Source organism: Ostrinia furnacalis, unplaced genomic scaffold (assembly GCF_004193835.3).
Source record: "Ostrinia furnacalis isolate ACB-3 unplaced genomic scaffold, ASM419383v2 OfSCF4694, whole genome shotgun sequence".
In the NCBI taxonomy this organism is placed as follows: Eukaryota; Metazoa; Arthropoda; class Insecta; order Lepidoptera; family Crambidae; genus Ostrinia; species Ostrinia furnacalis.
In genome coordinates this window covers 1,111,274-1,392,880 of record NW_021134933.1, presented here as the reverse complement: position 1 = coordinate 1,392,880, position 281,607 = coordinate 1,111,274, and the positions used below count along the sequence as shown (strand labels likewise).

The following is a 281,607-nucleotide window of genomic DNA, read 5'->3' as shown; positions in this document are numbered from 1 at the left end:
CCACTAAGGTCTAGCCCTTAGGTAAGTCAGTGAGTACCTGAGGTATGGGAGCGACACATGACGTGACAGAGCATATAAATCTAAAGGAGACCATAAGTCTCACTGACGTTTAATAAATAAAAAAAGACTTTCCCGTGCTCCTATAGCTTCGAGCTTGTAGCTTTGAAAACATTTACCCTACTTCTTTGGTACTCGCAATAAAATTTTGTTTTGTTGTCCTTATGGTTAATCAAATTTTTTTGACAATAATACATAGAACTTAGAACTAAGGAGTCCTGAAACCGAATTGAAAACATGTACTGCGCCAGAATGAAGGCTATTATTTTTATTTTTATGTTGAATTAAAATAATCCATCTAACAAATCTATCAGTATCTGCTTTAATTACTGTCTAATATCTAAACAAATCGACAGCGACACTCACTGTCATAACAATCCATTAACAAGTCCAGCGCCCTAAACAATGACATCACATCCTATGTAAGGCTCTAGTTGTCAGAATCTGCGCTTACGCAGCCCGGAGGCACAACAGATATATGGGGGCGGAACACTTGGGGACAAGATAAGGGAGTGGTCAGTGTCAGACGAAGGCACGGTGCAGTGATGAATACTGACTGTGGTGGAAAAACGCTACGTGTTACAAACCCGATGGTTTGTAAAAGTAGAGGTATGTGTTATGTAATAATGAGAAAGGTAGAATATGATAATAATATCAAACATGGTAGCTATCCCACTCAAAAAGCGACTGCCTTTAGAACTTTAAACTTGAAGGCGGTTGGTCTTCCACTGAATAAGAACCACAAGCAAAACATAGGTCTAATTAATTCATGGTAGCTAGAGGTTGCTATCTATTATGACATTAAAGAATACAAAACTTGTTACCACTGCCCTAATAATGCGAAAACTATTTTTTAACGTCAACATTAGTAATGGTAGCGTCAAATGGACACAGTGCGTATACATCCACTGCGATTATGTTTGACTTAGAACAGACGTTTGGCCGCAAATATTGAATATTGATGCACATCAGATCCCATAAACCATCCTCGTTAGCCATGCCTCTATCCCGGTTAAGTGAAGATATACTTCGCTATAGTTCTGATTAATTTTGACTGGAACAATGTATCATGGAAAGAACCACTTTGTGACGTAAAATGAAACAGTATTTTAATTAAAAACCAAAAAGTTTTTATTAGTTTTAAACGCCAAAAAGTTATTATTGTTTTAGTGTGTTGCTAGTATTTACGAAAATGTATTTTGATGTGCTAAAAATACACTGAACTGTCCCAATGATCTTTATAATATTGCTCGCTTTGATATCTGTGACTCTACATTCAGTTTTACATAAATTTACGCATAATAGTACAGCAATTTTGTCCACCTTATTTGTTTGTAAGATCTCTATTAAAGTAACTCGTACTCGTAGTTGATGCTAAAGATGTGCTATTATACCCTGGTCGTAAATTCCTACTTATGTCAACACTTTGGCAACACTACCTGATTTTTTTCCGATCTGGGAACAGCCCTAGAACTAACAATAGTTTATTCAACGTCACAGTATATTCTAGAATACATTAGGGCCGCCCAAGATACATTAATTACCTTGTGTTAGCATACCGGCGACTAAACTAGTTTTCCAGACTTAGACCGTGCGAGCGTCTGGTGGCGCCTGCCTGTTACTAGTTTGTAATGTGTGCTAGAGACAAATACATATGTAATTCTAATTAATAGGCGGATTCATTAATATATTAGCATGTATATAGAGCTTATAAGGAAATAGAGTTAGTATAATGAGACGTGGAAGGCTTTTATTTAACTGTGGCGAATCGATAATTATATACTTCATCTTATTTGTGGCGAGTTTACTTTGAATGTATGGAACTTACAAAAACGTGGCGAATCGACGAGAGGGTGAATCGACAATAACCCTTATCAAGCTGAACTCGGAGGAGTTTATGTATTAGTTATATGTAATAATATTGTAGGAGCTATTTTCCAAATATAATGTATAGTAGATGTGCTGCCGACTCTATGCGACAGCTTAAAAATACTGTTTCTATTTTGCATTCAACTTTCAAGTCGCTTTTCTACCACCACAAAATGACGTTCCTCGATAAACGATTTAAAAGATTTTTGTTTCAACACTTATTTTATTTACTATAAATATCCGCGAGGTTACATCCTATTTCCGGATCGATATTTTCCAATTAATCAGTCTCATGCCATCACTATTAGTGAGAAAGATAGATAAGCTCAGAGGATTTAAAGAGTGACTTCACAGATGCCTACTTATTGGTATAATTTATTAGTTTACCCTCTCTCATTCAGAACCTTGTATATTTACATCAAACAACAAGTAATTATATCGCAATCAACCCAAATTAAGACTAATGGAGCCAACAACTAACAAACCTGTTATTTTGATAAAATATTTAGCTCATCTCGTTCTAATGACCGCTATAAAAATATTAATTAAGAGATTACGTGAAATGGAAATGCGACACGTCGATTTATAGTTTTTTATTATAATAATTTGGCCATTAACAAATACGTATATTTATAAATAACTTTGCGTAAATACTTAAAGCAATTTAGGTCATTAATAAATTATTAGCTAATGACTAGATTTTTTTTCTAAATAGATAAGATAAGAAGATGTATATGAAGTCTGTGCCACTACGTGAAATTAGTCTGAGACGCGTCTTGCTATCAAAAACAGTTGTAAATAATTCAAAATCTAAAACACTCTACTATTCAAGCAACAGCTGGATGGATTCTTTTAAAATTCTGGCATCTTTATTAGATAAAAGAAAAAGAAAGAGATAAAACAGAAAAGTAGAAATTGTCGCTATCAGAAAAATGCAGTAAATGGATTGCTTGGAAAATTTACTACCTTGATTTAAATCATATGAAACACATTTACATTATAGGTATACTTATTACTGACACTTAACATAAAAACCTTTAGGAAATTATGCAATTTTTCTAAATAATTAATGAAAAGAAAAAAAGTTTTACTTCCTCTCTAACTGGATGACACTTTATGCCCATGTCTTTCGAAACCAAATACCCATTTAAATGCAATCAACTCAACTGATCTAAACTTCACACTTTCTCAAGATTTATTTCATTACACACACCGGTAACAGCAGCGCTTCTTTAATTACTTTTTTAATCTGAAATAATTCAATCTGCTTCGTATAAACTGGATGACAAATTTTTACGAGCAGCCGTTAACAACTCATTAAGTAAATGAGCAATTAATCACGGTGGCGACATCTTGTGGCCGTCAATGTAATCCAAAACCGATATAAGTCGGCTAAAGGTGCTCCTTCACCAGTAGGCCTAGGATGTACGCCACGATAAATTTGTATAGGGGCATATTATCGATATAGCATAGGCCAGGGATGGCGAACCTTTATGTATCAACGTGCCACTTTTCCGAAAAAAATGTTTGACGTATTCTTAGATGTGCCATCAAATAACATTTATACAGTGGCACTAACTGATGAGGGCAAATACGATAGCCCTTATTCAAAACACATTATATTTCTATGGGGCCCCCATATTGCTGCCTTGGCGGGAAGACTTAGTTCAGCTGCCTTTGCGGTGAGAAAGATCAGAAACTTGACTGATGTTGAAACAGCAAGGCTTGTATATTTTAGTTATTTTCATAGTATTATGTCTTATGGTCTTTTACTGTGGGGCTCAGCAGCAGACATAGAATCAATTTTCATTTTACAGAAAAGAGCTGTTCGGGCAATATACGGTCTTAAACCACGTGACTCGCTTAGAGAAGTTTTTAAAGAAATCAATATATTGACTGTGGCTTCGCAATACATATTTGATAACATTATGTATGTCCGTAAACATATACATTTATTTACTAAGAAAAGTGACGTCCACTCATTTAACACGAGACATAAGAATAAACTTGCTGTTCCATCATTTAGGTTGCATAAGATAGGTAATTCATTCTTGGGGAAATGTATTACCATATTTAACAAAATACCACACAACCTTGTCGAATTGCCAATAAACAAATTTAAGACGTTCATAAGTGCCACTTGTGGTCTAAACTGAATAAATATTTTTTGATTTTTTGATTTTTTTTTTGATGCGTGGTCAGTTCAGTCTGCACATATTTGATGTACTTAAATTTGACTATTCTTACCGTTAGATAATTCCTGGCAATAAGTGGTGACTGAGTTTGTTCCGGCGTTTCTTCTCAGCACTTGCCATATGTTTGTCTCGAAGCGCTGGTAGGGCCCAAAAGATAAGGAAACATGTAAAGTGCCCCATAAGGGCTACCTTTTTCTTTTTTCATTATTTTCTATTGACGTTCATAAGTGCCACTTGTGGTCTAAACTGAATAAATATTTTTTTGATTTTGATTTTGATTTTGATTTTTACTATTTTATTTTATAGTGAATTTTGTGATTGGTGGCGTGCCCTGAATATTGTGGCGCGTGCCATCGATGGCACGCGTGCCATTGGTTCGCCATCCTTGGCATAGGCTAATCACCGACAATGGTTCTTACTTTTGTCGGCTAAAATCATCGATATGAATTTATCATGGCGCATCCTAACCTGGCGAGTATTTGAGGGCAAATTAGTGTTTTATTTTATTGTAAATCTAGCTCTTCCTATCTTGCTTTGTTACATGCGAACGCTTTTGGTGTGGAATCACCTTTAAAGCGATTTGTTTTGTAGAGATTGACTGATTTTCTATCTAATTTACTAGGACGAAATCTGCAAGGTATTATAATATTGTGTGTGTAATAAATTATTTATTATAGCTAGCTTGATACCTAAAAGGTCGCAACACTATGACTGATGTCAGAACTTGAGATATAAATGACGAGATTGTAACATAATTTCAGAACTCTTAGTTGCAAATAGAATGAGGTAATTGTAACTAGTTTACTGCCAAGTAATATTTAAAGTAAAGCCACTGTTATAGCACTATAGCTAAACTTTTTCTTTTCTCTTCTTTTCATCGAGGTATGATATTTATCTTTANTAATTGCTTTTTTCAAAGTGTGCGTAACGTCACGCGGCCATTGATTGGCCATAAGGCACGCCTTCTGGCCAATCAGAGCACTTTTAAGCCGGTTGCACATGTTGTCGTAGACTCTCAGTCGCTTTGTTTTTACACAGTTGAATGTGTGTGTGGGAGCTGTGGTGGGGGAAATGTGGGGACACTGGTTCTCGTTGTAGTTACGCGCGACTTCATATCTATTCTCTTTCTATGATCTGAGGAAAGAACACTTTCACAGAAAGTAAGCACACTATACCATAAGATTATTTGTCTCATCATATGTTTTATACCTNTAGACCCGAAATATGAATGAACGGGGGCGGAGCAAAATCGAGCGTGTGTGTGCAAACAATTTAGGCCCTTAAGGTGTCAAGGCGTTCGAGTCCCTGATAGTACGTAGCGCGCTCGTGAATAAATGAACAAGTCGGGCCTTTCCCGGAAGAGTTGCAACAGATGGCAGGGATGCACCGTAGGTGTCTGATGTCGATTGCAAGCGCCATCTGTCACTTACAAATCGAACTTAGATCTCGATAAGAAGAGCTTCAATGGTTTCTAGAGGCGCCTAGGCGTTTTAAAGGGAAAAATGTTTGTATCGGTGCACCTTAGATGTAGCTTTTATTACTAAATATTGAATATTACACAAGTATGTAACAAGAACTGAAAAAATGATTGTCCACGCAAATAGAGCTCCTACGCCTAAACTATTGATTTCACAAAAAGGTTATGTAGACATAAAAAATAGGAAATTTCCTCTAGTTTTAGTTTCTCTAAGCATGTTTTGTCATAAAATTAAAACTACTACTAGGCAGTATTTTTCTAATATGGCGGCGCGAGCGGAAACCATACGAGGTCGCAAAGTAAAGAGCACATCGAAATTTACCTATACATATATAATACCAGGTAAAACTACCAAATGACTGGACTGACATTAGTGTTTTCGACATTATTTCACTGTGCAATCCAAGATTATATCAAAGCACTACTAAGACGAATGATGTGTTCAGCTACAATCGGAGTGCAAATTAATCAATTTACCTTTGTTCAACGTAATCTATGTTTAAGCCATGATTCGTAGTGTGTTGCTGTATCCCAACTAATATTATAAATGCGAAAGTAACTCTGTCTGTCTGTCTGTCTGTCTGTCTGTCTGTTACGCTTTCCCGCTTAAACCTCGCAACAGACTTTGATGAAATTTGGCATAGAGATAGTTTGAGTCCCGGGAAAGAACATAGGATAGTTTTTATCCCGGTTTTTGAAACAGGGACGCGCGCGATAAAGTTTTTCTGTGACAGACAAAATTCCACGCGGGCGAAGCCGCGGGCGGAAAGCTAGTTATCTATACTTCTATACTAATATTATAAATGCGAAAGTAACTCTGTCTGTCTTGGTTTCACGCCTAAACCACTGAACCGCTTTTGATGAAATTTGGCATATAGATAGTTTGAGTCCCAGGAAAGGACATAGATAGTTTTTATCCCGCTTTTTGAAACAGGGACGCGCGATAAAGTTTTTCTGTGACAGAAAAAATTCCACGCGGGCGAAGCCGCGGGCGGAAAGCTAGTAATTAATAAAATAAATTAAATAGATAAACCATTACCATTACTAGGAATAAACACAGTTTGGTGTCAACGCTAGTTACAAGCCAGCCTCACTTGTTTGCAAACAAAGGTCTACTACGCCGTAGTCGCTCGTAGTAATTACGCGCTACGGGACTACGGCGCTCGCTAGCCGTAGCTGTCAGTTACACTTGCAGTGTCAATGTCTTTCGGGGACTAGGGGTCGAATTTATTTTCCTTATTCCTAAAAAATAAAAGCAGCTTTATTTTCTGACTGGGTATAGTCTTTTCAATAAGCGTCCATAATAATACATTATTCGTTTAATATGATGTACTAACATACTTCTAAGATTTTTCTTCATTCTTTCTAACCATACTAACATTGTCTCTAATATCAAATTGTTACTAACCAAAATATGGACTACGTTGTCTGATAATAAATGTTTTTTTCATAACCACGAAATCAAAATTAAGGACAAAGAGACCAAGTATAATAATAAAAAACGTTGCGATTGTCTTTGTGTCTTAAAAATACTTTTCATAAATCATATTTAACACTATCACAGATGCCTTATACGTGTTACACTTTGTGCCTTTTTGTCTAAGAGTACATGGGCTCCGCGACTACGAGCTACGGCTTTCGCCTCGTAGCGACCGTAGCAACCGATGCGAAATGCAATTCCATTTCTTGGGAATCAATAAATCAATAAAGATTAATTTATGATGATGCCTTTGGAGCGTATGTACCATCGGCAACAGTGTTACCTGCCCATTGCCAGTCATGTCATCTCGTTCTATCGCAAATAATCATCATTTGATTAGAGTGAGAGCAAAAACGGAAATAGATAATTAACAGTGTGGCCGTGTGTACTCTTGAGGATTATTTCTTGGTATCGTATATGGATTTATTGAAATTTTCTTGTGTGAAGAAGGACTAAAAGATTCGGTATGTTAATTTAAATTGAAAACTTTTTCAAGTACAAAATACTATATCTATATTTATAAAAGCGAAAGGTCACTGACTGACTGACTCATCACGAAATCTCAGAAACTACAAGTGCTAGGAGTCTCAAATTTTTCATGGGGGTTCCATTTAGAACGTAGGTTGCTCACTAAGACGGTTTTTGCAAAATTCAACCCCTAAGGGGGTAAAACGGGATCTACGCGTACGAAGTCGGAGGCGGCCGCTAGTACTAAATAAATATAACCACACAATTTTGGAGTCACGGATGGATCATCATCATCATCATTTAAGGAACAGGACGTCCACTGCTGAACATAGGCCTCCCCCAATGACTTCCACATCGCACGGATGGATGGATGTTTGTTACTAATTTTGTAAGGACGGGCGTTTACCTTCATCTTTAACCTTTAATGGGAAATAACTTCTTATCTCTTATCAACCGCTATCTCCTAAAGCGCGAGCAGTGAGTGCGGCATGATGTTATGTACAGATAGCCAGCTGTTCGCATAGAGTTTTAGGAAATTCTAGTATTTTAGGCTGGGTTGCACCACCTAATTTTGACTGTAACTGTAACGTTAACCGGTATTTTTTGTATGGAGTTTGACAGATTTCTGACGTTTGTCAAAGTAAGATAGTGCATGCAACCCAGCCTAAGTCTTCATTTCGAGACTAGAGTGTATTTTCAAGACAAGGACCCATACCATAATCACATAAGTCCGAGTCCTTTGAGTTTTTAGAGTCTTCTGAGTCCTTTGAGTTCTTTTTATTTACTTTAAACTACGAGTACTGCTATGGATTTAAAGGAACCAGTCATGAGTTCTTTTAAAAAGACTTAGTTTTTGAGTTCTTTTTGGCAGGACTAAGGTCTTTTTACAAATGACTCAGAATTTTGAAAGACTTGAGCTCTAACTTTTATTTATTAGAGTCTAGTCTTCAAAAATAGCTTTCGTTTTATTAAATAAGACTCCAAGACTCTTGATTTCTTACATGCATGTGTGCGTGTCTGTCATGTAGTCATGTATCCCAGCGCGAAGGGACGAAATTATAATAAAGAAATCGCACGTTCATAATCAAACTGTCACTATACAAAAAAGTCGATTTTTCAGGAAAAGCATTTGAAATGCTCAAATTTTAAAACCTTTGCAAAATGAGCAAAATGCTATTAAATGTTTTGTTTTTTGTTAAAGACCAGTAGTGGCTTATTTGGCTTTTACGGAAATATAATTATCTTTCAAATTATCATAATGGTTTATTTAATATTTAATTTTTTCTCTAAAAATAGTGTCACTTTTCCACTAAAATTGAGACAGTGACAGTTTTCAATTAAAAACGTGTTAATGTTGTATTATTAATTCCGGTAGAAATGTCTCTATTTTCATATAAATTTGACGATGAAAAATTAAAAAATGATTATTATTAAATAAAACTAACATAGAAAAATCATTAATTTTAATTAACTTAAAACGTAATAATTTGGATTAAGTGGTACCAATGATAACAGTAATAAATGTAAATTCTCGATCAGAAATAAATACGTTACACACATGAAATTACTATAAAATTACAACACATAAATCAACTTCTTAGAAAATAAGGTACTCTCTTGTTCAGGCAGCCTTTAAACAACCAGAACTTGATGACCTCGATGAACTTGACGAACTAGATAGTGATTTTTCATGGGAAAAAGGCTCAGAGAAGTAGGTTTAAATTCTGGATCATTATCCAGCGGCCATTACCTCTGCGAGCTATGTGCCCCGCCCACTGCCACTTGATTTTAGCGATTCTGCGGGCTATGTCGGTCACTTTGGTTCTCCTGTGGCTCTCCTCATTTCTGATTCAATCACGTAGGGAAACTAACTGAGCATCGCACGCTCCATCACCTTTTGGGTGACCTCTCAGATTCATAAAATATCACTGGCAACACACACTGATCAAAATTTTGTCTTGAGGCACTGCGGTATTTCGGACGTGAGAATATCACGAAGCTTCCCGAACGTTGCCCAGCCGAGTTGGATTGACGATTGACCTCTTTCTCGAAGTTGGACCTACGTAACTGGACTGTTTGTCCCAGGTCAACAAACTTTCGAGTGTAGAGTCTCCAGATAAGTGGATACTACATGGACATTTGACATGTTTTTTGTCTTGTCCATATTCATTTTCATACTCATTCATCAGGCCCACTTGTTGAGAGGCTCTACTTAGGCCATCGAGCATTATGCCTAGATCTTCCACAGTCTAAGCCATGATTACGACATCGTCCGCAAATCGAAGGTGGATTATGTACTCGTTGATATTTATGCTGAATCCGCTCCAGTTCAGAAGCTTGAAAACATCTTCCAGGGCGGTGTTGAACAGTATCGGAGATATGACATCTCCCTGTCTCACCCCTTGCTGCAACTGGATGAGTTTCGAGTCCTGATCCTGGAGACGAACCGACATTGTGGCGTTTTCGTACAAGCCTGTCAACACTTCGATGTATCTATAGTCAATTTGGCACCGTTGGAGAGACTGTAGCACTGCTCAGATCTCGATCGAATCCAAGGCTTTTTCATAGTCCACAAACGCTAGACAAAGTAGTAATTACCTTGATAATTTCTTTGATTTTACTAGTGTTTGGATTGCCTGGTGGCATTTTTGTTAGATAAAATTATAACTACTTAATCATTTAAAAATCTTTCTTGTTGTTTTAATATTTCACTATTTGGATAAACACAATATTCTACGAAGTGATGAACAATCTTTTTAAAAATGTAAGAGAAATATTATCACTTTTAGTTTTAAGGCGTTTTTCGTATTACTTTATTGTGACTTATCTTATGGTTTTGGAGTAAAAGCGTCTTTATGCTAAAAATGACGTTTTTCAACACAGAGTTTAAATAACTATCACGGCGTGCCCGTCCAGATCCCGTCACTACTAAAAACGTGTCACTGTTACTCACAACAAATGCCGGTTTTCCCATTAAACTCCATAACGACACTAGTGATATCTGCCGAACTATTTGAGCTTTAAGCGTGGGATTTTTACAGCATGCACTTTTCGCGGAGAGCTGATAGATGGCGATGTTAACTCAATTTCTCCCAATTTCGTATAGTGACGGTTTGATTATGAACGTGCGAAATATCAAATTATATCTGGGAAGTGGTGGCAGAGACAAGTACGAAGCAAAATGTATAGTCTTATGCGCTGGTGTAGCCATGTATAATTTGATTTTAAACTATTTACACCGAGTAACTAAATAGAATAAAACATCCACTCGAATTGAGAACCTCCTCCTTTTTTGAAGTCGGTTAAAAAATAGAATAATAGCAGATGTAGCGCGGGCAGGCCTCCCACTAGGTGTACTGACGATCTGGTGAAGGTCGCGGGAAGAGCCTGGATGCGTGCAGCGCAGGACCGGGCGTTATGTAAATCCTTGGGGGAGGCATTTGCCCAGCAGTGGACGTCATTTGGCCGAAACGAACGAACGAAATAGCAATAAAACGAATCGAATCATTTAAGAGTAGGCGCACACCGTTGATTTTTAATTGGCCGATAGTTATTGTGCCCGATTTTAAATTGTATGAAGAATCGGCCAAATCGAATCGGCGTAGTGTGCGCACTCCCATACATGCCCATACTGATCAACTGCCCGACTAAAAATCAACGGTGTGCGCCTACTCTAAGGACTTAAAAACTGAAATTGTACTGTTTAGTAAAATACTGTTTCCACTACAGTAAAATCAATATTAGTCAGAATGACAAGGCAATCATTAGCTAAAACGTTGCTATAGCTGTTTAAATTAATAATGAGTAAGACTTGGAAGTCGACTCGTATCGATCTAACTTATGTTCGAGTGCATCGGCCAGACTAAGCCAAGGAGTTTTCAAACTTGCTTACTTTATATTTGATGCTGAATCGAAACATGACTAAATTGAACATATTTTATTACTTAACCCTCCTATTTTTGATGTCCAGGTCCAGACACCATTCACGAAATGTATAGTCTTGGCTGAACTAAAGTTTACTTATTAGTAATTTCGTTCGTTCTGTTACATCCTTCTGATGTACATAAAACCCCTGATGCCCAGAAAATCCTGCGGCATCAGCATTTTTGCCCTTCTTCGTTACCACTCGTGCGTGACGGCTGCCTCTTTCAAATCCAATCATTGTATTTATTTTAGCAAGAATAATTATTCTTTTTTAAAAAGACTTTATCAAAACCCGGCCTAACAGTTCGTTCGTTTCAGCCGAAAGACGTCCACTGCTGGACAAAGGCCTCCCCCAATTAGTAAATTAGTAATTTACTAAACAATAAAAACGCAGTTTTTAAGCTACGTATTAGTTAAAGATGGCTCATTTTCATTTATTTACAAGTACCTACTATTAATATTTTGTTTAGTTAGTAGTTTTGAAACACAAACTTACAAATGATCTCTATTGAAATCATTGCTAAAGTTTTGTACTTAGGCTAGGTTGCACCATCTTACTTTAACTTTGACAAACGTCAAAAGTCTGTCAAACTCCATAGAAAAAATACCGGTTATCGTTAAAGTTACTGTTAATGTTAGCTGGTGCAACCCAGTCTTAGTATTTCCATTGTATTTATAAAAAGCGAAAAAATTTTAACGTTAACATTCCAGGCTTCGTTTACACATTTGTTTTTAAAATAATACAAAATTGTGATCAAATTAATTTTCAGCCTTGCGATACTCCTTAACAATTCCTTAGCGCCCTTTTAAAAGTAACTTTAAACCTTTGCGACGTATTGTAGCCGGTCACTACAAAACATGCCTTATTAAAAGTGCAATAAGCGTTTTATTCTTTGACGTATTAATTTGTAATGCGTCGTGTGTTGAAGAAAAGTGTGCCTTGTTCAACGGTGTTAAGGTTGTTTTGAGTGCGCATGCGCGCGTGATGGATCGATGCGGCGGCGCCGCTGACGTGACCCAGTTGTGCGGAGTCAAGGTTCAACGTACGCGGAACCACGGTGCGTCGCTTCGTTTCAGCCGAAAGTTGCGGATCTGCGATTGTTGGGCAACTTGGGCAGGATTTCGAAGTTTGGACGCGTTTTTCTTTGGGCGGAATAATTATGCGCTATTTTTGTATTGCGTTTTCCGGTACGCGGCCTCCTTTCCAGAACCTTGCTGCCACATCGACCGTCAGTACTGTATACTATGTGCCCTGCCCATCTACGTCGGGACGTCCACCCACAAGGTGGACCGACGACATCATAAAGGTAGCAGGGAAGCGCTGGACGCAGGCCGCTACCAATCGATCAACATGGAAAGCATTGGGGGAGGCCTATGTTCAGCAGTATACGTCCTATGGCTGAGATGATGATGATGATGATTTTTGTATTTCCTGACATGAACATAGCTTGAAATAGGCATGTAGGACATAACCATGTTGTGTGGTACTTAGGCCATTTACGTTAGTTACTTATAAGAAAAGCCGGTTATTTATTTAGGTAGTGGTTAGTTCCTAACTTACAAAGTAAAAAAAAACTTTCAAAAGAAATAGCTTCACAATTAAATTACTACTGATTAATTTCAAACCACTAATAATATTCACACTAGTATGGACGCTTGAATTTTTAGTAATAATGTAAAATAAACTAAAAAATTTAGTAAATGATAATATTATGTAAAATAATTTTCCTTCCAAATATAAATAAACACTTATGTATGCACTCAAAGGTACTAAATCGTGCTCTTTTTAAAATAATTTATTATACTTAGATTAATAAGATAGTTACATAAGGTTGTTGTGACTGAGTCATGCGACAAATAATATAAAAAAAAACTATTTATAGGAACTAAGATCGAAGGCGGACATGGAAATAAAAGCCTAAGCCAAGTCACTGGCTCGTAACAACGTTATCGATACCTCGTATCGCGGAAGTCGCAGGGTTACCAAACTCAAATTAATACAACCTGAAATGCCTGAAATTATTCTAAATCACGTAGGCGAGAGCAACGCGTAAACCAATAGCGCCGTGCTCTCTCTCAAATTCAAAATGCCCAAATAAAAAAAAAACCTGAAATGGCTAGCTATGATGTTTTCATCGAATGTTATAAACACGAAAGTAAATCTTTCTGCCTTTATGCGGTTAAAACATTAAGCTAATGTTGAAAATTTTTAGTACAGACCTCAGAGGACATTTGCTACGTTTTTCAGCGATAACAAAACTTGAATGGACTTTAATTATGTGGACTCATTCAGTTTCGACACGGGCGTTATGAAAAGTCATTATTAAGCTAACATGTTTTAGGAAAATGCAATAATTTTTCGTGTGAAATATATTGTAAGCTAATCCCTTTAAAAGTATTGAATTTTAAATCTACGTTTTCTTTACAAAAAATTCTATAAAAAATTAAAAAAAAAACTCAAAAAATTTTTGACCTCTTTTTTGTCGATAAAAACAGGTCTAGTTTTATCTATTTTCATATGTACACTTTAACGTGACTCACACTGTATTTTATGCTTAATCGAAACATGACTGCATACATTTATAACTAAAACTCTCTATTTTTGATATCCAGGTCCAGACACCATAAACCATTCAAGAAATGTATAATTTTTGGCTGAATTAAATTTTACTTATTAATAATTTACTAAACTATAAAAACGCAGTTTTTAAGCTATCTATTAGTTAAAGCTGGCTCATTTTCATTTATTTACTATTTAGTTTAGTTTTGAAACACAAACTTACAAATGATGTCTAGATCTCTATTGAAATCATTGCTAAACTCTTGTAATTAGGCTTGATTGCACCATCTTACTTTAGCTTTGACAAACGTCAAAAGTCTGTCAAACTCCATAGAAAAAACATCGGTTATCGTTAAAGTTACTGTTAAAGTTAGCAGGTGCAACTCAGCCTTAGTATTTCCATTGTATTTGTAAAAAGCGAAAAAAATTTAACGTTAACTTAACATTTCAGGCTTCGTTTACACATTTGTTTTTCCTTATAAGAATACGAAATTGTGATCAAATTAATTTTCAGCCTTGCGTTACTCCTTAACAATTCCTTAGCGCCCTTTTAAAGTAACTTTAAGCCTTTGTGACGTACCGTAGCCGGTCACTACAAAACATGCCTTATTAAAAGTGCAATAAGCGTTTTATTCTTTGACGTATTAATTTGTAATGTGTCGTGTGTTGAAGAAAAGTGTGCCTTGTTCAACGGTGTTAAGGTTGTTTTGAGTGCGCATGCGCGCGTGATGGATCGATGCGGCGGCGCCGCTGACGTGACCCAGTTGTGCGGAGTCAAGGTTCAACGTACGCGGGACCACGGTGCGTCGCTTCGTTTCAGCCGAAAGTTGCGGATCTGCGATTGTTGGGCAACTTGGGCAGGATTTCGAAGTTTGGACGCGTTTTTCTTTGGGGCGGAATAATTATGCGCTATTTTTGTATTGCGTTTTCCGGTACGCGGCCTCCTTTCCAGAACCTTGCTGCCCCATCGGCCGTCAGTTTTGCGTACTATGTGCCCTGCCCATCCACGTCGGGACGGTGGACCGACGACATCATGAAGGTAGCAGGGAAGCGCTGGACGCAGGCCGCTACCAATCGATTAACATGGAAAGCATTGGGGATTTGGGGGAGGCCTATGTTCAGCAGTGGACGTCCTGTGGCTGGGATGATGATGAGGATTTTTGTATTTCCTTGATATAAACATAGCTTGAGATGGGCATGTAGGACATAACCAATTTATGTGGTACTTAGGCCATTTACGTTAGTTACTTTTATAAGAAAAGCCGGTTATTTCTTTAGGTAGTGGTTAGTTTCTAACTTACATAGTAAAAAAAAACTTTTTAAAGAAAAAGCTACATACTTAAATTACTACTGATTAATAAATCAAACCACTAATTCACACTAGTTTTGCACGCTTGAATTTTTAGTTAAAATGTAAAATTAACTACAAAATTTAGTGAACGATGTTTAAATATTTTTCTTTCCAAGCATGAATAAATAAACACTTATGCATGCACACTAGGTACTTACACAATCGTGATCTTTTTAAAATAATTTATTATACTTCGATTAATAAGATAGTTACATAAGGTTGTTGTGACTGAGTCATGCGACAAATAATATTTAAAAAAAAACAATTTATAGGAACTAAGATCGAAGGCGGACATGGAAATAAAAGCCTAAGCCAAGTCACTGGCTCGTAACAACGTTATCGATGCCTCGTATCGCAGAAGTCGCAGGGTTGCCAATTATTCTCAATCACGTAGGCGAGAGCAACGCGTAAACCAATAGCGCCGCGCTCTCTCTGAAATTCAAAATGCCCAAATAAAAAAAAACCTGAAATGGCTAGCTATGATGTGTTCATGGAATGTTATAAACACGAAAGTAAATCTTTCTGCCTTTATGCGGTTAAAACATTAAAATAATGTTAAAAAAATATAGTACAGATCTTAGAGGACATTTGCTACTTTTTTCAGCGATAACTAAACTTGAATGGGGTAAAATAGGAAATGAGCTTTAATTGAGTGGATTCATTTTCGACACGGGCAACATGAAAAGTCATTATTAAGCTAACATGTTTTAGGAAGATGCAATAATTTTTCTTGTGAAAAAAATTATAAGCTAATCCCTTTAAAAGTATGTATTGAATTTAAATTATAACACACGCTCCATAATGTATATTATAACGATGAAGAAAATAAAAAAAATCCCTGAAATGTAGATAAAATCTCTAAACTAACAACCCTGACGCGTCACTTCCGGGTCGCGAGTTCGTTTTCAGTCCATTGACGCGCGCCGAAGTAGGCTGACCCCGCCGGCCGGGAAGCAAACCGGCGATGGACACCGATTGGCTCTAGCGGTCGCGTTAACGTCATTGCGGATCCATTATTTTTTTCCAAGGGTTGTTTATGTTTAATGACGAGATGGAACTTAATAAGCGCAATACGATACCGATTTTGTTGTTTTAAACTCTAATGCAGTAAACTGAATTAATTAGTGTTTATTTTTGTTCAGTGCTGTCTTCAGGCTGTCTTTGATATAGGAAATTCCATAGGTTTTAAAAGTCGATCATTATATGCTAGTCACAAAATTAAATGCATCTAACAAATCGCCAGACGTAGGTACATAATCTGTAAGTCATTTTGGATTTTTAAATTTTGTCACGATTTGGAAAAAGGCATTATTAACACCACTAAACGCTATTTTGATAAAACTTTACTTCCTATCTTATATTCGTAGCACTGTAGCACATAAGCATAATGTAACCAATTTATCGAAATCTATGCAAAGTCGCGGGAAAAAGCTAGTGTTTGTAACTAAATAGCTAATAACTACGAGGCCATTAAGACAACGATTCGTCAGCAGATGTGAAGGCCCTCTTCCCAGACTACTTGAGGGTGTGGTTCATCTTACAGCGATTGGTAAAAATGCTACTGGTAGATTTTTTGGTGTAAGTTTTCAGACTCTGTTATTTTAGAATAGTGAGGTCTTCTTTATAGGATAGGGTGTTTATCATAATGTTATTCTTATTTACCTAATGCTATTAATTACCGTTTTATTTATTACGTAAGAAAAACGTAAAGTTTTGAAATATGATATTTATAAAAATATGCAATCAGTCAAACCGTGTTTAATTAGAAGTGGTAAATAACTGGTACAACAACATGAACAAAATAACGCACTGGTTGCAGCAATCATGTTTTGTTCAATTTTTACATAAATTACTAGGTAAAAGGTGCTTTTTTGCAACCAAAGTGTGTATAGTTTGATATGCTAATCTGAAACCATTATTTTTCTACGCGGTCTAAACCTGAATCTTTCATAGTCGCTGAAACTGACGACCCACCCTATCCTGGCAAGGTCTGCCGGTCGGTCGGCGCCACTCCAGCCGACATCGTGGCCTTGACCAGCTGAGGTCCTCAGGCTTAACGACCTATGATAATGAGGCTAGGGATAGCTTATTAAAGATCTAATCAAAAATCTGGTTTCCTTATATTGCAATTTAGGACTGAATGTGTGAAATGCTGATGATGTGTGAAAGTACTCATAACAGAGATTTTTTCTGCATGTCAAATGTTTCAGAGTAATATTAAGTTTAAAGGATTAAGAATTTTACTCGGACCTGACAAAAAGATGTTTATTAAAGGGGTAGAATTAATTTTCTTTATTTTGGGACCCCTGTCGTGTGGAAGCCGTGTGGTGACGGCAGAGTAGAATACATTTGTTACCAACCCCTACTCTTCCCGCGGGTGTCGTAAGAGGCGACTTAAGGACTACACATCAAACAGAGAATGGGCAGCAGCGCTCTCTGAAAAACATCAATCTTTCAAACTGCGATCTCCAACCCGCCTGCCAAGCGTGGAGATTATGGCAAAACCCTCCACTATAGTGGAGGAGGCTCATAGTCCAGCAGTGGACTGTAGAGGGCTGTTGATGATGATTTTGGGATCCCTATGATGCCTATAAAAATTTAAGTACTTCCCTACGTTTTTAAAACAATGAAAAGAAACCTAAATTATAACATTCCCCGAAAGTAAGACACATAATTTTATTATTAGACTTGAGTCAGACAACTTTTTCAAGTGAAAACAATGTTTGTTCGGGGACAGTCCATCCTAAAAAAAATGTTTGTTCGATACTTATTTGGCATTATAAATGCAAAAAACCCCAACAAATGGAAAGACACGGGTTCATTTTGAGAGACTGGAAGATACGCAGCTCTGAGTCACCCGCCATTCATAAGCTGCGCACGCGCCTGCCCCGCTACACTCCCACAAATTACGTACACCTCCACATTTATGATATTATTCTGTTATCGCGTTTTGTTTCTCAAGCGGTTTATAGCCGCGATCGCGCCAAACAAAAAGCATAACAATTTTGTAGGTAGTATCACTAGACTATACTAATCATATTTGATCACCGTAATTTAGATATTTTCCATTACAGATACGGATGAACCCATATTTTTATTTTGCCTACACCTTCCCTAACTCGTAAGATTACAAAAGTACAAAAAAAAACTAAATTCCATTGAAAAGGTTTTCATGTAAATAATTCTAGGAATACCTACGTTTTTTGACGTTGGCTGATCAGTGTGGTATAAAAGACATCGCAGCATAGCAGTTCAACAACATCGAATTGATAAAGAATGTTTAGTTTCTCATCAATATAATTAGCCAACAGATGTTAAAACCAGATTACATGCCAATGAACTGTGTAAACTGTTTTCAGGGTATCTTTACGTCACTTTATACCTAGATAGTTAAAATGTTGTAGTGATTAGTCACATGACCGTATTGTCAATCAAAACCATGGCATCCTACTTGTAAGTGCTAACATTCAGAAAGAATTCCTTATTGAGTAGAAAGACACTGATAAAAAGGCATTTGCATTTGACAAGATCACGGTAGAAAAGTATGAAATGGAACCAAAATCAGTATGACTCAAATAGTACGAGACAGCTGTTTGAGACTTCCACTCACCCGCCTCCTGCCATGCTTGTACCTCTTCTGCCGCCTGAACCGATCCATGACAGCCTTTGTCATAACTCACACATGGCACTGGTATCGCACTATAGTCACTTAGCACTATCCCACAACACTAAATGTGCATTCGTGTGTATTTGGTTATAAAACGCGGACGGTATGAACGTGTACAAGATGCGCGGGCGATCGCTGCGCGCTAAAAATACGGGGCGAACACCGCGGGACGCTGCGCCTGCGCTGGCGAGACGCGCGCGTTGGTCCACATCCGTCGACGTGAGTCTACACGGAATAACACTTGAAAAATTGAGAGTCATTTTAATAAAATCAGCAATAAATTGGCACTGCACACGCTCACTTGGCTATGAGACGAACTGCAGCAATAGTGAAACGACTAAAGATGGCGCGATGGCGCGTAGTTTTATTAATCCACCCTCCATTTGAAAATATTTTCATCGGTGTGAATAAAGTCGAAAATATCCGTATTTCTGAAAGTGACAGGAGATACTAAAAAGTAGGTATTTAAAGTAATGAAATCACTATGAATTTTTTAGTTGAATGTCTCATATTCGTAATGAAAGTTCGATGTATAGTATACATCGCGATAATCTCACCGCGGCCGATTGTTTTGTCTCCGCCACAGCTCATTATCTTATCCCCGACACTGGCCTTTATGAAGAGCACATAAGGTCCATTTCCCCTTAGCAGCGGCGGAGAGGTGAATTGTTTCCGTCTCACGACATTGATGTGTCAGGCGGCTGGCGAGGATGCTGCTCCTCGTGGTGTCAGGTGGGTCACTAACAAGTTTAATGGGCTACTAATGGGGACATTTATAGTTTGTTACTAGGCGGCTACGAGACTGCACGTGACTATCAATCTTAGTGTGTTCGATCACAGGTTTTCCCATAACTTTAAGCTACACGTTTGATTGAGAGATTGCACACAAGCACATTACTAATACTCGTATATATTTAAATAATCTTTAAGTAGTAGTCAGATCGAGGAGTCCGTCCGGTCGAATTAAACAGTGCCCGTAGTAAACAAATTATGCATAACTATAGGAATTTATGACACAGAGAAAGAACAATGAGTAATAAGTTGCACACTTTAGGTACAATACAAAGTTAAGTATTGATGAAAACTAGGACTTTAAAAATCTGCCTTCCTAAACATAACGAATGTCTGACATTGGTATTATGAGTGTGCTTAACCGAACAAGCTTTAGTTACATTGTATTCTCTTGAACGGTTTAAAAACTTTTGAGGCTCCGAATAACAGTGCCTGGCCGATATGACGTATCCAAAGGAGTCCTATTTGCTTTAAACGTCTGTCAATTGACAGCACAATGATTTGTGAGTACTTACATAGCCATCTGCTGACTGCTGACTCTTTATCCAATTTGAAATGGGGTCGATTGACTCCGGAAGGCAACGACACATTTCGTTTATCCTTGATACCTATATTATCTACTATGGGAAAAATACAGAATAGATAAAATGTGCCGTCTAACAAAGAAACTTAACCCTGTGGTACCTATCTACTCGTATTAATTAAGAAGTTACAACACGTACGATTTTGCAATAAAATTTTGTTTTCCAAGTAGGTACTTGAACTTCTTCGATAGTGGTTCAGGTTCATATTACAATTATTACAAGGCAGTTAGGGAGATGTTTTTATTAACATTAAGACACTGTCCTTCCTACTATACTTTCATCAATAGTAAATTAAAATAATTTAAGAACTGCTTTTGTTGGGCATCAGATGACTTCCTATAGGATAATTAATTTTAAGAGGAACTTGTTTTGTTGCAATTCATCTGTTTCTTGGTTACAGGAATAAAGCGCCATCTGTTGAAACTCGGAATGAGTTCTAGGAAAAGTTTCCTCACATTTCCACTGAAACTGAAAAGCGTTGCTCTGGCTACGACGTTAGTCAGCCACCTAGCGAAGAAAAGAGGCAACCGAGTAACAGTCCAAAAGCACCGCGCAGTGCACGGAGTTTCCGCGAGAGGGCGTCTAGATGATTAGTTCTCAATGTTTTGTATAGATGTCACTAGGTAGGAACATAAAATTACAACATGATGCGGGATTAATAAAAGAAATAAAAATACATACAACATATTTTAGGGTCATGAAACATTACAGTTCATACTTCATTTAAGTGTAGTTTTTAACATTGCACTATTTAAAAAAATGTTTTAAGTACTTATTCAATTAAAAAATTGTTTTGATTTTTTTAGAAAGAGTGATTGTGATTGAGATAGTGAGGCAATTTAAAATTTTATTATTATTTTTATAGACCCCCATATTTAATGAGAGTTGATAGTAGGTACTAACTCATGTCATCCCAACTATCCCAACTTAATATTATAAATGCGAAAGTAACTCTGTCTGTCTGTCTGTTACGCTTTCCCGCTTAAACCTCGCAACCGATTTTGATGAAATTTGGCATAGAGATAGTTGGAGTCCCGGGAAAGAACATAGGATAGTTTTTATCCCGGTTTTTGAAACAGGGACGCGCGCGATAAAGTTTTTCTGTGACAGACAAAATTCCACGCGGGCGAAGCCGCGGGCGGAAAGCTAGTGTGCTATAAATAATCGCACTAATAAATAAATGGGTATAACTATCTTCTTACAATATTTTTTTGGAACATAACAGGCAACTTCAAGTTGGCAAGCTAAAGTGGGAAGAAATATAATATCGATTATTTAATATTGTTTTATTCATGAATTACTATGTTTATTAGATAAGGGTCTAATAAATTGGCATGGTGTTTCACAGGATNTGTTTCACAGGTTGAGTACGAGTAGGTATCACAAAAAAATATACAACTCGAAAGCATTCAATTTAAAGAAAGACGCCGAACATAAGAAATCTATACTAATATTATAAAGCTGAAGAGTTTGTTTGTTTGTTTGTTTACTTGAACGCGCTAATCTCCGGAACTACTGGTCCGATTTGAAAAATTCTTTCAGTGTTAGATAGCCCATTTATCGAGGAAGTCTATAGGCTGTACGACATCACAATAGGAGCAGAGCAACAATGAAAAATGTTGCGAAAACGGGTTTTCACGCGTACGAAGTCGCGGGCACAGCTAGTATTAAATATTTAGGTTGTTACCTAAATATTAATTTTTCTTTGGACAAAAAGGTAGTTACCTACATAACGGCGCCCCTGTTGATGACTTACCGCCCAAGAAGCGACTCGTTTTATTGGCGTGTTTCCAAAATTCATGATAATGTGTTATGAACTACTCGCGTACAAAACTGTAATCTTTCTTTAGGTTTAACATAAATTATGGCAAGACATTTTAAAAATGTAAATACATAACTATTAAATACAGGGTGTTAGGTAAATGGGTATGAGCCGACACTAGCCCATGTTAACATGGGGCATGGGCATATAAATGGTATGGTGAAGTCAGAAAATTTATATCTTGATTTTAATTATTTTAATTTTCATACAAATCGGATTTTATAAAATTTATTTTGTATGAAAATTAAAAAAATTAAGATGATGATATTAAACTGACTTCACCATACCATTTATATGCCTATGTTAACATGGGCTAGTGTCGGCTCATATACCCATTTACCTAACACCCTGTATATGATGTAGGTACTTACTTAAAGTTGCTTCGTTTTTTTAATTATTTAATAAGACAAAAAATGTTTAGTAAGGCCTAATGCGACCAAATTATTTTTGTTAGCTGAAGTCATTTAACCCTAATACATATATAAAAGTTTGAGAAGTTTTTTTTGCTGCTAACACATCGCGGATCGCTAACAACATACGAGTATTGCTTCTACAATCTGCACATATTATCAGTTTAAAGTAGGTAATTTCTATAGATCAATTCGTCTATTTTTTTCAACCGCCTTTGTTCTTGCATTTTGTGCTCCAATGTTAGAAAAGTTTTACAAAATCCAACATATTGTTAAATTCTGGTGTCCCTACCGCATGATGTGTTACATTTTTGTTTTGCGCGACAAACCGATAACTAACTTCACTACGACTGATGGTCAGTATTGGCCGCCCGCCCATACAATGGCGCTTCGTTCCGACGACGGATTTGTTACATTTTGCCCAATAATATTTGTTTATTATTCCGCCTACGACGCCGTAAAATCGGGAATTATATTTAGCGATAGTTTGTCGCGATCATAAGAGCAAAAATGTGTTAGGTTAGGTTATGTAAAATAGGTAGGTAACTTCTAACTAACACTACATAGTATAAAACAAAGTCACTTTCCGCTGTCTGTCCCTTATGTATGCTTAGATCTTCAAAACTAAGCAATTGGATGAATGGATTTTGATGCAGTTTTTTAATAGATTGCGTGATTCAAGAGGAAGGCTTATAGTACCAAATTAAATGTTACTAAAACTAGAGTAAAATTCATCTTCTTATTTATTTCAACAAAAGAAAGGCACTCTGATAAGACTATTACAGCCTTGATAGGAGGAAATCACATTTTAAACTAAGTGACTCCTCCTATCCCACCATCACAATAGGTAGGATTTGGAGTAGTCATTTATAGGAGAAAGGATAGTTATAAAATTTTATTCACTAAAGCCATCTTTAAAATCAAAACTCTGGTGATCTTTAACAGTTTCAGCAAGTTACAAGAAAAAGAAGCAGACACCTTTCAATGCCTTCATGGCAGATATCAAGTAGGTACCTACTACTACCTATACTTATAAAAAGGGAAGACATTATAAATAAAATTGTAACTGAAGCGTGGAAAACGTCGCATCCATTCACAAGTACAGACAGACGAACATGTCGCGCCTTTTCTGTATATAATTATTGGCTCTGAAATAGACGGAGTCGTTCACCCGCCGTGTTTGGTTAGCTCCGACTGTGGACTCTAGTAAGAGACACTTGCATTTCCATTTTAAAGGGAATTATTTGGAACAAATATAGACTGCTACAACTTGATTAATAATTAAAATTAATTTGAGAATTGTGATGTTGATGCTGATTAATTTTATGCGACAGTAACGCCACCCTTTCTTCTGTGTGTTTGTCAGTTAGTTATAATAGTTAATTACCTACGTGTTCACGCATGAACCTCTACCTAGGAGAAAAGGCTATATATAAAACTTTGCAATTAAAAATCAACATTATTAAATCCATGAAAGTCAAATTTAGGATCTTTCAGAATATCCACAACAGTGTCTACAAAAAGTGCCCTAAAACTTGAAAACATTAGCACCAAAATAGCGAAATTAAAACGAGCAATTCTAAATCAAAACACCGACTTAATAAACAACAATAACATAAAACTATTCCATCCAGAACCCGCCATAACACCTCCCATAAACATTTCAATAAACAAACTCCACTTGAATTAACAAATCAAAGTACTTAATCTGGTTATTAGGAGCGCTGTGCGCACGCGCGCCGCGTCTATTTCAGTCGCAATAACAGTACAACACGGTATTTTTATTGGGCACTCCCGTTTTATTTCAGTTACAATTTGACAAAATAAAAATAAAAAGGGCCACTCCACGCGTAATGTGACACTTCTGTGCGGGAAGCGGATTTTCACACACATCGAGGACTCTACACTGACTGCTCGCAACAACCACCTAGCTGAACCAGCAATGGTCATCGAAGAAGGTTATAATCGTAGGCCCTTTAATGAGAGTGCATTCACCTCGCTCGTTTTGGGATGCGCGTGCGACGGTTTCCGTAAAAGTTTCCTTTCGTTAAGTGTAGTGTATAATTGTGTGCAGTTGTTCACGCGTCTTCGAAATAGAGTTCTGATGGTCATTTATGAGAATGCATTAGTTGGCAATAGTCATAATGGGGGATTTTCCTAGAGTATTGAAACTCTATTTTCGTAAGACTAGACTCAGGTTTTTAATATTTCTTTTTCTATCGGGTGTAAGAGCCGTGTGAGTAAGCTCGATAGAAACTTATTTCAAGTGTATTCCGACGCAAGGAATGATACTGGTTTTGGAAAATGAATCGAGCCTTCTAAGTCCTAATTAAACTGGGAACCAATACGCACTATTACACATTATCTATCCTATGTTACATTATGGTGATGCAAATAAATATCTATCTATCTAATGCGTGCCCCTGGAATTTTTACACAAAACTTCGCATTTCTCCTACAGACAACGGAAGCATGTACTTTTTAATTCTCCTTATGATCGTAGCCCGTCACCCAGGATATTAGGATAGGATCGATTTCAAATAAAAATTATCAATACATTAGTTAAAAGTTTGACTATAGCTACTATAATATAGTTAGAGGTATATTCAACTAGGCCTAAACATGGACATAAGATTAAAATCACACTAATGAACATGGTAAGCTGTAAAAGTAAATTATAACATTACTTCAAAACAACTAACCGTACAGCAAAGTTAATTTCAGGCTTAATGAAGTCGTATCACGACAACACTGGAATGAATTTACAAAGTGTCAGTCTATAAAAAGAAGAAAATCCGAACATTCCGAGCGTTTTCACGAACGACATCAGACACTATTAAATTAAAACTCGTTTCGCTGACACGTCGCCGGAAAAAATGGGGATTTTCACAGAATTAACGTTTATGGACAGCGTTAAACTCCACGGTGGCTCCGACTTAACGGCCGATACAATCGCAACACGACTTCCAAGCTTATAAATTTAACACCTGTCGTACTGTCAAAACTAACCTTTATTATCGGCCATATTTTGCCTGTAAAGGTGGTGTTATCGGTGTGTCACGCATGCATCGCGGAGTTACTTTTGTAAGTTTGTAAAGTGGTGCAAGTAAGCAGTCGATGGTTAGGGTTTGGTGCGTTGCGGCGTGGGGCTTGCGTGAGCCGCACGCACGCACGCAGGGACCCGCGGAACTTATTTCCGTGGAGTAATTGCCAGTCATCGGGCGCGGAACGTGTCGGCGGGGCAGTTACATTGCCGCATTATATCTGCTTTGCTTCGATTAAGCGATTCTTTTACGTATTTAGGTGCTCGTTTCAACTTGTATTTTGTTTTTAAGTTGCGAACATGCTTCGTTTAAGTAATATTGCACGTTAAGGCTTTGATAACGCCGCTAGTTCTGAGCCATGTCAATGCGATAAACTTGAGGATCATGTTTAAATTAATCACGAAACGATTAAGGCTGTATCTAGTCTATCTAGCTAGACTCTAGAGGACACATGGCAGTCCTTTGTCCATCAAGTCAAACTAACAAACCCACATACACGTAAAAATTTAGAAAAAGTACAGTCATAGAAAATAGACTAAGACGCAGTTCTATCTCTACTTATAATCTTGTATGTATAACTAATATGAAAACATATAAAAGAAGTAACAAACATCCTTAACTCAATTTTGATCACAAAAGTCCAAATAAACACCTGAAATAGTGATTGAAATAAAAAAGCAATTCCAACAGCAATAATGACGGAATGCAATGGTGTATATAATTTAGGCGAGTGCCGAGGTGATATTATTATCTATTTTACATACACGCTGCTGTTGTGTGAGGAGGAATGGCACGCACTCCTCGCGAGAGAAGCTTCGAACGGGGCAAGTCGCTTGCTTAAATTAGCAAGGCGGAAACGGTTTCCATGGTTTTACGACACTTAAAACCAATTTGAACAGTTACTAGAAAATGGGAGGATAAACTTCAACAAAGTCTTGCCTTCGGCCTGACCTTACTTTCCATCAGTTGAGAGGCTGGTAGCTTCTCTGATGTTTTTCAATAAATAGAAACAACAGATAGTGCTAAGCATAACAGCTACCAACAGAGGAACTGACTATCTTATCTCCAACCAACGATACGCAATTCCTCTTAAGATTGTGGCAGCTGGTCATACCAGTTATGAGGATAACAGCTACTATGAAATATTCGAAAGTAAGAGTATAATATGCCTGCTACTTGAACGCTACTCAGAAGTCAGAACAGAACGCACCAGCAGCGCCGCCAAGTACAACAATTAGCGGAGCACGCGAGGCGGCGACGTCGCCGCCCTGGTGTCCAAATTACCGCCGTATTTTATTGTTTCTACAACTACCCTGATTGTAGAGCGAACACGGCCAGGGGTGCGAGAACATACGTTTCTTTATGGGTTGAGTATTGACTAGAAGGAAATAGGTTTTGGAGTTGGGGAAAGTTTCTCGAATCGGGGTTAGGCAGACAAGATATTTAAGCTATTCAGGATCAAATGACAAGAATCCTGAAATACTGAATAGTAAGACAATCAAAACTTTATTAACAGCTTTATTAAGCTGTGTTATTTGCGATCCGAATGAAAAATCGGGGGTTCGCATCATGCTACATACCTACGAGTATTATATGACTATTATACGAGTTTTCGAAATACATAGATGTATCTAGAAATCAATCAATATGAAATTCAACATCAGACAACAAACTAACTCACCACAGACTTAGACTCTTAGGCATAAAAATTGAGCTGTAGACAGGTTAAACCTCTTACATCTACCTATTGTTTCATAGCAATGCCTGACTAATCAGACTTTTATACCGTACAGTACTTAACAACAATCAAAATAATTTTACAAACCCACGTAATAGCAGCGCGATCACAGCGCGCAAAAACTGTAGAGCGTACGAGCGAGACAAATCGAAAAATTCATTTTAATACAAAACACGATAAAAATGAACAATCCTAGACAATCGCGGCAAAACGTTCAAAAAGTGGTAAAAACAGTTAGTGTTCATAACAATTTATAATTGCAAATAAAGCAGGCTTGATGGAAAAGGAAAATATGTGAGAACAAAGGGTTATAAACCCTCCAAAATAGGAATTGAAGAATGGGCTGATAGATAAGCACTCCTGTTTATAAAATAACGTTATTGTGGCGATAGTGAAGTACGAGTAAGTAAGTATTCTTCCATGAACTTCTATCAAGATTCATTTGTACAAGAATATAAGTTCCAATTACCATGTTTTCACGAGCAAGCCTGCCGTACCAACATCCATTGTGCTCTCGGGTCAAACAATTGACTGAGGAATATACGAACTTTTTTGTTAAAGGACNACGTATTTAAGTGCTCGTTTCAACTTGTATTTTGTTTTTAAGTTGCGAACATTCTTCGTTTAAGTAATATTGCGCGTTAAGGCATTGATAACGCCGCTAGTTTTGAGCCATGCCAATGCGATGAAGAAGAACAGCAGTCTTGAGGCTCACGTTTAATTTAATAATCATATTAATTAACTCAATTAAAACTATTAAGGCTGTATCTTCTTCTTCCTCGGTCCCTCACTGATGAGGATCGCGACCACAGATAGTGTTCCTCCACAGACTGCGGTCATAAGCTGTGTGGACCGCACGATGCAAACTCCCGCCCTAAGGCTGTATCTAGAGGATACGAAAACACACACATAAAGGACTGCCACCTTTATGTCCATCAAGTCAAACTAACCCACTCTACTCAATGATAAAACCCACAGGAAAAATTTAGAATAAGTACAGTCATAGAAATTAGCCTAGAACACAGTTCTATCTCTACTTACAATCTTGCTGATACTAATATGAAAACCAACGAAAAAAGAGGCAACACACATGCTTTAACCTCAATTTTGAACACAATCGTCCAAATAAACACCTGAAATAGTGATTGAAATAAAAAAGCAATTCCAACAGCAATAATGACGGAATGCAATGGTGGATATAATTTAGGCGAGTGCGGAGGTGATATTATTATCTATTTTACATACGCACTGCTGTTGTGTGAGGAGGAATGGCACGCACTCCTCGCGGAAGAAGCTTCGAACGGGGCAAGTCGCTTGCTTAAACAAGGCAAGGCAGAAACTGTTTCCATGGTTTTACGACACTTAAAACCAATTTGAACAGTTACTAGAAAATGGGAGTATGAACTTCATCAAAGTCTTGCCTTCGGCCTGACCTTACTTTCCATCAGTTGAGAGGCTGGTAGCTTCTCTGATGTTTTTCAAAAAATGGAAACAACAGATAGTGCTAGTGCTAGTGAGGAACTGGCTATCTTACCTCCAACCAACGATACGCAATTAGTCTTAAGATTGTGGTAGCTGGTCATGCCAGTTATGAGGATAACAGCTACTATGAAATATTCGAAAGTAAGAGTAATATGCCTGCTACTTGAACGCACCTCTGAAGTCAGAACAGAACGCACCAGCAGCGCCGCCAAGTACAACAATTAGCGGAGCACGCGAGGCGGCGACGTCGCCGCCCTGGTGTCCAAATTACCGCCGTATTTTATTGTTTCTACAACTACCCTGATTGTGGAGCGAACACGGCCAGGGGTGCGAGAACATACGTTTCTTTATGGGTTGAGTATTGACTCGAAAGAAATAGGTTTTGGAGTTGGGGAAAGTTTTCTCGAAAGAATCGGAGTTAGGCAGACAAGATTTTTAAGCAAATACAGGATCAAATGACAAGGATCCTGAAATACTGAATAGTAATAGAGACATATCAATCAAAATGATTAGTCTACAGCTTATTCCATTTGCTTGTTGTTTGTAATCTTGATGAAATTCGGGAGTGGATTCGCATCCTGTTCCTAACTGAATTTTATGAAAATGCTAGTTCTACATGACTATTGTTTTCATATTTATGAAAACATTAATGTCTCAATATCTTTAATACGAGTTTTAGAAATCGATTTAGCTTGAAATCAATCAATATGAAGTTAGTTTAATGTGAATAAAATTATCAGATAAGTAATTGGGCAGTAGATAGGTTAAATCTCTTACATGTATCGTTTCATAGCAATGCCTGACTAATCAGACTTTTTTATACCGTACAGTACTTAACAACAATCAATATAATTTTACAAACCCACGTAATAGCAGCGCGATCACAGCGCGCAAAAACTGTAGAGCGTACGAGCGAGACAAATCGAAAAATTCATTTTAATACAAAACACGATAAAAATGAACAATCCTAGACAATCGCGGCAAAACGTTCAAAAAGTGGTAAAACAGTTAGTGTTCATAACAATTTATAATTGCAAATAAAGCCATACTGCCTCTCGTGAAATACAATTGAATGAAGCAGGCTTGATGGAAAAGGAAAATGTGAGAACAAAGGGTTATAAACCCTTCAAAATAGAAATTGAAGAATGAGCTGATAGGGTAATTCCAGGATACATGCCCCAGTGGGATAGGTGCCGCGATTTTAAGTACACTATGTTACAAGCAACTTAGCCTAAAGTTATAGTACGTATAATAGAAAGGGACCTCCCCGTACCACTTTTCGCCTTGCAAACCATCAAAGAGTGAATTCGTTTAGCCAGTGAGAGCAAAAATCTTCCGCGGCCAGACCTTAGCGAGTGTCGAAATAATATTGGTAAGTATCTTTCAATGGATAATTTTTTTGTCAGCTGTAAAATGAAGCAGATTCTTATATAATTTGATAGACTATCTTATAAGTTATACGGGATAGCTATGTTTAATTCAATTTTTAGTGTTATTATATGTTTTATTAAAAAAGGCACCTATCCTATACAAAAAGGATAGTTGCCTAATTTATTTTGGGTATAGATGCCCTTAGGGCCATGTCCCATGCACCTAGGGGCATCTATCCTTACCTGCTCTTTTTGTCACAGGTAGCAAGTAAGAAGAAAAAAAGAATGTAGTACGGCTAACCTTAGGAAAGAAATAAATAGGGTGCCCTTCTGATCGAATTACCTTTTTACCCGACTGCGCTAGAAGGAGTAGTATTATTTTTAATAAAAAATATTAAATTTCATTTTGAATTCATTTAATAACAAACAATCTTAAATAATAATACTTGGCTTGTTTGATTTCAAAATGCATTTGATCCTTAGAATTCAAAAACTGTATTAACGAGTCATCTATCCCTGCATCAGGCATCTATCCTTTGAAGCAATCATATAGTGAGTCTTCTATCCCCCACATTAGGCGTCTATCCCACTTTTTAGAGGTCAATTAAAATGGTGTTTACTCAGAATCGGTATAACTTAAACTAAAATAATTATAGTAATATCATAGATGAAAGACCAAAGTTTACAGATACTAAGGTCAAATTGTTGATAAAAACTTACTGACTGAGTTACAGAGCTGTATCAAAAAGTGGGGCATCTATCCTGGACTTACCCTAGATAAGCACTCCTGTTTATAAAATTACATTATTGTGGCGATAGTGAAGTACGAGTAAGTAAGTATTCTTCCATGAACTTCTATCAAGATTCATTTGTACAAGAATATAAGTTCCAATTACCATGTTTTCACGAACAAGCCTGCCGCACCAACATCCATTGTGCTCTCGGGTCAAACAATTGACTGAGGAATATACGAACTTTTTTGTTAAATATTGTAATTTTCTTCAATTAACGGAATTGCGTGTGTGCCATTAATATTGAAAGTGACTATATGGAGAAAAGGACGATTATAATTGCAAGTAAGGTTGTTGCAAATATTATTTTAACAGTGTTTCAAGATAACTGTTAATACTTATTTTGTTTTATTAAAGCGATTCTGTATTCTTATGTTTTCACAGTTTTCAAAATAGAGAAACAAAAATTGGTTGAATATATTTTCACATTTCGTTCGTTTTAGCCAAATGACGTTCACTGCTGGACAAAGGCCTCCACCAAAGTTTTGCACAATGAACGGTCCTGCGCTGCCCGCATTCAGGTTCTTCCCGCAACCTTTACCAGATCGTCGGTCTACAGTAGGAGGCCTGTCCACGCTACGTTTTCCAGCCCGTGGTCGCCACTTGAGAACTTTTCTGCCTTCACCAGATCGTCGGTCCACCTAGTAGGAGTCCTGCCCACGCTACGTTTTCCAGCCCGTGGTCGCCACTTGAGAACTTTTCTGCCTTCACCAGATCGTCGGTCCACCTAGTAGGAGTCCTGCCCACGCTACGTTTTCCAGCCCGTGGTCGCCACNTTATCTAAGGAAAGTTATTGTGTAAAGACTGCTGTGCCTGTACCCAACAGTGTGTGCATAGTACCTAAGTTACGTGGATTAGTTTTTAAGTTTCCTAATGTACAAAATTAAATAAAATTCAGTATCTTCTTCATTTTCTTAACAAAATTTGCACATGATAATAACACTTATTTACAAGTTGTATAAATAATATGATTCATATTGTTTCGAAAATGAATAGTAATGATTTTAGAATATTATATATTTATTAAGACGGGAATACCAGGCCGAATGAAATGATTTTAATATCTTTATGAGACGTGAATGCCAGGAGGCATCACGGTGACGGATGGCCGACTGTAATGATTTTAGAATTAATATTGTATTTTATACGATTATTAGTTGCTTATAGATAGTTATTGTAATAATTTTGGTAGAATTTAAAAACCCATTATTAAAATTAAATACTTTACTTGATTACTTCCTGGACATTGTTGCAGATATTATAATGGTTTCAGAATTTATTCTGTATTATATTCAATTACATATTTCATGTTTATTATTTAATGTAATTATTTTAGAATTTTTATTGTATACAGTTTAGTAATTTAGAAATAAATTGTTATTTAAGTATTGATTTTGACTACTTCCGGGGCATGCTGTCGATAAGTCGTTTCGAGCCGGTTGACTTTGACGAATGGAAGGGGAAGTTGCCTTATCGCGGGCATGCCGCCGGACAGGCAGTTCGATTGGAGCATTCAAAGCAAGAAGTACTAACTTTAAGGTGTTATAATGTTGGAAATGTATAAATTAGTATCTTGAATAAATAAGTAATTGATCTAAAAGTAATTTTTCCTCATACTACATTACAAAAACATTTTTTTACAGCATCTGTGATTACTTGGATACAAATAACACCTACATATTTACCCGAACTATGTTTTAGTATAACGTTTTCAGTGTGTGATTACTCGTTATTCAGTTGAGATGTACAGACAAAACAAATACGTTTTTAGTCCGTTATTATTAGATTATATTACACACATTACGGGCCTATAAATATGCGTGTGCGCACTTCTTGTAATTTGCGTTTGTCATATGTTCCGCGCAGACCGGAGTCCGGACATAGTGACGACACTTTTACGAATGATTCTATCATAAATCTAGTTAGTTTAGTTAATTTTATTCACTAAGGCTGGGTTGTACTATCTTATTTTAACTCTGACAAACGTCAAAAATCTGTCAAACTCCATACAAAAAGCACCGGTTATCGTTATTATTTACGTATTTATTATTATTTAATTTTATAAATAATAAAATTAAATAATAATAAACCTCGTCTGGCCAGCGCAGGAAGCGTAGGCTAAATCCTTCATTGCCTTTGGTAAATTAGAAAGGGTCGCTCCTGCAATGGCCTACGTGACCTGATGATGAAGTTATGACCATTTCGTTATAAACCTTTTTATAATTCATTAGTCATCGTCGTATATGGTTATAACGAACGAACGAATTACTTTGGTATCGTATGCAAATTATATTGTATCTTCTTAAAGATATAAATAGGCGATGGAAAATTGGATTAGTCGCAGTTTTACGTAACTGCTGTGATTGGTCCTTATGTATCACAGCAGCTATTATCAAATTAGTTCGTAGTTTTGCTTGAACAGTATAGTTTTGAGCCGTACATGGGTCGCCATTCCGCCGGTACGTGATCCGTCGCGCCGCAGATAGATTACCGCGACTCGAAATAAAACGCCTTCTTGTTCCGACATGACTAAATAAACCACGTTTTACGAATCGCTGAGACATTCCCAACTTTCTATATGTACTACTAATACCTAACTCTTCTTTTTTTTTTATGCATAACAAGGCAGGCATTTGACCACAATCGCACCTGATGTTAAGTGGGATGCAGTCTAGGATGGTACATATCTGCCCTGTAAGTGCTTACTCACTCTCGCCTTGAAGCCTCGATCTCGCCTTCTGATAACTCTTAGACACCTAACTAATGTAAAAAGGCCACAGAAGTTTATACGTTTAGCTATTCTTATATAGAGATTTGCAGCTCAAATATAATAACCAGCGCAACTCCAGGCATTCTTCAACAACGTAGAGTGACCGATTGGTTTGTGGTTAGATATATGTTACCAATGAACTAGCTCTTAAAAGATTGAACGGTTGATGATGATGATGACTCAAATGTCATAGAAACTAGGAACAATTAACTTAATGGTTAAATAAACGGGATGAGAAGAGAGATAGCAACTGCTTTAGAACATTATTTTTATAATATTCGTTGGAATTTTCAAAAACATTCCTACTAAAGCTCTTCAGTACCTCTAGTACGAAAAACTTTCGAGTTCGTTTCGTTGCGTATTCAAAGTGTCATCGAAAAATTTTGTATGAAAAATTAAACAGCGCCCCCTAGGGCGGCTATAATATAGGGGGCGCTGTTTAATTTTTTCATACAAAATTTTTNACATTTTTGCCCATCATCCTTTGCAATTGTCTTCAATTAACGGAATTGCGTGTGTGCCATTAATATTAAAAATGACTATATGGAGAAAAGGAACGACGATAATTGCAAGTCAGGTTGTGGCAAATATTATTTTTAACAGTGTTTCAAAGATAACTGTTAATATTTTGTTTTATTAACGCGATTCTGTATTCGTATGTTTTTACAGTTTTTAAAATAGAAAAAAAAAGCTCTCTTAAGCTTAGTTACAAAAACTGGTTGAATAGATTTTCAAATAAGCTAATTTTTCAAAGAAGCAATTATTTTCAGTGCTCTCGTTTACAGAATGACATCATTAAATTCCATTAGTAGTACGTATCGCCACATCAAAAGCTTCGTAAAGAACTCTACACGTTCTGCGAATAGCAAATAATACTATTCATAACAATGTTTGTCGTATGAACTTGAAAAAGTGCTCTTGTATTCAGGATTTGAGAAATGTCAGTTACATTACAAAAACACTCGTTTTTTTTTTACGGCATCTTTTATTAGTTGGATACAAATAACACCTACATATTTACCCGAAATATGTTTTAGTATAACGTTTTCAGTGTGTGATTACTCGTTATTCAGTTGAGATGTACAGACAAAACAAATACGTTTTTAGTCCGTTATTATTAGATTATATTACACACATTTCGGGCCTATAAATATGCGTGTGCGCACTTCTTGTAATTTGCGTTTGTCATATGTTCTGCGCAGACCGGAGTCCGGATATAGTGACGACACTTTTACGAATGATTCTATCATAAATCTAGTTAGTTTAGTTAATTCTATCAACTTAGTAATGTACAGTCGAGTTTTAAATAGGTAGATTATTTATGATTCATTTTATCACTGTAGCAATAGACTAAGAAATCTTTCCATTTTAAAAAGTAGTTAGGTCTCAAGTACGAGTACCTAACGTCAATTCCGTTATGTTCGATTTAAGCTGCAATCAGGTTGTCTGGTCAGAGTAGGTAAGCTGGTTGCTGAAATCCTCTATATTCCTCTAGTAAATTAGAAAGGATCGCTCCTGCAGTGAAGCCTAAATCTTTTCCTATTTAATTAGTCATCATCGTAATTTTTATGTTACTGTTTGATTTTTTTCCATATAGTCCAGTAGAATTAGATTTTCGCCCCTTTCGGGGGCCCCCACCACTTAAGCACAACTCCGTCGAAGTCGAAAACCTAGGAGAGTTTTAATGGGCAACCAATGAAGCCATTAAAGGAATAAAATCTTTTGTAGGAATTATTTCCGATTTAATTCATTTTTGTGTTTAATTCTACTGGCCTAATATTCAAAAAACAATATTATAGTAGCATCGTATGCAAACGATCTTAAGATAAGTATCTACAATTGATCGCAGTTTTATCTACATACCTACTTTTCTTTATGAACCAATCATAGCAGCTATATTATCAAATTAGTTCGTAGTTTTGCTTGAACAGTATAGTTTTCAGCCGTACATGGGTCGCCATTCCGCCGGTACGTGATCCGTCGCGCCGCAGATAGATTACCGCGACTCGAAATAAAACGCCTTCTTGTTCCGACATGACTAAATAAGACATTCCCAACTTTCTATATGTACTACTAATAACTCTTCTAATAACTCTTAGACACCTAACTAATGTAAAAGGGCCACAGAAGTTTATACGTTTAGCTATTCTTATGTAGAGATTTGCAGCTCAAATATAATAACCAGCGCAACTCGAGGCATTCTCCAACAACGTTAGAGTGACCGGATTGGTTTGTGGTTAGATATCAGTTACCAATGAAGTAAGTAGCTCTTAAAAGACTGAATGGTTGATGTTGATGATGATAATGACTCAAATATCATAAAAACTAGGAAAAATTAATGGTTATGTAAACGGGATGAGAAGAGAGATAGCAACTTCTTTAGAACTTTATTTTTATAATATTCTTTGGAATTTTCAAAAACATTCCTACTAAAGCTCTTCAGTTAGTCACCGTACCCGCCACACGCGCGACACATACGCACCTAATCGTAAAAATAAACCATACCTACTTATGTTTACTTCCACTTCACTGCAGTCCTCCGAGTCGATCCAACTTCTAGCCGGTGCAATATCACACCTAACATGAGAGATATATGAGGAATAAACTGGGAAATGGGAGGATATATTTTGGTATAATGGTCTAATATTGGTACAGTTTATTCGTTTACGAATGGTTCGAAAGATACAGAAAAACCAAACTTAAAATTAACTGTTAAACCTACCAAATAATAAAAGTTGGTACCCAGGTTTTCATGATGCTAAGGGGTGTAGTATGAATCACAAATTCAATGGTTATTTTTAACGCTAAAAAGTTGATTTTCTAAACTCTGAATGTTTTAAATTGACTGTCAGGCACCAAAAAAGACTACGCAACAAGTACCCGACTTAGCAGTCTTAATCGATGTTTTAAATTGAGTTAATGCTCGGATAAAGCTTCCTTAAATTACATTTCCTCCGTACAAACCTATCATGAAGCCCGTAAATCCTGTATGCAAATCTTGAAGGTATCCAGAGGGTTCCGTGATGTGATCTCTGATCAGCGTCGCTTAGGGATCCTTTGATTCATAGAGCAGTCGACGGGTTAACGAATTTATGGACAAAATTACATTGGAATCAGATTTATTGTAAACTAGCTTTCCGCCCGCGGCTTCGCCGTGGAATTTTGTCTGTCACAGAAAAACCTTAACGCGCGCGTCCCTATTTCAAAAACCGGGATAAAAACTATCCTATGTAAAGGACTCAAACTATCTCTATGCCAAATTTAATCAAAATCGCTGCAGTGGTTTAGGCGTGAAAGCGTAACTGACAGACAGACAGAGTTACTTTCGCATTTATAATATTAGTATAGATGGTATAGATAGATAGATACAGTACACTGTACTGTAGGTATCCTGTATGTGTAAAATATAAGGTATACTGTCCGGTAAAAACTTTGGACCCGGAACGAGACTGAATTTTTGACTGTAGACAAAGTAGGTACTTACTAACATTTAGGCTGGGTTGTACCATCTTAATTTGACTTTAACAAACGTCAAAAATGTGTCAAACTCCATACGAAAAACACCGGTTATCGTCAAAGTTACGGTCAAAGTTAGCTGGTGCAACTCAGCCTTAAAGTTAACTCAAGTTGCGTTCAAAACATATGAAATAAAAATCCATATAAAATGTTACATTGGAAGTTCAATTTCTTAACTATACGATGCACCATGTAATTGTACATTATTATTCGAATGCTATAGACAAAAAACATCATGAATCCCGCTAGCGCATTAACTTGTTTTTTATAAAAATCTTGCGACATGTACTGTTATTAATACGTGTGTGTTAAGCAAGAGTACCTCGTGTCCGGTAATCTTTATAAATTCGGGCGCAATGGGCGGCATATTTCACTGTGAGGCAACGTCGCCAACAGAAATAATTCTAAATGGGAGTGGGCGCGCTGCACTCGCATCTATGAGTTGGGAAGAAATGGACGCGGCTGTTGGCAGTTATTTCTAGAGTCAATAGTGTAGAGACCCCCTAGAGTAGTTTGGAACCCTAATTAGAACATAGGATAGTTTCTATCCCGGTTTTAAATAGGGGACACACGCGCAACTGTCTTTCAGGGACAGAATGAAACTTACGTACGCTAACGAATGTGGAACATCTAAGGAACCGGGATAAGATAATGCTTAGAAAAAATAAGAATTAAGTGGGTTTGTACAGCAACAGCACTCCAGATTAATATTTTTGTTGCATAATTGACTTAACTACAACCACAAAGTGCCACAGGGTTTATCTTAAAAAGCCTACATACTACAACTACAACTGTACTATTACACCTACACTCGCAAAACTTTTTTCTGTCGCTGAAACTTTTGCAGTCATAAGATTTCTAGGCATATAATTTCCTCAATAATCATAGAGGTAACTAAAGCTTGTGCAGTATTGGACATTATTTGGCTGAAACGAACGAACTTTTTTTTATGTAAGACAAGGCAGATATTTGACCGCCAAAATAAATGCCACATCCATAAAAATGTCGCCCTTTCCCTTCCCACTTCAGGGCAATTTTACACCGCTCAGTAAAGTTTATCTGTGCCTTAGATTATTCACGGCCCGCCGAGAGATATATTCACACTTTTTACTTTACAACACCTACTTTTCACTTCAATAACAACTATACTATTACATTAATTTATATTACACCGAAGAATAAAAGACTTTTTGTAATAAACTTTCTAAAGAGCCGCAATGATGTGTAATATCAATGGAAAGTTATATCGCCTTTGATATTGTATCTTGAATTGTTTGTGTGTTGACGGAGTTAGGGAAAATTTATTTCTATAAATTCGGAATATAAACAAGTAGATGAACTCTCGTATTTTGCAATAATTATTCAGATAGAGCTCATGGAGCTTTTAATTTTGTTGTTGTAATAGTGCTACTATTTATTCTCTTCTTATTAAAAAAGTCTACTTAAGCATGGGTTCATCAAATGATACTTCTTACCTCAAGTAGGAGCTTATTTAACTTAGGACTTTCATCGTTTGCCCAACTGGCTAAGGCTTGTCTAGATTCTATTGGGAAATATAGAAGACATCACTTGGGTCCTCGGTGACATTATGGCTGGAAACATGATAATGAATATGGAGTAGCGAGTATAATTCAATAATGCTCTTCGACGTCACAGACTTACAATGCACCCAGAGCTCCAGCAGTCGGTAGAGAAAAAAAAACGCAATCGCCACGTGCCGGCGACGGAAACGTATAATGACCCCCCACCCCTCCCCCACCGGCTACTACAGCTATTTCTAGTAGCGAGAGCAGAGACACTTCACTTGTACTTTACTGGATGTTTTGATGTGACTTTCCATGGCATAGAGTTTAGAATCGTAGGACAGGAACAAGTTAAAATAATAACATTGTTTTAAATTGAGTAGTTCATCAACAATCCATGTAAGTTAAGTTTTTATTAGAGATGGGCCGACTAGTCGCCGACTAGTCGGGAAAGCCGACTATTCGTCATCATTTGTAGTCGGCCGACTAGTGACGACTATTCGGCAAAATCTGCCGATTATAATCGGCGCATTACAAATTAAATATGTGAATGAAATAAAACTCATAATTACCAAGATGATTATGAGGTAGACCAAGGGCGTTTATCTAAACCATTTTTGACTGCAAAAAATCAGTAAAAAGTGGTTTCACCTGATTTAAAATTTTGGCAATCTGTCTAAATTCATAGAAAGTTAAGATTAGCTACTGTACTGTTTTTATTTTTTAAGTTCACATGTATCAACTCATGCTGTTTGTTTCCTTAACCCACTTGTTACTAGCGTTCTTACTCGTTACTCGAGCTCTGTCGATCGCCTTAGTGTGAAGAACTATAGGAATCCGGACAAAGCCATCAACTATCACAGTCTGTGCCAGCAATTGGCGGGCCCTGCCTATCCGACAATGGTGATGGTAGTCCGTGCTATGTAGGCGGGGGTACCCCCACGCCCCCAGCTTCTGACCATCACAGTGGAGGGTGGAGAGGAATAAGTGGGCCTAGGATGCGTGCCGCGATAAGCGCAATTTGCCCATACATTTGGACGTCGATAAGTAAGAATAATATCACGGCACGCATCCTAGCCCAGCATATTGTCACCTCCTCTGACCCCTGCGCCGTCGAAAATTATGACATCTANAGGGAAAATTCGTTTCTATAAATTCGGAATATAAACAAGTACCTACAAGATGAACTCTTTTATAATTTCGTAAAAAAATGCTACAATGTAGTGTTTTGCAATATTTATTCAGATAGAGCTCAAAGAGTTTTTAGTTTTGTTGTAGTAATATCTAGTAATAATAGTGATATAATTTTGAAAACAGTACTCTTCTTTTTAAAATAGAATCTCCTGCTTTTTCGGTCGGTTAAAAAATCTCTACTACTGAAGCATAGGTCCAACGATAAGTACTTTTTTTTACTTCAAGTAAGTTTATTTAACTTGGGACTTTTCGTCGTTTGACCGCTTCTTGGGTCTTCAGTGACATTATGGCAGGAAATACCTTTGATAATAAAAATATACTATTACTTATGAGTATGTTTGTTTCACATGATGCGAGTATAATTCAGTAATACTCTTCGACGTCACAGACTTACAATGCACCCAGAGCTCCACCAGTCGGTAGAGAAAAAAAAACGCAATCGCCACGTGCCGGCGACGGAAACGTATAATGACCCCCCACCCCTCCCCCCGCCGGCTACTACAGCTATTTCTAGTAGCGAGAGCAGAGACACTTCACTTGTACTTTACTGGATGTTTTGATGTGACTTTCCATGGCATAGACTTGGGAATCGTAGGACAGGAACAAGTTAAAATAATAATATTGTCTTAAAACGATTATTTCATCAACAATCGATTGTATTGGCTCTATATGCACTAACTTAGGTCTCCTACAATCTACACAACATAGGAAGAAGAGGATTAAGTAAGTTTTGACGTTATTATTATTTCCATGTAGGCAATCTTTCTTGTTTATATTCTAACTAGCCCTCGTAGAATTCTTCGGTTTTTTATATAACCTATGACACTCAGCAATAATGTGACTTTCTATTGGTGAAAGAATTTTGAAGATCGGTTCAGTAGATCCCAAGATTACCACTTACAATTTAATAAATATACAAAGACACTTTTACCTCTTTATAATATTAGTATAGATTAAGTAGATTAGTTTACTTTTTACGTCTAAACAATAATCGTTTTCAGTAAGAAAATTTTCACATTGACGGGAAAATCGACATGAACATACGAGTTTCAAGAAAGGCACAAGGGCTCTATTATCCAGACAAGCGTCATTTTATACAACCGAGAATCAAACTCAATTTCTTTATTTTTACTGTGTAATAATTTATATTTAAAGTACTTTTAAGCCATAGGTACTCGACAGAAACACAGAAAAAGTCAGGGTAAAAGCTTACTCTCAGAGTAGGCGCACACCGTTGATTTTTCGTCGGCCGATAGTAGTCGGGCAGTTGATCAGTATGGGCATGTATGGGAGTGCGCACACTACGCCGATTCGATTTGACCGATTCTTCATACAATTTGAAATCAGGCACAACTATCGGCCAACTAATGACAACTCTATCCGTCATCATGTCTACCCGCCGGCATGCGCGAGCGCCGCATCCGGCGCGCCGAGAAAACAAACGCGCACGCGCCGCCTGACTCACGCGTCCCAAGTAATTGCTGCTACATCTCTGATTTAATTCAATAACGAATAAAATAAAGCACTCAAATTATTTTTATGTCTATTTTTGTAATTTGAAAAATAACTGAACATTGGGCGAGGTTTGAATCAAACAAACTTTTGTAGTGAGCTATTTACTTGTAAAATTGTCATATTAGCTGGTAACAGTTTTTCTAGCCTAGTTCATAGGTCACATTTCCCTAACTACAGGTTGAGCTTAAAAGCACAATTTTATTTTCTATGTACTTATTGCAGCTTTGCAGCTAAAGCTGTTAGATAGCAAATATTCGAAATATGTTGAAAGANGACATCTACCCTAGGTACTGTTAGGTGATTGTAATGTTGCTTTTGATTTTTTCTCATAATTAAAGAAATCTCATTTCTCATGAATTTATATTGATCTGTTTAGAAATCTAGATATTATTCTTATTTCTTTTAGAAATCTAGATATTATTCTTCAGACAAGTAGGTATTAGAATGATCGGCATTGCCGACTAGTCGGCCGACTATTCGGCAATTTGAAAACCGATTAGTCGGCTAGTCGGTTAGTCGGCAAAGACCATAGTCGGCCCATCACTAGTTTTTATCCGTTGTCTAGTTAGTACCTACAGTACAAGCTTTGCTTAGTTTCGGACTAGAGGCGCAGTGTATACTGTATTAAACATTTTATTTTGACTCTGCACTACAAGCTTAGGGCTCCTATACTTTACACAAAAAGGAAAGAAGAGGAATAAATAAGTGCTTTACGTTATTTTTGTTGTCATGTAGGCAATCTCTCTCTTGTTTATATTCTAATTAAGTAGAGCAGTTTACTTTTTACGTCAAAACTAAAATAGTTTTCAGTAAGAAAATTCTCACATTGATGGGGAAATTGTCATGCACCATAGAGTTTTTAAAGAAAGGTTCAAGGGTTTTACTTATTATCCTGACATAACGCCAATTTTCCTTAATCAAATTCCTTATTCCAATTGAGTAACATACAACGTCCGCGGAAGACCAGCCCTTACGAGCAAGATAAATGCTGAGCTCGAGCCTATTGGCGCAGTGGCTCAGTAAAACATATTATTTTTACAGTACTTTTATGATCCGTTCTCAGCAGAGACGCGGAAAAAGTCAAAAGGCAAAAGCTGACTCCAAAACAAATGCCGACTCTAATCGTTGTCAGGTCTATACGCCGGCATGCGCGAGCGCCGCATCCGGCGCGCCGAGAAAACAAACGCGCACGCGCCGCCTGACTCACGCGTCCCAAGTAATTGCTGCTACATCTCTGATTTAATTCAATAACGAATAAAATAAAGTACTCAAATTATTTTTATGTCTATTTTTGTTATTTGAAAAATAACTGAACATTGGGCGAGTGTTGAATCAAACAAACTTTTGTATTAGTGAGCATAATGTTACTTAAAAATGTCATAAAAAATCTAAGTATACTTACAAAATTTATACTTAAATACTGTAAAATTGACATCTGTTAACAGTTTTTCTAGCCTAGTTCATTTCCCTAACTACAGGTTGAGCTTAAAAGCACAATTTTATTTTCTATGTACTTATTGCAGCTTTGCAGCTAAAGCTGTTAGATAGCAAATATTCGAAATATGTTGAAAGACATCTGAAAATCATGTGGAACATTGGATTTTCCTAAGACCAACCGAATACAACACGGAGAGTATTACAATATTGTAATGGGCATTTCTACGGGGACGACCGATCGACCTACTGGGGCGAAAAAAGTACCTTTAAAATTGAAGTACGGACTTGAAAAAAATCACACGTATTTATAGAACTCTTGACTTGATGGAGAGCATATTTAGAAGACCGCCAGGTTTTACATCTCGCCTTGAAAAAATCCGAAAGTTCAAAAACGGGCGAAATTTGGCCTAAAATGGAGTGTCCGGTTTCCAGAATTTACTCGTTTTTGCTTCATAACTTTTGAAATAATAACTTCCCCATTATGAAACCCACATTCACAGAACAAGGGATAGTTAATAAAGCTATATAAATGAGTTTCTTTATTGCAAGTCCTTGGGTTTTAATACAGTAACACATTTAAATTTTGTCCGACGTGTGTGCCTCAATTCCGTGATTTTTACTTTTGTGCTCCTATATCACTAACAACGCACAATACGAACACCCACGCCTGATTCCCATAAACTAGCAGTTGCAATCGAGTGGTCGAGCAGTATAAAAGAGGGATCAGTCGCTTTGAGGAGCATTTTTCAGAGGTTTGAAATCACTCAGAATTTTTGGTCACTGGTCATTTCTCAAACCGGTGTGCGACATTAATAATGTTCATGAAGTATTTAATGAGATTACTGCTGAATTAATTAAGTATTTAACTGATATCTGCCATTACGTTTGGTAGAAATCGTTGTAATTTATAATATTTTCGAGTAATTTGATGAAATGTGATTTTTCCTCAATTCCGTGGATCTCAATTCCGCGGAATATGGGGCATCGAATTGAGAAAACACGTACACCGAATTGATATTAAATGAAAATAGATACTTTTATTGTGCTATAAATTGTTTGTGTAACTTAAAATAATAATGAAATCAATAGAGCATAATAATAGGGTGAACTACCAATCATTGGACCGTACCAGTCATTGGACAGAAGACAATAAAACTAATTTTTTGAGGTTTCATTAAAAAAAAAACACTGCTATTGCTATCTTATTAAAATAATTCTTCCAGGTTCTTCCCTCGACCTTCACCAGATCGTCGGTCTACCTAGTGGGGGCCTGCTCACTGGTCCGTGGTTTCCACTCGACAACTTTTCAGTCCCAACAGACATTATCTGTACGAGCTATGTGCCCCGCCCACTGCTACTTGATTTATGCAATTTTACGGGCTATGCCGGTCACTTTGGTTCTCTTGCCGATATTCACATTTCTGATTCTTATTAGGCTCATAGTAAGCGACCAAGTTTCACATCCATACACCATCACTGGCAACACACACTGGTAGAAGACTTTTGTCTTAAGACGCTGCGGTATTTCAGACGTAATAGCGAAGCTTCCCGATCGATGCTTAGCTGAGTTGAATTCAGCGATAGACCTCTTTCTCAAAGTTGGACCTAACTATCTGGACTCTTGTCCCAGGTATACACAATTATCAACAATTTCGAGTGTAGTCTCCAACCTTCAGAGGAGTGGGTGCAACACGGACATTTGACATGATTTTTGTCTTATCCATGTACATTTTGAGACCCACTTGTTGAAAGGCTCTACGGAGGCCATGACTCCGATATCATCCCCGATATCGCGACTCCTTGGTCTTCTGTATAATCTGCCGTAGCGTACCTGTGTGTGTACCATAATACTAAAGCCTTTTCGAAAACAAGCTTGTTCGGAAGACTGGAAGTCGTCGAGTCTGCAAGCGAGATGATTCATAAGGACTCTCGAAAACAGCTTGTAAACACGCCTCATAAGTGAGATGAGTCTATAATGCTATCACCACACTTCTGTGCCATGCCGGAGGCGTTTTTTCTTCGAGAATGACGGAATTGAACTGCTTCTGTAGAGCCTTTAGTACCGGCGAAGCTCAGCTATAATGCCGTAACACCTGGTGCCTTGTTGTATTTCAGCTATTTGAGTGCCATTTTAATCGTGTACAAACTGACGTCCGATATAATTTCTTCGGTATAGTGTCAGGTCAATCTAGCTCTTGGGTTTTGCAATATTTGTTTTATGTTTAAAGTTAAGAATAAATAAACAAAGAGACCCTGTGTTATGTATTTATTTGTTTTATTTAAATAAAATTAAAATAATATATAAAAAATAAGAATTTATTATAGTTCCTTATTAAAAAAATCAACATATTGATTAGGATTTTTGTTTTATTCCATTGGTATTTCAGACACATAAACCTAAAATGAACCATCTAACTAATAGACCAGCAATCAGATATCAAAACGTTTTAAGTATTTATTATATTAATTATTGAAATACATTAGGTATTCTAAGTTTGCGGAGCGATTTTTATATTTGGAGATTCATTTCTCAATTCCGTGATTCATTTTCTCAATTCGGTGCTCTCTCAATTCGATGTTTTACATTTCTCATAAACCACTTAACAATATTTAGTGACAATGCTATTTTTATATTCAGAATGGAGTAACATTTATTTTTTTGTATTGAAACTACTTAAAAAACTAAATATAAATTTTAGCACCGAATTGAGATAAAATACACCGTACAGTAGAAATGCCCTAATACTTACTTAAAAAATAAGAACACTGTACAATTCGAAAAAAAATATCGTTTCATTTTCCTTGAACACTCTTTAATGACCCGAATTTTACGCGTATGAATCGGACATTGGATACAGTTAAAAAAGCTAAAAAAATCTTGACCATACTATGTACAAATTGATCGAGAGGTAAAACAGAGCTAGTAAGTTCTATTTAAGTTACCAGCTGGTAAGGTAAAGATACCACAAAGCTACCACACAATCGAGGCCAACACAATACTATACAGAAACAAAATACCCAAATGAACATTACGAAAAAAGAAAACGTTAATCTATGCTTAAGAGAAACTTCAAAGCAGGTTCTAATAAAACTTTCGAGTATAGGTGAATTGTACAATAAATTAGTCATATGATCGGTGACATGGGGGAAAGGTCAGAGAGAGACACTAAATATTGTACGCAACACTCATTGCTGCGTCCACGTGCTAAAGGCATGCGCTCACGGAATATGTCCGCGACTGTTATTTATGACATCTTAATAATGCAAAAAATCAAGTATGACTTCATCGGTACAGCTTTAAATTATACATTATCATAACATTGTGTTAATTATGTATTATTAAAAAAAAGCTTAGTCATTTAGGAAATACATACATTTATGAGAAAAGCGCGCATGTGCTTTAGACTGAAATCTCGGTATTTTAATAGAAAAATGTATTCAAAAATCATTAAAATTGTACTTTAAAGTGGTACAATTTTAAAATCAGAATAAACATGTTAAATTTTCCTTTTTTGACGTACACAATTTGTTGTCTTTCTCTATAAGAGAGTCAAGAATGTTCCATTAATTTTTCTTTTGGTAGAACATAATTTTGGCAGTCGTTTCTTAAAATCATTAATCGTTTCTTAAACTTAGTTATGTTTTGTGGCGTATCAAGAAATACGTAACAATATACGTAACAGCAACGTAAAACAACGTAGCGTACAGAACAACATAACGTTTGTTTGAGTCATCAGCGGCCGCCTTAACAATTATCTTACTCATTACCGAAACCAGTCCCGTGAGTAACCGGCATCCGGGCACAATTGTCGAATAAACATTGCGCTAAGTGAAACCTATCGGTTCTCATAAACGGTGAGTAATTCCAATTGAGATACCTCGATGACGCTGATCTTGCGCAATGAACGCATGATTCTGAGCACGTAGGTCACTGATTTGTCTTAGTTAGTGGCATATTATAATTTTTGTACTTCTATTGATAATATATTTATCAGAAATGTTTATTTATCTAATTAACAGTTTGTACACAGATTTAAGATTAAGATAGAGTCAAGAAATATTGTACCGGTGAGCTTAGAAAAGAGATAAACTCTATTAAGATATTTCTTCCAGCCGAACATGATGACTCTCTATATTCTTAAATGGGATACTTAAGAATATAGCTGTGACATAGAATCCTTTAGCAGACTGCCATACAGACCGCAACTAAACGTGATTAAATTAAATTAAAATGTTATATAAACGTGATTGAGCTCAGACCTTTTTCCGCCGAAGTTCAACAAACTACGAGCACGTTATTATAATTGTTAGGCACTATAAAATCTACATAAATAAACGCAGTTGCATATTAATTTCATATAGATCAGAGATAATGGAATAATAAGTTACCTACCTACTATTTTCAGTCTGTCTGACTAAATCCAGAAAGTTTTGTCAAAGCTCAGTAAGCTAAACGCGGGCTTTATTTCGTTATGGTAATTTGAGTCATACACATTAGCTATTTTAATTTGTGACTGTCTGTGTATCACCGCTGCTAACCGGTGACATGTGTGTAAAGTACAGGAAATTATTATATGATGACGAGAACTTATTTTGGATGTTATACGGTATAGGATGAGAAGTATGATGTGACTGTACAGTCGAGAACGTATCAGATTTATACATATAATTTTATTGTAATTTTTTTTATCCACAACGAGGAAGGTCTTGGCCTGTATCTCACCTGATGGTAAGTGATGATCAGGCCGAAGGTGGAAGCGAGCTTCACCCGGAATCCTCAACCACGGAGGAACTGGCTATCTTACCTCTAACTGCCGGAACACAACAATGTTGTTAACATTGTTGTTATGGCGACAGACTTAGGTAAGATGGTGGTAGATAGCCAGGCGGACTTAGAACAAGCCCTACCACCAACCAAATCGAACAGAAAAATCTGCTCCCACTGGGAATCGAACCCGGGACCTCTGCGTCTGAAGCAGGTGGTCTTACAACTAGACCACAGAGGCAGAGGCGGTAAATAGCATCTCTACAAGATTTTTAGTTATATAAATAGTTAAAAAACATTGTATTGTATTACTAAAAGCATTATTTGTGTTTGACTTCTACAAATACTTAAGTTAATGATTCATATTTATTTGTAAGATCGATACTTAGTCTTAACTGATTGAGGAAATCTTAATATGTAATATACCTACTCGTATTTTACCTCGATTAAATTTTGACCACTGGTCATTCCAAAATTGATATCTTCAAGGAAATATTAGTGCCTACAATTGAGCATCTTTAGAATAAAAAATTTAAAGTAACCTGTTGCGCACAAGTCGTGCTTTGTTCTCAATGCGAAAAATTATAACACACTACCAGTTTTACACATATAAACTTATGACTAACAATGTCACCTGCAATAATACTGTTTTTTATTCTGATTACAATCTAAGGTTATCAATATTCTGTAACTACTCTGAATATTGTATCAAACTCATAGTCAAATCCCACATTTAATGAAACCAATCGTAAACTTGAATCTATTCTTGAGGGAAGACTCATGAAGCTCGAGTATCGCATTGCCCGAATTTGCCTCCACCATTCGGAACTTACACATTTTCACTTTTCATAATTTTTGTATTATCTAGTACGCATTTAAGCTAGTTTTTCCAATACCTACCGGAAACGATATAGACGCACAAATCGATAACCTGATCGGAGCGTGTCTCTCGATGACGCAATGAGCGTATCATCGCGAAATCAGGTGGTCAATGGACTGGCGATTCTCACGGAAACATAGACTAATGCAGGGCAGTGCAGTAGGATCCGTGAATTTATTTCAAGTTTTAGTAAAATTGAAATAAAGTGCCCTAGTGGGCACGAGTAAAACAGGACTATTCCCACCTCTCGTTCCCACCGCTGCAACTCCTGTGTAGCCAGGAACTACAGCTTGACCGCTAAAACCCAACCAGTAAAGGTCAAGTTTGTGCCGAGGGAAAGTTAAACTGTCATTGTACTCGTAACGAATTCTACTAAAGCGACGAGTAGCCTATTTACTCGTACCGAAGTAGCAGTGAACGGCGCAAATAGGTACAAGAAGTAACGGTCGTTGGGGCAGAAGTGTTCTCGAGTCTCGACTACCGACCGTAAGACGTAGTGTGGGCTACTTCTCACTAGGAGGACCGACGATCTGGTCAAGGTCGCGGTTAGCACCTGAATGCGGACAGCGCAGGACCGGTCGTTGGAAATCCTTGGGGGAGGCCTGTGTCCAGCAGCGGACGTCAGTGACAAATGACGATGTAGAGTAAATATGACCGACATACATGCCTCGCCACTAGTACTAGACTACTATTAATCCTAAATTGATTCATGTAGACTCGATATATTGTAACCTGATACTTTACTTTAAAATATCTCCAGTCAGTGTAAAAGTAGTAATTTGGACTGAGCCTACTCCATTCAGTTCCAACTGTATCCGATCGTTACAGTTTCGTCAAAAGTTAGAATGTTCAAAGAAGAAGATTTGTGTAAATGAACCATTAATAGCACTAAATGACGCCCGAATTAATACAAACTTCTTTTTAAATGACATCGATCCGAGGTGGTTGAGAAATCACTCTGAACTAGTTCCTGGTTTGATTTAAATTCAGAAAAAAAGAGAAGCATGTCAACCTCCGATGATGACTCAAATAGTCATACAGTAGAAAATTCACTGACTAAGTAAGATGTAACTATATCCTTTGTGCACTGGATGGGAACCTTAACTTCGAAGGATTATTTGACATGTAAATTACAATAAACAATTTGACATCTAATTTAATTTATTGAAGTAAGATTATTATAATTAATATTATTGAATAACTAATTAAATTATTGACATAGCTATATAATAATTATAATTGTAATTGTAATTTATAATAATGATTTTTTATGCACAAATTCACATGCCAGCTACGCTGGTGAGATAAGCTGCACCTCTTTTTAATTTAAGACCACATATTTTATTGTACCACATTATCTCGGTGAATAAATAATCTTTGAATCTTTGAATCTTTGAATCTTTGAATCTTTGAATCTTTGAATCTTTGAACTCCTCCTCTGTTCTTCTTGCGGGTCCACTGACAGTTTAAATTTCCCCTGGGACAAACTTGACCTTTACTGGTTGGGTTTTTATTGGCGGTCTGAAGCTGTAGATCCTGGTTATACAGGAGTTGCAGCGGTAGGAACGAGAGGTGGGAATAATCCCGTTTGTCTAAGTACAAAGATTAAAATGCAAAGCTTATTTTTGGTTTACGTAATAAAAATTCTCATCAATCCATCACCTTTTGTGAAGATAACAAAATTAATTAATCGCCATAAGTAACCCAGGTGATTTACTCATCTCATTACAATTATTTTCACTAATCAGACCCGGACCAATATATCACGGCGGAAAAAATGTCGTCCATTAAAAGTCGCCCACGTACATTTTTGGTGACCATAAACATCTCCAGTTTTTCCAGTTCAATTAGAATATCAACCGGCTCGGACGATATAGTAACAGTAATACCTACTACTTATTCTATCCACTAATAAATAAAATGCAAAAGATTTACCGCCGTGTGTTTATTCACTAGCCTTGGTGTGTTTTGCGAGTTGGCACTTATTCGTACAATAAGTCTAAGTATACCTTTTTTAAATGTTTTTGGGATAAAGTCATTGTTAATAATCTTTGTCGAGTGGGGTTGATATCCTTTAGGATGAAATCAATTGGCATAGAAGATGCGTGTTTACTCGAGTGTATAAACTTTAGTCGTGCAGTTGAATGATTTCGTGGATTTCTTATCGGACAAGCTATTGGGTAAAACGCCGTTTTTCTCAATAAGTACCTACAGGGACAATTTTCTTTTTTTCCAGTTTCCAAATTACGTGCCTAACTTACGTTTGGCTCCGTAAATTTCTAATTATCTTAGTTTTTTCTCTCGTATTTCTGTTACATAGCTGATTAAAATAACAAATAGAGGCTAGACACAAAATTATTTACATCAGGCAATAATTTCTATTATAAAAAACTAGATTTAAAATAACCATAAATATCATCGTGCTAATTAACTGCAAAAAATGCGATAAAACTTTTGTAATTTTCGCGAATAAGCTTAACTACTTAGAATTGAATAATTAAATATTCCTAATTAATTTAAGAGGAGATTATTAACGAATTTGATTACCTATTCAAGCCGTCTGTTTCTATGTAAATTATGAAGAGTTAAAAAAATAGGCATTACCTACTCGTTATGTACGAGTCCGTTTGTCTCTATTTTTAGAGAGAAAATACATTGGTATACAAACTTTTGCCAAAATTTCGTTCACTCTATTAATTATCTAGAGTGAATGGCAATACACTATTCTATTTCTATAATATAATCATATCAGGCGGAGTTAAAACAATGTAGAGCTAAAAACGATGGCAGAGTTTAGCTTAACGTGCTTTGTTTTTACTATACATGTAACTTGGACTCCTTAAACTTTTCAAAGTATTTATTGTACTTTCATCAAAATATGTATGCATATTCGTCGTATGTGGTTATTTCTGTATATGTGTAAAGTAAATATATTTAAAATGTCAATTAATGTCTTTGTATTTAATTAAGATACCTATTCCATTTCTCTTACTAAAGTTAATTTTTGATCACGCTGCGAAATATCTTTTACTGCTTATGAATTTATTTAACCAATTAATTTACACATTAATAATGTAATAAAATTTAATGAGCATCAAGATACGAGCAGAGCACAAGAATCGGATATTGATAAAGCCATTAATATTAGCGCACAACATTAAGTAGTAACGATAAATACTGGCGATGGCGATGATAAGCCTACATCGCATGCAAAAACCACACCAAACCAACAGTAACAAAAATACCAAGGTTACCTCATGGATTACCAAAACTACCTCTTAAATTACCAAAAATACCTCATAAGTTACCAAAGCTACCTCGTAAATTACCAAAAATACCTCATGAAAACAAAAACCAATCTAGCGCAGGATATTGATTGTTTTCGAACATCAAGCAATGAGCATGGATGATGTAATACCAATGTCTTTCGACTTACCTTGGACGAGATAAGCGTCAAAGTGGGCGAGGATTCCTGTGGAACAAACAATAAATATCCTGCTTTAATTGTTTCTTTTGAAAGTCACGATGAAATGGATCTGAGGCGATCGATAATCTTAAAAATCACGGGCATTTTTATTGACAAGCAAATCTTTGCTGAACGATAAGGAAAGACAACTCTAATACAGTAAGGAGATTAATAATTCAATAAACACTATCTAGTTAGTGATTTCTGTACNATATAAAATAACAATACATAACAAATGCAAAAATATAAACAAAGTTAAATATTTGCGCCAATAAAATGGCATTTATCATATTTCTGATTTAACCAGTTGCAATTCAATAAAGCCCTAATTAAGGATAATTAAAGTACAGATCCCACATCAAAAATCCCTTATCCTTGGTAGAACGAATTAGAATAATCAATATAAATATGCAGTATCCAGAGTCGAAGCAAATAAATAAACAACGCGTTCCAAGAACGTTCGCGATCATTAAAGATGACCACGCCGACGTACCTACATAATTGCATGCATTACGTGAAAACTGGATAACCCGCACTCAATCGCATAGTTGATCATGATTCACAGAGCTTCTAAGAAGAAAGTCCAGGAGGAAAAATTGTGCAACGAGTCACCGAGTCAGCGGTTCCACAGAAATACGCCTATCTCCTTTTTGTGCCAAAAATTCGTGAGAAAAATCCGCTCAACGCAATAAGTGAAACGATCAAAACAATATGGCGTGCGCAATTATCTACCAAACGACTGTTAAACACTTGTTTTATTATTACACAGCAATAACTATTAAACGTATCGGAATAATTACTTCAAAAACAAAGCGTAGCAAAAAACTCGTTGCCGCAAAAAGCAGACATAAGCGAATCGCATGCGCAAGACGTCCGCAAAAAAACATACTTCTCCCTTCTTAAATTATCCTGTCACGCTCACCTATAAAACGCAATTGGATTTTAAAAATTCAAACTTGAAATTGGGACTTGTTAGAGTAACTTACTGGACTCTGCCAGTCGAGAGTGAGCTTTATGGTTGGTAGGATAAAGTTGAAAGTGAATGGAGGGTGAGATTACAGGTTATATTTGGGTGTCAGGTTGCGCGGACAATAGGCGCACGCGCAGGTACTGGAAGGTGACCTTCGTGAAGGGCACGCGGCTGCCCTTGCGCACCCCACACATTCGCATGCATTGTCCGACACGCCATTACCGAAATGACCATTATGGACTGGTAGAGATGCCCTTGTTTCTAACATCGATGAAAGGTGTTTTAGTGAAATATTTGAGAAATGTCGTTACTGTTTTAATAGGATAAAATTAATTGATATACTGATCAAGGAAAACAATAAAATTTTGAAAATTGTCACTTGTTTTTTTGTTTGGGAAAAATACGTCTTGATATTCACAAAAAATAGCTGAACTTTTTTCATGAAGTACCTATAGCTGCGACCCGCTATCAGTGTTATTAAATACATCACACTCGGTTCAGTTTACGCTGGAGTCTATAGAAGTCTATAGATGAGTCTTAAGATATCAGAAGTTATAATGCTCTACATCCTATAGCCGAAGCTTGAAACAAGGCATTCGTTAGTAGCTCCTTTCAAGCTTTCAACAGCAAACTTTTAGTCTATTTACTTGCATTATAAGGATCTTGATGTAAAACACGAATGACATCATCTGCGCGTGCACATTAAACTAAAGATCAGAATTCTTCTGATAATATCTTCTTAAAAAAGAAATAAGAACAATCCCTCTACAATTACTGAATAGCTCTAGGTCTAAAATGACTTTCAAGGTGGCGAATCATCGATACGACAGCAGTCAGCACCCATCCCTAGGCTGCCAAAATCGCGGCAAGCTGACAGCCGCTCGCAGCGACAGGTGGCGCGGCACTGACATCGATATGCCGATAGCGACGTTCTGCATTAAGTACGAATCGATGGCTATGTGAAGTACATCCAAAGTAAGGGCTAGTAGCCACAGTACAAGTAATTTAAACAATTATCAACTTTGAAACCAAAACAAAAAATAAAAAGTAAAAAAAGTGCAACATCAATTTAAAAACTAGTCAAGAAACATAAAATGTTAATAAGACCAAAATTAATTTAACACAAAAACAATTATAAACAATAGAATTAAAACAGCAGACTGTTCTATTGAGGATACATTTAACATTTTGAATATTTTCGAGCGCCACAGTAACCTTTAAGCTCACCATTGTTTAGAATTGAATTTTACCGAGAAGAACCGAAAGAAACAAGGGCACGAACTAACTAAATAAGAAAAAGAGATAAGTTAACGGATTCGCGAAAAGGTCCAGGTATCACACCACTACTCCCTCGGGCATCGAGCATATGGCTTGCCTGACCTCTGCTCAACATACCGACGACTTTGTAACAACCAGCCTCGCTAATAATGTTAGATTACATACTATTATATTATTTTAGGAGCACATAAAAAGAGTAGAAAATGTTGAAATTCCAGTAGCGAATGTAAGAGCGAGTAAAATACGGTAAATTTATTTATGAAGAATTAAATTATGATTATTTGAAAGTTTTCAGAATAAATTGTTTTCTTTTAACGAAAGTAACATTATTAACACTAAACAATATTAAAATAACTATAACAATTTGTCAAAAAACGAACTAAGTAATTAGCGATGACTTGGCAAACTCTACTAAAATATTTGGTTAACTACCTACCTATGTGTGAACACGGCTTTATGAAAAACAAATGACACTGGTTGTGTTGGGACAAAAGCGTCATTATCAATTTATCCGATTCGATAAGAATAAAATGAGTAATCGATTCATTGATAGTCAAATGTTAATCCTAAAATAATGATTCATTCACTTTTTTACATCATCAAGCACGTTAAAGGTTCAAATATTTGAGGAAAATTTCAGAGATTAATAAAAATTATTCGGTAAGTAAAAATTACGAACAGGAAAACTTGAATTACCTACTTCAGCATATTTTTAAAAATCTGGTGCTAATAAATATGAGGTTAATAATACGAACAGAGTAATAAGTTTAGGAAGACGAATAAGGTCAGACTTTTATTCCTTTGCCCTTGGAATAAAAGGAAAACAGTAAAAACTCATAAAACTAATTTATTTTTGCAAATAGGCTTTTAAAAAGCACTTTTACATGTCCCAGTAGAGACAACGGTGTTACTTAGAGGGATTTTTTTTTAATATTCAGAGAAATAATTTGAGAAATATACAAGACAAACTGTAGTCAGTAACTGTTTATATTTTCAAGAAGTAAAGAATACATTTAATGAAAAAGCTAAGTTATTTCTTTGCTCTTTCCGTTGGAGCCGTGGGAGAATTTTTCAAAAGTTTTGTCGCAGCTGCATCGAAGTGTCGAGGCGGCGGAGTGAGGTATACTGACTGTAGACTCACTAGGGATGTTATGTTAGGATTGATCAAAATAGATTATTTCATAAATGGCCAACATTGATTTCGGCTGTAGTGTAGATTAGAGTGACTTTCGTCCAGTGTCGGTGTCAAATCATAAGGATAGCTCTTAGGTTATAACTCTTTAACTGTGCGACACTCTTAAGACAAGACTTGCAGATATGGAATCTTTATTTTTTGACTAGAACCAGAGCAAACATAGTTTCCGTAAAATGAGCGAGCAGCCTAATGCCTAAATATAAACATATTTACTTATTACCTCTGTAAGAGTTTTTTTTAAGATTATCTGCAATTTGTACTTATTGTCCGATTTACTTATAGTCCCGTTAGCCCCTCGTGTTAAGCTAAAAAAGCTTGTGTTATGAGTGGGCTCACCACAATAGTCGAGAGGCCGGTGGGATTCGAACCCGTGTTCCTCGGATCTCGAGTCAGCCACTCCGACCCCTTCACCGTTCGGCTATCGTGGCTATATTAATGAGGGCTATCGTTTTTATACTTAACAGTTGGCACCCCTGGCGATTGACAGGACCTTACTCTACAGTGGCGCCATCTTGATGAGTGCAAATGCGATAGTCCTCCTACCACTTTCGCGCTCACCAGTTGGTGCCACTGTCTTCGCTACTAGCAAGTGACAGGACCTTACTCTACAGTGGCGGTAACTGGTAAGCGCTAAAACGATAGCCCTCATTAGTTACCAACACGTACGATGTATTCCTATAACTAGCTTATTGGCTTCTCTTATGCCGTGAGCACTGATCAGTGCGAGACATAATGAGTTTGGCATTGTTGTCTGGAATCTGGAATCTCGGCATACGGTCGGCTAATTGCTTAGGCTGAGTTGCACTAACTTCAACCCTGAGTATAACGATAACCGGTGCTTTTTGTATGGCATTTGACAGAGGTTTTGTATGGAGTTTGACAGATTTTTGATTTGTCAAAGTTAAAGTAAGACAGTGCAACCCCACCTTAGTGATTGAAATGGTTAGACAGAGCACGGATAGTGAAATATTACTTAAACAAAACAGTGAAACTTCCCCGAGTGGCACCCCTGGCGACCCAGTTTCGTCGCACCCCTTCCGCCTTCAATCAGGCCCGGAGTGACGCGGCCGCAGAAACACACTATTTCGCGATTTCCTTGTCAGTTTGTGCGCCTTTTGTATGAATAATACAACACTCTCCTATAGTTACTGTACTAAATAGTGATGGTTAAGCTACTTTTGTGTTCTGTTCGAAGAACGAACCAGAATCAGGGTCAATAACATGCTAAGGAGGTAGCCTGCAATTTATAATGGCTTCCCGTGATGTCATTTTCCATCAATCTCTTTATATTCTATTTATTTAAGTTCGATAGCCTACGGAAGCATAATGCATGATGAATTTATGGTAAGTTCAAGCGACTCATGTAAACACAGCTGTATTAAAATAGATACTTATGTATTCTATTTTTCAGTTTGTTTTCGATACATTTTCAGATGAATAAATCATTTTCACATAACAACAACTGACGGCACGTTTAAGTACACGCGCAATCGGCGCTAAGGAAGTCGGAAAATGGTTATTTGCGCGCGCGCAGTATGCTTATTATCTACCTACTTACCAAAATAATAAGTTAGTGTAGATGTTACGGTTAATGTGATAAATTGAAAATTATTAATAATAAACGGTTATTATGAATAATTACCGACAGTCGCGGTAAAAGTGATAAATTAATCACATTTAACAGTGATTATTTAATAATTAAACCTTAGTACTAACAAATTTCATAAAAGAAAACAACATTTTGTGTACGTGCTCGTGTACAGTCAAAATTTTGAACGTTTTGATANGTCAGTCAGTGACAAAATTAAGTAACTTTGACCCGTTATAATTCTTAAACTACTGGTTCAAATTGAATGAAATTTTAAATATACCGTGTCTTTACAATGCCTGCATAGCCAATGAAAATTCAGCCTTCTAGTTTTATCCACAACGAAGTTACAGGCGGTTGAAAATGGCCTGAATTGCTTCGAGAAAAGGATGGTACGGCCGTGCCGCTTTTTTGCTCGACTTGGTGGGGGCACTGCCGTGCCCCCAGATCTTAAACTACCACTAAATATATGCGAATTAAATAGTCTATTGCAACATTAATTAAGTTATAATGATAAATTCCTTATGAGTCTCTCTAGATACAAAATCCCACACTGCATTGACTCTTTTGGCATAAGTAATTATATTTGAATGGATTATTTCATACAGCCAAGTGCCTAAGTGACACGTTGATTTATGTGTGTTATTCTAATCGCAAATGCTAGTTCAATATCAAGTTCGGGTCTTGAGGTCACGCGTAATTGTGGGTTGCGCGAACAGTATTTATGCTGCGCTTGCGCACGATTTGCAGCGAGTTTTTGTTCGAATCGAATATAATGTGGGTCATTAATCCAAGCGATTACTGTGCTTCATACTTCCTTGGCGTCTTCGCCGCAAAAAGCACGGAATACCTGGCAGCTTGTTTGAATTTAATACTTTAATGTCAGTGCACACTTGATTTTAATTGATGGTTGTAAAACCTGGTGTTTTGTTTGCGGAAATCCTATTCATACTGAATATGCATTTCAGATTTAGCGTCTTTTGACGACATAGGAAAACATTTTTCGGCTATTGACTCAAAAGTTTCTTTATTTTTGCTTTAAATTGAGCTTTTTAGCTGGAGAGTGCTTATTTTCGAGTTAAGTACGAAGCTTTTAAGTTCATACCAAGCCTTTAAATTAAGCCGGGAGTTAGACGTCTTGTAGGTATAAAAACTGTATAGATAAACATGATTTTTTGTGACGTTTGTTGTTGTCTATCCTCTATTTGCTCTACCTGGACGAAAGGTACAACTCAAAAACAATTCCGTTTATGAAACCGGGTTACCACCTATTAATCTTCGACGTAATAAAAACGGCGAAGACAAAAGGCCGCGTGTTCCGACTAAACACTTATACCCGAAGTGAACTACAACTGAGTTATTTCACCCCCCCTCCCCCACCCCGTCAATCGTAAACTTTACCTATTAAATGTTTACAGCCTTCCGAAAGTTGGCGCGGAGTGCGCCAAAGATCTGATAACGGCAGATACGTTAGTTTACTGGTGTAACTTGGAAATAAGCTACGTGTAAAATAAATATAATTTGCGGGAAGGGGGAATATTTGTCTCCCAAAATTCTAGCATCCACTGTCCTTCTATATACTTTACGACATTAACCAAAATATTAACGGAGTGGAATTGCATAAAACTTGATTTGGAACTTTAAAACTCTACTCAATATTGGTTTTTCGTTATTCTGGAATATGGAGAGAGAAAGAGAGAGAGAGAGAAAAGAAGAGAAAAAGAGAGAGAGAGAAAGTTGTTTCCTCATGATACCACGTCATAGTATCGCAACAAGTTAAAAAGAGAAAGAGATAGCAGGAGTAGGTAAAATCTTCATGCTAAATCAAATACTCGAGTGGCGACCACTGGCTGGAAGTCGTAGCGTGGGCAGGCCTCCTACTAGGTGGACCGACGATCTGGTAAAGGTCGCGGGAGGAGCCTGGATGCGGGCAGCGCAGGACCGTTCATTGTGGAAAACCTTGGGGGAGGCCTTTGTCCAGCAGTGGACGTCATTTGGCTGAAACGAACGAACGAAACCAAATATGCATTAGCTCATAATGTATACTTCGAATCCTAACAAATTCACAAATGATCTCGAATACTTTTTAGCGTAAAAATATGAATTCCAATAAGAACACTTCCAAATGAAAGCAGTGCGTAACTTCACGTTAGATAGGCACCATTAAAGACAGGAATAGTTTAGTGACGGCTCTGTTGTTCTTTGCTCTATGGTTGCCAAAAGTTCATTTGTAAAAAGCGATAACCGCCGCAACCGCGCCGACTAACGGCCGCTACATGCTATATGTATCGAGGCTCAGGGCTGCCACAAACACCTGAATATATCTGTAGAAAGATCTGATTTTGTAAGTGTTGAAGAAGAAGTACTTGGTTATCTTAAGAGTTTTCATCATCATCATCATTTCAGCCATACGACGTCCACTGCTGAACATAGGCCTCCACCAATGCTTTCCATGTTGATCGATTGGTAGTGGCCTGCGTCCAGCGCTTCCCTGCTACCTTTATGATGTCATTGGTCCACCTTGTGGGTGGACGTCACACGCTGCGTTTTAAGAGATTAGCAAATAAATAGTTCGAATCGCATCCAAATTAACTAGAAGATTTTAACTTCTTAAGACAGTTTAACTTCCCTCCAGGACAGACTTGACCTTCACTAGTTGGGGTTGTATTGGCGGTCAAGCTGTTAGATCCTGGCTACACAGGAGTGACAGAGTTGGGATTGAGAGGTGGGAATAGTCCTGGTAGAAGAAAAGGAAATAGGACGTTTTAGAAACTGAAAATTTATTTTGTCTATTCCAAAACTCCAAAGCGGAAATATCAATGCAAGTTCAGATAAGTTGAGATGCTCTACGATGACCTGTCATGTGAGCTACCTACCAGAAATATTTTTAAACAAGATTGACAAACTGAAAAATATTGGATTGTCAATAATATGAGCTACGTGTCCCCAAAGTCCAACTGATCTGTGCCTTAAACAGATTGAGGTTCAAATTTAGCGGTGAGCCTCTTCGCCGTTATCGAGCGGAGCCTTCCCCATTCTATTCCGAGTTAGCCCTGGCTGCTATATCGGGCCCAAGGCCGGCCGGTCCCAAAGTGACCCATTGCGCTACATACGCCGCACGCTCCTGTAGCGGCACTACCTCCTGCTTCTTGCCTTATTCCTTTTGCGTCGGCGCTCTTTTTTGGATGCCGTATTCTTAGAACTTTGCAGTTTTATGTGTCGAGCGAGACACTTTCTAATTGGACTTAACTTACTGGTTTGATGAAATTGGGATGGGAAACAAGAAATTTAGAGACATCTTCTCTACATTCCTAATTTAAATACTCTAAAAGAGCACGAATTGCTAATTAGAACAAAGGCGGACGAAGTAAAACTAATAACGAATGCCACATCTAGACAAACGCGCTTTTAAATCGATTTCCTTAATTGTTTCATGTTGCACCAATGTAGAGGTGTTAGCCACACACAAAAATATGCAGAAATATTTTGTTTTATTTCGAGCTTCCTTAATAAGATTGCAATCAGATGAAATTCCAACACACCGAGGTCATACATTTGAACATCAAAGATCAATACCGTCAAATCTCTTTTAGCGCAAGAAATGTGACTTATTTCTTGCGCTAAAAGAGATTTGATGCCGTCATGGCACAATCCCATATAATCCCCATTAGTGCACATCGCAAAAGACCCTTGCATGCATCTCGCTCGCACACCGACAAAAAACGAGTACCTAACTTTAAGACGCGCAATCCGGTGCATTCCATGCACCAACATACACAATATTCATATCCAAATCCACACACAAAAACCACCCTTCGAATTATAAAAATAAGAATCAGAATTCCATTCCGATGAACCGTAATGTTTCTTATTTTTTCTAACACCAAGTGCGAAGGGTCCCGGCAATTCGGCCAGTTTTAATATAAATAACAATAACAAGTCGGCTCGGTCGATCTTTAAGAGCCTTTTAAAAACATTGAACGCTTTTGACAGATGATGCAGTGCGGTTGTCTTTGCTGCTCCGAATTTGAAATTAGATTTTTTAAATTATTTTTGTGGCCAGAATTAAAATTAGTTTTTAACAAGCAGGTTTATGGCATATGATATTTCACTGGCCATTATATAACTGTTAAAATATTTTTTTAATTAATCGAGATGATTTTCAAGCGAGGAACGATGCGTTCAAACTCATTGTTTTAATTAAAGTGGCCAGCATTGGTAAAAAACCAATTGACGTCATAGGAAGAAAATGAGGTTGTGTTTCTAAGTAGATTCATTCATCTTTGCCGCTCTGTGCTGCCAATACTCAAGGAAAAGAACCATTAGAGGATATTTCTCCTGAGTCAGATTGTGGGAACAAAAACAATTACTTTAATTAACTACGTAAGGCCTTTGTGCAATCGTAACTTCGCAGCTGAAATTATATGAAGTCAGAAATTAGTTGTTTTTCTGGAGAAGTTACTTTGGTTGAGTATTAAGAAACAACCTACCCACATTATAGGTGTACTTACTTCATACATTATCGACACAATAGAACTTTCTTTAATCACAGTCGAATTTAATAATGGTTAGTTTTTATTTATGTTCAATCGTATCACAATAACACATTATGTATAGGTACGTTTCTAAAATTAGAAACATTATGGAAGTGGCCCACCTTTGATTTGCGACCAGATTAGAATCAACGACTGTAACGTCACACCCGTATCCACTTATTTAATAAGGTTAGTTAAAATATGTATTAAACACATTATTATGTTGATTATTGGCGTAAATTATTAGCATGCTAGCCATTAACATTTCCAGCGTGTGACGGCAATTCAAATAATGCGTGGGCGACTCATCTTATACCTATTTACTTTTGGTAAGTTTTATTAAAGGCTTATTTATTGATTTGACTGCTTTAATCGTTCAGGTGCAGCCGGAGATACATAAAGCTAAACGATAATGGTATGTTATACAGTTGTAATATCGGCTATTTTACACCAAAAATGTGTAAATTGATGTGCTATTGATGTACAAGAGATGCTAGTCTATATATATAAAAATGAAACCCGTTTTCCGTTGTCACGACATAACATGAAAACGGCTTGACCGATTTGGCTGATTTTTTTTTGTAGTTTTCTAATACTCTGCACAAGGTTTTTACGGAAAAAAATATAAAGAAAATCTCTACGCTAAGGCGGTACGAAGTTCGCCGGGTCAGCTAGTCTATAATAAAATAAAAACAATATCACAAATGGACGTGCTTTTTTCCAGTAAGTGCATAATAATGTAATGTGATCCAATTAACTTTGTATTTCTAATCATCATCATCATAATTTCAGCCACAGAACGTCCATTGCTCAATATAGGCCCCCCTCGATGATTTCCATATGGACCGGTTAGTATTGTTTGTTAATTAAATAGGTAGATAGTTCAAGTAATCGCAAGAAGATAGAATCAAAAAGAGAAGTAAGTTTATTAATTAATCAGTTCTAAATTCAAAAAAGTTGTTGAAAAAGCTAGTTATCTTGTTCATGCTCTTAACGTAAAACCATTACCACGTTTATCACAGTAGATTAAATCTCAATAGTATTCAAGTTTAATTTAACTATTACATTAACACCGAGTACTTGGTGTTATTTTACAACATCACCGACGAAACAGTTTTAGAAAAACATTTCCCCGAAGTCATTGGGACAGTACAGTTCGCTACAAAAATTAGTTATTTACCTTTCTATTATGGAATATTATTCATTAACGCTGTATAAAATATTGTTAAAATTGCAAAGATTGTTTCCTGCTACTTGCCTCGAAAATGTAAAAAGTTTATTTGACTGCTAGAATGTTAACTGAACAATGTTTTGTCAGGGAAATCAACATATGACAAAAGAGATAATTCACTTATTAACTGTAGTGCTGTAGCACTGAAGCATTTTTATGATTGAGAGCATGACTCTAACTGGATTTTTAGTTTAGTTCAGCGTCTTTTTGAAGGTTTAATTACAGCCAACTGTACGTCTCGCTAACGGTTCGTCCACAACAATATAGTAAATTCGCGCCCGCGCATCTTCCGGATAATTTATCTCCCAGATAGAGGATTTACATAAAAACGCGATAATCCACGACAATTGCGGTGTGCCCATACAAGGCGAGGTTAAGAGACGAACAACTATTCTCTAACTATAGTGATTGATGGTTATGGTTATCTTAAAACTTTCGGTGACATTTGGAAAGTGTAGGCTATAAAAAGTACAGGTTTAAAATATGGAAAAGTAGGATTACTTTTACAGATTGTCTATTCATATACACTTATTTCATATTACAACTTTGAATCGATTTTTGAAGTTCTAAAATCCACGACTTGGTCGCCTAGACCACTTAGAGGCAATTTCCCGAAAAGAAGCTACATAAGAAGTGGGTTGAAACTTGCTAGTTTTAAAGGCAAAGGTCACATAATACGTCAGCCAATTTTAAGTCACAGATAGTGATTATTCTCACATCAGACGCTTGAGGACAATTTGGCTAAAAAGATGCTAATAAGGTCTAATAAAAAAACACAAGATTGAACAAAACATGTATGAAACTAGATACTTAACATATTCATCTAAACAAAAATTATGCTCAACCGTCGAAACTTATAAAAACCAAGTAAATCGTGGTATTACCGAGACTTAACGACTCAAAAGAATGTGGAATACATGTAGTCACGAAAATCTCGCACGAGCATCGCCATGGCCGCCAATTAGAATTTTATTGTGAATCCTAATTAGTCGGTCCAAGTCGGTCGCTTAGACCAATAAACCCGCGTACACCGGTTCTTACTGGACTGATATATCATAAAAATAATGGTGGACATATTCTAGCACTGTAATTCTAGGCGCAGACCACCGATTTTTACTTGTGCCCGATTTTAAATTGTATGAAGAATCGGCCAAATCAAATCGGTGTAATGTGTGCACTTTTATACATGCTCATACTGATCAACTGCCCGACTAAACTATCGGCCGACGAAAAATCGATGGTCTGCGCCTAGGCTAAGCTGCATCAAACAGAGGAAGAATCCGTCTGTCTACAAAATGACAGTTTCTAGGTATATACGAAAAGAACAGACAAAAGAACGACGTATTTCATACAGTATTTACTTGAGTTGGAGCTCTATTTTATTACCTTTCTGAAAATGGCAATAGAATAGAGCAACGCTCATGCGTTTCTTATTAGAATTTTATATGACTTTTATAAGAATTAAACTAGAAAGATAATTTTCAGTGAGTTGGAAAAAAATGTGTAAGAAGCCAATTGGGCAGTGGAGAGTGGATGGATAATATAATCTCTAGTGATGGTGTATTCGAGTGTATTAGTAATAAATATTGGATTCTGTATTGTATAATCGTATTTAATTTAAATATATTAAATCAAACACACCTGTCAAGATAATTTGCATTATCGTGATGGATGTCCATGTATTAGCACTTCTCCACCTGCAACCCTGACAAGCTGGATGTGCGCCGGCGCAGCCCGCGGCGTTTCTAATGAAGAAACATCGTGAGAATTTACTACGCATTAGATTTATTGGCCAAACATCTCCTCTTTATTGCTAATAAATACTGAAATTGTGCTCATAATACTTAATTATTACATGATATGTAAATTGGCGTTAGAACTGTATTGCATCACGGCTTTATAACAGCTATCGTGTAATCACTAATGAGTTCACCCCGAGCGTCAATCACTTAACGCACTCACTTATAAAACTGTGACGCATATTTTATTTAGTGATAAAATAAATTAAACGTATCCCGTCTTTTGCTTCAGACGGTAATTAAAGTGTAAATACACCGTTTATAAATCTTTGTGAAATCAACTAAAATATTTGCATAATTAATTAAGATTAACGTAAGTAAAACTAATTGCATTTAAATCAATAACTCAAAAAATGTCAAAGGTAGAACAAATCACAACCGTAAAATCGGTCTCACCTGCGAACATGAACTCGAAAGCTACGTTTTGATACATTTAATTCGGTCACAAACCGCTCCTTCCGGTCTGATTAAGTTTTGCCTAAATTAAATGTATCTTCATTTAGTGGCGATTAGCATACCCGCCGTACAATATCGAATCAGTGCACGTGTGACGCAAATGCCTCTACTAAGAGAGCTTTTCTCACTTGCAATAAGAATAAAAGTCAAGGAGTTTGAGATCTAGAAACAAAATGCTCTAAAATATGTAACCAAAGTCGATAAAACCTGGTAATCTAAAATAAACCTACCCAATTTGAAAGAAGATGATTCTACTCCTCAAACACAAGAGTACTAATAAGGATCGGGGCAGGGCAGGGCAGCGACGAGATGGTCGGACGCGGTAAGGAAGACGGTGGGCGGGAGTTTGCATCGTGCGGTCCACACAGCTTATGACCGCAGTCTGTGGAGGAACACTATCTGTGGTCGCGATCCTCATCAGTGAGAGATGGAGGAAGAAGAAGAATATGGAATTGTCAAAAACTACGACATTAAACATTACGTTATGGTTTTGGCATTGAAGAATAGGATCAATGATACTTTTCTTTTTGTCTTAAGAGGCGACATAAATTAGATGTGAACCTTGAGCTTCCAAGCAGCAAGACATTAGAGAGCATAATGCTCCTCCAGTAGAGATCAAACGACCTGATGATGTTGATGATAAAAAGGGAATCAACAACACGATATCTACTAAATATAAGAAAATCACATAACCTCAATGTCTCAATAGGGTACCTAACCTATTGAAATACCAAATTGTTTTAAGTGACCAAATCCAATTCCAGTTACCTTAGTAATACCGGTCTCTACATTAGACCAGTTCAGATGTACGTCTCATCCTAGATTCGTGCTCGATCAGAGCAGTATTGGTTTCATCACATCTCCATTCTTAGATTATTACATTGCTCATTATCATAATGTGGCAATTGGAAAAAACTAATTTAATGAATTTACTTCGAACCTCAGACGACGCCGCTCATTCCGTATTCCTGCCGTATCTCTTATGTTACAAAACGGTAGTTGGTAAAAGGTTTTTTATTTAGAAAACTATTATTTCAAGATTTGAGTACGTGTGTCTGTAGTTTACATTTAAATAACATTATTTTTTAACATTGTAAAACGTAATAGGAATATTTGGAAGCAAACTGCTCTGATAAGATTATTCTAATCAAAACGCTACTAGAAATAAGGGAAAAAAAAATTGATAGTATGTTTCATATCGCATTTTTGAAGAAATTTTATTCTATAGAGTCGTACCTTTACCTACCACGTACTCTAGTTTTTCGTGATAGTTTAAACGATTCCCTTGTAACCGTATCATTAACACTGAAAATTATACATGAAACTCCCCGAATGGCATTAAGGCTGAGTTGCACCACCTAACTTTCACCGTAACGATAACCGGCGTTTTTTGTATGGAGTTTGACAGATTATTGACGTTTGAAAGTTAAAGTAACATGATACAAGTTACAACCCAGCCTTAGTCTATTTTATTTTATTAAATGACTAACATTAGAAGATCAAGGAAAAAGCTCACAACTATGTGAGCTTTTTACCACCTCATACTTATACTTATTATTATTACATGACGCCTGCGTGTGCGGCGTAAAAATGACAAAACTATAAGATAAGCGGCAATTAAAACTGTCTCCGCCATTTAAATTTCAACTAGGTCGCTGCGCCGCGGCCATGTTTTTCCGGCGCGCTGCGGCGCGGCGCATAGACAATGCGCCATTATCCCGCGACACTGCGCTCATTACCGTTTTTGCGCGCGCGTCTGGCGGGATTAGGGCTGCCAATGCACACGTATTAAAGAAAGAAAGAAACATTTATTAACATCACTTAGTTAAGGACAGAGAATGTATACGGAAAAAAGACAGAAATAGCACATGAATATTACAAGGAAATAATAATTGAACTGAGCAGAACTATCCTGTCGCAACAGCGATGCCCATCGTAATGGGACTCCACTCAGCATATGCCGTGGCCCACGGTGGGGAAGGCCACGACCCTGGTTTTCAGTATGTTTTATTATTATTGTATTACAACATATTTTATTAGATACATATCTCAATTTTTTTTAACTTGTAAGGTGTCTAATATGCCTCGATCGGACTGACATTGGCATGGCATTTGTATGCCATTTGAAGCACAGAATAAATCTAATAGATAAGTAGGTACTTATATGAGGCAATTAATCTTGGTACGTCCAAGCCAAACTTGAAAGTACCAAACATCATTTATTTTTCAATACTTATGTGCCGGACACTTGAGTCTTACAAAATCTTGCTTTAAGTTACCCTCAACATTTCAGAGATAACTTACAACAGTGGAATAGTCAGGTAAAATCATTTTAGGTAGTAATTTCAAAACCTTCCAGCCGTGGCTTACTCTACTAATGTACGTACCCATACCAAATTACAGGTTTTCAGAATATGGGTTCCTTGTTGACTCGTTATCCTACGGCACCCTAAGAACTGACGTCACCGTCAGCAGTCGGCAACCCTAGCGCCCATTGTCCGCGCGCGTCTACCTGTGCCTATCGCTCATCGCCGCCCTTCAGGTAACGTGTTATGCTTTTTTGCCGGCTTTGCTCGCTCGATCTAATTCGATTTCGGGATATTTGCCCTTACCTCTGGGCTGCCACATTGTTTTGCGGTGACTTGGCTCAGTTTGTTATCGTGGTTTTGAATCTTATTATATCGCTATAGGATAGCAATCATGTAGATTTACGTAGTATTTGAATTCCAATATGGAGTTAAAATGGAATATTAATAACGGGACGGGATAAAAGTGTATCGTTGCATCGAACTTTATATTCATCAAAAGTAAACACAGTACCTAACTAACTTATTTTTAGGACAGCTAACAAGACATACAACCAAAAATGGATCCATTGTATTCTTAGATGTTTATAGTATTGCCTCAATTAAAACCTGCCACGAAATGTAATAAATCGATTTCGTGGATGCGAGGTATAGACTAAGATTAAAAATCTTTGATCAGTCTAAGATTCAGGCCAGCAATCTAATATCTTGACTGACCATAAGTATGATGAAGAACAAAACGCACCGCGTCGCGTGAAACAAATTAAAAACAATATATTCGGGTCTCGACGTAAGTATTTATCGATAAATCTCCCCGATTTAATTACAAAAAATATCACTTAACGTAACTCTGGCAGGTACCGGCAAAGATACCCCGACACCTCCGCTAAAAAAACCGTGTAAGGAACTAAACTCCACCCACGCACACTGACGCATGCCACTAATACGCGTAATAAAATAAATTCCATATATAAATTCGGCCGGGTCGTTTTTTTGTCAATTAAAATTACTCGAGGTCCCGCGCAGGTAATGCTGACCGTACTTGATACAAAGGGTCTGTGTTACTATTACTAGTGACTTTTGATTTATTTCACTTTGATGCTTCTCATGCTTCCATAGTTTCTAGCAGTTCTTCTATAGCAGTTCTGTTTTATATCGAAGTTGTCAATAATTTGGTTTTATTTAAATCAAAACAAACGAACAAAGCTCTCAGTGCTACGTCATTTCTCTATCTCTAATGACATCAAAGTTCAAGGTGGGTACAGTTTGCAAATGTTGGTGTGAAGTATTTTTAGTACTTAATTGTTTTAGAGGAATTAAATAACGTTATTATTTTAGCCTTCTTTGCCAGTACTAGGGGAGGTCAAACTTTTTGCAGTTTATTTTTGTTATTTAGATAAGAATAAAAAAATACAATTTCACCCATTTACAAGAGCTTAAACTGCAGAAATGTCATCACAATAAACACAGTAACACATAAAAGCATTAATTTAAAAATATTCATCGTTTATGAATATGCAGAGCCTTATTTATTTAAGCACCGTCCAAAAATTAAGCGATAAAAACAAATTTCAAAATAAAGCTCTCGTCTGAACGCCGCTAAAACACATTCAATCATGTCCGTACGAGCGAATTGTTCACAGGTAGAAACTTTATGAGCACTGAACATACGAAGCCAATTAACAGAGGTACCTGCGCGCGCGCATGTGTGCGCGAGCGCCGCTCTGCGACGCGCGTGTGCGTGCAATCGGGGGTGTAACACTTGCGCGTTAGGGTTACACAGATAAATCGCCTCGGTTTAATGGAATTCCGAATTTATGTTCGGCCACCATTTTTTATATTGTTCGCATTAAGTGCTTTGGGTCACACGGTGAATAATAATTTTCGTTTTACTCGGTTTTAAATGTTTTGAGGTTTATTCACAATTTAGGTATTTCATATGCAGCATGGAGAATATTAGGTACCCACGTATAAAATATTTTCCTCCTTATCTTTGTGAAGGATGTACGTATTAAAATCAGAACTCAATATCCCTATACAATCGCTCATAAACACATAACTATAGCATAACATTTAAAAGGACATTTACAGAGCAAATTGACCGGACGAAAGTGCTCTCACTTCCATACAATAGACTGAGACAAAAAATGGGTCCATAGGGAAAGGCAAAAAGTGCAATAAAATTGGCGCAAAAACTGAGCTACCGACACCGCATGTCGGTATTGCTCTGACATGTGCTTTGTTTCTGGCGACGTACAGCCGTGGCTTCACTGAACGCGGTTTGTCAATCGCCTATAACGGTCATCATTTCAGCATATAACTATACCAAGCCTCCCTTAGACAAGTGGTACTTTTTGATCGGTCCGAAAAACGAATCCCTTCACGGAGCGAAAGAGGACTTTTCGAAATAATGATTGTCACGTTTTGCCACTAGTCTAGGGAATTTCGTCTCGTTGGTGGCGTCACACCTAATAATCTGATGACTATTCGGATCTTCCTTGCGTTTTTCCGGTGAAAAAAAAACACTTAAATTCCATGTTTTATACAAAATGTACAACGCATTACAGTATAAATCACGTCATGCTCTACAATCAGACTTCATAGTGTTACATAAAGCCGTGGCTTAAGTAACAGACTTTGCTTGGTATAACTCGGGAGGAAGAGAAACTATTCAATGTCGTATATTACGTTTATTCCTGGCAACTGTAGTTTGTAGGTAGCTTAAGCAAAACAAAAGATAATTGCACTCTTTCAGTCAAGCCACTACAAAATATCTTTACAATATAAAACAAAAACTCCATTACCCTCAACAGACAGTCGCAGAAAGAAAATTGCGCCACCCGCGGCGCGCACGCACCGACTGTCCGCCGATCACGCCCTCTAGCCGAACTTTACGCAAAACTTAGCACAAATAATAGGGCGCCAATACTGATTTACAGCCGCCTTTATTCTTAGAAATCAGTCCAGGTAAAAAACCTACTTGTTTTAATATAATCGCGTGCACCCTTTTGCCATTGCCGCTCTGACTCATTTATAGTGTAATCGACATGATTCAGTGACTAGACGCGAAAAAAATTAAAAACACAAGTGTCGAAGGCCGCATGCGCTTGCGGCAATTAAAAATAATTAGGGGCAAAGATGGCGTCTTCTCGGAAGGATCGGTACATTTACATATGCCGGCTGGTCTAAACCAAATCACAGCTCGGGAAATACAAACAGTTTAGCTACAGTATACGAGTAACATTGCATGTTATGTTACAACTTTATCTCACCTACTATCTGGTAGATTTTCGGGTAGAGCAAAGTACATATTAGTAAATAAAGAACAAGAAAACTGTGCTAACCACTAATTACTTCAAAACTAATTACTTAAGACAGGTACGGCAAGAGAAAAAAAATATAACAGTGTAACAAAGAGACTAAGTAGAGATTAAATTCCATCTGTCTGTCTGTCATTCCATTACTGTAAAAACATTAAAAACATGTGATATTTTACTAAGAATTCTAGAGCCGACACATGCTTTAATCTTTTTCTTTAACTTAGCATATTATGATGATTACGAAAATCTATCGGACTTCATAACATGCATAAAACTTTTGTACAGAGTGTGTTTACTGTTCTCTTTTCCCGCGACAAAGTATAAACGAAATCGGACGATTAGAGGCAATAGTGATTGAAAAGGGTAAAAAGGCCGGCTCTCGATTCGGGACTTTTTGTCCGTCCAGTGCGTTGATTGCGGGCGTCATGCGACCGTCTAATAAGCCGATTTATTTTAAATTAACGCTCATTGCTGCGTGGTATGGCTGACCTGTTTATGGTTATGTATGTTCGACGGAATTTCGAGCTATTGGTTGATTAGTTATTACTGACTTACTAACTAATCAAGTAGCTTATTAACATCGAACTTATGCTTATTTATATTTATGATTCAGTACATTATTTTAAAACCAACTGTTATAAAATCACTACGATACCTGTCAATCTATCGGGCACGAATCATCATCATCATCATTTCAGCCATGGGACGTCCATCGGTGAACGAACATAGGCCTCCCCAAAGATCAGGCAAGAATAATCTCGAATTAAACGAAATTGTTATCCTTCGTAAAGTGACCGATTGAAGATGTAGTAGAACATAGTTGAGGTGTTGACCAGTTCAGCTGAACGTATAATCCTCTAGTTGGATTAATTACAAATATAATAATGACAAATGCTGTCTAGATGGTTTGAAGATCATAATTTCAGGAGGATTGAGACCTGGACCTGAGAGATCATGGTGCAGACCGTAGACCATAGAGTTATCATAAACTCATAATCAATTACTACATAAACACAGTACAAACAAAAGAGGATACTGGTGTAACCTCAGAATAGCACGAATTAAATAATGAGGCATGCTTGCAATAAGAATAATTCGCGAACTGCAATGTCCGTCCCTTCCGACAACAAGAGCAAAGCAGTCAGGAGCTGAGTCAGTCGGCCACTGGGCCGCTGCATTCTTATCACTGCAGACTGGATGCACTTGAAGCTTGCTGTCCAGTAACAAGCTGAATATCGCACAAGTAATATCGTATCGTATTGCGCATCAATCGCGCCTTATTTTAATACTGCAGACCATTAATTTTTAACATTGGTCCAGGTATAATAGAGTTTTGTATTGAGCTGGAGATAAGTTAAAAATATCATATTATTGGCCGCATTCAGGAGTAGAGACCATGGTCGAAACGTAAGTTGAAATTGGGCTCAGTGGCGGGCTTTGGAGGAAAAAAATGCCCAAAAGACTGAAGTAGGTAAAGCTTGAACAATGAGAAGGACATAGCAAGACGCTGCATTGAAATGGCCAAGTGTAGCCTTTTCGGAATAATGATCACCATGATCACCTTCCCCAGCAACAATGAAAACCACGGCTCATAGGTTAAATATACTTAGAGACTACAAAATTGGTTGAATGGTATGGTTTTTTAATGCAGAGTCGTATTGCAACGTTTATTTTGTGTAGCTGACAGTGTACGACGGACTTTACCATTACGCGTTTCTCACGGGAGCTTCATTCATGCCGAGCTTTTATTTCTTCAATTTTCCTCCTCCGAACGTAAGCCTCACAACAGAGTAAAAATAAATCTACATAACCTTCGTTTAGAGTCGAAAATCTGATAAAAAGATATTCATGATCGATCCCATAAATTACGATTCTAAGTAAATGACTCAGTAGACTGAACTTTTGTATGAGGAAGTTAAACTTTCACTGATGAATCGAATTTAAGTTGAAATAAAGGCAATGCTATAAGAAAAAGTAAGTCATTCTAATCCTCATTAGACTTCCGATATTATCACTTCCGGATAAAAATAAAAATTTACGGTATACTTATTTACGACTCGTATTTTTGTGTAAACCCTTAATTTATTTAACGTACACCTTATTAGTAGGTAGATGGTAATTTATTAGTCTACACACTTTTAATTTATTTTTCATTAAATTTTTCTAACTAATTTTTCTGCTCAACCGGAAGGTAAACTGGATGAGAATGCCTTATGGTATTAAGGCATTAAAGTAGGTACATATAAATTAATAAATTAAGCCTTAATAGCCGTACCCCTCTAATAAAAAGTAAAAAAGCCTACAATACAGCAACTACTGTATAGTAGTCTGTGTATATAGACCACCTCAAACCACCTTTTCAGGGGCGGCCGTTCGCGATCGACTAACTCCGGATTAGTACAATAAAACAAACTCAAAGGCAGTGCAAGGCGGAGACACGATCAAAGGCTGCATAACATTAAAGCGATGCAAGCAAGCACTGGGATATGCAATGCACGCCACTGGAAACCAATGCAGGAAGTGGAAAGTGCGCTAATTTGCACCCGATGTGCGATTATGCACGAGGATTAACACTGGAAACGTTTATTGGTTAATTAAATCAACTATTAGTTACTTCTTTCACATGATTCGCAAAATGGACGAACAAAACGGTAACGGAGTTAAACTTAATGCGAGAGCTCAGTAAAATCAGTTTTTCTGTTTTTTGTTTTCTATGATCCAAAGATAAGCTATTTTTACAACGACAATAACACTGGTAGTTTATGCAAATATTAGAAAATTGTAACTCATTTTAGTTTGGGTGTTCTGTAATTCAGTGACCACTGTTAACATATTGTTACTCTGGGAAGGTATCCCAGATACCCTAAGATAGGATAACCTAAGATAACTCTATCTTAGGTTTACCAATAAGAAAGATACCAATTGTTATTTTATCATTATTTGGTATAATGTGATATCTTACGGACACCTATTGCATCTTACCTATTGAATTGCGATATTTTTTACCAAACGAATTGTATAGTAAAGTAACATTTCCACGTGACTGTCCACCAAAAGCCAAGCAGCTTAGAACACATTACGGCCCATAACTTCACAGTCGGTTAAACTACTGAACTACAAACGCGATTATGAGTTTGTCTGAAAAAAACACAATACGTAATTCAATTGCGTTCAGAAACGCATTTAGATATTTTAAAAGCAATGTTCAATGAATTCATGTACGAGAAATAATGGGTTTGCTTAATAAATAGGGTTGTCAAAAATGTACAATTGTACATGCATTGATCAGTTTTCAGTACTATCCTTTTAACAGCGCATTTAACTCATTAATGGACAGTCTTACGATCATTAACTCCCAAGTATAGCGTACATGTACTACCAAGATTTGGCGAATCCTTATCAATTGTTTTTAATTAATAACTTTAATTATGGACACTGCGTTTAACTTCTATTTTCTGACAGCCCTGGGTGCCTTTGTTATTTTGCACTAGCTTTCCGCCCGCGGCTTCGCCCGCGTGGAATTTTTCGGTTTTTTATATAACCTATGACACCCAGCAATAATGTGGCTTTCTATTGGTGCAAGAATTTTTAGTTCAGTAGATCTTGTCATGAAATTAGTCAGTGTAACTTTTATTGTATTGATTACTCACTATACCTCACTAATTGGCATAGGTATTGACTGGTCACTTTGGGTTTTTTGTCTGTACATTATGAGCGTCCTTTTAGAACTCTACGACCATTATAAATCAGTAAACACGCCACCTAAGGATCGTACTTCCTGTTCATATGAATAATCACATTCCCAAACAAGAATATAGGTACTTATATGAAGACTAGCTTTCCGCCCGCGGCTTCGCCCTCGTGAAATTTTATCGCGCACGTCCCTGTTTCAAAAACCGGGACAAAAACTATCCTCTGTCCTTTCCCGGGACTCAAACTATCTCTATGCCAAATTTTATCAAAATCGGTTCAGTGGTTTAAGCGTGAAAGCAAAACAGATAGACAGACAGAGTCACTTTAGCATTTATAATATTAGTATAGATTTGTGCTAGTAATTTAAAAAGATATATTTTTTAATTCTGCTTTGGTTTACAACCCTACGCAATTCCAAGGGTTCCAATCCAAGCTTTACTTTTGCAACCACAGATGCCATTGGGCTCTGTATTCGTATTGTTACTTTTTTACTTCAAGAAAGGAACCGATGTCGCAATTTTTTATGGGGTTAAGGTTAAGCATGTATGACCGTATTGTAGAGCTTAACTAACTTACAATAGATCTCAATTTGGATTCTAGTTTAGTTAAAGTTACTAGCTACCTCAAAGTTATATTGATGTAATTAACATACTAGGACATCAATGAAAAATTATTTTTAAAATTCATTCTAAAAGATGAAACATCTACATTTATAAGCAAGGCATTTTACCGCCCTATGTCTGTTGAGTTTAGTCAATAAAAAAGTACAAACAACGNACTAAACTAATCGCAATATTTTCTCAATTAACTATTTAGACGACAAAATTGCCTAACTACACTAGTTTACAAGGTTTTTTACCCAGAGATGAAACTGATATGTATCGGTAGAGTTATTAACCCTTACTTAAAAACTGAACTTAGAAAAAATTTAGGACGTCAAATTTTGTAAATATTGATTATATAAATTTTTATCATTTTTATAAAATGTATCTCTAAAAACAATCAAAAATGAGTCGTGTTACTCCTTCTTTTATACTGATTAGTATCAGTTTCCCTTATTATAGACCAGCAGCAATCCGCTAACACATTTTTATCCCAAATTCCTTGATATCTTTCCTCAAAAACCTTCAAATCCTGGTGAAAACTTTCGCCATGCTCAACACTCACGCTTCCCAGGTGCTCAAGAAAAAAATCCAGGTGATAATGTAAAAAATGAATTTTTAACGACTTATTCACACCAATTCTTTGGTAATTCCTCAATAATTTGGAAATAATTTCTGCATAATTCTCAGATAAAATAGTTTCCCAGGAAACTTTTCACTACTCCTTTAAATTAATACCAAGCATTTTTCCCTTACTGGAATTGCTGGGTAATGACGGATAAAGAACTCCTTCAGATTGTAGCACAGGTTTTATGACTGATGCAACATCAGGATATTGTATGTTCTTGGTTTTTGTTGTTAAAACCTGTAGTTTTAGTGAGGCAGAAGTAACAGTCATTAGTTTGATTTGTTGGTTCTCTCCATGACATTGGGGTGCCGAATCGTATATGTTTTCTTTTTCCTACAGCCTAGTACAATAATATACTTCTCAAATTTTCGCACACTACACCAGGAACACATTTTTTATCAGGTTTGTTACCGAGATTTGAAAGTAATGGAAATAGGCCCGTTTTACGGCCTTAGTGATTGGTCTTTTCTTTTTAAAAAATATAATTTGACCACAAACTCAGCAAAAGTTATTTAGGCTTAATTTACACTGCCTTGGTGATATTTTAAAACAAGTGAAAATGTTAAAATAATACTTAAACGCAATTAAAATAAAGTAGAAACTCCGACACGGCTAACAAGACAGCTTACTTAGGTTAATGTGGATATCTCAAAAACTTGACGTGATAAAAATATGAGACATATATTTTTGTAATAAGGGGACTGGTAGAAAACACATCCAATATGAATTATCTTTGGGTAAAAAAAAAACTTTTTTTTTGTAAACTAGTGCTATTTATGCCTATAACATATTTGTAGTATTACTGGTTAATGATTGTAACGAGTTGAAAAAGTACTGTTTTTGCGCCAAACGGCGTAAACGCTCTTAAATTACAGTTAATTTTATGTTAGGGAAACGAAAGTCCCAAACTCAATGACAATTTTATTTTTAATCAATGGCACAAAATATACAAAGACGATTTTTATTGAAGCATTCGCGTTGAAATCTGCACTAATCTTATAGAATTGCTGCGAGTTCGAATGTAAATTGGAATTCTGGGTGCTTCAAACTTCGTACTTACGTCTCCGAAAGTTGTTTGAAGAAGGCTATTTTGATTCTATCATGAGGAATCGATTAGGCACAACGGTAAATATTTCTGCGGCGTCAGAAGTCGGTTGCCCATTGCTCCAGTTGGCTTCACGGCTATAACTCTCTCAACTATAGAGCCCTGTACTAAAATTTAAATGCCTGTTCAAATAGTTTCTAGGCGAGGATTAGTTACAAGAATGCATTTTGCGTAACACGGACGACACACATTATGTGACAAAAATACTTTCCCTCTTTTTTAAATAAGTCTAAAATATTTATGTAAAAACAGATATTAGAAATGAAAACAAGCCGGAAACAGAAAGTTATATTTTAAAGTAAAATTAAAAAGATTAAGAAGAAAATAAAAACAAAACGTAAACAGAAAATGACAAAAATACCTTCTACGGACCCTTGAGCCAGACAATAAATGCCAAACGCTATAAATTAGCTTTTACTGCAAATGCAATTCTACCTTTAAGGAGTTCCCTTCTATAGCCTGGGAACATTAAACTCATGATGGCAAAAATCACGAATGTGTAATAGGATTTTTTATTTAGAAATCATATCCAAATGTTTTATAACGGGAAAATAAGCTTAGAGCAAAAAAATCTGAAAACAAAAAGTATTTGGCATTTGATTTGTAAAACTGATAGAAATGAAACTGGACGCACGTCATATTTAATCGAACTATGCAGAATTAAAACAGGAAATAAATGTAATAACGTCATTCGTTCCAAAAAATATGCCGTTAAATACAATATTCATTCCAATTATGGGCAGAATATTAAAGACTATAAATAAAGTCATTTAAGGACGAAGTCTGGACGGCTAACCGAAATTGGACGTCTGGAGGGCACATTGCCCATACAATTTACAAAGAAACGACTGATTCTGACAAGGATATATTGTGACTTTGTGAAGCTAAGCGTTTTACTGATACAGAAAAGCATAGCGATTACTGGCAGACAGGCGTTGAAAAGGATATTAACTCGAACAAAGCACTCGTTACTCCTGCAAATGGATCGTCATTTTTCCGAAGGAAATGTCAGCTGAGCGGTTTAAAGGCCAAAGAGCTGCATATTCCTGTATTAAAATTTGGACGCTTTGTTTAGGGCGTCATTGTTGCTGGAACATTTTGTATATCCGAATTTAATAAAGAAATTCTCTTAATTATACTTTTTCGTGTTAGGCTAGATAGACTAAATTATAACCTACATTACGTGATCTTTCAGCCGAATTCATTATGGTTATTATTTTAGCCTTGACTTAAATTATAGAGCGCACCTTTTATGACATCATGTAACCACACGAAGAGAAATTATCTTATGTCATAAAAATTCTCATCAGTGGAAAAATAATCCTGCCTAGTTTTGCTTTTAACATTTTTAACCTTGCCTATTAGCTAATTCCAGATTTTCAGTCATCAACAAATCAGACTACTTTTTTGTGCTAAAATGATACCTATTTTACAACTAATAAGATGCCACGATGTTTTTGATAATGTCGTCGCCTATACATTGTTTTGTTAGTAAAATCGAATATGCGAGAAGTTCAGAGTTCAGAACCGAAACTTTTCTGCGCAATATTCGACTTTAAAGTGCGGTCTTGCTTTTGGTAAGCCAAAACAGTGGTGCTTAATGGATCGGCAAATAAAAGGAGTGACGACGCGCCCTTCATGGACCTTGAACGGCTGAGTTTAGAGGACAAAATGCTACTTCATAGACGATTTATGAAACATTTTTGTAGTAGGTATCTACTTACATCTACACAGAATAAATACTTTCTAAATCGAGAATCACGTGGATACTCAACTTGCTAAGGACAAACCAATTTACTACTAGTTAAACATTTTATCACGATAATGGAACGTTAATGGATAGATAGAATAAACTGACGTATCTTGATTACCCGACACAATAAAAGATAAGTCTTATTATTTCAAGAATAATTGTGTAACGCATTTAGAATTTTATGAAATCTGTATTGATTTAAAACATAAAGAATGCTGATTTCATCTTGGTGATTTATTTTGTCTATGTTTTAACTGCTTAGATTAACAATCCATCAATGGCAGGAGATTCAAACGTAGGTAGTAATTCAGAGGTTCCAGGCATGGCTGAAATATTGAGTCTTGTGTTTTCAGCAATAACAATACAGGCACTTGCCTCGTAAGAAGAGAATGACTACCGAATCTAGTGATTGCAAAACATCGAAAGGTTACGAGACGTCTGTCATCACAGAATAAACGAATCTGAAACAGGCCCGTTGTTTGGCAAAACGTCAACAGCAACACCACCGGTGCGTAATGCGTATACGCGTCGAATATCCGTTTACTACCAACGAGTGAAGTCAGACGATTATAAATAGAAAACTGAATCGGAACAAGAATTGGAGTTTGTGTTCTCATGGCACGATCGCAATACGATCTATATTAAACATGGTAACGAATCGGCAAGCCGATTGTGAAACCGAAATAATGAGCTAGATTTATTACGTGAAAACATAACTTGTTTTGCAATTCCAGAAATAATGACTGACGAACGTCTTGAGGAGTTACGATCGGAGCTTTAAATGCTATTATTAGGGAATGTTGTAACCTCAGCTAATGGTGACGGCGAATTACATTAAGAAGTTTAGGTCATAAGTAACAAATGAAATGTATAATCTACCAGCAAGAAAATTACTACTTAAAATTGATTTCGACAAAGGGAATTACTTAAATGATGTTATTTCTGTTCATGTAATACTTCTTTTAAAATGACGGATTGACCATACTGTTTGTCCTTATGACGTCATTCAAGCCGCAACAGAAAAACCGGTCCGAATCATGCATTACCGCTAAAGGAGTCATCCAGTAGAACTTGAATCACTCAGGCAAGCTTAAAATACTATTCTTACAATACGTTGCTTTTGTAAAAGAAATATAAAATAACTATAAAACAACAATGGATGTCACTACAACCTTTGACACACATCCATAGAAAGTATCACCACAAATAGCCGAGAAAATATTTTGCATTTACAACTTTAGAGAGAAGAGCTTTCTTTGTACAATAGCGATTGAAATTCCAAAGGCGTGGAGTATAGTTTACATTATGTGTCATATTGAATTGAAGAGCAAACTACCGAAGCGCGTGTCGGCTTTGCATAACAATGGATAACAAAGACCAGCGTCCCGATTTGCAAATGCAGTAAGACGAAGAAGCTAAGCTCTCGTTTACGAGAAAAACAAGACAGATTCTTTGAACATTTACACCGGTAAGCAATATTCAATTAAGCATGCAACATTGGATTTACTGGCCACCAGTGGAACTGTATTAAATCATTAGACGGCATAAAAGCCCGCTGTTTGTTGCTAATGAGATGTTTCGTTACATATAACGTGATGACTATTAGATTTTCATTAGTCACAGGAAAGGAATGAGACATTAATATGGATGACTTCGTGAAGATATCATCACACATTATGGTTAGACGATGGTACTTCGAATAAGTGGACTCTGTTTTAGCGTCGAACCGAACTGTGAATTGCGTTTGCATCGCTTAATTTATTGTTATTCGCATATTCAATATTTTGCTTTCAATGGGATTTTACATTGCAAATTAAATTGCAAAACGAGGCCTCGTCTTGCAAAGCGTGCGGACGTGACAATTACCAAGACTGCCAAAGAGATTGGAGCTGAAATATTTGGGACACACTATAAATGGGTGTCTGATTACCATATGTAGACGTTTATCTCTAAGACCTCTTGAATTCCATGGAATATTTCGCAAAAGACGAAGACGCCAAAGCTAAATGTTTAGCGCCATAATTATAGGAATTAACGAGTTCGCATCAGTCGGACATTATCGAAATTTTACGGTTTAAAACGCTGACTGAGGTACGAATTTAAAACGTTGGAATTCTAAGAGGTGTAAGAACACAGCAATTAGTCGGTGTGTGGAAGAGAAAATCGAAATGCGCACAACCGTTAGTGTCCGGCTGCCACGGGCCATAGTTGGTGACACTCGTATACGTCGACGGTCGACGTCGGGCGCGATTCGCAGGATAACTACACGAACTTGGAAGGTGAAGGAATTTAGAATGAACCAGTCGAGGTCCATTGCGCGTAATCTATATCAATGAATTTATTCATTGGCAACTGCTCAACACGAGTAATGCGGGTCCTATCACTAACAAGGACATTGAGACGGGGTTATTATTACGAGCTGGCAGACAGAGTTATCTCCCCACGTTTAGCGATAGCTCACGCACCCCCTCGACCCGCTACAATGGATTCTTGATAGCAAGCGTTTGTTGAGTTGAGATTATAGTATGTACTACGGAACGAAGTCATCCTTATACAGCCAACAGTCCCAAGAAGGACGTATCTTTAGAAGGATTAATGGGTTTTCCTAAACTGATGCAGCACAATGGCTTAGTAATTCCCTTATTTGCCAGCACACAGTACTGTTTTGGGTAATTTCCCTTTTCAGAGTATTCTTCGAAGCATTAAATTACCTGGAATGATTGCTAATGAACTAATAATGCCTATTGCTGACAAACATTCATCTACGTTCTCAGAATTATTCAGCCCTTAGAAACGTTTACTGGGTACGCTAAGAATATCGTCAGGTTAACGCCCTTTAGAGTGCGATTGGTCAAGTACCTCATCAGAATAGAGGAACAATGAGCGGATGATAACCTTATCTACACTCGATGCAGGAGAGGGGGAGGCGCCGGAAACTCACGACCCAACATGGCGGCTTCTCGGAACATGCGCAAACGCATCTCTTCAGCGAAGAAAATTGAGAGATACCCTTTGTACAACTTTGCACTTGTCATTGACTTATTTATTCCGCTTATCTTTTCTTATCTTATAGAAAGTAGTAGTCATTGACGTATTATCTACTGTTGTAACAGTACGTAATCTAAGGAATTGTGACAAATAATTCCTTAATCATGCAAGATATTCTGTAACATTTTTTGACCTGGCAACAATCAAGCCGTAACATTTTACTACTGACAAGTTGGGCAACTAGTAATGATAATATGTTTCCCTCATTTACAAAATATGAATACCTTAATGGTTGCAATAAAATCAACATCTTTATTCGTTATCCAAAGCAAAGCACAGAACAATTAGTGCATAAAGTTATACTGTGATCATTCTATTTCCTGCAAGTAGTTCTTCAGATTGTTTATTAGTTGTGCGATTGTTTGACATCTTGACATTCTTCTCTTGGGTCTGGCGTCTCCAAAATAATTCAAAACCATCGCTATCTTCCTAGAACCATTCACAAGCATGTAACGAACGGTATTGAGCGTTGACGGGACGGCTAGTTATTGATGTAAAATTACGTCTGGGAGCTTGTCGTTTCCTTTGATGAACATTAATTATTCTTTATCTATGTCCAACATGTTGTTGCTCCATCGCAGGGTTCATAGGTCGGGTCAATACGGTCGGAGACGTAAATAACATGCATTTCCTCTAAAAAAGTAGCAGACGAAACATTCCTGGAAATTTTCGATTAAGTTTTATTTTTCTCGTAAGCATGCATGTCTTAGATGACGTAAAAGAATCCCGACTATTCTGGAGATCATTAACAGAAATAGTTCGGTGGACTGGAATTCCAATTAATGGAACTGTCACTTCCACACAAAGGATTCTGACTTCACAAGTTATAAGCTGTTTGCAAACATTACAGCATTATCGGATATTATGTAGAACCGAGACGTAACGCATTTAAATTATTCAAACCAGTTTTGGAATAAAGTGGGCGAATATTGGGCGCCATTTTGAAAGTTATTTATCGAGACGAATTCGCGTAGGTGTGTTACAAATTCTTATCTAGTAGCAGGTATAATGGACTGGTGGAATTCACGATTTGTTATGAGGAAAATGACTTGTTTTCGTTAATTTATAAAATTAAAATAGCTATGACATTATGCATTGAATTCCATAAATTGTGGTCATAGGTTTTTATGAGAGATTGTGCGAATTATTACTATTGTATGAAGTCATTTCCATTTCAAACGAAAACAAACTTGGTTGTCATATTTGGACGTTTTTCGAGGATTTATACCCAAATAATTGGTAGGTAGTTCACCTGTGCTCCAGAGGTGGGCAAAAAACCTGTCCCACGCAGCATCGGCCGCGAAGGACGCGTGTTTGCGTACGCGCATCAGTCTCTCTCGCTCTAATTTTAATCTCTCTTTCGCGCGCTCTTTAAAACTGCTTTTATTGCAATCAGGTCCAGTTGGCAGGCTGGATTGGCTTCTGAAGAATGATGAATATGAATATTGATAAAATGCTAATCTCGCTGTTCTTGATATGGTAATGGAATGTTTTTAACTAGATAACTACGATCTACTCTCTAGCTAGAACATAATTATGATGGAAACCTGTTTTATCTATAAATAATTTGAATTGTACACTACAATATTGTTCTAGTTTATAATGGAGATTATGTATGTTATAACCATACCATTGATATCTGGTGGCATATTATAAGTTTACCTAGTTGGCTAGATAAAACTTAATTTTTTGTATCATATTACACCTTGTAGTTATTTTCTTCATTCTTTTTGAGACAATGAATGAAAGTCAAGTATTTTATTAAATAAGTGTCTGTCATTATTTCATTTATTTCCATCTCGAAAGTACAAGACAATAAGTGTTGCATTGGCAAAATGGTTCTTATTGCATGTGGCAGAAGGGTATCCAGCTCAATGTATTACTCATGATATGCTTGAGAGCAGAATGACCTAAGGGCAGGTTTACATGCAAGGCAAGCATTATTTGGTTATGAAATAAATATTACATTTAAAAGGCTACTTGATTTATGAAATAGGTATCCTAAAATTCTATTATCAATCCACAATATTATGCATGAATAAGATAAGGTAAAAATAATACTGAATCCCTAGTTGACAATGTTTAATTTGCTACCGTTTATAAATTTTCACATCATAAAATTGTGGAAAAACTGGAAAACTATTTGAAGAGAACTAAGAACTTATCAATGTTATCTCTTTGACATTCTTTAGTTATTTAATCAAAATATTTGCTACAGACACTGGGTCGCTCAGTACATAACCAATGTTTCTATTTGCTATCTATGAATCAGTTCACTCATTTTTATCAGTTACATAGAACTTTATCAAAATACTTAACTAGATGACTGAACTTCAGTTAGAAACACCAACTATTTGCAGTGTTAGTCATTTCAAAGCGTGGATAAGGAATGGTACAAGCTGCAGTTTTACACCAGGCAATAAAAAGTATCTTTACCGAAGCTCTCAGTCAGTTTCAGCATAACCCCGCCGATGTGCATATCTCCTTTCACGACCATGGTGCGCTTTTCGTTTAGATCAGTGACGTAGATCGTGAGGTTCCACGACCCGTCGCCGACAATTTCGCCGTCCGCCAACATTTTGCACAAGTTCAATTACACTTTACACAGTAAATGTCACTTCCGAAGGAGCATCGCGATCAAAACAGGATCCAACTGACGTCCGATCTGCACGCGCAGGTTGACTCGACTGAAGTTGGACGGATGTATCGCAAAGTCCACGAATACGAGTCACGACGGTGAGGCAATCCGGGGCTTGAGCAAGCCAGCACCGATACCGATGTGAAGTCGCCTCGAGTCGACCTTTTGTAAATGAGTTACACACAAGAACCATACATTTTAATGTAACATATAGATTACTATTTAACCTAGATTACATTTGGAACACGGACAAAGAACCAAACACATCATGGGATTCTTTTTTTACACATTTATTCCCAAAAGTAAAAAAAAACCCTAAGAAAAAACAAAAAACCAAAAAAACCCCTTTGTTGAGATTGTTGACAGCTACTGTCAGCTGTCATTTTGATAACTTTTTTATGACATTAAACTTTGATGATCAAAGGCAACTCTCATTATTTATAAATCCTTAAATTGTAAAATGAAATTTTACTCTCTTTACGAAACTAACAGATGATTCAGTTTTAGGGTTTCTGCTCGAGCTTTCTCGAACTCGAGAAAACTCGAGAAATTTGGCTTCATTCGAGACGAGAAAAAAATTACCGGAGCTCGAGAATTCTCGAGTTTCGATTTTGAAGCTTTAATATTCTTCAAAAGCCTATTTTCTTAGACAAAATTAAGTTTTTAATTATTTAATAGGTCAACGTTGCTTTAAGACTGGCCTAGTCTTTCCTTTTTTAACTGATTTGATTTTCAAGTAATGATCTCAATCGAAACTAACTTATAATAATGTTCATCAACGAGTATTAAATATTTATTATATGTTTAACTCTGACTGATTTAAAGATCTGAAAAACTTGTTAACTACACAGTTACCTTACCTAACAGACGTTAGGTTAGGTACTCGTGCCTCCTCGTAAAGTTTATTCAAGTCGTTATCTGTAAGAAATTTAAAAATTTATTAAAAAGTTTTTTTTTTTTTCAAATTTAATGACCTGACATAAGTACCTGTGATTTCGCAATAAACACAATTTGAATTTGAATTTTGTTCATAAAACTATTTATCGTAATTTTGCTATTTGGACTTGTGTTCTTTAGAAAACAAGTGATTTAATTGTAGCTCCAGACTTTTATTGTTATTTATCCTTAAAGTACTAGAGACTTTATGACTTTTGTTATGATTATTAGTAAATATTAATTATGAAAGAAGATTTTATTTTTTGTTGCTTTCCTTACCAAAATAAGTGGTACTAAATTCTAATATTGATTGTTGTGCATAAAAGTAGGTATATTAGATTAAAAAAACCTGTGTTTTTATTAAATTTCATCCGATTTCAGCAGTTTTCATTAAAAGACTCGAGACCCGAGAAAACTCGAGACTTTGGCCTCGAGAATTCTCGAAACTCGAGAAAAAAAATAAGTCGAGAAATCAGAAACCCTATTCAGTTTTCAGCGGGAAACATTTATGCGTATAGATGACCCACGCTGAACTGTCCCACCAAACTCAATGACAGGGGGGCGCTACCATCGTTCAACTATATGGTTTCCAACATGGCAAAAATCTGAACCAGCGATCCGGTATTGACGGTGGCGCCCCACTGTCAATGTCATCGACAGGACAGTCCAGTATTTTGGAACTATATTATTCCCGAAACGTGGTGTCAGGAGGAATAATGGCACTTTGTCTAGACCCATGTCATGATTGTCAGTTTGACAGATAAAAGCGGTGTGAGTTTGTGTTGTTGGTTGAGCTTGTGCAGATTAATTGTATTTAGCTATACATCGATAATATCTAAACGATAAAACGTGCATAAAATTCATGGGATTAGTAACTTTATTATCTTATCAATACATACTCGCATTTAACTTGAACTTATGAGTAAACATAAATCAAACTCAATGAAAATGGTGGCTACAAAGAGTAAAAACAATGGTATGTTTATGTTTTAATGTGTATTTATTTAGCTGTTTTGATCATCGAACGTTAGCGTTTACTCTTTATCTTAACATAGATATAGTCATTACCTACATTTGCATGCGTATTATTACAATCGTAATTGATAATGTTTGTAAAACGTAAAACATCTGATTTCAGTGATATCATGTTCAACCCCTGAACATCAAGTGAATTCGCCGTCCAGAGATAGTGATTCAATGTGTGACTCGGATGCTGGAAGTCCTGTACCCTTTCTGTGCACCCAAGATGGTGCTGAAGGTGAAACAGATGTTATTTGGAACTTTTACACTCCTAAATCAGGACACGCAGCTAGCTCACGCTGTAAAAACTCAACGCCTCTTAGTAGGAAAGCGAAAAAGTCTTTTAGGCCAAAAGTAATTGAGAAACCACCACCAAAACGCAGGCCCATCAAGGCCTTGCACAAACAGACTGAACTATTCCAGGAGCTTTTGGAATTAAACCAAAAATTACCAGAGTTGATGAAGAAAAAAGCACAACCTATCAAAGAAACTCGCCAGTCTGGAAGCGAGGATGATATTTTCAATGATTCACCAGAGCACTCCCCAAAAACAGGATTAAGAAACACAAGATGCCTGAGAAAAAATTTACTAAGCTCAAAATTTTCTAAGCCCGAAATTGACAATGCATTAGAATCAGATGATTCAATGAATGAATGCCTCTTGAAAGCTAGTCAAATAGTAGAAGAAAATTTACTTGAATGTAGGCCATCTTCACCAAAAAGAAGTTGTTATGAATCACACTATAAAAGTAATAAAAAGGATATGAAACTAAATACAGATTTTAAGATAGATCAAGATTCCATGGATGCCATTTTGAATAGTATTAAGTTGGAATCACCGGCTGTGAGCAAAGTGAAAAAATTTGAATCACCTAAACTAGGAAATGATTCTTTTGATAGTTTTGTTGGTAACTTGAATGACAGTGCATTAGAACAACTGACACAAATGCCGATTAAAGGGAATGTTTCTGCAAGCAAAGCCAAACAAAAATCATCAGATTGGACACTAAAGGAATTCATTGTGCATGAAGGGAGTCCTTCGTCTAAATCAGTATTTGGCCGTTACAGTTCAATGCCTGAGTCACCATCTGTTATTGAAAGTAATAAACCTTCCACAAGTGGTATGGCTTTTGGTAGATACAATTCTATGCCTTTCAGAAATGACGACAATTTAACAGGTTGGTTGTCATTAAGTCTTACCTTGTACATTCTATTTTATTTTTTTTAACGATTATTACTTTTAATTGATGCCTGTTTCCTTATTTCAGCTCCTGGGGATTCTCCAATAAGATGTACGCCTGACGAAATTAAAAGGAAACACCAAATGGCTAGAGAAAAATTGCTGGCTAAAAGACAACTTCCATTTACTTCTTCACAACAATCCACACAGTCTACACAGTTTATGTCAGAACCGTTGCAGCGAATACCGAAAAATACCAAATTCCAACCTAGAATACCTAGTACAGCAGTCTCCAAAAGCCAAAATAGTCTAGTTACAAATGCTCATAATTCTAAGCCAGCAACAAATAATGACACAAACAAAAATAATAATTTAGATATTAAATCTCTCATTGAGAAGAAAAGACAGGAAGCTCTAATGAAGCTGCGGCGCCGTCAACCTAAATAGAGTATAATGATTGTTTATTTTTGTAAATACATATTAATTTTAAGAATATTTGTTGAGAATTATGATCAATGTAATTCGAAGTGCCTTTAAATCTTATGAATGAAACTGCCTGACTATTTTAAGTTTTATAAATCTTTATTTTATCAAAATGCATGATAGGTAAGTTAATTTTGTGCAACCTAATAAATGCTATACTTTAATACATACTATTGTTGATTGCAAATACTGCTATTACATTCATTTTCAAGTTCATTTTGGATTAAATTTGCCATTATTAGAACCACAGAGATTAGAACAAAGCCACAAACTGTCAGTAACATAACGCCTTTGAAGGCATTTGCGGACAAATGAAGAAGTAAAATGTCAAATTCAATTAGGGATGTTCAGTAAAAAAGCACGATAAATATTTTTATCAAATTAGTGTAAATTGTTGTACTGAAAAGAGGATGGGATCGGATCGGAATGACAAAAAAGCATTATCAATCAGAATTTTTTTTTCAATTTTGACCACTAGGAACACTTATGAACGTCAAAATACAGTAAAAAAAATGGGCAATGGGCACTTTACTATTATAGAATGACCCACGCTGAACTGTCCCAACAAACTCAATGACAGGGGGGCGCTACCATCGTTCAGCTATATGGTTTCCAACATGGCAAAAATCGGAACCAGCGATCCGGTATTGACGGTGGCGCCCCACTGTCAATGTCATGCATAGGACAGTTCAGTATTTTGGAACTATATCTCCTCATCTTTTGGGCCTTACCAGCGTTTCGAAACAAACATTATGGCAAGTACTGAGAAGAAACGCCGGAACAAATTTAAAATATCTGGGAAAGCTGATTGATCGACGACCAGTGGGTCGCTTTCATTTTGGTGTATATGTTACGGTCAATGTGATAAATGTGAAAATTATGAATAATCGCCGGTTATTATGAATAATTACCATAATAATAATTACGTACACGGATCTTTGAGAGATTCACAAAGTATTTTTGGAGAGATTCACAAAGTATTTTTGGAGAGATTGAAGCAGGCGACTGGCGTTAAACCACAGAAGACGGAGAAAAATGGCGACTTCTCTTATAGTAGGCTAAAAAAACACAGCCACCGGAGTAAGTAAGCACTAAGTTTTACTCGGTATTTTTAGCTGGGCAACATCTGTAATATTGTTTATCAATTTGTAGGCTCAAGTAGAAAAACATTATTAGTTTTAGATTTCACGGCTTATTCCACTATTCCCCGTTAACGCCAATTGGAGCTTATAATGTTAAAAATAAAATCCTAATATAACGGGGAATAGTCAACAAAAAGTTCACTAATTTAATTAAAAGACATTCCCCGTCAACACGGGGATTGTCAATGGGGAATAGTGGAAAAGCCGATTTTACAAAATACATTTTAAAATTAAGTGTAACTTTCAATAGCAATATTTGTTGTTACTTAATCAAATTAAATAGATTTTGATAGGGTTTTTGTTTATATCGATACTTTAATTTTGAGGATTATCGAACATCACTAGCCGTCAAACTGTCAAGTCAAAGTCAATGTCAATTTTCTGTCAAATTTTTGGATCGCTCGGTCGGATCTCAGCTCTGTTTTGCAAAAGTAAAACTTTTAGGACTTGTTGTAATTGTAATAAATTGATATTATTTTACGTGAAATCGGAAGATATTTTTTAAAGTTACTGCCAATCAACTTTTCGTTTTTCATGAGTGAGTGAAGAAAAAATCAAGCGTCAAGTAGAAAGTTTTTGGTTTACCAGAACGTAACCCGTTGATCTCATACGATGGCTCTGAATTACATTCGTCAAATGACGAGAACAGCTCTAACTATCAAGTCGGTAAGGATAAACGTACCGCAGAGGTCAATCTCTCAGTCACAACCTGCGTTTCTTGGTATGATACCCATCGTCGTTGAGCAAACAGGCAGAGGTGAACGGGCTTATGATATCTACTCGAGACTGCTTCGTGAACGAATTATTTGCCTCATGGGGCCTATCAACGATGACATTAGCTCGCTAGTGGTAGCTCAACTGTTGTTTCTTCAGTCAGAATCTAGTAAGAAGCCAGTACATTTGTACATCAATTCTCCTGGTGGCAACGTGACTGCGGGGCTCGGTATATACGACACAATGCAGTACATTACACCTCCTGTAGCGACATGGTGTGTTGGTCAAGCCTGCAGTATGGCTTCTCTGTTACTGGCAGCTGGAGCTCCTGGTATGCGTCACGCTCTTCCTAACTCTCGGATCATGATTCACCAACCCTCTGGTGGAGTCAGAGGACAAGCAACAGACATCCAGATCCAAGCGGAAGAGATATTGAAACTCAAGGCTCAGATAAACGGTCTGTACGTACGGCACACTGGATTACCCATTGAAAAAGTTCAGTCTTCCATGGAAAGAGATTACTTTATGTCTCCGACTGAAGCAAAAACTTTTGGACTTATTGATAATGTGCTGGAGCATCCTCCGTCACATGCTATGGAAAAGGAATGTCAAGCTGTATCTGGGACGGGAACCAGTGGCAGTAGTAGTAATATATCTTAGATACTGTTAGAAAGATTTACAAATTCTATTGATATTTTTTTATAAATAAAGATATAGCTATGTTTTAGAAAGTCATTTATTATCAGAAGATCAGTTGAGCTGTTTCAATAATTTTATTATTAGTCTGTGCTAAGGGGCTCTGAGCTTGATTCAAAGACAGGTCATTTTATTATTATTTAGCATTAGTTTAGTGACCAAAAAAACTAATGAGTTAAAAATAATCATATTTTTATTATTTTCCCTAGTAAAACAATACACAATATCAATTATTATTTGTAATATGTACCTGTGCCTATCATATTATTCATGAAATTAAATTAGTTAGGCTTTTTAATTAATATTTAAAATCCAACAGAGGCAGATTGTGGTGCAAAAAATCATTTTTTTCTGCACGGGAGCAAGTCGGTTTCGTTTTTCCTCGTAAATTAAACCTGTCTCGGAAAATAGTCTTTCTGAATAAACAGAGCTTGCTGGTGTGATTAAGTATCATTTAGCAAGCTTACTTAATATAGGAAATCTATTTTTATTGGTACTCAAAGTCCACCATTCATATGGGTTTATTTTTCTGTCAGCCTTTGCTAATGCGATGTAGTGGGCGATTTCTTCAGCAGTGGCATTCTTGGGGTGCTCTTCAGTAGGTTGCTCTATAGATGATTCTTCAAAACATGCCCAAAATTTACTACATTATGTAGGTATGTATAACATGAAACAGATTTCTTTAACTTTATTGTTTTCTTTCTCACAACCTTAGAAGAAATTAGAAATAATTTTAATGTTTTTATGTCGAATAGTAATGTCGAGTTATTCGACTATTCGCCAAAGTGAATGGCGATTAATCGGTATTCGACTATTCGCTATAACCACTATTCGCGGCAACTCTACCAGAAGTTCCATATGTTTACATTGTAATATTACGAAATAATATGAAAACGATGCATTTAATTTATCGTTTTGGGGCATGCTCTGTTAAATATGTATGTAAGTAAGTCTTGTACTTAGAGATAGTCAACGTCAGGGAAGGATATGGGAAATGGGATGTCATTTGTCGCAAAAACACTCGACTTTTTTAATGGAGAGAGAAATCATCTAAATAAATAAATTTTATTTGAAATGAGATACATTTATCTACTTTGAGACATTTTGTGAGAGATTTTGAATAGAATCGCGAGATGCACATTAGGTAGGTAGGTATATAGAAAAACATTCGTTCGAAAAGCCTAATTTCTTTTAATTTTATTTGCTGTGTTCCGGCAGTAGAGACGTTTAGTATTCTCATTGATCCACGAGTAGAAATACGATACATTGGTATAAAACGTTAGGCTTGGGTACTCGTTTGTTCCATATGATACCACGCCTATTTGATAGAATGTTTTGTAGATGAACGCACTGCCCGAGTCGAGCCTGTAATGCAAAAGTTATGCTAAATAATAATATTCACCCCGTTCGTACCAAATCGTCGATGTTACGTCACTGGCACCATGTGCGCTTGACCGGGTTGTAGGTAGGTAGATATGCTTTTGTTACGAGTAGGTTCACCACAATAGTCCACAATAGTCGAGTGGCGGCGGGGTCCTAACCCGCGTTCCTCGGATCACGAGTCGGTGAGTCCGACACATTCACCGTTTGTCTTTCGTCGCGGCTTCAAAAACTTTACCTAGGTAGGCTTAGGTACAGTTAGCGTCAAATAGTTTATGACACCCAACCAAAGTAGTCAATAAGTTCGCAACACGTCTTTGTTACAATTGGAATACTTAAGAGCGTTGTAGCAAAAAGTTGGCGTTCGAATTTTAGGTTTTTATTGCTTGACGTCGCGTAGTGAGTGCGCAAACTGCATTTATCTGTACAATTTCAACGCTGCGTCGACTAAACGATCTTAATCCGTAGTTGTATCGTACCTAAGACAGTACATCATACATATTAATAAAGAAATAATGTATAATTTACCTATTTGATTTTTTCTCAGATCAGACTTTTAGCAAAATCAAGTTACGTAATTAATGTATTTTTTACACTAGTAAATCCCGCGACAAGTTTTTAATCTTTAAATTGAGTAAAGTAATAAGTTGATGGGTTTGAAAGAATTTATGTTTTATTTTATTATTTTTACAGCATCAAAAGCTTGTTTATGAAAAATATTTACTATTTAAATTTTACTTTTGACTTTTTAGTTTTTATGATGCGGGATGGAAAAATTAAAATTTATTCTGATTTTGTGACGTTTCCGCACATAAATATGGAAAGGTTAAATAAATAGAATGAAATGTATGAAAACGAGCGTGCCATTTTTTAAAATGCGTTCTGTAATACAAACCCATCAAAAACAATACTTGTCAAAAAACCAAGTCTCACTACTCAGTTGTTCTACGGTAACTTCGCGTCCACGTATATCGAGTACGAACGTTTTGTTTGTCCTGCTTATTACCTTATATGGCCCTTCGTAGGGCTGTTGCAGAGGAGCTTTAACAGCGTCATTCCTTACAAATACATGACTGGACGACAGCAAATCTTTGAAACAGAAAGTACTCTTAATGCCATGGCGCGTGCCGTCGATTGGCGATCCATGTAATACCAAGTCCAGTCCAGGAAATCATTAACGTTTTACATAAATTTGACTTGGCCATCGCATGAAAACACGTGTAAATTAAATTATTTAGTGCGAAATGAAACGAAATTTTGCATGCCTGTAGACATGCAAAATTTNCACGAAAACACGTGTAGGTAAATTAAATTATTTAGTGCGAAATGAAACGAAATTTTGCATGCCTGTGTAGACATGCAAAATTTCAGCTCAATGGGAAAACGGGAAGTAAGTAAATTTTAAGATTTTACAACTCCAGATGTCAAAGAAAATAAAAGCTTGTAGATAGCTTTACAAAGAAAATAAAGATTTATGAAGAAAATAAAAAGTACTGTCTACGATACATTTGTTAGGCCGTGTTGCACCGTCTTACTTTAACATTGACATCAAAATTTTGGGTCAAAGTTAGGTGGTGCATCTCAGTCTTAGTGTATTTTAATTAAATTTAATACAAATAAGGATGACGAAAATAATCGATAAGTGATCTCACTCGAATATTTCTTATAGTAGGTATACAAGATGTCGAACAAATGGTTACTTACTGAAAAAGTGCTTCATGAGACCTAGCAAACGGCATCAATAATATGTTTAAGAACGAACTGAATCTATTCAAAAAACCTATATTTCCAGCTTTCATACATTTAATACAGTTACAAACAAACACGAAATCAATGGTTTCTGAGAATTCTGAGTGCCTTAATGCCGTCCCCTTTATCTGTTTATTTAGTATTTATTAATTAGTATCTCTTGATGATATTGTAGCAAGTTAAACCTAAAATCATGTTTTCCGTAAATAATTTAAATAAGAATGCAATTTACGAGTTTGTTGTTTGATTATTATATATTACTCAATTAAAAATTTAAATTTAAAAAATTAACACTTCTAATATGGTAGGTATGGCTGGCGGCATACATTTAGTATGAAATTCGGAAACATTGAATTTTCGCATAGATCCAGTTTATTCTTTGACCTATTTATTGTTATTGTTTTAAAGAGCTCATGAAGCACTTACAGGAACAGTAAACAGTTTCTCGATATCTTGTATAATTAAAAATCAAGTGAAATCACTTATCGTTTCCACCCTGTACCTATACTTTTAAAAATAAACTCATTTTATACGTTCATTTGTATAAGTATCTACAATACAAATACCTAACCAACTTAGTTGACGTTTTATAAAACTATTTGTCTAAGTGTCATCGAGCGACCGCTGGTGGATTTGCCATTTACCTGACCTACCCCTTTATTACTAAACGTTTAATATCAGATGAATAGTTACGCACCAATTTCTTTCATTCAGTCGTCAGTAATTGAACTTTCGGAAAAACATGACGAAGCGTTGTGTGACCATACAGACGCTATTCAACTTTTATTAGTAAGGAAGAGTATATTTTATGTTGGTAGAAACACAATAGCATAGACTAATGTTTTGACACCCTGTTAAAATTTTTATTAGTCATTTATTTTTTCCTGACCAAACAGATACCATAATAATATCTTTTATCTATTCTACCCATATTCTGTAAGTAAAATAATAAAAAGTTTGAAAAGAAAGAAATTACAAGTCCGATTTACCTAAACAAATAAATTAAAAATACTTGCGGATCAAAAGTACTCAATCATACTACAATTTACGAAAAAATCACGCGTGACGCATATACGTCAGTGGGCAGTCAACTGACATAGACCCGGCGTCTACGAGTGCCAAAGCACGACTGATTTATGCCATTTGATGCACCCGATTTTATAGTATTTTCAAATTAATTTTTCATTTGAAGATTGAAGATAGATATTTTTTCTTTTTCACACAATAATAGTACTATGTTTCTTCTTAAGTATAAAGTAGTTTATGTTGCCAAATGACTTTTAGATTATGAGATGTGACTTGTTTTCTTGTAGTAATTTTCTCGAATTTTGACTATCTTAGACATGATAAAAATGCATTTTAATGAATTAAACATCAAAATTTTCTCAATACACTTTCTTCTTCAGGGTATGCTTATTCTAATGAATACATTCTATCTTCTTACTTAGAAATAAATTTGTTGTAATATTAGTTCAAAGTTGTGCCTTCGCGAGTTACCTGGAAATCGGGCTTTCGAAATTCGCTGTTTTCGTAGGCAAAAATCCAATTTGAACGAGATTTTGTCAATAGACATTCCGTAAAAACGTATGATAATTACGATAATATAAGTCAAAAGAAGCTATAACAATAAATTATATGACTAAAATCATTTCGAAATCTGCCAAATTCTCGATTTCTGCATGAAAAATGTGACAACGCTCTTAAGGTTGTGGCATCAACTTTATTGGCCACTTTGGCTGTCAAGAACTATTTTGACGCTAACTGTAAAACCTGATTGAGCTAACTGCGCGCCTCGCTGAATTGCGATTCTCCCTCGTACTTATCTGCATAGTCACCGCGTCCATACGGCAGGGTACTCACCTGCCATGTAGCACGTAACGTAGCATGTAACGTAACCAACCAAGTGGCTTTACGGCTCGTCCACGGTCATCGCGTATCTGGCTGCGAGCTCCTGAATCCTACTACGAGCCGCCTTTGTGCTCGCAGTGATACCGCCACTCGGCTGGTCGCTGCGATCTACCTGCGAACCACGCGCGAGCAGAGAACAGCGGGCTCGTGCCTATGTACAGTCGCGGAATGAAAAGGTTCGTCAGTTTTCAAATTGATTCCTTCAACGAATCGCGAGCACATAATATATTACCTTTTGAAACTATGTTACAGAATAATCTCGAGTTAGACAAAATAATCTTTAACTTTTAGTCAGTAAAGTTCAAAATTATTCAGATTAAAGTTGTTTGACATTTATCTTGTCAAGAAGATTATTATGATTGACAAACTAAAACCTTCTTGTTGGTTCAACCTGCCATTATTATTTCTATTAGATAAAAAAAAAACATTTTAACATTGCACTGATGGAACAGAAAAATAAGCAAAACCTTCTTCGTTAGCAAACGTCACATTTATTTAAATGTTAGCAGCACTGTTTCTTGCACTGTTATGTTGGCAGGTTTGACTCTTACTACAGTACCTAGTGCAAGCGAAAACCGACACTAAGGTGACGAACCTTTTCATTCCGCGACTGTACCTACTCACTTTATACAGTATCTGATACATTACATGCTACACGGCTAGATGAGTACCCTGCTTACTGGAGCGTCGATGTGACGTCACAGCTGCCAGGTGCGCAGTTAACTCGACCGGGTTGCAGCTTTTCCGTATCAAAAGATATAGATATCAAAAGGTACAGTAATAATGTAGGTAAACTTCGATTGATAGGCCAAAGGGTAGGTAGGTACTTACGGAACGGTCCGGGGTATGTTCTTCGCATTTAGTAAGTCACCAGCACAAAACATTCCAGGAGGCAAGTACAAGTCGTGAGCATAGTTGCAGGCATGCATAGATCTTATTTTTTGAAAGCATGAATGTAGTTTGTCGTCTTCCTCGTCCTGTTAAATATAAAACCATAGATTTATTAAACATTAAAATGTTCATTTTATGGATAGAACTGGTAAGTCAACTGGTGGAGAATGCCTTTACTTAATGGCATAGGTATTAAGTTAGCCTTATGTTTCAAATGGCAATGCCAGATTTTGTATGGAAAGTGGCGTCTTTTTTTTTTCGCGCGGCCATCGACCAAACTTTGTTTTTTGATTACAAAATAGTGTAATAAACCAAACTTACTATGACATGTATATCTCTAAACTCAGTCTGAACTGAGTTACGAGCATTAGAAGTTTCATGATTTTCATACAAGATTTGCTTTTTGTGCGCAAGTTTTGTAAGAAATTGCAACAAAATATTGCGCTATTTTTTATTGCACTGATTCTGCTCCATACTGATGTCTGGAGCCTTTAATGGATGGTATTGTTTGTTTACACATACAATCTCACTATTTTTTTCAAATTTCTTACAAAACTTTGCGCGCAAAAAGCAAATCTAGTACGAAAATCATCAAACTTCTAATGCTCGTAACTCAGTTCAGACTGAGTTTAGAGGTATACATGTCATAGTAAGTTTGGTTTATTACACTATTTAGTAATCAAAAAACAAAGTTTGGTCGATGGCCGCACGAAAAAAAAAAGACGCCAATTTCCGGCATTGTCTTTTTGGCAATCAAGTTTAAATAAATAAGTAAATAAATTTATAATGCAGGACTTAGAGGTCTGGAGGCCTCGGGCAACAATGGAGTGGAGACTGGAGTCCCCCTGGCTCCAAATTGATTTCCAAATAAAATGGTCAATTTTTTTCAGTCGACTTTTCCTTTCCATTAAATAAACTGCAAATAGGAATTTGAGATTTTGATATTTGATCTACTGATAGCCTGTAGCCCCGGTTGCCCACTTCTAAATCTGGCTCTGAATTATGACGTAGTTTTCTTTATACAGGGTGTAGTTTTTTATAACAATGCCCATCTCAGCGGTGGTAGTAATACACGACACTGATGCCAAAGGCGAGCTATCGGTCATTCATTCCCCTCGCTCTTCCGGGGCGGCGGCTGCATGTGCTCGGTGGTGTAGCGGGGTACGCGGGGGTGGTGCGGGCGGTAACAAGTGCAGTCTCGAAGTTTTAGGGGACGTTTGAACAAGGTTTTTACTAATAAAGTAATAAATAAGTAGTAAAAATTTTGTTTTTTTCTTGTAATTACTCTCATGTGTACCTACCTATTACCACCCCTGAGGCTGAGGTGGGCGTTGTTTTACAAAACCACACATATATTCGCCTGAAAACACATCTGCCAATTAACCATTGGGCTAAACAGAAAAAAAATGTAGTATTATTATCATAATATAACTTACACCAGTGGTACCCCATCCTGCCACGTATCCGCTTAGGGGTTTATTCTCAAATGTATTAGTAATTAAGACTTTCTTCATATTATCGCCTAGAGGTATCTCTTTATCGACAAACGCTATAGCTATGTCGTTTTCACCAACCCATTTGTTGAATCGCTCGTGTAATATTGCATCGATACATGTACTTATGATTTCCATCTAAAACAAATACTTTTTAGAACAACAATTCAGTTACGTAGAAAAGTGTTCTGAGTAATTATAAGGGCCATAGGAGACAATGCTACGTTTAGCATCGGCGATCGGCGATTTTGCGATTGTATGCAGCAGCTAAAAGGTTCTATGCAGTCAGTTTTGCGACTTCTGTTCCAACGCAGTATTACCAGGCCTCCGTCACTCGCCTATGCCGGCCGAGATAATTACCTACAGCGCGCGACAACTTCAAGTTGCAAATCAGTCCGGGCCGCCACGCGCCTGTTTGCTTACGCGTATTTCTATACACGCTCGGTCGATCATCGTCGCAATTAAGGTTTATTATTCCAACAGCACTGTTATTCTTCTTTAATGAAAAATTGTAATATTTAGGAGTAATAATTAACTGTAGTGATTTAAAAAAAAAAAAAAAACTACACTTTTTAAATAATAAATTATTTTGAAATACTTATGACAAAAAACTATAGCAAAAAAATTATTTTAGCTAATAAAAACATTAACTTTACTTCACCGTGTCTATTTTCCGACACTACACCTTTTAAAACTGTTTGTTTAATTTCGAATTATCGCAACACTGAAGTTTATTAATAGGTACTTTAGAGATGGTACGATTATACAAACTCCACTAGATTAAAGTTTTCTAATCGTAAATACAATAAATGCTTCTTAAAATTAAGTTTTTATTTATTTTACTTTGCTCATACAACCCTGACGCTTGAGCGGTGACGTAGATCAATTCTAAACACAAAAAAATGCGCTCTTGTGAGCGTAGTAGTAAGGTGCGATTTCGAATGCACCATGTGCGTTGGATATTTCGCATTATTATTATTACCGTTAAAATGTCGGCATCTGATCCTACACAAAGGAGTGCAATTTCTGTTGCTACTATTATGTATTCTGTGGTATAATCGGAATCGCGCGTTTTAGCGACTGCTCCGGCAACTTTGAGGTACTTATGTCCGTTTTCACCATGAATCCCTAATTTTTAAGTGACCCCTATGAAAACAAAATTCCTATTATGTGTTACCACAGGGGTCACTTGAAAATTAGGGATTGATGGTGAAAATGTGCATTAGTTGCCAAATCGCTGCTATTGGATATCCGAATCAACGATAAGTTTCTACTAAGAGTTCCTTGACAGTTTCACGACTACGGAATACGAACCCCAAACAAGAGTAAATACCTACATATTAATCTCAGAATAGATCGTCAGTTAGACCAATAAAGAAAGAAAAGAAAGAAAGAAAAAATGTTTAAGTATTTAGCACCAAATTAATGCACTTTCAAATACTAGTTATAACGGTTTTCACATTATGTCCCATACTGAAACTGTCAATATGCCAGTTATACCAGGAGTTATTCTCGGATAAAAGTTTGGTCGAATCGGGCCTAAGTAAATAATTAATAAATATTCTTGGAAATTTTACACTGCGACATGTCCTTATCCATACAATGCTTGTATTGTGTCTGTCAAAAAACCTTACATTTTGTAATTTGCTTGATGTCAATAGTTGTATTCTGTTACATTGAATCCGTTTACCCGTGACCTAGGCCAGGCGGCCGTCTTAGACCTGCATATTAGATGTATATCAAGTACTTATTACGACTAAACGCCTTCCTACTTATTTTACTTACTTAGTTAAAGAACTGCTCTCACCTCCGTTATGTCCTCGCTTCCAGCACCGATGATAACTGTATGATTAAATTTTGTATTTTTAAATCTACAGTTGACAAGACATTGTGCTGCTGTTAATATCATCCACTGATTTAATATCGATGCACCACATGCCCATATTTTGTCTGTACTGCATTCAACATACAAATACACTGAATGTGGGAAGTCTGTTATCTTCGCAACATCCCCAATCACCGCTCTTCCCTCCATTTCACATTTTAATAATGTTATTCTTAAAAACAAGAAAAATAAAGGTCCAATTCCGACCATCGCTCGCGAGTGATAAACATAAAAACTTTATAGCTTCAATTTCATTGTTCGTAAATTAATGACGTATAAAAACGGCGTAAAATCATGATTAGGCAGTCGTTGTTTCGCATCATTACTTAGAACAGGCGCTTGATTAAAATGCTGATCACAATGAAAGCCCCAAGAAATTTTTCGTTACGTTGTGAATATTATTGTTTGATAGAAAATTGAAAAAGTAGACCTTGACGCAAAATGAAATTCACAAGAATTGTTACGGTGATTAGGTACACAAATAATAATTTACTAGTAGTGTTAATAACAGCATAGTAAGTAGGTGGTACGTAGTAAGAACTTTACAAATACCATGTTTTTGCCCCGAATGAACTAAATCTTCCGTTCCATATCATATAACATACTTAATTACCTACCTACCTACCTAAATTTCTTTTAGCGAAACGATAAAATAAACATTTATTGGGGGCACAAAAAGTAAGAGGCTATTCCTAATGTAAATCACAGACCCGTGCATTTGAAATGCAAAACATTCGATTGTTGAGATTAGTAGAGACGAGTAGTTAGGTTGGTACTTATTTGGTCATACTAGTCTATCCATTTTTACCTAGTTACTAAGTACCCACATGGCACTCTAAAATAGTCTACACGTGGTATCAATATTATAATACTAAACTCATACTAATAGCCACTACCGAAGAAGTTACGTTTCAGAAATCAAATATCGCCGATCGAGAGAGCGAGTTTCGAGTTAAAGACATTTCCATTTCCTGAAAACGAAGTTGCGGGTTTCAAAGGCTTTCATCGAGCATTTATCAGCCGCGGCATTCCGCGACTAGGGATGTCGGCACAAGGTCACCGAAGACATGACTATCTTGCTTCAAAACAATGATCTGTAACGTTTCATAATCTGACGGGTGCCCGGGTGGTTCTGAAACTGAATGGTTGTCGCGCATGCGCCGGCCCCCGGTCGATAGTGGTGACGTCAGTGGGAGTCAGGCCTCAGTCAGCCGACGTCGGCCACCACGCGAACATGTGGCTGCAATGTTTGGCTGCGGCTTGGCTGGTAGCGGCGGCGTCGTCGCGCGAGGTCTTCACCAACTCCTTCCTGGTGCGGTTCAAGCGGTCGGTGCGCCACGAGGAGGCGCAAGACCTGGCTTCCCGCCACGGGTTCGACAGCCTGGGCCCGGTAAGTAGCCACGTGACTATAGTAAACATATACTCCCGCGATATTTGCGGCTGATATCTGAAATGTCGCGGGCGAATTTAGCCGTGTCGGATTACTGAAATTGAACCGGTTAATGCCGTCATTAGGGAGGCGAATCCGGTTTAGAGGGCGCGATTTAATCGTTTGCGGTTTTTAATAACTCAGATGCTTCATGTTTTCTGTACATATTCAACCATTCCGTAATTGAAGGCCTACTTATATTATGCTTTTATGTAGTAAATAGGTAAATATCGTGCGTCACGAATCACGATGTTTCCGAACTTGATAAACATGAGTGGGAGGAGGAAGGAGGACCTATGAAGAACTTTAAAATAATGTTTGGATCAGGATAGATGATTAGTTTTTGACAACTAAATACTTATATTAATATTTCCTTTTCTCTTTTTTACATAATTATGTAAGGAGTGAAAAAAGGAAATGAAATAAATTATCGGACACGTAACTAAGGTAGATGCCCATTATTGGATCTGATCATTTACGTTCGCGTGATGTTAAATTGATTATTTGATTAATGGTAATGGTTAAGTTGCGATTACAATATCTATCGTAGTAGGTTTGAATCATGCCAGAGACAAATAATAAAATTATTAATAATGACTTTTAGTTTTTCCACATCATCGTTTAGTTGGAGGAGTGGTTATGGCACCCTCCCTCACAAGAAGAGGGTCTTTCCCTTTCGATCAACAATATTAATTTAAAGATATAAAAAATACTCGGCGAAATAAGATCGCAATTGAGAAGTTACTTATTTTATTGTAATTAGGTAATCTCTTTATCGTCAGGCATTAATTTAATTTAATATTTTATAGTCTTTAAAATTCCCTTAAACACCCCGCTAACTGTAAGTTGGTGTTAATTAAATAAGAACTCACTTCTCAATGCCCTGTTAGTTCCCGAGATGTTTTTGTGCTGACCCGATACTTATCTAGTTGGTATTGTTGATCTAAGTCCATCCTAAAAACTAAAACAACCTACGGATATCCAATTCAATCAATCGTATCCCGTTTATTATTAACGACAATTTATTTTATTATTTACATAAAAAAATATGTTGTTCACGCACACAAACGTTTATACCTACTGTGCGGGAATCGAAACCGCGACCTTAGCATTTCGTTAATGACTTGCCGAGGAATCGAATCCAGGATCTCTAGGTCGAGCGAGCAGACTTCGACCACTAGAACACGGACGCGTTACCTATGTGCCTACATAAGTCATTTTCAGCAGTCGTATCACTTTAAACTAATTTGTTATTTCAGGAATCTTATTTTAACTAGGTATCTATTTAGCTAAACTTATCACACTTATAAAAATAGTCTCAGTCCTCAGCTTTATGGGTATATTATACCCATAAAGCTGAGGACACAATAGTTTTCACAGCGTGATATCCCTCATCCGTTATTATAGGAGAGGCCTATTTCCCCGAGGAAAGCCTCAATCTCGCTTATAATGGGTTACAAGCCGAATATATTACGGCATTTTCCATACATGAACAACGTACTACTTAGATGTTGTAGTTACGTAGGTGGACGTCGTTAGCGGAACAAATATTGTTTTACTTGGATAGTAACAGGGAAGATAGTGAAGTTTTTTCATTACTTCGCTGGATAGCTAGGTTAGGTAACATAGTTTCATGTTTATGTAGGTTCTGGGCCTAGGTAGATTACTAATATTATAGGTATAGTTACCTACATAACAGTTTTGCGCTTCTTTGACTTAAGGTACTATGATAGGACCTTAAGTAAGTCAAAGAATCCCTATGTATATGACAGAGGGCGTCCACAACAGTCCACCATCGCGTTCGTTCTTGACCTTTGCTAAGCTTTAAAAGCGCCTTCCAAACATATTTTATTTTATAACATTTTAAGAAAAGTTACAATAATTTTTGGAAAAAAATCAACTGATACTTTTGCGTTGGCTACTTTGTATCCCACCTGGCTCTATGGCGGATTAGTGGCATGATTACTGCTAGGCTTTCTCGATCCGGAGGTTCTATTATCAGGTGGTAAAGTGAAAATATCCCATAGAGACCCTTTGCTAAGGATAATACGGGGACGGGGTTGAATTAACCCGATTGTCGAAATTCGATAAGGAACATGATTCTGTGCTTTGTGGGGCATGTTAAGCCGTGGATTCGATCAAGGTGTGCCACTTGTGGTAGCTCCAAGGTTGTCACAACCCACGTGAAGACGACCACGTTGTTGTTATGCCTACGCATAGTATTCCTAAGGGATTGGTAGTATATCTTTTACAAGAAAAATACGCGTACGGAGCCCGCGGGCTAAGTGTAGGTCCTGAATGTTACAAGAATCGGTACAAAAAATTTGGAAAAAAATGTGATAAAGTTACTGCGGCTCCAATCAGTTGAGTCTAGAAATATAATTAGTTATTTTTTATCAAAGAAATAAACAATTCCATTGTCACTATTTGATAGCAACAAACCTATCCTACGATACAAAGTACCTACCTACTTCAATCAAGGTATTCATAGGTATGCCCACTATATACGTAATTAATTATTTAGATCCCTTTCAATTTCGATATAGCTTGTAGAGTCTGTACTCAGTCCCTTATAACGCAGTCCCGAATAAAGGAGGTCTTTGTTGATTGAAGAACGTAACCGTAAATAGGTACTGAGTCCTTCTTCTAAGAAAATATTTCACTCGCTTATAAATTCGCAAGCAACATCAGTACGTGTACATGTATATAAGGTTTATACATGTATACGTACTACCTTATTTTAGTACTTGTTTGAAAGTACTCGTAGCTGAGCTCTCGTCGACGTAGGTACTTATGTATTTTGGAGACCGAATACGAATTCAGAGGATTTTTCGAGATTTCAGTTGGCAAAATAAATGATTAAGAATACGGAGCGTATACTTTGAGAATAAAAAGGTACTTACACATTGACATAAGATATTTATTTACAATTCTGAAAGAGAAAAAAATTCTAATATCTTGGCATTCTTGGCGTGCGTTTTGGAAATGTTGCTCTGATTTAGTCTGATCTGTTGGAGTTTATTTGTACTTTTTTCTTACTAATATTAATTGTAAATGATCGCTTCGTTTATCTTTAACAAACTTTTGAAAATAATGACTAGATATCGAGTTTAGAGCACTTTATTAAAAAAAAAAACATTTTTTAGGGATAGTACAGTAGTAAAGCTACCTCCCCTATCAGTTTGATTAACCCATTCTGGGACTCCCTGTAAGAACCTCGGAACTATTATTTGACAGTCTTGTACAAACTAATAACTTTACCCGAATCATTCAGCCGTTATCCATGACTGCCGTGTTATTTCGTCACCTTTTTCTGACACCTAACAATAGAACTTTGCCCAACTTGGTAGGTATAAAAGGTGCGTGACAAATCTAATTTTAGAAATAAACCAGAACCAATTTATAAAAGTTTAAATAAAACTCAAATTCGGACGTCGCTGTAGCTGAGTTCCACGTGTATCCTGTTCGTTGACCTGCCCGCATAGCCTCGCTCTGTATTTGTCGAAATCAGTCATCAGACTTTGACCTGTAATTTGGTCATTGTCACGGATTAACCATCAGTGTACCTATCTTAAAGAATATTTTATGCAAACGTACTATCAAATACGGAAATTTTCTACCTACTGGACTAAAAGGTACCTACTATTTGATTCATCTACGCGACTATGTACTTAATAAAAAATGAAGGTACGACTATTTTGCGATCGAGTTCTAGGTACCCCTGAAAAAGGTTTTGAAAAGTCCCTAAAGTTACCACACTAGATCAAAAACAACATGAGACCACATTAAATTATAAAAATAAAGTCACTCGTGCTGTCTTAAGGCTTTTTCAGGGTGAAGGGATGACCCTTATTTGAGTTAAGCACCTACACTCCTACGATTGATTTCGTTTCCCGTAAACCATAAGTAGGTAAACAAGACAGGGCCGGATCTACCTATGGGCTGATTGGGCTGCAGCCCAGGGCCCCGGGGTTACAAGGGGCCCCCAGATCCCGCTAAAAAGTAGGCAATAATTGAAAAAAAAAAAAAAAAGGTCTGTAAAGTCGGTTTACGGACGATATTTTTACGTGACAACGTCATAAGAAAATATTGATTAAAAATTGCATACTACATTTTTGAGATTTTATTTAATTTTTTTTCTTCCAATTACTTCTTGTAAAGAAAATGTAATAACTTTTAAACTAAGAGGTAGGTATCCTGATAAAATAACAGTAATAATGCTAAATAATCGGCGATACTAAAAAAATACATAAAATACTCAGAAAATGGCAACAAATAATAAAAAAATTATACATTTTGAGAAAAATCTGCATTTTAATTCGTGTTTTTATGGTTATTTGATTAATTTCTCCAAATAATGCTAGTCCAGTCAAATTAGACATGAACCCTGCAATAATTCGCATACAGCTGAAAATTGGTACGAATGTTCGGAGCACCATTATGAATTAACTGTGAAAACTCCCCATCGATCCGACATGTGCTAAAAAAAAATTCAAGGTCAAACTTAAAAAATGCGGGTTTTTGAGATTTTCAGCCAAACGGTAAGTTTTATCACAAAAATATGTATGACAAGGTTTAAGACCATACAATTATCTATCAAAATTGTCTATACACTTTCTCCTAAGAGTCAGCGTATCTGAGATTCGATGATCCGAAGAGTCAAAAAAGAGTTTTGCATCGTTACCACATAAACGGTGACTCTTAGGAAAAAGGGGCAAAGACAATTTTAATAGACAATTTTATGATCTACTACTATTTCTTATCATTTCTTATGATAAGTTTACTGTTTGGCGGAAAAATGCAAAAAACTTGGACTTCGTTAATTATTTTTTTTAGGAGAAAGTTTATAGACAATTTTGATAGATAATTGTATGGTCTTAAACCTTGTCATACATATTTTTGTGATAAAACTTACCGTTTGGCTGAAAATCTCAAAAACCCGTATTTTTTAAGTTGGACCTAGAATTTTTTTTTAGCACATGTCGGATCGATGGGGACTTTTCACAGTTAATTCATAATGGTGCTCCGAACATTCGTACCAATTTTCAGCTGTATGCGAATTATTGCAGGGTTCATGTCTAATTTGACTGTACTATGCCCCCATAACAGATTGTTTTTATTACTTTGTGTTATTCTTTATCGTATTACTTTTGTAAACCTAAAAATAGCCTGTCTCTATCCCTATCACAATGTTTGCAATGATCGTTTGAACTAAGCCTCTCCGGGCGTGCCATTCAACGCTTCGTTAACAACGAAACTGAAAGTGGCTCTAGATTTGTAATTTTGATAAAAACAAGTTACATTTCAAATAAAAACAAAAGATTTCGAAGTAAAATAAGCATTTTAGTTAAAATTAAAATTGTCTCTACCTGTAGCGGAGAATACCTAATGTGGTGGCAGGCCTTTGTTCAAACGATCATAGCAAATGTTGTGATAGGGATAGAGACTTCCGATTTTTGGTTCACAGGCTCGAAACTGACGGCAGGTCACCGATAAGCACGCTTTCAATTAGCTCGCACTTATTTTGATGGGAAGGCGAATAATGGAGGCGAGTTTTGTTCTCCGATGAATGCAGATTGTGTTTGCAGTGCAGCAGTCGAAGAGGTCGGGTCTATAGGCGGCCTGAGGAGCGATTTGTGCAGTGCTGGTTCGCTTAAACAGTGGCTTATGGGGGTGGCTTGCTCGACATTCCATCAAGATGTGTACGAGCAAATTGAAAGCGTGCTTATCGGTGACCTGCCGTCAGTTTCGAGCCCTTGGCAGGCCTTTTTGGAGTCAAATTCTATTGCTTATATTTTAGACGAACTGTCCACTCGCTAACAGCTATCCTACGAACATTTATGAGGTCTTGCTGGACGTCGATACCAGTCAAATGACGATTTCATAGAGAGGTTGACATAAAAAAACGGTCATCCTTCTGCGATGTGCACCGGCGCTGTTCAGAACTTAGTCTCGGGATAAAGCCACCAGTCTCCCGAAAGCGTCTTAAAACTTTCGAAACCCTGGACTGGCTTAATGTGGGGCTGACGTGCGACAGCCCGCTGGCTGAGCCCTTCTTGCAATAGTGCAACGATTAGTGCTATTTCTGAAGGTGTAGAATCCCAGGTAAAATGTCAAAAAAAGCGGAGATGTGTATGGATCAACGTGTGAGAGCAAAAATCCGAAAACACGTGCTTTTATAGGGGGTGAATAGGCCGCAACTCGCGACGTATCAAACAGTTGATACATGTCTTTTTCCTTACTTCTTCACATCAGGCGGGATATCTTATTAAATACTGGTGTGATATAAATGAATTTGGTATCAATTTAAAGTTAAAAGTTTAATCTTTACAATGGTGCCACTTTTTTGTTACTAACAAATTCATTAGTATACAAGATTGCGTGGAAACAACTTCATGTAAGTGAATTCATACTTTTGCTCGCGAGTGTAGAAACAGTTTTTTGGCATGGCTATTAGTTGAGTACTAAGATAGGCCCCCAAGTAGTTTCAGCCCAGGGCCCCACAAATTCACGATCCGGCCCTGAAACAAGAAAGGTATAAAATACACAAAAGGAATAAGAAATCGAAATAGACAACAATAAAAGCCTTTGGCAATATATCGATGGGTATTTTCCTTAAATTCTGTTTGTGTTGCGACGCGTTACCCTATTTCGGGATGTCCACATATTACGGATGGCGGACGTAACGGACGTAACGAACATAACGAAGCTCTCGTTACACGATAACGGTAACGAGCGCTGCCGAAAGCGTTAACGATAATCGTTAGATAAAGGTCGATTGTTTCACGTTTGCTTAGTCCCGTTTGATAAAAGTAAACTAGCGCATCAATAATTTTGTAGGTATTGAAGATACACTAATCCGCATTCTCTAGATAGTGAAATGTTATCGGTTTTCAAAGTAAAACCCTGTAACATTGTCTCTGAAACACCACTTAGGTAGGTAAATGGTCTTGCTCCAACAATAACCTAAACTGCCTAAGTAACTTTCGGATTTTAGTTCCAATACGTAATCTTATAAGCCAGACAGCGATTAATTAATACTTTTCAAGTTGTATAATATTTAGACCTTCAAATATACAAAATCCTTCTAAGAACTTTTAGAGATTTGTTCTAACTTCGTATCTCAATTGTTTTAAAGCTACAAAATGACGCAATCTGTTTCTTAAGAGCCAAATAAAGAAGAGCTTACACCAAGCAATTATAAATGTGAGCAACTCCTCTACAGACGCTGTATGTCTCACACAGCTGTTTGTTTCTCACAACACGTGTGAAATGTCACTTTTCTGCGCATTATGTGAGCTAACTTGGGTATAATAACATTTATTAAACAATTTAAGATTTACGTAAGCGTTTTGCCTAACAACTTTACTTATTTATTACAAACCTCTGTAAGTTATTTTTTTAATTATGGAGTAAGTTTTTACTGGATGGTGTCATGACCTATTTTCTTCTTCTCTCTACTAATTGTTTGCCAAGTCATGCTTTAAGATTTAAACTTGGCCTATGACCGCGCCGGCGATGGCGATCTGCACGCGTCGGTGTGGTTGAAGCTTTAGGCCTTCTGGCAAACGTGGCAGCCGACGTCAAGATCACTATTGATTGACAGATTTTTCCAGTCAAAAGTGGTTTTGACCTAGCCTAGTCAATATCACCTAAACTGCCGTATAGTGCGTTAATAGCGCGTTAGTCAATATCACTTTTGAGTGCAATTGACTAACGCGCGATTATGAGTTTTGACTATAACATTGTATAACCACCAACCAAAATCATGTTAAATTAAAAACCTCATAAAACTCATTTTATTTTACAAGTAGGCAGCGCAAGAAACATGGTCACTATTGTAATAAAAATTGTCTTGGAGTATACCCATAAGAAACTAAAGATAAAATATTATCTTCAATGTACTTTCATTGTAACTTCATAAATAGCTAAGTGAGAATCGGGTTACACGATGGCGTGATAGGTTCCTAGAGAACATCACGCAACTGTTTATAGACTCAACGTTTCTATTTGCTTACGTCATAGTTTACCCCGCACGGGAAATAATCTTCTACTTCAACGAGTCTGTTGATTGGAAGGATAAAGTGGGTATTAATAATAATACAACTAGTGAAAACCAAAATTTGTTGTCCATATTTGTTTATTCTGACTCATTATGGTGGATTAATTAAGAATTTTCACTACCTACAAGTCATGAAGAATTAATTTGAAAGTATAATAAAAGTCACAATAATAAAGATCTACTCTTAAGTTACAACTCACTTAGGCTTACATTTATTATGTCAAGTTAGTGTCCTTTACATAAAATATGCCAGTTTGCAGTTTTAGTTATTACTATAATTCAGTCCGAAAAGATCTCATCTTTAACAAAAGGAAAAAATAGCTTAGTACATTACTCGACGTTACTGCACGATCCAAGGCTATTTTGCAAAATATATGAAGGGAAAGGTCCATTCTTTGTTAAAGTCCTTCACAGGGCTCAGCGCTCAAACCGCGGGAGTGGGTGTTTCAGCCCTCTCTAAGCTGTAAGCTTTGGGACGCATAGGTAAGTAACTTTCCCAAGATTACTTGAGTTTTGAATACAACAAAGAAAAGGTTTCTTTTGGCAGATTTTTCTTTAGTCTATTTTGGTAAATAAAACAAAAAAACATAGCATTACACTGACTGAAACTCTATATTAAATTATTACTCTTATACTAAGAAAAGTTAGGTAAATATCGATTTAATTATGGCTACAAAAAGTTGTAGAATTGCTAATTGCTACGAGTGAGCTACGAAATTACTACGAGTTTTCGTAGCACGTGTAGCCAGTTGAAAGTTTATCTTTTCTTTTCCTCGTATTTAGGGGTGTTTTTAGATGTATAAATTACAGTAAAACAGTTAATGAAATTTTATATGAAATAAATAGAAAGACTTTTGGTCAGAATGTACACGTACAGGGTTACAATATTATATTTACATTTTCACGAAAGTACCCAAATCAGTATGATTTATTACCAGATCCATTATGTCTCAACAACACAGGCTTGCCCAAACAGTTATAAACAAACGTGTCAAAAGTTACGCTGTACATCAAACAACAACAAAAATAAGCCCCGATCTGAATAAAATATGACAGCAATTTCCGAATTGGTATGGAAATATCGTCCCTAAGGCAATTTGCCATGATTTGTGAGTATCGCGCCGTTTTGAAGTCGACTTATCGACTCCTGTTTCAGACCTCGATTTGTTTATAAACCCAATAAAAGAATAACGGTCAGATCCTTTTGTAAGGTTTCCAATATACCTTTTCGTTTTACCCGTAATAAAATATACGTTTTCTCATATTGGAGCACATGTCGTATGGAAATTGGAAAAACTCTTAAAATTAACAGCTAACCTTAAAAAAGGATGTTGTATTTGACGTATTTTTGTAATTTGACTGTCGGTTAGACATGGGTAGCATATTGCGTTAACCTAGAAGTTTGGCATGGATCCCTTCTGAATTAACTTAATTAAATAATAGCGCGGCGTGGCACACTTCAATGTTAATTTAATCTATACTAATATTATAAAGCTGAAGAGTTTGATTGCGTGTCAAATTAGGCCCAGAACAGACGGTGAAACGCAACTGCCACAAAACTGCAACTGCTAGTTACTTTTGAGTTGCATCTAAGTTTCTGCCATAGCGTCCGTTGAGAGACCACACATGACGCGACAGTTGCAGGTTCGTTGCAGTTGCGTTTCACCGTCTGTTCTGGGCCTAATTTGACACGCAATCAAACTCTTCAGTTCAATTATCGAAGAAGGCTGTATAAAAGGCTTCAATAGGGGCGAAGCAGTTAAGAAAAGTGTTGCAAAAATGGGAGATATTGTTCAAACTATTTTCACGCGTACGAAGTCGCGGGCACAGCTGCTAGTCTTATAAAATTCCTTACAATATGAGTATATATGTTACGGCTAAAGATAGGTGTGAACATAAACTTAAGATTAGCCGGCTAAACTTAAGTTTATCTTCGACGAGGTGTTAATGTTAGTTTCTTCTATCTTTAGCCGGCTAAACTTAAGTGTAACCGCAGGCCCTTGGCTAAAAATGTAGAAGGAAATGAAAAAGGAAACTATGTAATAATGTTTACTATTTTGACACGAAAACCTTATTAAAAAATAATCACTTTTATTACACATACTTTTATGTACCTATGTAGGTATTCAAAATTACAATTATTACAATAACAAAATATTAACTACTTAAAACAATATCTACCTAACCATTAAAATAAAATAATAAGGAACCATTTGGTCTTTACAGAATCTTCTGTAGGTATTTAAAATTACAAAATGCGCGTTGTCTCCCCACCGCGCCCCTTCAAGCCTTCCGCCGGCATGGCGCGCCCATCGAATACACTTTTAGCCGTTTCGTTTTGGCTAATGTGCACATTAGCCGGCTAAAGATGGAATATCACGACGCAATCTAACATGTTATCGAACTTTAGCCACTTCTCGAAGATAAACTTAAGTTTAGCCGGCTAATCTTAAGTTTATGTTCACACCTATCTTTAGCCGTAACATATACACTAACGAATGAATTTGACTCGGATAGTTGCTACAACATTTAAAGCCAGCTCGTCGTGTGCAGAGTTCTAAATCAATTAGAGTTGGCATTTCGCTTAAAACGCTCAGCGGGGCACTAATGCCACTAACACGCTTAACTAGAAACCACTTCATGCTGCTCTCATGCTGGATTCTAGTGTTTGTGATACTAAGTTTTACAAGTAACTAGTTGAATTCCAATTCTACCAATTTTAAGCGATTCAACATCTATCACCAGTAGAATGATGAATGTGAATCGCCCCGGGTGAATCAACCCATGCTACGCCGCCACTGTCTATCACCATCTCTTTCATTATGACAATCCCACCTAGACCTCAAATAACTTACAGTAGGTATCTGAAAAGGCAGTTGTTACAGTGATAAGTTTTGATGTAAAAACGAATTGAGATATTATGTAATGAGGAAGATTTCAAGTGCCACTCAGATTCTGGTCTATTCAGTGAATTCAGTGATCTACTTATATTTCAAAGTACAGCGAAGCTTTGGTAAATTTTTGACAGACTGGAAGATTGACTGATGACCTGCTGTGTCGAGTATACTAGCTAAATCAATTAGAACTCAGCGAGGCACTAAAACTAGGAACCACTCCACTTAGGCTTATCAACTTGGCTAATATACATAATACATTTAGCGGTATAAAAAGTGGAACACCTCGTTATATTGTATGTACTAATATGCTCACAAAAATTAGTTACACCTATATGAATCACTGTCAAGCTTTACTCATAAAATAAATGTGAAATAAGGTAGTCCGGTACTCCAAATCTAATCAGATGTCTATAGATATTCTTTGCGTTATTCCTATATTTTTATAAAAAAAAAAATGGTTTAGATACATCTTTTGAGACAAAATAGAAATACTTATCCAATAAATTCTGCTTATAGAAAGATTCTTGCAGTTTTGTTTTACGAACAACGTCATATTAACTTGACCCCCGGAACTCATACTTAACTTGAAGCCACTTCCAGAAGTTGTCAAAGTGTCATGTACACGCCCGCCTGTCGTGATTCTTCAGGGTTTGTTTGGGACTAATATCTATGAAGACTTGTTAAAGATAACTGGGCAACTTTTGGTTAACTTTGTGAAGGGTTTAGACGCTCGTAACAAGTCAAATAAGTAAATAGATCGAGCTTAGGAGTCTATTTTAAAGTTCTTCTTATTATATACCTACCTACACAATAAGAAGAATAGTCTAGCGCTTTTAGATAATGTTATTTATGATTTCGATTTTTTTTAATTCGCAAGAATCTTTGTTTGGTTTTTATGTAATTTTGTGGTACTAGCGAAGAGATTTACGATCTTGAATCGCAAAAAAGTTCTGGGGTCACATACTTTCATGGCTTAATAGAACAAACGACACAACGTACTAAAACATGAAATCGTCATCAGTCAGCTTATCCTAATCTAACTGCTAAAATATCTTCATAAAAAAGTTTATTTTTAGTATAAAATATCCCGATTTAGAACGAAAAACGATCGAGGGAATCCCACGAGAAATTGAAATCAAATCTTAATGAACTCCGAAAATAGCATCCTGAAAATCAATATGGCGCATACATTCACCACGAATCTAATATAGAATTAATCATGATAATGCATTCATAATGAGATCACACATCAACCACACATCAACCAAAATTATCGTCGAGGTATTCGTGAATAGGATGCGTTGCTACTTTAATAAGCGCTAGCGATGATGAACCGCAAGGTCACGTGATTAAACGATAAATTATCTCGCTTTCTTGATTAATGGGCTCTCTTTGTTTCGGTTGTCTACTCAGTTAACGTTATGTAATATGAACTTGTTGCTTTATCATGCTTAGGAGGAATAAGGTTTGAATTAATGGATAAACTAATATCTACCATGTACCTAGATATTTCCTGAACTGGAAATAAAATAAATCAATTATATTATTCATTATATTCCATGTTTTTGAATTCGGATATTTGGATACTATTAATTTGATTTCTACTTCATCATTGTATTAATTTGAGTCTACTGTACTCATTTTGAATGAAATTGACTGGCAACTAACAAAAAACTATTCTCACTAAACAAACGCGTGAAAACAAAAGAAAAACAGTAACATTATTGAAACTGGCGCGTCGTTATGCGGCTATAAAAGCTTATTAGACGAGGGAATACGTAGCGATCTCTTTTGTAATCCATCTTCCTTAAACGAGCGCATAATCCACGGAATTGAACAAGTAGAACGATGCATGGCCCACTTTGAACGAACACAAAGCCAGCTTAACAAGAGGATAAAATTGTCATACACAGCGTTAATCTTTTGAAATTGCGTCATCAGCAACTGATAACTGTAGCACAAGCTTTAATCAGCAGAATAAAGAGACTTCAATTTCCTTTTTCAGAAAATCCAATTCCTTCAGTAATTTTTCCAAGTAAACTTTTTATCTCGTCGCCTTGATTGAGTTTGCTCCACGCTATCGAACTGCTCGAGAAATGGTTCAGAATAATTGGTTTTCTGGAATAAAATTTAGTGATGACTGTTCAGAATTATGAACTGCTTCGACGAAAATTTGAGGTATTTGAAAGGATCTCAAGCGAATTATCATTTCTATTGTTTAACATTTCCACTTGAATATAGCCCTAATCCAAAAATTTACGGCAATAAAACTCAACAGAAAAGGTGAAATTAGTTTCTAAAGAAAGCGCATTTCTTCCTGCAGCTTGTGGGAATGCAATTTCCTGTCATAAAAGTCTCTAGAGAACGACGCGCACAAATTAATCAAAAGCCAGAACAAAGTGGAAGAGATACCTTAAACAAACGTATATATAGTAGGTACTAGATATAGTATTTCCCACATATGCCCCTAATGGAGCAATTAGGTCGGTCCATAAGGCAGAGAGCTCGAGATTAGTACAGCTAATTCCACTATGTTGCTGAGCCAAATTAGACGTAATTGTACATGGCCTATTAGCTAGATGTCTTTGAGTAGTGTTAGAATGATTGCTACGAGAAAATAAAAAAAGATCAAGGCATTTATTTCCTTCATAATCTAGATTTTAGGTAGGCAGAAGATAAAAAGATTTTTAGGTACTAATAAATAATGTAAGTATAAAATAGTATGCAAATATTAAGAGCAGGAAGATATTTAAAACCTCAGACTTATCTAACTGAAAAAAATATAAATCTAGCCTAAAGGGAACCTGTTTTCGAAAATACATTCATTATTCAACAGCTCATGAATAAAATATGATATTGAGCAGAAGTGGATTACGAATATTGTTTTAGAAATAGAAAACCCAGACATATTTTTACATTAAATTCTTGCTCAGTAACAAGCCTAGTCTATCAGAAAAATTGCTAAATCAATTTGTTGCCAACGTTAATTATAAGCCATCGACACGGAAAGGCGTTCGCGCCATTCTGACCCCGAACGCCAAAGTTCAAATATGGCGACGGCAATCTTTGTCAAAATGAAGGTCAAAATTGATTGTATTATCGTGACAACCGGCCTTGGTAATTACGCGGCAGGACAAATTGTTCGTAACGAAACGAGAAAATTTTGATTAAAGCGCTTTTGTCCGCGGAATTGTTTAATTACTGTCAAGGAAGACCCAGTAATTCAAAATGGCGGCGAGTTCTCCATTTTACGGGTTTTGCAACCGCCAACTTTTTCGGTTGTCAACAGGAACGACAGTGAATGGAAGCACCTGTATTGCCAGTTACGCCATCTTTGAACCCACCTCACTTGAGCCACATAAAGATTGTATTAATGGTATTACAAAAGTCCTAACTATGCCGAATTCTTGTTTTTCTGTAATAACAAAAGATACAGATATAAAATTCTTCTTTCAATGGAAAAAAAAAGAAAAGAAATTGAGCGGTTGTACTCTACGGAATATTCGTAGTCGTTGTAGCTACGAAACAGCTACGAGTTTTCGTAGCACAATGTATTTTGTTTCTGGCTTGTATTAATTTTTGGTAGAATAGACACAACTGTAAATTATTTGCTTCTTTAATTTTGGTGCTCTCCTGAAAAATTCTTCGTTCATTCGATCGTTGATTTTAAATTTTATGTTAGCAAAATATTGTTTGCATAAAAACGTCATTTCATAAAGGCCTGGCGGCTCATATGTTTAGATTATTTAGCCGTGTGTTATCACAAAGTTGAGTCCGGCCTTTGGGACTGAGTTTTGAATATTTGATTGCTCCTCTTGCTGTAGGTACTCGTATATTTGCTGGATTTAGCTTATACCTACTGTGTAAAAATATGGGCAGCTACGGGCATAAAATTATTTTTATCAAAGCTTGTTTTTGATGTAGCAAGGTGGTGTTGTCAGCTTAATTAAACATGAAAATTTAGCTAAAATCAGGTTTTCTGTGAATGTTTTTAGTAATCTTAGTTTACAAAAAAGTCAAAGAAAAGAAAACTCATTTACGAATACTTAATCAAAAAACGAGAAACTAGAAAAAATAGTTCAAAATTCAAATTAAATAAACCTGTCAGGCAATCCGAATAACTTGAAAATAAAACCGATTGCTCTAGGTATTCCGTTTCATTTTCAATTCTGAACAGGTCCTTTTTAAATGAATTTGATTAATCAATTTGTTCACGGTCCGTTGTGCCGTTCGCTCAATCAATCGTAGTTTCAGCCAAAGTCAGCTTGATTTTTAAGACTCAATGGAATTAGCACCTAATTTTTTTTGATTTGAGACAAAAGAATATACGTATATGTTTATATAAGCATCCAAATTCGTAGCGAATGTATACAGGGTGTTTCTTGTAAGGTGTCAAGCCGAAGGCAGGTGATAGGTGTGGACTAGACCTATCGATTTCACCCCCGTGTATGTTTTACGATTTTTCATAGTTTAGAAGTTATCGTTAATTTTGTGATTTTTTCAAATTGTATGACCTAGTAGGCTTTAAATTTTTTTATCTTTTTTTTGGGTCGACTTTTCTCAGATTTCTTTTTTTTGACAGATTCCCTATTAATTGCAGATTTTTGAAAAAAATAATCAACTTCCTATCTTTGATGCAAGATACAAAATTTTTGCTAGAAACATAAAACATATGCTTTTAGCGGAACATTCTAAAATTTTCAACTTAAAAGTAAAAAAAAAAAAGGAAATTCCATAGGTCCAAAATAATTTAAAAAACTGCGCAGTTTTCTGAACTTTCATAATAACACAAAAAAACATGTACTTAATAGGCCATTATTTTCTGTAATCGCTCCACTAAAGTGGTAAGTCGGAGATTCCGTTACATGTTTTTGACTTTCTTAGGACTAAGTAATGTTTGCAATCCCTTAAGTTTACGTTATTTAGAATACATTCAGAGACAATATCTGAAAAGAACATTTTTTATCCACAACGAGGAGGTAAGGTGTCAAGCCGAAGGCAGGTGATAGGTGAGGACTAGATCTATCGATTTCACCCCCATGTATGTTCTACGATTTTTCGTAGTTTAGAAGTTATCGTTAATTTTGTGATTTTTTCAAATTTTATGACCTAGTGGCTTAATTTTTTTTTAATCTTTTTTTTGGGTTGACTTTTCTCAGATTTCTTTTTTTTGACAGATTCCCTTTTAGTTGCAGATATTTGAAAAAAATAATCACCTTCCTATCTTTGATGCAAGATACAAAATTTTTGCTAGAAACATAAAAAATATGCTTTTAGCAGAACATTCTAAAATTTTCAACTGAGCGATTACAGAAAATAATGGCCTATTAAGTACATGTTTTTTTGTGTTATTATGAAAGTTTAGAAAACTGCGCAGTTTTTAAAATTATTTTGGACCTATGGAAATTCTTTTTTTTTCTCATACATTTCAGTTGAAAATTTTAGAATGTTCTGCTAAAAGCATATTTTTTATGTTTCTAGCAAAAATTTTGTATCTTGCATCAAAGATAGGAAGGTGATTATTTTTTTCAAATATCTGCAACTAATAGGGAATCTGTCAAAAAAAGAAATCTGAGAAAAGTCAACCCAAAAAAGAGATAAAAAAAAAATTAAGCCACTAGGTCATGAAATTTGAAAAAATCACAAAATTAACGATAACTTCTAAACTACGAAAAATCGTAGAACATACATGGGGGTGAAATCGATAGGTCTAGTCCTCACCTATCACCTGCCTTCGGCTTGACACCTTACAAGAAACACCCTGTATATTCGTAAGGAACTAGTAAGGAACAATTATTAACGATGAATTGATTTATCTACTACTCTCAATTATTTTTGAAAACTATACAAAAGAAGTTAGTTAAACTATTCAAAAGAGTTTTTTAATCGTTTCATGAATATCATAAAGGTTAACAGTTCTATTATTTTAATTTTAGCTATTATTGGTGCAATGTCTGAATGGAATGTACCTAGATAGGAATCTACATTCATTATTTGCCGTCGCGTGTAACATGGTGATTGGCAAACCACTCTATATAAGTGCCTCAAAATTATGTGTGTTTTCACTTATAAGATCCAACCCTCAGTAATGAAGAAAGACCTCGACAAAGAAGACTTTTTTAGGATAATAAACTTAATAAAAAGCCCCAGAGCACTGAAGTTTATTCTTGTAGAATGTACATATTTAGGGACGTAAAACCTTACCTTTTCGGCAAATGTTGAACGCAATAAAGGTCTTAGTTTGTAAATAAATGATACGAATCTCTTCGAGCTTAGGACGGGATTTACGTCGGTCGGTTTTAGTGAATGAAATATTAGGGGACGGTAGATAATTTGTCAAATGAATTTTGGAATGAAACTTTTAGGTTATCTGTGCTGAAATTGAATATAATTCAAACAGCCAATTGGTAATTTACCTTTGTTAGATTGCCTATAGGCGCTGACTCTATTGATGCGATATAAAATATGTAATAGATACTGTTTATTACTTACTTCGACACTTCGAGATGTAGCAAAGTGATAAGAAATCTAATGTACGAGTATTATCTAAAGGCACCGAAAAGCAAAGATTTATTTTATCTATTCTGGTCTAGAGATCAGTGTAGTTAATGGTGTACCTACTTAGTTTTTGATATCAATTACTACGTTAACAAATCTTATACCAATATTGAATACTTGTACTCGTATAAACCTGCCAGAATTGTGGGAAATTATAGTTAATGAGATCCCCAATTTTGAGAAGGGTTCTAGCAAGCTGGGGAAAGATAAATTTGAAAGTTTTAATGAACTCTGTAATGGGATGTTTTTGGGTTGTAACTTCTAGTTCAGGAGTAATATTAAAGTTGGTAGTTTCTACATGTAACGGCTGACTGATTGGTTAACTTGTGCTTATTTACAACTATTTCGATCTCGTGAAATCGTTTTCTAGTTATTAAATATTTAGTCAATAATGACTTCTTATTTACATAATATGATATCCTGAAAATCGATTAAGTTACTAATCGAAATAAATAATTAGGTGCTTTATGTTAGGTAAATAAGGTTTTAAGCAATGCTAACAGAAATAAAAATATTTTAGTTTGCTATTCTAGGTTAGTAATTAATATTTTTATAAAAAACCTTACTGATGAAAGACACAAATAATTTAATTTTCATAAAGTTGTAGAAGTTAGTTAGTTGTTAAGTCATAGACTGCTATGTCATTCTATAAGTAGGTATGTTCATTAGAGGGTGAATGTAGCAGACTAATATAAAAAGGTTTTAAGAAACACGAAGAGAGCGAGTCATTGTCATTTATAATCCCAAGTACGGACGCTGTGAAGATGTTTTAAGTAGTTCGAAGCATGATAGTCGAGTAAGTTTCGAAATAACTTAAGGCTTTGCAAGACTTAAGATGTACTAAGCTCGCCAGCTAAATGAGCTTGAAGAAAAGGACGGTTTTAATAACGTAAAGTGTAGGTGGAAGCGTAAATAGCCTCATGAATGATAAAATTTATATTTTAAGTTTCACCTTCGAAAATTACGTCAGACTTGCAAATGAGTAGTTTTTAGATATGCGTGCGTAAAACCAAATGTCTGGAAAATTTTCCAGTTCATTGGACACCACTTCCCACGTAAATAATCCTATTTATATCATTCCCACATACTCATACACATTCAGTAGTGAATGAATAATAATAAGGCAGACAAGGGCCATCGTTAACGTCTATTCATAAGCAGCATCAAAGTAAACAACATTCATAAGGTATCTTATAAATTACCGGTGGAAAAAAGAGCCAAGTTGTGGGTTCGTTTTAACCAAATGACGTCCACTGCGACATTCACCAGATCGTCGGTCCACGTAGTGGGGGGCCTGCCCTAACTACGATTTCCGGCCCATAGTAGCCACTAGAGAACTTTTTTTAAGTTGGTATGTAGTGAAGTTGTTCCACCGTAAGCCATGTTCTCAGGTCATAAATTAAATCTCGTGACTTGTTCGTCAGTTAGGTACTTTTATGATTATGTCGTACTACTCGATGTTTACACAGTACAGAAGTAAGAAACAAGTAAAAGTAATTGTGTTATTTTAAAACATGACTAGATAACTTTCATAAAACAAACACAACAGAGCTTTATCACTGTTTTACTTATTGAATACTTTAACTCACTTTTTGACAGTTGTAAAGGAATGAGACAAAACGGCGTTATAGTTAAATAAACAAAAATTATGCTTCAAAGAATTTAGGTTTTTCATGAGAAACATAACTTGGCCAAAAACTGTCGAGCTTCTGATCGTATAGATCCATAGATGATGGTGAATTATCACCATAGTTACCTACGCATTTACGCACGCGATTCTATTGGACAGCCCACGTCCTGATTTAGTATTTTTGTCTCGTGAATGGGTCAAAAATAACATGCAGGTATTCATGCCCTATTGCTGTTATTCACCATTGTTATAAGTTATAAGAATACTGAAGGTGTCTCTTATCGAAGTTTTTGTTTTAAGATATAGGTGGGACTTATGGAGGCGTCAAACAAAGATTGTCTATGAATAGAAAGTTTCGGGGTTTTGTTATCGTGATAATAAGTTTATTCTTTGGCTATTATTAGAAATGATTGATCAAAGTTTGATCAAGTTTGCTTATGCAGAAGCAAGCAAGAATCGCATGGGTGTCGAGTAGTTACTAGTAGTAATTCATATTATTGATAGTAATTTTTAGAAAGCCTCTAGATTAGCTGAGCTAAGCCTTATTAGGTTGGAGAATGCAATATTTGTAGGCATGTTTCATGTTTAATAATAATTTAACTGTCATAAAGTTGCTCTAGAAAAGCATTTTATAATAACGTGACATCTTTAAAGCTTTAAGCAATGTTTGTTTACAACATATTCAGCATCTACTCGCGGCGTGATATTACGGTAACAGTTTCAGTGTAAAATCAAATTTATGTCGAAGTGGTAAGGGTGCTTTTAAGTCATAAGAGTATCGCATAATATGCTGCTATTCGTATAAAACATTTTGGTAATGCGGTAAAGAGCCAATTTACATTATAATATCTAACGGTTATGATGATGTGCCGACGAAGGCCTTCTTGCAAACATGACATAAATTTCAAAGATCCGCAATACTTTAGACGTTATTAGGTACGAGTTTAAATTACTCGTTTATACGAGTTTAATATTATGATAATAGGATTAGTAAGTTCGAGCTAATTCTTTGGCGAAGGGTTCGTAGCTTCAAAAGATGTCAAATTGTGGTAAGATATTTTTTCTTCCAAATACTTATTTATTTAAGTATTCCTATCAGCTAACTAAAAGGCAATAAGGCCATTCATTATCCTTAACCTTATTTAAGTTACTTGACAAACTCGTTGCTAAGAACAAATTGCTTTTGTAATGAAACACCCTCAGGATGCAAAATATTGCACATCCTAAAGAAAAATTGTAAAATGTTATCATCAGCTCCTAAAAGGATATTTTTTTCTGAAGACTGTTTTTATTATGTGAGATTGTAGTAATTTATATTTGTATTTTCTGAATCGGTGTACAACACCGTTAAAAAAATTACGAAATAAATTACCTACAAAAAATACGGATTCATCCAAATGATTTTGGGCTTTATATCTTTGGTTAAACGAATTTGACATTTTGTGATAGGTGGATATGTACATACACTGGCGACCCTGAATTACGTACTCATCCGAAATTGCTATTTAATATTAAAAGCGTCAACCTTATCTTTGTGTGACCTTTTCACAAAGCCCACCCAACAAAAATAACCCTTGCCGGGAATTTGAGAGCATTTTAAATTTTGCTGACCCTAAAAAAGTTATTTTGTAGGGTACCTATATTGAAATTATACAGCGAGTTAGGCATCAAGTGGTAGTTTTTCTCATTTTCATTATTACAGTTAGATATAGAACGTCCATCGCTGAAAAAGGCATCCAAAAAGTTATCTTCTCATGAATATGAGCAAAGTTTGGAGCAATTGTGAAAATTAGAATTTGCGTTCCGTACTTGAATGTTCCATAAAGAAAATGAATGATAGAATTATTATTTTGTGAATTTCTTCTGTTGTGGTATAAAGTTGTTCATATTCATGAAAAGAAACAGCTAGGAACTATAGGTTTAGCGCTCAGCTCAGTCAGTGCCCGAGGTATGGGAGCGGCAGGGGAGGGTGATTAAGACGTCAAACGTCTGTGAGACTTCAGATTATGCTTCAGATTTGTATGCTCGGGACTATTCCCACCTCTCGTTCCCACCACTGCAACTCCTGTGTAGCCAGGATCTACAGCTTGACCGCCACAAAAACCCAACCAATGATTTTCAAGTTTGTCCTGGGGGAAAGTTAAACTGTCATTGGACCCGCTACGAAATTAATCAGAAGAACATAGGAGGAGGTCGAAATTTCAGATTTGTATGCTCTGTCAATAAGTTAGTGCCTGAGATAGGCACCGACTGAGTTAACTTCTAGCGCTTACTTACCCATAGGTAATTAATCCCGCGTATAACCAAAAACACTGAGTAGGTACATTTTAGTCATTTTAGTGTCAATTTTAGAACAATCTTTTTTAAGAACCTTTTGCTTCTAACGCCCGTTTCCTATATTCAATCCTTGTCCAAATCCGGATTACAACTGTCAAATTGAATTCAGTTTTAGATTATATTTCCAAAATGTTCGATGCATCTACACTTTAATATTGTTTAAATAGTCTTAAAAACAATATAAAAATGTAAAAACATCAAAAACCGCAGATATTTTGGCCAAAAACATATTAAAAGAAGAACGGTCACGCCCCATACAAAAAAAAACCCAGACCCGACAGAAACGAGACATACCTCAGTTTTTTTGTCATGTCTTAATTAGTTAAATTATATATTTTTTATATTCGAAATCTATGTATAACACCAAAATATTACCCTTTGTTTTTGTTTAGGCGTTATACAAAAACTAATACAAAATGCCTATTTATCACCAAAATTGGTAAATGTATGTACCTAAATGTCTATTACAGCTGCTATGGAATGTATCTAGGTGACCTGGAGATACAGCCGGATTATACAGGGTGGTTATACATATGGAACGATAAGTGATATCACTCGATTATTTCTAAACTATACAAAATATCGAAAAACTAGTAACTGATTCTGAAAGTGCTTCACGAGCTCTTTCAAATGGTATCAATAATAGGTTACAGATTATGGAAGCTGGTAACATTGAATTTTTGGATTTTGTAACTTCTCGTTTCCACCCTGTATAATCCAGGCTGTATCTCCAGGTCACCTAGATACATTCTATAGCAGCTGTAATAGACATTTAGGTACATACATTTAACAATTTTGGTGATAAATAGGCATTTTGTATTAGTTTTTGTATAACGCCTAAACAAAAACAAAGGGTAATATTTTGGTGTTATACATAGATTTCGAATATAAAAAATATATAATTTAACTAATTAAGACATGACAAAAAAACTGAGGTATGTCTCGTTTCTGTCGGGCCTGGGTCACAGATGACCGTTCTTCTTTGACAGTTGACAATCCAAATCCGTCCGATTTGGATTAGGATTGAATATATAAATCCAGCATAAGTCAGATCAAACTGTGTAAATGTTTACAAATTGATCCCGAATTTACAATCTGACTACACAATCGAATGATTGGCAGCTCTAAGTACAATGAAACAATCTCGAGCTTGCCAATTCGGATGAATTCCAATCGAAATACCACTGTTTCGATTCGAAGTTTATTTGCTAGCGGCCTTGACAACCAATTTGAAGGCTTCACGAAATGCCGAAATGTTTGAGAGTGCTTGACCTTGTCAATGGGTAACTTTAGCGGTATTACAATAGCTGGCATATTATTGTCTTCGTACTTTAAATTACTAGGAACCTGTGGTAGAGCGCTCTGGCCTGATTGTATAGTTGCATTATAAGTCACGAACTTAGTGCATGTGTATCATTTATTTATTAACTATTCATATAGCGATTCAAAGTGCTAACATAGACAGGTATTTCAATGTGGTTTAGCCATTTAAAGAATTCCTCGTAAGACGTAACTACAAAATGATAATAATAACAATAAATAAATAATCTTTATTCACAAATATCATTTCCTGTGATGTAATAAACCACAGCTTCTGCACTAGGCTCGCAAGCCTGTGTCGCAGTAGTTGTGTTGAGTGATAAATAAAAATATTTGTCATAGTTTTGATTCCTAAAAAACTTAATTTAGGAGTGATATTTGATAAATTAGTGGTGTGCGTAAATCAATGCCTACTTACTTTGCAAAAAAATCAGAGAAGTTGAAGAAAATCAGTGACATGGTATTTATAACATCACCTAAATTATAGGTATTACTGTTTGTATGAAATAAAGGAAGCTCATATCACATCTCTTGCCCTCGTGTTAGGTAGATAACTGTAGGAGTAGGAATAAATAAACTGGGAAAAAGCTCGGGTGGATGAAATCAAAATACCAGGAATAAAAATACCTACCTGAAACTCTGTATTTTCATCAACGCTATGAATCTCGATGCTTACCCGGACGTTTAGTTTAAAAATTCATATTTCGCCGCTCGTTCGTCCGAAAACATGAGTACCGGCGCGGCGTTTTGAACTGGAAAAATACAAATACATTTTCTGCGAACTGGATTGTGTAGGTTTGTATACTAAAAGACAAGTTTATATTTACAAGTCGATTTAAATATGTTTACATTATAAGATTAGCAGTCGCCAAGATTGATAAAATAGACTTGCACGGTAGGTTTTGCCCAACAGTGACAGTAGATATCGCTAGTGGTTTAAATGGGTAATTCCTAGAATTTATAAGCACATGGGTAAAATAACTTATTATATTTAAGTATATTTATTCAAGTAGTCAGTAATATCAGTAATACTTACTAGTAGATCGTACAAAAACACTTCGTTCTTATAAATTCCATAAACAACATTTCCGCGTGTTAAAATAAAAGTCGTCTGTTTCCTTTGGAATTCTATCCGCAACTCAACAAACGGCGCGTAATCTTCTGATGCCGATATAACGATCTCACACAAAGCCGTAGATTTATAAAACAGCGATCTTTTTAATATTTTCCGTCGTCACAATCGTCCTGAATTTTTTTTTCAGGGTTGAAAAGTATTCACAACATTTTAAAAAGTCACTGAGTTATACTTGCGTATTTTTTTCAGTAATTAATTGATAGGATTTATATGGAAGGCCACATCAAACTTCAAATACATTTATGTTGAAAAATAACATATTTTAAAATTACATTTACATGATAAGTGATGATAGAGACTTAAGCTTCATTATGTGTTATTGTTCTTCCAAACTCTACATTTTCAGGGTAGGTACCAATTGACAAAAACTCTATCAATTTGACTTACAAAGTAACATGTGATTGTGACGTGATAAAAATCTACACAACCCTCAGCACGCTAGTAATATTTCTCGCATTTTCCCGGTTTTTATGTCCATAGATATCAAATTCCGGTTTCTTGGAATTCCGTCCGTGGCGTGGCGTGGTGTTAAACTTCGCGTGTTGAAGTTATAATGGCATCTTCTGTGATCGTTGAGGACGCGTTCCGACTTAAACTTCGAGACGAGGGACTTTACTGCATTCTAAACAGCTTATTTTAACGATTAGATTCCTGTTTTGGCCGCTGTAATGCGGTATAATGTGATTTAGGAGTTTGGAGAAGTAAATATAAGATGAAAGTTCGCAGATCAAAGATTCGGATGTAGCTGTTAACGAAAATAGTACCGTAACGCATTTCTAGAGTCGCATTGAATCGCACGTCGTTTTATAATTTACATTAGCGAATCCAGTGTGCCCCAAATAGGTGTACACATCAAAAATAAAAGATCTAACTTTCTTTAAGTGATTCTAAAAAACGGTACTAGATATTACCTTAAACAATTGCAAATGTGTCAGCTACAGATCCATATCAAACATGTTTCATAAATGGTTATCCAATAGCAAATCAATAACAATCGCACGTTTAACCGTACGTGCGTCTCTCGCCGCAGCCGGGGAATTATTTGTTCGCAATAATTGTTGGGTTTGGATCGCTCACACATTTGCGTTTGTGTGGTTTGTGTGGGAATTGTATGTGGAATATGCATTGAGCGAGCGTTGTTTGTGTTGACATTTGAATAAAGCATCCAGTTTCGTAAACCAATAAGTATTATAAGCTCGGTACAGTCCGCGCCAAATAGTTCTTGACACCCAAAGTAGCCAAAAAGTTCGCAGCACATCTTTATTCAATCAGTAATAAAGGTTTTGTTGTCAACTTTTTGGCCACTTTGGTATACTTACCTATTTTAAATTTGTTGATTAAACTTAATAAGTAGATAAGTACCTATGTAATACATAACAGTTTACTTATTTAATACATAGCTAAGTATTACAAGTGCCAAGGGCGCGCATGACACATTACATAAAATGTACAAAAAATATTATGTTCCTTTCATTCTCGTTCAAGTTATACTTATTTGAATTTGAATAAGTTTCAGCTTATTACATATAAATAAGCTGAAACTTACTTTTTACTACAACTTTTTATAAAACAAGTCAATCAACTATAGGATTTACAATGTTAATTAACCTAGAAATAAAGTTTTAAGTTCCTTATTCCAAGACAATTGGACTCAACGAGGAAACTTGCATAAATATTGAATACACGTGCCGTTTTATTTCTATTTTTATGTTAAAATCTTCGTCCAAATTCAAATTTTGTAGTGCTTTACTTTTAAAACAATGGATTTCCATTCAAACTTTAGAGGCTTTCTTTCTTCTTTTTAGGGGATACATTTCGAAAAGTTTTTTCAAACAATAACAAACTTTCACAGCTGTGGAGCTTAAAATGAAACGAAAGTAAGAACCAAAATAAGTTTTATTTAAAATTAGTCTACATTTTGAGCCGATATATTTTCTGTTGCGATAAGAGCAATAAATGGAAAACCTATAAAAGCGTAACAAATAGAGATAAAGCTTTTTATTGGGGAAACGTAAAGCTTAGTTTGAGATAAGCAACGCGTCGTATGACGTATGTTTGACGCAATCTCTCTGCTTAGGTAGGTAACACTAACAGTCGACATAAAAAACATACTAATAAAACTATGACGAAAGAACTTGTAGGTAGTAACTTGAAGAAAATATAAAAATACCTATATCGGCACTTTCACTTTCAACAACATTCTACTATACGTATTCTTAGATGTCTTATGCCCGTTGTCTATAATATGTTATAATAAAAACAATTGGGTAATTGACACCAAAGAACGTATTAGTAAAATATGATCCACGAACGAAATGTATTATTTTGGGATCATTTATAAAACATACTTTTTTAGATATTATGTAAACCCAAATCGTAACGAACCATTCAACGAAATCCTCCATTTGTATTATAATTTACATTTGTGTTTCGGGTAAATAATTTGTGTCGGTGAAATGGTAAGCTTATTTATCCCTCCGTTTCGGTGAAATGAGTAATGTTCCATCAATTTTATGTAGGTAAATCAATCAAACCGCGCATCTATAAATACTTAAACACGTCACGTTTCTACCACGGGGTTAATCAATTTATAATGAACACATTACCACTCCTTTGCGTCGCGCAGTCGGGTAAAAATCCAATTTAGTGGAAGTAATCATCACCACACATCTACAGTAAAGAAATTAAGGTCAAAGTCCTGTGGGAGAATTTAAAGTTTAATGAAAATTGGCACAAATATGCTTTAACTGTAAAATTCAAAGTGGAAATTATTGTATTGTTTGTATTGTGTTAAAAAAAACATGAAAATTCATTTTGTTCTGCAAGTGGAATTTTAGAAAGCACTTGCGCCCGTTAGCACAAACATTACTATGAGGTCTCACAGTGCGCGTGGACGCACAGGGTGACATTCGAACCAATCACAGAGCTCTATTCAACGCTGTGCGTTCGATTCGCTGCTTCACTTAAGCAAGCATTGTTTGCGAATACGGGCGTTAGTTGCTTACTGGATGTTTTGTAAAATTCACGGGTTGCTTACATTTTAATATGCATGCTGTGGTTATCGTTTGTGTGGGAGCAGTTTTAGCTAGATACCTTTGGCTTAAGGGCGTAGCAGGATAGTCTTGGAAAAAGTGCCCCCAAAGCCTGAAGCACGAAACTGTGATCAAACGATATTTTTTATAAAGATAGTATATTGTGCAAAATTTCACCCCCCAACACCCCCCAGGGAGCCACGCCACCCATCTATACCTAAAACTGTTTTATTTTTTTTCTCCAAAACTATGTAACTGACGAATTTAATTTTTTGCACAAGTATAGTTGTGTCTCATAGTAATAATATAAAAAACTATAACTATCCTGCTACGCCCTTTGATTTTTGTGTTTAATACTGTATATCATGTTGATAGCCCAATAAATAAATAAGTATGAAATTAAAAATAAAATATTTCGTGTGGGCTGGCCGATAAGATTAAGCTCCTGGATTTGGTAAAAAATACTTTTTGTGTTTGTGGCTGAGATAATAAAGGTTTTGGTAAAAGCATTATAAGGTTTCTTCCTGGTCTACATTGTGCGGAGGAAGTTCATAAAGTTGGTTGTGTAGGTGGGCAGATAATCTATCATTAAAAGCGAAAGGTCACTGACTGACTCAATCACTCATCACGAAATCTCAGAAACTACAAGTGCTAGGAGTCTCAAATTTTGCTTGGGGGTTCCTTTTAGAACGTAGGTGCTCACTAAGTCGGCATTTTGCAAAACCCCTAAGGGGTTAAATAAAACCGGGTCCACGCGTACGAGGTTGCGGGCGGCCGCTAGTAATAAATACATTATGTATAATGGGGTTCCTGTGCTTTGTAGCAGTTATTAGACATTGTCATACTTGATCGACAAAAATTTTAGTCCAAGTCAAGTGGCAATATTCGGAATTAATATCCCAATATTGATAGTAGCATCCTTTTGTAAATGTCTTAATTATATGGGACACTTCAGTTTGTCCACCGTGGCAAAAATCGGAACCGATCGGAACTAATAAACAAGTATTGATAGCAGGGTTCAAAAGGATAATATTATCGACTAGCGGCCGCCCGCGACTTCGTACGCGTGGATCCCATTTTACCCCCTTCATCTATCTTACGCGGTTTAGATTTTTCATACAAATGTTTTTTCCCGCTAACTCCCGTTCCCGTTGGAATTTTGCAATATCCTGTTGTAACTAAGCTTTGAGTTTACTAAGGTACCTGCATGCCAAATTTTAAGCGTCTAACTTACGCGGTTTAGATATTTTCATACAAATGTTTTTTCCCGCTAACTCCCGTTCCCGTGAGAATTTTGCAATATCCTGTTGTAACTAAGCTTTAAATTTACTAAGGTACCTGCATGCCAAATTTCAAGCGTCTATCTTACGTGGCTTAGATTTTTTCATACAAATGTTTTTTCTCGCTAATTCCCGTTCCCGTAAGAATTTTGCAATATCCTGTTATAACTAAGCTTTAAGTTTACTAAGGTACCTGCTTGCCAAATTTCAAGCGTCTAACTTAAGCGGTTTAGATTTTTCATACAAAAAGATTTTCCCGCTAATGCCCGTTCCCGTGGGAATTTCTAAGTATCCTATAACCTTCCCAGGAGTATGAAGAATATTTGTACCAAGTTTCGTTAAAATCCGTCGAGTAGTTTTTGTTTCTATAAGGAACATACAGACAGACAGACAGACAGACAGACAAAAATTTTACTGATTGCATTTTTGGCATCAGTATCGATCACTAATCACCCCCTGATAGTTATTTTGAAAATATATTTCATGTACAGAATTGACCTCTCTACAGATTTATTATAAATATAGATATAGATGATAATTATCATGATAATTATCGTGATAATATCAGATGGATAATTATCGGTTGATAATAACAAAAAAATGCGTTCGTGAAAATAAATTGTATTCGAAGTTTTCGAACGTGTACTTGCGTCTAGTGGTGGGTGTGAATCAACATAGATAGTTATAAAACCTATGTATTTAGCTCCACAATGATCACTAGTTATCTAGGGCAAAATATTTATCTATTTTCCAAGCTTTATGTGACTAACGATGGATAACTTGACAACAATAAGCAACCAAAAACATAAAGCATAATTTGCAATCAGAATTTCATGAAACAATATGACAAATGTTTTTTAAACATGCAGCGTAATTATCTTGATAATTTCGAATCCAGCCCCCCTAGACAAAACGCACTTTTTGATCGAATCGAAAATCGAATCCGTCAAAACTCCATACAAAAAAGGGGCTTTTCGACCACTTTTCGACTGGTTTGCGATTATAATTTGCACTTTGTCTAGACCCACTGATTGATAGTAGCGTCTTCCTGTCAGTGTCATATCTGGGAGTTCTGTGACACTTCAGTGGTGCTTACCATGAATTTACGTTAGGTTTGCTCGCTAGCGACTACGTAAAAAATGACATTAAAATGTATGAACAGATTGTACAGCGCCCCTGCTGCTACTTTCAAGAACTAAAATCTCATTTTTTTTTGACGCACTCGCTAGCGAGCACACCTAACGTAAACTCATGGTAAGCACATAGTGTTGTAAACAATCTGCGAATCGAATCCACAAACTTAAAACTAGAAGAGTTTGAGTAATTAATTTACCTACCAAAATACAAAGTTACTATTGGCGATATTCTCATCGCGCCCTTGAGCTATTTCGTCTGCCCATTTTGCATAATTCATTACCTAAGGAACAAACTCCATTATCCCATTAATTTTGTTCATTTACTGTACAAACTGGGCGTGACACTGCTTGACGTCAAATTTCATGATTTTAACTCTTAAATAATTTTTTTAACTCTTAAGTGATTATCCACCTAAACTGTTGTTAAGACAATTTTAAGATCTCGGTAGTCTTAAAATAAAATAGAGCCTTCAGTACCTCTAGCACGAGAAACTTTCGACCTTAAGTCGTTTGCGTGTTCGAATCGTCATCGAAATATTTAATATGACAGCTTAAACAGCGCCCCTGTGAACGTGACGTAATGTGAACTTAGTAAGAGAAATAACGAAACTAATTTGACAAGCGAGATCGTCACGTTATTTGAAGGCGGGTATCGATTTTTGTCAAATACACAAATGATTCTAAGATGAAAGTTTTTTCGTGCTAGAGGCGCAGTTTGACTAATATTGATGAAGACCCGTCGTTATTCAAGTTTAAGGGGCTGTGAAGTAATTAAAAGTTGCAAGAAGTTTTTGTGGGTCCGTTTAGCTTAAGTTGGACGTAGCCAATTTGGGTGCTTTGGTAAACCGAATCAAATCTTTGTTAATAGTTGTAATTTACCTAAACTTCTTGTTTAATCTGCGCAAATAGACTAGGGTAATTTTGTAAATAAGTTAAGGTAAATATAAGCTTTTGTTGGGAAATACTAACAAAATAACAAATGAAATTGAAACCACGACAGCCAAACGGTGAAGGGGTTGGACTGGCCGACTCGTGATCCGAGGAACGCGGTTTGAATCCCGCCGCCGCTTGACTATTGTGGTGAGCCCATTCGTAACACACACGAGCATTAAGCTTACCACGAGGGTTTAACGGGATTATTAGTAATTGAAATGAAAAGAGCAAATAAACGAGTTATCTATCTATCTAATTTGTATTTACAAATAGCTAATAGTCTTTTGTAAAAAAAGATACACACTCATAATAAGTAGTAAATATGGTAATATGTTCAAAATCTGCTTTTATCGTTTACACAATACCTACATCTTTTCTCCTTTCTTACCAGATAGTAGAGTTAAACTTTGTAAAGTTTATTATAAGCAATCTAGATAGTTAAAGTTACCCAGCTATCGAGAGAGCAAGTTGCAGCGTTAATTTAACTTTGGCGTCGTGAATCTAAACCAATCTGAGCGCTAATTGCCAATCATTAGTTAAGACTTCGCGAAGACAACAGCCAAGGCCATCAATGAGTTAAGGTCAGATTTTATGTAATTTGTTGACAGGAATAAAAGCTTTATTAAAAAAAATCAAAATCATTTATTCAGTTTAGACCACAAGTGGCACTTATGAACGTCAAAAAAATAAAAAAATAAAAGGTAGCCCTTATGGGGCACTTTACATGTCTCCTTATCTTTTGGGCCCTACCAGCGCTTCGAAACAAACATATGGCAAGTGCTGAGAAGAAACGCCGGAACAAACTCAGTATTGTATGTATATTATTTAACTGGGTATGTGTTTTGATGTTTAGCGGGAAGGTAGAGACAAGATGGATCCTTATTATACTTACTAGTTTTTTTGTTGATAGCGCCATCTCAAGAACTATCAAGAAACGCTATAGGATATGTTCTAAAACGTTAGGATCAATAGGAGCAGAGCATTACTTAAAAATGTTGCGAAAACGGGGAAACTTTTCCATTCCTTTAGCTATATTTAATTAATACGGAGGAATCCACTGAGACTTATGAAAAACTATATGCCTTAAAGCTTCATCATCATCATCATCTCAGCTATAGGACGTCGACTGCTGAACATAGGCCTCCCCCAAGGCTTTCCATGTGGGTTGCCTTAAAGCTCTTAAAGCTTAGTTAAAGCTATTATTATTAGTAAGTTATCTAGGTAATGTTATATAATCTTCGTTATTTATGTGTAAACAATAACCGAACAACAAATCCACGTAGATAACAGTTTTCGAGCAATTTATCACAGCACGTACACCGCACGTGCCTGGGAATACAAACTTTCAGATACGTTTATAATAGCAAAGTAGAGTTCAGTGTACTCAGTTAGTTCAGTAGTAGTAGTAAAATCAGATGTTTAAGAGTATTCTGTTCATATTTTGGTGTTTGTATGATTTATTTATTGATGTATGTAGTTGTAGGTACCTTCTTGTAAAATGCATGGTTCAACTTTTATGCCATTGACAAATCGCAGATTCGCTGACTTTTGTTCGGTTTGAAAATAGTACAGCATGAGGAAGACATCGATACTAATTACAATACTGCCTCTGTAGTGTGTTCACAGGTTTCAACATTCATTGTAGAGTCACTATTTTACGTAAAGGCCTTATCAAAATTTGCTGACTGCTACTTGCAAAAAGAACAATCGTATATAAAAAAGGTATCACCTTCTTTGCGGTCGCGATGGCCACTTCCTTGTACGATTTATTCCTGAAAGAAGCTAACTATTGTAGCTTTCTGTGAAGCCTTCTCTACCAACTTACGTTGTGATCATGGATTTATACATGAATGCACATGATACTTGGTGCAGATGTCTCAGCAAGAACGGAAGCTCATCTCAAATGTGACGTTTGTGTGTTGGGTAGCAAACCTAACTTTTCATTTTAAACTTTAAGGCTCAGTTGCACCATCTTACTTTAAATTCAAAACAAACGTCAAAATTCTGTCAAACTCCATACAAAAACACCGGTTATCGTTAAAGTTACAGTCAAAGTTAGGTGGCGCAACTCAGCCTAATTATACAATTTTGTTGCTATATCAATCTTTACCGTGTGGCTTGGAAGATGTATGGGGCCAGCCAGCTACTAATACAAAATGTAGGTATTAAACTTCTACCTTTTAATCCTAAACTTTTAATCTTCGTTACTAATATGGATATTTTCGAGTAACAACAGTCTTACTTGACCCAGTTCGGTTCTGTTCTATTTATTACTAATATAGTGATGTCACACATTGATGCCACATCGTTTCCGGTATCTAGGAATGGAATAGCAGCGCGGTTGGCACGTCGTGTATTACGTCACATCCTGCCCGCTGTGGTGACGTAGCTACTAAATGGGATAGCTAATTTGGTATACAGTGTAGCTGTGTTGTAGGCGTTTTATGAAGATGTTGACAATTTACGTTACTCATCATGATAGGTTTTTTTACACCCGTTTAATACAAAAGGGCGACTTATGATGGCATTAAAACTTTGTAACACCTAACCCTTATGAAATTCTGTTTTGTGTTTCATTCTAAAAACTTTGTCGATACAGAATCATAAAATATTGTATCGTACAGTAAAAAAGGCACTTATGGCCAAACTTATAGCCAACCTTTTTCTCCAAACGGCTTGACTTGGGCTATAATGGGTGACGCTCGGTCGCTCGACCTTCCGATCCGAACATAAATGGATATTAATCTGTTCTGTTATGGTTATTAAACCTTGCAAAATTGCTAGGGCACGAAAATTATATCACTGTAATTATTTGGTACTAGCTCATTTTATGGACTTTGCTCATGTCGTCGTGAGTTTCAGTATAACAGGAAGTCATTACAGCGTCTTCTTAAAAACTTCTGAAACAATTTTTGAAGGTGCATTTTCACGGGGGATCTTCTTAGTTATAAAATTCCATCTCCTGTTTTTCCTGTTCTAGTTTTATGTGAGTTAAAAGGTTAAAAGCAATTGCTTCGCAAGCTGAGCGACATTGGGTTTGGTCTGTGAAATTATTCGGCACGTGCCCAGACCGCTACACGCCCTCATAAAAATGACGTACGCCTTGCGCCCTTAATGGTACCCTTAATTGTCTCTCTTCAAGTTCAAATCTCTCTCTTTACTCAAATGATTCAAAATAGGCAGATCAGTTTAGGCGTAAAGATGGTAAATTTTGAATATAACTTTGTTCCCTGCTGTATAACTAAATTGTTTTGAACTGGGATACGCCAGATGACGTCACATCCTGTCGTCCTACCCTCAAGCCTCAACTACACGCCGTAATTTGAAATGGGATAGGGTAGGTCCGGTTGCACTTCGTCCTTGGTAATTGATTAATTCGAAACCTCTCGTTTAGTTCTGAGGATGGAGGGACCTTAAATCAATTAACTGATGAGGATGAAGTTTGTTCTTTCCGGCATTTACATTCTGTTATAATTTAATTATACTGATTCAATGAAATTGGAAAAGGTAGTGTAATTAGTTAACAAAATTATGTCCGGACTCCTTTACATTTTTACACTATTAGGCAACAGGAACTGTTTACCAACCAGTATTGCAACCAATATTGCAGTGTCATTGCAGTCTTGCCAAGTAGGTATATTTGAACTGAATTTTGGCAGGCCAGTCGGAGTGTAGATAGAATGCAGTTTTTCAATCAGTACCATGCATATTTTTTTATACACTAGGTATGGTTATTGACATGAATGAAAAGCGGTCCCACAGCCTAACTTAATGAGGGTTTTCGCGATTGAAAAATCCGCCAAATGGCAATACGTAGACGCGAGGTCCAAATGCTGTATGATTGGTTATTTTTGACATGACATTGACAGATATGTCAAAATCCACCAATCATGCAGCATTTGGACTCCCGTCTACGTATTGGAATCTGGCGAATTTTTCAATCGCGAAAACCCTCATTAATACATTGTGTATTATATTCGCTGTGTGCAAAGAGCAGATGCATTTAAAACCAGGTAGGTACTTATAATAATTAATAGTCCTATAATACAGTGTGAGTCACGTTAAAGTGTACATATGAAAATATGTGAAACTAGACCTATTTTTATCGACAAAAAAGAGGTCAAAAAATTTTTGAGATTTTTTTTTATTTTTTAATAGAATTTTTTTTCTTCCAATTACTTCTCGTAAAGAAAACGTAATAANAAAAATCGCATGTCTCTATCCCTATCACAACATTTGCTATGATCGTTTGAACTAAGCCTCTCCGGGCGCGCCATTCAACGCTTCGTTAACAACGAAACTGAAAATGGCTCTAGATTTGTAATTTTGATAAAGACAAGTTAGATTTCAAATAAAAACCAAAGATTTCGAAGTAAAATAAGCATTTTAGTTAAAATTAAAATTGTCTCTACCTGTAGCGGAGAATAATGTTGTGGCAGGCCTTTGTTCAAACGATCATAGCAAATGTTGTGATAGGGATAGAGACATGCGATTTTTGGTTTTACGAAGGTAATACGATAGAGAATAATACAAAGTAATAAAAACCACAGATTATAGGGGCATTTTTTGGAGAAATTTATCAAATAACCAAAAAAACACGAATTTAAAAGCAGATTTTTTTCAAAGAGTATCATTTTTTATTATTTGTTGGCCTTTTTTGTGTATTTTATGTATTTTTTTAGTATCGCCTGTTATTTAGCATTATTACTGTTTTTATTTTATCAGGATATACCGCTTGGTTTAAAAGTTATTACGTTTTCTTTACAATAAGTAATTGGAAGAAAAAAAGTTCTATAAAAAATTAAAAAAAAATCTCAAAAAATTTTTGACCTCTTTTTTGTCGATAAAAATAGGTCTAGTTTCATCTATTTTCATATGTACACTTTAACGTGACTCACACTGTATATGAATTATTAAAATACCTTTTTAAAATACATAGGTATGAGATCCTATAAAATCGAATCACTAACCACTTAATTTAAAGTGATGACAGTGCTGTCAATATAGGAAAATCGAAGTGACTCACCCGAAATAAGATAAATAAGCTAGCAGAAATTGATTGCAAAAAAGAAATCTATTATTAACCGATCTAGACAAGACAAATAAGCTAGTCTGTCTTCGATTACTGTCTGGGTCGTATTACCGAAGCCTTAGGTGAATTCAATTATCTTCGGATGACTTTGTTATACATTATTAGATAAAACGTTATGAAACCGAGGTACTTAAGACAAGCTAAATGTACGCGTGTAACAGTTCATTTATCTTATGAAATAGGGGAAAGATCACAATTTGTTTTCCGGGTTACCTATTGGCTAATTAAAAACATTTTCTTTAAAAATATATCCAACTAGCGGCCCCCCGCGACTTCGTACGCGTGGATCCCGTTTTACCCCCTTCATCTATCTTACGCGGTTTAGATTTTTTCATACAAAAGGATTTTCCCGCTAATTCCCGTTCCCGTGGGAATTCCTAAGTATACTATAATCTGCCCAGAAGTATGAAAAATAATTGTACCAAGTTTTGTTAAAATCCGTCGAGTAGTTTTTGTTTCTATAAGGAACATACAGACAGACAGACAGACAGCCAGACGGACAGACAGACAAAAATTTTACTGATTGCATTTTTGGCATCAGTATCGATCACTAATCACCCCCTGATAGTTATTTTGAAAATATATTTCATGTACAGAATTGACCTCTCTACAGATTTATTATATAAGTATAGATAAAATGTTTCAAAGTTGTACCTACTTAGGTCAGCTACTACGTAGGTTGAAACAATGTCAATTACATGTCCATGAAAGTACTTATCAGTATTTTTTTTGTCAAAAATGTACGAAATACAAAATCTTTCGTAGATAATAAGTACCTAATATTCCTACTCATTGAACATTTCACAAAGGTCAAAGAAAAAAGGCACATAAGAAAATCCCCTCGTCACGATTGAAATGGACTCGGTAAGTTTCCTATAAGTATGGTAAAGTCTTCCAACAATGTCGCAAGGCCTTCCGACCTTGACAGTGGATTGTCTGTAGTTCGCGCTAATAGATACCTTGAACTTAGTCCACGCTTACAATTTTGTAAACAAACTACTTAAATTACCTAGACTAATTCCCGTTTTCACCATCAATCCCTAATTTTATGTGACCCCTTAGAAAACGAAATTCATAATGTTACCATAGGGGTCACTTAAAAATTAGGGATTGATGGTGAAAATGGGCATAAGAAGAGAAAATCAATTTGTTTCAGTATGCTCTACATTTATCTAATTAAAATATTTCAATGCGCGTATTCTTTCGTTTTCTATAGGTGTACTTGTCACGGAACAAGTGACTGTAAATAAAAACAAAGAACACCTCATATTTTATACGTAAAGTGGGGTGTCCCACGTGACTCGTGAAGCGACATATTTGTCAATATGAAATGACGTGTGACGCTGCCCTGTCATGTTTTGTAATGGAAATGAAGGAGTGTTATTGTAAAGTTTTGTAAGTGAATGTATTATTACGTATGTTTGGCCTACATTTAGGGCCGATTTTTCAATCGTAGGATAACTTTTAACTGAAGAATAACTTTGGCACATTGACAGTTTTAGTATGGGAAATATGTCAAAATGACAAGGTTATTCTTCAGTTAAAAGTTATCCGATGGTTGAAAAATCAGCCCTTAATCATTTAATTAAGTGTGACATTTATGAACGCTTTGAACATTAAATTCACGTTTTGAACTTTTGAATATTTCACCTAAGACCCAACTAAATCTTCTTACGTAGTCGTAAGGAGCACTGTAATGCTAAGAGGATATTAGAAGGTACTAAAATTAAATAATCTGTACTTACTTACTACAGCCAAAGATTTATAACCAGACTATGATAGTAAATCAATTATTCAGAAACCTGAAAATAGCTTTCCACAGGCTATGGTCAGAATTCATGAAACCTAGCAACTATAGTTAGTTCGGGAAAAGTAATCATTCAAAAAACTAACGCAACTACATAACTCCACACTGGTGGCCAAAACAGCTTCATACTGAATTATTTACACACAGCCCCAAAAGTCTTATAAATTGCAATTACGACTAAAACAAACATGCAAAGAACACATATTATACTTAAAAGTTTCAAGCACTTAACACGGCTTTCGTAACTAAAGTTTAAGCATACGCTTTTAGTACTTATTTCCCTGGTTTAGGAACGAAAGGCTGCAAGTAGGTCACAACCTGCTTGCTGGCACGAGACCGATAAATAAAAACAATGGCACAGACAACGTAGTGCAGCTAAATGTCAAGTTCAGGTGCGCTTTTTTTTCTTAATTTTGCCTTCGTGCGGTTTGCACATTTAGCCAGTGTTAACTTGTTTTTATAGCATTCGTGTTATAAATAAAAGTTAGGAATAAATAAACTTCGGTCGTCAAAGAAAGACTGCCCTTGAAAAAACCTTCATATATGGGCCTCCTACGAAATAATCTCTAGAGACTATTCTCTAATACTACTCACGTCATACTAAGAAAAAACATAATCTATTCATAACACTGGTAATGGGAATTTTAGGTCTCTTTTTCGCGACCTTTTTGTTTATGAGACGAATTCTTCGTACTATCAGGTAGCTTTCCAAATGAATATTTTTTATAGATACCTACTAGGCATTTAGATGTTGTAGAAATTATACATGAACGATAGTTCTATGTGGGAAATTTTCATATTCCAACGTCAGTCTCACAGATCCCTATATCACAAACTCTGTTAAGATATTCCAATATGTTTAAGCCGGTTATTCTGGGCACGTTCCCGGCTGGTACAATACCTCGGTTCATTATGCAGGGATAATAAATGACCCTTAGAGTAAGGAGTTAGGCCGAATAGCAGGCGTATTTCAGGCAGTGGACTTATAATAGACGAAATAGTCTAAACAGCAAGCCAAGTTGTATGTAGGTATATTTCTTCAAAACTTGCTGGATAACAACGGTCATATTCTTCTTTGCCAATAGTGAAAAAAGTAAACTCTTGATTGGTTGTGTGACACCCGTATTCACAAACATTACTCACGGTGAGTGAGGAGGCACAGGTCCCAAAAACCTATTCATAGACATACATACCTACTTGAGTGGCGGAGTGACACACACGAACCAATCACAGAGCTGCTGCTTCACTTAAGCAAGAATGGTTTGTGAATACGGGTGTAAGAGACGGTTCACTTGTTTTAAAAGTCAACCAACTTCAAGGCTAAAGCAGTGTGTTTTGAAGTCTTTTTAGATAAATTGCGCTTTGGAGATGTTGGTTAATGGTGTCAAGTTTTCTCTTTCATTATCTCAAAAGTCGGAACCGTGTAACCCTAGCTTTAAAGAAATAATTACCGCGCTTTGTGTTTTGTTTAATTATCATTATCAGGACTTTGCGATCTTGAGAGAGGTACTCTGAAACTCGACTTGAAGTGGGCGACATTGTTCTGGAATAATAAGGCAAAAGGGAAGTTTTCAAAGGCAGGTAAACGTAATACTGACAGCGTCAAAAGTACGTAGGTATTATATAATATAGCACAGTGGAATTGTTATGGGCATAAATATTATAGCAGGCGACTTTATTGATAAAGTAAGAACTTTATTTCTTTTTTGACAGAAGCTTCGCTTCTTTGGTGAATTGACACTGAAAGTTTTATCGCGCTTCAGCGAAGAATAATTCTTATTCAAAAAGTTCTTTTTGTAAGTTATTTTTGTGAACGCTACAATGTAACCTTGTTAGTGTGTTATATAATAAATAAATAAAAAAAAATCATGCCGATATAAAATGTTATTTTGCGGGTGAAATTATTAATAAGTGCCCCGCCATCAGTTACACGTGTCTCACAGATTGTATGTAATTTATTTTGAATATTTCGTAAAATAAACTTTGCTATAAATAAAGTATTCATTTAAATTGTACAGTCAACAAGCTATTATTTCCTTGCTGTCAGTGTTTGTGTTGCACTAAGAAATACTTCAGACTGGCGCTTCCTTTGAAACTTTGTAAGAACTTCAATCAAACTTGAAACGTGTAAAAAATATTTTATTCAGTAGTAGCACTTGGCATAAGAAATTAGGCAAATACATACTAAAAATTTTTAGTGTGCTTTCATAGTTATGCTTACCTAGTTAAAATGAATTAGGCAATATAAAAATGTGCTTATAGTGAATCATCGCTATAGAGAGAAAAATTGAAATTTTATTGGCCGAAAATAAATAATTTCGTGCTAAATGATCAGTAGTAAATCTTCTTAGAAGTGAGATAAATATGTTTTCTTTTTGTGCCAACCGATTGCTCAAGTTTTTTACAAAAGACTGCGAATATTCAAGAAACGTAAGGAATGTACGGAATCGTAGCATCGTAGTTCTGTAGCATTTCGTAGCGACTACGAAAGACATTTCAGTTGCTTGCTACGAAGGCGGAAGTTTTTTATTTCATTGCGCACTTTGTTACAACTTTTACTGATTTGAAACTGTTATCTTTTCTTAAAGTACGTATAATGTTCAAATATGAAATATTGCCTTTTGATGGTATTTTTTGTGATTTTTTTTACTCTTACTACGTTTTTGGCTATTGAACATTAAAACAAGATACCAGATGCGGACTTTATGCCATAACTGTGTTGTTTATTTATCAGAAATAGTTACAAATTACGCTCCATTAGCCTATAAAGGGTACATTATAGGCTAAACGCTGAATCTCAAAATGTCTACAAGTCCCCAAGTTACTAAACTTTACTTAATTGAACTTCAGGGGTTGTTTAATTCGCAACTGGATTCGATTTAACATCCCGGGTAAAATCAACTACGGTTTGAAATTACATCTAACTTATTAATTATCTAGCGCCATGTTTTGGAGTGTGGGAATTTGTGCTTAAAATAGTACGTAAGTGCTTCAGTTTGTATATTATTTATATGTCGACGACTCTGACATCCGGCTCAAAGGACCAGAAATATGTGACTTTCGGCAATGCCTTTATGAGCTGAGCTTTATGAACGTAGGCGTCTGTCAGTCTCAATTAGACCGACACGTTTAATGTACCTTATATGACACGGAATCAGTTTTTTTGGACAGTCAGTTTAATTCAAGTTTGACTGTGAAGATGTAGTTAATCTGAAATGAAATAAGTACACAGTGATTTTTTAATTTGTATGTCCTTTCCAAGAGTTGTACCATGGACCTTCAAATCGAGAGAATATTCTGTTAGTATTAGAGTTAACGTAGAAATAGAAATAGATAAGAAAAAAAAGATAAAACAGTGAACTGCGAGTTAAAAGGAAATTGGCAGCGATTTCGTTTTATTCAACACCGAACAGTCTTAAGAACGTAATAAACAATTAATAAATCTGCCCCTACAGCTGGAAAGCTCTTTCATTTTTCCTAAACACTAACAGTTCGCAGGATCGGGTCGTAAAAGTAACTGCCTCTTGGACTTTACAGCCCGGTCATAAAGTCGGTTTTCATTTGCGCAGGCATAAAGGCTCTGTTCAGTACTAATAAATCTGAACAAATTACTGTTCGTACATTTGTACGTTAAATGGTATGAACGCAATTTAACGCCGACGAGAAATAAGGAAGCGGATTTGCGAGTACTTCGCAATTTAATTGAAAGGGCTCGTTTGATTGAATATTGTCAAGGTTATAAGGCTTATTTGATTACTTTGATCTATGATTGCTTTGCCCTTGACAGATTAATTGTTTACTGTTTGATTACACAATATTTTGATTACAGGTTTATTGAATAAAAGATGAGAGCTAAATTACTCTACTTCAGGGCGTGAAATGGGCAGCTTAGAAATTGGGATCGAACTGCCAAAGCTTTAATAAAATTAATTTTGATATTTAAATAAATTCATTTTACGTCTGCTTTGATCATTACGTTTTTATTCAGTAAACACAAAGAATTTAAAAAAACTTGATGTTATTTCCATAACATGGGTAGTGGAAGTTAATAAAAATAACAAGTGGACTGTATAAAATTAGTTATCTATTCGATTTAGAATTTACAATGGCAAGCGTCAGGGTCGTCTTCGTGGATGTTCGCTCGCGAAACGAACATTGCTCGTTTGTTCGCCGAACGCTCGCCGCCCGCTCGCTGCTCCTTCCGTTCACGCCGCCCGCGGGCAATGTCCGTGCGTAGACAATGAACTTGTGGAAAGTCATCAATTAAATTACTGTCAAAACCGTCAATATGCCTTTTGAACGGTAAAATCAGGTTACTTTCATTTAATTACCATAACCGTGTCATGTGAATTAAGCACAATTATCCAACCCGACTCAGTAATAGTATTTACAGTTTGCGCACGATCCCAGTGCCGGAATAATTACATTATTTATTTGACTTGCAAATGCTTTCATGTTCATGAAACCTATCCGGTTAATACGGAGTGCTTGTATGCATAATGCCTGGGCGCCAGTGGACAAACCCCAGTGGGCAGTTAAACGTTAAGCAATTAGCATTTTAATAAATAATATTTTTTATTCAAGTTAAGCACGATAGACCGTTGAAACTAAATATTTATAAACTAATAGGCTAATAACCTGTTCAAGCTCATATCTCTTATGTAGGTATTTACGTATAATGCTATGCGCAGAATTAATAGGAATATAATTTAAATGTGAAACCTAGTTATCTTTGTTTTTTAATTCTATTCTGTGGTCGTGCCTTAAGATAAATAAAATAAAAATATTACACAGAAACGGCATAAGCAAACAGGATAAAAATAATAAGCCCTTCAGTTCAAAGAGCTTTATTTCCTTTTTCTACCTTCAATCATATGACTGTAAACAATCTTCATGCTTCTTGGGAACGTTTGACTAACTTCTCTCATATTCTAAATGGTACAATAAATAATGTAGATATCTTCTATAATATAAAAATTGCCAAATATTTTGGTAAGCGCATAACTCAACAACGCCAGGACCAATTTTACAATTTTTTTTAATGTTCGTTGAAGTCCAAGGATGGTTTTTACTGCGAGAAAAATTCGATTAATTTCCGGGAAAACCACGAGCGAAACCGCGGGTGGAAAGCTAGTTTTGTATAATATTACCTATCTAATCTGAAGCATTGTAAGTCTAGTTTTACACACATGATCGTGAGCTATATAAACCTACCCTAAACCCAGAGTCTGGGAAATAGTCTATTTACATAAACACACATGGCGCCGTATTGGGAATCAAAGCTTTGACTTTGAAGTGGCTCAGCTGAAAATATAGGCTATATTATACAAACAACAGTAGGCAAGTGTGTCACCTTTCAAAGGGTAGATAAGCACTTTCCCCTTTGAGCTGATATACGTCTGAAGACGTAATTTGAAGAGTTTTTTAAGGCAAATATTAGTTTTTGTTTTTTAACTTCCCTTAGTGCCTTTTTCAGGTAATGCGGATTTCGGCACGCGTGCGTGTCGCACGCGTAATCTGAAAAACATGTATGAAATAATGAAATGCGAGGAATCCCATCCCAGGAAAAAGGCACTTAAAACTCTTTTTATATTTGAATTCTTCTCTAGTTCTTTCCTAAAACCGTAACGATGTCATACTAAATTAAATGAAGTTGTAGATATGAAAAAGCTGAAGGAAAACTAGGAAAGTTTTTAATTAAGGCACCATTTTGGTGCCTTCTTTTGTTAAATCGTGCCCACAGAATTTTGTTCATTAACTTTAGGATTTGATGGACGTAGGTTATATTTAATGAATTAGACTTTTCAGTGAAATGTTTCAGCTTTTTAACGAAAAACGCTGTGCTTCAGTACCTATCAATAAATCTAGTGTAAGTACGAGTAATAAAATTAACAAAAATATCTAGGAATCCACTTGTTTACCTACCGTTTGAAATATTATATGCTGCAAAATCTGCAAAGTATATAATTATTAGAATGTTGACAACAAGATAAACACGATCTCTTTTCCTGTTGAAAATTAATTTCCTACTTTGATATTAGACGAATGCTTCTCGAAAATAATCTTGTTTACAAATATTTTAAAAGGTTTATTATACTTAAAAAATACATAGGTATGTCATTAGGTTCGATGGCGAGGCCTAAAGCTGGGATCAATTTTAAATTTCTCTACATTATACTTCACTGAGAGAGCTTAATCATGTACAGTCACACACAAAATATCAACAAACCGACACTGAGAATGAAGCTAGTGTCAAACTTAATTATCTCGAATGTGAAGATTGTCAAGTAGGTTGGCAACTTAGTAAATTAAGGTCGTGTCTGCGTGCGCCTCACAAACTTGAAGTACTGTGCTCGGTATCTTGATAAAGTTAGTGAACTATACATATCCTACTAATATTGGTGAGGGTATGTAAAGGACTCTAGCTTTAGTTCTTGTTTACTATAGGTTATTACCTGAGAACGGTTCAAGGTGGTCTTCATAATCATAATTTCAGCCATAGGACGTCCACTGCTCAAACATAGGCCTCCCCCAATTATTTCCACAATAGCTGGTACGTGGCGGCCTTCATCCAGCGCCTTCCTGCTACCTTTATGAGGTCGACGGTCCACCTTGTGGGAGGACGTCCTATGCTGTGCTTTTCGGTACGAGGCATCCACTACAGAATTTTCTAAGATTTTTTTCCAATGACGTGCTATTTTTCCCACCTTACCTTTACTATACTTGGTTAAGGATAAATATAAAAACCTATAAATAACATTACCATAGTTTTAAAGGAGTATGATTTATTTTCGCTCTATCGAAATCTATATATATAAAAATGAAACCCGTTTCGCGTTGTCACGGCATCACGTGTGAACGGCTGAACCGATTTCGATAATTCTTTTTTTTAAATGTTTGTGGAAGTCCAAGGATGGTTCTTACGGAAAAAAATATTAAGAAAATCTCTACGCTAAGGCGGTACGAAGTTCGCCGGGTCAGCTAGTATGAAATAAAATGAGCATAGTCTTACTTTTACCCGACTCTCCCATGGATTGGATTCTTATGGCAAAAGAAGCTTTGACGTTACTATTTCACAAACTTGATCATTAATTTAGGTATTGACTTAAAATTAAAAAAACGTTACAACAATTATTGAAATTTTTGGTATATATTATGATATTATTATGATGAACCTACGGATTTATTTATCTTGTTTTATAAAATAAAAACTTACGAACTCTTTGTGGCCAGTGTCAAACTCAAAATTAGAATAAATTGTTTAAGACTATAGTTTTTTGTTTCATAATTTTAATGTCAATTGTTTCTTTGTCGCCAGCTGCTCGGGTCTGACACAGAGTGGCACTTCGCGCACCGCGGGCTACCGCACGCGCGCTCGCGCCGCTCCATCGCGCACGCGCGCCTTCTCAAGCAACACCCTCTCGTAAGTACGAACTTAAGCCTTGATTACATGTACCGAGCAAATGGGCGAGACAGTGCTCTCGGCCGATTACTTGGTGTGTATGAACATTACGCCGAGTGCTCGGCCGAGCGCTCGAGTATGTGACTCGCTCACCCAACTGTCTCGACCGAGTAAACATTTTAATGTCTCACCCGTTTACTCGGTACGTGTGATCAAGGCTTTAGGGCGTAGTGTGAGTTTACGTCAAACGCATTCGAAATCGACTGCGTAAAAAAGTGTCATTCAAAGTATGACGTGTTGTACAGCGCCCCTAGCGGAAACTTTCAAGAACTAAAATTTTCATTCAGTTTATTAACCCGCTCGCTAGTGACGACGTTTGATGTAAACTTACACTAAGCCCTTTTATTCTAAACCTGGTAAACTGGGGCAAAATGTTTTAAACACCCACTTGAATAAGTACCTACCATACATAGATACTGAAAAAGATAAACTAAGGCACAAAATGTAACATTAATTAAATTTATTTGTGTTCTTTCTAGTCCCTAATTAATAGACATAAAATAACATTACATAAGAGTAAATATCAGCTTATATCATTTACCTGATTTTCAAAAAGATTAGGACATACTTAAAGGTACACACATACATAATGTCCCCATTAATTGAGGTACAAATCATACTTAACTTGTAAACGTGATCTAAGTAATGTTTATTAATATTGTGAGTTCAAGGTATCCCTACCTTGGAAGTCCCCTTCCTTTCATGGCTGAGGTTATTAATAAAGGTGTTCTATTAGGACCCCAATAAAAGAAATTTTCCGAGAAAAAGGTCCGTAGTATTATCGTTGTGCTGAAAAGAATCGCCTTCATAATAAGAACAGAACAATGCTCTCGATACAAAGGACTTAGGAGCAAGAAAATTATTTTTAATTGTTGTCTTATATTTCACAAACAATGGTTTTCATTGATTACTTGTTGCTGTTGTGGTGGCTCTAAATCGATCTTGGGAGAATTTCATGGCCATGATTACGATTGTGATTCGTGGTAATACATAAACTTAATTTTAAAAGCAACTTACGTCCAATGCCTGTGTAATAATCGCTATGATTTCCATTTCAATAATAGGTACAGAGGCTAAAAGAATCACGCTTCACACATTTTTCAGATGAAAAGCTGAGCATTTTCTTACCTGAGAAGTTAATTTTTTTTTTAAATGTCAATGTAGAGTTCGGCGAAACCCAATGACGATTTGGGAAAGAATGTCCTCTTAGGCTGGATTGCACCATCTTACTTTAACTTTGACAAACGTCAAAAATCTGTCAAACTCCATACAATAAGCACCGGTTAATGTTATTCTTACGGTTGAAATAAAATGGTGAAACTCAGCCTTAATAAACTTATTTTAATAAGGTATTTAGCTATTCCTAGGTATTATCTTTTTAAACTTAGTCCCGATGGTTTGTGATAACTTGATAACATTAGCTATTAACACTTTCAAATAATATAACTTAAATTACATGTTCATCTGTTGTATAAGATAATATCTGAGGACAAAAACAACAACGTTTATTTACTCGTGCGAAGATAACGCTGATCTTCAGTATAATACCCAGGGAACATTTTATCGACAAGTTAAATTGACTTCTAAAGTATACCTATTATATTTCATCCATCCGATAAACGTAACTTGCAAGTTAATTTACTTACTCCCACATACGCAAGTTCAAAATCAAGTTAATTTACATTCGATACAAGTTAATTTAGCGCTTCAAGAATTGTTATTTTAAGCCTGCCTTTAAATTATGAGCCGATATTATAGAAGTTATCAAAATTCAATCTGGCTTCTAGGAATAGTGAGGGAACGATTTATAATTTAATTTAATCAGAGTGCTCGATCTTACTTTGATTAATAGTTTCAGGCGCGATTACCGTCTTTGGTAAAATACGAAATTTCAAAATGTAAACTTAGCATAGAATAACTACTACTTCGTGATAAAGTCTTCAAAATAAGTAATCTCTATAAATGTAGTTCATTTACAGTAAGTTAGCTTTTAAAAAACAGTTTTAGTCTTAACAAGTTAGGTAGGTATGTTGAACTTATTTATTAACCTTAAACCACTTGAATAATAATATGGGCCAGCACTGAAAAGAGGCAGCGTAAGAGACTCACTCACTAGTGAACCTCTTACGTATCAATAATTTAATGTTCATAAACTAGCCAGGTCAAAATACTTAATCCATGTATTCTATTTTTGCCATGTCGTCACGCCATAACAAGAGATGAATACAAAGCTTTGATCTACTTTACTGTCACTCGATATATTTAGCCCCATATCAAATTCGCTCACTTATGGGATTCGTGTTATCATATTCCAGCAACAAACTCTGTCTCCTACATTCATCACTCGTAATTCTGAGTGACAATCAGCCGTCTGACGTCCGTTGTGATTTATTAATATCCAAGTAAATGAAAAGATAAGGCCTTCTCTGACGTTCAGATGATAAGGCACTCAGTCTTCTCCTTTAGGGATTAGAGGCCCGTGACCAGATTTAATGGGCATAATCCTAGAGGGACTGCAACTAAAAATAACTATTGTATTACTTTAATAAATAAGCATGTTCGTAAATACAAATACCTTTGAATGGGTTCGTAAGGATTTAGGAATGACCTTTACCTATCTGTGGGACACAGTTTGTGTATTAAAATGTATTCAGGTTTATTTTTATTTCAAAGAAATTAGTGCCTTTCATTGTAAAAATACCTTTTTGTATTAAGGTAGCATTTTGGAGTACAGTAGAACGCCGATTATCCGAATTAATTGGGACCGGGGTCGATTCGGATAATCGAAAATTCGGATAATCGGACATAGACTGGTACTAAAGAAAACTGTCACACAAATAATAAACTTTATTAAGTTTAACTGAGCGTTATTATAGATGTGTTTACAGTTCTACAATAACGCTCAGTTGGTCTCCAGTGAGTTCCTACTTGTTACAACAATAAAAAACAAAAATTAATTGGTATTCATTTTTTATATTATGCTTAGGATCGATTCGGATAATATTGGCGATTCGGTTAATCGGCGTTCGGATAATCGGCGTTCATTATTTGCGATGATGGAGTAGCAATACCTTCATTCTAACCGACAAAAAGGTAGCTAAGTTTGTTTTGGTGGTTCATATTTAAATGAATCAGTGGTAACTTTTTCGTCGATGAAAAACAAATGAACAAATACGTCATCGATCCTATCCATTTTAAAGATACATTCAACCCGGTATCATTTTCGCTCGCTTTTGTGTTTTGTTTTGTTATATTACATCCATCACTCGTAATGCTGAGTGACAATCTGCCAGGGCTCGTGTCACCGACCCTCTGAGGCTGCTGTGATTTATTAACATGCTGGAAATGAAAATATAAATCTTCCTACCAATATTTGGGCGTTAGGGATATTCATTCAAGTCCTATATGAAGGTTAGTCGTGATCAAAGCGTGTCGACAGATTTTTTCAATTCAAGTTTGTGATCGCTAGATATTTGTGACTATTTGAAGACCTAAAACTCTATTAAGTTATAATGTTTATGATGCACATCATAAAATTAATAAACAGGTTGACATGAATTAGCTGTGGGTAATAAAAGTTGGGTTAGAAACGTCTGATGTTCGCATATTATTAGTCCCATAGTCACCTCTTACGACATCCATGTGAAGATGAAAGGTCCTATTTTGCTCTGCCAGAACCACACAGCCTTACATCTCAACCTCTCTTTTATTCACCATGATCATGATGGAGGGATCATGATTTTCGCATATTTGATCCTTAGTCGTTTCTTAGGACGTAACAAACGCAAACGGTAGTGGCGCTGCAACTGCGCATTTAAAAATAAAAACTACTTAGTAGTAGTAGTGGTGCGGCCAACGCGCTACAGTGGCGTCACTGCAGCGTTTCCTTTAATTTGAAGGCCCTCAGGGAGCATCCATTGGGAGAGTGGAAGGATCGTTCCTATTTTCTACTGGAACTTTATGACTTTACCTTAACATCTATCTTCTCTACAGGTCCACGCAGCAGTCCAGCAGACCGGCTTCAAGCGGGTGAAGCGGGGCTTTCGCCCCCTCCGGCTGCCGGAGACAGCCCCGGCCGACGAGCCGCGTGACCCCTACTTCCCTCTGCAGTGGTACCTCAAGAACACCGGCCAGAATGGGGGCAAGCCGAAGCTCGACCTTAATGTCGAGGCGGCGTGGGCACAGGGGTATACTGGCGTGAATGTCACCACTGCTATCATGGATGATGGTGAGCATTTTAACTTAATCTAAATATATGTATATAACTTAAAGATGACTGACTGACTGAGACAGTGATCAATTAATGCAGAGCCCAAACCACTGGACGGATCGGGCTGAAATTTGGCATGCAAGTAGATGAGGTAGATGTTACGACGTAGGCATCCGCTAATAAAGGATTTTACGAAACTCCACCTCTAAGGGGGTAAAACGGGATCCACACGTACGAAATCGCGGGCGGCCGCTAGTAATAAAAAATATACATATTTTCTCCTCACAATTTTCATCATGTATTGTGCATGTATTTACTACTGCTACGATTGTAGGATACTGGTGTCTGATGTAGCCAATAATTGTCGTAATCCTACATATTTTATGTTAGTACGTTAATTATGATTTATGATACGAGTATGATGGCCGCCAGGTGTAGTGGTTTGTAGTGGTTAAACTATAATTAAAACTATAGATATAATAAACGCGCATTTGCATGATATTGTATGCCACATTATGAATAAAAGCAATTAACTTTTCTATTATAGAGAGCCCCGACTAATGGGCAGTAACCGCTAACAAAAAAGTTCTGAAATTCAGCAACTAAGAAAATAACAAAGAATTATTTAAAAAATGTACCATTTTACTCAACACTTTGTCCTAAAAATGGTTGCCATAAACACGTATTTTAATTTGAAAATACTTGGTAAACTTTTTAGCAGTAAAAGCTTAAAGCTTTACAAACACCTTTGTGTTACCACAGAGGATGTTTCAGACCGTTATTTAGTTTTCATGAACTTCGCGCGTTTGCATTTTCCTTTTATTTTTATGTTTATTATGTAAATAAAGCTTACAGCACGGCACCTTTTTGCGTTGTATTTTTAAGGTATTTAACAGGCATTTTTATACTGAAGTAAACGTTATTTAACTTTTTTCTTCTTAATACAAATGGAAAACAATTGCTACGTATACTTTTATAAATAACTAACTTTTGCCGCGGATTTTCTTGCGTACCTACGTTTCGATTAAATAGCTTGTAGCACAGAATACATAATGGCCCATATAACTAACAATATAATAGTTGGTTAAACTAAACTAATTATAAAGTAATCAAATCAATGCAATTTACACACTAGATTTGTGTGTTTTTTTTTGTTTCATTACTTTATAATTATAGTAGTATATTTTTACGTACAATAAGTAAGTTCCTGATTAATTTTCCAGCTTTGAGTGGGAATTTATATTGTAGGTACAAGTACATGCTCTTTATTTACATCATAATTTTGTTACAGGTGTGGACTACATGCACCCAGATCTGAAGTACAACTATGTAAGTTCTTATTATTTTTCTAATATTGCGTAAGTAACGGAAACTTTTTATACAGGGTGTTAGGTAAATGGGTATATGAGCCGACACTAGCCCATGTTAACATGGTCATATAAATGGTATGGTGAAGTCAGAAATTTGATATAATCATTTTATTTTTTTAAATTTTCATACAAAATAAATTTTATAAAATCCGATTTGTATGAAAATTAAAATAATTAAAATGAAGATATCAATTTTCTGACTTCACCAGACCATTTATATGACCAGGTTAACATGGGCTAGTGTCGGCGGCTTATATACCTATTTACCTAACACCCTGTATAGGTATCTTCTTCTTATTTTCAAACATCAAGTACCTAACTAAAACTACTTATGTACACAAGCCACATATGAAATATAGAGTCGCACATACAGACCGACTGATCTTTGAACTATATAAAATATTCCACGAGTTTTCAAAGTAAGTTAGTGAAATCAGTGAGAGCTTGTTCCGCAGAAACTCCGCGGTTATCCGAGCTTGAACATAAAACTTTCCGTTTACTACGTCACAATCAAATTAAGATGAGTAGACCCTCTATATTTTCTAATGGTTCTTCCAAACCAACGCGATCACACGCGATCAGCGATGGCGATCAAACTTAAATGCATTGATCGCCATCGCTGTACGCCGGCTGATCGCGTGTGATTGCGTTGGTTTGGCTGAACCTTAATAGGATTGAAAAGTACGGTCATGTGACGTCAACAATAATCTTAAAGACTCAATTTCAATTTCTACAACGACCGGTACTGAGCTGCTCGCATCCTTCAGCTAATCATCTGTCCACCGAGTGGGAGGCTCTACATTATGTCTTCCGTTTCGTGGTTGCCACTAGAGAACTTTTCTGTCCATCAGTTCTATGAACTATGTATCATACTCACTAATACTTGCCACACAATTTGCGCTTATCTGAGCTTATTTATATCAAAGATATTAAACTTATAAAGCTGTAGTCTTTGAAAACAAGATTTAGCAAAGTATTTGGTTGTCCACTATTCCTTCGTTTGTAAGTTATTTATTTACTAATAAAGCTTACTTTACTATCGGCTATAAAAGTTGTTACTTTTGTTATTTAATGAGTCTACTACTTTTATTTAAACTGTGTGCTCTTAGTTGAACAAACACGAAAAAATAGGGAAAATACGCGTATTTGATAAGTCAAGTGATCTCGGGTTTCGTTCCTTTGTGTGTTTCCATTATACTTATCTGTTTATTCAAGTGTTCTTGCTACTTTTTGGGTTGAGACTTTATTTTTGGAAGGGATTCTTCAATAACAGAGGTACCTACTGTCATTGTAACTTCTATGACTGATTTTCGATTTTAATTTTAACGAAAAATAATATAACGGTAGACTAAATTGCTAGGTTCATTCGTGAGACGTTTGACAAGACTCAAATCCTAAAGGACTCTGCCGGCGGCTTTATTTCAAAAGAATCATGTCGACGACTTCTACCTTCTATGACTTTTGACAGCTTGTCCAGGAATGTTCGGTGTGTAGACTGAATTAAGTTAAAGAAAAACTAAAAAAATAATCACTTAAAGTATTGTCATAAATGTTAAAGAGGTTTTATTACCAGTTGTTTACAAGCAGTAAAAACAAAGATACCTGCTTTAAGGTCTGCAAGATTAACAACAGGTACTCGACCTTCATCACCTCGGCTGAGATTCGCCTCGCGCCCGAATTTTAAATGAAAATACTTTAATACTTTATTCATGACTGTTGAACTGGTTTAAAATGCTAAAAGGCTCATTTAAATGCCTCCTTTGCTGCGGGAAAATAATTCCAATTGTAATAATAATAAGCACGGTTAGTTGATGAAATGGGTCTGAAGTCTTGGATTTGCTTAAGAGTTTTCATTGAATTAAGATGAAGAGCGGATAATTGTCGAATTTTCAGTGAGGAGGTTGAAATTGTAATATACTAGCTGCTAAAATTGAAAATTCGTCTTAATATTACAATAGTTTTCGCGAAGACAAACATTATTTTGTTTGACTTTCATTATTAATAGAGTTCGATGATGTTCACACGATTCATTAGTGTTGGATTGTTATTGAAGTAACAAATGACTCATTTGAATTTGATCAGAAAAGATATCGGAAATTCCGATTTCTCTATAGTTAAGTTTATATTCGAACATCTTAAAGAAAACTGTTGACTTTTAGTTTAAAAATACGCACCGAAGTATCTCTGTCATACTCGTAACTGTGCCATGTTAGATGCTTGTGGCAGCTTACTGTCAGAGATTTAAAAATCACAGCCGAGAAGAAAGATAAAAGTAGAGATAATATTAGCTTAAGAGATGGTTTAATTATGTACTACACAACACACTATAATGGATACTATGCACCATATGTGTACTCCATTTAGAAATGGATGATAAACAGAACAACACAATGCTTTTACCTGGCTCAAATTGAAATCACACTTCCTTCCACCGTGTTTGGAATTGTGCATTTCCCCTGCGGTTTGTGGATGCGCAAAAGGAATATGTGCGGTACAACACAATCCAATATATACATCTGCAAACAGGTTTTGATGGATTGAAAAGTCATGCAACATTCGTATCTTGCTATTTCCACACTAGAAATGGTGGCATAGTTCCATGTATCGATTTCGTCATTACATCTTGTTATTATGACGTTTCTTAAATTATATCTTGAGTCATGAGATTATGGTCTTTGTTCACTACCTCCGAGTAAAGTGACAAGTGGGCTACTTAAACTTGTTGCTTAAAGTGTGCTTAAAGTCACGGTAAAAGTTTTAATCATTGTATATCTTAGAACTTTACTCGCTTACTTTTTTGTCGCAAAATTGCTGCTACGAGTAGGTAACTACAGGAGATCATTAAGCTCGATTTACCGATGAAGATTGATAGGTACAAATAGGAAAGCCGCATGCAAAAACCTACCTTGAAATAATCCAAAGAAACATTGAAATCGCGAAAGCAATTTCACATTTCCATAAAGGCGAAAATGTTTATTGAAATAATATTGAAATCATCTCACCCCAGTAATCTCGAGAAACGTAATTAAGATAATACATTTCGTTCGGAAAAAATTTCCTCCATCCGTATTTTCCATTTTCTTGAGTTCAATTACTTTGTGTTTACGGTAAGCAAAACTATTTTGTACACTTTTTTAGTGTGGATAGTTTTGTATACTTTTTTGTCAGTCTACTAAATGTAGTATGTCCTGACTTATTGATCGAATGGTGTGAAAATGAGGACCGTAAATGATGGATGGTTTTGAGAGGGTGAAAGTCTTAGGAGAAGTAATAAGTTATTCAGAATAAGTTTAAGTATGTCACAATCACAAACGGACCAGTTACATTCTCCACTATCTATTTATTTCCAGGAAAACAAAATTCCTGACACTCGGGAATAAAAATATCATAACTTCCTGTTTGCGAGACAACATTGAGTATCAGCAAGTTTTGGAGATCACTTCCTAAGGAACGAATAGTAGATGAATATTGCATTGTTTTAAGATAATTTTTCTTTTTTTTTCTTTTTTTTCTTTAGCTTATTACATGTACCGCCATAACAACGCCAAGGTTAACGAGAAGAGAATGCCCTATCACATGGCGTTAAGTAAGCCTAATGTACCAATCTATATGACTGTCTTTAAATAAAAAGAAGTTTCGGGCTATTACTCAAATATAATGATCAATATGTTTTCTCTATACAATAAATTCCTGAACTAAATCTTTCAGCCAGTTGATCGATGTCATCAAGTTAGGGCGCCGCGAATCGATCACGCTGTCGCAAACCGATGTCCAATTGCCCTCTACTTTATCAACCACATTGGGTCGTTTATTTTGAAGAATATTTATATATTTTCTATAGTTTAGATTACTTTAGGTTAAATTAAAAATGAATTTATTATTAAATATTTTGATACCACGTCAGGGCAAGAAGATAATTGTCAGGGAAGTAGAAAAATCCTACTTAGTGGCGTTCCTTAACCTCCAGAGTGTAGATTACGCTCAGAAATGGACTGTATATCAGTAACCAAATCCCAAAACGCACACCAGCCCAAGTTAAACAGTCTTATGAATATTCCACTTTGTCTGAACAAGCACAGACGTCCTAAAAAGCTTGTAGACAGTGCTTGTACACGACACTCTACTACCCGGCTTGTGCTAGTTTTTTCCCGGTCAAGTTATCTCTTGAGAGCTTGTTTTTTTCGTCTGCGACGACTTAGTCTCCCGTAAACATTTTTATCCGCCACTTCATCCCTTTAAAGTTATGTTTATTTTTGCTGCAAAACATAACCACCCTATAGCGCTTCCAGACCGCAACTAAGTGTTCGGTTAACGAAAGTGACCGGTAAGGTGCAGTCCGCGAGGAATGCCGCCGTATTGCGAACATCATCACTTCTTCTTGTCGTGTCGACAACAAACCAATAACAGTGTCAGCCTAAAACTTCGCCACAAGAGTGGCGTTGTCAGTAGCCTTCATTAAATCGTTCCGCGTGCAGTTATTTGGGCATGCAGGGTATGACATCATGTGCTTTGTCATTAAAAAGTGGGTGCCGTGTGTCACCTAGCATGGCGGATTTCTCGGTCGGTGGATCACTGATTGTGATGATGACCACAACTACTCTGGCAAGAGTTTACCGACTGAGAAGAAGAAGAATAGTGCTTAGTTTGATACCTGAAGTTGTGATATTTTATTTAATGGCATACTGAGATCCACCCACATGAATCGTTACTATGATTTATTGTGAAGCGGAGTGTCTACTAGCATTGATTTTTTATTAAGATATAAGAAAATATAATTTTGCAGAGTCTACAGTCTACCCTATTTTTAGTACGTAGCTATTTTCATAGTTACCTAGAAATGTATATTCTCTCTGAGGTAAAATTTTATTCCAAAGTAGGTAACTGGACAGTGCTACTCCAGCTCCAAGTAATTACAAAGTCAATTAATCTTCGTCCTAATTGCGCCACGGAATTAATGAACCTGCGAATTTTTATGTACATTCTTCCTCAGGATTACAAGGGTTGCGATAATGGCCGGTGCTAATGATGAAGGGGTTTTATGAACGATTTCCTCAACATCAATGTAGAATAGAATAGAATAGAATGGAATGGAATGGAATGGAATGGAATGGAATGGAATGGAATGGAATGGAATGGAATGGAATGGAATGCAATGCAATGCAATGCAATGCAATGCAATGCAATGCAATGCAATGCAATGCAATGCTATGGAACGGAACGGAACGGAACGGAACGGAACAGAACAGAACAGAACAGAACAGAACAGAACAGAATAGAAAACTTTTTATTTGCAAAAAAGGTATACAAGCAGGTAAGACATAGATTAAAACAGAGAGAAATAAACAAGTGGACAATTAACTGCTTGTGCCCCTCTGACAAAAAGGCACCCGCTCAGCGTACATCAAGACCGCCAGGGCTTGTCTTGAAACTGATTTTCAGCGGGGGCCCTCTGTTGTCACGGCGTACCCCTGCTGACGGAGATGCAAGAGGAGAAAGGAGTCCACAAGTCCGGCAGCAGGGAGAACGCAGCAGGGGGGCGCAATAGAAAAAGAGAAAACAAACAAACAAAAAGAAATAAACAAAAAAGCACCATAAAAATTAAATAATAAAAATAAATTCATTTTACATTAATTATGAATTACAATAATAATAAATTACAATTATAATAAATTACAATAAATTTAGATTTTAATTATTAATTACATAATTAAATAAAATAAATTAGATTTAAAATACAAATAAATAAATGTGGTTTTCATATTTCTTTTTCTAAAAAAAGATTTATTAGTAATTTTTTTACACAAATTACTAAAAGTCCCGTAAGCCCCTCGTACTAAGCTAAATATGCTTGTGTCACGAATGGGTTCAACACAACAATCGAGCAGCTTACTAGCTTTTTTTTAGTTATCTCAGTTTACGAGTAAAGTAATTAACATTTTTATCTGACTATCAAAGCCACAACAAAAATGAGTATTTCGATTATTTTTTACTGAGAAATCTACTAGAAAGCAAACACGTGTAAGTAGCTAAGTTTTAATTGTTTTCTAGATTCTAGGTCATTCGAGAAAACTCGTGTAAGAAAAGAATAAACAAAGAACTTTTAAGTGCTTCGTATGACCTCCTATGAGAAAGAAGATGGAAAGACATGTAATACCTACGTCACATTATTATGTTATTGAAATATAACCTACTAGCTTTTGCCCGCGGCTTCATCCGCGTGAAATTTAGTTTGTCACAGATCGTCATAAATTAAGTATAGCCTATATGTTATTCTGGGTTATAAAGAATAATACTGTAAAGTTTCATCAAAATCCGTTCAATAGTTTTTGTGTGAAAGAGTAACAAACATCCATCCAGACATTCAAACTTTCGCATTTAAAATATTTGTAGGATGTCATGCTTCAGCTCGCAGTTTCGTTCGCATGGATTTTGGTCTGGTTTTACCAGGAGAAATACTTAATGCAATACCTTACATCATCATCATCATCATCATCAGGTCATTTAGTCTCCACTGCAGGAGACCTCGACCCTCTCAAGTTACCAGAGGCATATGGAGGATTTGGCATATACTCCCCACGCTGGCCAGACGGGTTGGGGAGTAATGGGCGATACCTTTATTGAAACTTTATTTATTAGTATTACTTGAGGTAAAAAAGTCAATCGTGGCATCTTTTAATGTCTTTTATTGAATTTTAATTTCTGTGACGGGTCTGGGTGTTACTGTGTATTAATATGTATGTATTTAAAAAAAAGTATATAAGTAGTATATCCGTTAAGGCGATAGGTNGATTATGCACCACGGACAATAAATTAAATTAAGGGGGCCTATCTTATGAGCAATTAGCAACTACCTGCCAATAATATTTTTCACAAAATCGCTTAAAAGCACGGACATTTTTCCTTGTCGCGACAAGATCGGTGTAATAAATTGCGGAAACAGATGGCTGGTGTACTGCCGGTCGTCCCGGTCGACTTAGAGGTACAAAAGCGTGCGGCTATGTACTTCGCATCAAGGGAAAATATAACCTCTGATTTCTTAAAATAAGTCGTTTATTTGATTCCCGAGAAGTCGTTGAAGAAGATTTACTTAATGAATGGCAAAAAAGATGGGATACGTCAGTCAAAGGACGTCACTTATATAAATTCTTCCCGAATTTACGCGAACGTCTAACTAGGCGATGGTTAGAAATCGACCATTGCTCGTCGCAGTTCCTCACGGGACATGGCAACTTTAAACATAAACTTCACGAATTCAAACTATAGTCGTCTCCTTTTTGCGAGTGTTCCACTGATGATGTCAGTCATGAGCAGTCTGCCCATCATATCTTGTGGGAGTGTGATCTTTGGAAACATGAACGTGATATAATGCTTAATTCAATACAACATACATCTGTTTCCGCAATTTATTACACCGATCTTGTCGCGACAAGGAAAAATTTCCGTGCTTTTAAGCGATTTTGTGAAAAATATTATTGGCAGGTAGTTGCTAATTGTCATTTTGATCGCTAATGTCAGTTTGTAGCGAGTGACACAACCTCCCCGTCTGAAGGCCAGCGGCCGACTGCCGCCCGCACCCCGCGAAGGCCCCCTCAACAGCAAAACGTTCGGAATTTATCAAAAGTAAAATTTATGAATGAAAGTAATGTTCGATTGAAAAACGCAACGTGTCATATAAAGATTAAAGAATTCCCAATCTATTCTTGCAAAAATCTTTTAAATTAACATAGCCGTTTTGGAGGAGTAGGGAATTTAAGTAAAAAATCGATGTCCCGTATTTATTTTTTTAATCCAAAACAAAAAGACGTAGCGAATATTCAAACGTCACAAATGTAGTCCTTGAACTGTTGTATAACATATATTTTTTTCAACTATTTCTGTCCAGCAGTAAAAGAGGAGTAGGCTTTACAAAATGCCCATTTGGCGCGGATTGAGGACACTAATCGCCTTAAATTACGAACGAAGATATCTTGGACTGAAAATTGTTTGCGGTTTTTTACACGCTAAAACAATGTTGTATGCCCACTTACGGAATCTAGGCTTAGCGATGACAGACTTGCTAGGGTCGGACGGTTCTCCCGGGCCGGCCTTGTTGACGGCCATCACTCGGAACTCGTACTCGTGGCCTTCTTCTACGTCTGTCACGCGGCCTGTCGGGCGGTCGCCGGTCGTCTTGAGGCAGTCTTGCCATGATCTGTGGGGTTACGTTAGAAGATAAATTAATGAACGATTGGCTCAAAAGGGCTTGAGCTTGAACCTTGAGCTCTAAAGCAGCATATTTAAAAACGACATCGAATAAAGTCCTCTAAGTAAATTCGGCTAAATTCGAATCCATTTTAGAATTCAGTCGAATTTACTTCGAGGATTAGAGCCAGCAAGAACTGTTTTATGATTCTGTCTTCAGTTTACTTTTCACTCCTGACAAGAATAAATATTAGAAAAGGATGTGTCACACTGATTGCGGTCTGCGGTCAGGTCAAAATAATCACACATGAGGCGAGCTGCGTTTACTTTGACCTGACCGCAGACCACATATAGTGTGACAAATCCTTCATCGGCAAACAATAAATCTAAAGGAGCTACTCTATTTACATCCTATTTTTCTGACATCTACGACCAGTAATAATATAAACAAAATGCTTGGCAACAGCTTGATTATCCAGATTATCAGTCATAGCAAGTGCTATCTCGAGCCTATAAATATTTACCGAGTAATAAATCTTCAAGCAACATACCTTGGCACGTAATTAAATACTATAATATATAGAAACCAAAGCGCAGCGTGGGACGTCCACCTTCAAAATGGACTCATAATGGTAGCAGGAAGGCGCAAATCATTGGGGAAGGCTTATGTTCAGTAGTGGACGTCCGGTGGCTAAAAAGATAATAATGAAAATAATAATAGGAACCATAATCTCACCTTCCACCCTTCTCTCTCTTCTGCACGATGTAGCCGGTGATGGGGGCGCCACCGTCGTCCTTGGGCGGGCTCCATTCCAGCTCCACGAAGTCTTTGTCCCAGTTCCGGGGCTCCGGACGACCGGGCTTGCCGGGCTCGTCTGTGAAATTAATAACTAATTAGTAATCTTTGAAAGTGAGAAGAACAAGTAAAATGTACTGGAATAGTTATGTCTATTCGTAATAAAGAAAATTTTATGAATATGAGCTAAATTAGACAGCAGTAAACGTATAGGACAAAAAATAGGGGATAAAAGTTAGAAAAGGGTCACCGTTACTCAAATTAGAGATGCGATTTTTGGTAAGAAAGAGTATTTGAAGTGAGCTATAGAAAACATTATGATTCTTTTTTTGATCACGAGAACTGTCGCCGTAAATAACTTCTATTTTTACGCGTTTGAATTTACAGACAGAACTTAGTCGACAGTAGGCCTCGCTACTGGAATCCTCTCGAGGTTTTGACCGCTTTTCGCGAATATTCCCTAAAGCCGTGAATAATCTTAGCTTACACCAGCTTCTCACTATAAGAGGTATGGCAAGGCAAGACTTTTTAGTCTACAAGGTAAAGTGTTCACTGTTTCTAAGCGTGACTGTAAAGCCGTACAGTATATACATCTTTGTCACTCATGCAAGAATTTTGCTATGAGTGAAAAGGATGGACAAAACTAAATATTTACAAACTCACCGAAAGGATTCTTAACAATGATCGGCTTCTCAGTCTCCAGCTCTTCCGACTCGCCCTCCTTGTTAACAGCTTTGACACGGAACTTGTAGGGCTGCCATTGGCCCGTCTGTCTCTGTCACTTATGCAAGCATCTCACTACGAGTGAGAGGGATAAACAAACTCACCGAAAGGATTCTTAGCGATGATCGGTTTCTCTGTTTCCAGCTCTTCCGACTCGCCTTCCTTGTTAACAGCTTTGACGCGGAACTTGTAGGGCTTGCCTTCTTGCAGGCCCGTGATGTTGGCCTTGCAGTCCTTGGCCTACCTGTCTCTGTCGCTCATGCTAGCAGCTCGTTACGAGAGAGAGGGAAGAACAATAGGCACTCACCGAAAGGATTCTTGGCGATGATCGGTTTCTCAGTCTCCAGCTCTTCAGACTCGCCTTCCTTGTTGACGGCTTTGACGCGGAACTTGTAGGGATGCCCTTGGCCTGTCTGTCACTTATGCAAGCATCTCACTACGAGTGAGAGGGATAAACAAACTCACCGAAAGGATTCTTAGCGATGATCGGTTTCTCAGTCTCCAGCTCTTCCGACTCGCCCTCTTTGTTAACAGCTTTGACACAGAACTTGTAGGGATGCCCTTGGCCTGTCTCTGTCACTCATGCTATCATCTCGTTACGAGAGAGAGGGAAGAACAATAGGCACTCACCGAAGGATTCTTAGCGATGATCGGTTTCTCTGTTTCCAGCTCTTCAGACTCGCCCTCCTTGTTGACGGCTTTATCGCGGAACTTGTAGGGATGCCCTTGGCTCTGTCTCTGTCACTCAAGCTAGCATCTCGCTACAAGTGAGAGGGATAAAAAAACTCACCGAAAGGATTCTTAGCGATGATCGGTTTCTCAGTCTCCAGCTCTTCCGACTCGCCCTCCTTGTTGACGGCTTTGACGCGGAACTTGTAGGGCTTGCCTTCCTGCAGGCCCGTGATGTTGGCCTTGCAGTCCTTGGCCTACCTGTCTCTGTCGCTCATGCTAGCAGCTCGTTACGAGAGAGAGGGAAGAACAATAGGCACTCACCGAAAGGATTCTTAGCGATGATCGGTTTCTCAGTCTCCAGCTCTTCCGACTCGCCTTCCTTGTTGACGGCTTTATCGCGGAACTTGTAGGGATGCCCTTGGCTCTGTCTCTGTCACTCAAGCTAGCATCTCGCTACGAGTGAGAGGGATAAACAAACTCACCGAAAGGATTCTTAGCGATGATCGGTTTCTCAGTCTCCAGCTCTTCCGACTCGCCCTCCTTGTTGACGGCTTTGACGCGGAACTTGTAGGGCTTGCCTTCCTGCAGGCCCGTGATGTTGGCCTTGCAGTCCTTGGCAGTGCCGCACGGGATCCATTGTCCTGGGGGATAGATAAGATAATAAATTAGGCCTGGGGGATAGATAAGAAAGATAGTCTTCCTTGGTGGAAACCGGGTCTTATCCAAGAAACTGGGAACGATTACAAAAAGTGATATAAAAGTGATATTTCAATAATGTAAGAGTATATCCCAAGATCTTCTTTTACCAAGAAAAAACGATAGGCAATTATGATTGGAAGGAAAAGTCTCTATTTGTTGGATAGAAAACCCATCTCTTTGCACATTGACGTTCTACTCAGGCCTATGGATTATGTCAGGTGATGATGACGGATGCACTATGGAAATCGAACCCAGAAAATACCGTCAAGCTGGATTTTATCTTTCTGCTTCCTATACATTACTTTAGAAACTTATTTCTTAACAAACCTGTGAGCGGGTCAAGTTTCTCGATCTCGTAGTACTCCACGGGGGAGCCACCGTCATCGTCCGGTTTCTTCCATGAAAGAGTGCATCCGTTCTTGGTGACGTCAGCGACTTCCAGTGGACCGTTGGGCTTGGATGGCTTGCCTGTGGTAGAAATACATTATAGGTTAGACATGGTAAATAGAAAAAAATCATTTGTAGTTGTGTTGAGGTAACTGTATTTTACTGTTTGAAAAAGAACTTTCAGCGCGATTCAAGCTAAAGTGTTCGGAAACTTCCACGACACCAAACCGCATAGGCAACATAATTATATTCCATGTATTTTAGGCCCAGGAAATCCCAACGTTTTCGTTCTATTTCCAGATAAAACTTGGGCATCAAACCCATGACTTTAGGGTGAAATAAATCCGACTCACTATCATAAGACAACAAAGGCATCCTATCATATTACGTTTCAGTTACGTTAATGATTCTCTAATCTTTATTACAACAGTTAATACTAATCTAGCTTCCAAATCAAAATGTAGACTATCAAAAATATTTCTCCCTCAATTTTAAACCTTATATCACCTACAAAAAGTTCATAACACAAATAACACTCACCAAGAATGGTAATTTCCACTTCAGCCTCATCCTCTCCCACTTCATTCTTAGCCTTGATCACGTACTTTCCAGTATTAGCTCTCTTGCTCTTGGTCATCAGGAATTTAGTGTTGTAATCCACGTTGATAATCTCTAAGTTCTCGCCGTTCTTCAGTTCCGTTCCCTTGAAGAACCAGGTGACGGTCGCTGGTGGTTCTCCGAAGACCTTGACGTCGAGAGACACTGGTAGACCAGCCTTAACGGTGATCGGGTTCAGGTTGGTGCGGTCGATTCTTGGTTTCACTGGAAGAAAAGAGATTTTTTTGGATTATTCAGGTCGATTTTGAATTATAATTTTATGAACGGGTAAGACAGAGTGTTGCCAATGCTAAATTAAAACTTTCTACAGTAATTGATTAGGAACCTTTGAAAATATAGCTTAATTACGAACTGAATTACTTGTCAAATGATAAAAAGGGTATTGACTTTAAAATGATAAGTTGAACTTCAATAGACACAATCCTAATTATACTTTATCAAATTTGAACTAGGTTTTGGTTAGCGGTAAGTCTACGCTAAGTTTGGCACAATATAAGTAATATACTGTAGCCATGTAAGTATAGCTATTTTTCTTTGTTCATTTGTATTTTCGTGTCGAATAAAGATTTTCTATATTATCTATATCTCTGTTTTTAAGTGATGCTTTTCTACACTAATATTATAAAGAGGAAAACTTTGTTTGTTTGTTTGTAATGAATAGGCTCAAAAACTACTGGACCGTTTTTAAAAATTCTCTCATCATTCGAAAGCTACATTACCCACGAGCAACATAGGCTAAATTTTATTTTGAAAAAATAGGGTTCCATAAAATATATAGATAATGTAGTCCACGCGCGCGAAGCCGCGGGCGGAAAGCTAGTAATTTATACTTACAGAATCGCGCCTTAGCGGTGTGCCAATTGGTGTTCTCCGAAGGTTCCGACTGGCCGGCCTTGTTCAGCGCGCGGATACGGAACTGGTACTGGTTGCCTTCCTCCAGCTTCGGCACTGTGCCTTGGCAAATGTTGCCTTGGATCTCGGCAGCCTGGGGATGATGGAAGAATAAGATATTGTCGTGAGAACATGGTATGGGACTATTCCCACCGCTGCAACTCCTATGTAGCCAGGATCTATAGTTTGACCGCCAATAAAAACCCAACCAGTGAAGGTCAAAGGTCCCGGGGGAAAGTTAAACTGTCATTGGTCCGCAACGAAATTAATCAGAAGAACATAGGAGGAGTTCAAAGTTAAGGTTCTGAACATGGTAGTCTTTCGATCTCAAAATGGTAGACTACACAGTTTAAAAAGGTCTTGGAGGCTTGTCATGAGAATGTTGTCTAAAGACGCTGGAACTCCGGCTCGAAAGGACAACTTTCTAACCAACACACTTTGGAATACATTATATCTTCCAAGACAGCTTAGCTTGACTAACATCTGAAATACAGCAAAGCCATTTTGTTCACAATCAAGTTAGAGTGGGGTTTATAACGAAGGCCATGTTTTTGCATCCATGGACAAAGTTGTTACATTGGTGACCAGGTTTATTCTGATCTTACCTTACATTAAGAAACATCTACGTGATGTATACCTATGTAAAAGAGAATTATGCTTACCTTGACAAACTCTCCACGGTCTCTATCCATAACTTCAATGATGTATCCAGTAATCGGGGCACCATTATCCCTAATGGGAGGTTCCCACTTGAGTTTGGCAGACTTCTCATCCCAGTCCACGATGTCTGGCAGGCCAGGCGGCGCTGGCACGTCGTATGGGTTCTTGGCTAGGGTTCCGTGGTCGGTCTCCAGGGGTTCCGATTCGCCTTCCTCGTTGAGGGCCTTGACGCGGAACTGGTAGGTGTGGCCTGGCTCTAGGCCTGTGAGAAAAGGGTGGGGCGTAAGTTACATTGTTTTAAGTAGACAGAAAAAAGTTTGCTGAACGTGATTGATACGGGCCGCTTTCAACCGGCCATATTTGGAAGTCATTGGAGAGGAATATGTTCAGCGGTGTACCTCCAATGGCGAAATTGGATAGATTAAACTGTACATCGGTTTTGAGCAGATTATCACTTTCCATAGTAAAAGTTTTTCTTGTTTTATCCCATTCAGTGAACAGTGACACTGAATACGCATCAGTGACAATGACTACTCTTCAGTGACAGAGACTCACCAGTAATGTTCCAGCTTAGACAGTGACTGTACTGACACTGACAGCAACTAATGATCGGTAACAGCAACACTCATCAGTGACGACTAATTAGACAGCGACTTACCAATGACGGTAGCCTCAATCTTGTCTGGGTCGATGATGCCAGCTGGCACCCACTTCCCAGTAAGCGTGTCCATCTTCTCAAGTACATAAGCACTGAGTGGCAGTCCACCAGTGTACTTAGGCTTATTCCATCTTAGACAGTGACTGTACTGACAGTTACAGCAACTAATCATCAGTAACAGCTACTTACCAGTGACGACTAATTAGCATGACAGTGACTACTCCCAGTAACAGCGACACTTATGAGTATGGTTCCAATATACTGAACTGTCCTATCCATGACATTGACAGCGGGGCGCCACCGTCAATACCGGATCGCTGGTTCCTATTTTGCCATGATGGAAATCATATAGTTGAACGATGGTAGCGCCCCCGTCATTGAGTTTGGTGGGACAGTTCAGCGTGGGTCATCTATACAGTAAAGCGACTTATCAGTGACAGCCACTCTTCAGTGACAGTGACTTACCAGTGACGGTAGCCTCGGTCTTGTCTGGGTCGATGGTGCCTGCTGGCACCCACTTCCCAGTAAGCGTGTCCATCTTCTCAAGTACATAAGCACTGAGTGGCAGTCCACCAGTGTGCTTGTTCCAGCTCAGTGACTGTACTGACAGTGACAGCAGCTAATCATCAGTAACAGCGACTATAGTTCCAAAATACTGGACTGTCCTGTCGATGACATTGACAGTGGGGCGCCACCGTCAATACCGGATCGCTGGTTCAGATTTTTGCCATGTTGGAAACCATATAGTTGAGCGATGGTAGCGCCCCCCTGTCATTGAGTTTGGTGGGACAGTTCAGCGTGGGTCAGCTATACTTACCAGTGACGACTAATTAGCATGACAGTGACTACTCCCAGTGACAGCGACACTTATCAGTATAGTTCCAATATACTGAACTGTCCTATCCATGACATTGACAGCGGGGCGCCACCGTCAATACCGGATCGCTGGTTCCGATTTTTGCCATGATGGAAACCATATAGTTGAACGATGGTAGCGCCCCCGTCATTGAGTTTGGTGGGACAGTGCTTGGGTCATCTATACCGTAAAGCGACTCATCAGTGACAGCCACTCATCAGTGACAGTGACTTACCAGTGACGGTAGCCTCGGTCTTGTCTGGGTCGATGGTGCCTGCTGGCACCCACTTCCCAGTAAGCGTATCCATTTTTTCCAGTACGTAAGCACTCAGTGGCAGTCCACCAGTGTGCTTAGGCTTGTTCCAGCTCAGTTTCACGTGGTCGGCGTGAACGTCTGATACCTCCAGCGGGCCTTCAGGCTTGCCTGGCTTGTCTGGGGGAAAAGATTGATAAGATTAATAAGGCAGTTTTATTTCCATTACGACCGATTTAGTAAATCGGTCGTAATGGAAAATCCGTAAGAGGTTTTGTCCAGTAGTAGGCCTTCCTTTGGCCGAATATTAAACAGCAAGAATGAATTTCTTTATTAATTTAAAGAATATTTTAAAATAATTTATTTAGGGCACTCATAACATCGTAAAGTAGCTCGCTTTAACATTTCGGAACAATATTACAACTGGTGCTAAGATAAATAACGGATGCATTTGTCATCTTTATCAGCCTCTTAAATTGCTTATCACTACCTCTTAAACCAAAGAAACTTTGGTCTGATAAATGTGCAACGCAATCTCCAGCAAAGAACTGTCCTGACGAGCATAACAAGTCTAAATGTTTCATTGCATATTGTAGATCTTAGAAACAAGGCAATAAGGTTCAATATTAGGTGGCAACTTACCAAGAACAGTGATTTCCACTGTAGCCTCGTCAACGCCAGATTCGTTCTCGGCCTTCAACGTGTAGACGCCAGAGTTGGCCCAGGACGAGTCGAAGATCTGGAGACGGGTGTTGTAGTCCTCGTTCTCCAGCTTCAAGCCTGGGCCGGTCTCCAGGACCTGGATCCAAAAAATAAAAATAATAAATTATTCCTATCACATTAAGGCAAGCCCCGCTGAAAATCAGTTTCAAGACAAGCCCTGGCGGTCTTGATGCACGCCTTTTTGTCAGAGGGGCACAAGCAGTCAATTGTCCACTTGTATATTTCTCTCTGTTTGTATCTATGTCTTGCCTGCTTGTACACCTTTCTTGCAAATAAAAAGTTTTCTATTCTATTCATGAAGTAGAGCTGCAGAGATACTATGACTGCATTACAGATAAGGCCTGCTTTACCTTGATGTTTATTTGGTAGCATATAATTATTCATACAGCAGTATTTTTATGTTGACTAGAAGCACTCTGGAATTTATGGAGTCTAGCTGAATGCAGTCCGACAATTTTAGGGAACTATTCATAGCGGAAAAGGGATACTCAATTAAACTTGGATGGCTTTTCCATTAATTAAAATTTTGAATACCATAAACTCACTGGCCGTATTTTGTTATACGGACGACAGCACGTCAATTTAAACACTATAGAATCTCATGTACAACACGATCGAGTCAACTGCGCATCTGACAGCTGACGTCACATCAACGATCTGGTACAGACGGGGCGAACGTGAGTTGTGCGGGTAAGTGCAACGGAGAGTCACATTCCAGCGAGGTGCGCAGTTGCTTGATTGGGTTGTAGTTTGTACTTTGCCACAAAAATTACACCAGTGTGCTTAGTGCGAGTTTAAAATGAACGTCGTCGCTAGCTCGTGCGTCAAAACAAACTATGAAGATTTTAGTTCTTGATAGTATACGCTAGGGGCGCTTAACAATATGTCATACATAGTTATTTAATTTTTTAGCGTTAAGAGTCGCATCTCAACTATACTTTATATTTTGTCAAGTTATTTATAATTTTCAAATATGTCATACATTTCATGTCATTTTTTACGCAGTCGCTAGTGATGGCATTTGGTGTAAACTCGCACTAAGCACACTGATGTTCTTTCGATGCCGGCCGGGCAGAGATTGAAATGATGAATTTTAATTTCTGTGACGGGTCTGGGTGTGACTATGTATAATATTTATGTATTTAAAAAAAAAAGTATATAAGTAGTAAGGTAAGTGCCCCCTACTTCGGTATATTAAGGCTCNGGGAAAAAAAATCTGGACACCGCGGGCTAAGAAAACGGCGCTCAGCGCGGAGCGACATCTACTTGCGTTTAGAGTTGCAAATGTTTGGTACGGTTACATTTTTGCAGGGGTTGCGTGCTTTGGGAAAATGTAGCGACATCTAACGAGGGGAGCAGGCCGCAAGCCCTTTTTTTGTTGAGAAAATTTGTTTAGACTCAGTGGTTTACCAAACACGTAAGGGAAGTTTATAGTTACATCCATAGTTTACTAGATGGCATTTAATGAAAATATTTAGTGAAACCACATCATAAATTATTAATATGAATTATGAATCTATAAAAATAATGCATGTGTGACTAATGAGTAATTGGTGATAACCGATTAATTGTGATTGGGATATTACGTAATAAGTTATCAATTATTAGGATATTGTGTAAGTTTATGAGGGAAAAAATGAATTTAGTTAGATCTGCTTTGCGCAAAATATTAATTACACGGATAAATCAACCAAGTAGTGATGTCATTTAATAAGTAGATATTTTCTTACCAATAGATAACACATTTTTCTAAATATGGAATAGATCGTTGGTGAAAAAAAATACCACGTGATAGTAGCAGCTATTTCGCTGTAATAAAGGATGGATAAGATACCTATCTATACGCAACAGGGCACATTCGACGACAAAACACGGCGACAGACGCGGTTATAATACGCATGCGCGCGTCATATTATCATATTATACTAGCGGATGCCCGCGACTTCGTACGCGTGGATCCCGTTTTACCCCTTTAGGGGTGGAGTTTCGTAAAATCCTTTCTTAGCGGATGCCTACGTCATAACATCTACCTGCATGCCNTAGTAGCAGCAATTTCGGTGTAGTGTTATTAATGGATAATTTGAACTACATATTAAGATTGTAAATTTTCGCGTTCCATTTCGACTTAAATAGAAAAACACGGGCCTTAACGCGACATTTACTAATGAGTTACATTATGTACTCAAGGCTTAACGTTTCGGTTGCTATGCTGCAGCTATTTAGTTCGAACTATACTAAAAAGTAAAAATAGAGACTATTAATTTCTTGTAAGTATGATTAAGCTCTCTTAAGAGCTGTGCTAGAGGTTGACCCAGCACTTGTGTTACAGAGTGCCATAACTTGGATAATAANTGATAATGCCGTAACGCAGCCACGCGTACGCGTAGGCGTAGTATGCCGTGAGGGCCGATTCTTTCGACGAATTAGTTTTTAGTACACCCAGTGCATAACGTACGATTATTCTGTCAAACGCTTTGTTTAGCTGACTTTATCGTACTGTAACAGTCAAATGATTACGATTGCTTTACAGATTCCACCTCTGATCCAGTGTGCTCAATCTGAATGATTTTCACCATCACTAACGAAAGTGATGCTAGAATTTGTGTCCCATCTGGGAATCGAACCTAGAGCGTTGATGTGACGTCACGGCTTCCAGTTAACTAAACCGGGTTGTAAAGTGAGATGTTCTTAAAATCTACAGTAAAATATTACAACAGTAGGTATATTTCACTGACCTGCCCACGCGCACCCATTTGCCGGTAGCAAGGTCCATCTTTTCGACCTCGTACTCCTTGACGGGGGATCCGCCGTCGTCTTCTGGCTTCTCCCATCTGACCTTGCAACCCTCGGCGTGGACGTCCGATACTTCCAACGGGCCTGGAGAGGAAATGGTATTTATATTTTAGGTATAATCTTAGTGGTAAGCTGATATAAACAACATTAACTCTGAAATACTTAAGGATAAGGGGAAGTCATAATGCCTATGATAAATCACACTTAAATTACATTGCTGACGTAGTAACTCTTTACTGGTTGTAATAATAAAATATACTTGCTTAAATACATACTCTAAAACACCGATTCGTGGCAGTTTTATTACTCTGCTGATCGAAAGCTGATTGCCCAAAAAATTGATTCAATACTTGCAACGTAATTTAATGCAATATGTCTCTTCGTAGGCATTTAGAAATTTGTATTATCAGTATTTTTCTGGTATGTTTATTAACATATAACAGTGTATGCGCTATTGCCCATAATTGGTACTACATTGTCACGGGTATGATCGGAAATATACTCGTTTGTTTCAGGTCAAATAACTGTTAATAAATACCACATAAATACTGGCGACATAAGAGGTCTTTCTTGTTCTTTTTTCTAGTGGAAAAATGCCAGTGACCAAGTGGACTATAGTACTCAAATACTGTCATACCAANTCACGAACTAGTAGCCGTTTACCTTATATCCGTTAAGCTAGCACCCATAACACAAGCATTAAGTTGCTTACTTTGGGGCTAGCTGGCGCTGTGTAGAATTGTCCAAAGACTACACATAGCCTTAATACACACCTTCTTAGCGAAGGTCCAGGTCTTGGTTGGTGGCGGTTCACCCTTGATGTCGACGTCCAACTTGATGGTGGTGCCCGCGCGTACGCGGATCGCCGTCATCTTGTCGCGGTTGATGTGCGGTTTCACTGGAAAATACACTTTATTGTAGGGGCTGGACGGATCAGAATTTAATTAAAAGTTTACAGTAGTTGAGGAGTAATCTACTGGATAAGATACTCAATGGACGGGGCTGCATAGTTCAGAATGTGATGAACATTTAGAGTAGGTACTGTCTTTGCGCTCAGTAGTTGGCACCACTAGCAACTGACAAGACTTTACAGTTGTGCCACCTTAGAGCAAATCCGTGAGTTTTTACTGCTTTAGCGTTCATACGGTAGCCTTCATTGGCTAACTACCTACTGATTAATATCAAAGTTACTAAAATCTGATGTTCTAAAAATCTGAATTCACAGTTGATTGAAAAATACTTGACTGGAATAGTGTTTTTAGAGAAGTGTGCCCTAGAATTGTCTGTTTATGCTGTCAACTACCTAATTTGGCACATTGTACCAGGTTTCAAAGCTAAGTTTGTATCTTCTACAGAAGCTGTGTCTTGAAATTACTGATATTATGTATAAGATGCTGCCTTCTCACTAATTTGCCATATTATTATTACTCGAGCAAACTTTACAAACTAAACCCTTAGGGCTAGAATCGTGTTTTAGAGAATTTATGCCTTACAATTGATTGACATAGATTGACATAGTTTATGGAAGCAATTGGAGGTGGCTCAGCTAATGCTGCCTGAAAATACTCAAGCTGCATTGATTTTCAGCCACTCCCATTTCTCTATAGGTCTTATGCGGTCAATTGTTGATCATCTATCATCTAAATTAGTTTATTATACCATAGATACTTACAGAACCTGGCCTTAGCCACGTGCGGTTGCGTGGGCTCGCCGGGTTCTCCCGGGCCGGCCTTGTTGACGGCGCGCACGCGGAACTGGTACGTGTTGCCTTCCTTCAAGTCCGGCACGCGGGCCTTGCATTCTGGCGTCTGGAAGGGAACATTTTGTTTTAAAATATTTGTAGCTGAAATAACTAGCACATAAGTAAAACCTGAGACGTGGTCGCTTACTATAAGCCTCATAAGAAGGCTCAATGTCACCCAAAGGGCGATGGAGCGTTCTGTAGTGTGAGCAGGCCCCCCACTAGGTGGACTGACGATCTTGTGAAGGTCGCGGGAGGTGCTTGGATGCGGGCGGCGCAAGACAGGTCTTTGTGGAAATCCTTGGGGAGATCTTTGTCCAGCAGTGGACGTTATTCGGCTGAAACGAACGAAGTAACCTAAAGCCTGGTCCGTGAGCACGTAGAATCCCGTCCAATGACCCCAAGCTGTTCATCCTTGTCGCTTGCACGTAATTATGTTGCTGTCGCGCTCGCACACTCACTGCGGGCGCGCGTCACACAGTCGCGACAACAATATAATTACGCGCGAGCGATAAGGATGGGTAGCTTGGGGTCGTTGGACGGGATTATACGTGCTCACGGACCAGGCTTTAGCTGGTAGCAATCTAAGTAGAGCTGAGACAGTTGACTAGAATTTTAACTTTAGAAATATGATTATTCCCACCTTCCGTTCCCATCGGCTGTTACTCCTGTATACCCAGAATCTACAGCTTGACCGTTAGTAGAAGTTAATTTGAACTCTTGTCATAAGACTAAGCCAATGAGACACAGAGATGTTGAGTGACGTGAAAATTCTTCGATCTAATTGAGAATTCTAACGTTTACGAATAATTCTGAACGAGGGTTATTCTGGTCGTTGTTGAACGCAGTTCTTACAATCCAACTAAAAAAAAGTTCGATGGAAAACAATATATTTGTTTTCCGGTACGTGGCCTCCATTCCAGAACCTTGCTGCCCCATCGGCCGTCAGTTCTGCGTACTAAGTATGTGCCCTGCCCACTGCCACTTCAGCTTGCTGATCCGTCGGGCTATGTCAGCGACTTTAGTTCGTTTACGGATCTCCTCATTACGCAGCGTGCGGAAAACGCAGCGTGGGACGTCCACCCACAAAGTGGACCGACGACCTGATAAAGGTAGCAGGAAGGCGCTGGATGCAGGCCGCTACCAACCGTGCGATGTGGAAGTCATTGGGGGAGGCCTATGTTCAGCAGTGGACGTCCTGTGGCTGAAATGATGATGATGATGATGAATATATTTGTAAAAGTATCAAATGAACACTCACCGAAGTGACAAGCGCCTCCTGCCACTGTCCGAACTTCTCCTTCTTTTCAATGACGTAGCCGGTGATGGGAGCGCCACCGTTGTTCTTGGGCGCCTCCCATTTGAGGTCCACGCGGTCCACGTCCCAATCTTCAATGGTTGGTACGGACGGCTTGCCAGGGATATCTGGAGAAATATAGTAATTTGGGTTTTTAGAACACGTCTCAGTATAGTTTTAATAAGAAAACAAGTCATCTTAAATACTATGACCCATATCAAAGGTCAGTAAGCCTAAGAAGCAGGCCGCGATAAGCTTTTATTTCGCCATTTTATCGAATTTACGCGATATAATGTCATCTAAGTAATGTTAGCGTGGGACGTCCACCCACAAGGTGGACCGACGACCTGATAAAAGTAGCAGGAACGCGCTGGATGCAGGCCGCTACCAACCGTGCGATGTGGAAGTAATTGGGGGAGGCCTATGTTCAACAGTGGACGTCCTATGGCTAAAATGATGATGATGATGAATGTTATTTAAAATCATTAATAGGATTTTATCATGCCGAACATCCTAGCCTGGCTGGATTATAATTTATATCATAGTAATAGCATTTTTTGATAGAAAAATCTTGAGACTTTTTTTTTTGACGTAGAAACTTTTTGATCACGTAGAGCTGCTGCTAAATAGGTCAGCAGCAAGACGCGCCGACAATATGTAAAATTGCTACCAGATTTTGGATATATCGATATTGGATCGCCTTTGGCTCTGATGAACCTTCAAGATTTCAATAATGAACTCTATCCACTTACCATACGGGTTCTTAGCGATGATCGAGTGGTCAGTCTTCAGCGGTTCGGACTCGCCCTCCTCGTTGACTGCCTTGACCCTGAACTCGTACTCCTCTCCCTCTTGGAGACCCTTGACCTCCATCTCAGTGTCATCGGTCTTGCCGACCGGCACCCATCGGCCGGTGGCCTTGTTTAGTTTCTCTACTACGTAGCCGGAGACGGGCTTGCCTGGGGAGAGAAAGAAATAAAGATTTGTTACAATGGAATATGCAAATACAAAAAGGTATATTAAATCACAACAGTATGTAGAGCGTCCACCCAAAAGCTGGACTCAAGATTTCATAGAGGTAACAGGACGCTACCGCTGGATGCAAGCCGCTACTAACCGTATATTATGAAAATATAACTCATTTATTTATGCAAGTAGGCTTTTGCGGTGGTAAGGTTAATACTGGGACGTGTAAAAAGCACTTTTACACGTCCCAGTATTAACCTTACCACCGCTTCAGGACAATAAATGGGCCAGTGCTGAGAAGAAGCAGCGCAAGAAACTCGGACACTATAAATCATTCGAGGAGGCCTATGTTCAACAGTGGACGTGCCCATGGCTGAAATGATGATGCTTATGATGTAGCACCAGCTAGTCACCCAGACCTGAGTAGACAGACAGTAAGTACCTTGAAGTTTATATTATTTGACACTCACCTCCGTCATCCTCGGGCTTCTTCCACGACAGCTTACAGCCGCCCTTGGTGACGTCTGCCACCTTAAGCGGGCCGCCGGGCTTGCCTGGCGCGGATAGTACTGTGATCTCCACCTCAGCCTCGTCAGAACCGTGCTGGTTGGTACATGAGACTCACCTCCGTCATCCTCGGGCTTCTTCCACGCCAGCTTGCAGCCGCCCTTGGTGACGTCAGCCACCTTCAGGCCGCCGGGCTTGCCTGGCGCGCTCAGTGATCTCCACCTCGCCTCGTCAGAACCGTGCTGGTTGGTACATGAGACTCACCTCCGTCATCCTCGGGCTTCTTCCACGCCAGCTTGCAGCCGCCCTTGGTGACGTCAGCCACCTTCAGCGGGCCGCCGGGCTTGCCTGGCGCGGACAAGACTGTGATCTCCACTTCGCCTCGTCAGAACCGTGCTGGTTGGTACATGAGACTCACCTCCGTCATCCTCGGGCTTCTTCCACGACAGCTTGCAGCCGCCCTTGGTGACGTCAGCCACCTTCAGCGGGCCGCCGGGCTTGCCTGGCGCGGATAAGACTGTGATCTCCACCTCAGCCTCGTCTGAACCGTGCTGGTTGGTGGCCAGGATGCGGTAGGTGCCGGTCATAGCACGGACGGACTCCTTGACGTCTAGTTTTGTATTGTAGTCTACGTTGATGACGTTTTCTGTGACCTGGGGAGTGGAAATTGGGGGGTTAGATTTGAAATGGAACTGAAAAAGTCACTAAACACACTCAGTGTTCAGTTTGATAAGTTTGCAGGCCATTCCTCTCCTTAAGTAAATATTTTCTTCTACGTAATTCGACAACTTTAGAAATAAGAATAAGTAAAGCGCATATCTGAGAGAGGTGTCTTATTGTTGCATCAAATGCCACGAGATCTTTTTTTCCCTGAAGGTGATATGAGTAAAATAAAATAAAATTCCACAGTTTACAATTCAGTTTCCACGTTTGAGTAGCCATTAAACATTAAAGAATTTAAGCCTTTCTCTTCTTTTCTCTTTCGTATGTTTTGGTGGTGGACCGACGATTTGGTGAAGGTCGCGGAAAGTAGCTATATGCGGGAAATCTTTGGGGGAAGCTGTTATCCAGCAGTAGATGTCATTCGGCTGAAACGAGGTAATTAATTAGTAATGCAACGAATACGAATATTCGTATTCGCCGAATAGTAGACATTTACCGAATATTCGTATTCGTAAAAAAGTATTCGTTGCATCACTATTAATTACTAATTAATTCTTTCAACTTACCTCCTTCTCCTCTCCTTTCCATTTCTGGAACCATTGCACCTTAGGCGCGGGCTCTCCCTTCACGTTGACGTCGAAGAAGATTGGCTTGCCTGCGCGCACTGCCAACGCCTTGAGGTTCGTGCGATCGATGCGAGGTTTCACTGGAAAAATACGTTTCATTTTTAATCATTGTTTTGAAATATAGGCCTGAAAAGTTTCCTGTATTGAGGGAAAGTGGAGTCTACATAGCAAATCGTCACTGATATCTCAGGTCTCAAGTTAGTTGTGTGACGTTTTACATAACTGTACTCTCTGACTTGACAACTGCTGTATTTGCACCCACTATAAGTACTGGCCACATCTTAGGGTCATATTCGTATCTGGCGCCAACTGAATTCAACTGATGCAGTAGCCCAGTTTCTTATTTTTGCTCACCAGTAAGTCATAGCCACTAACGAGTCACATGACCTTAACTCGTCAGTGGCCTAACTGATGTTCGCAAAAACATTTCTTTTTCATGTCAATAATATGGGCTTAGAAGTAACTTGATCTCCGCCATTAGGCTAATGAGACTTTCCTAAACACCTTAGCTTCAAGGTGGAAAATGCTATAATACTCACAAGCCTTATGCCTGATGGTGGTCATCTTGGTCGGCTCAGAGGCCTCGGAAGGTCCGGCCTTGTTCACGGCGATCACGCGGAACTGGTACTCGCTGCCTTCCGGCAGACCCTCAACCTTTCCTGAGTTCTGAGTTCCAGGAACCTGAAATGAACATTTGTTAGACATTCTTAGTTACATCGTGTCAATGAATGTAAAGTCCGACTTTGCGACGGGCGGCCGCAGTGAGTATGCGAGCGCGAGCGATAAGGATGGGTAGCTTGGGGTCATTGGACGAAATTCTACGTGCTCGGCGACCGGACTTTAGTAACGTTATTTCAGACTTTACCGCCAAACGCACGTCAGTATCTTAATTTGATGGACACAGAAAAATCCACGCGCGCACAACCTAGTTTATTAAAAGCTTACGTAAAGGATTTTTTATTTTTTCAGCTCTAAGCAGGTAAAATAAACCTGCAGTCTCATGCATAAGTAGGTACCTACTGCTACTGTCTCGCTTGGCCTTTTTGCAAAATTTGAAAGATTGCGGAGTTTTAACGGCTAAAAAAGCTTATATTCATATGTTATGTATTATATGTATTCTCATTTACCTCAGCAGCGTTCTCCCAATCGCCGCCCTTGGGCTTCTTCTGTATGATGTACTTCTGAATAGGCGCGCCGCCGTCCGACTTGGGCGGGTCCCACTTGATCTCAGCGCTCTGGTTGTCGTGGTCAGCCACTTCGACGTTGCCGGGCTTGTCCGAAACGTCTGGTGATAAATAAATGAATTACAATCATTTATTGTTTCCCACAAACAAAAATTAAAAGTTACAATTAAAATTAAATCTAAGGATGGTTTTAGAATCACGCTGACGCACGCTGACTGTCAGCGCTGACAGCCGAAATGTATGAAGCGTCGGCGCCGAGCGATCAGCGTCACTCAGGAACGTTCCCTTTAATTACATACATTTTGATTTGTCAGCGATGACGATCAGCGAGCGGTCAGCGCGATTCTAAAACCAGCCTAAAGTAAATACAGGAAACAAAGGACCATGAGGTTCAGCTCAAGCTGCCTCGATAAATGTCAATAAATATAAGTTAGAATAAGTAAGAAAACGTAGTGTAGGCTGGCTTCCCACTAGGTGGACCTAGTAAAGGTCCCAGAAAGCACCTAGATGAAGGCAGCGCAGGACCGGTCGTTGTCGAATTCCTTAGGGCAGTGTTGAAAATCAATTTGTTGACTGGTCAGCATGGGAAATGTAAGCTAAATCCATTTGGCTCTCATGAATTAGAGTCATGCTCCTGCAGTCCACTACAAGCTACAAACTAAATAACCTGATCATGATAACAAGTTAAAACAGAAAAACTTTTAGATAACCAAGCCAGCGCCAATTCCATCTGCATCTCTTTAATTTTTCACATTTCTTGAACTTTGGCGTTTTCAAACCATCCATTGCTTTTCTTTTTTAGAAAGTGTCTAAAAATGCCGTAGACAGAAATTGAATGTGACGTCACCAAAACGGATAAACAACACACAGGCAGCGCAGTGTGTAAAGTGACGTCACGCTAAGCTGATTCCACATAGTTTATTTTTATTTCCAGTTCAATTTCATTATACAGATCCTGATCAATTCTTGAAAAATTTAATCATCAAAGAAGACTAACTAAATATTTTGCTTAACTCAAGTCTTCGATCTAGGGTTGTCACTGTACTCACCGAAGGGATTCTTCGCCAGCGTAGCTCTCTCAGTCTCCAGCGGTTCGGAGTCTCCCTCGTCGTTGACAGCGGTGACCCTGAACTTGTACTGGTGACCAGGCTCCAGGCCGGTGATGTCCATCTCTAGAGGCTTCTTGTCGCCGGCCACTCTGTAATGGAAGGTAGTATGAACTAAGATTTGTTTGTACAGGCGAAGGCAGAAACAATTGGATCTTAGGCCCGGTTTTCAAAAGGAGCAGAGGGAAGCAGAGCGGAAAAGTGTTTTAAAGATTTCATTATTTCCAATACACCCGACACTTTTCAGCTTGGTGGTAACCAGGCCTAATGTAGTTGTAATGGAAGCTATTTTGCAACCAGAATGTGTAATTTGATTTAGAGTCCTAATCCTGAGATAAAGCGCACTGACCTGCCATATACGGACAGTTCGAGCAGTTAGCCTACTGATCAATATACACAGACATCATAGTCAACAGCTATTTTAATTTTTCAATCAACAGGTCTTCCTTGCTGCCACCCATCCGAAGCAGTGACAACTGCTCGAGCGGTTCCGTGAGTGTTTACATAGAAGTTTGTTATGCAGTTGCAGCTGGAAGCTGTAGGTACTAGCTGCTTCAAACTGTCGGTGTACGCCCGTATTCACAAACCTTACTATGAGGTCTCACAGTGCGCATGGATGCACAGGGTGACACACGAACCAATCACAGAGCTCTATTCCGGGCGTAAGAGCTCTTTCCCACGGAGACATCCCGTTTTTTACAGGATCCTATGCAGGATAAAATGAGTTGACTAACCTGCCCACGCGCACCCATTTGCCTGTGGCGAGGTCCATCTTCTCGACCTCGTACTCCTTGACGGGGGAGCCGCCGTCGTCTTCTGGCTTCTCCCATCTGACCTTGCAACCCTCGGCGTGGACGTCCGATACTTCCAACGGGCCTGGAGAGGAAATGGTATTCATGTTTCAAATTCTTTATGTAAAAGAGTTGAGAGAAAGAACCCAGCTGATTGCGTATATTTTTTTACTAGTTTCATCAGGCTTAATTGTGCTGCTTGTCTAAGAAATACAAGACAAGAAGATGTGAAACTCTTTTGTTGACATTTATGTAGGATATGAGTGCGAAACGGAACGTAAGGATGTTTTCACATATCCTTATGTTCCGTTTCAAGGAAGAGTGTGTGAGTGTGACGTACGACGACGTGTAGACGAACGACGATTGTTTTGAATTATTATTTTTATTATTTTCTATCTCGGGCAAATAAATACGTGGGAATTAGAACCGCATTTCAATTCCTACATTTATTTGGAGCTACACATACAAGAATAAGTATTTTGTATACCAAATCAAAAATCTTTCAAAAAATTCATTGCTGCAAATTATTATATGTACCTATTTGTATACATTACCAATTCCGAAAATGTGTCACGTTGTACAGATGACGGCGTATCAACGCAACTTACTACCTAAGATGTTTATATGATATATCATTGCTTACTACGGCATTTTAATTGTTACTTTTTTTAATAATCGCCAGATATGATTTTGTAATATGTGTTATTCATACATTTTTGTGCCTGCGTGTTTTTCAAGTCTAATTACCATTAAATAAAGTCTATATTCCAAACTCACCTTTAGGCGATCCAGGCTTGCTCAACACAGTAAGCTCCACAGTCTCCTCATCAAACCCGTTGCAATTCTCAGCGCGCAGCTTGTATTTGCCGGTGTCTCTGCGCACAGCGTTCACTATCGTGAAGTCGGTGTGGTAGTCTTTGTTCTCGATCTTGATGCGCTCTGTGTTGACAAGCTTGATGTTTTCGCGCCATGACCTGATGGAGAATGAGGGTGATTAGTAATTAAATCTGGATGCCGAGAAGATACAATGAGGGCTATCGTTTTAGCGCTCACCAGTTAGCGCCACTGTAGAGTAAGGTCCTGTCACTTGCTAGTAGCGAAGACAGTGGCACCAACTGGTGAGCGCTAAAGTGGTAGGAGAACTATCNGAGCTTCTATTCTGTATCTACCTATGCCCGTGTATTTTTGATCGGTGTCAAATCGGAGTTTTTGGTGCGGGGTACGCGGGTGTTGCTCGCGGCGTGAAGGTCAAACGCCCAAGGTCATTGAGGACTCTAATCGCCTTAAGTATAAAAACGATAGCCCTCATTGAGTCCTGCGCGGCATGAAGTGTTAAAATTTAATGTTCAGGGGGCGTAGTGCGAGTTTACAGAAAACGTATACGATATCGAGTGCGTAAAAAATTACATAAATGTAAAACGGATTGTACAGCGTTCCAGTGCGGATACATACAAGAACTAAAATCTTCATCGAATACGTTTGATGTAAACTCACACTACGCCCACATGCCATAGGTTGTAAGAAAATGTGTAACAAAATGCGTTGGAAAAAAAAATGCATGTAGTGTAGACTATTATTGTAGACGTTCTTATTCAAGTGTAGGTATTCGTGAAATTATTTGTTTGAAAACCCATCTTGCGTTAAATGAGAAGTTTCACCAGCAGATCAAAGTAAAAGGGGATGATTTTCTAGGACAGGTTTGTAGTTTGTCATCCTGCGCTGGTATCATACTCAACATGGTGAGATTGCAGGAATCGAAGACCTTGGTCAAGAGTTTCCGGGGGGACAGCGCGTACGCAGTCCCCACTACCAAAAATTACGCGTCCGAGTTATCCGCATTAGGGATAATCGCAGGGGTCAACCCGTCCGCAGTGCAATGGACCGGCCTCGCCCTGGGGGAACCGCCTTCGTGATCACGGTGTCCCCTACGCCAGGTAAGTATGCTTTCACCACGGTAATACTATCTATACAGTATTCTAACTCGACAATATTTTTGAAATAAATGTCAACAGCCGCGCGGAACCTCACGGTATGACAACATGCGATAGGGCTGCCCACCTGCAGGCCCTATTTTCATGACATCTGCCTACTTAGAATTTCTATCTAGTTTTGTAAATGTATTTTTTATTTTATTTTGACAAATTAAATTCTTTGTGAATGAAATAGGATAAAAATGCATGTTGTTTTGTGATTAGTAGATTTAATTAAAAAAATAAATTGTGTTAAGATTTAGTAACAAACAAATCTTATAAATTTGCGACTGTAAAATGTATGCGCCTCGACTGAGGCGTACAAAATGCTTGATTATTATTCAGGTTGTTAGGTAAATGGGTTAATTAGCCGACACTAGCCCATGTTAACATGTGCATATAAATGGTATGGTGAAGTCAGAAAATTGATATCATCATTTATTAATTTTAATTTTCATACAATCAGATTTTATAAATTTTATTTTGTATGAAAATTAAAAAAAAATAAATGATGATATCACTGACTTCACCATACCATTTAATGTTAACATGGGCTAGTGTCGGCTTATAAACCCATTTACCTAACACCCTGTATAAATAGGTACTTGTAATTATTTTCATAAAAAAAGAGCGCTTACTGTTTAAAAAACAACACATAGTCCGTTTATTACTGTGGCACATTCGCGACACCCCCGACTTTTGCATGTCGAGCGCATACCGAGATTTGAATTTCGAAGGAAAGCTCGCGTTTCGTCCGTTTATATGAAGTTACAATACTGTATGATAGTATTACCGTGCTTTCACAGCGTCGGGCGCCGAGGGTCTTTACGGGAAAAAAAATCTGGACACCGCGGGCTAAAAAAACGGCGCTCAGCGCGGAGCGACATCTAGTTGCGTTTAGAGTTGCAAATGTTTGGTACGGTTACAGTTTTGCAGGGGTTGCGTGCTTTGGGAAAATGTAGCGACATCTAACGAGGGGAGCAGGCCGCAGGCCCTTTTTTGTTGAGAAAATTTGTTTAGACTCAGTGGTTTACCAAACACGTAAGGGAAGTTTATAGTTACATCCATAGTTTACTAGATGGCATTTAATGAAAATATTTAGTGAAACCACATCATAAATTATTAATATGAAATTATGAATCTATAAAAATAATGCATGTGTGACTAATGAGTAATTGGTGATAACCGATTAATTGTGATTGGGATATAACGTAATAAGTTATCAATTATTAGGATATTGTGTAAGTTTATGAGAGAAAAAAATAATTTAGTTAGATGTGCTTTGCACAAAATATTAATTACACGATAAATCAACCAAGAAGTGATGTCATTTAATAAGAAGTAGATATTTTCTTACCAATAGATAACACACTTTCATAAATATGGAATAGGTCGTTTGTAATAAATGTATCTTTCTTTCTTTCTTTCTAAAAAAAAATACCACGTGATATTAGCAGCTATTTCGCAGTAATAAAGGATGGATAAGATCTATACGCAACAGCGCACATTCGACGACAAAACACGGCGACAGACGCGGCTACAATACGCATGCGCGCGTCATTATGGCGTCATATCATATACTAGCGGATGCCCGCGACTTCGTACGCGTGGATCCCGTTTTACCCCCTTAGGGGTGGAATTTCGTAAAATCCTTTCTTACCGGATGCCTACGTCATAACATCTACCTGCCTGCATGGCAAATTTCAGCCCGATCCGTCCTGTACGTTGATAGATCACTATGTCAGTCAGTCAGTCACCTTTGAGTTATAATTATTTAGATTAGCTGTCTTTGCGACTCCGCGACATGTCGCGATAACACGATAATAATAATATGAAATGACGCGCGCATGCATTTTGTGGTCGTGTTTTATCACCTAATGTGCGCTGTCGCTACGCCTTTGCGTATTTGGTAAAAATAGAGATTATATCGTGTGGATAAGAATTAAGAACATTAAGCTTTCATACATTGTGTTAGAGGTTGTCCTAGCACTCTAGTATTACGGAAAGACATTGATTTCAATCGTGTCAAGAGTTTCAGGGGGGGACGGCGCGTACGCAGTCCCCACTACCAAAAATTACGCGTCCGAGTTATCCGCATTAGGGATAATCGCAGGGGTCAACCCGTCCGCAGTGCAATGGACCGGCCTCGCCCTGGGGGAACCGCCTTCGTGATCACGGTGTCCCCTACGCCAGGTAAGTATGCTTTCACAGCGTCGGGCGCCGAGGGTCTTTACGGGAAAAAAAATCTGGACACCGCGGGCTAAGAAAACGGCGCTCAGCGCGGAGCGACATCTAGTTGCTTATAGAGTTGCAAATGTTTGGTACGGTTCTCGTTTTGCAGGGGTTGCGTGCTTTGGGAAAATGAAGCGATATCTAACGAGGGGCGCAGGCCGCAGACCCTTTTCTGTTGAGAATAGTTGTTTAGATTCCTTAAAACAGCAAACATGTAAGAAGGGAGATTGTAGACACATCCATAGTTTACTAGATGGCATTAAATTAAAGTAAGTATTTAGGGCAACCAATGGTTGCCAACCACATGTTAGAAATCAATAAAAAATGAGATTGTTATAAAAATAACGCATGTGGGACTGAGTTACATGTGATGACTATTAATTGGGATATTGTTTATGTTTATGGAGGATGGCGGCGCTTGATTATGAACATAAATTCTTATGTCAGATGTGTTTTTAGCCAAATATAATAATGTATTTAAAGTAGAAGGAGAAATCACGGAAATCCAACCAAGTAACGATGTTACTTCAAAATACATAAGTTATACATTTCCAAACGAAATAAAAAGAGCAAGCTAAATGAAATCGTTTAAAAAATACCACGTTTTTCTAAACAATGCAATATTTAAAAAAATACCAGTTGATAGTAGCAGCAACAAATTGTAACTTTACAGTGTTATTATAGTATAAATATCGCATTAAACTGGGAATACGCATGTATGGTAAAAATAGAGACTAAATTTTATGTAGGTAAGATAAAGCCCATTATTATGTTGTGTACTGTGTTAGAGGTTGGTTGACCCACAGCACTCGTATTTCTGAATGTCTTGGCTACGATAATCGTTTTAAATCATGTCTAGGTTTTAGGGGGGGACGGCGCGTACGCAGTCCCCACTACCAAAAATTACGCGTCCGAGTTATCCGCATTAGGGATAATCGCAGGGGTCAACCCGTCCGCAGTGCAATGGACCGGCCTCGCCCTGGGGGAACCGCCTTCGTGATCACGGTGTCCCCTACGCCAGGTAAGTATGCTTTCACAGCGTCGGGCGCCGAGGGTCTTTACAGGAAAAAAAATCTGGACACCGCGGGCTAAGAAAACGGCGCTCAGCGCGGAGCGACATCTAGTTACTTTTAGAGTTGCAAATGTTTGGTACAGTTAGTTTTGCAGAGGTTGCGTGCTTTGGGAAAATGAAACGACATCTAACGAGGGGCGCAGGCCGCAGACCCTTTTCTGTTGAGAACAGTTGTTAAGATTCAGTGGTATTACAAACACGCAAGGGAAGTTTGTAGATACATCCATAGTTTACTAGATGGCATTTATTTAAAGTATTTAGAGTAACCACAACATGTTATTGACTCGATAAACAATGAAAATATTATTATAAAAATAATGCATTTATGTGATTGAGTTATTATGTGATGATTATTAATAGGGTATTGTTTATGTTTATGGGGGATATCAGCGCCTGATTATGAACAAAAATACTTAAGTCAGATGTGTTGTTAGCAAAATATTTATAGTTAAAGGAGAAATCCAACCAAGAAGCGATTACTTCAAATACTTCAAAATAAGTTATACATTTTCAAAGAAAATAAACAGGGCGAGTTAATAAAACCGTTTAAAAAATACCACGTTTTTTCAAAACAATTAAATATTAAAAAAAAAACACTTGATAGTAGCACAGAATAATAATAAATATAGTGTTATTATAGCATAAATTTTAACATCGCATTAAGCTTCCATAAGGTGCGCTGAGGTTTACCCAGCAGCACTTCTGTTACAGAATGCCTTAAGTTTGGATAATCGATTCAAATCATGTCTAGGGTTTAAGGGGGGGACAGCGCGTACGCAGTCCCCACTACCAAAAATTACGCGTCCGAGTTATCCGCATTAGGGATAATCGCAGGGGTCAACCCGTCCGCAGTGCAATGGACCGGCCTCGCCCTGGGGGAACCGCCTTCGTGATCACGGTGTCCCCTACGCCAGGTAAGTATGCTTTCACAGCGTCGGGCGCCGAGGGTCTTTACGGGAAAAAAAATCTGGACACCGCGGGCTAGGAAAACGGCGCTCAGCGCGGAGCGACATCTACTTGCGTTTAGAGTTGCAAATGTTTGGTACGGTTACAGTTTTGCAGGGGTTGCGTGCTTTGGGAAAATGTAGCGACATCTAACGAGGGGCGCAGGCCTCAGACACTTTTTTGTTGAGAAAATTTGTTTAGACTCAGTGGTTTACCAAACACGTTAGGGAAGTTTGTAGAAACATCCATAGATTACTACATTCTACATGGCATTTAATTAAAATACCTACATATTTAGTGAAACTACATCATAAATATCAATATGAATCTATTAAAACAATGATAAAAATGATGCATGTGTGACTAATGACTTATTAATGATGACCAACTAATTGGGATATTATTATGTGTAAATAATTATTGGGATATTGAAAAAGAAGGGACAGCGCCCGATTATAATGTATAAAGAAAAAATAACCAAGTAATGAGTGATGTTATTTAAAAGGGAGTTATAATAATTTTAAGAGAAAAAATAACATGATTTTAGCAGCGTGATAGTAGCAGCAATTTCGGTGTAGTGTTATTAATGGATAATTTGAACTACATATTAAGATTGTAAAAGACAATGCCGGAAATTGGCGTCTTCTTTTTTTCGCGCGGCCATCGACCAAACTTTGTTTTTTGATTACAAAATAGTGTAATAAATCAAACTTACTATGACATGTATACCTCTAAACTCAGTCTGAACTGAGTTACGAGCATTAGAAGTTTGATGATTTTCATACTAATTTGCTTTTTGCGCGCAAAGTTTTGTAAGAAATTGCATCAAACTAGTGAGATTGTATGTGTAAACAAACAATACCATCCATTAAATGCTCCAGACATCAATATGGAGCAGAATCAGCGCAATAAAAAAATATCGCAATATATTGTTGCAATTTCTTACAAAACTTANAAAGTTCGCCGGGTCAGCTAGTTATTTATAAAAATTACACTGTTGACTACCCGATTACGCTCTTGGTAAGTGGCAATACTGCTTCAAAATAGAGACAAATAAAAATTAAAGCGCCACAGTTACCACAATCTTTGAACCATTAAAAAATAAAATTCAAAGTTAAATCACTCGTGCTGTTAACAATTTGCTTTTATATCGATAAAAATATATCGAGAAAAACAACATCGAGAAAATGTTTTTAACGTAACGTTAATCACAAAATGGCGACGTCACTTTCTTGGCAATTTGGCATGCGCGGGAGTGGAAGTGCATGATTAATTGATACGATCGTGTTATACCGTGATGCAAACGTTTAATGGGGATTCAGAAAAGAAGTGGTTGAGGTATCGTTCAACGATATTAATATCGTACGCTCTTTCGTCCGTTTCAGACAAATGACGTCCATTGCTGGAAAAAGGCCTCCCCCAAGAATATCCTTAGCGACCGGTCCTGCAATGCCCGCTTCTAGGTGTTCATCATGTGAATGATTTCATTATAGGATCACAAATTGTTCAGTGACCGCATAATTATACAGATATGTACCTTTTTACAAATCTACGTACTAGCTATAGGTACTCTTAGGTTGGGTTGCACCGTCTTACTTTAACATTGACAAACGTCAAAAATATGTTAAACTCCATACAAGAAACACCGGTTATCGTCATAGTCACGGTCAAAGTTAGGTGGTGCAACTCAGCCTTAGGCTGGATTGCACCATCTTAATTTAACAAACGTCAAAAATCTGCCAAACTCCGTACAAAAAGCACCGGTTATCGCTATAGTAAAGTTAAGTGGTGCAACTCAGCCTTACTGTTATCTAAAATCTTAAAAACGTTTATTTAAAAGACAAAACAACTTGTTTACAAATTTAAAAAGATAAACTTTAAAAACAATGTTCGGAATCGCAGTGCCAAGTGTACAATGCGAATAATGTCCGATAAATATCCGACCTGAATAAATCTTTACTCGACCACCCAAGAAGGGTTTTCTACATAATGTAATAAAACTAGGTTTTTAGACAATCTCTAGTCTGTAGTCTACTTAGGTACGTACTTTTTACTGGGAATGACAGAAATCACAGTCTACTTGTGCAGAAAAATGGAAGTTATTCTTCTCTAACAACCTGAACTTTAGACTTCTAATTTTTTATATTTTCATTAACTTTATTTTCCAGCGATTCCACAAACCAAACACTTCGGCAACTGATTTCCTAAAGAGGTTTAATATCAGCATTATGATTCACACATAAAAAATATTGTTACCAACCTACATATTTTGAGTTATCTACATTTTTAAAATGTTATAACGTGTCAAAGAATGATAAGGATGGTGTCAAAGAAATAATTTTACCTTTGCAGATACATTTATTTTTTTAATAACATTTTATGTTTGGTACAGTTGTTGACATCCTTTTTTTTTAAAGAAAAAGAGTAATAAAAGGACCATCCCTAGAAGTTGCACCACTTTAACCGACTAACTAACGTAAAATAACCGCCAGTTTTTGTTTGTTACAGTTAAATTTATTATGATGGTGCAACCAACTCTAAAAATTAACCAAAAATTACCTTTTTATAATATTAATTATCTTATCACTTTCCCAACCGCAATATACGAGTCGGATACTTCCCGGACAACCAGCATTTCTATGTTGTTAGGTATTAATTGGCTGGGTATTTTCGTCTGTCTATATTTAAACAGAGGTTAAGCGGGCAGGTGTTCGATTCCCGACTACAGCGCTGATAGCTCGCGAGGTGTTTAGTTAATAGCTTTGCTTTTTGAAAATTAAAAATGAAAGAAAAAGATTAAATTTAGTTAAGGTGTAAATAGAGACTGATCTAAATTGTATAAAAATATTCATTCTGTATTCATGTTATTTTAAGTTTATGTATAACCCGCTGGATGCAGACCTCTACCAAACGGTCAGTCTAGAAATCATTGGGGGAGCCCTATGTACAATGGTAATGTACATAAGACGTCCTATTGGCCACAAAATGATTATGATGATGTACTTACTATAAATCCAACGTCTTGTACCCGTAATACTTTTTAACCTACGTTTGGGAATAAATAGTTCAGTGTATACTTTAAATCCAAATATATAAATTCTGCACTTGGGATCATTAGTTGTAGAGATGACTGAGACTTAGTAGGTACTCTTGACTCAAAAGTCCTAGATTCGGTTAAAACGGTACTATTCCCACCTCTCTTTCCCGCCGCTACAACTCTTGTGTAGCCAGGATCTACAGCTTGACCGCCAATAAAAACCCAACCAGTGAAGGTCAACTTTGTCCCCGGGGAAAGTTAAACTGTCATTGGACCCACAACGATATTAATCAGAAGAACATAGGAGGAGTTCGAAGGTGGTCCTAGATTCGGTTGTCAGATGGGACACACAATGTAAAATCGCCTTTTAATATTATAGTTCCTCACAAAACAGATCGTCCGTCCATCAGACAGGTGGCCTTCCCACGCTGGGTTACCACCAAACTTAAATTCAACATTTGAACCGCGCGTTTCGTTCCTATGACAGATGGGCAGATAATCCCAATTTGCTATGCGCGGGCGCCGTTACTCAGACGCTAATTCCGTACAACAGTGATGCCAACACTTGTTTTCTTGGATATCTCAGATCCGATCTAGACTAAATTTTACGCAGATTTTTGTCGGTTCTGTTTCAATGGGTCATGAGAAAAACGTATTTACTTAGTTTTGTTACTAAGACCGTTTATTGATATTGTGTAATTCCACTTGTTAAATTGTGATATTCATCGACATTTTAAACAATATTTAACAAACCTTGGCTGGACTAGGCTCTTCTCGTGAATGCATAGTGAGGCACTTATGGGACAAAAATGCAAAAGTCATGCCTTTCCAACCTTTATGGGGTGTGGAATGTACGCCAAATCCTCTATTGGCCGCTTGCTGAAACTTTTAGAGAGGTCTTGCTTACTACGCATCGAAAACTAATCACTGATGATGATGAAAATATTTATATTCAACCAAATATTTCAACAAAAGTCTCGTCCGACGATACCACATCGTTTGACGCAGTGCTTTGTTATTTTCAAATCTCTTTCAACTATACTCCTACAGGTTTAAGACATACACAATAGTATAACAAATCAGTAGGTAGATAATAAATCTAAACCCAAAATAAAATTAAATAACATTCGCACAAAACTCTTTAAATTCGATAAAGCTAAGTCTAAAGTATGTTCGCTATCTACAAATTCAAATGAAACATCTCCTGAAGTCAGCCGACCCGTGAAGAATGTGGAAATGTGTAAAAATAATTCGTCCGTCTGTATGAACAAACACATTCACACCTTCAGCTCACCTGAAGGTCGGGGCAGTATTTTCAGAGCTTTTCAGAAGTAGGTCGATACATTGTCAATGTCAAATTAATTAAAATCACTCAACAAAATTATGTTGGTTTAAGATGTTGATATTATATCAGTGCTGTACATTTAAACAGTAGAGCACTGACTGATAAAATCATCATCATTTCAGCCAATGACAGTCACCTGCTGGATGTAAGCCTAAGAATGCTACACAAAGCACTATGTCCCGTTTTTTTTATCCAACGTCTTATAGTAACTTCTTGAGATCATCTATTCTCCCGTCAATTTTATCTACCTAATTGCTGCTTGATAGTACTTTAATAATATAATTAAGTTACAATCTGAGGCAATATCTAACATACTGAAAGGACAATGTTCGTTCTCCATACATTGTTCGCCTAAAGAACCAACAATTTTGACATATTACTACCCGAAAGCGAAATAATACGATTCTGTGTGTAAGAACAATGATTCCTGATGGACACTTGCCATAAAATTAATGATTAAGAATATTAAATCACAGCGATTTTATAATATGTCGTTTATGACAACATGGCGTCTAATGTATTGTGTGAATGTATGANAAAAAAAAAAGACGCCACTTTCCATACAAAATCTGGCATTGCCATTTCAGCCCGATCCGTCCTGTGCGTTGATAGATCACTATTTCAGTCAGTCACCTTTAAGTTGTAATTATTTAGATTAGATTAGACATGTCGCGACGATACGATAAAATAATATGAAATGACGCGCATGCATTTCGTGCCCGCGTTTTATCACCTAATGTGCGCTGTCGGTACGCCTTTGCGTATTTGGTAAAAACAGATATTATTTCGTGTGGATAAGAACATTATGCTATCATACATTGTGCCAGAGATTGACCTAGCACTCTTGCAAATCACAGAAGGACTTGGATTACAATTAAATTGTGTCAAGAGTTTAAGGGGGGGACGGCGCGTACGCAGTCCCCACTACCAAAAATTACGCGTCCGAGTTATCCGCATTAGGGATAATCGCAGGGGTCAACCCGTCCGCAGTGCAATGGACCGGCCTCGCCCTGGGGGAACCGCCTTCGTGATCACGGTGTCCCCTACGCCAGGTAAGTATGCTTTCACAGCGTCGGGCGCCGAGGGTCTTTACAGGAAAAAAAATCTGGACACCGAGGGCTAAGAAAACGGCGCTCAGCGCGGAGCGACATCTAGTTGCCTTCAGGATTGCAAATGTTTGGTTCGGTATTTTGCAGGGGTTGCGTGCTTTGGGGAAATGAAGCGACATCTAACGAGGGGTGCAGAACGCATACACTATTCTATTAAAGAAAACTTGTTTAGGTTCTGTGATACATCAGACATGTAAGGGTGTTTTTAGATACATCCATAGTTTACTAGATGGCATTTAATTAAAAAGATGATCTCCCAAAATGTATGGAAGCTTGGCCCAGAACCTGCACGAAAAAAAGGGCTAATATTACCTACAAAATATTAGTACCTATAGATAAATATACCAAATACTTTTCTGTAAACCGCATGGAAATCGGTTTAACCTAACGATATAGGTACAACACTTGTTGAAATTATAACCCCTCTTTTTTAAAGTCGGTTAAAATAAAAAGTATCTAAGATGTTGACCGGGGATAAAGGGATCGATCGACATGCAAAATTTAATTGAAATCGGTCCAGCCATTTCGGAGATTAGCCCGTGCAAACAGATAAGCAGACAAACAGAGAAACAAAAAATTAAAAAAATATATATTATTTTTTCCTTTTTTTACATCCCCCTGACATGTTTTTAAGCATTTTAGGGTTCCGGTAGTCCTGACAAGGAACCCTTATAGTTTCGATATGTCTGTCTATCTGTCTGTCCGAGGTTTTGCTTGGAAACTATTAGCACTAGAGAGCTGTAATTTTGTGGAAATATGTATATTAATCACGCCGACAAAACGGTAGAATAAAATTTTGTAAAAAAAATTTTTTAGTGTAACTCCCCTGCATGTAAAGTGGGGATGAATTTTTTTCTTCTTCTACCCCATCGTGTGGGGTATCGTTGGATACGTCTTTTAGAATTGCTTAGGGGTTTCTAAGACCATTTTTCGATTTAGGGTTCCGTTTGCAAAATGTTAAAGTTTAAAGTGCCAATTTTTGTTCGAGTAGGGCGTCCCCCCCCCCCCTCTAAAAACCAAAATGTTGGCTTGAAAAATCTAAAAAAAATTGTAATAATACTGCTTTTCATGAACTTACGGTTAAGATACATTAGTTAGTTTAAGAGTAATAGTCATTTCACTCATGTATTATACAATTTCTTAACCAGTAAAAATTCCTTAAAAGAAAATAATATGAAAAGTGACTTTAGATTTAAGTAATTGCTTGCTTCTGAAATATATTCTGGTAACGACGGACAACTAACGGAACCCTACACTTGGCTAATTTTTTTTCTATGTACAGACATTCGACCTCTCCTACAGTGTGAGTCACGTTAAAGTGTACATATGAAAATAGATGAAACTAGACCTATTTTTATCGACAAAAAAGAGGTCAAAAAATTTTTGAGATTTTTTTAAAAAATTTTATAGAATTTTTTTCTTTCAATTACTTATTGTAAAGAAAACGTAATAACTTTTAAACCAAGGTGTATATCCGGATAAAATAAAAACAGTAATAATGCTAAATAACAGGCGATACTAAAAAAATACACAAAATACACAAAAAAGGCCAACAAATAATAAAACATGATACTTTTTGAAAAAAATCTGCTTTTAAATTCGTGTTTTTTTTGGTTATTTGATAAATTTCTTCAAAAAATGCCCCTATAACCGGTGGTTTTTATTACTTTGTATTATTCTCTATCGTATTACCTTCGTAAAACCAAAAATCGCATGTCTTTATCCCTATCACAACATTTGCTATGATCGTTTGAACAAAGGCCTGCCACAACATTATTCTCCGCTACAGGTAGAGACAATTTTAATTTTAACTAAAATGCTTATTTTACTTCGAAATCTTTGGTTTTTATTTGAAATCTAACTTGTCTTTATCAAAATTACAAATCTAGAGCAATTTTCAGTTTCGTTGTTAACGAAGCGTTGAATGGCGCGCCCGGAGAGGCTTAGTTCAAACGATCATAGCAAATGTTGTGATAGGGATAGAGACATGTGATTTTTGGTTTTACAAAGATAATACGATAGAGAATAATACAAAGTAATAAAAACCACCTATTATAGGGGCATTTTTTGAGAAATTTATCAAATAACCAAAAAAATACGAATTTTTAAGCAGATTTGTTTCAAAAACTATCATTTGTTATTATTTGTTGGCATTTTCTGGGTATTTTATGTATGTTTTTAGTATCGCCTGTTATTTAGCATTATTACTGTTTTTATTTTATCAGGATATACCTCTTAGTTTAAAAGTTATAACGTTTTCTTTACGAGAAGTAATTGGAAGAAATAAAATTCTATAAATTTTTTTTAAAAAATCTCAAAATTTTTTTGAACTCTTTTTTGTCGATAAAAATAGGTCTAGTTTCACATATTTTCATATGTACACTTTAACGTGACTCACACTGTATATGTATAGAATACTAGTGTAACAGCAAATTCGCAGCGTTATTATAGGATAATTCGAACTAAAGAGTAAAAATAGAGACCATTTCTTGTAAGATAATGCTTTCATAAGCTAAGTAATTTCATTTTTTTAATAGATATTAGCTGTGCTAGAGGTTGACCCAGCGCTTGTGTTACAGAATGACTAAGCTTGGATAATTGATTTAAGGGTTTAGGGGGGGGACAGCGCGTACGCAGTCCCCACTACCAAAAATTACGCGTCCGAGTTATCCGCATTAGGGATAATCGCAGGGGTCAACCCGTCCGCAGTGCAATGGACCGGCCTCGCCCTGGGGGAACCGCCTTCGTGATCACGGTGTCCCCTACGCCAGGTAAGTATGCTTTCACAGCGTCGGGCGCCGAGGGTCTTTACGGGAAAAAAAATCTGGACACCGCGGGCTAAGAAAACGGCGCTCAGCGCGGAGCGACATCTAGTTGCCTTCAGTGCTGCAAATGTTTGGTACGGTTCTCGTTTTGTAGGGGTTGTGTGCTCTGGAAAAATGCAGCGACATCTAACGAGGGGTGCAGGACTCAGACACTATTCTATTAAGAACAGTTGTTTACATTCCGTAAAACAGCAGACATAATGTAAGGGAGATTGTAGAAACATCCATAGTTATTAGATGGCATTTAATTTAAGTATTTAGGGAAACCACAACATGTTAGGAATCGATAAACAATGAAATTGTTATAAGAAACATGCATGTGTGACTGAGGTACATATTGTGAGATTTGTGAGGATATTATTTATGTTTATGAGGGATGGCGGCTCCTAATTATGAACAAAAATACTTATGTCAGATGTGTTTTTGGCCACATATACATAAATTATTATGTATGTACGAGGGGCGGCTGANGTATAGTAGGAGAAATCACGGAAATCCAAACAAGTAGCGATGCTGTTACTTCAAAATAAGTTATACATTTCCAAACGAAATAAACAGAGTAAGCTAAATAAAACCATTTCAAAAATACCACGTTTTTCTAATCAATACCATATTTAAGATATTAAACTTTCGCGTTCCATTTCAACTAAATTTAAACAGGTATTTCTTTTTAATGCAATATTAAAAAAAAATACCACGTGATAGTAGCAGCAAATTCGCAGCGTTATTATAGGAGAATCCTACTAATATTATACATTCGAAAGTTATTATGGATGGAATGTTTGTTTCTTTTTCACGCAAAAACTGCTGAACAAATTTTGATTAAAATTACAGTATTATTGTTTATAACCCAGTATAACATTATGGCTATAATTATTATGACCATCTGTGACAAACTAAATTTCACGCGGGTGAAGCCGCGGGCAAAAACTAGTTCGAACTAGAGAGTGAAAATAGAGACTATTTCTTGTAAGACTAAGCTTTCATAAGCTAAGTATTTTTATCTTTTTATTATCTATCTGTGATAGAGGATGACCCAGCACTTGTGTTACAGAATGACTTAGCTTGGATAATCGATTTAAGGGTTTAAGGGGGGGACGGCGCGTACGCAGTCCCCACTACCAAAAATAACGCGTCCGAGTTATCCACATTAGGGATAATCGCAGGGGTCAACCCGTCCGCAGTGCAATGGACCGGCCTCGCCCCGGGGGAACCGCCTTCGTGATCACGGTGTCCCCTACGCCAGGTAAGTATGCTTTCACAGCGTCGGGCGCCGAGGGTCTTTACGGGAAAAAAAATCTGGACACCGCGGGCTAAGAAAACGGCGCTCAGCGCGGAGCGACATCTAGTTGAGCTTTGTGGCGATATTTGACAGGCTTTTTGATACAAACTTCAGTGTGCTTTTAGCTTGAGACAACCATGATCATCTTCAATGTACTGAATTTACACAAATAGATACAAAAATTTTGTACATTGATTTAATTTATATTTAAAAAAATTGTGCTTTACTAATATCATTGTGCAAGTATGACCCTTCTGAAAGTTTTTAAGTGGTAGGTAGGTATTTAGTAAAATTCCTACAGTGTGATATGTTTTTTTGCGATTTTTCAAGATAAGTGAGTTAAAATTAAATTACTCATACAGAATTCTTTTAATAAGTGACACATTTATTGCATATTGTTATTATGGGACATTAATTTGATTGGTTTGGCATATTATAAAGCAATCTAATAATAACGTTTAGTATGCTTTACCTTGGGATGCTTTATTATCTAAGCTTGGGATATAAAAAAACCCAAAGTAATTTACTTTCCTATTCAAACCAAGAACAATACAATTATATTAAAGTCCCAGAAATAAGCATGTAATTTAATTTGATTCTAGCACGAATATTGTTTAAAGAATTTTTGTAAACATAGTGTCATAAGTATGCAGAAAATTTTAAATAAGATACATAATATTGTCAACTTTTACCTTAACCTCACTATTCAGTAGGTCATTTAGGTTTAAATACGTAATCAAGAGGAGGCAGGGTCGAATCTACCATTATGGATTTTGGGCTAAGTCAAAGGCAAAAATAGATGATAATTCGAAAGAGTATAGTAGGGGCCAATCCTAAGTAGTATTAGCCCAGGGCCCCCTAAACTCACGGTCCGGCCCTGACAGGTAAAATGCTGCACTTACCATGACATCTCTGGTGGGGGTTCACCGATGACATCCACCGACCACTTGTGAGTGCGGCCTGCCTTGATGATCACCGACTTGAATGTGCTGCGCTCGATGCGTGGCTTCACTGCATTAGAGAAGACATTATTAAATCAGTTTCTTAATAATGAACCTTTCATAGTATAGTTTAGCCTATATCCTAGGCCTAGGACTCTTCAGTGGCTTGGCCCACTTTTAGCTTGAATTCATGAGCTCGCTGGATTGAATTTTTAAACATTTTTTCCTTTTGCATATTATTTAAATATTTAAAAATAAATTCAGTGGCTTGGCCCATGGACCAAGCTAAAAGTTGAAGACTCCCAGTACTCCAATGAGAACAATCTAACAATAGATTTCTATTGTCTTATTTTACTGCTACTTGATGTGCTAGTATTTTAAGTTCTTCAAATGTCAGTTCTAAAAGCTCATACATATCAACATAGCTTTTTCTACATGAACCCTACTATTATTCAGGACAATAGTGGAGTGCTAAGAATAAATGAGTACTGCAAAAAATACATTCAACCTCTTTCCTTTTTTTCAAATAAGATTTTCCATCAGTATCCTAGTATGGTTTAGCAATGAGAATTTTACTGATTGGATTTAGTTAATAATACAAATAAAAGAATTGAAGCAATTGAAGCCAAGCAAAAATTGTCCATCATCATCTCATCTCAGCCATAGGATGTCCAAAGCTGAACATAGGCCTTCCCCAATGGTTTCCATGTTGCCCGGTTGGTAGCGGCCTGCGTCCAGCGCCTTCTTGCTACCTTAGCAGAAATTATTAGTCAATAACAATACTCACAGTTCTTGTGCTTGCACAGGTGGTTGTCGGTGGGCTGCGAAGCCTCACCCACTCCGGCCTTGTTGTGCGCCTTCACTCTGAACTGGTAAACCATCTTCTCTTTGAGGCCTTCCACCTTGTACTCCGTCTTTGTGTCGTTGGTCTTGGTAACCTAGATGGGATGAAAAAGAAATTAATAAATGAGAAAGCTGACAATAGCTATAGGATTTAAAAAAAATATTTTAATTGGTAAATTGGTCTAAGTATGGTATAGTTTCTGATGCAGTAATTTTAAATAAATCATCAAATATTAATTATGTGTGCCTTTTAGTAGGTAAATAAAATAAATAAATATTTCTTTCGTTAGTTTTTGATCATTAGTATCAAATAGAAGTAGGTAAAAAAACCTATTTTAAACTGAGATGAAAGAAAGTATTAAAGTACTACTACTTAAATTGTGTATCTAGGAGTAGCTGTATAGTTTTTATCATTATTATCTAAGTAAAAGTTATTCATCAAATAAGTATGATCGCTGATAATCTGAATTTCATGAAAAACCTACCAAAACTGTTTTCAAGCTAAGCCAAAGTGTACTAGATTGTTGTTTAGACGTACCTCGATCCAGTCTGGTGAGAATTTGTCTTTCATTTCAACAACATAGCCCAAAATTGGTCTTCCACCATCGTCTACTGGCGGTTCCCATTGCAGTGTGACGGACATGTTGTCGTAGTCCACAATATTGGGCTTGCTTGGCGCCTTCGGTGGGTCTGGAAGGAAAATACAGGGATTATCATGGTGAAAATGTGTTTTTCTGATACTGAAGAAACTTTTTTTGTTTGTAAACAAAATTCAAAAGTTTAGTGAAAAAGTTTGACAGCTCAACCACCACCGCCCGCCAATTTTACTGTCACTGTCAATCAACAGCTGTCAACTGTCTTGTCATATAGCGTTTTGTTCCAGTACTTGCTAATGGTTTTGTAAAGTTTTTAGTTCTACTCAGCAGCAGTTAAAAATAACATAAATTAAATATTTCAACTTACCGTAAGGATTCTTGGCAACAATGAATCCATCTGTCTCCAGAGGCTCAGACTCGCCCTCCTTGTTGACGGCCCGTACTCTGAACTTGTACTTGTGGTTCGGAGTGAGACCCTTGACCGTGAACTCTGTTGGCTCAGCTCCAGTCTCACCACATGGCACCCAGTTGCCGGTGTCCTATAAAAAAGAAGTAAGTAGGTAAATATTGGGTAAACTTGGGAAACCTATTTCAGACCAAGAGGTCTCATGTTCAATTCCTAGTGGGGGAAAGACTTTCTACTCAGTTTGGTTGGTGGTGGGACTTGTTCTAAGTCCATCTAGGCTAGTTCGCTACCGTTTAGGCCGTCTAGCTCGGACAATAACTCGCAGTTCCGTCCTAAAGACTTTGAGGTTTTAGTGAGTGAGTAAGCCCTGCCCATCTGGCAAGGAGAGCTTCATAAATAAGGTTATGCAATTTCATACATTTTATGACGAAAAAAAGGCTAGCTCGCTACAGTCCTACCAACTTAAGCTGAGAATTGCATTTGTGTGCGTGATCGCCAAAAGTACCGTTAGTAAAACACATACAAATAAAATTAATGTTTTATTAAAAGGAAGTCTATAAAACACTTGCTACCAATTGGGCCGATGTAACGACACTTGACACATCCTTTTAAATAAATAAACAAATAAAAACAGGTCCTCGCTCAGCATATGCCAAGGCACGAAGTACCTCGACGCTGATATTCTGTGAGCACCGTTTATAGAGAGGGCGTCCAGCCAGCCTTACAAAATACAACAAAAAGACAAACTTTATAAAATTACAAAATAAAAACAGACTAAAAACTTTTCATTCACACCTTTATAATACGTATTCAATTTGCATAAAATTTCTTTCACTTGGCTGCTTAATGGATTTCGTACAGGAAATTCACTTACAGTAGGAGCCATTTCACTAATATTTGGAACACAATTACATAAAATTACACGTATCTGCTACCAGTACCGGGGGTGAAGTGAAGTATGTGAGCGACAAGGAAGCGGTGCGTGGCGGACGCGCCGCGCTTCAGGCCGCTTGCTATAATAAACCATGCGCGGGACGCGCCGCGCTTCAAGCCGATTGCCACTCTAAACTATCGGTGTGCACTCACACAAATGCAATTCTCAGCTTAAGTTGAGAGGACTGTACCACCATCTTACTTAAGTCTGTCACAAACTACAGTGTTAACAGCATTGTCGTGTTTCGGCTGCTGCAGTTAAGGATAACCAGTTCCTGTAGTTGAAGCTTGCTTCCACCTCCGGCCTGATCATCACTTTCTTTGAGATGCAGGCCAAGAGCTTCTCCTTTGAGTATTAAATTATATGCTGGATGACTCACCATGTCCATCTTCTCGAGTGTGTATCCAGTGATGTCGGATCCCTGCCAGTCGTCGGGCTTCTGCCATTTGACAGTCGCCTTCTCGGCGCGGATGTCCACAACCTCGATGGGGCCGTTGGGGCGGTTGGGTTTGTCTGCACAAATAGCAGAAAATGTTAGATTTCAAGTACCTACCTCTTTATGTACCATTGATGTCATTGCGAAAAAGTAGTTGATGTAAGTAAAAAAACAACCAAATTGAGAACCTCCTCATTTTTGAAGTCGGATAAAAAGTAGTCAATTGAATCAAAGATCTATAAAATTAAGGCAGGCCTTGCAGATACACAAGATCTCTCGTGTTGCCTAAATGGAACTAAGATAATGTTTTGCAAAGACGTAAAGACTCATTTTCAGTCCCATATTTTGTAACACAACACTCTAAACTTAGTTCAAGTTTCTTGGCGGTGCACGTCTTTGGTCTCAATATCGCAAAATAGTGGGCTTAATATTTTATGAAAAAATACTGAAAGGTAACTTTGGTGTCTTTTCCTATAGGCCTCAAATGGTAATATCTATAGGTTTAGCGCAAAACTAAGTCACGGTAATACTATCATACAGTATTGTAACTTCATATAAACGGACGAAACGCGAACTTTCCTTCGAAATTCAAATCTCGGTATGCGCTCGACATGCAAAAGTCGGGGGTGTCGCGAATGTGCCACGGTAATAAACGCATGATGTGTTGTTTTTGAAACAGTAAGCGCTCTTTTTAAAAAAAATAATTACAACTAACTATTTATACAGGGTGTTAGGTAAATAGGTTTATAAGCTAACACTAGCCCATGTTAACATATTATGCATATAAATGGTATGGTGAAGTCAGTGATATCATTTTAATTTGTTTAATTTTCATACGAAATAAAATTTATAAAATCAGATTTGTATGCAAATTAAAATTATTAAAATGATGATTTCAATTTTCTGACTTCACTAAGTATACCATTTATATGCACATGTTAACATGGGCTAGTGTCGGCTTATAAACCCATTTACCTAACACCCTGTATAATAATCAAGAATTTTTTACGCCTCAGTCGAGGCGCATACATTTTACGGTCGCAAATTTATAAGATTTATTACTAAATCTTAACACAAATATAATTTTTAATTAAATCTACTATTCACAAAACAACATGCATTTTATCCTATTTCATTCAGTAAGTTATTTTGTTTGTCAAAATAAAATAAAAAATTACAATCACAAAATACATTCACAAAACTAGATAAACATTCTAAGTAGGCAGATGTAATGAAAATAGGGTCTGCAGGTGGGCAGCCCTATCGCATGTTGTCATAATGGTGACGTACTGCGCGGCTGTTGACATTTATTTAAAAAATATGGCCGAGTTGGAATACTGTATAGATAGTATTACCGTGACTAAGTCAATGCCAGAGGTATGGGAGCGGCACGGGAGAGGGGGTTATTGTGGTGTCAAACGTCAGCGAGACTTCAAACGTGCTTCAGACTTGTATGCCCTGTCACATCTTATCACCCCTCTTGTGCTGTCCCGGACTCAGTTATGCGCTAAGGACACCTTTAATTAATACGCGTCTGCTAAAACATTTATAAAACACACTTACCCAACACAACAACGTCGGCTATACTCTCGCAAGTTCCCGACGAGTTGGTGAGCACCAACTTGTACTTCCCGCTGTCTGGCCTGGTGGTCTTCCTAACAGTCAGGACTGTGTTCTTCTCATACTTGTCAATGGTGATGCGGTCACCATCATCCTTGATCTCCTGCACACGGATGGTTGTGTTACGAGGAGCCTTGGGGGATCGAATCTGATCTTTTGATGTTGAAATGTGATTAAAATTACTGATGTGTTACGTGACAGAGTCGGATAATTTATGACTGACTGTAATATGCTTTTTATTTTAGTTAAGATTCAACTGTGTGATCTTTTACTTTCATATTTTGATGCAATCGAAGAAGAAAATGATACCATAGCATGTACGTTTTATTGATTACTTGATCGTCGTTTTATTAGATGATCTTTGCTGGTGTTATCATGGTATTGGTTGATCATGATTAAAAATAATTTTTCGAGACAAAATGCAACTTGTTCTTTCTATCTTCCCTTAGAGTCACAATAGGGAAAGGAAGATTTGTTACGAACATATATATCCCATTTCCCCTCGGTACATCCAAGGGTGTGATCGTTACAATGATCGATTGTGCTATTATGTATATCAAGTGAATCAAAGTGCAATTATGTACGAATGTGTAATGCAGTTCAAATTCAATGTTGCGATCAGATTCAATCCAAAATACGTAAACATAAAGTTTTATTAGACAGTTATTGTTAAGTGTGATAGTATTATGTTAAGTGTTATGTGTTGTTTTAGTTGGCATTCAAATGCCGATATGAAAGTGTTATCACATTGTTTTAATGAATCAATATCAATCAATAAAGAATACTTAATAATGGTCAAGGTATGGGACATGACCATTCGATGGTTACCGTGAAGAATCAAGAATTGAAATCTACTTTTAATGTGCATTTTGGTGCATTCTATATTAATTTACAAGTAACTTCCTTAATATGATGTAAAGTTGTTAAAACATTGAAAGCGATATATCGAGTCTTGACGAAGATGCATCGCACACATTGCGATTTTCTTAAATACATAGGTTGTAGTATGTAGGTACTTTTGAGTATGTAGAAATGAACTTTATGTTAACTTTACTGTGCATTAACATCAGCATTTTGGAGATGAAAAAGATTTCAATTTTTTTTCAGAAAATTTCGTCATTGCAAATCTAACTTAAAATTCATTTCATAGTGTGCGTATTTTTGTATAAAGTGTAGTTTTGTTAGCCACATTTATGTAGATATAGATAAGACAGTTTCAGTAGATTTTAGAACATTTATAAACGACAACATTCAGTTTCACCCTGACCTTCTCCGTGTACGGCTTTCCGCGTTTCTTTTTTGGAAAAAAGTAAAATATACGTTATTATAATAATCCAATTAAAACTTGACGGTAGATTTGCTACAAATATCAGAGTATTCTCACAAGATTCCACGATAAGAAACTTCGTGCAAGTAATTTCAAGATCAATCTGCTGGAAAAAATTTTTAGAAAAAGGAATCTAAAGAAAAAAGTATTTACCTCTTCACCCTTGAACCATTTGACTTCCGGTTCAGGTTCACCACCGTACTTGATGTCGTAGGTGATCACTTGTCCCTTCTTGATGATCATTCCTTGGAGACCGTCTCCGATGATGTATGGTTTGACTGTGAATAAAATTACAGTTAATTTCAGTTGTTTGATTTCCTGCCTTGCTCTTCAACAACGCTACAATAAAAACCCATTGATTTAACAATAAATATTTTTCAGAAGCTAGAAACTTTATTTAATCTTAGAACAGCTAAAGCCCGATCTGTGAGCACGTAGAATTTTGTCCAATGACCCCAAGCTACCCATCCTTAACAGACAAAATTCTACGTGCTCACAGACCAGACTATAGTACCAATAACCATTTTTCAGTTGACTAAAATTTCGAGTTAGAGACCTGATGACGTCTTAGACCCCTTTGCCATAAAAAATCTAAGAGGAGTCGCCTTTTGTCAGCTCTTAAAAAGTATTTCTATTGACTAGGGACGATGGGTGTCGACTGGTATTGTGCTGAGATTCCAATTTTACCTTTTTATTCTTTAAGGAGTAAAAAAGATTTTAGAGATGGAGTTCCTATCCATTTCTACTCACCAAATCTACACTTAGCCACAATCGGCTTCGTGCTGTCACTTGGTTCACCAGGTCCAGCCTTGTTGATGGCGCGGACCCTGAACTCGTAAGTGCATCCTTCCTTGAGGCCATCCTGGGTTGCAGCCAGGCAATCGCCGGGCACTTCTTTACCCTTTACCCAGTCTTTGCCGAACTTTTCCTGGAGAAGCAACATAATTAATGGTTAGAATAGAGAATAGTATAAAACGGAAACCTACAAAGTAGGTACTTCAATAGTTAGACCACAAGAGCTGAGAAAAGTAAAAGTAAAGTCAGGGAAAAGTACAAGAACGCTATGAGTATTGATAGTGGGTAGACTGCTGGCTGAGTAAGATGTTGATGATGATAAATGACTAAGTAAGATTTGTATTATCGAACGAAGCCTAAAGCTCAATTCAATTTCAAGCATAAATTGAGGTTATGAGGTTAAATGACGGAGTTTGAGTCAAGTTTCGAGTCAGATAAACTCTTCAAGCGCAGTACTAAGTATAGCTTTATGTTCAATTCTGTGTGAGGAACTAATTATTTACCTTGTACTCAATAACGTATCCGGTGATTTCAGCACCACCATCATTGTCTGGCTTCTGCCATTTGAGATCAGCGTGATCTTTGTCCCAGTCGACGAGCTCTACATTCTTCGGTTTAGATGGCTCGTCTGAAAAGAAACGAATTGGTTATTCTTTTACTGACCCAATAAGCTTAGGCTGACAGGGTGACTCAGTTTCTTCCCCCACTTCTTCTCGGCATCAGCCCATATTATTGTCCTGAAGTGGTGGTAGGGCAACGGCAAGCTATATTTTGGGACTTATAAGCGCCCTGGAAAGGGCCTAAGTACTAAATATTAAATAAAACTAAATAAAAGCTTTGACTTTGACTTTAGTTTGTGATGGTTGATTCAATTCTTACCCCATGGATCTTTAGCAAGCACAGGTTTGCCGAAAATTCCAGGTTCGCTGGAACCGATCTTGTTGACGGCACGAATCCTGAACTTGTACGTCTTCTTTGCGATGAGATCTTCAACCTTGTATTTCATTGGTTGGCCAAGTGGCACCTCAGCCACGTTGTCCCAACCGGCTTTGAGGGACAGGTCCTAAAACACCATGTTAATAATTATATAATTGAACTTAGCAAAATTTTATAACAACAGCCTGGTGGGATTGGTAACCCTGGCAAAATTTTCAAGTACGATTTTTTCTTTTGTAACATTATTTACCTGTCTTTCGATGATGTATTTCACAATAGGGGAACCACCATCGTCTTGAGGCGTCTTCCACGAGACAACGCATGATGTCTGGAAAACTTCCGATACCTCCACATTCTGGGGAGGTGTTGGTACTCCTTGCATTGTGATGGTGACATCTTTGGAGTCTTCGCCCTGGGCGTTGGACAGCTTAATCGTATACTTGCCCGAAGCCTCTCTTGTCGGCTTCTTGATCTTGAACAGTACTTTCTCTTGCTCAACCACTGCCTCGACTTCCTTGATAGGCAAGGCTTTGCCATCTTTCCATAATTTAGCTTCGATAGGCGTTTGTCGGGTGCCATCAACTGTACAAAGAAAGTTATTTTAAATAACGAAGGCCACTAGAGCGTTTACTTACATCTTGAAACAAAGTCCTTATTTGAAAATTATAAATAACTTGAAAAAATCGAACTGCCTAAGGAGATGCGACTCTTAACGCTAAAAATTAAATAACTAAAGTCCTTATTGCTTTGAGTTGACTAATATGGGTGCACTTACTTTTATAAGGCACCTCAATGACGAACGGCTGTCCAGCTGGTCCGTAGAAATCGTCGGGACACTCAATGGATGGTTTCGACTCTCCCTTCTTCACCGTGAGCTTACAAGACGAGCTCAGCTTGCCTGATTCGCAGAGAATCTCACCATCGTCTTCCATCTCCAGTTTGTTGAAGATAAGCTGGTGTTTACCACCGCCCAGGTTTTTGATTTCAACCCTATTTGATAAATTAAAAATAAACAATGAAAATAGTGAACAAAGTAACAAACATTATTTAAAAACTAGATAGAAGAAAATGATTAAACTACCTTTCGTTGGGAACAATTGGTGTTCCATTGAAAGACCAAACAGCCTCAGCTGTCTGATCCTGAAGTTCCACTTCCAGGACAACCTTGTCCCTCTCAATTGCTTCGGTGTCCTTCAACTTCTTGTTGAAGCGATTCGAGTCTAGAAAAAGATGCAAATTAATCTTCTACTCACTTCAAAATCTAAACCTCTCACTCTTAATATATTTCATGTGTTTCTACTTACAATTGACGATCAACTCGCACGTTGTCTCATCGGCGTTGGTCGTACATTTGTAGTTGCCAGCGTCAGTGACCTTGGCATCCTTGATGACGACCTTGCGTTTACGACCCTCCTTCACAATCGTGACTCGTTTGTCTGTCTTTAATGGCTCATTGTTCTTGAACCTGTTAAGAATTGTTCAGTATGTTCAAGTCCTAGGTCTTACACATTTATGATTTGAAGTTTGAATTTTTAATCTACTTACCACTTCACAGTGCCACCAGCATCGTCCAATTCACAAAGTAACGTGATGGTGTCTTTCTCAATTGCTTGTTGCGATTTGAGAACCTTGGTGAATTTGTATGGGTATTCTGAAAAAAGTTTATGATTTGAGTATCAGGACATATTAATATTCCTAAAAAATAAATGTCTGCAAGTAGGTAATTGATTTTAATACTTACCAACAATCTTGACATCAGTTTCAGTCTTGTCAGTTTGCTTCTCAATTTTACACGTGTATTTTCCGGCATCTTCAAACTTAGCGTTCTTGATCACCAGCCTGCATACACCAGACAGATCCTTCGAGATTTGGAATTCTTCTCCGTCTTCGATCTTGGTTTCTCCCTTCCACCAAGAGACGATAGCCAAACTGTTTGAAATAGCGCACTCGAGCACGACCTCATGCTCGAAGTATCCACTTGTGGTCTTCTTCAGGTTCTTCGTGAAGCTGTACGTCGGGTCAGGCTCGTCTACTTGTAAGAAGGCGGTGCAAGTGATGCCACCGATTTCAATTGTGATCTTACCCGTGTCTTCTACCTTCGGGTTCATAATGATCAGCTTGTACGAGTCTTGTTCGTTTGTCATCTTGTATTTCGAGCCTGGGAACAGCTCCTGGAATGGTGCAAATGTAACTTCAGTTATGCAAGTCATATCAATACCTACTTATCTAAATATATCTTTTGGATAAGAATACTTACGTCCTTTCGCAAAAACCATTTCGGTTTCGAATTGGGCTTCGTGAAGATGGCCTCGAATACCACCTTCTTATCCTTGCCTTCCTTTGCAAATTGATCTACGAGGGGCTTCAAGAACGACTCTTGTTTCTGAAAGCAATTTCAGTGCCCATTAATATACCTATTGAGGTAAAAGTACAACGGTGCAGTCACAAAAAAGTGCTCGGTACAAAAAGCTGTTCAGGTGCTGATCAGAAGACACCCTCGGATTCATCCCTCGCTGTCAACGTCATTCGGCATGTTAAGAGATGCAAGTTGAAAACCATCTGTGTAACCGTTACATTCGTCAGCCGAGGCGTTAGGTTCATCAGCCATTCTTTCATCATCGTCACTCGCAACCACAACCAAACTCCATGCTTTTGTACAGAAATTGGAATTTTCGTGTTTTCGAAGAATTGTGCAAAGTGAACCGTCATATTTCCAGTGCCGATCACAGTTTTTTGGAAGTGAAATACCCTGTAACATTGATGGTNTCGATGTTCTTGTGCAACTATTTGACATCGTGGTGCGTTGTGCTACTATAGATATTGACGAAAGAGTGCACAGAAAAAATGCTTTTCATAGAATAGAGGATAGAGTGTGGTAGAGGTGCCATCTATGTAATATCGACAGCGTCGCAAGATGCCAGTAAAGAATATGAGATGTATCATTGTCAAGAGAGACACCAAATAGTCCCACAAACATTAACGACAAGAGGTTGCATCGTATCATATCGATAATGTGTACAAAATGCAACTAAACATTTTTAATCTTGTCGTTAGGTCAGCTAGGCCTTCAGCAGTCAAGGGCATAGTTGAATTTTCATCTCCTTAAGTTTAAAAGGATTAAATAATATCATTAACAATGATACATCTCATGTTACTACTGGAACATAACATTTTGTGCGACAAATATTTTACAGTTGGTGACCACAATATAGAGTGCACTGTGCCGTCCTATGGTGGACATTATTTCGATGTCAAACCTCGTCTTTTTTGAACGAGTGCAGAACCGGCCAGTCGGGGATCAGTTCAGCCAGTGACGGTCTTCTATTATGGGATCTCTATAAAATATCCATTCATCCTTAGTCAAATCTTTACACATTTATCTTCTTATCTTTTTTGGCATGGGTTCATATTTAGATCTCAGACACAACAATTTTGATAAAAATATTCACAGCGAATTACATTGTGTTGTGTAGATAAGCTGTTATCAATTAACGCTTTTAATACAATTAAAAATTCACAATTTTTATGACACATAGATTATTGAAAAACAAATTCCAACATCTGCAAACACCGGATGCATCAGCTGAAATTAATAATGAATTAAATGGAGAAAGGACATAGTTCTGATATTAATGACGTGACAGAAGCTCCTCAATCCGACGTCAAATTAAAACCTGGAAATACAAAGAACGGACAAAATACCAAAAGTGATATAATCATCAAATTCATTCCACTTACATTCCCTGAAAATCATGTTCAAGTTAAAGAAAAGTGAAGTGGTGATACAAAAACATTGTGCGAGTTATTTTTTAATTCAGTTTTAATGTATTATTTTATTTAAATCGCTCAGGAATTATGATCTTCAAACTCTTTGTACAAAATACAAATTGATATCATCGCTATTGTAAATAATAAAATAACCAATTATTAAAGAATTTTAACAAACATTATGTCAGGAAAATATTTTGAAGGTAACAATTCCAGAGGATAAGTTTAGTTTTGTTTTAGTTTATCATTCAGTGTTCATTCATTTAGAAGAGCACTTGCGTCCTTTAGAAACAAGTTATGATAATATTCTTGAGCTATTTACTGAAATAATAAAGACTTAAGAAGATAACATGTTAAGGTTTCTAAAAGATACAAATCTCTCGGTTTTATACGGTTTACGGTTTATCTTTCCTTTTTATCGAACCTTTATTTTAGCAGCCTCCATCAAAGCGGGCCAATCAGGTATTATTTCTGATAGAGACATACGTCTCTTAATCTCAAAGATACCCTAGAATCGACAAGAGACGTTACTATTACAGTTAATTATAGCCAACCGAGGAGAAGCTGGATGACTTTAGCTAAATAACCAAAGCGTTACTGACTGGAGCAGGACGACACAATGATCAATGAATCGATTGATTAAAGTAGATGAGAAGAATCATTCATTGATGAAATAAATGAAAATGAACCGCAATTCAACTGATTCAAGTGAATACCTGTGAATACTTTCTATTTATCAAATGTACCAAAATAATTTGGAACTTACAGTAAAGCCGAAAATTTTGAATGAATTACAAATTCTCCTTATGAATCCACCATTTGAAGAAGACATTTTTATTTTACTTGAAGTACTTCCGTTTATTAATTCACAAAACTAAGCCAATATCAATGCCAATATTGCTTATTTATTTTGTAACAACAATGTCATTTAGGACTTTGTTGACAAAACATGAAATGACGTTTGCTTTTTTATCAAAAGTAATTTTAGTAAAAAAAAAAATGATTTCCAATCCCGCCCAAACCAATGAACCTCGTTTACTGAAGTATAAAATTCCCGAGAATAGCCGAGAATGTTCAAGAGTTTTAAGAATAATGCAAGTTTTATAATGCTGTGATCTATGATGATAAAATGACTATATTAATGGGCAAGACAACGTAATGGATAGACAAGTTCAATTCAGAAGAGATCAGGCAAGATGCAACATTGTTAACAATACCATCACTGAAGACAAAAATATTGAAATGCAAGATGGAATGAACGATGATAATACATTCTAGAATACTGAGGACCTTAAACCAGGACCAATTGGAAGAGCTCCTGCGTCTGTCAGCGGGGAATCTAAACATCTCCACACCCTCGGAGACCACTACTATGAAGCCATCTTCTTCGAAATATCCAGTCTCTAAGCCCTAAAGATCAAATATATGATGCATTCGATGTCATAAAAGTAAAGATTACCTAAAATTTTATTGACAGTCAAATGGTCAACATCAATTAACCAGATTTTCAAGGTGAGTTGAAACGCAATTTTAGCCATTTGCCTGATGGAGCTGCCTGTCTTCTTGTTTTATTTATAAATTTAACTTTTAATATAATAAAACAGTGCAGAAAAATGAAAGATTATTAAAAGTAATGTAATATTTTTCTGCATTGTTTTGTTTTACTTTATTTATTTGGTTTTTAAGATGTTTATATCACCACCTATCTATTGACAGCTTTAATCAGGGTAAATAAAGTATCAGGAAAAGATAATTACCTTTTCGACCTTCTTGAGTGGTGGTATAGGCTTCTCAGTTTCCTTGAGGTCTCCCCAGTCGGGGTCCTCTTTCTTTTCGCCCCATTTTGCGTACTTTCTCTTCTTAAGCATAGCACGGAAGTCCATGCCACTGGAGTCTGTAATAAACGTAACCATGTTGGACTATTTTCTTCTAGAATTTAGAGCTGGTCTGTTTTTTCTTTGCGCATTTTGAATTGCGATATTGAGATACTAAAAGGATTATGTACGTTCTGTCTACCCGTAGCCGCGTGTTTTCATAGGCAAGATGTGATGACGGAAAGAAAAATAAAAATGTAATTAGATAGAACATTTAAAAGAACGAAATGCAAACAATGCTAGATTACTCTAGACAATAATACTGTTGTATGTAGGAAGATTTAAGGGAATGCAGAAATATGCAATAGTATTGAGGTGAGTAAGTATGTATAACGTTGGCATTGCTACGACAAACAATATCTACAGGATACCATATACACAAGCAATGTAAAGCCTCTATGTGAAGCTAATTTTAATGGAACTTTTGAAGTAATAAAGATCCTCACCAGACACGTAGAGCTGCATCTCAGCGGAGTCCTCCCCGTGGATGTTGCTGACCACCACCTTGTATTTGCCTTCATCGTTGGGCTTCACCTTCCTCATGCACAAGGTGATGAGGCCGGTTTCACCATCCGTGACGTATTTGAAGCGTCCACCTTCAATGATCTCAGTGACGCCCTTGTAGAACTTGAATGTTGGTGGAGGATTACCCTCCACTTGTACCGTGAGGTAGCCAGTTTGGTCTGCGGAAAATAGTTTTGTTAGATGACATCATTTGAGATAAATCTTACTTAAACTTAATTTAAAGGGTTACGAGTAATAATTTTTCGTTAACAAATTACCAATATCACTTAACTCCTTAAAGTTAAGCTAAATAGAATACGAGTCCCTTCGAACTAGCGACTAGCCGATCAAACTAGTGACCCTAGTGTCGGGAGTTCGATGGCCAACTCTAGGGTCGTCTAGTTATTGTCGCTTCAATAACTTGAAAATCTTACTTGAAGTTCTTAAATTCATTATATCAATTAAAAAGTAAGTAAAATGATAACCTTCAACAGCCGAGTAGCTTTCTTGCACGTCGACAATGACCGGCGGTCCCTCATTGCCGAGAGGCTTCAATGGCACCGATGGTTTGTTGATGAGGTCCTCCAAATCTTGGATGGACGGTCTTCTGGCGTCACCGGACTTTCGTCGCTATATCATCGACATAAAGTTAGTAACACTTCCAGGATCGAAAGTTCAGTAACATAGGTTAATCACGAAGAAATCAACAGAGAAGTTACGGTGAACGGAAAAGTAAATAATGATAATCAAAGCGTTTTTCAACAAGATGCTCCGTTCACCGCACATAAGCATTTATTGCATTTTCATAAACTAATACGCAAATACTCAATCTCCTGTTTAATAACAAACATTATATTCATCTGTCCGATGATAGTCAAACAAATAGCAGAAATTAATCAAAGGCCATTGAAATATCGTTGTAGTGGTTCAAATATAAATGTACGTTGAAAAATGATATCGCTGTAGCAAAATTTTATACATGATGCATTAGCGCGGTTATGACAGATGCGACACGTTATGAGCGGTCGCCAAGTGGCTTGACAATGAAGAGCTGGACTTCCTGACAAATGTGGCGCAAGTGGCGCGTCTCGCTTATGAAATTATGTTAATGGCATATTATTATGATCGTGTAGCTATCACCTGATATGAAGAACATCTAATTAACGAAACTAATGATACCCAAAATGAAGACGATAGTTCTGAAACGCTCTTAGAAGGCACTAATGATCACAGTAAAATTCAGGTCGAGCCCTATTCCTAATTAGATGCCAGTAAATGTTCAATCAAGCATATTATTGTTCTGAATCAGAATTAATTAGTGGCAGAGGAGAATATAAACAAAATTGATGGCGATCCGAAGATGAATCAAATGAGTGCGTGCGTATGTGTTGATGACGCGGGAATGGGCGCGTAGGCGGAAAATTATGGTTACAGCTCAAAGACACATATGGCTTAATATATTACCAGGTCTGTAACTAGCTGATAGTGTTAATTAGGGCAAATTCCAGAGGTTTACATGGAATACCATGACAGCTTTATGAAATAGCTCGTATCACTCGTGGAAAGAAAGTAGGTACCTACTCTATCGAGGTAATTTTAAAAATTAATTCGTCCTTCACAGACTTACCTAATATCTAATGGAAAATTGTCAAGAGCAATAAAAGTCTACGTGAAATTAAAAAGTGTGAGTAAATTGTTGAGTTAAAGGTGTAACTTAGGTAACCTTGTAGTTTAATATGACATGAAAAATGCTAAAGTGACAAATGTTAAAAAATAATTTACCTATTTGTAATTAAAATTAAGAAACAGTTAAGTTAAATAAAATAAGATTAAAATACGCCGAAGAAAATATACTAGAACCACTTTAAAATCCAAACTAGAATTTTTACAATAAAAAGTACAAAGAAAATGTTAATAGAAAACTTTTAAACTGAAGAAAGTACATAATAAGTAAAATAAAAATAATCCCACTGTGAATAACTTGCACAATATTTGAATGACCATTGTAAATTCAGAGTAAACTTGGAACCAACTTAGGAGCTTTCAAAAAAGTTCTCGTACTTACCGGATCGACTTTTGGCTTAGGCGGAGCTAGAGGTTTCTTAGCCACCGCTGCCATCGTGTCAATCACATAGAACTAAGATGCCACAAAACTGCCGAAACAGTAACTTAAAACTAAAAAAGTCGCTAACAATAAAAATTATCACAGATGCTTTGCTATTCCACACAATTATTTCATTTCACGAAAGTTCATCGAAAGCCTTTTCCGTCGTCCTACGCCTGGAGGATTCATTTTTAAAACCCCTAAATGCTTATTGTTTTAAGTGTTACACCTTATTTTTACTATTTTTTTGTTTGGTCGGTAAATTTTCGATTTGGACAGTTCGTAAGTGTCGTTCCATCTAAAAATGGGCGCGAATGTCAAAAGACTGAAGGGTCGGGCAGGATGGCCGCTCGGCAGCGGCGGGGAGGGGCGCACTTCTATTTGTGCACAGCACAAATCAGCAGAGCATTTCAATTAATTATCAGATTAAGGTGAGCAATCCGTGTAGCGTGTTCTTGGACGGCGTAAATATATACGCGTAGTTGTCGAAAAGTGCCACGTTGGCGACACTGGACTGGACCTTAGGCAATGACGTTATCGTATCCGTCTCTCATAACTTTACATAGAGCCCAATTCAGGCATGTACTTTACGTGCTTTTTGCTTTCCGCGAATCAAGTAAAACCATGTCAGCATTTTTGAATCGGTTCGTGTTATCGTGACGGCGATGACATTAGATGCCCGCGCCGCATTCCTGGCCAAACATCCCAACAACCCAACCGTGGACCGTCCGCAGTTGTCTCGATTCATAAATTATATGAGATTGAAGGCTTGCGCAAACGCACGAAAGATTGATTGGCAACTAATACAATGGTAATTATTCAAACGATTGTCATCGCTGCCAAGGGGTTCCAAGTTATAGGTACGAATAGGTGAGCAAATTACTAACAAGCCGACAAATTCGTTGTGTCGTGCTGTCACATCTGTATTTTTGACTGAAGATCCTTGAGGAGTTAAAATATTTGAGCCTAAAGCAAATCCAACCGTTGTTACATTGTTTTAGGGCGTGGATTAGGTTGATGCTGCTTTTGAAAAATCAAAATTTGCGGTTTAAAGGGTAACACCTGCCGATGTATTGATTAATGATAAGGGGTCGCAGCCAATAGCCAGTCATCGGCGTGAACTTGGCGCTATTGCCAAGTGTGGTGAGAACAGCGTTGTCCGCGGCTCTCCTGGCCACTCCCGGTGCGGCCGCGGTTCTGCCCACGCGCACAACAGGTATTTTTGCTTCCACATCAATGTGTCAATCAAATACCTTCGCGCTATTCGATACGTCATCCAGTACAATACATCTGTTGTTTAGATCATAGAAATGCATGAAGCTGCGCCAAAGTGGTCTGAATTTCTCGTTCCGCTATTTTATTTTCTAATATCGATAATGTATCGATGTTTGTCAAGTAACGTTTAAATTATTAGAATTTTTAGCTTATAGTCGAAATTATTGGCAATTTTGTTGCACTGTAGCCAAAGACTCTCTGTATTCTTAACTGATCAATTATTTTTCTTACATTTGACACAATAATTGCTTTAAATTATTCTGAACCATTCATTCAGCCATTTTACTCGTATTTGTAATCTTTAATTGCGCTTGTAATTACTCGTACTATTTAAGATTTCTTTATTTTCATTTAAATTATTTCTATTTTTTGTTTTTGGGAATAGAGCTTAGATTGATCGTATTTTTCTGAATGTCAGAATTTCTTTTCAATATTGCTTGTCAAGAAAGATTACCTAAACAAACCCGTATAGTCGTGCTTGGTAACATGACATAATGCATCTCCTTTAATTTAGTTGAAAGATTTTTCAATCACAATTTCGTGCTGGCATTGGGTTTATTATTAGTTTAGATGCCCTTTTTAGATTGCATTATTAATAGGCTTGTCTTCTGTTTATCAATCGTTACATTGTAGACGATGCGAAGGCCAGATTAAACGGTGTCATCAATCTAAGATTTGGATGTCTAGTCTATTAGCCAATTTATATATTTTTTCTTGCGAACTGTGTCCACCAATTACAGATGTCAGATGAGGCGAGATATATCTTTTTAACAATACAGACTACAGAGTAACCGCAATAATTCACTGGGTTGGCATCAGCTGACAATGACAGAGTTCAAGTGGCCGATCTTGGCCTATATCGCGCAGTCATATTTAGAAGAATATCCATCCATCATATCGCGTCTTGGGTCCAGGCGCACGCGCGTTTATAACGCTTTTACGTCATCAACAGTCGACGGCGTTAAATCATAACTGAAGGTGATGACGTTTGCAGTTAGAACTAACTGTGTGGAGTGTGGAATCTATGCTCTAGGTAACTCAAGGCAGTCAATTTATTATCGGTCAGAAATAACAACGTTTACCCCCCATGATTTTAAGAGCTGGATTTCAGGAACGGTTTTCGAACTCTACTATCTATTATGATGCCATCTTAAACATTGATGACTAGGTATTATTTAAAAATTGGACACAGCAGTTTAATAAAAATTTAAGATTTTGACAATAAATAAGTATTTAAGAAAGGACATAATGGACTAACAATCCGGTGAAGGTCACGGAAAGCATAGAAGCAGGTAGAGCAAAAGCCTTCGTTTTAGAAACTCATGAGGGGTTTTTATCCAGTCTTTTGGTTAAAACGAACATACTCGTACAAAGAGAAAGAAAAATATTTTAATAATCTTCCGGAATATGCTTGTAGCATAACGTCACTGTTTAATGTTGCCATCTTTCACTCCGAGTGTACACGCCTCTCTTCTAACAGCTGCGAATGCGATTTTTCATTTCTAATAGGCCCGAGGTGGCGCGATCAATTTTGCCATTTTGATCGCAAATATTATCATTATAGCGCATGTAATTCAAATTAATAACAAGTTAAAAGGTTTAATTAGGATTGTGACTTTTTTGTGTTTTGTTTTTTTTTTTGTTTAGTTTACATAAATAATGTAAATTGTTGTATTAGAAAAATTGTGGCCAGATATTTATCTTGTCAATATTTGTATTATTTTATTTGCCATACCATCATATTTTAGGTTCTATATTGGCTCACATAAAATTCTAAATCCTATTCTTTGTCTTACTACCGATTTGTGTTCATAATAATCTCTCTTCATAATTTTATTTTTAATACTTTTTTTATTCATATATTTTTATTACTACCAACGGAGCTCATAACAGTTAGTAATCATAATTTTTTTATCAATACTGTTACTGCCAAGAACCATTTAAAATACATAATTTTTATTTTCAGATCTTTTTTCTTCATAACATTCATTGATCATATTGTTTTAATTAATAATGTTGTTACTAAGAACATACTTCAACTCATAATGTTGTTGTTCAGGGATTACTAATGTTTGGCCAAAAAACGTTTCCCAAATTATCACATCGCAAACAACGATTCGCAAATTTTCATTTGGCAAATTCTCATTTGGCAAAACAACTTATTGCAAACTTTTAATTCGCAAATGTCGTTTTTGGCATATTATTGTTAAGCAAATTATTGTTTGGCAAAGTATGTTTTGCCAAATGTTTCATTTGGCAAAAATATTTCACGATAAACTATTTACAAAATAATTTGATTGTCACATAGAATGGACTACAAATTAGCTTGTGGTTATTATTTTGTTTAGTGGGTAGATAATATAAAATTTGTTCTAAATTAATTTTCATATTTCATTCTTTTTATCGAAATTTCCAAATGATTCATTAAACAATACAGTTGATTCTAGCGCTCGGCGGCCGCTGCCGCGGCACGCTTCGCTCGCCTTCGCGCGTTAAGGGTCACTGTTCTAACCTAACCTAACCTACTATTTTCTGCAATACCTACTTTCTGCAACCATACTATTTTCTGCAATCTCTTTGTTTTACATAAAATTCTTGTGAAAACCATGATCATCTGCCTTATGCTTTGATTTGTGGGTAACGGTGGGTAAGTATGTGAAGTGTCAATTTGACCAAACAAATTATTTGGGATATAATATTTGGCAAAATAAAACATTTGCTATATAAACATTTGCCAAGTAAAATTTTTCCAAATGATAATTTGACCAAATGAATTAGTTGCGAAAAGTACAGTTGCTAAAAGTTCATTTGGGAAATGAAACTTTGGTGATAAGTTGTTTGCGAAGTGAAATTTGGCGAAAAGTAATTTGGCCAAACGGAAGGATACCGATAAATACACTTATAAGTAATAAATTTATAAAAACAAATATTAGGATACATCACATTTATGAATGTTATAGTTATTTATTCGAATGATTATGAGTTTCGATCATTAGTATAGAAAAATATATGAAAACAAATATTAGTCAAAACTAAGTGTATGATTAGTGATATTATGAATATCAATGATTATGTTTTTAAATATGTAGGTTTTAAATTTTTTATGAAAAATGATCATTATGGTATCAAATTGTATGAGAAATATTTTCGGACCTCCAATGATAGGAATTGAAAAGTTATGTAAGAAAATGCGCTACCCATATTTTAATATACTAATGCATAGGTCTTGCAACCTTCATTTTATCAAGCGTTTTATGCGTTTGTGTACCAACAGCTGTCAACAGTTGCATATAAACTATGTCTGGACCTACACGATTCTGTTGATCATAATCATTTATAGCAAATGGATATTAACCGTCCGTCCCGTTCTAATGTGCCTTTTTCTCATCATGATTTACATTATCCGCGTCATGGTTACAGCTTTGGCGTCTATCTCTGTCTAAATATAGTATCTTTGTTTAGCTTCCGCTTCTATATTCAATCTGAGTGATTTATAATTATTGTTTGCGACACAATTAGACTCCGTTCAAGTCTTTAGGCATGTCTGCCTACGTGAGGGCATGTTTTGTGACATCTAGGCAAAGGGCAACGTTTGGAACTTTAATTTCAACCTTCTAGGCATCGCTATTAAGTTCGTTTTCATACAGCAGTTTTCTGTATTATAAATTCTGGTTATGATGACTAGAAAGTTGATCATTAACGTTATCCTTCTATGTATAAATGTTATCTGGTTTCCGCACATTAGTGGCATTGGAACATGCACTTTCTTGTTTATCAGTCAATAAATTTACAGATACACCCATTCTAACGTAAATGTAAATGTTTACAGTCTGTAAATTTATATCACCAATATTAAGGATCGGTTTATTAACATACTCAGCAGTTTTATTATATCCGTTGGGACCATGCATTTACTATTATGTTTAGGTTTATTTATTTATAGTTATGTGTTAGGATGACAAGGGGTTAGGAGCACTATAACTATTTGTTTTATATTTACAATAACATTGAATCGTACATAATTTGCTTAATGTATGCCTTCAAGAAATCCAGTCATAAATTTTTTGTTACATTTATGACTGTTTTCTTCATTTCTTTCTACAACAGTTCGTTTGGCTTCGAATTAATCACGTTGGGAAAAATCTATGTTAGCCACGTATCTAATATTTTCTCTATGACATATATCTAAACATATATTCTCCACACATGGTATACCTCGTCCGCGAGTTCACCCGGCCTGCTGCGTTTCTTTTTCGGAAAAAAATATACTTTTAGTAATACATTCTCTGTTAATGTGCATGGAATTATAACTATACATTAATATAATTTAAATAAATGTATTGTGCAATTAACAATTTTAAATATTACGTGTGGGTGTGAGATGTTTGTGTAGGTGTGAAATGTAGTGTTTTGGAATGTAATTTAAGTATAGCACTGTCGAATGAATATGTCAGTCGCGTTAATTTTAGTGTGTCATTTGCACATTATAATTCATTAATAGTTAAATTGTTTATATGTATAAAGTGTGTTTTGCAAAACTATAACACTATCAGGATTAGCGGAAAATTAAAACTAAAACCAGTTATCAGGGAATCGGAAAACTAAAGCCATTCTAAAAGTCAACTAATAAGCGTGTTGATAATAGAATCAGATTTCTTAGCATTTTTAAAAATTAAGTACTTGTAGAAGTACTTCTTCTTCTTGTAGAAGTACTTATTATTTAGTATAATTTCACTGATTCTTTTACCAATCAAAAAAGTCAAACATTTGCTCCAGCTTCTGTACTAAGTTTAGCTGGATAGCAAAGCGGTGAACTAAACTTTAGAATTGGAATTAACATCTAAAAGAAAACTAAAAGGAATCATGTATTGTATGGGGACGTTGTGCATTTAAAAACTAATAAGGGGGTTTTTAACTAAATAATTCAAGGTAAATCATTTGTGTGAAAAAGGAAACTGTTCTGGTATTTACTCTTTTTAAATGTTGAATTTAATAGTGAACAAGAGTTAGGTGTCAAGAATGTTCTGATTCATAATATTCAAAATTATTTGGACAAAGGATATCGTGTTATATTGTGTGAAATTCACGAATTAACTGTCCTTAATGTCGTGAGTGTAATAAAAGAAGAAAAAACATCTAAAAACAAAATGCTTTGCAAAAGCGAGCAGCGTCCACCTAAAACAGACCAGACCCAGTCGATCTCACCTTTTTCTCGTCTAAAACTTCGCCAGGGCGTAATTTGGTGACCTGTTGTTAAAAAACATTGATAATAACCCCGTGAAAACCATTTGCCTGCCTAATATCTCCTTGGCCGAACCTAACGCCCTACCTAGCCTAACTGGTTTTATTATTTGGTGCAGATACTCAGCTGTGCGAGTTATTACGTTATATTGCATCATTTTCATGTTAAATTTTGTTAGTGTCCGCTCCAAGACCATGATGTGTAAGAAAGCGTTCTTAAACGCACCATGTGTCCAGGTTAATCTTGTAAAATTTCTCGAATATCGACACGAACATACTCTGTGACCGTTATTTGTGTGCGTGGCGTGCGTACAAGCTGTGCAATTTTGTGCGCGATGACCACAAGTGTGTGCAGATTTTATGCGACGACAAGTTTTTTTAAAACACCAAGACTGGACCATCACTTGTTTTTTTCCAAATTTAATGGCGATGTGATTAGCAATCGTCCAGATTTGGTTTCGTAAACCGCGTCAGATGCAAACGCGTTAATATTTCGTTTTAAAGATACAGTTAAGACTTTTATCACGGCAATATAACGGACAGCATTCACGTAATATTCTTAGCGGTTTTTGCTTTTACCTTCTTTTCTTCGACCACCTCACCAGGTCTTAGTTTTCTATTCTCCTGTGGATTATGTTTTGTACGGTATTTAAAATGACTAAATACACGATCTAATAGACAGTGTTTTAGAGTCTAATGTGTATCTATAGGCTAATAAACTATTGATCTAGAAGCAGGGAAAAGGGGACTCTAAAATAAAATCAAAACTGTGAAAATTACATATTTTGGTTCTACAAAGCATTGGAGGCTGTAAAATGTGTGAAGCTCATCGGTTCTTTAGATGATTAGGGGCAATCCGTTGGGGATATCTGGGGCATTCTGGGGTCAATCTAATGTTAAGGGTTCGGCTCGAGATAATAGGAATCTAAGCTACAAAGGAGGGCCTAACTTTGTGGTTTTGTACTAATATCAAAATTATTTGAAAGTAAATTAGGTCTTTTATAGTCGAAAAACCAAAGACAAGAACTTTGATATTGGTACAAAAGTAATAAAAATTATACAAAATATACTATAACTACATGTCGGACGACACAATAACCAGAAAATCTACTTGTGTTCATACCTTGACTGAAATTGTTGAATCGATTAAAATAATGAAATTGAAGTTAAAAATTATATTCTTTTTTCTATCGTGATTGGAAAAGTGATTACATACCTCGTCGCTGATGATGAGCGATGGACGTCTACCCATTTCCTCTGGAGGAGGAATGAGGGAGCCACGTCTGCCGACGGGCGCGCCAGGCACCAGGGATGGTTTCCTGGGCATGTCGGGTTTCGGAGATTTCTCTCGGATGACCTCGATCTTTGGCGCTGCAGGCTTCTCTTCCGGTGCCTTGATTTCAGGCACCTTTGGAATGGGCTGCATGACAAAACGATTAAATTTTAGAATGATTAATTTATTTCGATCAATTTCGACTTTTTAAGGTTTATTTCTTCATCACATTACCACGACATTACACTTTAACTTCCAACGAGTAAGTACTTCATGCTCAATTTTTTAAATTGAAAAAAAAATGCGGTCAAGTTTTTTAATATCAACACGAACCTTGTCTTTTTCGGGCTTGTCCCTAGTTGAAGGTGTAAAGTCCATTTTTTCGTATTTCTCAAGGTCTGGCCTTTCATAATCTGGTATTTCAGGCAGTTCTTCTGCCTTCTTCTTAACTGAAGTAACCTTAGCCTTCTTGGCTTCTTCTTCGATTTTCTCTTCTTTGACTGCCACTTTCTGTAAATTCAACATCTTGTTTGCAATTTGCCTACATTGTTGTTTAATTTTGTTCATTGTACAAAAATTACATTACATAGGTATTTTTACATTTAAAACTTTGTTTGTTTTGAAGATATTCTATTGTCATGTGTTTGTTTTCCTTTAGAAAAAAGGGAAAATTGTATTACCAATTAAACAATGGTTAACTTACCTTTAACCAAAAAATTATCAAATTCACAGATATTTTTAATTATGTGTAGTATAATGTGCAACTTAACCATAAATTAATAAGCAAAGCAAAGCAGGAAATTGTGTTAGTAACACAAAAAGACAGTGAAGATAGAACTATTGGTTATTCCGCTAACATTGCATTTCATTCGTGTACTGTGTGCTTACATTATAACTAACAATAGTGCATTGCTGGAGGTTCATTTAATTAATATACAACGGTATGTACATGCCCAATACATTACATTCTTCTACTTCAAGTGCGACAGTTACTTTATCAATGGCTAGACATTTAATAATAACAGAATCTTCAAAGATCAGTCTGCAAATCACATTGTTTTTATTAAATCTCTAGCCATTGAAGATAATGTGCGTAACAACAAATTTAAAATTTTGGTGCCAATTGATAGTGCTGGTGCTAAATCAAAATCCTGTGAAAAAATTTAGTGCAGTGCTCAAATATCCCATTTGTGCGGATGTACCTCGTCAGGGTTGCTGCTAAAAGCGGGCTGTGGGATTTCTAATGTGCTCTGTCTACGGTCTTTGTCCTCTGTCATTTCAGCCTACAGATAATTTCAATTAATGGCGACCATACGAAGTGTGTATCAGATATCTCTCCTTGAGAAAACGTAAGTGATTTTTATTTTTAGTGAAGCATTGAAACTCTAGAATGATGTTTACTGTACTATCAGCATCAGTAAATTCTTTACAGTAACAGTTTATGTGCTAAACAATGCACAGAATGTAAAAGTAAATGACATTTATAATGCTGATTGTACACTCGATCTGATTGATGAGATAATTAATTTTAGCGATAAGTAAGCGCTTTCACAATTAGTTTTAATGTTTGGCTATTATTATGACTGAAACATTGGCATCATATCTCAGCGTTAATAGCAATTTTTAAGAGTGATCAATGCCAAATTACTGATGCTAAAAAGATGGCTTCAAATTAGACTTAAAAAGGATTATTCTTATTAAGCTGAGTTCAAAGCCAAATGTGACAAAAAACGTGTTCACTTATCGTTTTCACAAGGAGATCTCTGTTGTGATGTATGTTTGTGATAGTGTAATATGAAAGTGTAAGGAGATTGTGTACCTGAGGAGACCGTGGTCTTCTCCAAGGTAATGTGTCAGATGTATCTAGTAGTGTGGGTTTGTATTTGTCTTCCAACTCTGGTGTTTGTTCAGCCTGAATTTGAAAACGTCGATATTTAGTTGACTGTACGTGTTATATTTTAATAATAAACTTTTTAATAATGATAATCTACCTGTGGTATCTCAGGTATGACATCCCATGAGAACGGAACTTCGTTCGGTTTAGTGTCAGGAGCCGATTTAACTTCCGGTTCCTGATAAATTTTAAAATTTAGTTTTTGTTTTTATGATTTTAGAATTCAAACGTGCCAGTGCTTATGTGTATGAGTGTGCATGTATGGTGTTGCTGTGTGTATTATAAAGGCATGATTTGAATTGAAATATTCAAATTATGAATGTGGAATGTTTTGTAGGATTTTTACCTCCGTGTTTGACTTTCTCCACGGATATAAAGTTTGTTTTGGTTTTTCTATCGGTTGTATTTCTATTTTTGGAACTTCTTCCGGTTCCTATTGTAATAAAATGTTTGCGTGAGATCGATGAGTAAATGGAGTAATAATGTTGAGTGTTTATTGTTTTATTTATTTCAGTATGAGTTTGAGTGACTATTTAACTGTAACGTTTATACCAACCTCAATCTCAATGCTTGGTTTTTTCATCCATGCATAGAATGGAGATTGTTTAGGCGTTTCAACGGGTTTCTCCGTTTTTATTTCCTCAACAGATTCCTATTAAAATAAGTCTTATTTAGTATTTGAGTTTAAGCTTTAAATTTAAAGACATTAAATTGATTTTATTCTACCTTTGGTTTGTCAGTTTCTTTAGTTGTTTCCCATGGTTTAACCTCCTCGAAATCATCCTAAAGAACAATTACAATTAACAATGTGTTTAAAAAGTATTTATGTGGTATTTAATTTGCAATTTTATCATCGAATTTTACCCACCTCCATACTATTATAAGATTTCCTACGCCAAGCACAGAATGGAGATTGTACTGGTGTTTTAGGTGCCTCTGGTTCCTAACAATATCAATGATTAAATTAATATCACCACTTTAATCAATGTATTTAGGATCGCAATTTATTATTTTATTTATATCATTATCAATTTGTTTATTAAGTAATAAACTACTAGTAATACCTTTGGCTTTTCATCTGCTACAACCGGTGAAGGTATCTCAAGTTTTTTCTCTACTGGAGCCTAAAATTTAAATGATAATGAAATTCAATATAATATTATTTTGAAAAAGGTATAGATGAGCTGAAGTTTATGTAATGAGATTGTAATACCTCTGTAGTTTTAGAGGGACGTCTCCAAGGATAAGAAGGCTCTGGTTCTTTCTCAACAGATACTTTCTCTGTCACTTCCATTGCTTCAGTTTTGTCCTGATTATAATAATAACATTAGCAAAATATACTTAAAGTATTTTACGTTACTGAATTCAATGCTTTAGCTATTTATCTGTCTATATTAATTTGATCATTTTGAAGAATTATTTAAAATATCAGTTTAATATCGATAACATCTGTTTAGTTATGAACTTAGTAATGAAAAATTATGTATTATTGAAGTACCTCAACTTTGCTTGGTCTACGCCAAGGATAGCTAGGCTCCTCTGGTTTTTCAACAACTGGTTTGTCTTGAACTTCTACTTTTTGTATTGTTACAGGTTCAATGTTCTCCTTGGATTCCTGTTCATAGAACTCATTGTAAGTATTATGCAAAATAAAATTAACTTTAGACTAATTTTCTAAACATAATTCTGTAGTAAATAATAAAGACTCTACCTCAGTAGTTTTACTTGGCCTTCGCCGAGGTTGAGCCAATTCTTTTGGTTTGTCGACAGAAACCTTTCGCTTGGTTTCCGCCTCCTCTACAGTCTTAGTTTCTTCAACTTCTACCGTATCCTGTTTAGGTTGTTGTAATTTATTATTATTTATATCTTTTCGTTAATTAAAATAATGTGAGATATTAGAAGTTTATGAAGGTTTACCTTTGTTTTACTAGATCTTCGTCTTATTGATGTTGGTTCCGACGGTTTCTCTAAGCTAGGCTTACGTTTAGGTTCCACTTTTTCTTTGGTTTCCTACACGAAATCATATTTTAAGTTTATTTAATTAGATTTAAGTTTAATTATGTAAGTGTGTGTTTCTGTGAGTGATGTGTATATACCTGAGTGTCTGTTTTCGTAGGTCGCCATGGATACGTTTTTTCTGATGGCTTATCGACAGATTCTGTTGGTACCTTTTCTTCTATCTCTATAGTGTCGTCCTATTTACAAAAATACAACGTTACCCATCGTAGAACACAATTTGATGTACCTATTTCTTGTTGTCTTCTTGTATATTCACGTGTATAATTAATCACAAAATAGTTATTTACTTAACACACGATATAAAAAATAATTAGAAATTGAAAAGTTGAATAGAATTTATATACAAAAGAAAACATAAATGAAGTATCTTTGGTTTTTTATGTTTTACATAGATATTGAGATAAGAAAATAGAAACTTTATATTCTTTTGTAACATAGAGATAGAATGACATGCTGAGAGACTCAGACCTGACTTACCTTTAGTTTAATTTGGTTCATTTCACTTGATTCTGGTTCCTTAATGGTAGGCTAAAATCACAAGTTATTTGGAATGTGAATAAGCATAATTGGGTACTGCATGTGTGTAACGTGTAATTAAATTAACGTAGAACTTGTTTGTGTGAAGAATTAATTGCTTTTGTTTTTCAAAAATTAAAAGTGAGAATATAAAATCTGTTGCTAGAACTTTTCAGTTAATTTAATTACACGTTGCTTAAACTAAATACAAGCGTTACTGCAGTATTCAAAGTGATATCAATAAAATGGTTCAAAACTCTTAAATTCTACAGCAACACTGGCAGGGAAGAGGTATCAAATATTTTTGCTAACTACTCTACTTTTGTTGAAGGTAGGTATCCGTAAATCAACATAACAAAACATTTCTTAACACTGTAGTTATTTTTACGATGCTATAATATTGATGGATTATGCTATTTTGATGAAATGCAACTCGTCAAAGTTTTAGAACTTTGACGCAACACATTATTTTGTTAATCGTTGATAGGTATATTATTACCTACAATGATGATTTACGAGTAAAACCTTAATCTAGAAAAGGAATGCAAAATAAGAAAAATACTAACTAGTGGATACGAAAATCTCAACAAATTCTAAAACGGTGTGGGCACGGTAATATTATCTATAGTATTACCGTGGTGTGGGTCTAAATGCGCTGGAAATATACTGCAAATCTTACAAAGCGGGGGTAGTAATAAAACTTGTACTGTCTACATGACTACAGGTGTAGGACTCTACTAGGGTGCGGCTCTTGCGCAGGGCTTGCTTCAATAAATTTTTGAAATATCTAAATACTGCTAAACAAACTAATTATGTATCTACCTATCTCTAAATAGAATTTAAAAATTTAAAGAAGGTTGTGGACTTTGTTCTAATCGAAGAAAGTCCACATTTACAATTTAAATGATATTTTCCAAAATAATAATGCAAGATAGTTGTTTCAAGACTTACCTTCTGGGCCGAAGATTTCTTCAGTGTTCCCACTTCTTGCTTCTCGGCCACAGAAAGCGATGACTTTCTGCTTTCTGCAGTCTCTTTTGTGAACTGTTTTAAAAGACGTTAATCATTATGTTAATCTATAGCAGAACAAATAGTACCTATTGGCACGGCTATTGGTGTGCTATATCTATAAAATTGACCCTAACGTACCCCTTGGCGATGTTTTTTAAGAAATAATAAAATAGCACTAAACTACCTACGAGTATACGACTTTTTTCTCAAAATATTTTCTAAACCTAAGATAGGGGTAGGTATCCTTCGGAATAACTTTTAGACCGTGGGTTGATTTTTCAAAAACTCTCAAGTTAGTATGAGGGATTAAACTGACACTTACTTTCATTGATTTGTCTTCAGCAACGGAGCTCTTTCTGCTCTCAATCTTAGATTCTTCTTTGACCTAAAAAGTGTTAACAATTTGTATATTAATTTCATACAATTTGAGATCGCGTAACTGAGCAATAAGCTTATTACAAAAATCTAAAATACCAAACACAAAATCGAAGAAAATACTTTCGATCATGTTAAACATGTGATAAAATTATTTGGAATAATTATTTTTATAGCCAAGCAATAGAAGGCATTGAGTTCAAAATTGATACCTCAGACTGGATTGAAGTCCTTCGGCTTTCAGTCTAGATGAAAGAAAATGCAAATTTTATATTAGCACAAGAATTCTTGGACATACTCGTAACTCTAACATAAAACAAAACAATAGGAAAATGTACACGTGGCAAATAAACATTAACTGGGGTCAAACGGGACGGAACATTTGGAAATATTATACAAAAGAAATCAAAATCTTCAAGAAAGGGAAACACATTATGGATGAACTGCTTGTTTTTGGGTATTTGATGATCGATAAAAAAATATCTATTTCATGTCATAAAATAAACTAGATTTTCCAAATTCAATCTACAGTGGCCAGGAAAAAATAATGAGATGGGGTCACGCTATGACATATCCATTCTACCTTCACTTCTAGACGTTGCTGTTGTTGTGATATCATCGTAACCTGCTGTTAGAATTAATAACAACCAATAAATAAATGAAGCTGGTATAAATGAACTAAATTATAAAATGTGATAGATGTATTACATTTTAGGCTAAGTCCATCATTATTTAGCAGAAAATATTTTCGTTATGGCTTTATTTGAGCTTAATATTATTATAGTTTCAGACTCAGTTTATGCCACAACTTTACTTCATTACCTTGATTGGAAATTACAGGTTGATTGTCTTTTATTTCTTTATTCTTTTGTTTCCTTACCTTAGTTTCCTTTTCCTTCTTCTCCCTAGTAGTGGGAGTGGGCGTGATCTTCTCATATTTCTCAAGAACTGGCCTCTCGTAGTCATCAACGAAGTCCAATTCGAGCTGGAAAATTTAAAGCAAAATTAGACGATTGCCTAAATGGACATCCATAGTTCTATATTTTCTTATTTAAAAATTAACCAATTACTTAGAAGTCTAGTCAAGAAGACTGGTCTTTTACTAGGGGTTTTACATTTCAAGTCTGAAGTTAAATACGTAAGATGTACTTACTTACCGAAAGCTGGAAATAAAACAGAAACATTAAACAAAAACAAATATCAAGCACATGCGATGCGACTTACAACCCACGCCATCTTGTGCTAGAACAACGAAGGACATCTTCAGAACCTTTGATTCGATCATTTAACATTGAGTAAATACATTTTGGTGTAGAACTATACAGTGGAATTTGTGGGAGTGTGGATGTGCAGTGGAGTACAAACACAGTGATATTGATAAAATATAGAGTGTAGGGTGAGAAACTACACCGATCGCAGGAGTAGCAGACTTAGTCTTGGCTGTCAAACGTATACAGTCACTTTTATGTGCACATACCTACGTTGGACTAACCTAGACCACGTAGCTATATCTGCATTCGATGAAGTAAAATAGACCGAAACAGAAAGAATAGAAGTCACGAAGAAGTTCAACATTGTCAATGATTACCCCGTCCTTGTCGGTCTGTTTAGTCCCAACCTCCTTTGTAGGTGATACTGTGGTCTTCTTAACAGTTTTCTTGAGTTGTGGTTTTTCGAATTTACCATCTTGTACTACCAGAGGCGCCTAGAGAAGTATAAAAAGCTTTTAATGGAGTTCTATAAGCGTTCGTTTACTGCGTACAAGGATGTTAGTTTTTGTGCGCTGGCAAAAAAAACGGTGTGTTTAGGGTAATCCAAACTGGATTAGACTATCTAGAAAACGGAAAATATTAGTTGTAGGTCAATTATCTCAGCTGGGTTGCAATTGCCAATGTTCAATACGCCAATTTGTGCTTGTCACATCAAATTTAGAGCAATTTTCTACCTCATCGTCATCTCCTTTTTTGACAACAGCCGGTTTTTTCACCTTAAGTTGAGCTGCTTCTGATCCCTCCTGGTACAGAATTAATAAATGTTGTAATTTTTGAATCATACACTTTGTTTGAAAAATATTGTTTCATAACAAAGCACATAATAAGGATTTAATTTTCAATTTAAAGCTGAGATAATCAAATGAAAGAGGATCAGTACCGTAGGCTTTTTCTTAGCAGGAGTCTTTTGTGTAAGAGATGCTTCTTCAGGAGCAGTCGTGCTGGTCTTAGTTCGGGGCTTGGTGATACTGACAGCCTCCTCTGTGTCCTCACCCTGGCCCCATAGTGAAAACAATGAAATAATATTCACAAGAAGAAATTGATGGTAGCAGTGATGCTGTATTTGCTTTTGTAGTCAAAAGGGGAGATAGAACAAGAGAAAGCAGTAAAAATATCTACAGTGAAAAAATAAAATAAAAAGTGTAATATTGACAATCGTGTGTGCGTTGTGATATTTTTTCTCCAAAAATCTCCAATAAGTGTATTTGCAATTAAATTGGTGCTGAAATCTATCCTAAAACTAAATTCTCTAACCACACGATAGAAGTAGATCGTAACTACGTTTTACCAGCTGGTACCTTAACAAGTATTAATAGTCGTTTTAGTACGTCTGGTGCCGATAATGGTGGTATATTATTTTTCATAGGCACCGTGTCTGTCTGCGAATAATTTTGATAAGATTCTTAACTTATGGATATATTCTTATCTCCCTTTTTTATTGGCTATTGCATTTTTAAAGGCGTAAACATCCAAAAATTGTCGTACCTTTTGTTCTTTAGATTTAGGTGTAGGTCTCTTAAGTGTTTTCTCTTCGACGATTTCGGGTTTCTTAATGTTGAGTTTCGCTTCAGCCTCGTCTTCCTATATTGAAAGTTATTTGATATTTTAATTCTATGTTCTTTTGGATTCAGCAAGATTGTTTTGGCAAGCTTTTAGGGTTTGCAGTAGTAAACCAAAAATGTAAGTGTACGAACCGTAGGTTTGATTTCAGCTGGTGTTTTGTGTGTAAGCGAAACGTCTTCAGGTTCCTTTCCTGGCTTGGCTGGAGTTTTGGGTTTGGATAAACTAAACTCCTCGTCCACGTCCATAGGCTAAGAAATTGATTTGGAATCATTATTATTGGATATAAAGTCAAAAATGTCCCTACTAATTTTATTTTATTTCAATTTTATCATACCTCAGGCTTATCTTTGTCTTTAACAGAACGACGTTTGGCAGTTGCTGTGGCTGAAGGAACTTCTTCCTCCGGTTTTTTGTCGTCCTAACAAATAGGTATATTGAAATCAAATAAGTCAAAATATCATTGTAACTAAACTACTAATGTTTTGCGGAGCAATTTGTATATTGTAAGCATTGTGCGAGTGCTGTGTACCTTCTTCTTTTTCTCAGTGGGTGTTGGTGTGATTTTCTCGTATTTCTCGAGAACCGGTCGCTCGTAATCGTCGACGAATTCGGCTTCTGCAACCTTTAACGTTACGTTCTATGTGAGTACTTAGGTAGCAAGCGTTATTGTATTTCTGCAGTTATTTGATGATTTTTTTTTGCTTTTATATTAAAAATGCGCATAATGCCTTTGACCTTGTTTATGCTTTTAATCTAAAAATATTGAGTGATATTATTACTGTGCTAGCAACAAAATCTGTTGTGCGAACGAACTACAATTTAAATAAATATTAATATTTACAGTATTTTTACAAAGCAAAGCATTGTACAGCATAAGCGTATTATTGTATTTACAGAGTGGCTTTATTTTATTATATTTTAATAACTTTATCGGTGCAGGAAGAGGACCGCAATAGGATTATGAGCTAGCTCGTGGCGTGGCGTGGCGTGTGCTATGCAAACTGAAAGTGTGATATTAATCTAAGTTCTTGCCGAATATTATTCTAGTTCATTCTACTATTGTGTAATATTATCTACTACTGTTATTCGTATTTAGTTGTGTGCATGTTATGTCATAACTACTGCTATTCAAATGTGTACCTCAGGTTCTTTAACCGAAGGACGCTTTTTAGGCTTTGCATCATCCGTCTTAGGCGTTTTAGCCTTTGGTTTTTCTTCTGGTTTTTTGTCTTCCTCCTAATAATATAACTTTACTCAATAACTGACATCAAAATAAACACAATTGTTTGAAGCTTCAGACCCAAAAGGAGTCTTGCAAAGAATTGCTAAAGATAACGTTGAATTGAAAATGTGACTAAATGTCTGTACCTCTTTATCTTTAAGAGAAGGTCGTTTCTTGGTTTTTGTTTCTACCCTTTCTGTTGTGGTTTTTGTGGTTTCCACTGTCTCTTCCTCGTCATCCTAATAAAATAGTTTTGTAGGTGTATTACAAGTGTCATTCCCAAATGATTTTTATTAGAAAGTCAAGTGAGGGTGAAGATAGAAATAAACTTGAGTGTTTGTTTACCTCTTTCAGTGAAGGACGTTTTTTAGTCAAAGGTTCCTCTGTCTTAACTGGTGTTGCCTTTGGTATTTCTTCAAGTTTCTCGTCGTCAACCTATTTAATCGATAAGTTATGAGAAAAAAATAAGATCTTAGTAGATGCCAAAACTTTGATATCACGCCTTAGTTTATTAATAATATCTATGAAATCTACAAAATAACTAATGTAATTTTATACCTCTTCTTTAACTGAAACACCTTTGTTAGGTTGAGGCTCGTCCTTTTTAGGAGCTTTTGGCTTAGGTTCATCCTTTGGTTTTGTAGAGTCCTCCTAATAACACGTATTTACCATGATTAATTTAAAGAAAGGCTTAGACGAGAATATTATGGAAACAGATAGAGTAAGAGACAGTGAGAAAATATGATAAGAAGATGATACAGCTCATGTGCTTTAATTTTTTCAAATAAACATCATCAAGAGAAAGGAAAGGAAATTCAAAGAATATTTAAAGAAGATGGAATTTATACCTCTTTTCCTTTAAGTGAGGGACGCTTTTTGACTTGAGGCTCCTCTGTCTTAGCAGGTTTTGCCTCTGCTTTCTCTTCTGGTTTACTCTTATAATCCTAACAATACGAATTTGGCTTTAGTTAAAGAACCTTTATGAATTTTTAAATGTGTGAAATACTACAAATATTACTGCATAGTGTACCTTTTTCTTCTCAGTAGGCGTTGGCGTTATTTTCTCGTATTTCTCGAGTACTGGCCGCTCATAATCATCGACAAACTCTTCGTCCACATCCTTTAAAATTGTTGCAAGTTCAAGTAAACTACATATTAAACAAACGTCGATTTCTTCAATGTTGAAATCTTTGTGTACCTATTATACTTACCCCCTTATTTATAAGAATTTCAGTAAATTAATTTTGTCTCTTTTCATCATAGTAAAATTACTATTTGATGGAAAGTGACAATGTAATCGATTCTAAAACGAAATTGCATAATTTACTTTATAAATAAGAGGGTGGATCGCTAGTCCCTCTTCCTTTTAATATTTTCGTCAGTAAAGACAAACTTTTTTCCTTTGAAAATTATTCGAAGCTAAGCATTGTACAGCTTGCCATGCAAGTTTGAGAAGCATTTATTTACATACTTACACTTCCTAGTTGCAAAGATGCAAAATTGCAAAGTTTGCAGGTTGTCGCAATAGAGTATTATAGCATAGATTTTTGTGTTGTGAAACCGGAAATGTGTATTAAGTAGAGTGTTTACTAGATGTTTTAAAAACCAGTTATTTCAGCCAAAAAGTCTTTTGTATAGCGAAATTTTGCTTCAAACTGTTCATACCATTTCTTCGTCGACAGAAGGTCGTTTTTTATCAACTGTCGTAGGTTGAGGCTTATCAAAGGGCGACAGTTTAGTATCGTTTGAGACCGATTGAGGTTCATCAGGCTTCGATACTTTAGCCTTAGGTTTATCTTGTGGTTTCTGTTCTTCTTCCTAATAAATAATATCGAGCTTATTATCATAGATAGTTTGTGTTTAGTTACTTCAAATTAAACCAAATATCTATAAAGAGAGATGAAAGAACCCTAAATTCGTAATTCCTACCTCGTTTGATTTAAGAGAAGGACGTTTCTTGGATGGTGTTTCGTCCGTTTTGTCAAGTGTTGCCTTAGATTTTTCAGCAACCTTTTTGTCTTCGACCTTACAAAGATATTAATTGATTATTATAATGCTAATTATCTATGATAATTAAAAAGTCAATGTAACTGAAGATAGTGCGAACAAACTGTGTGCATGTGTGTACCTTCTTTTTCTCTGTAGGTGTCGGTATGAGTTTTTCGTATTTCTCGAGAACCGGTCTTTCATAATCATCAATAAATTCTTCCTCTGCAACCTTTAATAGTAACAAAACGTTTAAATTTTCGTTAGAAGATACTAAAACTTTAATTTACCTACCTGGTGTTTCTGAAACTTTCTGTGTACCTATGAATTCATTGAATTCAAACCTTATGCTACTGCTATTAATTTTAAAAATCTCACACTGAAAATTTACATATAAAGCGAAGCCTTTTACAGCATTTATGGCATGCATGCAAAGTTTTTTTCAAAAGTTGAAAAGATTACCGAATAGTAATTATTGTTTTGGCCGCGATAGAGGATTATTGCTTAGAATTGTGTGCAGTGAAGCTTTGTATGTGAAATGAGTAAGTAGAAAGTAAATTAAGAGTATAGAGAAATGTCCATTTGTAAATAGTGCCTCTGCAAACCACTCGTTATGTTTATGTGTGTGTATAAAATAAGTTCTAATACCTCTTTTTCTTTAAGTGACGGACGTTTCTTAGTTTGAGGTTCATCTGTCTTTTTGGGTTTAGCCTTAGGCTTTTCCTCGGGCTGTTTTTCCTCTTCCTAATAAATATTTTTATTATTAGTTTCAATTGAAATTGGGAGATCGTAATTCTTGTAAATGATTTTATTTAAATTATGTTGTACCTTATCCTTTGTAACAGGACGCTTTCGAAGAGATGGCATTTCAGGCTCTTCTTCTTTAGGTTTAGGCTTTATTTTACCTCTCATCATTTCACTATCATCCTATAGAACATAATGAATAAGTCAAATAATGTTTTCATCAAACAAAGTGGGTTATAGTGAACTCTATTTTATTAAACTTTTTACCTGAGTATCACTAGGACGACGTTTGTCCTTAGGTGTAGGTGTAACTTTTTCGTATTTTTCGAGTTCAGGTTTTTCGTAGTCATCGACAAATTCAGGCTCGGCCTACGTATAATTTTAATTAATTTAATTTGAGATATTAAACTTGAGTAGGTAAGTAAAAAACAATAAGTTGTAAAAAATTTGACTTGAAAATTACCTCCTGAACACCATTTTGCTTTTTATTCCTATCTGTTGCAGTAGGCGTCATTTTATCGTACTTTTCAAGTTCGGGTCTTTCATAATCATCCACGAATTCGGGTTGTTCACCCGGCTAGAGAAACACAAAAGTTTTAGAATCCTAAGTTTCTTTACTTAATTTTATATTTCATAAAACTATTTAAATTATGGAAGAAAGTTTACCTTCTTAACCGGTTTTTTAGTCTTAGCAACCTGTGGTTCCTCAAGTTTGTCCTCTGTTGCTTTAGTTGGTGTTTTGGACAATTTAACTTGAGAAATCTCGTCAACCGGTTCTTCTGGTTTACGTACACCTTTTTTGATGCTTGGCCTCTTTGGCTCAGCCTTTTCTTCTTCGACCTAAGTTGAAATACAATTTTGAGCGAATGAATTATCTTTTTAATTTAATTGAATATATTAGGGACTTTAACAAATGCATAGAATGTTTTGAATGTGTTAGATAATTATTTATTACCTTTGCTTTTTCAGCAGTTTTCGGTTTTTTCTCTGGGGCTGGTCCAGCCACAGAAGGTTCATCTTCACTCTCCTGTTCACTTTTAACGCTTTCTGATACAGATGCGCGTTTAGCCTAAATAATATCACTTTGTTTTAGCTAACCGTCTTAATTATTTCATTTTAAAGGATTTAAAAAATTAATATTTGTGTGTGTGGGTGAAAAGTAGTGTGATGTGATTACCTTAGGAGTGTCATCCTCTTTAGGTTTTTTATCGAGTGGTGTCGGTGTAATCTTTTCATACTTCTCCAATACGGGTCGCTCGTAATCGTCGACAAACTCGATTTCGTCCTAAGTTTAAACACAATTTAGCACATGGAATGTTAACACATACACACTAGAGAATTATGTTATCACATTAAAAATGTCAGTAAATAATAACTTACAGATCAATAGTATTTGAGAAAAGTTGATCTGTGCATGTATACAACAAAGCAGTTACACCAATACTATGCATTACCTAAATCTAAATATTTATAAAAAAGTAAAAAATTGTTTTACAACTACATAATTAACAATTACTAAAGTTCTGTAGTATAGTTCTATTTCTCTATAACAATGTTTTAAAGCTTTTTTTACATTGCTCTATGTGCAGCTGAAAAATGTCACTTACCTCCTCTTTCTTTGCAACAACCTTCTTTTTGACGACCTTCTTTTCAGTTTTTTCAGTCTTTTTAGCGGCCTCTTTCTTTTCCTCAACTGGTTCTTCCTTGGGTTTGACCGGTTTGAGTTTTGGAATGCCTTCAATTTTAGCCTCAGGTTCGGGTTCTGTTTTCTTCTTTTCAATCTTCTCGAGAAGAGCTTTCTTCTCTTCTTCTGTCTTAGCAGTTTTCTTCTCAAGAACTTTCTTGGCTTCTTCAACTTCCATTTCAGATTGTTTTGAAACGACTTCTTCTTTCTTGGAAACTTTCTTTGCTTCCGTCTTTGTTTCAGATTTCTTAGCATCTATTTCAATTTCTTGTTGAGATTGCTCAACCTTTACTTCTTCTTTCTTGACAACCTTCTTGGCCGACATTTTCTTTTCTTCTTCCTACATTAAAATTCATTCATTTGTAATCACAAGTCGCAATAAAAAGACTCAAGTTTCTTATCAGAAATCCTATTACAGTCAACCTATTTTGTGCCATTGAGGACCCTTTTCTTATAGATTATTAAACTAGTTAGGAGTACCAATGCAACAGTTAAGTATAATGATCATTTAAAATTACTTACCTTCTTTTTCTCCTCAACGTGGTTTTCTTCGATAACAGACTTTTCTTCTACTATCGACATTTCTTCTTCTGATTCCTCAATTACAGTTGTTTCTTCTTCCTCTTCCTCCTTCTTCTTTTTCTAAATAATGCATTTGAATTAATGATATGTAAGGATAAAAAATTTGGGTACATAATCTGTCTTTAAAGATTACTTTTAAATACATACCTTTTCCTCAACGATGGTCAAGTCAGCACTCGACTCATCTTCACCAAACTCGTTCTTGATAACGACTCTGTAGTTCGCAACGTACTTCGACGTAACCTTCCTGATGATTAATCTGGCGTTCGTTCCATCGAAGGACGTGTTGATTTCAGAGGAATCCCTGATTACAGTAGAGTTCTTGTACCATGTGCATCTGCAAGACTGGTCTGATGTCTTGAGCACGGCCACAAACTCAGCTTCCTCGTTTTCTTTCTTGGCCTGAAGAAAAAAGTAACATTAATTCACATTTCTGCAGAAATCTTTCACAAGGTTTTGAAAGAGAAGTATGTAGATTGTACCTAAATACTTACCAAACTCCTGAAGTGCTTGATGATCTGGGGTTTGTCTCCCTTTTCTTCAGGTATGTCCGTGATTTCGACTTGTTGTGACGTCGCTTCACCCTTCTCGTTCTTAGCGACGAGTTTGTAAGATCCTTTGTCATGTTGTGAAACATTAGAAATTTCCAATTTGACTGTGAATTCGCCCTGAAATTAACAAGAAATAAAATAAATAAACCATTGAAGACATAAATTATAGTTACATTTTATGAGATTTCTATAAATAAAGGAAGGTATGGACTTACTTCTCTTAGAGGTTCAATAAGCACAGTGTGCCTTGAGTCCTCTTTGACGGCGCTTGATTCCTTGAACCAAGTGCAAGCAGGTGCAAATTTACTTAATACTTTACATTCAACAATAACAGTCTTCTTTTTAATTATCTTAATGATCTTTGGTTTCTCTTTGATAACTGGAATGACTGTAAGGAAAATCATATTTATTAGTAATTAATTAATTCATTATAGTCCACTTCAATGATATCAGATTGNCGGTATAAATATAGAATAAGCTTACTTTCAATATTGAGCGTAAGATTTGCATTGAGCTCCCCAAGTTCATTTTTGATATTGCATTTATACAATCCGGAGTCTTCAATACCAGGATCAATAAGTTCCAATATTATTGTGTAAATGTCTTCTTTGACCTCGACCCTGGTCTTAATTTTCGACGAGTCCCTGATTTCTTTGCCTTCGTGGTACCACACGATCGTCGGTTTCGGGCTAGCCTTGACCTTGCATCCCATTATAACTAGTTTGCCGTTGTCCTTTGACTGAATAGTGGGTTTTTCGACAAACGTTGGGCCTTCACCTTCTGGTTCTGGTTCAGCCTCAATGTTCAAGTTCAGATTAGCGTTGCTTTCGCCATATTCGTTCTTGACATGACAGCGGTATGCGCCACCATCCGCTGATGTCGGGTTTGCCAAAAGCAACACCAATTCGTATATGTCTTCTTCCAATAAACTCGATTTGATTTCAATTTTGCTGCTAGCCTTAATGACCGTCGTGCCTCGGTACCACGTGACTTCAGCCGCCGGCTTGGCCTTACATACACAACGCATTGTGATAAGTGTTCCGTCTTCATTGGGAATGATTCGGGGTTTCTCCACAAACGACGGTGCGAAACCATTTTCGTCATCCCCACCTAAGAAAAAACACGTTTTTATTTTACTACTTACATGAATTAAATGTATTTGTTTATTTATGAAGCTTCATGCAGCCCATAAGCTTAAAGCCTTACATGCTATTGCTACTGTATGCGTACGTGTTACATTTGTAAAGATATTAAAATCCTGTTTTACCTTGGAAGTTGAGAGCAATATTCGCATTACTCTCGCCAAACAAGTTGAAGGCATTACATCTATAGTTCCCACCATCTTCCCTGGTGGGGCTTAAAATTTCTAAGGTCAGATTAAACGTATCTTTTCCAATTGCCTTTCTAGACATCTTCATTTTGGCCCCATCTTTGATTTCTTTATCTCCGTGAAACCACGTAATATCTGGTAGGGGATATGCTTCTAATACACATTCCATTATTAACACATCACCCTCTTGTCTAATTGTTGGCTTTTTAGGAAACCTCGGTGCTTTACCATCGGGGATTCTGTTCAAAACATAAAATTTTAATAGCAGCCCTATCAAAAGAATACAATTTGAAAATGAGAAGGTGCATACTTAGGTTTGTCTCCACCCTCGAAATTTAAGTTAATTTTTGCTACGCCTTCACCGTGTTTGTTTTTCGCCAATGCCCTGTATTCTCCTCTGTCCGAATTCTCTACGCCTAAGATTTCTAGCCGCGCCATGTGGTATAACGTTTGGTCCTCTTCTAGTGTGATTTTGTATCGACTACTTTCTTTTATTAATTTTTTTCCATGGTACCTGAATCATTGATGATAAGACATTAATGATGGTGTATTCTGTTTTGTTGTGTTTGCTAACATGTGTTGTGGGATCTTACCATGCAATGGTTGGTTTCGGTTTGCCAACGCATCTGCATTCGAAAGTGATTTTGGTACCATCTTCCGATTGCCTGATGACGGGTCTCTCCGTGAATGTCGGTTTGATAAAGTCCTCAGGCACGGGCGCTTCGTCGCCTACATTGTGAACTCAGGTATTAGTGTCAGTTTTAAAACATTTGTCATAAATCCGATCACTTGCAGCAGCTTTTCCAATGACGTTAAATTTAAGATGTTTTCTTTTAGTTTCGTGTGAGATTAATCATAAACCAATATTAATTTTGGCATTTAATAAAGTTAATTGAGGAGTATTATAAGAAATAGATAGTAGTCCAATAGATAAATATAATATAAATTCATATTATCGTGTAATTTCTTGAATCTACGTCCAATCTAATATCAGTACGCATTACAGTCGCCTGTTAAAGTTTTCGTTATGTGCAATTGCTGAAGCACAAATTGCATATTATTTCTAACTACCAAAACTAATGCGGGAAAGTTATTTGTTAATAAAAGCATGGTAGCAAATAAACAACGTGAAAACGATGATAGTCAAAGTTTGTACGTAACCATTAATATAATTAAATAAATACATGCTAATAAATATAATTAGGATACATAAATCAACATACGTGAGAGTAGTGTTGGTGTAAAATGTGTTTAATAAAACGTAAATAAAAATGAATCTATAGATTGTGTAGTAGTGTAAGTGCAGAGTGTATGTGTAAGTCTAGAAACGAAGTATTTATTAGACATTAAGAAAACATCTTAAATTAAGATAATCACAAAACAGCGTTTCGTAATTTACGTAGAATTCTAGTGTATTATTGTAGAGTAATTGATAATTCGATAGAATTAGTCGATGATTACAAAAGCTTTGCTGCAAATTCTACGATTACTGACAAAAATAAATCTATAAAAAATTAAGGATTAGGATCACACAAAACAATAACGCAAATGTTAAAAACTTAAGCTTGTAACTCTAACAACAAATTAATACGATCAACATAAGTGTATTTTTCATTGTAATAAGAACTACCATATCAATTAGTTTTCAAGTAACGTTTATGTGTTACAACAAGTCCAACATGTAAATCACTGTTTATATCATCAAAGTGATCATTAACGTTTTGACACCTACATCACTGGTTACATCTTCAAAATAACCATTAACATCATCTGAATCATCATCAACACATGAAACATCATCAGATTCAATAAGTATAATGTCTGTTACTACAAATTCGTCATTATTAATGACTCCTATATCTTCAAAGTGATCAAAAGCATTTCCTGAATCATCATCACGTGAGGTGTCATCAATATCATTAGGTATAGTGTCAGTTACTCACTGTCGAAGTTTAAGCTGATCGTGGCGTTGCTCTCGCCAAGTTCGTTCTTGGCCGTCACGCGGTACTTGCCAGCGTCTTCCACTGTCACGTTGCTGATTTCGAGCGAGGCATAATAAGACTTCCCCTCTTTGCTTACTGTCAACTGTGGAAAAATATAAAAAAACGCTGTATTTCTGGATTTAGAAATGGAAATACCTCATTCTTCTTTATAGATAGATATCAAAATCGTAGTCTAACCAAAGTGAGCATGTAAAGTCTCGGAAGTAGCAGATGTAGATGAAGAGGTGCTGAACTACTAATAATAAAGCTGTTCATTTGAGTTGGTTTTTTTTTAAGAATTGGTTTTTAAACTGAATTGCAACTTAAAGGTCGATACAGCTCATCATGAATATAAAAGACACTATAAACCTAATAACTGCATTTGTCTTTTAAAAGAAATAAGTTTAAGTTCCAAATTAAAAGTCATCAAAATAGAAAAAAAAGCTTCTGAAAGTAAATTGATAACAGAATCATTGATTGGCCAATAAATTAATAGACAAAATTGGGTCATAAGGTCACCCTGTACTATGAACACCTGGTGCCGACTCTAGCCAAGTAGATCGGGGTCAAGGCCATCTCTGAACTCTTTAAATAGGTTCGACTATGGCAGCCACACTCGTTTTTATTTTTACGTTTTTAAAAGCTTTTCTCTCATTACGCTAGTCTTGTTCTTAATTAGTGTCTATTTCGGATCGGTGACTTGTTTGAGTGTCATTAACTGTTACGTAAGTTTGCCTATTTATACCATGCTCTCCAGATTTGCAAGGTGACAGTATGTGGAGTGTAGCACATTTTTCATGATTGTTTTTATCCTGACGTTTAACTCTAACGGGCTTGTAGCCCGTTAGGCTTGTAGTTGGAGAGTTTATAGATTCTCTTTACTTAGAGGTTCTGGATTCGGTCCTCGAATGTAACCTAGTCTAAAAACTTAGTATAATTTGCTCTGTGGACCGAGGACTTTAAGGAGGCAAGGAAAGAAATACTTATTTAAGCTTTGGTCTCGTTTCGTCTAGCAGTGATTTTCCTTTGGTGTAGTATCAACCTGGTTCAAGCGCGTGAATTTGAACCTTTTGTGTAGGGTATAACGGTGTTTACCTTATGCCTGGCTCCGGGTTTGACCTCGCTAGTGTTGTGGAACCACGCCACACTGGGCACCGGCTCGGCTTCGATGCGGCACTCGAATATGAGCCGCTTGCCATCGTCTTCCTGCCTGATGGCCGGCTTTTTCGCGAACGTAGGCGCTTTCCCGTCCACTTGCCTGAAAATGATCGAAGAAAAACCATTAACTTGAATAATAATCTAGCCGTGACACTTCTAGGTACAAACAGCGTCATTTAGTTCGTGCCACCCAAAGTAACCAATACGTTCGCAACACATCTTTGTTACAACTGGAATAAGATTGTGTACATTGATAACTTTTTGGGCACTTTGTGTATCTCTATTTGATGCTGACTGTACCAGAATTAAGTTTGAAAGGGATAATCAAATATGAAATATAAAATAAAGAGCTTTAATTGATTGAATCGCTCTAAATAGAATGTTTTTTGGTTTAAAAAACTGATGGATAAGTTTTTTAATCAGGCTTACATCGAGTGGTGCAACTTGAGTTGCGTCTACCTTAGTTGTGTGTATTGTTTTTGCAACTAATATTCTAGCTAGGAAAATTACACTTTTACACACAACTCCATAAAAATGTTGTATCAAAGAATTCGGTTGATACTCACTTCTGTTTTTCCTCGTCAGCGGCTGAAAATAAAAACAAAGCAATTAGTTTTGTATATCTTAAANATTGAGAACCTCCTCCTTTTTTGAAGTCGGTTGATAAAGAGCTTTGATTGAACCGCTCTAAATAGAAGGTTGTTTGGTTTAAAAAAACTGATGGAATAAGTTTTTTAATCAGGTTTACGAGTACATCGAGTGGTGCAACTTGAGTTGCGTCTACTTTTGTTGTGTGTATTGTTTTTGCAACTAATACTTTAACTCTAGAAATATTGTATCAAAGAATTCGGTTGATACTCACTTCTGTTTTTCCTCGTCAGCGGCTGAAAATAAAAACAAAGCAATTAGTTTTGTGTATCTTAGTTTGTTCAGCTAAGGAATAGTTGTGGAATCCTTCACAACACAAATAGAACCAGATCTAGAGCAGATTCCCAATGTTTATCACTCTCGGAAACCAGACGTAAACATTCGGATCATTGATAACCGGATTGCAAGAATTCCTTGGATTTTAGCTATGGAATTAATCCGAGATTAGGTGAGAAGTTTTAGGAACAAAATTCTGTAAAATTCAGGGCAATGCTCTTTCTGGAGAGAGCTAATTTAGAGAGTGAACCCCAAAAAGCTGATAAAGGTCTGAAGATGAAAATGACCATGTGTCTAGCTTCAAACTAATGTGGAGATGATCTACATAAGCTGACCTTTTTGCTAGTTTATCTTAACCTAAGTATGTTTGTTGTGATCTTCGAAATATTGCTGAATTTTGTTGTTTTGAAATATCATTAAAGGGTATTGAGTTTGATAATGGCTTGTATCACCACTGAAGCATTCCAAGTCTAAATACGTCTTCATTCATAAGACCTTATTTACAAAGCTGTAACAAGATTTCTTCGCCCTATTTTCCCAGACTTCTTATGACAAATGCCTATAAATATACACTCGCGTCAAGTCTAAAGTGTATTCATACCACTGTAATGAGTAATCATCAATTTTCGTCATAGTTTTCATGTTTACAACGTCTAACATGTCTGACGATTGTCGTAAGTGAAAAGTGATACAATTCTGACGGGTGAGCTACAATGCGTGTAGTTTCAGAGGGTTTGCTGTAAAATCTTCTGCATAATTTTATTACATTTTTATAGTGTAAAGTAACAAAGTGAGGAAGTTTGATTAAAGCTTCTCACCGAGCAAACAAGCACGGCTCGTTTCACTCGGCTAAAGATAATGAGTTTACGTAATTTTATTAATTACAAACCAGTAAAATTTGAGTGTTTGAGACAAGAGTCTCATGTTCAACCTCATGTATTTTATTATTTTACAAGCTTGTTATGCGAGTGTATTTTGTGTCCTTTCACTTATAAAACCTGTGTGTAGTACGCATTGTAGTAACACATTGATACACTTTTTGCACTTTGTGATGTGCTATCAAATCGGCAGTTACTTTGTTTAATTGTGGGTCAGTGTTTTTAGTTTTAAGTTTTAAATAAGACAATAGGGATGTTTCCTGGGTCAAAAAGCAAGAGTTTTAATTAGTCCGTCAGTTAACTTATCAAAAAATACTCTACACGTATTTTTCACTTTTTCAAACTAATGAAAATTTAAAGAGATAAAGCGCGCCAAAGTTCATAAGTAGAGGCCCGTGACGTCAATGCTTGCATAAAAGTGCCGCACGTTGTGACGTCGTGCGGAACTTCAACGCACCATAACTATGTAATTATTTGTTAGACAAATAAAAATATATGTGTCCAATATTTTTTGATATTAAACATGACGGACTAAAAAATTTTTTTTAGGAAACTAGCCTATTAGTCCTACTGCCTCCACGTTTGTTGTGTGGTGGCGACGTGCGCCGGCGCATCTTGGCTCACGACGGGCGTGGGATCACCAGCGGCGATTTTTTGCAGACATTTATTTCGGACTATGACTAACGCCGTTATTTGTGAAGGTATTTTTATTGGCACAGTGTAGGATTACGGTGAATGTAAGTGACAATGTTTTGTTCGATACGTTCATTGTGGGTAACATAATCTAGTATGTGAAGTCTTTACATTTAAACTGAGGTTAATTCCAATACCGTGAATTATGCTCGACAGGGTATGAAGTCCTCAAAATTTTTTACTCTAGTCCCACTTTGAATTACTTTGTAGGTTAAAGTAACTCGTTAATACATAAAGCCAAACTGGGCCCATCAGTTCTGCTTTAACGTATCGGTCATCTAGTGATTAGTGTTTACAAGCTAGGTATGGTTATACCTAAGTACAACTTGGTGAACTTGCCAATCAAACTATTGGTACATGTAGTATTGGGTTATTGTCGATATACTACTGAACTTGACACAGGGAAAAGCACATTCTTTTCCAATGACTTAATGTGCAATAAAGAATTTGAATTTGACTAGCGTCCAGCGTACTTATTCCCGTTTGTGACGAACGACCATTAAATTGTCCTGAATTGACATTACTTAAGCCGAATTCTCAAAGTTGATTATCTTTCAATTCAGAACCCTAAATAGGCTTCAGTTTATATATTTATATATATACTTACTTTAATGAAAAAGTTAAAATCTCAATTCTGAAACCACCATACCATAGTAAGACACGGGTCTTAACGCGACGTTTATTAATGAGTAAAAGTAAACGTGAGTACATGTAACTCATTAATAAACATCGCGTTAATTCCCCTGTCTTACTATTTTAATTGAAATGGGACGCGAAAGTTTAAAATCTTACACCATACCATAGTCTAAAATAAGGCTGAGTACTCACGGCTGAAGTTAAGGTTGATGGAGGCGGCCACCTCGCCCATCTTGTTCTTGGCCTTAACTTTGTAGAGCCCCGCGTCGCTCTCGATCACGTCGTCCAACTCGAGCACCACCAGGAACTTGTTGTTGGCGATGCTCTGGATCCTGAAGATGGCGAGGAGAACGATTAAACCCTCAAGATTTCAGTTGCCACTTGATTTTGAACTTTATGACGCAAGCAATAGGCTAGTTGCCTAAAAAAATTTTTTTAGTCAGTAATGTTTAATATAAAAAAATATTGGACACGTATATTTTTATTTGTCAATCTAACAAATAATTACATAGTTATGGTGCGTTGAAGTTGCGCACGACGTCACAACGTGCGGCATTTTTAAGCAAGCGTTGACGTCACGGACCTCTTCTTATGAACTTTGGGGCGCTTTATCTCTTTAAATTTTCATTAGTTTGAAAAAGTGAAAAATACGTGTAGAGTATTTTTTGATAAGTTAACTGACGGACTAATTAAAACTCTTGCTTTTTGACCCAGGCAACATCCCCATGCCCTACACTGAAAAAAATGTTTGGTTACTATTTACACAACAAAAGTGACCACTGAACATTTTGTTTATGAGGAACAAAATGTTGTGTAAATTAAACAAATAATTCTGTAGTGAGCTACACTTAGTTTGGTTATAGTTAACACTTAGTAGTTCGGTGGTCACTTTTGTTGTGTAAGAAGTAACCAAAAATTTTTTTCATTGTAGGGCATTGCTTGCCGGTTAAGGGAGTAAATAAAAGAAGAGCATTCTTTTATTTACTCCCTTAACCGGCAAGCACACTACTACACTTTCTTNCCATTTTTTTAAAAACTTACAACTTTATTATCTTAGGTTAAGATCCAAAATCAATAAAAATGTGAACCTCTAAAAGAATACCTAAACGCATGTTAAAAACTAGTACTTGAAAACGACGTTGAGTAATATTATGGAGATGCCAAACTGCGTTAATCTTGAAATATCATTTATTTATTTATTTTTTTAACAATCATTCAACAGCATTTAATCGGTGTGTTTTTTTCTTTAAAACTAAATGGTAAGATACGTATCATTTGACGATGTACTATGTTGGACAGATAAAATATAGAAAGAAAAAAAGTAGCAACATTATTTAGTAACGATATAATGTTTGGGATATCGTTAGTAAATAAAATATTATTTTCTAAATAAATAACATGATTCTAAATATGCTTGTTAAACAGGGGTTCAAATTTGCTATATATCACACTAAGGTATTCGATTTTTTAGAAGTTTGTGGATGATTGGTAATAGGATGTTTGCATTTGCAACAATGTTGCCATCTGCCCGCGAGAAAAATAGTAATACAACAACACAAAATATTAAACGAATGATGTATCGTTATGACAATTCAACAACTGCAACAGAATGTTAACACGATAACATCTGTCGGCGACAGATCTTGGAACCGGTTCAAAACTTCACGGTTAAAATTTAACGGTTCGTCTAACACGAGTATATTTTACGGTTTTGGTTTAATGTTCTCAATGGATTATGTGCTAGTTTTAAGATTTCATGGTTAGCAAACCTAATTTGATTTTATTATAGTCATTATACAAATGTTTTGAGTGGCAGCCATTTTAAGATATTATAAAGGTTAAAATGGTAGTTAGTTATGTCGATTTCTCTAACTAAATAGCGTTGATAGTCAAATATTCAGAAATAATCATCAATATAGCAAAAATGTGATGTTGACATACGAAAATATAATTTTAAATCTGTAGCAAAAATCGTTTCAATTTTTCACAACAATACTAAATCGTATGAATTGAATGAATCAATGAATTAACTTACTCAGAATTTAGTAAATGACATAAAACAAATATACTATACAATGATACAATATTTAGGTTTAATGAGAGCAATGTACATTTTTATGTTGAAGTTACTACGAGGGAATGGATAATGGATCGTAGCATCGTAGTAATTTCGTAGCTGTGCCGAGACCTACGCGCTACTACGGCGTAGAGGCCGTAGCAATTCATACTACGAAAATAATGCATTAACTTAGAAGAGTTCGAAATGAATTTAAAAAAACTGTTTTTTACTGTAATTGAAAAATCTAATAGTAAAATATTTAAAAATCTAACATTTCGGAGTGATTATGCTTTTTAATAAATGTACATTGTTTATGTTTGTTGCAGATAAAATCCATCAACGTTCAAAGGAAATTACTGTACAAAGCATACGGTGAAAATACATTGATGTATTATTTACCTATCTTCGCAAAGTCACATGCAATTAATAATTCTTGCAGGTACAGATAACAGCATATCAAGCTCTACATTGAGGCCAAGGCTCGGATACCGGTAAATTTTTCAAACAGTTATAGCAAGTACATGAGAACGAAATAATTTCGTTTCCGTTCCTTGAAACCGGTATTAATAACATTATTTTTCAGAACCAAGTTTTTGGTTACGTTTTCGTTCTTTACCACAATTAACCGTTATATCGGGGCACTTCATTGTGTGCGTGATCCCCGCGCCCACCCCCTTTTGATGCAAGACACTGCCGCGCTGGCCGGTTTTTTTCGGTTAAAAAACGAAATAACATCGTTTTCGGTCGAAACGAAATTAATGCAAAAACTATTAAAGAACATTAATAATAACGGTATTTTTCAAACCTGTTCCGTGGTTTGTTTGAGGCATCTTTATAATATGTAGTTGTAAACTTGCCACACTTGCTTTAAGTACCACAAAAATGTACAGTCTGTTGTCGACTGCACTGTTTACCATCATCGCATCGTCTCTATGTGTGCTCTAACTTTTTCTATCACCTACCATTGGCCGGGCTGCCAAGTGTGTCAACCGACCGCTTGTTTGGCTTCAATCGTTGCATCAAAGGAAGCGGTTGATCAAACAAATTGTGCAAATCCAAGGTAACGTCTGACTGTTGACCCAGAAGTTGGTAACTACGATACTTTTGTAAACACATAAATAAATAAAAAATTCTTTAAGAATGATAAAATATTTCAAAGGACAAAAAACGTTAAAAATATTATGTATTCCGTTTTTTCTCTCGCTCTCATTGATTGCGATAGAACGAGACGACATGACCGGAAATGGGTAGCCGTAACTGTGGCAGATAGTACATAATAAATTGTACATTACAAATATCAACAGTTTTGAGTAACATTTTCGTATTTTATTTATTTATACTCAAATTACAGTCGTTGCATTCAAAATATCACAGTTGTATGTAGAATAACTAGATGCAAGAATTTATAATACGTCAAGCATTAACGTTATCATTTGAACTATACGAGCTGACGAACATTATGTTTAGAAACCGTCCATCGATACGAAAATAATTTAATGGGTCAAGTTCAGTGACAGACAATCATCAAACAATAATTTTAAGTTTAGTCATCAAGTACAAACATTTTGTGTGTTCAAAATGTAGTTTCTCCGAAAATTGCCCGTGCCAGATAAACCCTCAAAGTAACCGGTCACAACTGGTCACAAATATGTGTCAAGATGAGCATCAACATGATTGCACAAATATTTTTAACCCTTTTCCATTGATGAATGCAATGTATCACTATTACTTATTCTGTGGAATCGCAATCGAACTCTTGAACAACTTTACACAGTCCAAATATTTACACATTACATCATAGTTTTTGTGCGTCTTAGCAAACAAGTGTCCTCCTTGAGGAGTTCGTCGCTTCTGTACCAGCATATCTCCGGTTTCGGAGAGGCCAGCAGCTGGCACTCGAAGATGAGTTTGTTCCCGTCATCCTCCTGGCGAAGCTGCGGCTTCTGGGTAAAGCTTGGGGCCAAGTCGTCGGTCACCCCCATGGTGCTAGCTTTGTATCATGCTGTGGGGGACGAAGTGGTGGGTAGCCTGGGGACAAAGAATTTGCTGTGAGACTTGAGAATACATTGTAGGTATTATCTTAGTCATCAGGTAATATAGTCTCCACTGCGGACAGCTAGGGCCTTCTCTAATTTGTTATTTATTTATTTAGGAAAACCAGGGTTTAACCTCTCCTGCTTTGTCTCATATCTGTGCAACCTCTGTCAACTGCTTTGTCTCAGATCTATAAGACAAGACTACTTTGGTCATTTTGAAACATCATTTGAAAACCGTAGCAGTTGGGGGTGCAGTTTTGCGCGGCTCAATAGCACGCCAAAGGTTAACAGTGTGTAATAATGACATAAGATAGGCAACAAGCAAACCACTTATAGGTTTCCACAGGTAAAAAACAATTTAAACAATTAATGAGCCGAAGATGTTTGCCGATATTATATGAGGGACTACCTGTATTCTTCGGTATACATAAGTACTCGTAGATGGGTAATTACGCAGGTATATTTAAAATTACCATATTTCCATCGTTTTATGTACAGTGTTTACACCTCCGTGGTTCAATAGTGACAAAATTGATTTAGAGATATTCGCTCATTAGGCACGTAAGTTAAGTTCACTGTTGTCTGTTATCAAATGTAACGAAAATGATTCTGTGATTCGTAGAACATGTTAAACGGTGTTAGTCTAATTCAGTCGTGTCAGAAAGAGTAAAAGTCATCAAGTAACCAAGAGGAATACATTTGTTAAAATGTAAAAAAACTTTAATTAAACGGGTCTAAGGGCATAAAAACTCTTTAGTAGCAGCAGTAACCTGACAAGTGAAAGCTCGTGGGTTCAAGTCTACCATGAGACTGACTAGGCGTGGTTTAGGCCAGTGCAATGCGAATGACACAGGACAAACAAAAGTAATATTATAAGAAACACGAAGTAGGTACTTTAGTAGGGGCACTGTGAAGTCAACCTAAGCTAACTACTACTAAGTTACTTTATAGAACAATTTCAAGGATGATAATAATTAATTGAACAGAGTAGGACGGGTCGTTATGGAACTTCTGTACAGAAGTGGACGTAATTGGACGAAACTAACGATTATGGTAAGACCATAAAGAGAAAGAAGCACGACAAGAAACATCCCTAGAAAAATTACAGATATTTGGATACGGGACTATTCCCACCCCTCTTTCCCACCACACTGCAACTCCTGTGTAGCCAGAATCTACAGCTTGACCGCCAATAACAACCCAATCAATGAAGGTCAAGTTGGTCCCCAGGGAAAGTTTTTTAAACTGTCATTGATATGAAAGATTTAGATTTATAAACAACATGCAACAAACGTTGTACTGTAACGATTTGTCGAATAGGTAAAGAAAATTAATTTTGAATCAAATACAAAGAAGCNTACTCACTTAAACTTAGTCCTAGTGTCCTCTTTGAGGAGTTCGTCGCTTCTGTACCAGCATATCTCCGGTTTCGGAGAGGCCAGCAGCTGGCACTCGAAGATGAGTTTGTTCCCATCATCCTCCTGGCGAAGCTGCGGCTTCTGGGTAAAGCTTGGGGCCAAGTCGTCGGTCACCCCCATGGTGCTAGCTTTGTATCATGCTGTGGGGGACGAAGTGGTGGGTAGCCTGGGGACAAAGGATTTGCTGTGAGACTTGAGATCACATAAAGTAGGTATTATTTTAATCATCAGGTTATAGTCTCCACTGCGGACAACTAGGGCCTTCTCTAATTTGTTATTTATTTAGGAAAACCAGGGTTTAACAGTGTGTAATAATGACATAAGATAGGCAACAAGCAAACCACTTATAGGTTTCCACAGGTAAAAAACAATTTAAACAATTAGTGAGCCGAAGATGTATTATGAGGGACTACTTATATTCTACGGTGTACATACTCGTGGATGGGTAATTTAATTACGCAGGTATATTTCAAATGACGATGTTGCTATCGTTTTATGTACAGTGCTTACACCTCCCTGGTTCAATGGTGACAAACTTGATTTAGACAATAGACAGTCATATTAATAAGTTATTCTGTTATCAAACATTCCTACCGAAAATTCCATGTTTCGGAGAGCACGTTAAACAGTGTTTGTCCGATTCATCCGTATCAGAAAGCGTTAAAATTCATCAAACAACCGACAGAAATGTTTTTTTTTTTATGTGATATGAGGCAAACGAGCAGACGGACAAATAAATGTTGTTAAGAATAATACGACTCAAAGGGCAAAGCTCTTTAAAAGCAGCAGTCACCTGATAAGTGAAAGCTCGTGGGTTCAAATTCAACTTGAGACTGTCCATGCCAATGCAATGCGAAGACAGGACAAATAAATACATAATACTTGTTAGAACACAAAGTTAGTAGTTTAGGAGGAATTTCTGTTTGCATAAGTAAACTACGCTACAACAACTCTGTAGAACAATCTCAAGCATAATAAGTAATATTTAATTATGAATAACGTAGGACTGATCGTTATGGAAATTCTTGGGGGGAGGCCTTTGTACAGTGGACGTAATTGGAGGAAACTAACGATTATAGTAAGGCCATAAAGAGATAGAAGCACGACAAGAAACATCCCTAGAAAAATCACAGATATTTGGATACGGGTCTATTCCCACCACACTGCAACTCCTGTGAAGCCAGGATCTACAGCTTGACCGCCAATAAAAACCCAACCAATGAAGGTCAAGTTTGTCCCGGGGGAAAGTTAAACCATTGATATGAAATATTTGGTAGATTTTACGAATAAAAATCATACAGTAAATTAAAAATCCATGCAAATTATTTATAAACAACATGCAACAAACGTTGTACTGTAACGATTTGTCGAATAGGTAAAGAAAATTAATTTTGAATCAAATACAAAGAAGCTTTTTATAATTTCATGTGTTTAAAAAATTTTACCTCTCCAGAAACTTCCATCACACCGTATTCGTCATCCTATGGACTAGTATTATGTACTCGTATATGTTCCCTTAAATATAAAACTCTGGCGTTACAAATATAATAAAATAAACAAACAATGCAAACGAAAATACAAAACAAATAGTTTGAGAAATCGAAAGGGTGAATGCGCTGCCAAATGGGTTAATGCATCTGGCGCATCGATTTTATTATTATCGTGAGAAAGCTTATTTTAGAATGTTGCGAATACCGATTGGCGTTATACAATATTTCGCAGTATTTTCGGATCAATTTGGTGACTTGATGTAACATGGTCAGACCTATATTCAGAAGTATGTTCGCTCCAAGTCTCTAACCATACAAATAACATTACTATTTCATACTAGCTTAAACAATATCGATTAGCTATTAATTGGGAGTGTATTTATTTTTTGAGATTTCAAATTAAAATCACATTTAATTGCATAAATGTGTTAAATAGTGCAATAGTTCATCGCATAGTCCCATGTTCGTTTCTTGTAAAAGGTTGTCAAATATTTTCGGCTACCTGTCTAAGCCTAAGAATTATACTTTTGATCTGAACATTCTGGGTAAGATTCTCAGGTGGGACATTTATCGCAATACTGGAAAATTATTGTCATCAGGTCATTTTGGTCTCCATTGAAGGAGCATTTCCAGAGTTGTTCTTTTACTCCCCACGTTGGTTATGGGTTAGGGAGGTCTGACGTTCGCATTTTCCATATTTGGATTTTACGACATCCACGGAAAGAGTGGATTGGTCATAATCAGCTCTACTCATCGAAAATGATAAGTTTGTTGTTTTTATCATAATCATAATCATTATTGCTTCATAAGTGTACATTTTAAACAATCTGTTAAAAAATTAAAAGAAATGATTCAGTACTACAAATACCTTAATCCGCCAGTGATTGAGAAATATCCCAAGGAAATATCACATGCCTATGATGGCCTATATAATCTGACATACCAGGTTTATTAACCCACTTGAAAATAAAGGAAGCACTCTTATTAACCTAATTAACCTAATCATAGATATAGAAGTGATAGGTAGTGAAGAATATCTTTCATGGAATTGACTAGAATGTTGGAATAGAATGGAAAAGTCTTCCAAAGAATATGAATTTTCGGAAGGTGACAATCATCTATTAATTAGGATAAAGTGCTCTTACATTAGTATACGAGTACTGTATGTATATGTGAGTACACCACTTGAGATTTAGCTGGTCTGTTTTGGGATTTTTTTATTTGCACATTTTTTTTCTAATAAAAAAAAACTGATAATCCGATTACACAGATTTTTCATTTGGGAAAATTGAAGTAAAGTTCTATGGAAATTTTGAATGACAGGACGTCTGCTGGGTCAGCCAGTTCATAAAATAAATAACTGCAACATTGAAACTTTTATCCTTAATCCAACACTATAATTCTAGATGAATCCAGAATTTTATTTTACGTGTTGTTTTTAACAGAGAACTCAAGTTCATGCATAAATCTTGCTGAAACTAATAAAGTGATGATTTAAATACCGATATACTTGTTCCAAGCGCACGTCTTCAATTTACGATTGAAATAAACCACTTCAACATTTCATAACCTGATATAAATACAACGCATCCAAGGCAAGACGACTCTAAATCATAAACAGAACTGAAATAATGATATACGCTGTCCTATAAGTCATACAATACATCATTGCACATCATCTGGCCGAAACCTCTTTGGCCGATCGCAACTCCAATGTGACTCACGCAGCGGTCAGCGCCATCTACACTGGCAAGGTGAAGTTTAAGGGAGTGGGTGTCCTGTGTTCAAATTTTCTCAAGTGTGAACGAAACGTCTTGTGCTATTTCTGTAGACTCTGAAGGCCCCTTGCTCTCGCGTTTCTGCGCGGCAAAGCTTTTATAACTTGCACCGTCTGTTACTTCCTATGATTACCTAACTTTCTTATCCAACTTTCATATCGAAAGCTCAATAAAAAATCTTCATATAGAATTTTATAGTCAATAAAATATTATTGGCGTGCCTCAAGGGTCAATACTAGGTCCTTGGTTATTAAATGTAAATTCCAATAATCTTCCAGCGTGAAATAGAAATAAAAATTAACGTACCCAATTAAATGAAAACACAAATAAAATCCAATGGTAACACGGTGCACTGAGTCAATCACAATCACAAGAACTGCTCGCTGAAAATCGAGAACTTGACGAAGGTTATGCGAAACTGGATTCGTTAGAGAAATCGGGCGGATTGTCGCCGGCGGCGGGACGCGTCGGGTCGTTTTCGAAATCGTAACTAAACTATGAAAATTTTGGCCGACGGCCGAGGCGGGCGGGACGGAATTTGCGTGGGACGCTGCAGGCGGTTGGATAACTACTCGTCATGGGGTGACGTCGCTTGCATAGGTGTTTTCCGCCGAAGATAGGAGCTGATCTAACAGTGAGTGGATTGTTGCAAGTGCCGAGATAAACCTCACTCAAAAGTGAAGATAAATGTAATGTAACCACGTCAGTAACGAACCGTCTAGATGTTGGATACTTTCCACGATATTTACACCTTAACATACAGAAGGTGTGTTAACTGTATCGTAATTAAGCGCTCCAATTAGCCATGTTTATTTGAATTGAGCAACTTTATTGTCTGCGTAAAGTCTTTAGCCTTGTCAGTTAATTTTCAACAAAACTAAGGTGTCGTTTTGTTTTCTCATCCACAAGAATTACTCATTCGGTTCGAAGTACTATTTTGCGGAGACAAAAAGCGTCAAGGATGAAAAAGCCGTTCTATTATTACGTGGACTAATTTTGACGAGTATATTCAGTTTTATTATTCATAAATCAAAATGAGCCGTATATTTTTCAGTCGTAACGCCTCTTGGCAACTGGATTTTGGAGTCAGGTGACCACATCAGGTGTTGGCGTTTAGTGATAGTAAACATTTGACTCGGACGTTGATGTATCGTGGTTTTAAGGAGTTCACTTAACATGGTTGGTGCTTTGGCTAACGAGAACAAAAATGATGAATTTGTCAGACAGGTGTAAACAGAGCTTTCATTACTCATACGCACGTGAATTGTGAATTTGATGTGATGTAATTACATATTCGGCGCAATTAGTATGTAATAATAATTGGTTATTAAAATATTTGGTGAAAATACAAACTTTCAGGTGGTTACTTCCATGCTTACACATGAATACAAAAAGATGATGAAGTACCTACCGGAAGTACCTAATTATTTTTGCACTAAATATGTAGATGACACATAGAGTAAGTCTTTAATGAACAGGTTGTGTAAAATAAATGCTTTGTTATCCTTATACATAGGTACACCGATCATAATAAGCTGGTAATGTTCATGCACACAGATGTTCAAGTATCATCATCATCAACAGCCCTTTACAGTCCACTGCTGGACTATGAGCCTCCTCCACTATGGTGGAGGGATTTGCCATAATCTCCACGCTTGGCAGGCGGGTTGGAGATCGCAGTTTAAAAGATTGATGTTTTTCAGAGAGCGCTGCTGCCCATTCTCTGTTTGTTGTGTAGTCCCTAAGTCGCCTCTTACGACACCCGCGGGAAGAGTAGGGGTTGGTGACAAATGTATTCTACTCTGCCGTCACCACACGGCGGGTTCAAGTATAGTTGTGTGGTTTCTTATAATAATTGTGTAATCAATGTTGTTTATCTCTGCTAATAATATTCCAATTTCATTGTTGAAGTCATTGTGTATCTGACCGGATGTTTGAAATTATCCATATCCGTGGTTTTGGAAATATTCTAGAGTGTTAATGTTTGTTCTACGGTTGCCGACTTATTGGTTTCCTGTGATCTTTAGAGTTGCTATATAAAACAGGAATAGCGAGAAATAATAATTTGTAAAACCTATAATTTTTATGTGAATAAACATTGAACACCTTTGCAAATCATAGACAATCCAGTGAAGGTAGAGGCAGACAGAAAGGAAGTAGCTAACGTCATAAAGGCTCCCCAAAGATAAGTTGAGATCGAATCAGGAAAGAGGAGATCCGTAAACGAACTAAAGTCGCTGACATAGCCAGCAAGCTGAAGTGGCAATGGGCAGGGCACATAGTACGCAGTAACTGCAGCCGGTGGGGTTCTGGTGTGGAGGCTGCGTACCGGAAAACGCAGCGTGAGACGTCCACTCACAAGGTGGACCGACGATATTATAAAGGTAGCAGAAAGGCGCTGGACGCAGGCCGCTACCAACCGGGCAGCATGGAAAGCATTGGGGGAGGCCTATGTTCGGCAGTGGACGCTATACGCTATGGACGGATAGCTGAGATGATGATGATGATGATGAAAGATAAGTTGATGTTGGTGAAATAGAAGAAAAAGAAGTACCTGGATGCGGGGAGCGCAGGACCGGTCGTTGTGGAAGTCCTTGGGGGTGGCCTTTTGTCCAGCTGTAGACGTCATTTAACTGATACGAAAGTAAAAGTAAATAGTAAAAGATTTAGATGAACGGTGTCGTTAGCATCTTAAAAATGCAAATTCGTGTTTATAAAAAACAATCATTTTCACACAGGAATTTTCTAGTGGGCTGTACTCGTGGCTTCCTTGTCACATATTCTTTCTAATTGGTGACTAATGAGTGGGAGCGAGAGGAAATAAATATCATTGCTCGGAAAATAGTGCGTGATCTGTTCTAGATTGTTGGTATGTGACCTTATTTCGATCCAATTGTCAGCCAGATTATTGTTGAGGTATGCTCGGGGGGCGTATTTTTAACGCATATTCTAATTTGTATAACATTATAACTCAATGTTCGTATACGAATCTACAACATCAGAGTAGAAGGATAAACTCCGGACTTCGCATGGATGTAGTCAAAGGCGATCACGGGAAGAAGAAAAAGGGAAGAGACAAATTTAATGCAAACATCAAGCCGCTACAATTTGTCTGGATAATGTGAAGAGTGTAAGCCAAATGTTGTATTTACCTCTAGTAAATTACCTACAGATGGTCGTGGTCCTGCAGTAAAGACTAAATACGGTAATGATGAGGATGATACATATCGACCAAGCCCAAAATATCACATCTAGTTTACGTATCATCAGCTTATACATAATGGAAACTTCACGAAGGATGCATTTCGGCAACTACTTTAATATTGTTTAGGTACGACGACTCTTCTCAAACTATCTGATTATAGCTTACAATCAGAAAACTAGCATGCTTTTATCTATCAAGATTGAACATGTTTTGAAATCTTAAACCATATGATATTACAATTTCTAGTTGTATTGACCCAATCTATCGGTATGCAATCAGCTGCAAGTGTATAGGTAGTACAAAACAGACGTTCATTTGAGACGCATAACGAAATGCTCATATTGTTATGTATCTCACATGCCTTTGTTTGATTTTAATTGATTGGATAACCCGCCCACAGACAGAATCGCAGACGTTACACCCACGCAATCTCAGTAATAGAATTATTGGCAGTTATAAGAAAAGCTATTAGAATTTTTTAAAAGGGTGCCTAAAAACAGACTGATAACATTTAAAGCTGAGGATAGAGAGCTTAAGATACTGATGACGATAATGACTATTATGATGAGAAAGGAAAACTAATGGAAGGTGGAATAAATACCTAGGTACCTACTCCAGAGAATAATAACTTTATGGTAAACGTAGCTTAGGATGATACCCTATCCAACGGAACTCAAAGACACTTAGGCTGAGTTGCACCACCTAACTTTGACCGTAACTATAACGATAATCGGCGTTTTTTGTATGGAATTTTGACGTTTGTCAAAGTTAAAGTAAGATGGTGCAATCCAGCCTTAGATGGGTAGAAGTTGACGATTGACTACATTTTGTGGACGAGATTATTTATTTGAAATGTTTGTGCGAGGATTTTGGTCTTGAATCGAAACACGTAATATTTCGTAAGTTTTCAAATAGACAAGCTTGATTAAGGCTAATGATAATTTGGATATGCTGTCATCCGTACATCCTACTCCTACTATTCCTTACTCCTGGTTGATCAACACCAAAAATACAGTATTGTATTTATACCCTCTCTATTGGGAGTAAGACTGGGATATTTCGGGACTAGAACCGATATCCGGAGTCTGGTGTCGAGACATGATCGTTCCCGATCACGAAAATAGGCCGACTGGTTGGACAAAACGAAACAGTAGTCTATTCTTTATAATCTCCATCTTAGCGGTCATCAACCTACGGCAGTCATGTGACTTTATTTGATGGCTAATAAATATTATGGCATAGTAATCTACGAAGCTTTTTATTACGAGCTTAATTCTGTCTTAGATTAAGCTCCTTACGATAAATTCTCAAAGACTGCCAACAATTTTCCTACGAGTCCTTCATCTCAAGGGGTTTCCTTTTAGGTTTGATTTTCTTTTTAGAAGCTTAAGAAAACGATCATCAATGCTCTAACTTGATACTCATTTAGATTATAAAGCATGCATGACCCTTTCCATGAACTGGTAAAAATCTTGTAACGCCCAAGGCACACATTAGGCAATCGCTAGATGACGGCTTAATGTACCTTCTGCTGACGGAATCATAACCAAATAGGAAATGCTCAAATTCGTTCAAGCCAATTTAATAATTTCTCATTCCAACTAACCTAAAAATGAAAAGGAGGGTAAGGAAAATTGGAATGAAGAAAAATTCATTGGCAATATCTCAAAACATACGATTAAAAATCATCAATCCTAGGAATGAAGAAATATATCTCATTTAAAACTGATATCGTAAATCTGAAGATATTTATAGCGCGTGACTGCAACCGTGAATCGCACCGAAATAGCGGCAGGTATCAACAATACGTCACACCCACATGACCCACACGGTGCAACGCGCTGATTTGTTCTGTAAATATTTGGATCTAGTTGGACATACACTTGGGATGTATAAGGAGATGTTAGGAAGGAATTTATTAACAGACGAATTGAAAGATAGAATGTACAAGATGAGGAAGCTACTTGTAAGGATGTTAATATTATAGGACATCTTCAACACCTGAAGAGTGAATTTCGAAATTAAGAAGCAATATGTGTCTCCAAACATGGTAATTAAGCTAAAATTAAAAATAGCACTACACACTAAAATCAACTGTGACTTGTAGACCAAGAAAATTATAATAAAAGAAAAAAAGCGAATCATGATTCTTATCCTTCAGCTAGAAGTCCCGTTGGTCAAAATGAACTTTAATAATCTCGACAGACTAAACACGTAATAAATCAAAACGATTATAAACTTCACGTCCACAAAACATCTGGTGGAGAAACGCAATTACAATTCCAAAAAAATCGTAAAAAATACAATTCAATTTAACACTTGTGGCTTAGCAAAATTATGGAGTCAAAGAACATTGATAGAATTGGATGCTCATAAGTTAATAAATTAATAACAAAACTGAAGATCTACTAGTTACTCAATATATGGTATGGTATAATCAACATTCGTATACTAAGCAAAACATTTTCCCCAACGGATTCTGAAACGGTACGGTCTGATTTAACGCTTATTCTCAGAATGCTTTCAAGAGTACAAAACAGAGTAATACTCGTATTATCGTCAACGCGACGGATGTCACGTATGTTCCTACCCACGTTTGCTGAACATAAGGACGTATGGTTATAAATAAGAAACTTTGAGATTTACTGACCACACTATCTGCACGAACAAAATGTTACTGGTATCTTACGAATATAATCTTAAATGTTATCAAATAATAGCTCCCTCCAATATCTTCAATCCAATTGTAAAAGAGGCAAAAATCCAATTTCTGACGCCGCTTCTTCTTAGTACTAACTGTTGTCTATAAACTTCTATGGTTTGCTAGTTTGAATATGAATCAGTTAATCTACTGATACTGAGCAGAGACCAATTTGGTACAATGTATTTTGCTGTTTAAGTTGATTGTACTTATTGTTAAATTTTTTGGTACCAAATAAATATTTTTTCTTTCTTTCTTTTCTTTCTTAATTGTTACTATGAGACGGCGATCTGTATTGGATTTCTGTATTCAGTAGGTATTCACAATATTATTTCGAAACACTGCCTTCCTTCTTAGATAGGTATTCAGGAAGTTATCTATATTGTAGGTAACGTTTAGTGTATTTTGGTGCTCAGTTTCAATATAAATTACGAGTAGCTAGTATATACGTGAGATATCGTTTCTAGCTAAACTCATAACATTATATTTATAAAGTGCAATACACTGAACTATCGACGGCTATTAATAAACCCAATACTAAAATAATTCAACGTGGCAATTAATTTGCTAAGTTTATTCTAGCGAAAGACAGTTTAACATTCGCATTTTAATCTTGATGGTTAGTTACATATTGTTGATTGTGTTTATTTTTGGTAAATGGATTAGGTTTAGTCTCACTGTTTTTAAAACCTACTCATAATATCCTAAGATTCGCTTCAATTTTGAAACACGAACTCGACTTTTGCCTGGATTTCCTACAATTTAGAGTTTTGTCTGGATCAACAGCAACTTCACTGGAAATATTTCCAGCCAATGGGAACATAATACCAAGAATCCCACTGGTTCCGACCGTGGCAACCTTGTAATCCAGCTCCAAGAATTATTAAAATATCAAACTTCTTACTAACCAACATTGCAAAAAATCAATTTATGTTTATTTATCAGAAACAGAAACATCCGTTTGGCATCCATTAACGAGGTTCCAAGCCTTGAGAATAACTATGCGACTGCTACATTAAAATTGGCGTTAATTTGCTAGTAAAACCGTTTATTGCCCGACCAATTTATTTTGATGCAGGCACATATCCAAAAGTAATTAAAAGTTTGCAGACTGATGAATAAACTCTTGTAGTTGATCTGTTACAATTTTGAGAATGAAAATGGAAAACAAAGCCTACCTAATTTATTACTACTGGCCCGAATTGAGAAATTGTGTAAGATAAACCATTTATCGAGGAAGGTAATATTCATCACGCTACAATTAATAGCAGAAGAGCATCTATGAAAAGTGTTGCGAAAACGAAAAAAAAATATTCAAAAGATTTTGCGCAAGACAAGACGCATAAAGAATTCGCGGGCAAAACGAAAAAAAATATTCAAAAGATTTTGCGCAAGACAAGACGCATAAAGAATTCGCGGGCACAGCGAGTACAAAATAAAAGTTAAAAAAAGCTCTACTTCAACTTGACCTAGATGTTTTGACGACTCCGTCATCGCCTCCGTGATTCAATCCAGTGCTAAGAGAGTCAAACCTTAGGACTAGACTAGACTAGAAGGTTCTGAATTTAATTACCAAAATCAACACGCATTCCAAAATTAAACGTCCAAAAAAGCAAGATTCAGTCAGTCGATCGGAGGGCAAGTTTCGATCCAAACTGAGAAATGTCAGAACCAAAGTTTTTTTTTAAACAACAATGAGGAAGCTCTTGGCCTGTATCTCACCTGATGGTAAGTGATGATCAGGCCGAAGGTGGAAGCGAGCTTCACCTTTTGTTTTGTCGAGTTTGACACTAGTTGTGATATCAGTTATTATTACCCTTGCGTTAGAAGAAGACAATCTCATTCCTGCTGAAGCAGCTGTAGATCCTTGATCAACAGGAGTTGTAGTGATGGGGAAGAGGTGGGATTAGTCCCGTGTAAACAACATCTGGCACGTGAAAGCCAGAGAAGACCTTTCTGTCAAGAGTTGGTGCACTCGTTTAACATTCTTAAAAGACAAGCTGTTGAAATACATTGTGGCTAAATTAACAGAGGCAAACGTTTTTAACGTGAAACGAAAAACAAACCCTGCTTACTCATATTGTATCTTGCTTTTCACAATGCAAAACCTTTGCTCGCAAACATCTCTATTATTATGACAATCCTGGACGTTAGTGCCAAAACGTTTTTCTAAATTAACACTGACATACCGAGTAATTGAGAAACAAGTCGTGACAGCCTTTTGTGTTCCCTCAAAATAGAGATAAGAATTATTAAATGTCCAACAGGTGGGAAGTTCAGAAATGCTCCTGACATAACATCTTGCCAGATGTAGAAAATACAACTTAAAAACTGTTTTCTGCGATCCGAATGATCTCTAATAAGAGTGCATTCACATGGTAAAGTAGTAGGTAAGTAATTGGAAAATATTTCCTATTGAAATTACGAGTACCTAGTGCTGGTTTTATTTCAAACGTAGGCCATTTTTGTCTGTGAATTAGAGAGTTCCTGTATCGATGATGATGATGATGACGACTTGTTATAAAAAGGAAACACCACACCATGAAGAAAAACGTGTATGAATAAAATTAAAGTGTTCGATGCTAAGATTCATCATTGCATTAAAATGTCAAAAGAAGGCAATAACTACTTGAATTCACAAATTAATGATCTCTCTTGCATCCAACCCCTAAAAACTTGCAAACTTTAATGTTCTCGGTGAGATTTAAATGAGGACAACAATAGACAATAGAAAATTAATGCTTGAGAATAATTAGAGGTGTTGAAGACAATAATGATTATTGGAGCTTGGACATGGTTGATAAACAGCTGTTGTATTATAAAAAGGTCAATTGCATCATAGTTAATTAATCAATTTTGGTTGGTTAATTAATCATTACAAATGATATGCAACTCATAATTTTTTATTCTCTTGCATTATCTGATTAAATACACAATGGCGTGCTGTATTGCTTTGATCGCAAGTACATAGTTGAAGAATTTTAGATAATAATCTTCCATTTCACAGATATCATCAGTACCATTATCATCTAGACATTTATTCTCCACTTCAGGAGCAAGAACCACTTTTAATTTACCAGAGACAAATCGAGGATTAGGTCTACACTACCCACAATAGCCACACAGGTTGGAAAGTTCACAGAATCAGATATAGTTGAAGAAGAAATGTTTGAAAATTTGCTTTCTTTCAAGTGTGAAATCCGTGAAATTACCCCCTAAGAACTCAATAATGGCTAAGCATAATCTAAAAATTTCAAAATTGCTTGGTAAAAAATATACAAGTTGAATAAAATGAGCATAAAAAGAAAGAGTCATGTTATGAACGGCCGACTTTTTGAAGTTTACCCTTATTTTTTTGTTTTTATTTTATATGTTTTTCTGTATGTTAGTAATATAACGCACCTACCTTTCCTAAGAGCCTAAATATCTTTTCTATCTCATTTTTATCTCTATCTTCAACCTTTCGGTCCTTATCACTAGACGTCATTGCACTCACAACGGAAAGTATCGCTGCAATTTTTATTAATAACGTTCTTCATTATTAGATTTCATATTTCGTAACTGAAGTGTCGACTGTTGGCTTTTGGCCATGTGGAAAGAGACAGTGTTGTGGTTTCGCTTGAGTGCGAGAGGGACAGGTGATAATCTTGTGTGAAAAATATTTATGCTAAGGCCTTCTGTTGCTATGATTTCATCTATGAATAGTCGGTAGGTTCAGCCACAGGTTATTTTTGTTTCACAGTTTGAAGGTTACTTGCCATTAGTTTGTCAGTTTGGTTTTCGGCGCAGAAAATTGCATGGTTAACCCAAAAGAAACCCAATATAAATGTAAAATTATTTTTTATTAACTAATCAAATAAATAAATAAACATCCTTGGCCATCTTTTACCCTGCGCCGCTAGCCCCAAACTAAGCAAAGCTTGTACTATGGGTACCAGAATTACTTTTAGAATTAGGTTTACTTTCAAGCACTAACGTATAGTAAATAAGATTACTCCTCACTATCTTGACCCATTTACATTATTTTTATGTTTATTTACTCGAATATAAGTAACATTATTTACCATTATAAATATAAGTTGTATATTGGACGCTATCTGATGTTGTAGACAAAAGTAATACCTATCTAAGAAACCTATCAAGAAAATAAGACCCATCAAAAANAGATTTATTTTCAAGTATTAATATTAATTAATCCATTTATTTTATTTATCATACTTCTTGTTTGTTTGCCAATTATGTTAAGTGTTGTGTATTACTAATGATCATCTTTATATTGTTTAGCTAAAATTACCTGACTATCACTATCGCTAAAATTAACGCCTCAGTTGGAAAACAGATATAAATTGTTGTTTTATATTATTATAAAGAAAAAAAATAGTGTCATTATATTATTTTTCAAAATAATAGATACACGTAAAGCTTACCTTCAAATATCTATTATTTTATTTTCAGATTTAGTATTGAAACAAAGATAAATATTATTTGTATGTACTAATTCATGTATTCACGTTGTTATTGTGGTACTACACACGAGTATTTCTTAAAGCCACAAACAAATCCATTTCAGGTATAGTTATATGAAAGTCGTTTATTTGGATGACATTCTAACTTTATCAGTATGTGACATCAAAAAAAAACTTTCTTTATTTTTTAATGAGTTGCACAGTTGCACTGATGTGTCAAAATCACTTCTTAGTATTTAATTGCTGAATTTCATAATAGTTGTTGTCTTAGCTGGCAATCTACCAGTCTCTGATAATTGTTCTTAATTTGTTGCGGGCTGTATCAAGAACAAATTGTTCTGTCTCGCAAATTGTTTCATTTCAAGGTGAGGATTAACTAAAAAGTCCTAGACTTTTCTTCTTCAAATTCAACTCTTGACTAATCTATACTAATATTATAAATGCGATAGTAACTCTGTCTGTCGTCTTGCTTTCACGCCTAAACCAGTAAACCGATTTTGATGAAATTTGGCATAGAGATAGTTTGAGTCCCGGATAAAGTTTTTCTGTAACAGACAAAATTCCACGCGGGCGAAGCCGCGGGCGGAAAGCCAGTATTCAATATCTTACAGTCTTCTTTCTCAAAATGAAAACACATAACAACGGTAAAAGATAGCAAAATTAGATAGCCCCAAAATATTATTAGATGAGGAGTTATTTTATGTAGGTCCAGCAATTAAAGTTAATCTTGTGTAAACACATAATAAAGATGAATATTTATTGGTAATTATCTGTATGAATGAATTTTACTGGAAGGAGTTATCGAAGGCATAAACTTCCAGAATATAATACCTATTTTATTAGTGTTTCTCATTGGTAAGACATAATTTTTAGCGCAACATTAACCTATTCCTCTTGCATGTACATTTGGTTTTGGGTTCCTGAATAACCCAGTAATAAACTCAACTTTGTTAATTAAACTTTATGCAATTTAATATTTTCAATATTAGTTGAGTAAACGAATGGTTTTGTTCTTTATGAAACTGACGATCTACATGGTTAATTTATTTGTCTTTTTATTAACCTTACGTACATATTGGATTTCAATGGGATGTCAAGACGAGTACCTATCGTCTGATGATTGAGAAAATTTGTAGAAAAGTTCAGTAATTAAATTTTTTAGCATTAAGAGTTGAAAGAAAGATACATTTATTACAATGGACATTTATAAAATGGAGTTGCATCTCAAAGTAATTTAAAAATTATAATTATAACTTGAAAAAATCTATTTCCCGCCTTAAGCAGTTCGATTTTTTCAAGTTATTTATAAGCTCAGTAATCTTTTTCAGTTATCTTGTTTTGCAATAGTTATCTTTGCAATGTGATTTTATTCTTTTCCTTAATTAATTTGATTGCGATCAAAGTATTCACACCACGTGACTGACCGGCATTTTGGCACGGCCCCGGGTTCGATGCTCGGCCCGGTCATCGATCAACGTCGAGGTGAAACGGACCCACCCTTTCAATCAATACTTTTGGCCTTTAGATTAAAGATTGCCTATATTGATTTAGGCTGAGTTGCACCACCTAACTTTAACCGGAACTATAATGTTACCCGGTGCTTTTTGTATGGAGTTTGACAGAATTTTGACGTTTGTCGTTAAAGCAAAATGAGTCAGCCTTAGATGATTCTCAGTCAATTTCAAAAATTAGGTTTAGTTTTGTATACTTTTTGGTATCTAACACCAGGGGTTTAGTCCCAGACAAAGTTCTTCTAGAATCTAGAGAAATGTTGTGTGTTACTGTTAATCCATACATATCAGATGAATTGCAACCTCAGAAATAACAAATACCTGTGTATGAGAAAGATAATAATGCTATTGGATTCCTTTATCTCATCCAAAAAATGTTTCTATCAAAATTGGCGTTCAAACTTAGGCTGAGATGCACCATCTTACGACCTTACTTTAACCGTAACTATACAATAACCAGTGCTTTTGTTTTGGTTTTGGAGTTTGAAAGATTTTTGACGTTTGTTAAAGGTAAAGTAAGATGGTGCAACCCAGCCTATCAGTTTAATTTTTCTAAACTTTCACATAACATTTTTAAACAAATAAAATAAAATAACAACTTGCTCAATTCGTGTCATTGTAATTTTACTTTATCTTATTTTAATTATACTTATTTAATTTAATCTTTAAAAAAATTTTATCTGAGTCACAAATGCCTGGCGGAAGTTCTATAACAATTTGTTTTAAGTATTTTACAGGAGTTCTTTCTTTGAGTATTGTTTTTTTTTTACTTTTCAGTGAAGTAATAAGTACATTGTTAACTAAGTATAAAATTTGTTTCATTTTTAATGCTTATAATATAATATAATATAGGAATATAGGCCCATGAATGTTATTCAAACGCTTCTTATATTGTTGTTCCAACCAAGGCAACAACTTATCATTATCATTATGAGATATTATCTTAATATTTATCATTATGAGATATTATCTGTAAACTATTTATTATTATTAATATGAAAATGGCCATGTTTTAGCTAGTATAAACAAAAAAAAATAGTCTCTTGGTAACCAAAACGCATAAATAATTAGGTATTAAATCACATTAATAAATTAGAATCAAAATGTCATTAATAAATCAAATGTAACAGATATTGTAACAACTGGGAGTGTTACATAGTGTGTAATGATCTTCTCATTATTACATGTTACAATGATTCAGTACCTACTAGACGTTATTATTATTTACTTTCTTATTGTTATTGTGTCAAGATCATAACAATAATGTCCCAGCCTTGCCAGCGGCGACAATGTTTCTGACATTTTATATCTTTGTTTTTCGATTGCAAATGACAGATTTATAATAATTTGTAACAATTCGTGTGTTAGTGATAAAAGATTTATAGTTAGATCTATGTTATAGTTGAATTTTGTAGGAATTTTATGGCCTATTAAAGTCGTTTTAATGAGATATCAGTACAGACAGTAAATTACTCAAAAAATCTGTAAAATTACATTTTAATTTTTAGGAACTGTCGGTCGATTTTTTTAATTTTTATGTTAGCAATCAAGGCCTAATTAAATCTATTTTTACAGACATGTCAGTCATGTTTGTAATTTTACTTTTTACATTACAAAAATGGCCGTAAAGACATAATTTTATGCTGTAACACAATATAATACTGGGATTAAGCTCATGCAAATCTCGTGAACTTTTCCACGCACGAGACGTCATCCATCCACGATTCCTGCGGAGTAACGTGCGCGGCGCCCGCGCAACCACACCGCCAAAATACCCGCCCAGTACTAAAATAGTCTGCCCGCCCGCCTCCACACATACAAAATCGGTAACTCGCCCGAACTCGACGCCTTATCAAATTTCCACCCACGCATGCGTTAGTATGTTAGCCCGAAGCCCCACTTCACGTCACCGCACAAGCATTAATCGATTAATAAGCACTAATCACTTACACTTTTGGTCACTTAAGCACACTAGCGCACTGGCCGACTCGCGCGACGCGATCCCAGCGCCTACTGAACAGAACGGACCCTACTCGCGAACGGAGCCGAAAATACTCATTGTGTACAACACTTATACTCGGTATAAAATTAAAATATAAATCTGGAAGTTAAGTAAAGACGCGGCCAAGCGGAGGAGCGGTGTTCACAAACTGCAGTCGCAGCAGACATGGGCCCGTTTCGGACTATTTTAAACTGCGGTCTAGTTTGCAGTGATGGCCGACCGGTTAAACTTGAGTTTGACCAGCGATTAAGACGGCCGAAGCGGATATATGAGAATAAGTACGGTTTATAATCGCTTGCCAAGTTTTCTGTTTTGAAAAATTTAGAGACGAAACTTTTAGGTAAATCAGTAAAGGAATACCTAATAACGAATCTTATAGAATCTCATACAAAGCATCATGAAAAGTACACTAATTCCTCTCCCATGATATAGAGTGAGAGGTTCCTCAGAAAATTGAGATCCATGCAGCTAGGCAATCAAGTATTGTTTATTTGGAATCTATGGAAAGCTCTAGATAACTCTATTAGATTGACATAATTATCACCTTTAGATGTTGCTCAAGAAACCCTAGACCACATTGACAATGGATATAGGCTGCCATGACAGGAAATCTATTGAAAAGAAGTAGCAGCCATCTCACTCAGCCAAGATCATTTTGCACTTTGATTTTAATAAATAAAAGTTTTCCTTTCAAAAATGTCTTGTTTTATTTCCTACAAATGGGCTTTGTCCGATTCTTAATTTTTTTAAAGTTAATTACTTCCCTAGGAATACATAGGTAAGTAATTAAAGTATATTTCAATTTATTGGTAGGTATTACTGTGGTATTACTTTCAACAGTTTTCAAAACCAACATACTCTTGGTTCACTGCCCTACGATACGAAAGATAAGATTGCCAACTATCACTATAAAGATTCGATAAATTGTACAGCTACCCTTGAATCAGACATAGTAAATTACTGCATTTCTCAGTGTGGGTAGTATTATACAGTGTACTCAGCCAAGGGATACCAGCTCTACTTTTATCTGTAGCTTAAATTTATCTTTAATCTACCTAAAAGTGGTTTGTTGATTGAGAACTCTCATTTTTGGGATCAATCAATTGACGTATTTTTTATGCTGACAAAACGTGACTTTACTGCACATTTTGTAAGATAGAGCAGCTTTGACTTCACGTAATGTATCTGTCGCAGTCGGATTGTATAATCCGCCGTTTTACATTACCACTAGGCATTTTACATTACAGCTCTGTTTTGTAATACGGCGGTTCAACGTTTAGGCGGATTGTCATTGCGATACGTTCTTCAATACGGCGGCCCACGTATAGCCGCATCGTACTACTACTTAGATTGTAGGGTGACCATACTTACAAAATAAAACAATGTATAATGAAAATAAATTTAAATAAGACAGATTTTAAGAATTATTATCTTCGTTACTGTATACCCAAGTATTTGTGGCTTCAGTATTTTTTTTTACTTATTTATAAATCACAAGGGATAGCCATCTAAAAAAAGTAACTCATAACAATTAAACTTTTCTAAACATTTTAAGAATTAATTAGATAATTGGCTTTAGTCTTTTTTAGATATTAAAAATGATCACAGGGGACAGGTAACTCAAAACAATAAAGTCTTAGTCATTTTTTCTGGGTTATTTTTCTTTAAGATAAAATTATCTTCACCAGCCAAGGCCATGATTTCATATTTTTACATTATTAATATTGTGTAGGATTCCGCCGAACACCAGAATACATAGCCACTTTGTCCGGCAGCGCCACGGTATTTAAAATAGGAACTAAAAACTGTCAAAGCGGCGGATAATGACACGCTGTTTTACATTACGGCTAGCCGTATTGAAGAACGTTTGGCACCGAATACATTCCGGCGGATTTTCATTCAGCCGTATTCAATCCGGCTAAACGTTAAGCCGCCGTATTACAAAACAGAGCTGTAATGCGAAATGCCTAGCTGTAATGTAAAACGACGGATTATACAATCTGACTGCGACATATCGTCAAATTAATTTGAATATTAGTATGTTTCTTGCCACTGAAAATATATTTTACTGTTAATTAAAAAACTAATTGGACTTCCTAGGCTTTAGATCTTTCTTAGGTTTGTCTCCTGTCAGCACCGTTTTGCACTGGAGGAACCTTAACTTCGAACTCCTTCTATGTTCTTCTTCAACGAAATTATCGTTGCGGGTCCAATGACAGTTTAACTTTCCCCCGGGACACACTTGACCTTCGCTGGTTGGGTTTTTATTGGCGGTCAAGCTGTAGATCCTGGCTATACAGTAGTTGCAGCGGTGGGAAAGAGAGGTGATAATAGTCCTGTTAGTCCAGATTCTATGGCTATGGGCGTGATCGAATCAAAAATGATCATATATTTCATCATCAGGTTCACCTGCGGAACCCCCGCAGGTGAACCAAAGTAACCGACATAGCTCGCAGAATTGCTAAAATCAAGTGGCAGTGGGCGGGGCACAAAGCTCGTAGAGACGATGGCCGTTGGGGCAGGAAAGTTCTCGAGTGGCGACCACGTGCTGGAAGACGTAGCGTGGGTAGGTCTCCTACTAGGTGGACCGACGATCTGGTAAAGGTCGCGAGAAGAGCCTGGAGGCGGGCAGCGCAGGACCGTTCATTGTGTAAAACCTTGGGGGAGACTTGTCCAGCAGTGGACGTCATTTGGCTGAAACGACGACGACGACGACACTTGCTAACTACTCATAACGTTAAGGCGACACGAAAATATTATGATTGATACTTTGGCCAAGTTAAACCTGTTACAAATGATAATTTGCCCGGTGGACGGATAATTTTATTGTGCGGTTAGCATTGTGTACTGAGCCTGATGGAGTGTCTTGGCAACAAACGCAAAGCTTTATAACTTTAGAAAGCATTTAACGTGTACTGATGACATGTGGTTCTAGATTAAGTACGTAGTTACCTAGATGAATGAAATGTTCAAAAAGTTCTTTATATTTGATGGCCGTTATTAGACATCTAGGAGAATGCTAGGCAGATAATTATGTCAAATGATGAATAATAGTTTCAGTGTGTTAGGAATTCGTAATAAATGTGGTAATAATAACATAAAAAGTTGCAATAAGTTACAGAAATCGTTTTACATGTTATAACTAAGTAAATACCGGATTAGCAAGCTGAAGTGGCAATGGGCAGTGCAATAGTACGCAGAACTGACGGCCGATGGGGCAGCAAGGTTCTGGAGTGGAGGCCACGTCCCAGAAAGCGCAGCGTAGGACGTCCACCCACAAGGTGGACCGACGACCTCATAAAGGTGCCGGGAAGGCGATGGATGCAGGCCGCCACCAACCGGCCATTGTGGAAATCATTGGGGGAGGCCTATGTTCAGCAGTGGACGTCCTATGACTGAAATGATGTCGATGATGAAGTAAGTAGATCGGCCAAAGTGGAAGTCATTGGGGGAGACCTAATTTATGTCCAGCAGTGGAGGTTCTGTAGTATATTTTGTTTAACACCATAACTCACTGTCATATTGATACACATACCATACATCTCTCAGTATCATAATTGTCTGTCTGTGCGATGTGACTATTTTATGACGAACATAACTCCATATGATTTAAGTATAGCAATTCACATTGTGACATAAAATTCATATGCTTATTACACGACTTCAGGGCTGAAATAACTGTAATAATAGCGGTTGGTGTTTAGAGGGTAGGTATTTAGTTAAATATGTACCTACTCTGGACTTTACTCGCATTTTAGACTATATTTACGTATTACACTTTCGTTCTTGGCTCTTGGCATATCTACTCCATAAAATGTGGTTTATAATCAATTAAATCGCGTTTAATACAGTGAAGTAATTCTGTTTTCTTCGTAAATTAATGTAAAGTTTTGCAGTGAACCAAATCAAGTGTAAGTAAATGGCGGCTTTTAAAGTATTTTTTTACACAAAATATTTTGAGTTGAATAGTTAGCACTTTTGAATTGAATCCAGTGACTGTAAGTAAGGTCACAGTCATAGTCAAACTAAAAGGAATAAATTTTCCATAAACAATAACATGGGTAATAAATATTGTAGGATGCACCATCGAAGAAAGGTTAATGAAGATAAGAATAAGACGTTTTGCTAAGTAGTAGCTTTACATAGCAACTGTATTGTTTCTACGATCTATGTATAACTATTATACATTTTTCTACTCTCACCCAAGGTATTCATCACCTTGCCAGCCCTACAGCCAGATATATGCGCGTACGCAGATTCAATGTCGCCTCCAGCCGTCGACCTAAATACTAAGTAGGTCGCATTCACCAACCCGCCGGCTTGGCTGTTGGTGTTGGCTGTTACACTATTCACAAACATTACTATGAGGTCTCACAGTGCGCGAGGACGCACAGGGCGACACTGAACCAATCACAGAGTGTGCTGTGCGTTCGATTTTGTGCTTCAATTAAACAAGCATCGTTTGTGAATACGGGCGTAAGTCTGGACATTTTCCATTGCAATTCGGAAAAGAGAAAATAAGACAGAAATTCGTTAAGCATTCAATCATTAAATATTTTCGAGGAGGCTACTACAGTGCCAGTACAGGTTCGAATCTCGTTTGCGACACTATTTTTGTGTAATGAATCATAGTGCTATTTTAAACGAATTATCATGATACCTGAGTGTCTATCAAATCAAAGAATTTAGCTGCCATAATCAATCTCCTAGAAACAGCTTAGTTTAGATTATGGCGAAAAGGGATGATTTTTAGGAGAAAAAAGTTACGAGTATAAATAGCACTGCATTTGTAATTCTAGTGAAAATTCTTGGGGGAGACCAGCAGTGGATATCTTTTGGCTGAAATGAACGAACAATATTTTAATTCAAAGATAATTCAGCATTATTGAAACTTTAAAGCTACGAAAAACACTTGATTAATAAACACAGAAAACAATCGAAACTCACTCTTGAATTAAATAGTAAACAATCTCTCAAAATAAACTAAAAGAAAAGAGTAACCGACCTCATTCATTCCAACCTTCATCAAAGACGAGCGAAGAACAAAACAACTGTCAAAGAGCCATCATAAACGTCACATCAAAATTTACAAGCAAGTGCAAAGAAAATACAAATAAAAATGTGAGGCACCCGCAAAGTATTATAATGATAAGTGTCAGAGGTTTATTTATGGTGATGGTGAAAAGCGCGTTCATTGTCGCCTTCCTGAGCATTCCGAACCCAGTAATCGCATTCACAGGCCTCAAGAACTGGTCTAGGAAGGCTTTGTACCATAAAGTCGACCTCTGCACTCAGTCCTGCTACAGCCAGATCGTCCCAGGTCTCTACCTCAGCAATGCAAGGGCAGCAGCCGACCAGAGCGTCCTACGACACCTTAACATCACCCATGTGCTCACCGTTGAGGCGCATCGGCTTCCGAAGTCAACTTTCGCTAATACAAACATCAGTACGCTCTTCATTCGGGCCGACGACACTCCTTCGACCAATCTCATGTCCTACTTCCCAATGGCCAACGCCTTCATCGATGAAGGGCTGCAGAAAGGGAACGTCCTCGTGCATTGTCACTTCGGGGTCTCCCGGTCCGCCACGATTGTTATCGCGTATCTCATGGAAAAATACAGCCTGACGTTCGAGCAAGCATACTTCTACGTCAGACAACGGAGACGCTTCATAAACCCGAACCCTGGATTCGTCAGTCAGTTGAAGGAGTACCAGCGATTGAACTATGACGTCAAAGGCTTCCAAAGATTCGAAGCGTACATGAACGTCAATGCGAGGAAACACAAATACAAGATTGCATCCTTAGCAGCCGTTTTGGTTGGGGTCCTAGTCCCAATAGTTGTCCTGGTTGGTTAAATTTACGTCAAGATAAACAGATCAAGTGCATTATTGTGTCACACTATCGAAAAGTTAAAAAAAGAGTAAAAGTCTGTAAAATTTTTTGTTGTTTCATTTCAGTTTTTCTTTTCAGATCTTCTTCAAGCGGTAAAATACTTGAAAATAATTGGATAAAAGTGATGATTCAAAATAAAAAAAAAATGATTGTACCTACAGTAGAGATTACACAATAATTTCCATTTTACCTATTATTATTATTTGATGAAATAGACACAAGGCTAGATTCATTTAAGAAACGACGGCGCGGCCCGGGTGTAATAAAATAATATGCTGCATACAAACTGTAATTGAAATAAATGTTGTAAAAGCACGCAATTATTTTAGGAAACGTTCATAATTTGCGGTATTTGTGTTTAAAAAATTCCAAAATTGTACAAAAAGATTGGAGGCGCCGGGTATCGATCCCGGTACCTCTCGCATGCTAAGCGAGCGCTCTACCATCTGAGCTACGCCCCCGGTACTGACTATTGTAAAATTAAGCATTATAATGACTGTCATTGATTAAACCAGTTCAAAATTTTTTTACATAAATTATTTTTTTATGTTACCTACTTGATCGCAAACTCAAACTTTACTTTTGTCTTTTTATTACTTTAATCTATATACAGGGTGTTAGGTAAATGGGTATATGAGCCGACACTAGCCCATGTTAACATAGGCATATAAATGGTATAGTGAAGTCAGAAATTTGATATCATCATTTTATTTTTTTAAATTTTCATACAAAATAAGTGTTATAAAATCCGATTTGTATGAAAATTAAAATAATTAAAATGAAGATATCAATTTTCTGACATCACCATACNGTGTCACACTAACGAAAAGTTAAAAAAAGAGTAAAAGTCTGTAAATATTTTTGTTGTTTCATTTCAGTTTTTCTTTTCAGATCTTCTTCAAGCGGTAAAATCTTGAAAATAGTTGGATAAAATTGGTGGTTCAAAATAAAAAAAAAAAATATTTTATCTAAAGTACATAGATTACACAGAATAATTTCCATTTACCTAATTATTTGATGAAATAGACACAAGGCTAGATTCATTTCATAAATATACTTGCGTAGTCCATTGGATTTGGATAGCGCGGGTCACGACGGCCCAGGTGGAAAAAAATAGGCTGCATACAAACTGTAATTGAAATAAATGTTGTTGGCATACTTATTAAACGCAATTATTTTTTAGGGAACGTCCATAATTTGCGGTATTTATGTTTGAAAAATTACAAAACAGTACAAAAAGATTGGAGGCGCCGGGTATCGATCCCGGTACCTCTCGCATGCTAAGCGAGCGCTCTACCATCTGAGCTACGCCCCCGATAGTGATTAGTGTAAAATTAAGTATTATAATAACTGTCGTAGATAGTAGAAACCAGTTCAAAATTTTTTTACATAAATTATTTTTTTATGTTACTTGATCGCAAACTCAAACTTTACTTTTGTCTTATTATTATTTTAATTATTTATAAAAATTACACTGTTGACTACCCGATTACGCTCTTGGTAAGTGGCAATCGTCGTCGTCGTCGTCGTTTCAGCCGAAAGACGTCCACTGCTGGACAAAGGCCTCCCCCAAGGATTTCCACAAAGACCGGTCCTGCGCCGCTTGCATCCAGGTACTTCCCGCGACCTTCACCAGATCGTCGGTCCACCTAGTGGGAGGCCTGCCCACGCTACTGGCAATACTACTAAGTGGCAATACTGCTTCAAAATTCAAATAAAAATTAAAGCGCCACAGTTACCACAATCTTTGAACCATTAAAAAATAAAATTCAAAGTTAAATCACTCGTGCTGTTAACAATTTGCTTTTATATCGATAAAAATGTATCGAGAAAAACAACATCGAGAAAATGTTCTTCATATAACGTTAATCACAAAATGGCGACGTCACTTTCTTGGCAATTTGGCATGCGCGGGAGTGGAAGTGCATGATTAATTGATACGATCGTGTTATACCGTGATGCAAACGTTTAATGGGGATTCAGAAAAGAAGTCGTTGAGGTATCGTTCAACGATATTAATATCGTACGCTCTTTCGTCCGTTTCAGACAAATGACGTCCATTGCTGGAAAAAGGCCTCCCCCAAGAATTTCCTTAGCGACCGGTCCTGCAATGCCCGCTTCTAGGTGTTCATCATGTGAATGATTTCATTATAGGATCACAAATTGTTCAGTGACCGCATAATTATACAGATATGTACCTTTTTACAAATCTACGTACCTATTAGCTATAGGTACTCTTAGGTTGGGTTGCACCGTCTTACTTTAACATTGACATACGTCAAAAATATGTTAAACTCCATACAAGAAACACCGGTTATCGTCATAGTCACGGTCAAAGTTAGGTGGTGCAACTCAGCCTTAGGCTGGATTGCACCATCTTAATTTAACAAACGTCAAAAATCTGCCAAACTCCGTACAAAAAACACCGGTTATCCCTATAGTAAAGTTAAGTGGTGCAACTCAGCCTTACTGTTATCTAAAATCTTAAAAACGTTTATTTAAAAGACAAAACAACTTGTTTACAAATTTAAAAAGATAAACTTTAAAAACAATGTTCGGAATCGCAGTGCCAAGTGTACAATGCGAATAATGTCCGATAAATATCCGACCTGAATAAATCTTTACTCGACCACCCAAGGAGGCTATGTTTTTAATTGTAGCTATGTTATAAGCTCATGATTTTGTCTAAAGATACGCACTTAGGCTGAGAGTTGCACCATTACTTTAACTTTGACAAACGTCAAAAATCTGTCAAACTCCATACAAAATCCACCGGTTAACGTTATAGTTACGGTCAAAGTTAGGTGGTGCAACTCAGCCTTAGTCTCCAGTTTAGTGGATTTTGACCTTAGTTTCGATATGTCTCTAAAGTGTTAAATTCAGAAAAAAATAGTATTTTACCTGATTACAATTTTAGCTCGTAGGTACTTTTCCAGTAATTCCAATAGGTAATCTTAGTCAGACTTCTAAATCTACCATCAAGTGTTTGATTACTACCTACCCCCAAAAACATTGTTAAACATTTGAATTATCTACAATTTTAAAATTTTATTATGTCAAAGAATGAGTTTAGTTATTTATTTGACCATTGCAGATACAATTTTAACAATTTTTTTATATCAAAGAAAAAGACTTTAAAAGGATTTTTTTAATTTGATTTTTAACTAACTTCATCAGTCTCTAAGTAAAAATGGTGCCTACTTACAAACTACCTAATTAAATTATCTCATCACTTTCAAAACCGCAATAATTCCCGGACAACCAGCATTTCTATGTTGTTAGGTATTAATTGGCTGCGTATTTTCGTCTGTCTATATTTAAACAGAGGTTAAGCGGGCAGGTGTTCGATTCCCGACTACAGCGCTGATAGCTCACGAGGTGTTTAGTTAATAGCTTTGCTTTTTGAAAATTAAAGATGTAACAAGAAGGCTTTGAAGTTGTAGTTATGGTGTAAATAAGATCTAAATTATTATAAAAAAATATTCATTCTGTATTTATTTTCCTACTAGCTGTTCCCGCTACTTCAACGTAAAAATACTTTCTTTGAATAATATTTCCCGTTTTCGTAACCTTTTTCTTTACCGCTTCGCCCCTATTGGCTGTAAGGTAATGTTATTAGGTACTAGCGGCAGCCCGCGACTTCGTACGCGTGGATCCCGTTTTACGTACCCCCTTCATCTATCTTACGCGGTTTAGATTTTTCCATACAAATGTTTTTTCCCGCTAACTCCCGTTTCCGTGGGAATTTTGCAATATCCTGTTGTAACTAAGCTTTAAGTTTCGTTCGTTTCAGCCAAATGACGTCCACTGCTGGACGTTTACTTAAGGTAACCTGCATGCCAAATATCAAGCGTCTAATTTAATCGGTTTAGATTTTTCATACAAAAGGATTTTCCCGTTAATTCCCGTTCCCGTGGGATACTCCTAAGTATACTATAACCTGCCCAGGAGTATGAAGAATAATTGTACCAAGTTTCGTTAAAATCCGTCTAGTAGTTTTTGCTTCTATAAGGAACATACAGACAGACAGACAGACAAAAATTTTACTGATTGCATTTTTGGCATCAGTATCGATTACTAATCACTCCCTGATAGTAATTTTGAAAATATATTTCATGTACATAATTAATCTACAGATTTATTATAAGTATAGATAGCCTAAATAAAGCCTTCCTCGATACAATGGGCTATTCAACATAAAAACAATTTTTCAATTCGGGCCAGTAAGTACCTAGTTCCTGACTTAGCAACCAAAACAAATCATAGATTTAAGTATGTAAAATCCGGTCGGCAAAACATAGATTTTAGTATGTATAATCCGGTCGGCAAAACATAGATTTTAGTATGTATATGGATGCTGACCGGCATCCAGCTTAAATCGGATACCAAACGGTCAATCTGGTAATCATTAGTATGTTTACAATATACATAGGGCTCTACCAATGAATCCATCAGACGTCCACTGTACAGGACGTCCGATTGGCCAAAATGATTTTATTGATGTATAAATCCGACCGAATTCCTTGTGCCACTAATACTTACCCTACTCGATAGGTCAGTGTATTACAAGATTCAAATATGGATCATTAGTCGTAGAGATGCTCAGACTCAGTACTCTTGACTCAGAAGTAATAGATTCGGCCGTCAGATGAGACACACAATGTAAAATCGCTTTTTAACTATAAGTAGGTAGTTTAAATCCTCACAAAACAGATCGTCCGTCCATCAGACAGGTGGCCTTCCCACGCTGGGTTACCACCAAACTTAAATTCAACATTTGAACCGCGCGTTTCGTTCCTATGACAGATGGGCAGATAATCCCAATTTGCGATGCGCGGGCGCCGTTACTCAGACGCTAATTCCGTACAACAGTGATGCCAACACTTGTTTTCTTGGATATCTCAGATCCGATCTAGACTAAATTTTACGCAGATTTTTGTCGGTTCTGTTTCAATGGGTCATGAGAAAAATGTATTTACTTAGTTTTGTTTGTTACTAAGACCGTTTATTGATATTTTGTAATTCCACTTGTTAAATTGTAGTATTCATCGACATTTTAAACAATATTCAACACCTTGGGTTGCTTGACTCTTCTCGTGAATACTTATAAGGCACTTATGGGACAAAAATGCAAAGTCATGTCTTTCCAACCTTTAAGGGGTGTGGAATGTAAGCCAAATCCTCTATTAGCCGCTCGCTGAAACTTTTAGAGAGGTCTTGCTTACTACGCATCGAAAACTAATCACTAATGATGATGAAAATATTTATATTCAACCAAACATTTCAACTAAAGTCTCGTCCGACGATACCACATCGTTTGACGCAGTGCTTTGTTATTTTCAAATCTCTTTCAACTATACTCCTACAGGTTTAAGACATACACAATAGTATAACAAATCAGTAGGTAGATAATAAATCTAAACCCAAAATAAAATTGAATAACATTCGCACAAAACTCTTTAAATTCGATAAAGCTAAGTCTAAAGTATGTTCGCTATCTACAAATTCAAATGAAACATCTCCTGAAGTCAGCCGACCCGTGAAGAATGTGGAAATGTGTAAAAATAATTCGTCCGTCTGTATGAACAAACACATTCACACCTTCAGCTCACCTGAAGGTCGGGGCAGTATTTTCAGAGCTTTTCAGAAGTAGGTCGATACATTGTCAATGTCAAATTAATTAACAAAATAAAATAATCTTGATCTAAGATGTTGTATTATATCAGTGCTGTGCATTTAAACAGTATAGCACTAGCTGATAAATCATCATCATTAATTTCAGTCATCTACTGGATTTGAAAAAGAAATTGAATTTTGAATGCTACACTAAGCATTATCTCACGTTTTTTATCCAACGTCTTATAGTAACTTCGTGAGATCATCTGTTCTCCCGGCAATTTTATCTAATTGCTGCTGGATGGTAAATAATCAAGTTACAATTTGAGACAATATCTTACATACTGAAATTTCCACGCAGTTCAAAGTTTGACTGAAAGGCAAACGATGTGGTAGGAACAGCTAGTATTGTAATAAAATTAAAATGCTATTACAAAACTGCAATAAAGTATTTTTATTCCTGGGTGCACGTGCACCTGTTTTGTCTTGCGCAATACGTACAGTATAAGAAAAATTAATTAAAAAAGAAAAACGCAAAAATATTGTTTCTAGTTTTGTAAAAAGTTTAGGGATGTAGTGTACTAGTAGAAAGAAATAGAAGGCTGACTTTTATTGGCTCTAAAATCTAAAACGTACTTGTTTTGTTTGGACTAATGACACAAGAGATTGTTCTAAGCGGGAATCGAACTGGCAACTCCTTTATCTAAGACTTGATTGTATCAAATATAAGTTTACAAAACATTGCGCAATACTAATCTCGTTTTCACATAATAGTCACGAGACAGCGTCACAACAAATTTATTTCGATGTAGGAAACGTTTTATTTTAATATCCCAGTAATACCTACTGCTACTTCTATCGTGTGATAATAGCTGAGATTAAACAAATGGCTGAAATTTTGAGCCATTAACCCAAAAATGATCATCTATGTATTTAAAGATTAAATTTAGTTGATGTCAATTATGTTACTGAAATTAACTGAAAAACTTAATACGAAACTTTGTTTTTCTAATTTACTCTTTTTTCTTGCGTCGAGTCAGGTGGCACAAGGTATTTTTCAAAAGCGTGTCCTTTGCATTATATGATAGAACCGTACATTTGTAACAATGTGGAGTGCATGTCTAATATTATGTAAGTAGGTAGAGCAGCTTACAATTTACTGATGTTTATCATTGGAACTTTGAAACATCAAAAACAAATCGCAAAGGAGACCGGACAAGAATTTATAAATTTTTTTAGACCAAATAAAAAGTAGTCGGCCAAAGAAAATTAATTACACCAACCGGCCATGGTGGAAATCATTGGGTAGGCCTATGTAGTAGTGGACGTCCTATGGCTGAAATGATGACGATGAAGTCACCGCTATCAACCGGTCAATAGAAATCATAGGGGGACGCCTATTCAGCAGTGGTCGCCCTGTAGCTGAAATGATTAAAAATTAACTCTGAACCACGAAAACAAATCGTTATAGGTACGTACTAGGTCTTAAAATCCATATCGTCAACCCAAAATAACTGCGACTGTGGTGTGAATTCCACTGCGTTACGTCACAACAGATGCTAAAATAGACGTTATTATTTCTGAACCCGTTGCCAGCGAATCGGTATCAATAAAATGGGTCTATTTAAAAAAGTTGGAGATTTGTTTGTTCGGTACTGCATGTAGAGGTTTGTATACAAATTAAGAGAGATACAGAAAGACATGGAGTTCTATGGCGCTCCTTAGAGGCATTACCCTACGTCTGAACTGGCCCATGATAATGATCGTGAGAAATCATGATAAACACACAGAGTGTGTCTTCTGTCTTCTGTGTCATAGGTACCTATGTCGAAGAAAATATGAATACTTACTATACATAATAATTAATGTATGCAATCTAAGGACGCATGCACAGCTGCATTTAACAGAACTAACTATCAATTTACTGGAATTTTGCGGTCTTTTCGATTAGAAGGTAGAACTTCAAAATGGAACACAGCGCATAGTGAAGATAAAAATTATTACTTACCTTAGGTACGCAGGTACTTCTTTTTCCTCTTTGAGTCACCAGCACTTTGTTGACATCGTCGAATCACATTACATTCTTCGTGGTCCCAGCCAGGTGTTCAAGTACGCTGTCTCTCTACACTCAGTTATTTTCTATTGTTTGTTCAGCGCGCGGCCAATTCTCTAAAGGGATTATGCTTTGGCCATAATAATTCTGCCTTTTTTAGCTCTTTTTCACTATTTATTAGCTCTTTTTCACTATTTATGTACCTAAATTACTTTTAGCGGATTTTGTAACCACTTGATTTCAAAACATTGAATTATTTCATTCACATAAAGTTAAGGTAGAATTAATCAACAAAATTAAAATCGTTACCGACCAGTATTTATCCTCTTGTGTGTGTATTTGTAACGAAAACCCTACTTTTTATGTAGAAAATATTCTACATACAATTTTAATAACCTTCCATAAAAAATCATCGAACCCACGATCGATCGACTGAAAATAATGAGGGTAACATCCGTTTCCGGTTTGAGTACTGGTCATGGCGCACGGTCTGACCACGTGACTTCCGTCCGGTCCTTTCATTGCTACATTTTGCACAATATTTATATTTTAGTAGAAACTACTTGGATTCCGTGGAGGGTAGTTGAACGGGAAGCATGGTCGATCTGTTTGAATGGTTTCAATTTATTATTTAANCTAGTTTTGTAAAAAGTTTAGGGATGTAGTGTACTAGTAGAAAAAAATAGAAGGCTGACTTTTATTGGCTCTAAAATCTAAAACGTACTTGTTTTGTTTGGACTAATGACACAAGAGATTGTTCTAAGCGGGAATCGAACTGGCAACTCCTTTATCTAAGACTTGATTGTATCAAATATAAGTTTACAAAACATTGCGCAATACTAATCTCGTTTTCACATAATAGTCACGAGACAGCGTCACAACAAATTTATTTCGATCGCTCTTATTAAATGTAGGAAACGTTTTATTTTAATATCATAGTGATACCTACTTCTATCGTGTGATAATAGCTGAGGTTAAACAAAGGTTTTTAAGAAACTTTTCAAGCAATTAACCCAAAACCCATCATTATTCAAGATGGATTACTGAAATTGACTGAAAAACTTGTTAATGAAATACGAAAATCGTACAAAAATACAATTGTTTGCTGAACCTATTTTAGTTAGGTATTTTGTTAAAGTTTACAATATACTACTTAGCATAATTCTTGAGATTTTTTATTCGTATTTAAACTAACTAGCATAAACTTAAGTTTAAGGTAGCACGTAAATTGTTTACTTTTTCCGCATTAGTCTAGCAAGAATAGAGTGAACACAAATCATAACTTTGACCAGATTTTGTCCCAAAATTGCAAACTATCTCTATACCCATCTAAATCGGTTCAGTGATTTAAACTCGAGTAGGTAACAGACAGAACCACTTTCAAACGGATTTAGTTCCACCAGAAAAATAATACTTACAACTGCAGCAGTTGAGCAGTCTATCAAGGAAACCACCAGATCGGGACCACGGAATGCCAAAGTCACCGCTACTAACCGGTCAAGAGAAACCATTGGGGGAGGCCTATGTTCAGCAGTGGACGCCCTGTAGCTGAAATGACGAAGAATTAACTATGAACCACGAAAACAATCGTTATAGGTACGTACTAGGTCTTAAAATCCATATCGTCAACCCAAAATAACTGCGACTGTGGTGTGAATTCCACTGCGTTACGTCACAACAGACTCTAAAATAGACGTTATTATTTCTGAACCCGTTGCCAGCGAATCGGTATCAATAAAATGGGTCTATTTAAAAAAGTTGGAGATTTGTTTGTTCGGTACTGCATGTAGAGATTTGTGTACAAATTAAGAGAGATACAGAAAGACATGGACAGACATCCCTAGAGGCTTACCCTACGTCTGAACTGGCCCATGATGATGATCGTGAGAAATCATGATAAAAACACACAGAGTGTGTCTTCTGTCTTCTGTGTCATAGGTACCTATGTCGAAGAAAATACGAATACTTACCATACATAATAATTAATGTATGCAATCTAAGGACGCATGCACAGCTGCATTTTAACAGATCTATCAATTTATTGGAATTTTGCGCTCTTTTCGATTAGTAGGTAGAATTTAAAAATGGAACATAGCGCATAGTTAAGATAAAAAATATTACTTACCTTAGGTACGCAGGTACTTCTTTTTCCTCTTTGAGTCACCAGCACTGTGTTGACATCGTCGAATCACATTACATTCTTCGTGGTCACAGCCAGGTGTTCAAGTACACTGTCTCTCTTTCTTTCTTTTCTTTTCTTTTTTCAGCCAAATGACGTCCACTGCTGGACAAAGGCCTCCCCCATGGTTTTCCACAATGAACGGTCCTGCGCTGCCCGCATCCAGGCTCTTCCCGCGACCTTTACCAGATCGTCGGTCCACCTAGTAGGAGGCCTGCCCACGATTTCAGCCCGATCCGTCC

General features: G+C 36.7%; 6 protein-coding genes and 9 non-coding genes across 15 annotated transcripts; 4 read left to right on the top strand and 11 right to left on the bottom strand.

Annotated features, from left to right (window-relative positions):
• The first annotated feature begins 85,981 nt into the window (after window positions 1-85,981).
• On the top strand, window positions 85,982-88,062 carry LOC114359910 (nucleolin 2). Its single transcript, XM_028314460.1, has 3 exons — window positions 85,982-86,204; window positions 86,367-87,425; window positions 87,516-88,062. The coding sequence occupies exons 1-3, from the start codon at window positions 86,147-86,149 to the stop codon at window positions 87,872-87,874; spliced, it is 1,476 nt and encodes a 491-aa protein (XP_028170261.1). The 5' UTR covers window positions 85,982-86,146; the 3' UTR covers window positions 87,875-88,062.
• Window positions 88,063-89,445: 1,383 nt separating this feature from the next.
• ClpP (Caseinolytic protease proteolytic subunit) lies at window positions 89,446-90,610 on the top strand. Its single transcript, XM_028314462.1, has one exon. It carries the CDS (start codon window positions 89,665-89,667, stop codon window positions 90,424-90,426), a length of 762 nt encoding a protein of 253 aa, XP_028170263.1. The 5' UTR covers window positions 89,446-89,664; the 3' UTR covers window positions 90,427-90,610.
• A 1,033-nt stretch (window positions 90,611-91,643) lies between these two features.
• On the bottom strand, window positions 91,644-97,954 carry LOC114359918 (mast cell protease 1A-like). Its single transcript, XM_028314469.1, has 3 exons — window positions 97,827-97,954; window positions 96,331-96,476; window positions 91,644-91,827 (listed from the first exon to the last, which is right to left on the bottom strand). Exons 1-3 carry the CDS (start codon window positions 97,902-97,904, stop codon window positions 91,644-91,646), a joined length of 408 nt encoding a protein of 135 aa, XP_028170270.1. The 5' UTR covers window positions 97,905-97,954.
• Window positions 97,955-100,992: 3,038 nt separating this feature from the next.
• LOC114359917 (neuroendocrine convertase 2-like) lies at window positions 100,993-155,464 on the top strand. Its single transcript, XM_028314468.1, has 5 exons — window positions 100,993-101,158; window positions 145,735-145,839; window positions 149,872-150,106; window positions 151,380-151,417; window positions 155,363-155,464. Exons 1-5 carry the CDS (start codon window positions 101,003-101,005, stop codon window positions 155,462-155,464), a joined length of 636 nt encoding a protein of 211 aa, XP_028170269.1. The 5' UTR covers window positions 100,993-101,002.
• A 2,369-nt stretch (window positions 155,465-157,833) lies between these two features.
• LOC114359916 (twitchin-like) lies at window positions 157,834-252,246 on the bottom strand. Its single transcript, XM_028314467.1, has 100 exons — window positions 252,046-252,246; window positions 248,419-248,637; window positions 243,151-243,290; window positions 240,690-240,711; window positions 239,765-239,927; window positions 238,631-238,772; window positions 237,281-237,416; window positions 236,998-237,201; window positions 236,625-236,926; window positions 235,841-236,467; window positions 235,573-235,745; window positions 235,301-235,474; window positions 234,954-235,208; window positions 234,747-234,866; window positions 234,148-234,564; window positions 233,718-233,825; window positions 233,496-233,609; window positions 233,207-233,380; window positions 233,004-233,117; window positions 232,808-232,909; window positions 232,625-232,723; window positions 232,445-232,540; window positions 231,939-232,028; window positions 231,740-231,835; window positions 231,476-231,628; window positions 230,841-230,930; window positions 230,659-230,754; window positions 230,369-230,461; window positions 230,156-230,245; window positions 229,957-230,049; window positions 229,729-229,824; window positions 229,118-229,210; window positions 228,923-229,006; window positions 228,720-228,836; window positions 228,511-228,606; window positions 227,906-228,019; window positions 227,700-227,768; window positions 226,635-226,739; window positions 226,338-226,382; window positions 225,967-225,999; window positions 225,702-225,764; window positions 225,320-225,412; window positions 224,330-224,380; window positions 223,930-224,028; window positions 223,751-223,843; window positions 223,545-223,664; window positions 223,332-223,448; window positions 223,047-223,142; window positions 222,898-222,957; window positions 222,702-222,776; window positions 222,560-222,616; window positions 222,390-222,485; window positions 222,180-222,266; window positions 221,931-222,011; window positions 221,759-221,851; window positions 221,142-221,222; window positions 220,273-220,449; window positions 219,883-220,086; window positions 218,631-218,672; window positions 210,532-210,676; window positions 209,989-210,225; window positions 209,426-209,562; window positions 206,158-206,283; window positions 205,642-206,071; window positions 205,446-205,551; window positions 205,205-205,365; window positions 204,982-205,120; window positions 204,676-204,890; window positions 204,151-204,482; window positions 203,844-204,027; window positions 203,468-203,592; window positions 202,920-203,097; window positions 202,323-202,447; window positions 200,786-200,945; window positions 199,166-199,299; window positions 197,814-197,985; window positions 197,389-197,540; window positions 196,795-196,945; window positions 195,969-196,077; window positions 180,027-180,223; window positions 179,193-179,334; window positions 178,402-178,550; window positions 177,296-177,453; window positions 176,708-176,849; window positions 176,109-176,248; window positions 175,298-175,532; window positions 174,159-174,365; window positions 173,371-173,534; window positions 172,041-172,176; window positions 171,142-171,266; window positions 167,495-167,651; window positions 166,835-167,032; window positions 165,088-165,347; window positions 164,369-164,519; window positions 163,457-163,738; window positions 162,857-162,997; window positions 162,313-162,471; window positions 160,376-160,514; window positions 159,486-159,649; window positions 157,834-157,892 (listed from the first exon to the last, which is right to left on the bottom strand). The coding sequence occupies exons 2-100, from the start codon at window positions 248,589-248,591 to the stop codon at window positions 157,834-157,836; spliced, it is 14,316 nt and encodes a 4,771-aa protein (XP_028170268.1). The 5' UTR covers window positions 248,592-248,637; window positions 252,046-252,246.
• On the bottom strand, window positions 181,030-181,191 carry LOC114359937 (U1 spliceosomal RNA). The gene has a single exon (XR_003656465.1). It is a non-coding gene; the product is annotated as a U1 spliceosomal RNA (small nuclear RNA).
• LOC114359933 (U1 spliceosomal RNA) lies at window positions 183,259-183,420 on the bottom strand. Its single transcript, XR_003656462.1, has one exon. It is a non-coding gene; the product is annotated as a U1 spliceosomal RNA (small nuclear RNA).
• Window positions 184,319-184,480, bottom strand: LOC114359932 (U1 spliceosomal RNA). Its single transcript, XR_003656461.1, has one exon. It is a non-coding gene; the product is annotated as a U1 spliceosomal RNA (small nuclear RNA).
• On the bottom strand, window positions 185,284-185,445 carry LOC114359935 (U1 spliceosomal RNA). The gene has a single exon (XR_003656464.1). It is a non-coding gene; the product is annotated as a U1 spliceosomal RNA (small nuclear RNA).
• Window positions 190,749-190,910, bottom strand: LOC114359939 (U1 spliceosomal RNA). Its single transcript, XR_003656467.1, has one exon. It is a non-coding gene; the product is annotated as a U1 spliceosomal RNA (small nuclear RNA).
• On the bottom strand, window positions 193,577-193,738 carry LOC114359931 (U1 spliceosomal RNA). The gene has a single exon (XR_003656460.1). It is a non-coding gene; the product is annotated as a U1 spliceosomal RNA (small nuclear RNA).
• LOC114359934 (U1 spliceosomal RNA) lies at window positions 194,877-195,038 on the bottom strand. The gene has a single exon (XR_003656463.1). It is a non-coding gene; the product is annotated as a U1 spliceosomal RNA (small nuclear RNA).
• Window positions 252,247-270,689: 18,443 nt separating the features above from the next.
• LOC114359923 (dual specificity protein phosphatase MPK-4) lies at window positions 270,690-271,514 on the top strand. Its single transcript, XM_028314472.1, has one exon. It carries the CDS (start codon window positions 270,770-270,772, stop codon window positions 271,478-271,480), a length of 711 nt encoding a protein of 236 aa, XP_028170273.1. The 5' UTR covers window positions 270,690-270,769; the 3' UTR covers window positions 271,481-271,514.
• A 391-nt stretch (window positions 271,515-271,905) lies between these two features.
• Window positions 271,906-271,978, bottom strand: TRNAA-AGC (transfer RNA alanine (anticodon AGC)). The gene has a single exon. It is a non-coding gene; the product is annotated as a tRNA-Ala (tRNA).
• Window positions 271,979-272,759: 781 nt separating this feature from the next.
• Window positions 272,760-272,832, bottom strand: TRNAA-AGC (transfer RNA alanine (anticodon AGC)). Its single transcript has one exon. It is a non-coding gene; the product is annotated as a tRNA-Ala (tRNA).
• Between the last annotated feature and the right edge of the window lie 8,775 nt (window positions 272,833-281,607).

What these genes read in the sequence shown, in the direction of transcription:
- LOC114359910 (XM_028314460.1), top strand. Translation starts at nt 86,147, where the DNA reads ATGAGTAAACATAAATCAAACTCAATGAAAATGGTGGCTACAAAGAGT. An exon ending in TACAAAGAGTAAAAACAATG is followed by an intron (nt 86,205 to 86,366) that starts GTATGTTTATGT and finishes ATCTGATTTCAG; the next exon opens with TGATATCATGTTCAACCCCT. An exon ending in AAATGACGACAATTTAACAG is followed by an intron (nt 87,426 to 87,515) that starts GTTGGTTGTCAT and finishes TCCTTATTTCAG; the next exon opens with CTCCTGGGGATTCTCCAATA.
- ClpP (XM_028314462.1), top strand. Translation starts at nt 89,665, where the DNA reads ATGGCTCTGAATTACATTCGTCAAATGACGAGAACAGCTCTAACTATC.
- LOC114359918 (XM_028314469.1), bottom strand. Translation starts at nt 97,904, where the DNA reads ATGAAGAAAGTCTTAATTACTAATACATTTGAGAATAAACCCCTAAGC. An exon ending in CAGGATGGGGTACCACTGGT is followed by an intron (nt 96,477 to 97,826) that starts GTAAGTTATATT and finishes TATATTTAACAG; the next exon opens with GACGAGGAAGACGACAAACT. An exon ending in AACATACCCCGGACCGTTCC is followed by an intron (nt 91,828 to 96,330) that starts GTAAGTACCTAC and finishes TTTGCATTACAG; the next exon opens with GCTCGACTCGGGCAGTGCGT.
- LOC114359917 (XM_028314468.1), top strand. Translation starts at nt 101,003, where the DNA reads ATGTGGCTGCAATGTTTGGCTGCGGCTTGGCTGGTAGCGGCGGCGTCG. An exon ending in CACTGCTATCATGGATGATG is followed by an intron (nt 150,107 to 151,379) that starts GTGAGCATTTTA and finishes ATTTTGTTACAG; the next exon opens with GTGTGGACTACATGCACCCA. An exon ending in CAGATCTGAAGTACAACTAT is followed by an intron (nt 151,418 to 155,362) that starts GTAAGTTCTTAT and finishes ATACCACGTCAG; the next exon opens with GGCAAGAAGATAATTGTCAG.
- LOC114359916 (XM_028314467.1), bottom strand. Translation starts at nt 248,591, where the DNA reads ATGGGGGTGACCGACGACTTGGCCCCAAGCTTTACCCAGAAGCCGCAG. An exon ending in ACGTTGAGGAGAAAAAGAAG is followed by an intron (nt 234,565 to 234,746) that starts GTAAGTAATTTT and finishes ATTTTAATGTAG; the next exon opens with GAAGAAGAAAAGAAAATGTC. An exon ending in AATGGTTCAAGGGTGAAGAG is followed by an intron (nt 200,946 to 202,322) that starts GTAAATACTTTT and finishes ATCCGTGTGCAG; the next exon opens with GAGATCAAGGATGATGGTGA.
- LOC114359923 (XM_028314472.1), top strand. Translation starts at nt 270,770, where the DNA reads ATGATAAGTGTCAGAGGTTTATTTATGGTGATGGTGAAAAGCGCGTTC.